At 37.6% G+C, this 267,780-nt stretch overlaps 29 protein-coding genes and 2 non-coding genes across 50 annotated transcripts; 15 read left to right on the top strand and 16 right to left on the bottom strand.

Moving 5' to 3' along the window:
• Positions 1 to 2,789: 2,789 nt before the first annotated feature.
• On the bottom strand, positions 2,790 to 18,965 carry LOC113494597. Its single transcript, XM_026873012.1, has 7 exons — positions 17,808 to 18,965; positions 16,423 to 16,566; positions 14,325 to 14,406; positions 5,020 to 5,169; positions 3,942 to 4,071; positions 3,604 to 3,693; positions 2,790 to 3,419 (listed from the first exon to the last, which is right to left on the bottom strand). Exons 1-7 carry the CDS (start codon positions 17,990 to 17,992, stop codon positions 3,229 to 3,231), a joined length of 972 nt encoding a protein of 323 aa, XP_026728813.1. The 5' UTR covers positions 17,993 to 18,965; the 3' UTR covers positions 2,790 to 3,228.
• LOC113494595 (TD and POZ domain-containing protein 5-like) lies at positions 16,526 to 21,359 on the top strand. The gene is made up of 3 exons (XM_026873011.1): positions 16,526 to 16,582; positions 19,404 to 19,472; positions 19,638 to 21,359. The coding sequence occupies exons 2-3, from the start codon at positions 19,425 to 19,427 to the stop codon at positions 20,631 to 20,633; spliced, it is 1,044 nt and encodes a 347-aa protein (XP_026728812.1). The 5' UTR covers positions 16,526 to 16,582; positions 19,404 to 19,424; the 3' UTR covers positions 20,634 to 21,359.
• Positions 21,360 to 22,262: 903 nt separating this feature from the next.
• LOC113494598 (casein kinase II subunit beta) lies at positions 22,263 to 27,877 on the top strand. Of its 2 annotated transcripts, none has more exons than XM_026873013.1 (8): positions 22,263 to 22,360; positions 22,611 to 22,686; positions 22,759 to 22,861; positions 23,621 to 23,720; positions 24,096 to 24,187; positions 25,418 to 25,607; positions 26,013 to 26,110; positions 27,616 to 27,877. In XM_026873013.1, exons 2-8 carry the CDS (start codon positions 22,615 to 22,617, stop codon positions 27,645 to 27,647), a joined length of 687 nt encoding a protein of 228 aa, XP_026728814.1. In that variant the 5' UTR covers positions 22,263 to 22,360; positions 22,611 to 22,614; the 3' UTR covers positions 27,648 to 27,877. The 2 variants fall into 2 exon arrangements, with proteins under 2 accessions (XP_026728814.1, XP_026728815.1); XM_026873014.1 differs by lacking the exon at positions 22,263 to 22,360 and adding an exon at positions 22,367 to 22,489.
• A 97-nt stretch (positions 27,878 to 27,974) lies between these two features.
• LOC113494602 lies at positions 27,975 to 29,673 on the bottom strand. Its single transcript, XM_026873020.1, has 2 exons — positions 29,483 to 29,673; positions 27,975 to 29,399 (listed from the first exon to the last, which is right to left on the bottom strand). Exons 1-2 carry the CDS (start codon positions 29,531 to 29,533, stop codon positions 28,404 to 28,406), a joined length of 1,047 nt encoding a protein of 348 aa, XP_026728821.1. The 5' UTR covers positions 29,534 to 29,673; the 3' UTR covers positions 27,975 to 28,403.
• A 392-nt stretch (positions 29,674 to 30,065) lies between these two features.
• LOC113494601 lies at positions 30,066 to 40,281 on the top strand. 2 transcript variants are annotated; one of them, XM_026873018.1, is made up of 18 exons: positions 30,066 to 30,241; positions 30,535 to 30,634; positions 30,963 to 31,088; positions 31,611 to 31,729; positions 31,969 to 32,142; positions 32,387 to 32,575; positions 32,990 to 33,133; positions 33,399 to 33,492; positions 33,758 to 33,944; positions 34,168 to 34,308; positions 34,643 to 34,799; positions 35,331 to 35,459; positions 35,724 to 35,929; positions 36,151 to 36,239; positions 36,399 to 36,512; positions 37,132 to 38,412; positions 38,680 to 38,775; positions 38,958 to 40,281. In XM_026873018.1, exons 1-18 carry the CDS (start codon positions 30,210 to 30,212, stop codon positions 39,039 to 39,041), a joined length of 3,462 nt encoding a protein of 1,153 aa, XP_026728819.1. In that variant the 5' UTR covers positions 30,066 to 30,209; the 3' UTR covers positions 39,042 to 40,281. The 2 variants fall into 2 exon arrangements, with proteins under 2 accessions (XP_026728819.1, XP_026728820.1); XM_026873019.1 differs by having other exon boundaries at positions 38,683 to 38,775.
• Positions 40,282 to 42,227: 1,946 nt separating this feature from the next.
• On the bottom strand, positions 42,228 to 57,054 carry LOC113494603. Of its 3 annotated transcripts, none has more exons than XM_026873021.1 (6): positions 56,701 to 57,054; positions 51,802 to 52,089; positions 47,130 to 47,337; positions 46,477 to 46,593; positions 45,054 to 45,447; positions 42,228 to 43,784 (listed from the first exon to the last, which is right to left on the bottom strand). In XM_026873021.1, exons 2-6 carry the CDS (start codon positions 52,010 to 52,012, stop codon positions 43,698 to 43,700), a joined length of 1,017 nt encoding a protein of 338 aa, XP_026728822.1. In that variant the 5' UTR covers positions 52,013 to 52,089; positions 56,701 to 57,054; the 3' UTR covers positions 42,228 to 43,697. The 3 variants fall into 3 exon arrangements, with proteins under 3 accessions (XP_026728822.1, XP_026728824.1, XP_026728823.1); XM_026873023.1 differs by lacking the exon at positions 56,701 to 57,054 and adding an exon at positions 56,382 to 56,682; XM_026873022.1 differs by lacking the exon at positions 56,701 to 57,054 and adding an exon at positions 56,311 to 56,396.
• A 1,171-nt stretch (positions 57,055 to 58,225) lies between these two features.
• LOC113494605 lies at positions 58,226 to 63,398 on the bottom strand. Its single transcript, XM_026873024.1, has 8 exons — positions 63,144 to 63,398; positions 61,893 to 62,198; positions 61,610 to 61,768; positions 61,004 to 61,092; positions 60,415 to 60,534; positions 59,747 to 59,848; positions 59,573 to 59,642; positions 58,226 to 59,254 (listed from the first exon to the last, which is right to left on the bottom strand). Exons 1-8 carry the CDS (start codon positions 63,264 to 63,266, stop codon positions 59,078 to 59,080), a joined length of 1,146 nt encoding a protein of 381 aa, XP_026728825.1. The 5' UTR covers positions 63,267 to 63,398; the 3' UTR covers positions 58,226 to 59,077.
• A 268-nt stretch (positions 63,399 to 63,666) lies between these two features.
• On the top strand, positions 63,667 to 65,897 carry LOC113494606 (iron-sulfur protein NUBPL). Its single transcript, XM_026873025.1, has 5 exons — positions 63,667 to 63,895; positions 64,137 to 64,311; positions 64,514 to 64,679; positions 65,033 to 65,217; positions 65,444 to 65,897. The coding sequence occupies exons 1-5, from the start codon at positions 63,833 to 63,835 to the stop codon at positions 65,812 to 65,814; spliced, it is 960 nt and encodes a 319-aa protein (XP_026728826.1). The 5' UTR covers positions 63,667 to 63,832; the 3' UTR covers positions 65,815 to 65,897.
• A 137-nt stretch (positions 65,898 to 66,034) lies between these two features.
• On the bottom strand, positions 66,035 to 78,252 carry LOC113494607 (surfeit locus protein 4 homolog). Its single transcript, XM_026873026.1, has 6 exons — positions 78,100 to 78,252; positions 73,708 to 73,869; positions 70,569 to 70,670; positions 69,253 to 69,483; positions 67,986 to 68,165; positions 66,035 to 67,574 (listed from the first exon to the last, which is right to left on the bottom strand). Exons 1-6 carry the CDS (start codon positions 78,148 to 78,150, stop codon positions 67,488 to 67,490), a joined length of 813 nt encoding a protein of 270 aa, XP_026728827.1. The 5' UTR covers positions 78,151 to 78,252; the 3' UTR covers positions 66,035 to 67,487.
• A 417-nt stretch (positions 78,253 to 78,669) lies between these two features.
• LOC113494609 (ubiquitin-like protein 5) lies at positions 78,670 to 79,681 on the top strand. 3 transcript variants are annotated; one of them, XM_026873030.1, is made up of 3 exons: positions 78,670 to 78,754; positions 78,899 to 79,079; positions 79,563 to 79,681. In XM_026873030.1, the coding sequence occupies exons 2-3, from the start codon at positions 78,902 to 78,904 to the stop codon at positions 79,604 to 79,606; spliced, it is 222 nt and encodes a 73-aa protein (XP_026728831.1). In that variant the 5' UTR covers positions 78,670 to 78,754; positions 78,899 to 78,901; the 3' UTR covers positions 79,607 to 79,681. The 3 variants fall into 3 exon arrangements, with proteins under 3 accessions (XP_026728831.1, XP_026728830.1, XP_026728832.1); XM_026873029.1 differs by having other exon boundaries at positions 78,694 to 78,811; XM_026873031.1 differs by having other exon boundaries at positions 78,723 to 78,745.
• Positions 79,682 to 80,057: 376 nt separating this feature from the next.
• On the top strand, positions 80,058 to 83,432 carry LOC113494608 (pre-mRNA-splicing factor 38B-like). Its single transcript, XM_026873028.1, has 7 exons — positions 80,058 to 80,259; positions 80,328 to 80,456; positions 80,891 to 81,015; positions 81,319 to 81,454; positions 82,448 to 82,661; positions 82,854 to 83,051; positions 83,172 to 83,432. Exons 1-7 carry the CDS (start codon positions 80,244 to 80,246, stop codon positions 83,365 to 83,367), a joined length of 1,014 nt encoding a protein of 337 aa, XP_026728829.1. The 5' UTR covers positions 80,058 to 80,243; the 3' UTR covers positions 83,368 to 83,432.
• A 1,134-nt stretch (positions 83,433 to 84,566) lies between these two features.
• LOC113494610 (glycine--tRNA ligase) lies at positions 84,567 to 87,070 on the bottom strand. Its single transcript, XM_026873032.1, has one exon. The coding sequence runs from the start codon at positions 86,948 to 86,950 to the stop codon at positions 84,752 to 84,754; it is 2,199 nt and encodes a 732-aa protein (XP_026728833.1). The 5' UTR covers positions 86,951 to 87,070; the 3' UTR covers positions 84,567 to 84,751.
• Positions 87,071 to 87,587: 517 nt separating this feature from the next.
• Positions 87,588 to 94,348, top strand: LOC113494611 (homeobox protein extradenticle). Of its 3 annotated transcripts, XM_026873033.1 has the most exons (9): positions 87,588 to 88,033; positions 88,775 to 88,927; positions 89,254 to 89,414; positions 89,642 to 89,742; positions 89,983 to 90,133; positions 90,765 to 90,861; positions 91,428 to 91,493; positions 92,137 to 92,334; positions 92,424 to 94,348. In XM_026873033.1, the coding sequence occupies exons 1-8, from the start codon at positions 87,775 to 87,777 to the stop codon at positions 92,316 to 92,318; spliced, it is 1,170 nt and encodes a 389-aa protein (XP_026728834.1). In that variant the 5' UTR covers positions 87,588 to 87,774; the 3' UTR covers positions 92,319 to 92,334; positions 92,424 to 94,348. The 3 variants fall into 3 exon arrangements, with proteins under 3 accessions (XP_026728834.1, XP_026728835.1, XP_026728836.1); XM_026873034.1 differs by lacking the exon at positions 91,428 to 91,493 and having other exon boundaries at positions 87,590 to 88,033; XM_026873035.1 differs by lacking the exon at positions 91,428 to 91,493 and having other exon boundaries at positions 87,590 to 88,033; positions 92,143 to 92,334.
• Positions 94,349 to 95,954: 1,606 nt separating this feature from the next.
• On the top strand, positions 95,955 to 98,648 carry LOC113494613 (putative sulfiredoxin). The gene is made up of 3 exons (XM_026873038.1): positions 95,955 to 96,063; positions 96,618 to 96,748; positions 97,909 to 98,648. Exons 1-3 carry the CDS (start codon positions 96,015 to 96,017, stop codon positions 98,116 to 98,118), a joined length of 390 nt encoding a protein of 129 aa, XP_026728839.1. The 5' UTR covers positions 95,955 to 96,014; the 3' UTR covers positions 98,119 to 98,648.
• A 98-nt stretch (positions 98,649 to 98,746) lies between these two features.
• On the bottom strand, positions 98,747 to 120,278 carry LOC113494612 (protein vav). Its single transcript, XM_026873037.1, has 16 exons — positions 119,886 to 120,278; positions 117,398 to 117,573; positions 117,008 to 117,067; positions 111,203 to 111,350; positions 109,487 to 109,657; positions 109,078 to 109,293; positions 108,570 to 108,689; positions 108,114 to 108,230; positions 107,631 to 107,807; positions 107,127 to 107,329; positions 106,608 to 106,725; positions 106,210 to 106,352; positions 105,605 to 105,748; positions 105,099 to 105,248; positions 104,598 to 104,766; positions 98,747 to 104,287 (listed from the first exon to the last, which is right to left on the bottom strand). Exons 1-16 carry the CDS (start codon positions 120,102 to 120,104, stop codon positions 104,213 to 104,215), a joined length of 2,406 nt encoding a protein of 801 aa, XP_026728838.1. The 5' UTR covers positions 120,105 to 120,278; the 3' UTR covers positions 98,747 to 104,212.
• Positions 120,279 to 120,542: 264 nt separating this feature from the next.
• LOC113494614 (spectrin alpha chain) lies at positions 120,543 to 147,757 on the top strand. 5 transcript variants are annotated; one of them, XM_026873039.1, is made up of 45 exons: positions 120,543 to 120,659; positions 122,908 to 123,001; positions 124,954 to 125,127; positions 125,272 to 125,538; positions 126,255 to 126,443; positions 126,915 to 127,103; positions 127,274 to 127,444; positions 127,729 to 127,896; positions 128,136 to 128,375; positions 128,609 to 128,797; positions 128,929 to 129,037; positions 129,216 to 129,395; positions 129,696 to 129,880; positions 130,138 to 130,290; positions 130,499 to 130,658; positions 130,899 to 131,104; positions 131,361 to 131,588; positions 131,954 to 132,088; positions 135,764 to 135,898; positions 136,154 to 136,279; positions 136,615 to 136,806; positions 137,753 to 137,942; positions 138,285 to 138,495; positions 138,799 to 138,916; positions 139,235 to 139,279; positions 140,580 to 140,728; positions 140,984 to 141,206; positions 141,477 to 141,622; positions 141,815 to 141,917; positions 142,118 to 142,267; positions 142,353 to 142,490; positions 142,607 to 142,724; positions 142,866 to 143,061; positions 143,140 to 143,457; positions 143,562 to 143,971; positions 144,114 to 144,340; positions 144,454 to 144,567; positions 144,686 to 144,833; positions 144,983 to 145,097; positions 145,459 to 145,482; positions 146,150 to 146,262; positions 146,363 to 146,512; positions 146,593 to 146,763; positions 146,840 to 147,009; positions 147,086 to 147,757. In XM_026873039.1, the coding sequence occupies exons 2-45, from the start codon at positions 122,927 to 122,929 to the stop codon at positions 147,212 to 147,214; spliced, it is 7,347 nt and encodes a 2,448-aa protein (XP_026728840.1). In that variant the 5' UTR covers positions 120,543 to 120,659; positions 122,908 to 122,926; the 3' UTR covers positions 147,215 to 147,757. The 5 variants fall into 5 exon arrangements, with proteins under 5 accessions (XP_026728840.1, XP_026728842.1, XP_026728843.1 ...); XM_026873040.1 differs by lacking the exon at positions 120,543 to 120,659 and adding an exon at positions 120,863 to 121,199; XM_026873041.1 differs by lacking the exon at positions 145,459 to 145,482.
• A 145-nt stretch (positions 147,758 to 147,902) lies between these two features.
• Positions 147,903 to 151,872, bottom strand: LOC113494617 (dual specificity protein kinase Ttk). The gene is made up of 6 exons (XM_026873046.1): positions 150,793 to 151,872; positions 150,113 to 150,258; positions 149,657 to 149,817; positions 149,339 to 149,556; positions 149,079 to 149,226; positions 147,903 to 148,798 (listed from the first exon to the last, which is right to left on the bottom strand). Exons 1-6 carry the CDS (start codon positions 151,690 to 151,692, stop codon positions 148,602 to 148,604), a joined length of 1,770 nt encoding a protein of 589 aa, XP_026728847.1. The 5' UTR covers positions 151,693 to 151,872; the 3' UTR covers positions 147,903 to 148,601.
• Positions 151,873 to 152,437: 565 nt separating this feature from the next.
• On the bottom strand, positions 152,438 to 161,727 carry LOC113494615 (histone-lysine N-methyltransferase EHMT2). Of its 2 annotated transcripts, XM_026873044.1 has the most exons (19): positions 160,658 to 161,727; positions 160,259 to 160,492; positions 159,916 to 159,972; positions 159,654 to 159,731; positions 159,184 to 159,305; positions 158,688 to 158,902; positions 158,071 to 158,276; positions 157,715 to 157,917; positions 156,699 to 156,869; positions 156,292 to 156,500; positions 155,907 to 156,064; positions 155,456 to 155,617; positions 155,119 to 155,182; positions 154,838 to 154,971; positions 154,279 to 154,423; positions 153,857 to 154,015; positions 153,198 to 153,375; positions 152,743 to 152,927; positions 152,438 to 152,527 (listed from the first exon to the last, which is right to left on the bottom strand). In XM_026873044.1, the coding sequence occupies exons 1-18, from the start codon at positions 161,419 to 161,421 to the stop codon at positions 152,755 to 152,757; spliced, it is 3,432 nt and encodes a 1,143-aa protein (XP_026728845.1). In that variant the 5' UTR covers positions 161,422 to 161,727; the 3' UTR covers positions 152,438 to 152,527; positions 152,743 to 152,754. The 2 variants fall into 2 exon arrangements, with proteins under 2 accessions (XP_026728845.1, XP_026728846.1); XM_026873045.1 differs by lacking the exon at positions 159,916 to 159,972.
• A 721-nt stretch (positions 161,728 to 162,448) lies between these two features.
• On the top strand, positions 162,449 to 166,137 carry LOC113494620 (delta-aminolevulinic acid dehydratase). The gene is made up of 8 exons (XM_026873051.1): positions 162,449 to 162,732; positions 162,853 to 163,000; positions 163,088 to 163,307; positions 163,681 to 163,769; positions 164,438 to 164,581; positions 164,944 to 165,060; positions 165,467 to 165,560; positions 165,916 to 166,137. Exons 1-8 carry the CDS (start codon positions 162,605 to 162,607, stop codon positions 165,978 to 165,980), a joined length of 1,005 nt encoding a protein of 334 aa, XP_026728852.1. The 5' UTR covers positions 162,449 to 162,604; the 3' UTR covers positions 165,981 to 166,137.
• Positions 166,138 to 167,841: 1,704 nt separating this feature from the next.
• Positions 167,842 to 171,653, top strand: LOC113494618 (endoplasmic reticulum chaperone BiP). Its single transcript, XM_026873047.1, has 4 exons — positions 167,842 to 167,982; positions 168,538 to 168,684; positions 169,171 to 170,800; positions 170,941 to 171,653. Exons 2-4 carry the CDS (start codon positions 168,554 to 168,556, stop codon positions 171,157 to 171,159), a joined length of 1,980 nt encoding a protein of 659 aa, XP_026728848.1. The 5' UTR covers positions 167,842 to 167,982; positions 168,538 to 168,553; the 3' UTR covers positions 171,160 to 171,653.
• On the bottom strand, positions 171,309 to 177,538 carry LOC113494619 (adenylate kinase 8). 2 transcript variants are annotated; one of them, XM_026873048.1, is made up of 11 exons: positions 177,342 to 177,538; positions 176,422 to 176,554; positions 176,247 to 176,332; positions 176,063 to 176,168; positions 175,041 to 175,225; positions 174,573 to 174,786; positions 174,358 to 174,482; positions 174,124 to 174,215; positions 173,708 to 173,858; positions 172,782 to 172,869; positions 171,309 to 171,894 (listed from the first exon to the last, which is right to left on the bottom strand). In XM_026873048.1, the coding sequence occupies exons 1-11, from the start codon at positions 177,432 to 177,434 to the stop codon at positions 171,800 to 171,802; spliced, it is 1,368 nt and encodes a 455-aa protein (XP_026728849.1). In that variant the 5' UTR covers positions 177,435 to 177,538; the 3' UTR covers positions 171,309 to 171,799. The 2 variants fall into 2 exon arrangements, with proteins under 2 accessions (XP_026728849.1, XP_026728851.1); XM_026873050.1 differs by lacking the exon at positions 172,782 to 172,869 and having other exon boundaries at positions 171,796 to 171,894.
• A 920-nt stretch (positions 177,539 to 178,458) lies between these two features.
• On the top strand, positions 178,459 to 183,432 carry LOC113494623 (folylpolyglutamate synthase, mitochondrial-like). 2 transcript variants are annotated; one of them, XM_026873054.1, is made up of 8 exons: positions 178,459 to 178,859; positions 179,498 to 179,608; positions 179,877 to 179,984; positions 180,349 to 180,528; positions 180,915 to 181,051; positions 182,114 to 182,294; positions 182,481 to 182,869; positions 183,006 to 183,432. In XM_026873054.1, the coding sequence occupies exons 1-8, from the start codon at positions 178,779 to 178,781 to the stop codon at positions 183,382 to 183,384; spliced, it is 1,566 nt and encodes a 521-aa protein (XP_026728855.1). In that variant the 5' UTR covers positions 178,459 to 178,778; the 3' UTR covers positions 183,385 to 183,432. The 2 variants fall into 2 exon arrangements, with proteins under 2 accessions (XP_026728855.1, XP_026728856.1); XM_026873055.1 differs by having other exon boundaries at positions 179,498 to 179,578.
• A 457-nt stretch (positions 183,433 to 183,889) lies between these two features.
• On the bottom strand, positions 183,890 to 185,840 carry LOC113494622 (putative RNA polymerase II subunit B1 CTD phosphatase RPAP2). Its single transcript, XM_026873053.1, has one exon. It carries the CDS (start codon positions 185,699 to 185,701, stop codon positions 183,908 to 183,910), a length of 1,794 nt encoding a protein of 597 aa, XP_026728854.1. The 5' UTR covers positions 185,702 to 185,840; the 3' UTR covers positions 183,890 to 183,907.
• A 277-nt stretch (positions 185,841 to 186,117) lies between these two features.
• On the top strand, positions 186,118 to 203,059 carry LOC113494625. 3 transcript variants are annotated; one of them, XM_026873059.1, is made up of 7 exons: positions 186,118 to 186,442; positions 194,768 to 194,924; positions 195,985 to 196,070; positions 199,389 to 199,472; positions 199,878 to 200,017; positions 200,317 to 200,412; positions 201,285 to 203,059. In XM_026873059.1, exons 2-7 carry the CDS (start codon positions 194,787 to 194,789, stop codon positions 201,785 to 201,787), a joined length of 1,047 nt encoding a protein of 348 aa, XP_026728860.1. In that variant the 5' UTR covers positions 186,118 to 186,442; positions 194,768 to 194,786; the 3' UTR covers positions 201,788 to 203,059. The 3 variants fall into 3 exon arrangements, with proteins under 3 accessions (XP_026728860.1, XP_026728858.1, XP_026728859.1); XM_026873057.1 differs by lacking the exon at positions 186,118 to 186,442 and adding an exon at positions 190,697 to 190,844; XM_026873058.1 differs by lacking the exon at positions 186,118 to 186,442 and adding an exon at positions 190,697 to 190,844 and having other exon boundaries at positions 199,890 to 200,017.
• A 59-nt stretch (positions 203,060 to 203,118) lies between these two features.
• Positions 203,119 to 211,024, bottom strand: LOC113494624 (nucleolar complex protein 4 homolog B). The gene is made up of 10 exons (XM_026873056.1): positions 210,864 to 211,024; positions 210,662 to 210,770; positions 208,831 to 209,033; positions 208,375 to 208,505; positions 207,648 to 207,790; positions 207,287 to 207,484; positions 206,930 to 207,101; positions 206,689 to 206,855; positions 206,421 to 206,611; positions 203,119 to 206,342 (listed from the first exon to the last, which is right to left on the bottom strand). The coding sequence occupies exons 1-10, from the start codon at positions 210,984 to 210,986 to the stop codon at positions 206,223 to 206,225; spliced, it is 1,557 nt and encodes a 518-aa protein (XP_026728857.1). The 5' UTR covers positions 210,987 to 211,024; the 3' UTR covers positions 203,119 to 206,222.
• A 242-nt stretch (positions 211,025 to 211,266) lies between these two features.
• LOC113494621 (116 kDa U5 small nuclear ribonucleoprotein component) lies at positions 211,267 to 220,393 on the top strand. The gene is made up of 16 exons (XM_026873052.1): positions 211,267 to 211,552; positions 211,849 to 212,078; positions 212,402 to 212,653; positions 212,909 to 213,166; positions 213,366 to 213,607; positions 213,841 to 213,974; positions 214,212 to 214,431; positions 214,773 to 214,913; positions 215,228 to 215,440; positions 215,686 to 215,821; positions 216,264 to 216,462; positions 216,923 to 217,065; positions 218,990 to 219,126; positions 219,387 to 219,507; positions 219,798 to 219,990; positions 220,141 to 220,393. Exons 1-16 carry the CDS (start codon positions 211,362 to 211,364, stop codon positions 220,292 to 220,294), a joined length of 2,964 nt encoding a protein of 987 aa, XP_026728853.1. The 5' UTR covers positions 211,267 to 211,361; the 3' UTR covers positions 220,295 to 220,393.
• A 232-nt stretch (positions 220,394 to 220,625) lies between these two features.
• LOC113494628 (probable ribosome production factor 1) lies at positions 220,626 to 223,175 on the top strand. Its single transcript, XM_026873061.1, has 6 exons — positions 220,626 to 220,790; positions 220,867 to 220,990; positions 221,153 to 221,316; positions 221,626 to 221,830; positions 222,338 to 222,483; positions 222,944 to 223,175. The coding sequence occupies exons 1-6, from the start codon at positions 220,765 to 220,767 to the stop codon at positions 223,119 to 223,121; spliced, it is 843 nt and encodes a 280-aa protein (XP_026728862.1). The 5' UTR covers positions 220,626 to 220,764; the 3' UTR covers positions 223,122 to 223,175.
• Positions 223,176 to 223,475: 300 nt separating this feature from the next.
• On the bottom strand, positions 223,476 to 227,990 carry LOC113494627 (methyltransferase-like protein 6). Of its 3 annotated transcripts, none has more exons than XR_003400661.1 (12): positions 227,134 to 227,990; positions 226,873 to 227,033; positions 226,633 to 226,679; positions 225,939 to 225,974; positions 225,694 to 225,746; positions 225,446 to 225,485; positions 225,172 to 225,218; positions 224,910 to 224,962; positions 224,661 to 224,704; positions 224,274 to 224,324; positions 223,860 to 223,936; positions 223,476 to 223,555 (listed from the first exon to the last, which is right to left on the bottom strand). XR_003400661.1 is itself a non-coding variant. In XM_026873060.1 (3 exons), exons 1-3 carry the CDS (start codon positions 227,817 to 227,819, stop codon positions 226,675 to 226,677), a joined length of 852 nt encoding a protein of 283 aa, XP_026728861.1. In that variant the 5' UTR covers positions 227,820 to 227,990; the 3' UTR covers positions 226,630 to 226,674. The 3 variants fall into 3 exon arrangements, 1 of the variants encoding a protein (XP_026728861.1); XR_003400663.1 differs by having other exon boundaries at positions 227,591 to 227,989; XM_026873060.1 differs by lacking the exons at positions 223,476 to 223,555; positions 223,860 to 223,936; positions 224,274 to 224,324; ... (4 more) ...; positions 225,694 to 225,746; positions 225,939 to 225,974 and having other exon boundaries at positions 226,630 to 226,679.
• Positions 225,549 to 225,631, bottom strand: LOC113494640. Its single transcript, XR_003400668.1, has one exon. It is a non-coding gene; the product is annotated as a small nucleolar RNA snR60/Z15/Z230/Z193/J17 (small nucleolar RNA).
• LOC113494639 lies at positions 225,814 to 225,897 on the bottom strand. Its single transcript, XR_003400667.1, has one exon. It is a non-coding gene; the product is annotated as a small nucleolar RNA snR60/Z15/Z230/Z193/J17 (small nucleolar RNA).
• A 9,888-nt stretch (positions 227,991 to 237,878) lies between the features above and the next one.
• Positions 237,879 to 239,818, bottom strand: LOC113494629 (innexin inx2). Its single transcript, XM_026873062.1, has one exon. It carries the CDS (start codon positions 239,713 to 239,715, stop codon positions 238,636 to 238,638), a length of 1,080 nt encoding a protein of 359 aa, XP_026728863.1. The 5' UTR covers positions 239,716 to 239,818; the 3' UTR covers positions 237,879 to 238,635.
• Between the last annotated feature and the right edge of the window lie 27,962 nt (positions 239,819 to 267,780).

Consider the following 267,780-nt stretch of genomic DNA (forward strand, 5'->3'; position numbering starts at 1 on the left):
ATTATAATTTGCATATGGTAAGGATTTTGAATTGACCATAAAGAATAATAGTTGCCGCCGATGACACAAATGTCAGTTTAACTGTCAAAGTGTAAATTTCCGCGCGAAACAGCAACCTGACTCGCGACCATGGCCGTTGCTTTTAAATAATTTCTTTCGTAATTGCACAGGCATACTAAGTCGTTGAATTAACAGGCGGTAAGTTGGAAATTTTATTTTATATGATGTAAATCTTTCTTAGCAGGGGTCACTCACTATAAAATTTGATGTGAGCACATTTGACGTACCATGTATCTATCATAACTGGCGTTAATATGCTTATTACAGCTTATACATATTTTCAGTCAGCTGCAGAATCATGCCTTGTATTCTTCTATAATTTATAAATATAAAATTTATCGAGGGTCTATGCGATTGGACAGCGATATTCTTTAGCGTACAGAGCTAACTCTCAGGATATAAATATGGGGTAAGAAAACATGTTGCATAGAAATTAAAATAAATACCCGCTAAACTCATAGATGCAAAAGTGGTTTTCATGCCATGACAATATAAAATTAAAAAAATACAAGTCAACGCGGAAATAAAGAACACGAAGAACTAATCTGCAGCGCCACCTAGCTTTGACCTTTTAAACAAATTTATAACAGTAGAGGGACACGGTTCACGTTCTGCAGCTGAAAATTAATCATTTTTTAAAACTTTAACAGTAGGTCTGGATCATCAATTTGTCATAGACATAATATCAGATGCCTTTCAGGCAATACTAAATCTAAATACAAAATATTTTCTCTCATGAATACTTAAAATTACATTGACAACCCGATGTCAGACCAACGTAGTTTTATAATTTATTTTGGGCTTTGTACGGCTCAATTTAAACCATAAAAAAATTATGTATTTACGTTGGTTTAATACCAGGCTGAAAATGGCCGTTCACAATTTAAATATATCGTAAAGGTAGTAATGTAGGTACATACATTATTCAAACAACCTCTTACAAACGTACATACGTAAATACAAAGCTTTAGGTATACTTTACAAACAGGATAAACTTAACAAGTGTACATTATACATTTATCATCAACCTTTTAGGAAGACGAGTTTTTCAAATTAATTTTAAGGAAGAGCAAAACATTTTCTAATCGTAACTTCTCTCATAAGTTCTACCTCTAATGATGTCAACATTATGTGCGTACTATTATACTATCATCATCAACTATTAAACTACTCAATAGGCAGTCCGGTAGCAATTTTCTTCTTCTTATCGTATGCTTGATGTACAACCTGGTGTTCGAGATTTAACCGCACTTAGGCGTCTGACGTGGCTTTACAGAACCTTCAAATTTCTCAGCTTTCCTGGTTTCTCCACAGCGTCAAAAAACAGTGCCTACATTATGCTATTCTTCCTACCTGCTGGACTTATTCTAATGGAATTGTTATCGTGATCCGTGTGGTATAATAAATAAATAAATCTGTCTAATTAGTAATAATTGCATTATACGTATTTCGAATTATATTGACTCTTATAAGCACCAACAAAATGTGTTAAGGCTAGGATAAATCTGCGTTTATCTTGAGTTTGATTTACTTAACACTATGTTATGTCAATAGTCTACTACCTATGTCTAGATTCTTCTATGCGATCCTAATTAACTAAGTAGCTAAATATATTTTGGGTTCGTTTCGGGGTTACTGATTTTTCAGTTTCGTTTTTAGGCATTGGAAGACCTAAACAGTACACAACCAAATGATGTTGTATTGATTATAATATCTTTCTTTCTTCTTACAACCTAGATGTGACAGCTTTTAAAATAGTACCGTATCTTTGCCGCGGAAAAAATATTTTTGACCATTCCTTTGGGCTTTCACTCATAACCGCTCAAAAAACTCCAGTTGGTTCCATTTTTTGCAAACGATGAAGGGGATAAAGGTTTTGGCAATTTTTGCCAGTAGTTTGATGTATTTTAGAAGTCTTTACCGATTTTGACCACTAAAGTAGATACCTACATGGGGTAGCTGTTGCACAATGTACTCAGTTTATCCTCATTACATTAACTTCGCGCGTTACCCTAACTATATCATTAAAATTATCTAAAATGTGCGTATAACCGTATTGCTTCTATTTTCTAACTTTATAAAATTCAAGCTCGGAAAAACAACCGTTTGACTAGTCTAGAATAAAGCGTCAAGATAAAACGATTATAATTAGAGTAAGCCCGTAATAGAATAACACATGACCGTTCAAAATACTCATTTTGGTCAGTGATGACTACTGACTTGTATGGCTTCACTTCTTTAAAGTCACTTCTACTCGTTGGGAATTTAAGATAGATACTTATCCAAAACTGCTGAACGACAATTGACAATCGAGTGCTTCTGCTTCATAGAATAAGTACCTTGATAATGATAGACATGAGAGATAAATATAGGCTAGCTAAATGCGCGAGGCTACAGATAACAGAGGCCATAATATTATGCCGATTGTTCCAGCGATGGAGATGGAGAGAAGGAGATTATGGCTTGACAGACAGGAAGGTCTTATTTACGTTCCAGAACTATGGCCCTAGAATAATTATCTCAGCTAATGCTAAAGCTCTATTAATGGAAATACACTTGCCTCGAAAGGACGTAAAAATATTTCAATACGCGAGGTTGCATGTTTCTGGCCCAAATTGCGATACAAGCTTAAATACAATCAATACATATTATATGCTTTTTTGCGGACGGCGGCGTGATTCGAAGACGGATTTTTGGTGTTTCATGTGTTAATGATTCGAGGAAAATTATATATTTTATGAGTTACTAGCCAAAAGCCTGGAATCTTGTTAGATCGAATGAATTTATGATGTTAAAAAGTTTAATTTTAAATCTTATGCAAAAAAAAATCAACTCTTTTAACTTAAAAATGAATCTACTGCAGGCCGGTAACAGTAATTCAAGGAAATATCAATATCTTTTATAATTACTTCGCCATGATGAAAAAGCTGGTCACTTGCTAAAGTGGGTTTTCTGCGAAGGCGGTAAATTTCAGAGGTTGGCTCCTCTAATTAAATTAAAAACGGATATTTTGGCAATTTAGATATCCTCTAGGTTGTTCAAATAGTTTCTGTTATGAAATAATCAAGCATGAAGCTTTCTAAAATCGATATTTCCTGAGTTACGACTGCATTAATGCAGGAACGTGGCATCGATCTTAAGCCGCCTGCCACGTATGGAGAGCCGTCGTCAGTGCTCGGGCGGCGGCGGCAGTTCCGGGAAGTTCTCTGGCAGCGGAGGCAGCACGTTCGTCTCGAACTGCCCCGACATGTTGCCGGGCGGCGAGTAGTTGGCTACCACGATGACTTTGCCATCCCGCGACCGTGCCTTGCCAACTCCAAAGAACGTTGTTGCGACCCACACCATTTGCGTGAAGTGACCTGAAAATATTAATAATGTTAAAAAGCATGAACATTTTCTCTTACCAACTACAATAAATTCTGATATACTCATTACCTATAATTAATCCCTTTTTATTTTAAACTGCACGACTGCAGACTAAGTACTAACCTAACTTCTACTAAGTTGAAGGACTTTTTAAACTCAGAAGCTAAAAGCTCTCACCTGCATTAACGTTGGCATGGAGGACATCAGATTCTTTAAAAAAATTGTATTGACGTACGGCGGCATACCAATAAGAAGACACTTCTTGACCTGTCAGACACAACCAAATTTGAAATTAAATTCTATTCGAACTAGGCATTTTCTAATAAGTGATGTTGTGAAGAAGAAGAACACAAGAATAAAAAAAAAAACTAATTAAGAATGGATGTTCAGACTGATAGCCGTATTCAAGAAAGGACGATCTAATGCCAAATATACATTTTGAACGTCTCCAAGCTAAGTGGCGTTCATAATCCCCTATGAGAATGTGGAACATAAATATTGTTAAGCTTAAATACCTGTGACATCAGGTTGCAGGGCGCTGACCGGGCGCTGGTACAGATTCTGTCCGACATCGCGGTCGTTCCTGTAGTGGAACTTGTTAGTATGGGCTAGATGGTTTGCCCACGCCTGGGCGTAGTCGCACAGCTGTGGATTAGGGTTGCGATAAGTTTATTACACATCTTGTTAAATGATTGATATAAGGTCGTACGCGTAAACTTAATCTTTGATCTGTTATATGCATAAATATAAGTATTATATTGTATTACGGTGTCTTTTTTGGCGTACATCCTTACCTTTCAGGTTATTTGACAACTTTCGCCTATTATCTAGTGTGCTTATCTACGTAGATACAGAAACTCAATACAAATTCTAAATATAGACTTTGTTACGCGTACTGCATAACAACAGTACAGACAACAGCGCACTTAATCCTCTGGATTTAAATAATTTTACGCTCAAATACACAATACTCAGCTCGATTAAAACGGAGTGAGCCGAGAGCGCTGACAATACGTGACTATGTCGGAAATAATATTATATGCTATATAAGTTCTATCCGAATAAGAGAAATTCATGTTTTACATGGTTAATTATTATGGTGCATGTGAATATTCAAGATGAATAGGTACAAGTCACAATAAAGAATTTAGTCTTATACATATTGTATGTTAGGAAAAATGGTTACTATATTTCTGTACCTATACTTTAGGGATCAATGTTAAATCTTGCCTAAGGGACCTCTAGGCAAACAGAACATAACTCTCGCAACTCACGCTCTCATAATATATACGGATGTTGTCTCGGGTACTGTACACACCTGCGCGCAGCTTCTGTACCCGCACCAACGCCAATGTGTACTTGCTATAAAGTTTTTATGTATACTTACCTACTACTCCCAGCTTTGTGAACATACCTATTATAGACACTTACTGTATATCAACTTTATAATAGGTAATGTTAATAAAAAGATTTAATGGTCCTACTTTAAGTGCCAAAGGTAATACACGTTAAAAAATAGAATAAAAGTAATGGCGCCCATCGTGGGACCGAGAGTTTAACGACAAAATGATAGGTACTTATAAATTTTGTTACCTCAGGTGCCATATAAAGCTGGGGGGCGCTGTGTCTCTGCCGATATACGTTGTGCCAGCAGAGGCACTCTGTGATAAAGTCGCTGTCTTGCCACGCGGTCCGCACCTCGCTCCACTGCACCACCATGCTCACTGGTCTGGACTGCAAAACCTGTAACGTATGTAACTCTGTTTATAAAGAACGCTGATATATTTTGATTCTATTTAATGTTACACTTTACTCAGTTCATTGTTTCAAGAATCATGGTTAGATTCATCATTGTGTTTATCATCATGTGAAAGAAAATAAATCATTGTTATAGTTCGAATTATTGTAGATTCGAGCGACAATTTTCTTAACAAAAAAATGTTTTTAAATTTAACATGAAACATTGGCATCGTACTTAGTAAATTATTCTCCCCTTTTAATTATAACTTAGATGCTAGTTGCAAGTTGTGCACTTAAATTCGGTTGGCATTCAACCGGGCTACGGGCGGGTGTCCGCCGTCCGGCAAATTCTGCATCCAATCGTAACTGAAAAGTTTGCTAATTGGAATTTGCACTTTGCCATCGCCGCAAGCCGTGGGAACTCAACACATGCCGCTAACTTTTTGCATTATGTATAAGTACCTACTCACTGAGTATTACCTAATGTCAGTTTCACATTTGATAAATACTCTAAAACATATTATGCTTAATTTATCAACCACGTAAGTTAATCTAATGGGGATGCATTATATTAATTTTGTGTGGTCTCTCTAGTCTGTTTATTATACTTGATCTACCTTTAATATTCGTAATAATTCTCGTAAAAAATGCTGATAAATAAAAAAGTCTGTCTACGGCAGAAGCAGTTTTTTTCAGGGAACCTCTATAACTTAGGAAACTAATATATTTACCTGTATTCCGCACAACATGTTTGGGCTCGAGCCAAATAACTTGGAGCACTTGGCCAACGTAGAATTTATGTGAGTACCTAACTGGCCTACGTTGGTACTCTTGGTACCTATAAAATGTTTTATGCAATAAAGGAGAAGCCTGAATTTCTGGAGTTTTCCGGGACATTTTATAGTGCTGGCCTGGCGTATCGCTTTTAATTCGAATTTTTTATTAGTGGTCCCCTTTGTTCAGTATTTTCGGAAGCTTTAAGTTAACGTGTAAACTGAAAGTTAACATGCTTTATTTTTCAGCTAAATAAACATCTAAATCCGTGAAAAATTGCATATACCCAGAGCTTTAGGGTAGATAGCATGATAATCAGATAACAAGTCTGTCGTTATAACATAAAAACCGCAGTCCCCTCATTAATCTTCAAATAAAAATGGATGGGAGAAATTCTGAAATTCTTTCTAAAACTATGGAGTCCATTTATCAAAAACAGATAAGAATATCGTTTGAATTCAGCTCAGGTATGAAAATATTCACGATCATCAATCAAATAAGGCACCTGACGTTTTTCATATACTTACATATAATATTAAAACACGATGATTGATAGACATTTAAGTGATACACTAAATATTATAAAAGACCCCTGAATAATTTACATTTAACCCCATTATTTGTACGTGCTGAGTTGCTGACTAAGGGTGAAATTAGATCTAATAGCTCTTTTAACTCTAAATGTTAACCTCTTAACTTTGAGAAATAATTAAAACAATAAATACCTACCTACCGTGGTAAAAAAGGTGGCTAAAAATTTAACGGATATGCCGAAATATTTGGTACGTAAAATATTTTTCTAACTAGTCCGAAAATACTGTCCTAGCCGGTGGCTTAGCTGCAAGTGCACAAAATGGTTGATCTGAGTTCCTCCGTGTTTTGGAAGGCATTTTATACATCTTGAAGTCGTTACGGGTAGATAGAAGCTAGAAAGTTTAACAGCTAGCCTTAAACAGCCGGTCCGTGTAAACAATGGTACTTAGCTGCATCCGGTTAGAAAAGAAGCCAGCCCCAAGTAGGGAAAAGATAGACTTAATGGTCATAGATTTTCTAAAAAACAAAAATATCACGGTATAATTATCCATATCAAGTCTTAATATTAAATAGTTCCAATTTTAGTATGAAGTATACCAGGTTACCAGACTCCTTTTTTAATTCTCCTTGATGAAGGTACCTATATTCCATAGGTACAGAGTAGTAATCTCACTCATGACGTATGACCCTAGTCCCGCACCCGGGTAATCATGCGGCCTGGCAGCTTATCTATTTATGTATATCTAACACCCTATTACCATGTTCGTGAGCCCCAAGACGTCTTATACCGTGTTAGTTACATGAAAGGGCCGAAATTCAAGTAATGCAAATATGCAGCATATTTTAAAAGCTGGCGAGCACGTGGCAAACTGTGCACGCGATTCGAGTACCACGTCACAAGGGCACCCTAGCCACATTTAAATATATTTTAATTGGACGATATTTTCAGTTTCAATTCATATTTGAATTTTTTTTAATGACGTATTGCATCGTTAGTTTTATAATTATGTATACGGTGTTACTTTGAGGTTGCATCATTATAATTAAAAGCAGGTTTAAAAAATCGCTGCCTAGGTTATTCCGACTCATTCTTAAAGGAATACAACATAGCTTGGAATTTCTCTGCAATGCTTGTAATTTATATCTGCAGCGATAACTAAAATGGAAGTATTAATTGAATATTATAATATATAATTATAAAGTTTACTCACGCGTATTTATCATACCATACGTATAGGTACCTATTATGTAAATAGTTATAAATCCGTCGCACGAAAGTAAATATAAATAATATGAATAATTAAATTCCAGCCCTGGAAAGTTTTATAGTAATACATTACTAAACATTGTTATTCTATTTACTCAACCTTAGTTACAGAATTCTTTAACATTTAACCTGCAGTTCATACAACACCACCAGTAGCGTAAGTGAAAAAGTTCAATTAAATAGAACTTGGAAAATGTTGAAGAAAGCCGGGGTCGCGCGTGCCTCGAACTGCTCCAAGCCACAAGGGGGCACTCTTACACGAGTGGCCGCCATTACGGTAAAAGCCGAGAGTCAATGGAAACTGCACGCTACATGCACTGCTGCTAAAATTCTAGGCAGAGCAAAAAAAATAATGAATTACTTGGTTTTTTCAGTTTCTTTTGGTCTTATGAAAAAATTACTAATGAATGTCTTTTTTTCTTTTGATAACGGTTTGAAAGGTTAGTAATAACAAAATTACCTACCCTTCGTTGGAGAAAGAAAGCTCCCATATAATACATAAATGCTCCATTCAAATTACACTTACATTATCTGGCAGAAAAAAATCTACATGAAATGTATTGCACCTACGCTACAGCTTGCCAAAAGAATAGTGCTGCTTATTTAAAATTAACCATAATTAACCAACTACCATGCCCTTGTGATTTCTTTTTACCATGAACTAAAGACTCATTAAAGGCTATGGAACATCAAAGTTGTTTCATAGTATCCACAAAAAAAAAAAAAACAACATTTTCAATTCTAATATCTGAAATAAGTTAATCAACGCTTTCCCTATTACTGACTGCGCTTTAGTTCTGAACGTAAAATTGTATGCTTTTCCAATACTGATTAAATTACAGCGCCAATTGATACTTATTTTGCTCATTTTACCGTGGCTAATATCTATTACAAAATGGAAGTTTCAATTACTGCAAAACTGTTAAATTCTATAAACATGCCATAACATAAACCAGTCTGTATATATACACGTAAATTTTGCGACTTGAAATACCGCAAGCTTTTCTCAGAAAACTACAGACTGTAGTGACTTATTCAGCGCTGCCCACAGAGGTGGAAACCCTCACTACTCCACATGTAGAGTCCCTAAAGATTCATGCTTGGCTGCAGGCCCCAGCCACATCGTTTGAAGCTTGACACTCGTGTCTAAAGGTCAAATCTCACTGAAAGAATAGCGGTGCATAGCGTTTTTTAATGCAATATTTACGTTTTTTTTTATCGAATATTTAACACAAAAGACAGACTTATGACACTGGGAGTTCAGTACAAATAGACTAAAGAAAAATATTTTTTCAATATAAAATAGTCACCCATAAAATTACTGACGGTGCAAATGGTTGCTTAACCTGGATTTTGAATTTTGAAAAAATCATCTGTGAAAGCTTAAACTGACTAGCTATAACGGTTCAGGAGAAACAACCTGATGGCACACGGAAAAACAGCGGAGCCTTACTAATAGGGTTCCCCTCTAGATATGGTTTACCTTTTAGAAACGACATCCTAAAAAATCTGACTAACTAAGAGTTGCGTAACCGATCGAAGTATAATAAATTTGATAAAGATAGCATCATAAAAAGTCTCTTTAGGTACCTACCGTTCGTATCTCAGTGTGAACTTACCCTAAGTCTGTAAATTAATCACGAACTCCAACGAACTTTGACACTTGATTTCTGCAATAATTCAGATGTCTTTATGAGTCTTTGGCGTGAGGTGGATGAACTAAGTTACGTAGTTATGGGTACCTTAAGCTCCTCGTCTGCATCGTAATTGATGAATGGAAATTTTGAATTTTGATGAACGAAATTAAAACAAGATATGGTTTACTTTGCATTTATTTTATGCATTTTTCTGGTAATGTACGTGAATGTATTATTTAAATTATTCGACATTGATTTGACAGTCAAGTAGACATATTATTTGAGTAGTTACTTAGTTTAAATATATTTACAACCGGCTTCAAAAAGACGGGTTTCAATTCGTCTGTATTTTGTATTTTTTTATGTTTGTTGCCACAGACTCTGGATAAACCGATTTTGTTAGTTCTTTTTCATATAAAGTGAAAAAGGTGTCGGTGTGTTTGGTCCCATAAAAATTTCATCAAGTTTGGCTCCGTTTTATTTGAAGTCGGTTGCATGGTTTTTCATTTCACGCAGTTTCCATTTCTGTACAAGACGAGACTGTTTTCCTAGGTCATAATCCCATTTGAGAATTTTTGCTAAAAGACTCATAAACTTCGACACTCCGTCTTTGACAAATGACTGCCGCAACATTAGGGTCACAGCAATATTGAAACATTTGAAATCGATTCCAAAGTCCTGAATGTATTAAAGTAAAAACTAACGAGATTGTCTGTTACGTAAAGAGAAGGTCACGACCACATGGCACTCTGCCAGCGAACTCAAAGCAAAACGACCCCTATCCGAACACGAATTCAGGATTTTCAATAAACTTACGTAAGTACGAAGCCGGCCAAATAAACAAGTCTAGTGGAAAGCAAATTTAATAGGTATTTGAAATAGTTTTGGAGTGGGTAGACTATAAATTGAACTTCACAAACCGAATGCCAATGACAAGTTATACAATTATGACACTTACCTGCAAACAATAACTTATGTCGGCTAATAATATCTTTCAGTACTCCTAACTACCCAGTACAGTACCCATCTACCACCAAATCAACATTACCCACCACAAAAATTCAACCAAAGATCATCCGCGAAAACACTTTATAAAGGCGTCCTAAACTTAAGCAAAACACCGTCTACAGAAGATAACAGAAAATTATTCAAAGCCAGGGCTTTCAGAATACAACTAAGGTAAATATTATTTAGACTAGAACTAAGTTGAACCTCGCTGTGATGTAGGGCTGTTATCAATTATATGGGACAGAGCTTTACGACGAAATCCTTTAATTAATTGGGACTCACATGTCGGCGAAGCACGGCAAGAGTGGAATATCTATCTACATGTCTCTGGAAGGTGATTAGAGGACTTTGTAGATTGACTGGCTTAGTTATAACTCATGACATTAATAATTCTAAATTGTGGGATTATAGATATTGGTGTGGATTATCATTACTTATTATAACTACGTCTCAAGTTATTAAGGTTCTTACATTGCTTGTGTATGGAGCATTTAGCATAAAAGTTACTAAGATAACTAGCGAAACATTGAATTTTATTGTGTTACGTATACCATTTACTTCTTGATGCCGAAAACCTTTTTTACGGCTTTGTTAGTTGAAATAAACTGGCGACCCGGTTGCAGTACAATACAGAATAATTGTATTGTGTCTTAGAGATAAACTCTTTCTTAGTGAAAGGAATACACTCGAGATGTTCGGTAAACGTGGCCGTATCGATGCAAGTCAACGCTTTTGTTCGGAGCTGAACTGAATAGAAATGCTATTGTATAATCCTTGACTTCGACTGGAAAATAGCCCGTAGCTCTCTCGGGAAGGGAAAAAATATATAGTTTTGCTACGCTTTTGCTTCTCCAAATGACTCCAAAATTCTAAATATTTATTTTTTAAGAAATTTTTATTTTGTTTCTGGTAAAGCGTGAGAAAAAGTATTACATTTAAACAAAGAAAAGGGAATTTAAACTAGCTATAAGTGTGTACACATTTGCACGTAGGTATAGTGAATTAGGTAAGTAGGTACTTCGCCATTTGCGAGCAACACAGGAATGGAGCTATTAGCTCGGAATCCACCATTACTTGACTATAAATCATTATAACGACGCGTAATAGGTAAATAATGCAAAACTATGTTTCCGTTGTAAACCCATAAAAGAGGTTTTCGAAAAATATATTCTATTAAAAGGTTATAAAAATAAATAGAATAGCTTCGGTGGCATTCTTACTTTCATCCAAATATGTATGAGAAAATTCATCTTTTCCTGAACTTCGGAACTGTTTGCTTATATGGTGCAAATCCTGATTGGAAATAGAATCTTACCTAGAAAAATCTCAAAAATCTTCAAGAAAATTCAACGAAAGGAATACAGAGCCAATACAATGCATAACGTAAGAACTCCTCCAAATACAATTCACCTGTCAGTATTGTGTACCTCCCACGGGTATTATAGAATACGTTAGAATAAATAAAACTTCTCGTACAAACGTTAGAACCGAGTACCTACGTGCAATTCCAAGATACAAGACGCATTCCAAGAATTGTTTGCTCCTAAAAATGAAAAATCTATGAACAAAATAATAATAGGGGCGTTGCGACCACAAAACCAATGAAGCGAGCAACTTGGTATATAGGCCAACGTTTTATCCCACGTCAAGAACTTTTAAGCCCACCGCGTGCCTCTCGTTTCATTTCGAAAGCCGGAAAACCCCTTTCAAGCGACGAGGATAACTTAAATCAAGATTTATAGAAATTTCGCCACCGAAAATTGGTCACAATTTCACCCCAGTTTTGATATAACTGGAGGAAGTAGCAGAGCAAACTCAAAAAGTTTTTCTTTTGTTTTACGGTTTTCTTAACCTCATTATTATTTCATCGGAGCCGTAAACGTGAGGATTTTAATAATTATGTAATTGCGTTATTTTATCCAATTTTATATCATTATACACAAAACTTCCATGAATACTCCGTATTATGCCTTAAAGAAAGTGGTACATAAAAGGTAAACACGAACTTTTCAGCACGCGGGAGTAACACATGACGGATTCCCCTCCAAAAACAAAGAAAGAGGCGGCGTGTGGGTAGACCAACGCTGCTAAAAATGCGCATAATAAAGTTTATATTTGCCAAGTTGAATAAGTGGTTACGGCGAGTAATTTTTTACGTGTAGCATGAAACTCACCGCGGAAATTAGTTTCCGTGTTTCTGCCGAGTCAGTGATTAATAGACCTACGAAGCTTCTATACTTTGTAGCTTTCCTTGTAGGAGAGTAGGATTGTTTTAATGTTTAGTTTTCTACGGCAATACAGGTAGAAAAGATTAGAACAAAATACGAACGATTTCTACTTATATTTAAAAGTGACCAGTGGAATTAGTTTAAGAAAACTTGGGCCATTCTAGTAAATTAGAAGAAGCTTAGTTTAGGCTTCCTCTTTCTTGCCAAAGATTCTATGAATCCAAAAACTAAGAGACACCATGAACAAAATTCAATATTTTTATACTAAATGAAAATTCGATATTATATAAGAAGGTATACACTATACCTTCAGGCCTTATACGGGTATATTCCAACATTCCGAAATAAGTATTATGGATACGACCTTGCCTTGTGGGAAAGATTCTTAGGTAACGAGAAACCTTCGAAAGCCTTCAAATGATAGCGAACTTACAGGCTAGGTATTGTCGGTAAGTTCATCCATCATATAGATTGGTCATTTATCACAAAGATAAATATTTGCCCCACTTTTGTAATTGCTGATTCATTTGCAGATAGTAATTGTTCTGATTTACCTTGTGTGTACGTTTATTAACTTTCGATTGTATTCGGTAGTAGCCTACTTACAAAAACGTAAACGGTATTCTTGTTCGGATTTGTGTAAGTCCTGTAGGTACTGAAAGATTGATGTAGATTTTTGTAAAACTTCTTGGAAATGATGTTTATGATCATTTCTTCAGATACAGTTACAAAGTCGTCCCTGATATTTAACAACCGGGTAATAACATAAATATCAAAAAACGACCTTCGTGTGACAAAGTTTTATAACTGGATTTCCTTATTTTCACCTTTCTGTCATGTCATAGGTCATTTTCATGGTTGGAAGCGGCCCAATGAGCACGATCGGGCCCTTCGAGGTAGCAAAACAGTTCCGCATCAGGTCAAGGTCGCGTCCTATTTCTCAAAATCATATTATTATACCTCCTTACATATTACATAATGTAAACAAAGACGTCATAAGCATGAATAAATCAAGAGTCGTGAGATCCCGCCAACGCTAAGTCTACGGTAACGTTTGTTCTCGTTTTGTTGCTTTCCTTAACTTAAAACGTTTTTTTTTTATTAGCAATAATAATGTGTGAATACATATAGTTATTGCTTTTTTTTAACAATTTATTTTGAGCAGTTGTCTTCTAAACAAAGATATTTGGGCCGAACGAAAAAGAGTGAAAACATAATTTATTGGACCACCCCCGCATTGTATTAAAATTTTAGTCTAGAAAAATATCTACATTTTTCTTTTTCTATCTAATTCTCATACCGCGTCGGGTTGCTACTTCTAATACCACTATTATAAATAATCCTATGGGATTTGCAACTATTTAACGAACAAGTCGGGGCTAGTAGATAATGGGATCGTTCATCTTCATTACAAACTACTCCCACAACGCTAATCCATTATAATTAGTTTATTGGTATGTGGTTCAAAGTTTCTTCTACCTAGTGCGAAGGGAGACCTCTACTGACTGTCCATCAGCTAAACATTTTTCGATAAAAAATATATCCGCTTCACAAAAAGTAGAATTACTTAGAAACGTTGTTTAAAAAAATCTTTTAATTTTTATAAGTTCTGAATAGCAAAAAAAAAATAATCACGAAAATATAATATAATATATTCGTGAATATAATTTTTTAAATGAATTTGAAGACATTAAATAGTTATATTCTTACCCTTTGTAAAAGTTTGGGTCTGTTGTCAAGTGGCTCTTCGATTGTGTTCTTGGTCGCTTCATTGTCATTTCTACAGACGTACCTGCAAACAAACGTATTCGGTGTGATTACGTTATTAAGGTCTAGTAATATAGAGCTTATTCCTAATTTCACCTTTAACTGACTAAGTACACTTGTTATTAAAGACTGCAGTCACACTAGACATTCGGATAAAGTAGGAAGAAGGTGAAATCGGGGATGCGAAAGTGTTTACAATCAAATAGAAGAATAGTATAGCGACTTCAAAATTAAATTATTATTATTTGTATTTTTGGTAAATAAAATGTACTTATTATTAATTGAAGAAGGATTGATATATCCCGTATTCAGCCAGTCACCTAATAGCTTTGGAATTCAGACAAAACTATGGGTCTCATTTAAAACTTGCCCACATCATGTGAATGCTCGATTTCTTAATTTAGTAACAATCCTAAATCATGGTCAAGATGCGCGCTATCGGTAAGTAAGTACTTGAATTAATTGTGATACATAGATAGTTCCATAGGCGTTTAGCATGTCTTAGCGCACCGTGTGTAACTATGTACACAGGCGTGTACGTACCTACCTACGCATATAAATGGATCTCGGACCCCAATTAACAATGTCGCTAATGACAAAGGTCCTCAGCTCGCGTCCATTATAACCAATATGAATAATGTAGAGGTGATCCTGTGTTAGTTTTGTTTTCATTGGATGGTACGTGTTTTTCGTATGAATGATAAATAAAATACATCAACACGAAATTCTGAAAATAAATTACTTTAAGAACTCCCAAAGCCAACAACGGGCTTCGCCAATACGCACCAAATCTTAGTTAAAAAATATGGAATACTTGAAACGATTAGCGTTTTACGTTAATAAGGATTAATACTTATTAACAAAAACCCCCTGGCAAAAGCGTTGATTAAAATTTATTACCAATAAGTGGTTATAATGAGACAAGCTTAAAAGACAGACATTATGCTGCTGCAGATTTTTTGTAGACGCGAAGGTTTACAATATTTATTACCTACTTTACTTCCAGGATGACTTACTCGTAGGATTCAGCCACCGTTTGCAAAGGAAGCACACGAAACTGTAGTCTTAAGGTCAGAACTCCAAAAATTATTAGTGTTTGTCTACTGTATTGCCCATTACGTAAGAACAGTCCTCTTGGATCACATAATCTATCAGAAAAAATCACATCAGAATCTGTTGCGTACTGCGTAGTTTTATAGATTTACGCATAAATATAATCTTCGTTTAAAACATGTAGGAGTTGAAAGAGGATCCAGCATACCTAAATAACTACCCATTTTCCTATAGATTTTAGCACGCGAACCTATCTACTTGACTTATCGAGGAAGTAATAAACGAGCTTTCCATTGTGTATTTATCTCCCACTCCGTCCACTTCGAACCTTGGGCCATATTGGAGCCTAGCACGCAATCAAGGTAGTTCGCTAAATGTTGTACAATGTTTGCTAAATGCCTGTCAACTCACGAAACAGAATTCATTTAAGTAATTTTCTAAAAGTATTTTAAGGAACTTTTTACTTTTTCTTACGATTTAATACCGGACTGTCACGAAGGCAAGTAAATAAAAATATTTAATAAAAAGTTAAACCAATATAATAAAGCCGCTGTCTTTACAGCCCTTGATATTTCATACCGGATAGTAAGTAATTTTATTAAAATCAACATGTTATTACTTGTTGAATTAGTAATTGGCGCCCAAACCGGGACACGATAACGTTCAACTTTTATTGGTCTAGCCGTAAATATTATGTTCTTAGTACTACTTTTATGAACAATTTTCCATATCACAATCAAAGCACGGTACATTTCCCTAATGGTGTAGTGAAAATCTTAATTGGCGCCCAACGTGGGGCGATAATTTTCTCTTATAACTTTCGTGACTAAACCGCTTTATCAAGTAATTCAAGCGGTCGATTAGTGAACTCCGGTTTGGTCGTATATCATGAGCTTACGCGTCGTTGGTCAATTTGGATAGTAACATCAAAGTCAAGTCAGCTCAAAATTTAAAAAAAAATATAAACAGATTGTAGATTATAACTTACTTCTCAGGCTGCAAGAGAGCCGGTGACACCTTCTTCCTGAGGTTGGCGAGTGCTGCCAGCTCCTCTCGTTTCCTGGAAGGAGGAGGCGCTCCGCAAAGCGTCAACATCGGCGTCGGCGCCGGCTGAGACGTGCGTGCCAGCAATCTATGAAGAATCGAAGGTAATTAATGTATATGATGAAGCTCTAATGTATTTTAATAACGAGACATAGCGAGGAATTGAAATATTTAATCCAGTCAAATCAGACTAGATATGGACACCCTAAACACATATCTTAAAGGGGAATTATAGGTAAATATCTAGCACAAAAAAGAACTGCATAAAAACAGCGTAGCCATTTAAACAACGCAGACGTCGGATTAGGTAACGTTGCTGGTTTCTTAGCCTACTTGAGATTATCGACTTAGCGGCTTGAACTTTCCGATTTCCGGCCGCCTCGGAAACTTATCTAGGCTTGACCATTGATTCAAGTTTCAGCAAGATAAAGTTAGTATATCTTGACTTTATACCGATATGTCCACATGTTACTATTTATAGACTACATGTCGTATGTTCATTTTCATTTAAAAAATAGTTCTTCAACAAAAATCTAATATTTTTGCCTTTGTTAGGGTTACACTAATAGTGTTAATGTGAGAGAGGGCTCTGATCCAGACAAGCATTTTCGGCATAGTGCGTACAGGCACTTAAATTCTTAACCGCGAGTAGTGATTAATTTAATTTTACCCTCCATTATATTCAGCTTCTAATTCCACGTGACGTACCTACAGATGTAGGCGTATTGTAGGTACTCGATTATTCTGCGTACTTAGTTGTCATAGGCAACGGAATATCTATGTTTTCATCTTGTCGATTTAAATTTTCAATTACTACCAATATGGGCTCTTATACTCAGCTAAAGATAATATTTTTTATTCATTATCTTAATATGTCTTGGCTTTTTCAGTCCTCAATTACGGGTATTCGACCCTTGTTTTTTATTATTTATGAAACGAACAAGGACGCCTACAAGTAAAATTGTTTTCTTTGTTAAATAAGATTTTATTAATTTTAGCTAAAATCATTGGAAGAAGTTACTAGAACTTTCTTAAATGAAGTCTTGATTCCATAAAATAAATAAATTACCAAATAATGGATTGTTGACTACAAAATAAGCAAAATGTAATTAGTTATTGATAGATGAAATAATGAGGATCTTCGACACTTCCTTTGAAACAGTATTCCTTTGTAAATTTATATTCAAGGTACTTTCGGGAATACTGATATCATATAAGCACACTTTCGCTTTATACCTCTGACTAACTAAACTCACACAGCTGTTTTCAACATTATTAATTAAAATGAGAAAGGGTTTATCTCAGGAAACCTAAACTAAACAACAATACCTTTTGGAGGCCGGCGTCCTCTTCGACAACAGCGTGTAGTCGTAGAGATTGGAGCTCGAGGGGTTGTTGTTGAGAGGCGGCGGGTAATACGCGTCCTCATCTTTGTAATTGTTGTTAACGAGCGCCGACTTTAACGGTAATAACTCAACAGTGTCGTTGGGACGGTGTTCGCGTTGTGTTGTCATATCGGGACTGGCATCGCGCGACCGCGCCGGCTGCTTGCAGCCTACTGAAAGATGTGCCCTTGAAAATGGTGCAGTGTAGAGCTGGGCAGTTCGCGCGCTGTCTGTTTGTATCGACGAGGCTGCATTACAATTTGTTCTATAAAATGTGCATGTTTGTTTTTTGTTTGTGGACGATATCAGAACGATCTGTATGTCAGCAGCAGCAAGACTTTCTTGGTGTCTTCCAAACTCATTAAAGACTGATCTGTACGTATTCTGGAGAAGATGATTATACTATATATAACTGATAGAGAATAAGGTGATTCAGTATAAAACAATTTAGCTTCAATTTAGTCCTGCAGAGGACAAGGATCCTAATTATTTATTTCATTTCAATTTACCATGGATCCAAAAGTTTCACGAGCTTAAATGATTGAAAAGGATTTTCGAATTTCGTTTCATAAAAAAGTGTTATCGCAGACATCCAAAGGCCCATCACTATTATTCAGGGGGAGGGGCCAAGCCATTCCGGAGCGAATCCCGGGCCGCGCATGCGTGCTACATTGCGCGTCCTGTCATTTGCAGACATCCCTTAGCTGACAATGCTGCACTACGTTGATATTCCTCCTGATTGAAGTGTTATCTACAAAACCCTATATTATCATGTATATAGTTATGTATTTAATATTATTCTCCTATCGTTTTTTTTTTGTTTATTTAAATATATGAGTTCCTCGTTAAATCATGAACACGTCTAGAAGTAAGAACATTGATTTGGAAAAAATATTTCAGTCATTGGTTTTATTTCAATACAATCCAGATTGTCATGAAACAAACAGCTATTATTCCTGCCCAGGTACTGCAGTCAAAAGTGTCATGAATATAGAGAACAATTAGTCTTTGGTGTTATATTTTAGAAATATTACTATTATTTCTCTCATTATATAATAAAAACGAACATCAAATAAATTGCCTAAATACTCATGGAAATGTCTTTAAGGTCAATGTGGAGCAGATGTGGCGTAACTTTATTCTCCAGTTCATTCACCACCTAAGCTTTTAGTATGTTCTTTACTGGCAACACTGTATAGTAAGTTCTTGCAGAATGGTACTATTATTCAGTTTTATCACCAGAATGACACATCGTTGATTACTGTATCATTTCATTCATTACCTCTGCTATCCTATCGAATCAGAATCAAATTTAGATTTGTTTTCTTCTTGGGGTGCGGTTGATAAAATTGTAAGTATTAAATAATACATTATTCATTATTTACCAAAGAGAATTAAAGTATAATCTAAAACCTACCATATAGTCATTCGTAATAAAATGTTTAATTATATTTGAAACATGGTGCAATATTAGTCATGAATAATATCTTGTATCGTATTTTAGGTAGTAATTAATTAGGCTGCTCAAAATTTCCAATAGACCGCAGGATCCGGCTTCATAATGGATCTCTCGACACCGCCTGTTTCTCCTGAAGACGAAAAATCTAAGGTAAAAATAATAATGATTGTAACTTACTGATGAGATCATATATTAAAAGCTATTTCTCTTTATTTATATTAAGCGATTGTCACTATATCCACTAGCGAATTGAATAAATTAAAAATTATGTGACACTTAATTATCAATAATTAATTAATCCAAACTTGTTTACAGACTACCTATGGCTGTGTGTCAGGTGTTTTCACTTGCCAAACTACAGATGCCTCTAAGCTGTGCGTTTATGATGCCTTATGCAAGCTAAAAGATAATGGAGACTTTGATATAGGCGGCACCTACTGTGAAACAGAACCTGAGTTCTGGTTCTTTATAACAACATCATCATGCCATGGAAATAATCATTTAATGAACTTATTTGTGTGCCACAGAAAAACTGGAGCTTTCTCCATAGAAACATCAAATTCCAACACATTGGTACAAAAAGTGGCACCTGATGATGATGTGCCTCATCTGTTACTTCCTGAGACATTTACCTCATATATGTTTAGATCAACCAAACCAAATCAGAACTTTTTCATTAAGACATTCTGCTTTAACGACCTAGAACGCTTCAATTCATCTTGTACACTGATAGTACCAATTAAGATAAATGTCAACCCAAAGTTTGTGTTGAATAGTAATGTAGTCAAGTCTATAAAGCTCCAACATGATTTGAGTGGACTTCTGACAAAGCAAGAGACCACAGACTTTGTTCTAGAGTCTGGTAGCCATAAGAAGTTCCAGGCGCACAAAATACTGTTGGCCGCACACAGTCCTGTGCTCAGAAATATGATTAAGAATAGCAATGTTACCTCTTTGTTTATTGACATAAGTGATGTCGACATGGAATTGCTCTTAGAATTTATATATACAGGCACAATCAAGGATGTGATGAAGCAAGACTGCCTGAAGCTGTTGGACATAGCAGATAAGTTCCAGCTAAAACAGCTGTTTGCACTCACACAACATGTCATTGGTGATCAAATCTGTGTGAATAATGCTGTTGAGATGGCAGTGATAGCCAAGAGATATAAACTTGAGGATTTACAGAAGAAAGTATTTGCTTATATTGCAAATCACCCGAAAGTGATGGAGACTGAAGCTTGGAATGACCTGACTGATGTGGAACTGACCAAGTACTTGTTCCGGTACACTCGTTCTATGAAAGATTGATGTTGCAAGAAGAAAGCAAACTTGAAACGAGTACAATATTAATGTGTTAAAAACATATTGTTTCAGTGCTTTTTGAGATTCAGTAGGAAAGTGTCAGCATAAATTTGTAAATATGTATTGCTTAAAGTTACTGATTAAGTATGTAATGACTGTCTTAATTATAGGGCTGTTTCCAAATACCAATGCCACAAATTACAATTTTAGTGTACACTTAAAATAGTTTAAGAGTATTTATCTTGAGATCCTACGGGAGTGGATTATTCTAGACATTTCACTAATGTTGTCTCATGTATAATACACTTCTAATAATGTAGCTTCTTGGAAAACAAAGTAATTTAGCAGGTTTACTTGAAATATGGATAGTTCATACTGCAGTAATGCACAGTATATTTATTTTTTGTAATATTCTAATCATGAAAATGCTCGACTAACACAGCTAAATCAATTTAAGGAGATTTCTCTATTCAATGGAATGTGATTCATGAAGGAACATTAGACAGGCAGAGGTAGATGGAACATGGTAAAGGTCTGTGATAGTAGTCCGAGCATAATATATTATCTATGTAAATAAAAGAGTAAATCTTTTAGGTGCTGTGACCACACCTTCACAATAAAAAACAAATTATGTTGTTTATAAACTAACATATGTAATATTATGTGGTTATAGTATTTATTGCAGTGAAAATGTTTGTTATTTTCGGTGTATTCAATTATAAGGAAGATTTTTAATTGTTGTTTTATTTATATGCGAATTTGTAAGACATTGATTAGGTAGGTAGGTAACATAAAAAAATCGCCTTCAACTTTATAAAATGAACAGCCGTACGAAAATGGTCCGACCGGTAAGTCAGATACACTATAGGAGAGGTCACATTTTAAAGGGACCCAACAATTTATTTCGATTTACCATCAGCAATTTCGCCTCCTTATGCTGCCAATTGAATTAACCGATTTTGGTATATATTTCATGGTTCCGTACCTGGCTTCGGCAAACATACACACCCTTTTTTTATAATACATTTTACAATAGTACCGATAAAAAATGGTGAAGTCAGATTGAGTAGGTAATACTGTATTTTACATATGTGTATAATTTTGGTCTGTTATTTCGTTTCATTTTGTTCACTTTTATGACGTTTTTTATCGGTGACTAGTTTTTTTTTTTCAATTTTTTTCTCAATCCTTTATATGGCTCGGCAAGATTTAAAATTGCCTCTCTCACAGGTAAGCAATAACATATTGGAAAAAATCAGAACAATAAAATAATTTGCTGTTAGATTAGCTACAGCCGGCGAACGGAGATTGATTGATAAATAAGAACTGATTTCGAAGAATCCTATACATTTTAATACTATCTCTGTGATACAGAAATTAATGTACGAATTATATGAAAAAATCTTATGAAAAAAAAACTAGTTTTCTTTTTTTTAATGCTTCCCTTTAATATGGTCATAAATTCGACTTTTTGTCAACAACAGTCGTAATTAAATAAATATTTTTAATAATTCACTCATTTGTTTAGTAAGATTTTATGTTTAGTTTTATCTCATTCATCTATAAGACTACAAAAGTTCCTGTGAATGAATGAATCAGACAAAACCGAAACAACTTTGTGATCATAAACAACTTGTCTATAATCTGTGACACCCACACATACAATTGAAATTTCTCTCTCCCTCATCCCAAGGTACCCTCCCGTCAAGCGTGGCTAATCAAGGCACGAAAAGGTGAGGTTTGTCATCATTTTACAGCATTTAATTCTGTTTATTTTGCGTGTATCTCTACGTAATTATTGTGAATTTGCTATTCCGTGTCGAAATTTCGTGGTGAACTACGTCAAAGTCGTAATTTAACAGGTGAAAACATAGGAATGCTTAGAATTTTGTTGTAACAGTGTGGACTCCGAAGCGTTGGATTTTTTATGTCCGAAACTCAGATTGCAAACGGTTGTTGCTTATCAAACGACATTATTTTCAGGAAAATGAGCAGCTCGGAGGAGGTATCATGGATTTCATGGTTTTGCGGGCTGCGGGGGAACGAGTTCTTTTGCGAGGTATATCGTTCAATATTTGGTAATGTATGGTGGTGATGGCATTAGATATTGATCCAACATATTATGTTTTAGGTGGATGAGGATTACATAAATGATAAATTCAACTTGACTGGACTAAATGAGCAGGTGCCACACTACAGACAAGCATTGGACATGATACTGGACCTAGAGCCTGGTGAGTACTAAACCATGTTGTCTTCAATCTCTGACGTTTTGTTATGACTGACATGGAACTAAAAGTAAAAAAAAACGTGAAAATAATCATGCAATTGTGGTGAACAATGTCAACAGATAAGATGCATTATGAAGTGTGTGTTTGTACATGATATGGTTGATTAGGACTGTGTGAGAGTCCTACTATGCCATCTATGAGTGATTTTATAAACATTGCCTCCAAACTAGTATGCCTCAAATTCATAACCTTAATGCTAATGAGGTATATCTGTGTCAGAAGGGATATACATACAAGTGTGTTATTCTAACAAGATTACTTATCATTATGACTAATTGTTATGACTGAAGTGATTTTATACTAAATATGTCAATCACATTTGGTGAACAATAAATTAATTAACAATTCAAGCAGTTGGAACCTGTAGATTACTGGCATGCCAAGAATCAATCCTCTCCTAGAATTACGCTCATAAAAGTATTGGTGCAGGAATCTAAGGCAACTTTATATCTCCCCAGTATTCTCTCCTTTTCCAACCTGCATTAAAGCCAAAGCTTTGTGTGAAACTAAAAAGTCCATCCACATTTTTTTTCTACCATAATAGCCCACAGCAAATATAGTGTGCTTAAGACATCAAATTGTTTTAGTCCAGTAATCTGTAAAACCTGCAGTGATACAATATGACTATTATTTTATACCACATTTATGTAAAAGACTACTGTGTAAGTGAAATGCCCGAATATATTTATTCATTTGTTTAAGATGATGACCTAGATGACAACCCAAACCAGTCCGACCTGGTGGAGCAGGCCTCCGAGATCCTTTATGGACTGATTCATGCTCGTTACATTTTAACGAATAGGTAAGAAATATATTTTATAAATGCTCAAAACCACCTTTGCTGTTATTTATTTATTCCACTTTAATTCTTTACTAAAAGCTTCAACAATAATTTTTATCGTGAAGTTATATGAGCTTAAGAGATAAACATCTTATATATTTCTGCCCACATTCAAAACAGTTGCAATTATAATGATACAAATTAGTTGGTACAATAAAAAATCACATTCTAAACTTCTTGTAATTATAGATCAATATAATTTACTTGCCCTTTAACATTCCTTAGATACAAAGGGCATGATGTGTTCAAAGGATAACTTCACTAATCCTGCATAAATATTCTATTGTGAATTCACAATACTGAAAGATAATAATAAAAACAATTGCTTATTCACAGAGGCATTGGACAAATGTTAGAGAAATTCCAGTCGGGCGATTTTGGTCACTGCCCACGTGTTTATTGTGAATGTCAATCTATGCTTCCACTCGGTAAGTACATCAATGTTGCTTTTCATTAATCATATTACCTTCTGTAACAGTACAGGTAATTTCATTATATCTATTAATGGCTGTCAGCTTGAAAACTATGTGATTAGAGTTCCATCAAGCAGCACCATTCCGCACCACCAATTCTGGTAGCATAAACTACCAGAATTAATGGTGCTGGTGGCATTGTTTTGTAGTCTTGTTTGTCATGGCGGCACGTTTTTAACGTTTAAAAAATATATTCTACTGAGTTGAGTCAAAGCTATGATAATCTTGCGTCTTACTAGTAGAACAAATTACATTTACGTAAGAAGCACCTAATGTTCATGGACATAATAGCAATTAAACTTTAAAGTATGTTTTTAACTTATTTTTCTTTTGTTCCACTAACATAAAATCAAGATATATTAAATGGAAATTTCGCATGAAGTCATCCCTTGTGTGTGACAATTTGCGCCACGAAGTTGTCACTAGCCCCTATATACCTTAGTGACAGCCTAAGTAGAATTATATTTTTAATAACCCGTCAACAGAGTAGAACAGGGCTTTCTAAAGGGTCAAAACTGTACCCTAGTGCTAAGGGCCCGCCGTCTGTTCGTCCTTCTGTCATCAGGCTGTATTTCATGAACCGGATATATAGACATTTGGTTGATGTATTTCTTTTGCCAGTATAAAGACAAATTTCATAATGAAAACGAAAAACGAGGCTTAGCAATTTGTTTTGTATAATATTCATTTGTCTGATACTGGGCCACAGTGCCGTCTATATTCTAACTGGAATCTTGCTTGACCCACAGTTCACTCTTAGCTAAACAAATACAAGGCCGAATTGTTCGGCGTGTCTCAGATCTATGCAATTAACTTATTGAAGTATAGTACAAGGTACAAATTCATTAGTTATCAGTGTAATTGGAACGTGATATTATTATAATTGCCTAATTAAAGTACATAACATTCCACAACATTTAAATGTCCATAATGGTGTTTACAGGTTTTAATTAAGGGGACATTAATAAAATTATACTAATTTTAAAAAGACAATTAGCGTGCCAATAAATTCTAATCTTTAAATAACACAATGGATGAAGAAAATGGACTAAAATACTTATTTGGTTTTAAACGCATTTTAAAAGTCAAAACTACGTATTGGCTTATTGACTATATCATTGTTTACTACAACTACGCGTGACTATGAAAGCTAGATGGTTGTTACCATGGTATTGCATGTGTCAGGGCTGTCGGACGTGCCGGGCGAGGCGATGGTGAAGCTGTACTGTCCGCGCTGCATGGACGTGTACACGCCCAAGTCGTCGCGACACCACCACACGGACGGCGCGTACTTCGGCACGGGCTTCCCGCACATGGTGTTCATGGTGCACCCCGAGTACAGACCCAAGCGGCCCGCCTCGCAGTTCGTGCCCAGGTCAGCAGCTATACTCAACTATTCCTAAACCATAATTTTTGTTTTACTTTTTTATAGCTGAAACAATTTATACTAGATTTCTGTTTTCTACCTCTGATTTTCGACAAAGCTTGTATTTTAGAAGCAATATGTTTATTTCTCATATTAGTGAACGGCTACCTTGTTTGTATGATAATTTTAGTCTCTATGTGCCTCGGTGTATAGCATATTTTGCTTTACCTTATAGTGCTTGCACAATGTCATTGATCTCATCAAATCTTCTTATTCTTCTTTGTTTCTGTCCTGTAGTTATTAAGTAAAAATTGTATTATCTAACATGCGCTTTTCCGGACGTAGTCGTTAATTATTTCCACATTGATTTGTTTGCGCATGTGTGTTCAATAACATGTATGTTGACTTCACCAGGTTGTACGGTTTCAAGATCCACCCGCTCGCATACCAGATCCAACAGCAGGCGGCGGCTAACTTCAAGGCGCCGCTGCGGAGTCTCTCGTATAACAACGGTAAACGCTAGGGCCGCGCCGCCGCGCGACCGAGCGCCCAGTCCCGCACACTGATACAGACGCTCCCCCCACGTACCGTGGACGCTCTCTGTGCCTTCCGTAACGTCGCGATACTACTTATCTAGTTTCATGCTGCGACCGCAACACACGAGCCATATAAGAACTATTAACCGACTTTTGGCAATAAAACAAGCCGACATTTAGACTGGCAATTAAAACTGATTTACTTTGATCGTTTTTTGTTCTTATATGACACATTTGTCTCGCACAGTGAATTTTTGTGTTCCTTCTGTTTCTAAATCTAACTTTCACGCTTACGGCTTCAGTCTGAAGTGTTAATAGCGGAAGTTTGGCTTACATCGGTAGCTCTATGTGTCGCGTGTCGGCCAGCTCACCGCCGGCACGACGTACTCGGCGTGAGTATCCGGGAGTTTGATCTGTATCAATAACATGTAAACAAACAGTCTAAACACGAGGACTGAACATAACAATTGGTCTGCTATCACTGTTTCATACAAACAGTAGCAGACACATTTCTAAACAATAGAATACTGATAAGGGGCTATTCTGTTTGTTGTGGGATGTTGTTCTGACTATTAATATAATGATAATTACTTATCCTGTGGCCAATTAGTTATAAATAACACTTGATTGTAACTCCAGCAATATTCATTTCACGGCACAGTCTTGTAATCCGACATCTCTCGAGTGATCGTACTCATGTAACAGCAGACACGTATTTTAGATTAAATGAGAGTTGTGTCTTAAATCATAAGTATTGTAGTAAGTAAATGCAGTTCACGAGACGTAGCAATATGTACTGTAGCTTGCATTTAAATATAAAGTAATAGTAGGGGGTTCATGTATTTTTATTTTTATATCCGAATACAACCATTAGGATGTAGGTGATCATTACATGGACGCGTATTTTTTTTCATGAGAGATATATTCTATTTCGTTCTTGTGTACCGGTTCCAGTAATTATCAATAAACGATAAGACAACTATTGGCCTTTTTTCTTGCTTATCCTGCATGTTGACCACGTCGAATCCTCCCGCTGCCCGCAATAAGAATGGATTTATAGATTCCAAATTAGTTGTCGTTTGACATAATAACTACCGAGTTTGAGAGCCATCGTAGCGTCGCCTAGAACTTGCGACGGAAGCAATATAGTACCGTTGAAATGAGTACCACTTTAGCTAGTTACGTACATAATCGCTAAATAACGTAGTAGCTACGCTATCACTGGACTGTTCACATCGCCGGGCCGCCGCCGTCCGGCGGTGACGATGCCCATTGAGTCGCTTTAGGCTTGTTGCATTGACCGCTAAAATACGCTTGTCACGATTGCCAAATACATAGCGGAGCCGACGCGATGTGAATACACCACCCGCATCACGTTACTCGGTAAATTAACAAGAGCTTTTGTCGCACTACAGTAATGCCCGAACGTAACACAATCATGGACTAACATTTTAACAGAAGAAAATGTTTGTTTGCTGCAGAAACGAAGACTTCCAGTAACATTCCAAAATGATAATTTAGCCATCGTGTGCGCTGCTCGCAGGGCACGGCCACAGGGCATAGCACCCTGCTGCGGACTGAGCAAGCGACCTGCGCCGCCGCTCCACTTGTACAAGCTATCTATCTTCTACGATTAACTTACATAATTATAATATTTATTTAAACCATTAATTTTACTTCCCATATAACGATACAGTTATGTTTTTAAATTCAATAAAGTTTATTTTTACGTTTTCTGTATAATATGTTTTTCATTTATTTTGTGTAAAATAAACAGTTTTAACAAAATGTTTTAAAATAAAAAAAAGTATTTTTATGAATAGGTATATCATTTATTTGCTTTCATTAAAAAAAAGTGTAGAAACAATCAACAAAATGTGTTAACATAATATAATTTCAATTAGATAAGACAAAGACTAGGTCTCTAAAACACTCAAAAGATACATATCAAGTTTTTAGAATAGATGAGTGTAGTAAAACATATCACATAGCTTATTAATAGTTTCTTATCTTATTTACTACAGTTACTCATGATATTAGAAAGAAATATGGGGAGAGACCCAATAATGATACACACAGATGACTACATTAGCTTAATTAGTGGTACCAACTTACAATGTGCACAAATCAAAGGTACATTTCTTTTAATGAATACAAGTTATGATTTTCATTATACATGAAATAGTCCACTTTAATTGGGTCTGACTCATATGTTGAGAACATTCCCTCACTACATACACAAACACTACTTTATAGATAAATAATACTATTATGTAGCTAGATAGGTACACAGCTGTTTTAGCAAATCAGCACTGTTTATCTCACTGAAAGAGCTACAGTTAAGTACTTCTTTATTTTCTCTGATGAATTTCATGGCTTCAGTCTTTAGGAAATCAGAGTCATACATATCAGCAACTATTAAGATGTCAAGAACATTATCCAAAGTTATTTGTTCTGAAAGAGCATGTTCAGAGACCTCCCAAAGACCTTTTAAGTTGTATCTATCTGCCAGCATAAGTAAGCTAGCAAAGTTAATATTCTCAACATCAGTCACGGTGCCTGTATAGATATATTCTAACATGTAGCGAAGGTCATCACCTCCTACATCAACCAGTTTCACATAACTGTTCTGGCTTTCGGCTGTCTCACCTTTGAGCATGGCTTTGAATACCTCACTATGTGCAGCTAGTATTACTTTATGAATCTGAAACTTCACACCATCTGCAGACTCAATGACAAAATCAGATCCAATTGGATCAGTGAAGAGAGCACTACAGTCATGGTTCAGTTTAACATTATCAATAACTTCAAGACTTATTTCTTCAGAGAGAGGTCTCGATGCAAATGGGAAGGACACAGCTATGTACAATTTTCTATCCTTCAAACATTCTATATCAAGTTCTGTAAAGCTATAGGTTGTGAGGTAGGTGTGAGACAGTTCATTAAGCTGTTTAAATTGAAACTCTGTAAGGTACTGCTGAAGATACACTGTGTCTGTTTTCTTGGACACTTTGAACTTATTACCACAACTAACAGCAACACTAAATGAGCTCACACCATGATTACAAATAAATAAATGCAGGAGGAATATGTCACCGACAATTTCTGTTTTGTACGTGAACCAGTAGTCTGCCACATCCTGCATGTAAGTACCGCCTATGTCATAGAAGTTTGGGCGGTGAAGCTTCTGGTATATATTCTCGAGACACAGCCATTTCACTTCCCGGGTCTGACACACTCGATGCCCATGCACCACCCTGGTATCCTGATTACAGAAAATTGCACAAGATATTATATATTAGTCATACCAGCAGAGGAAAATAATGAGATTAAAGAATCACAACTCACCGCTATGTTGAGCTTGTTTGCTGCAGGTTCACCTACACGGGGTTCGTACATTTTAGATTAATGTCTTATATTGTTATGTATTATATATTATTGTACAGTAAAAATATTGATTTTATGGCGAACGAACTATTCTAATAGGAAATTCTGATAATGAAAAGTAAACATCTGTCAAAAATGTTAAGTACACGGTACTCAAAATAAAAATATTACTAAATTGATCATGAAGTATTTCCGTCTGGCAATGACATTTCAAGACTTTGAAAAACAGAATATAATTTAGCCTTCATTTTCAGATCAACCTCGTTTCAATTAATAGCCAATATTCTAATGATGTTGATAATAAATAGCAAAATATTTTTCAATGAAGTCGTATGGCCTAAGTAGAACTAAGTATGGCCATGTAAATACAAAAAGCGCGACAACTATTTCTTATTCTTTTGAATGGTAAAGTAATAAAGAATATAATCAATAGTTGTCTTGTTTTAAATGAGCATGCAACAAGTGTTTCTACTATTCTGCACCAAAACCATTGCAGGGATGAAAAGGTATTCTACCAAGATCGTTTTTATTTTAAGTGGTAGCATTTAAATTAAAATGTCACCTTGACAGTTTGACAGTGCATGGATCTCGATTGTTTTTAGAATTTTTCATTTCAATATTCCGTAATTTTAATTTGGATTATTTCCTAATGCTATGACAAATGCTGAGGCTCTAAGCCTCTATCATAATGGTTTTAAACGCCGCCGTGCAGATGTTGAGGTGAGTTAAAACAATTTTTGTGAAGTAACCTTGTTAATAATTTCGAAATATCATAATTTTCTCCTTCGTACTCAATGGACAACAAAGTATTTTTTACATAAACAACGTATTTTTTATCTTACATAATATGAAGTATATTAAATATGAAACAGTATTTTTTTAATTGCTTGATGGCTCTTTATAATTCGTCATTGAATGACACATTTTGATCATATGAGAACCAGGAAGATAATTTATACATTTTATTGATTTGTAGAAAGATAAATTATAAAATTGTTAAATTTATTTGACAGGGAGGCGGATGAGCTGAAACAGAAAATATCAAAATTCAAGAGTGGAACATCTATGTTACAAGAAAGGGGTCTTTGGGCCACACAACAACAGTTACAAAAGGTGCTGCTATATGTTAACCTTATTATAATGTAATGATTTCGAAGAGTTATTGCCGTCTTCAGTTATATTCCTCCTGCAATTAATAAAATGCATCAAGTACTTTAAGATATTACCTAACTTGAATTTTATCATGGAACAAAAGCCATTGAACTCATTTATCTCTTGTCATTTATCTTGTCAAATATTCCCTTTGTTCCAAAAAACGAAATATTTATCCTTCTTTAAAAGCCTTTGCAATATATAAAAAAAAATGCACTTATTATTTAATTACAATTATCTTAAATCAATAAATGTACATCCATATTGTTATCTTGTGTTTATATTGTAGGTGTATCAAAAAGTACTAATTTTGGATCTTGACTATGCATTGGACAAAAAAGTGGAACAGGACTTGTGGAATGTTGGCTTTAAACAGCAGATTGAGGCTCTTCAAGCCATCTCTAAGGACAGGAAGGTATGTATACTAGTACTGTAAAAATAATAAAATTAAGTGAATTGGAATTAATTGATTGTGAAGTTAATATCAATGAGTCATTTGGCAAAAAAAAATCTTGTCTTAGGGTTATGGGAGGTGGCCCCTTTACTCCTTTTGAATAGGTACTAAAACCAGGGTAAAGAATATCATAATAGAGGATTTTATTCTTAGTGTCTTTTATACAAATAATCTTTATTGTTGTTTCAATTCACATGTAATTTGTATACTAAGTTTTTTTTTTAAAAAGCCACACCCAGAGTTTTACTTTCTTTTAAGTACCTTAGTAATTTCAGTAAAGTTTTTTTAATAATGGCAAGGTTTATCTATGTATGTTTCACTTCTTATAAATGGAATATGGCTATAAGCTCCTTACAAATAATGTTAAATCTCTGTCTATGGTTGTAAAAAACGCATGTGACTACTTCCTTATACTACTATCAAGCTAAATTCAACCCTAAAACTATGAACACAGTGTTCTAAAATGTTTAATGTTTGTTACAGAATCCCCTTCGTAGTGAAGGACAGGCTATGCTATCATGGGTGCTACAGGCTGCTGCAGGGTTCTACCTCTGCTTACTGCATCAGATCTGCACCACATTCAAATTAGATTTACCTTTTAGGTAAGTAACATAGTTTTTTACACACAGCCTTATTTAGTACACTGCCACCACAATTCAAATGAGATAACCAATTCAACTATAGTAGAAGTATAGACTTATTTCTTCCAAGAAAATTATCAATTAGTTTTTCAGTCAGTGTAAATTATTTGACCAAAATGTGATTTGTCTCTCTCTTTGAAGACTAAAATCTTGTGATCAGTTTTTCTCGATGTACAATGTAAGTATCGTGTGTGTGTCAGACGTCGCGCGTCGTTGCTGGGTCTGGTGGAGGGGTGGGGCGCGGGCGAGTCGGCGGTGGGCGCGCGCCTGCCGCCGCCCGCCTCCGCGCGGTACATCTGCCAGCACTGCCTCGTGCACCTCGGGGACCTGGCCAGGTACCGCCAGCAGCTGCGGGTCGCGCACACCTTCTACAGGTACTCTAGCTTATTTACACTCTGCTCTAAGAATAACCTTTTGGCAGGTCTTAAACAATATCAAAGTGACAAATATTTGAAGTGAAATTCCAAACAAAATTCCTGAATTAAAGCATATTTTACTTTTAAATGTCTTGCTCGACACGGCTTGGTCTATTTTGTAAGCTGTCGAAAGGGTTTTTTCTGTGTTTTGAGTGCCTATATCTATTGTACTATATGTTTGTGACCCGTGCGGTGTGTGCAGACACGCGCTGGTGGTGTCCGCGCACTCGGGGCAGCCCTACAACCAGCTGGCGCTGGTGGCGTGGCGGCGCGGGCGGCGGCTGGGCGCGCTGTACTGGCACGTGCGCTCGCTGCTGGTGCGCGCGCCCTTCCCGCCCGCGCCCGCCAACCTGGCGCGCACGCTGCGGGCCGCCGCCGCCGCCTCCAACAGGTCAGTCACCAACACCTGCTCCGACCTGGTGCCCATACAGGGGTACATGTGCAATAAGGAGGTTACCTCCAAAAGTGATGTTGAATTGACTACTAAGCAGGATAATTAGCACTACTCTGTTCAAAACTTTACCCATACCGGGAAAAGGTCGTGTGGGGATTAACACACTTGTCAAATTTTCATTGTTATGTAAAACTTCAATGCCTACAAGCACAATCTGCACCAACCATGACAAATAGAAAATCTTCACATCTATCCAGCATTCTAAAGAAATATGATATGCACAAAGACACCTAGACTCAGGACAAGTATTTGTGGATCACGCAAACGCTTGTTCTACCGCTTGTGAAACCGCGACACATCGCTCACTGTGTCTTGTATTAACACGTGAATATAACTGATATATTTGTTCAGTGGTGACGCTAAGGAGTTGCCGGTGATCCCGGGCGTGACGGACGGCCTCGCCCTCGCGCCCGCGCCCGCACCCGCGCGACTCGACGCGCACTCCTACGTGACCGAGCTCATCCGGGCCATGCACTACATACACACCGTGGAAGAGTAAGTAACCTTATCTACCATTTATGACTGGCCTGATAGTCCAGTAGTAAGTGGCATTGACTGCTATATCGGAGGTCGTGTTCGATTCTCACCCAGGACGTATGATAATATGATGTAGATGTATAATATGCTCATTTGTATTTCTATGTCTGTGCAAAAGTTTTTATAACCTTGCAAAGGAAGAACAGTGTCGAATTTTAGATATAAAGCTCGATCTCCTTTTTTTTATTCATTCAACTTACTAATGTTGTGTTATATGCCGCAGGCTGGACACGGCAGCGGCGCTGGTCAACTCCCTCAACTCCTCGCTCACGGCGCTCATCGCGACTGATAGCTTCGAGTCTATGACACTCATTAAGGTGCCTTACGTTGCTTTTATTATTATTAAATTACAAAAAAATATTCTGTTCCTTAACACTCACAATGCAAAGTCAACTCTAAGGTCTTGTCGATAAGGTGAAAATAATTCGCAAGTGACTGTATGATCATTTTATATTCACTGACCTTAGTGTTATAGCTTATTCGTGTTCATGTGTTTCCACAATCACTAACATTTCTCTATCGATTTCAATTTAAAAATGAACTCTAAAACTTACCTAATAGACTACAAATTGCTTCAACCAGATGGCGTGTGTGATGATATGGCTGGTCCATTCCACGACAGAGGAGTTGACAGTGGAGAGTGGTAACGTGACGGAGGGCGAGGCTCGCGCGGCTCAGCTCAGCTGTTCCCTGGCCACGGGGACTCTGCTGGCGCTGCTGCTGCCGCAGTACACTGCGGACCAGCCCGTACAAAGGGCGCTGCCTGCCTGTGAGTCTGCACGCTATTTTCAATCCTAGTTTAAGCTCAACACTAAATTTCCATACACTGTTTTATTTTCAATCGTTCCCAAGAAAAAAACTAAACAGGTTTTGTCACATAAGAACTGCATTATATAAATTGAAGAAATTAAAAGTGTATATTTGAGCGTTACTTCAATCAACGGTTGGGCAGCTTTCGTGTAGCTTTAGTATAGAGTACCATTCCCCCCCAGTGAAGGTGTGGATGCAATGGTCTGCGTGGCACCCGCGGGTGCTGAGCTCGGGCGCGTGGCTGTCGCTGGCCGCGCTGTGGCCCGCCTTCGCGCACACGCTCAACCTGCTCGCGCCCAGCGCCGCCACGCTCACCGACACCTGTGAGAACACTTGACACTACACTACTCATAAATTGTACAATTATGGCTGCCGTAGTATGTTGACTTCCACTATATATTTTGATATGTTATCGTTATTCGTAAATATTCTACCTGAATCGGCCTCAATGTGTTTTAAAAGTGCCAGGAAAACGGCCTATTTCAAATAAAAACTTTTGATTTTGGTATAAGTGGTTTATTCGGATTTTCTCATGTGTTTCAAACTCGATGTGTTTTAATGAACAAAAACTTGACTTCATCTGATGGCATGTATTTTGTTTTGCTAATTAAACACTGAAATTGTTGTCGGTTAATCAATCTTGGTTCTACCACTCAGACGACAGCGTGCCCTTGCCTGAAGATGAGGAGCTAGCCGGGTTCTTGCCGCTAGAGGAGGCGCTGAAGGGACTGCGGTTCCCGAACCACGCCGCCTGGGACACGTACGGGGGCCGCGTGCCAGACCTGGACGAGGACGCTGATGATAATGATGCCGAGTGAGTATGTGCGGGGAGGCAAGGAGACAGGCAGAGCATGCGCTACAACTTACGTAGAAGCTAAGACCTAACTGGGTTCTAGTGTTAGACGGTGCGAGTCAAGTCCCAGCCATTAGCTATGAATTCATATTTATCATAGAACGGTTTTTAATCACGCGTATTTATCGGGTTTGCCCGACTAGTTTCGGACCCAACCGGAGTCCTTAAACATGAGCTAATGCGGCGGGGTCGCGAGTCGAGCGAAAGCCATTAGCTTTTCATCACGTGACATAAAAAGGTGAAGACACGGTTTATCTCGGATGTCCCTCGGGGACCACCTACACAACGTGGAGCTAGATAACGAATAGGTTAGTTAAGGATGGTTTAGGTTTACTTACAACCTGATAACATAATCTAAATCCAGTATCTGTATTAAAAATCATACTATAACAAGCCATTATGATAAGTAAAAAAGCATCAGAAACAATTGCAACATATGCACTCTGCTTAACGCGGGCCTGCTATTTGACTACGCGCACGTCACGTCCGCAGCCCCCCGGCGGAGGTGTCGGTGACGTGCCTGAGCGGCGAGCCCGAGCTGGAGCAGCGCGTGCGGGCGCTGCGTCTGCTGCTGCTCGGGAAGAAGCTGGCGCAGCTCAAGCCGGAACATCTGTCCTACGTGTGAGTACCATACAGATATAGTATACAGGTATTGGTATTAGTCAAGACTTTATATGAAAGTCACGCTAATACAGTTAATGTTGGGAAGCGAAAACGTATAAGTCTTAAAAGGCCTCCATGCAGCTGGTGTCCAAGACTATAACGTTTAAAATTACAAAATTTACTCCTGTAAGAGTAAAATTTAAAATAGCATGTCTTCCTTTTTCACAAATGAAATTTGGAATAATTTGGTGGGGAAATAACTTTAGTATTACTTGTGTATAGGGAGGAGGACGGCACAGTCCGGTTCTCGGCGTCGTCAGTAGGCGGCGAGCAGCTGTCGGCCGCGCTGCTGCAGCTGGCGGCGGCGCGCTCGGGGGGCGCGGCCGGGGGCGCGGGGGGCGCGCCCGAGCCAGAGGACGACTCCGACGACGAGCCCGCCAGGCCGCCGCCGCCCATCGTCATCTCCGAGGCTGACTTCCGGGAAAAAGGTCACATATAGCATTATGTCATTATACATTTATTTTGATAGACATGGAAAAAATATACCAACTGCTCGACCAAAAACATTTTTTATAAAATTTAAGAGAAAAAATAGTTTGGAAGAGGAGTAAATATTTCCATAGATCTATTAGAAACAATAAGCTGACAGAAAGCGCAAAAAACTTACTTCTTTTGGAATTACCTCTAATTTATTGTTTCATCTCAACAGTACGCGAGAAACGTGTGGGCATCCTCAAGCCACAGGGCTCGCTGGAGCGCGCGCGGGAGGAACGCGCGCTCGCCACACAGGATGACCAGGTACGAGACTATAATTATACTGTAGTCAATAACAGCAATGACTCTAATGAGAAAATTGGGTAGAAAAGAACATCACGTCAGTAGCCAATGCTCTGATAAAACGAGCCCTCGTTAGATTCAATCCGTTAAATAATATCTCATATAAATGAACACTTTTAGGAAGTGGACGTTGCTGAAGACAGTAAGAGTGAAGACAAGAAGGAGGTCCGCAAGCCGCGCGTCAACATCGCCATGGCGGCCATCATGCGGAAACAGGAGGAGACCAACAAACAGGTAATACTTCCTGTCTTAGGTATAGACATAATTTGCGAAAATAATTTTTGTATGTCGTGGAAGTTAGTTAACAGATTTCCGTCATGTTTTAATTATTTTTTTTTTCTATTAAAATTGTCTGAAAAAAAAAAGAAAATGGCCCAGAACTCGTGAATTATTTTTCCACATTGACGATTTTACTTTCGTTTGGAAAAAGTTTTAAGCAAGTGATACTGTACGTGAGAGTTGGAAAAAAAGTTGTCGGTATGCAAAACGCGAAATCCATGTAGCTGTAGCTTTTTTTTGTGACCGAGGTTCGGGCATATAATGCTCGATAAAAAGTGATTAGAATACCGTGAGTAAGCTAAATAAAATGTAGTTAAAAAAAACCTAAATAAAATCATACCAATTCTTTTAGTTGTAATTTTATCGTAATAGTGCAATTAGTTTAAAAATGATATGCTGGTTTTTCGGTTTGAGACAAAAGGTTTTCTGTTTCTCGTCGCTTTTATAAAGCATGTAGTGAATAGCGATCCACATATCACACAAAATGGTAACGTAAAGGCACCATGCTTTTATAAAAGCACCTGTTTAATGTTCCGCAATCGACATGTATGACTTTTCTCTTTATGTTTTCCAGGTCAAGTTCGTGACGCCGCCGCCGACGCCGGACTCGACGGTGGACAGCAGCGAGTCCAAGGAGGACAAACCTAAAGTGATACAGCCCAAAGCTATCAAGTCTCTGGCGAACCTCCCGCTCGGCAGGAAGACGGGAGGGATCCTGTCCCTCAAGGACAAGTCCGCGGGTTACCCTCATTTGGTCCTCAATACCGAACCAGAACCACCCAAGAAGGTCGAAAAGGACGAAAAGAAGGAAGCCAAGCCGAGCCAGTCCAGTCAGAGCTCGCAGAACTACCCGCAGAAGAGGCAGGAGCACCCCCCTTCGCCAAACTGGACGCCGCTGCAGAACACGTACCCCGACGCGCCGCGGATGAACTTCCAGAAGAATTACGGCATACAGAATGCAGGGCTCAGCTACAACCCCAGCTACCCCGCGCCTAACATCAACAACCAAGGCATCAGGCTGCCTGTTGTCAATCCCAAAGAGATCGACGTCAGAACCGCCGCCCTTCAGAAACAGAACTCGCGCCAAGAGCTGTTCCAAGACGGACAGAAGTTCAACCACAACTACCAGATGTCTGGCGATAAGAAGAACTTCCTGAACGACCTACCGCCGCGCTTCGCCAACCAGTACCGGTACTGGCAGAACGCGCAGGAGAGCCAGTTCAACGACAACAAGTTCCGCGACGACAGCTTCAAGCAGAGCGCCATGTTCCCCGGCCAGCAGCCGCGCAGCTGGAGTGCGCAGCCGCAGCCCGACACCTACCAGCAGCAGCCCGTCTGGTGGAAGCCCGACCAGCAGAACAACTTCAACGCCAACTTCACGCAACAACTGCAACCCAACTTCTACTCGCAGCATTTGAACTCTAACATCAGCAATCCCTATCAGAACTTGTCGTTCAACCAGCTGCAGAACAATATTCCGCAGAACAAGCAGGAGAGCTTCAGTCAGCCGGCGTACCTGCAGACCGCCATCGGTCAGCCGCAGCTGCAGACGCTGCAGAACCTGGTGACGTCGCCCAATTTCAACTCATCCCTGAACAGCTTCTCTTACGCGCCGCCCGTCACCTACGACTCGTCCATGTACCCGCAGTTCAGCAACAAGCTCGGCTACCAGCCGTTGCAGATGAAGATGGTGGACAAGCCGCTGGCCTACCCCCCCGGCAAGGACGTCATGGACATGAACAACCTGAGCTACGCGCCCGCCGCGCTCGACATGCAGCAGAGAAACCTCAACATGAACTTCAATGAACCACTCAACAATGATGTAGGAAGCGCCAAGAATATGGACCAGGTTGGGGTAAGCGCATTTTGTTAATAATGGCAGTTACCATTAAAATAGTAATTTCTTTCAAAAGACTATCACTCAATTGTTATTATGAGTTCGATGTTTTGTGCCCATTTTTTACCCTGAAACTTAATCGTTTTAATTTAACAAAGACCCTTCATAGATTGACTGAACGATTTGAAATAGTGAGTACTTCAGTTTGATTCGTTCGTTTTGTCAATCAAGTAACAGTGTCTTTGTGCGAGTAGCTTCATGTGTGGAGTGTATTGTCCCCCGCAGCAGTCGAGCGGCCTGTCGGCGGGCAGCACGTACTCGCTGTTCAGCGGCGCGCCCGACACCAGCGCCTGGGCCAGCGGCGCGCAGCGGCAGCCGCCGGTAACATACTACTTATAAATTATGAACATAATTACACTCATTACTTACTTTGAATAGGAATCGCATCTTTATTAGGTTTTTGCAATGACTGTTCAAATTGATCTAAAACAACTGACACAAATGGATACTATTATTAGTAATCTCATCTTGCATCCAAATAATGATCTATATTAATTTCTTAGTCGCTGTGGTCGGGGCCGGGCCCCTCCCCGCTGGAGCGCCTGCTGGAGCAGCAGAAGCAGATGAAGCCGCCGACGCCGCAGTGACGCCGCCGTGTGACCTACCTCATACGCGTTCCCCAACTTCCTACTATTTGTCATTCATAACCGCTATCACGCCTACGTAAACATTTCTCAGTCACATAGCGGGGAAATGGCAAATAACCCAAGCAGGAAACCAAATTAGCTTGCTTGCTAAACAAAAATATATCGCAAAAGATATAACATATTCAGATCCGGTGTTTCGGTCACAACGGGAGCTGGGAACATTGCGATGTTTATATTGTTCCTATTACTTTTATAAAAGACAGTAATAAGGAATTAGTTTCGAGTCAGAGTTGCGCTTACCAATGCGTAGTCGCGTACCTTTAAATTTTCCATGATAATAATAAAAACACTGTTGTATAAAATTGTATAAATGTAAACAGTTGTATAAAGTGACGGCAAGTGGCGACAACAGTCGGACTTGAAGTATTTTCGTCCAAGCGTATAAATACCTATAAACCCGTTCCTTAATGAAATTGTGAATGTGAAACGAAATATTTTACAGATGAATACATAATTTAAGATTTATTTACTTTACGTTGTAGGATTATTTGTAGCTCGTTAAAAGTAAACAAAAGTGAATGTTATTTCTAGTCGAGATAAAGGATACATCATATTAATCCCCGTACGGTGTGATTTTGAGGGTACTCGCCGCCTTGCGCGTGATACTGAACTACTAGTGTTGTTGCTCAAAATTATTTTGTAACTAGTAAAATATATCAGGCCGTCTCCGACGACGATGATTTTGGGCCAATCACTAGACCATGTACTCGGACACTCTACTTATAGATAGGGAACAAGCCTAATGAAATGATGGGGGTATGCTTGGTACGAAAATACTATCACTGTCCTACGTTAGGCGTCAATAAAATTATTCATATATTTGTAAACTTGCAGTTTTTGTATATTATCATTTGTGTATTGCATCTCGTGAACGGTAACAGAAAGTACAGCTTGCTTCGTAAATGTCGAACTGCGCGTCTATGATGTGTTTTATTGATATAACGACTTATTTCAGAATTTTACTGGTTGTTATTTTAAAATTCGAATAATTTTTAAGTCGTTATTATAAATTCAAACCTTTATAATTGTATGTTTGTTTGGTTATCGAATGCTTTATCTAACGGGTAGTTCGACATTCCGAATGGCTTTATTGTAAGCATGATTTTGTGATTTTAAGTGAAAGTAAATTGAAGTAATCTTTGTGAAACAATATTTTGTAATAAAGATATTTTTGTTATTACAATTTGCATTTTATTTTAATATTGTTGGATGTTAAGACGCAAACAACGTATACAAATCAATAACTGAACTGGTTTAAAAAGTTGTGAAATAAAAGCACGATGTTAATCAGTCAATAATTTAATTTTTATCCCTTCATAGACATTCTAAACAAATTATCAGACGAAATACATTTCTAATGTGTAAAAAAGCGTACTAATTTTCTAATTGCATTATACATAAATTATTTACAATATCACTAATAAATATTTGAGTAAAACAAATAGGCTTTGAGACAAAAACAATACTATTCTGTCATCTCCATCTATAACAAGTACAACTACAAACAGGAGCTAATATTTATTTTTAAAATTGCATTACAGAATCTCTTTACAGCTAAAAATGTCGGATAAAATAAAATAATAGTTATAAAGCAAATAAAGCTAGTTATCGAGTTAATAAATAACAGTCGTGCGAACACAATACGCTAAGATATGTACAACAAATTGACAAACAAGATGCGTGCGAACTGGACCGTACGTAACGCAGGCGCGCGCCGGCGGCGACCTTTCGCGGTACAGAGGCGAGCGAAGACCTGGAAATTGCAGGTTACTATCTGGCGACGTTCGTGTAATTGGGGTCATCTTGAACTTCGCCTTGCTGGCGCCGACGCGCGACCTACCTATCCTAAGATATTACCCCTCGTGGGACAAAGTTATTCGTGCGCGTGAACATTATTACAAAAAAAAACATTAAAACAAAATACAAATTATTTATATTAAATTCAAAATAAATTAATATCCTTGAACTTCAAAAAGAAGTGACATGAAGTTAATAAAAAATGTCCGCAAAGAAAATTCTATAAAAAAACACACAATAAGTTCACGCGCACTCTTCACAGCAATATACAATATATATATAAATATATATATATATATATATATAATATATATATATCTAATTCACATGATATTTATATAATATATACCTGTATAACAATTGGTAGAAGTTTATCGACATACAATTAGTATTAGTTCAATAATCGCTACGTATCTGAACGGATGGTACATTCATCCAATAATTCAGAAGTTTCCAAATCTATAGTAAGCCTAGACATTAATATGACTCAAAAGCAATTATAAAATGTTGACGATGCCTGAATAAAGTTACAGCCTATGCAAGAACGACACTCATTACTATTTCATTTATATTGTCTCTATATTCAACTTGGAATGACAAAGATAGCAGGAAATTTATGAGCGACATTTTGAGCGTCGTCCTTTTATAGGGCTGTTGGTATTTAAGCGAAAAATGTATAGTATTTGTTCAGTAATGTTCAGTATACAGAGATGAGCGGGTTGAGTGTTGTCAGTCGTGTAGTGCGAGCAATTCGTTCACATTGACTAGTCAAGTTGGCTGGCGCGGCGCCCGGTAACCAGACTTGTACTTTGTACTGGTATTGGCACAGGTTCATTACACAATAACGTGTTTAACATTTCCTACTACTATAAGACTGGTCTTGAGAAAGTATTTATGCTTTATTAGTCAGTTAAAAGGACATGAATACGAAACGGGTAACATTTTTGTTTCATTTAAATTCTCGATTAAAATGATATTGGGACCACAAAGAGTTTTCATGACAGTTGTTTACGACGTGTATGGCATGCAATATTAGTTAGTAACAATAATTATTCTGTGGCACATGCCTCGTCAAATCACCTCTTTTTTGGCAACTACCCTCTTCTTGCCCGTAGATTTGTTAAGAAAATAGGATAATCACGTTCATGATCCATGTTCTAATCTTATCTGATCTTGTAGACAAACCATGATCTCACAAAAATAATATAATTAAAAAGTTGCACTAATAAATCAGGTTTTATTGAACGAACCATGATTATAAACTAAATCAGACAAGAATAAAATGGATCATACTTTACACTAATATAATGTATCACTAAGATAATTATGTTAATTCAATACGTTTAATATAATTATAATTAAATTTTACACAAAAGGTTACCTACAATAATAAGTCGTCTAAAAGGAAATACACATCTCCAACAAATTCGCTGTTTCAGCACAAACTTCTAGGTTCAATAACCTATGAGATTCCACATAGACAATACTGGCTCTAGCACGATACGTATCTTTGGTCCATTATACCACACAAAGGAGAAAGCGCGATCCGTCTGTATATCTCCATTCGTCTCTATCACTTATCAGCGCCTTAAACGTCATAAAAGATTTCGTCACTCATATATTTTTAGTCACCTTTGTAAGTACAAAGAATGGATAAATGAAGGAACAATATTTTCGTGATATTAAAGCATTGATAGTCATTAAATTAATAACCGATACATTTCGTGCTAGAGCTTCCTTAGTATAACTATGCACCGACACGCGAACAAGGCCCCAGGGTCACCACACTACGTCAATTCTTATGATACTTGAGACAATAGATATTAATGATTGATTTTTACTTTACATAAATGTAATCTTAATTCCTTGTTTAAATTGTTATCCAATTTGTAAATAGGTTTTAAATTGCAGCTCTAAATAACTTTTGTTTATCTTATCATCTTTGCTTAAATTTGAGATTATTAACAGTCTAACAAAAACTTTTAAACTGAAGATGTGATCATAGTGAATACTACTAAAATAGGTTCAAATTATATATCCCTTATAACAACCACAGAAATTATCTTTTTAATCCGCATCATATATTATCTATTGACTCTAGTCTCAACATTCAACATTACAATTACATAAAAAAGAGGGATATGTAAACAATTGCTACGACTTCCCGCCAGTATAACCTGAGCCGGCGTGCGAAACACATCTTCAAGTCAACACAACCAATTTATATTTGTTACATAATTTGATATCATTATAACATTGAATTCCTACTAAAGTGATTTCAACTGGCAAGTTTATCTATTTTCAAAACTGGCAACTTTGAGTAGTTAAATAAATTTCAATTCAGTTGGCAGCTATTTCATATTAATTATGTCATAAGTTATAACACATACAAAGATGAAATCCATCATATCTCTATTACACAAATCATTAAATGGTTTATTTGAATATCTCTGAACAAGCTCGAACTGTCATAATTACGAACGATATAACAGTGGAAAGTCCACTGATCCTCAAACACCATTAGACAATACATTCAGAACTATATAAAGTCATATATATTAGGTTTAAGACATCTATTAGCGGGTAGTATACGTACCCAAGTTATTGAGCATCTATCTATGAAATTCGGAGTTTTATTGAAACATTTATAGACATTAAACACGTACAACCATCGTTATATTCCGTATCTATATAATTCAATCGATCGATCATAAACTCAAGGTCACATCAACTATTATCTACATAAAGGATGTATAATATACCTTATGTGTAAGGAGATAAGGTGCGTTTTGTTTGTTCTCACGTCTGCCGCTCGACGCCGAAGTTGTAGGTGTAGTCGCGGTCGAGATCGAAGCGCGTGCGGCGTTTGATCGACGGCAATTGTGTCTGGAGACAATTAACATCGTACTCAATTACAACTTGTCTGTAAGTTTAACCTTCTTTTTAACCGACTTCAAAAAAAGGAGGAGGTTCTCAATTCGACTGTATTTTTTTTTTAATGTTTGTTACCTCGTAACTTGCGATTGGGTGAACCGATTTTAATGATTCTTTTTTTATTTGAAAGCTTGTGCTTCCCGTGTGGTCCCATTATCACCATTTCAATATCTGATGATGGGATCTTGTAGAAATCGGGGGAACTCTTCAATAAATTACAGCAGATTAACCGCAATTGTTGCTATAGCATATCTAAGCATTGTTTACGCCATCACACAACATATTATCACGCCTGTACTCACTACAAAGGTTATAAAAACAATTTCGAAAAAAAAAAAATGTTCAAGGGCACTTACAAAGTTTTACAAAAAACGCAATACTGAAACTAGAATAAACATAATTAGATGTTTGTTCTGATGAGATATTCGGTTAATTAAAATGGCCTCCATAATTAACATCACTCTCAAATGGTAACAGACTGGGTGGAGGCTTTCGAACAAATATCACTGGGAATTCTGGGCAGTTTCACGGGGGCAAAGAACTCATTTGGGCAGGGCGTTTAGTAGGCCTACCCATACTAAAAATCACTAACTTTCCACTAAAAAGTAAAAAATAAAATTATTTTTTGAAAAAAATAAAAACCGACTTCAAGACTACACTAACAATATATACAATGGAACTAAAAAGTATAAAATAATATTTTAATTACAAGCCAAAGAACACTAAAGGAAAATCAACGAAATTATTGATACTTATGCATACTATTTACATTTTAAAATCAGTTATTTTTGGAGTCGGTGCCAGCCAAAACAAAAACAATATATTAATGACACAAAAAGAAATTACATAAATAATTGAAAAACAACCGATAATTGAAAAGAAGACAATAAAATAATTTATCTATTAATAACACAAAAAAGAAACATAAACTAATACATACAAACATAAAACACAACCATCAGCGTCTTCTGCCCTCACGCGTCTGCCCGCATTCGGCACCAACTCATAATCAATAGTATGCATAAGTATCAATAATTTCGTTGATTTTCCTTTAGTGTTCTTTGGCTTGTAATTAAAATATTATTTTATACTTTTTAGTTCCATTGTATATATTGTTAGTGTAGTCGTGAAGTCGGTTTTTATTTTTTTCAAAAAATAATTTTTATCTATAATACATTGTGGGAGATGAACTCTTCAGTTATTTTAAGAATATGAACTCACCAAGCTGTCATCGGGCAGTCCCCTGAGCTTGGGGTTGAGCAGGAAGGGTACGCCCTCCATGCCGTTGTATCCGCCCAGCGTCTGGTAGATGGTGTTGCGCGGCAGCGGCGCGGGGCCCTTCTTGCGCGCGGGCGCGGCGGGCGAGGCGGGCGCGAGGGGCGCGGGGGGCGCGGGCGAGGGCGCGGGGGGCGCGGCGCAGGGCGAGCGCGCGGCGGGGGGGCGCGGGGCGGGGCGTGTCGGCTTGATGTTGTAGGACGGGCTCAGCGCCTCGTAGTCGTGCTCCGTCGTGAACTCCTCGATGTTCGGGTACGCGGTGGGCGACTGCTTCAGGTTCAAGTTGTTCAGCTCCGACACCAACGGCGAAAGCTTAGGCGGTCGCTCCGGGATACGTAACCTGAAAGCATACGAAATAGATACAACTTGTTGATTGTCTTCCTTAAAATTATGATACAGATTTTCAAAGGTGTGACGTATGGGCAGTCTCGACACACGCTATAGAAGAGATAAGCTAAAGAACTCGGAAGGCTGACTAATTACGGGGACGTTTCGTTTATGACCAACGATGACTAAAACTAGCTGATATTATAAGTATATAAATAGAACAGCAAGTGACAATCACGTATTTTTAAACGGAAAAAGAAAATAATTCAGAATAATGTAAGTAAGGCGATATTCCAGAAAGAGCTTTATGGAGGTACGACCTGACCTGACTCTGACCCATTTACGTGCAAATAAATTATTGACTTCAATGAATGAACACTTCAAGTGTACTTGTATTGAGGTACGTGTCAGGTTGCGGCGAGATCTCTGCACAGTGCACTCGCGGAGCATAAACAAGTGCTTACGAGAATTAATCCGTCCGCTTTATTGAAGAATTTATTAATACGTTTGAGTCAGTGGCGATTCTTTGTTTTGCTCTGACCCACTTAAGGTTGCTCTTGTTTTGAAATAAAGTTTCAAATGCTTAACAGTGGCTTATTCTTTCAGTAGATGTTTAACCGGAAGTTTCTGAGGATTTCTGAGATTAAATTTGAATGATAAACAGGATTACATTTTCTAGTGTGAACGACTCTTCTGTAACACTTTTCGGAAAAAGTGAAGTTATTTATTTCATTTATATAAACGGCAGCTCCGGAAGTACGGACTTTACCTTATTTAAGTCACTTGCACAAGGCATGGAAGATCGACCAAGCGTTCGTGGATCATACAAAGACATGTACTAAGCGGACATCGAAATATAAGTCGTGAACAGCGGGTTCGGAGTGACAACCTTAACACTCGGCAATCCTTCAGACAATGTATAGTTAATGCCATTTTTTTCAGCATACGCCTTATATACTACTGACGGTGACCATCTGATCGTCTTTATGATTAGAGCCTGTAAATCAGCAAAGCAATGACCACACTTATGATATCTGCTCACCTCCTGTTGGCCTCAGGCGTGATGTTTGTGAGCACGTTCTCATACTCGTTGTGCGTCGGCGACGTGTCCGCGCTGCCGCCGCTCACTTTGTAGCACACCATCTTGCCGTTTATTTCACTGAAAGTAATAAACATACGTTAATTATTGCTACATCTTATGCGTATGCTTGCATTCAGTTAGCGTCACCTTGCAACGCCTTGACTATATGGTCTTTATGTTAGGGTGAAAGGAAATGTAATCATTTAGTTACTTGGGTGGCATTGGCGCGTCAGACTAACATAAAATAGCAGCATCAATTGTATTTCATGTCTTAATACCCTATGCTCAATGTAACTGACCTGAGGATACCAGTAGGTATTGGTGACCCAATCGGGTAATAGTAAGTCAAATGCAATAAGTGTTTAAATATCTTATAAGCTCATCAAATCTCTTAGCAGAACTATTGCAATCGTGGATTCGCTAGACTTGATGGCTGTGTACATAACAATGATTCAGTTTTCTGGAATTCGAGGCTAACATTTCACGGTTTGGTAAAAAAAAATATTTACTTGGTTAAGACCTGTTATGATTTACAGTGAAATTAAATTAAATAATATATTCTGTATGTCTTAGGACTTATCATAATTTTGGCAAAGTTGTTGCATATATCTTACCCGGCTAGCATGAACCCCTGCGGCGCCTGGCGCATCTTGGAGCAGACGATGACGTCGGTGACGGGCGGGAAGGCGCGCGCGGCGGCGGGGCGCGACACGCGCGTGCACAGGCGCCGCTTGCCCGCGCGCCCCGCCACGCTGTAGCCCGGCGGCGCCGCCTCGCGCTCGCCCACCACCACCACGCCGTCCATCACGTAGCCGGGCACACCTGCGCCAACGAACCAACATGCTCAAAATGTCGAAATTACATCCATACCTATATATTTTGATAGTAACTATCGTGGGAATGATTCATTATTAAATGATGTAACAGTTTACTCACGCATATTTATCGGGGTAGCCCGACTAGTTTTAGACCCAACCAGAGTCCTTAATCATGAGCAGACGCGGCGGTCGCAATCTACTCGAAACTAGTCGGTGTACCCCGATAAATACGCGTGAGTAACCCGTTACATCATTTAATATCATCATCATCGGCCTAGCCTTTTCCCAACTATGTTGGGGTCGGCTACCAGTCCAACCGGTTTCAGCTGAGTACCAGTGTTTTACAAGGAGCGACTGCCTATCTGACCTCCTCAACCCAGTATGGGCGACACGATACCCCTTGGTTAGACTGGCTGTCAGACTTTTTCAAGCTTCTGACTATCTGTAACGACTATCAAAGATGTAGGAATAACAGCCGGGACCCACAATTTAACGTGCCTTCCGAAACACGGAGGAACTCGCTATGACAAAGATGGTCACTCATCTACGGACCAACCGCGTCAAGCATAGCTTAACCTGTGATCGAATCACTTATGCGGTTATAGCACAGCTACGAGCTCCTCGTTCGTCCGTTACATCATTTAATAATATACTTATATAGTTTCATCATCGGCCTAGCCTTTTCCCAACTATGTTGACGTCGGCTTCCCGTTTAACCAGATGAAATATTGCAGTGTAACTTCAGTTCGCCTTTTGTTTATACATGCTTACTGAGTACAATGATTTACGAGCAGAGGCAAGTCGCATTCAGAGTCACCAGATGTTATTTACAATTCTTCGTGAGAGGATGTTTATCTATAGTCATCAAATATTAAAATCTGAATTGTTGTGTATGTATGTCATACTTTAATATCAAAGTGTATCGTACTCAAGGAGTACCTCTAGAATACCAAATGGAGATTAGTCATGCTTTTGGAATCATACAATCTTATGAGCCGCAGCAGGTGCTACAACAACCCAAGACAATTTTAAAGTCTCTGTAATTAAGTCCGAACTTTATAGCCAGATACCAACTCCAACAACGCGACAGTCTAAAGTTTAGTGAAGAAACCTTATGACCGAGTGTATAAATTCAGGCTGGCTGTTCTAAGGCTAAACCTAGTAATTGATAGTCAAACTACACGCGAAACCTTACAAGGTTCCCTTGCATTAGCAACGATGCAGTGACATTGTGTTTAATGCCCTGGAACTTGGGCTGAAGCACCGTTGAAGTACCTGCTTACAAAACTTTACCAACATTTCCAATATTCATTTTACATTAGACATCGCAGTACCAGCTAAAAGCTTTTCAAACTTTTTCGTCATAAAACTATTTCAGTCTAGCCTTTCAAAATAAATAGCTTTGGATCAACGACTATCATAAATCAAACGATTCAATTTTGTTATATGAAAATATCACGAGAATTCGCTGCGAAGAAAATAAACAGAATTATTTTGATATTTTCATTTCAAAAAAACAAATCGCTATTTGGAATATCAATATAAATATTTTCATCAAATCGATTGGATATTGACATGAAATAGAGAGATTGAGGTTATGAATTCCGTGAACGTTTCTACACAAGCCAACTGAAATAAATTGGAAATGAAAGGAATAAATAATGCAGAATCGATTTAGACTCTAGTCTGCAATGTAACACAATACACTAGAAGCGAGTTCAGCATTTTTGACTGTAAAATGTAGAGTTACTCGGTACCCAAACACCGTGGGAAGGGATCAAGGAACGCAGATTGATATATTGGAAGCAATCATCTAATCAGAGCGTCGCCGCGTCGCGCCATTACTATGACTCCTGCGTTATTTGAATACACTGCTAACGTATCAATGCAGTCTATTAACTAGCTTGTCAGCGTTATAGAATGCTTGAGATAAAACTCTTTCCAGTCCGAAATAACGTGGAAAAGATAATGACAGCTGAAATTTACGGTATGTTTTGGCAGACAATGCCAAGATAATATAAAATTGGACAAAGATATATAGATTTAAAATTTAGTATAATTAATACAAAAATGAAAACAACCGACACGAAATGCAGAAAGACAATAATAAGAATACAGTTGCTTGAAAACAGGACGCAAATTGAACTGAATATTCAGATAGACCTTTTCATTTGACACAAACCTCAGTGCACACCGCACTCGAGTTTCCTGTTTACGGAATGCCGAAATAATATTTTGTTTGTTTGCATTGCGCGTATACTGTTTACTATTACGAATAGACTGTAACAGTACGTAACGTAACTGACTGACATTGGCATGATATTACTTATTATACAATTTCAAGCTGATTTTAGTCTGCTGGTATATATTATTTAAAACAATCCGTAGATATACCTTATTTACCTAGACCGAGATCTATTCGCAATAGTCGGGTATTCCTAAGCCAGTATTATCAAATACCACTTTCCACTTGCAAAGAGCACCAGTTTCAAAAACAGCTATTTCAAGACTTGGTTTTTAATTTTCACCGTCTTATTCACAAAAAAATACCTGAACAGACCGTTAATATTAAAATTACAGTAGTACATAAAACATAAAACCATGCAGTTAAAATGTCGCCTATAACCGAGCGGGCCTAGCGTTTAAGCAAGACCACTTGCTATTATCATATCAGGTCAATACAATACCGCGATAAATTAATTTCCTACGAAAAAGAAACGCATGCAGACAAAGAGTGACCTAATAACAGTGTAAACAGATTTGAGCGTGTCCAGGGGCTGGCCCCGTTACGAGACTCACGATCATTGAGTAATCATTTTGACAGCGGATTCGGCCTTCGGGCCGAGCCGAAGAGTAATGAAAGTGACTACGCAGTACGAGTAACGGCTGTTACTGTACTCGATCAATATAATTAGGCTGGCTTTGGTTTTTATTAGCATTGCTTTTTGCAAAGGTTTCGCTTAATGTTCGCCGAGATGTTTCATGGTCTTGTGATAACCTTAAGGCGAGGTTGAGTTAAATGTACATACGTATTATGTTACTTCCACATCTATACATTTTTACAAGCTTTTATTTAGTTACACCTGTCCCGTTTACTGTCCGTCTACCGGTCTGTAATCAAATTAGCAAGTTGTAACAACAATGCGTTGAGATACATTTTAATCGCCTTTTCGAGTTCTTTGATTCCAAAGCAATCTAAAAGCTTATTATTTTATGTAAGCTTCTCGCAGGCACTTTCGACTCGTAATATTAATTACTCTTGTTGCATCTAATATCTGTATTTTTTTAAAGTGTAGTTTGGAGTGATTCCGGATTTTTTTAACATCCACTAGGGCTTTAGCCTCTCGCTTGGAGCATGCCTCAAGTGAATCGCTCTAGCTTAGGCAGTAGAAGAGGTGAGAACGGTGGTTTAATTACCGTATGTGGGGAACACCGGAAAAGGAACTGGTATTTTTTTTATAGATTATTGTGCACAATTAACAAAGAGAGCTTTCATAACACTTATGACACTGTTTGACCCATTTATCTCAACAACGTATATTTATCGTATTGGGTAGCCAAGCAAATGCAATGCGTCGTTCTGCCGCCGTGTCGATTCGTTAATCGATTTATCGATTATTATTTTCCGCTTAATTCAACCGGTATTGAGTATTTTATTTTGTATGAAACGAAACAGTTAAGGATAAAGTGATGTTTTTGTTTAAGCAACTAAAATTTAATTTTCCTTCTACGTCATACGCCGTACGCCGTCTACGTCTAACGGCCAAATTTTAATACTTTTCGGTATTTACTTGGATAAATTTCAAGACGTTATTAAGAACCAGCTACCATTACTTTTGGCAGATTTAAATAAATTTGTTTCAAAAGCAGCGTTAAAAACTAAATGAAACCTAAGCGAACCCCAAGAGCTTGTACGTAACAAGCTTTTGAGTTTGGGAGTGACTGTCTAAGTGGGCGGTATGCGGCGGGCCGTTCCAATTAATCATAGCCTCTACAATTATAATCACTTCACTTTAACATCCGTTCAAAAGCTGGTCCTCGCAGCAGAAAACATTAACTTGAACGAGATTATCGCTGGGAACAAATTATGTTAACTTATTTTAAATTAGGATGGCGAATGACGATGTCGACGACGGTTTACGAAGTATACATAAAGCTCTTTCAATAATACGAGTTTGTAGTTTCAAAGTATGTGAATATCCTTGCCATATGAACAAAGTTCTTGAGTGCATTCACATTTTCGGAAACATAACCTCAATTTAACTCATCTGCTGAACTCCATCAAGCCGAACTAATGAGATGTAATACAACAAAAAGGAACACTCCTGACTACTTGATGCTAAATGCATACTTGGAATATTAAAATTGTTAAACTTACGGTACTTTTTAACTAACTAAAAACGAATGAATTCTCGCAAAATAGCTGACAAGAAAACGTATTAAAACTCATGTACTGATCCTACTGTACCTTCAGATTTTGAAAGACAGATGTAGTGGCTGGGTTTCTTTCCGAACAGTCCATTCTGTCGCAGCAGGCCGGCGTCGGCGTCCTCGTCGTAGGTCCTGCTGACTGGCCAGTAGCCGGTGGGGCACTTGGCCACGCTCTCCACGATCTGCAGCGACAGCAGCGGCCGCTCGTCCGGCAGCGCGCCGCCGAGCGCGCTCAGCACCTTCGACATTCTTGTTCCTATGTCATCATGTCACCACTCAGTCTTGTTATCAGCAATCTTATGTAATCAGTCTAATCGTTTAGCACCTGGAACAAACAACATTTGTTAAGACATGTTATTCCTTACAATTCAATTCCCATTATATCTATTCTACTAAACATGAAATTATTTACTCCGAGACTTAGTGCATGTGAACTGATCTAATCACCTGCTGATAACTTAACCGGGGTTATCATAAACGTCACATTTAAATTTCCATTATCTCCGATTCTAATATTCCTATACGTCTCCCGGCTAGACGTCTTGACGACACAAAGAGAACTCCAGACAAGGTGGATGAAATCTGGGGGTCAGGGACCCGGAGGGTTCAAATAAAATGAGGTCTACGTCCTGCGATAGGTCAGGCGTTTAGAGACGCCCATATTGACTTGAAGAACGTTATTTATATCTCCACGCCCAGAGGATGAAGGTGTAATGTGTAAAACAATATTTGCAAACGCGCCCTGGCACCCGCGTCCTTGGCACATAATTTATAGGTTTTTAGGACTAAAGGAAACATTACCGGATGCCCAGTTAGTCTTTTAGCACAGAATATAAAATAGAACTGACGTACTTTTAGTTGTTGTCCAACTAAGGCTAATCTTACAGAACGCTAATGCGTATTACTATGAAATTAATACCATATTTGCTACTCAGTGGCTTAGCGACTAGTATTAACATTCTAATAATAACGTCACTAATCATAACCAGAACTGCTTAATTATAATTATATAATTAGCCTTAATCATGTGTAAATAACAATTATCATTATTGAATACCCATAATGATAGTTAATCACGTCTTAATACTATGCTTATGGAATCAAAGCACTCAATCTAGAATAACTAAAAATCTTAAGCTATGTGCGGTTGTAAATTGCTAATACGTTACCTTACTCATTTGTAAGATTGATTTGAATCTCATAAAGGGGCTTTGAAGCTCAAATCAATCGCACAAAGGATTAAAGCTCAATCCCAAACCATAATAATGGCGAGTATCCCAGAGTTAGTAATCTTATTAGGAACAATCCGTTCAATTGTTTCTGTCCCCATATCCAGTACACTGCACCCACAGAGCAATAAAAAACATTATCAAAACAGCAGACAAAAAATAAGCGTACAGTTATGGCGGCAAAAAAGGTGTGATTGACTTTTGGACAAGATTGCTCTTTTTATATAGACGATGATGATTCATCTTTAACAATATGTATGTATATTCCTTACTTCCTTGGGTGTTTCGATGGACCATGTACCAGATCCAAATTACAAGCAGCTTTTCGACTAAACATTGAAAGGAACTGTTGCTTTGGAATAAGGAATAAACCTACAACACGGAGATTTTCATAGAGCACCATTCATTTATCGAGCACTCGTCGATGTAAAGGCGAAAAAAGATTTCGAAGCTACTCTTTGCAGAATATCAAGCAGCCTGCATGCTGCTGCCATATTTGAAATTTAATTGGGCATCCTGTTCCCGTTACACCGCATGCGAAACACGATAATACAATTTCAGCACTTCACACAGAGAGAACCTGGCTAACTCGGTTAAAGGCTGAGTACTATGAGGTTCACAATATCACGAAATACAAACATCAAATCGTCGGCAAGGTACTGTTTTTGTTGCATTTATGACCAAAAGGGGAACAAGAGCATGTCGGAACTTGTCTTTCGATCAATGACCAACGATAAGACGTATCATAATTATTTCGTGAGTAATGTTATCAGTAAATGTTATCACTATTTTAATTTATCAATGGCCATAGCTGATAGAAACTGAAATACAAAAAAAAACTCGTTTCTATGCGTAACTAGATATTATTCCTTTTTTCTTAGGCCAGTGATTTCTTGGACGATTTACATCAAGACAAGGACAAGGAAGTTTTTTTTATGTTTTTTACGCATTACCTACGATTACTGAGGACCAAAATTGTTTTTCTAACAGAATAGATAATTTTGGATTTTGTCCTTTATTCTTTTGTTGTCTACAAGAAGCCTTAGAATAAAAAGCTTCTATTTGGTCTCTAATACTCCAAAATTATACTAGCTACGTAAAACGTAATAAATAATGTTATCATCAGGTAAAGGGGAATTATAATAAAAATAGTTTTATAAGAAAATTTCGGTCGTTTTCTGAGTATTTTTTATAACACACGGCATTTTTTACCAGGAAATAAATTTATCTAAGTTAGCGAATTAATAAACTATCACGTCAAGGCCACGGTATATGTGTAGTTTACACAATCATTGGTGAGTCATTATTGCCTGAGAATATGTATGTTTAATGAACTAGACACGTTATTATTGTTACCTAGAACTTGAACTCAAGAACAGGATTTTCGATTAGACGCATAATTAAGTTTTCCACTTGGAAAAAAACATTAAAAGATTTCGCTTCTCATTTGTGGAAAATGAGTTTCAGATGTACGTAAGGCTTTTATCTTAGCGTTTTTCTAGCCTATCTTGCACACCCCACGTTAATGAATAACAACAATAGTAATGCTGGTTCTCAGAGCTGTAATAAACTAAACGTAAGTCAAAGGACAACGTTTGACAGTCGCCTGATGAGGACAAAGACGGCGCGAGAAAACATAGTCACACTTCCTCATCAATCGAACGGAATTCAGGTAGTATTTTTCTTTGAAGATTTATATTTCATGTCAAAACAGTCAAATAAGCGTGTTCGTCACATTAGCGGCTGTTTTCTCAGAAGTCCATCATGATAAAGTGGCACACTTCTATAATGTGCCGTTATTTTTATTGTTTGTCTTTGTTTTACTATGAATCATACTAGCCTCTAACAGAGTCCTGAATCCAATTTAAAATAATGTGTTCTTGTGTACACTGTTGAGGAAGTGTAAATCTTAACCAAATTTAATGCATGGAGAGTTGTTACTTTCGCGATAAGTTACTCAAAGATTCATACAAAAATCTTCTAAAACTCTGACAAGGTTAATATAATACAATAATCCCATAAATAACACTGGGAAATACTCGGCAACACATGGGATAAGGATAAGGCATGAACTAAGATGTTAAATCAATTGAAAAGTGAATACAAACTCCAGAAAAAAGGCTTTAAGGTCAGAGAAAGGTAACAAATCAATTCATTCACTAGTATGAGAATGAACTACACTGAGACACAGTGGTGTACAGAGGCACCTGGATCTTATATGCCATGCTAATTGCTAACTAACCCAGTTCTTGTGTTACTCACTTATAACCACACTCGTAGCTCAAAGGTTAAAGGCATTCAGTTTTTATTATCATCTGGGTTTTTATGTTATTCCTTCATACCGGATACTTGTACTGGTATTATCTCAGAACTGTTTCATTTATTCTTATCAAAGTATTTAACATACAATAAATGATTTGCTGTCTATAACATGCCTATTATGTATGATATGATTACATTATAGTAATTAGCATTATATTAGTTTTATGCATTTAGCTGCACAATAAAAACAAAGAAATGTTTGTTTCAAGATATTATCTCAATGTGAGATAGTCAAGACTGTCTGAGTCACAAGCTTATCATGCAGATAGGACTAAAAGATAATTAAAATTTGTCATAGGATTACATTCAATTATTAAACTAAAAAAAAAAAGTTTTAAATGCTAATCTGTTTGAGATAAACAGTTGCTAGGTATAAAAATGAATGGAGGCTCTCTGATACATATAAATCTACATAATTATTTTCTCTTTCTATTAGTAATAAAAAGGTTGGCAAACAACATTGATCTTAATAGTCCCGTTAAATCAGTAAATTGTAGTTTAATCTCATCTTTGTATTTATTACAAATTTAGTAAACTGACTAAAATATCAATTGCATGTAGAAGAATGAAAATAAATAAACAAAGACATTTGTCAGAATAAATATTTAGCAATTTGTGGATAACAGAACATTGCTTAATAATGAGTCAGATTAGGCTTTGTTAATGAATGTAGCTTATATTTTGTTTACTAGGCTACTTAATAGAAGTAGTAAATTATGTTTTTGCTAGAACTGTTCACATACTCAGTCCTATTCGATTCGTTAAATCTTGTTTTATATTATAGGAATATCCTTCAATCTTTATCCCCAGTGTCAATGATTATGAACTTGGCATTTTAAATTAACAATGATACAACAACACAATTGTGAGAAAATATAAACAAAACAAAGACACCACTCACATATAATTTATTAATGTAGAATATCACAGAGCTATTTGTATTGCAAGATGAATAAAATTGTTTGATTGGTTAGAATTCATTCAATAACACTTACATGGGTGGATGTGGGGAATAGGGATCATCAATCAAACATGCACTTTAAAGGATTTAAACAATACCACTCACTGAAAACAAGATTTCTCGTTAGGGAATCCCAAAAAGAAGTTAAAACACGCAAGAAATTTACACAGGCACTGGTGGAATCGTAAATAATACACTCAAAATAGGTATTTCAAGACGATTGAATGAAAACTGGTTACGCGATACGACCGACTTGGCAGTATTCCATATGATCAGTGACGGAGTACACGCGTGCAGCGCCTCTAATGCAACACTAATAATTAAAAGCAATTGGCAGTGGCAGGCGCCCGGGCGACGAGCGAGAACGATGACCCCCGCCAGATGATACCATTCATATTTAACTGTGTATTTAAGATAAACTCACCGTAGTCATGACATCACGCGAACAAACTTGAAAGCTGGAACCTAGACCTCCTTTACTTGCCGAATCGAGTTATGTTTCAAACAATGAAGCCTCAAAACAAGATTGAAAATCACAAATAAATGTCTGTAATTAACAGAAAATATCACACGCGGCTTAGTAAGAAATAAACTTTATTTGAAAGCGTTTTTTAATAATAAATTGGGCCACCGACATTTGTATATTTAGATAAATAAAATATTTGACAACAAAAACCCCTCACTCGTCATGGAGTCGGCGAACTAACTGTGTTGCAATGTAAAATCTAAAAAACTACCATGGAAGATTTCTAAAGTGTAGAAGTAAAAAAAAATGTAAACAGAGCTTTACATCTATGAAAACATTATTCAAATATTTAATTAATTTCATGATAATGCATAAAAGCTATTTCAACGTTCGGCATAGTCGAATAGTTAACACTAATACTGTACGAGTCCTTAATTGAGTATAGCAACATTTACTTTTTCGATGACTGGTCGGTCAAAAGCTGTTTTTTAATCGACAGAAACATTGCAGTTTTACATTATATTATATTTATTTATTAGGTAAATACGTTACACTAATTTTACAAAGAGACCTCGGCCCATCTTAACGTTTATTAAGGGTTTGTTTATCTAACCGAAATTTATGCTTTTATTTCATTTTACGTATCAGGAGTAAAAAATTGTAAGAGGGCACAGTATTGAATACTGTCTATAAAACGGAGTTGCACTTTAGTTTTTTTTTTGTATTAAATACTCCTAAACAGGAAGATATCCCTTATCCCTTTGTTTCCCGGAAAGCTTTTCAATCTGATATTATGACATTTGTGACTCTCTCGGACCAGAAAATACGCACTTTTTTTTATGCAATTTGATATGAAGTTAAAAAGGTCCTTTTTTTAAGAAAAAATCCTTCAGAAGGCTGTCCTATGAGGATTACATATAATATGACAAGGGAGTGTATGATACTTACCGCTAGAACTACCACATTGCAGTAATGGTAATAGTAGCCAAAAGTGGGGGTTTCTTTTCTTTTGAAGAACCCCAAATACTTCAGCACGTAATTAGCTATATAGCAGCTGACCTTCTGAATCAAAATCAAAATTCATTTATTCAAATAAGCTACTAAGTAGCACTTTTTGAAGGTCAGGTGAATATATAACTACATTTTTATTAAATGATATAACGGTTTACTCGCGATCCCGCCGCGTCTGCTCATGATTAAGGACTCCGGTTGGGACCGAAACTAGTCGGGCTACCCCGATAAATACGCATGAGTAAACCGTTACATCATTTAATAATGAATCAGTCTCACGATAGTTATTATAAAAACTACATTTTTATTTGGGAAAATACTGCGGCGCAACTATTTATATTATTATTATTTATAAATTGTCGTATTAAACATTGGAAAACTTAAGCAAAGAATTATCCAGAGAATTTTGCGAGAGCTAGTAAAATAATTGACACATCGCGTTAAAATTTAGGAAAACAGTCACAAACAAGAGTTATTTCATAATGTCATAACTTTATTGTATTAAAGCAATACATAACATTATCTATACAGACTAATACAAGGCATTCACAGTTATCAAAATATCACTAGTGTGTTGCTTCGTGGTCGAAGTCGAGAGGTGTACGCCGAACTAGACGCGACGCCGCGCCGCAGCGCCAGCGCGGTCAACGAAATACACTTGTTAACAAAATATAAATTAATAACAAGCTATCAAAATAACCGTTGCAGCCTCAATAATTTTGAATAGGCTAAAAATTTTGTTCTTCCTATATCAAAACTGATCTACAAAAATAAAACATGATATAAAGTAATGTTATGTGTATTTTTAAGACAAGTTTTAATTCATTAAATTATGCTATTATATTTTAAATTCTCAGTAATACCAGATACATTAGATAGGGCAATGATTTTGGTTAGCATACACAAAAATATCTAAACCCGTGAATGATCTCCATGGTGAATGATAGCGATTATATTTAGCACTATCTAAGTGTTAGCAAACTATTAAACTTTGAAAATAATAACAGCGGAAAATATGGCAACAAGGCCTTACATAACGATTCAGTGTTACTGGATACAATACTTTAAACAATGCTGATAAGAACCTTATTGGTCTTTAATTAGATCGAAGGTGTTGCCATCTATTAAAAATGAGCCATCAACTACAATAATATCGAAATTACGCCAATAGTGAAAGAGTCAGTATCGCTATAGTGTGGTATACTCCGATTATTTATTTTAAACAGGATTCTAATAGTGATAACTGATTATTTCACATTGTTGGATATTTGTGAACAAAATTCCCACCCATTGATTAACTGTCCCATAATAGTGAAGGATGTTTTTATTCTAGGACTTTGAATGGTAACGGCGTGGAGTCGGCGGTGCCTGCTGAGGAGCTGAAGTAGGGCGACACGTCTGACAGGTAGTTCCGCGGTAGAAGCCCTATTAGGAGAGCTATCTTCGCAGCTATCGGGGCCTTCTCCTCATCGTCTATTATCGTATCCTGATCTGGCATGACCTGTAAACAAATATTATACCTTTAGTAAAGTGTGGAGTAGCAACTGTAGGAGATAGTACCTGTGGCTATTTATAATATCCGGTGAAGTCATTTATGTCTTATGTATTTGGGATTTGTCAGAGTATCTTTAGTCGGCAGTCTGCTTTTCTGTCCTTGCTGTGTGTTTCTACTGTTTGTATAAAAAACCAAGCATTAAAGTGTTACCAGAATGTTTTAATTAACAATATAGAAAAACAATTACTTGTTTTGACATCATCCACAATAGATAATGTACATGAATATGTCTTCTAAAACATCAGGTTTTGAATTTGTACATACCTTATCTACAATATGTTTCTGAATGAGACCATCGGGTCCCACATAGAATGTGGAGAACCCGTCATACCATCTGCAAAAAAAGCAAATATATTGTGAATCCTTGAACTTTTATGGACTCACGTATATCATACATACATGATTATCTCATTTAAACATGATGTCAGTACTACTCACAGTTCCTGATCTTGGAACACCTGCTTCATATTCCATAGTTTGTATTTCCAGAACATGAAGAATACTTTAAGGCCCGATATTCCTTTGATGCGCCATCTCATCCTGAAAACAAAGATATGAAACCTGTATCATTCTTAACTCTTTAATAAAGAATATAAAAAAAAAAGTTTATTTTGATGTGAATCATAATAAACCTTATGCCACTGAAAGAGGGTTCCTTTTACGACGATATAGTCTTTAAAGGATCTTGCCCATTCAAATTCTTACAATTGCTGAAAGGACATGTGCCTCGTAGCTAAGCTATAACTGCATAAGTGGATCGATCACAGGCCAAGCTATGCTTGACGCGGTTGGTCCGTAGACCATCTTTGTCATAACAAGTTCCTCCGTGTTTCGGGAGACACGTTAAATTGTGTGTCCCACCTGTTAATCATACATCTTTGATGGTCATTACAGGTAGTCAGATTTAGAAAGAAGTCTGCCAACCAGTGTAACTAAGGGTATTGTGTTGTAACTGGGTTGAGGAGGTCAGATAGGCAGTCGCTCTTTATAAAACAGTGCTTAGCTGAATCCGGTTAGACTAAAGCCAACCCCAATATAGTTGGGAAAAGGCTAGGATGATAATGATGATGATGTCATGTGTAAATTGAAAAGATATTAAAGCTTACTTTATGGAGGAGTCCTCGGGATGGGCGGTGATCTTCATGACTTCCAACTTGACGTAGGCGAACTTCAGATGTCCCACCGTACGGAGCAGCGCCACCTGCTTCACGAAGTGGAACAAGCCTCTGCAAACAAATAAAACGCGTAATCATATAAATTGTACTATAGCAAAAAACTATTCAATAATATGTATAGGTTTAGTGAACACCCAGGCGCGGTCGAGTAGGTAAACATCTATTCGTTAAGATCTCAAAAAAAGGTTAACTATCTTGGCCTTATATAATTAGTGTGTTGAATTATATTACATGATTTGGGGCAACCACCAGGAATATACTATGTGCGTATCTTGTAATTTACTATGAGATGCATGCTCTGTATGAGTAATAATAGATGTGGAAAAATGAAAACTATCACAATAATTAATTGAGAGACTTTTATATAATGAGCTAATCCTACATATATTATAAACACCAAAGTTTGAATGTCTGGATTATTGTTACTGTTTATGCAAAAAACCCTGCACAAAACAGATTTAAACGAAACAATTTCGGAATAATTTAGCTGAGAAAATTACATAATATGAGCTCTACTTACACTGACGTGGTGCCTCTTATATTGTTCACAAACACCAAATTCGGGTGGTAAATAGAGTAGTCGAGCGGCTTCACGAAAAGATTCGGCATCTGAGGAACAAACAAATCGATTACTTATATTATTATTAACTAACAAAATGTGCAGTGTATACTCGACACTATTTTCATACTGTAGGTAAAAAATCTATTTTTCTGAAGAAACTTTTTGGACTATATCTTGTTTACATACTGGAGTTTATACATTAAGTTAAGAAATCGAAGAAATCAATGACGGGTAATGAAATAATCAAGATTTAGGATCAACTCCCACTGAAAGAGCAGGGGCCACATCAAGGCAAATGACGAGGGTTTAGCGCGGCTTCTCGCATCTTACTACCCGACTGCTTTCTTGCCTTTCGATGATTGTGAACTTTATACTCACGTGAATAAGGTTCAAAATAATATTTAATATTGACTTGATTTACTGGATTCACGTACATCCAATTGCTATCGGATATTTTCGCTAGGTAATTTATAAAATTAGGCAAGTGTCATGATAATGATGTCTTCTCAATTTTGTTGTAAATATTGGAACTATAATTATAACAAATAGGACAAAAACACTTACTGTATTAGACAGCGTATGGAACACCTTCATGAGTTGTTCCTCGCTGGGCTTGCCCTCGCGGCTGGGCTCGGTGGCGGGCGCGCTCGCCGGCACGATGGTCCCGCGGCAGTACGCGATGGCGTCGCGCTCGAACTCTGACAGGCAGGTGGGTTCAATCTCCTGTTTAATAAAAATACATGTCCTTTACCAATCATCCTTTAGGATTTACTTGTTTTGATGGTCAATTGTTTCGAGTCAAGCAACAGAAAGATAATAGTCTAACAAAGAAGACATACATACTTACATTGCTATATTTTGTTAAATCTATATCACTAATGTTGGTGTATGGAACGTCAAATGTGTATGGAGGCATCCTCCTCTCTATGTAATCATCGGACGTCAGGGCTAACTTCTTCAGCTCCACATCATTACTGCAGTCGTATCGATGGTCATTATCTGTCCTGTTTTGTGACCCGATGTAGGATGTCTTCGCTTCATGTGAGAGGCGGCTGGTCACCGCCTCCTCCTGGAGCTCGATGTCGTCGATGTTGCTCTCCGTGGGACATTTTGGTGCTACTTGACAACTGGATATGCGACGATGGATAAGGAACTGGAAAATAAGTGATAATTATTTAAGTCTGTAACTTTTACAGTTTAATGCTCTAGGGTTTTTAACAAAACTTAATACCATCTGAATTTACATTAAAAGGAGCCTACTTTTGTAATGATAACAGTTATCCACATAGTAAAACCAAGTTTTCTCATGAAAACAATAGTTTGGCAATTGATGGAGCTTGTTAATAAATTCATCATTCTTCTTCAACTTTCTAATGTCCCTATGGTACGGAAGGTAATTTAAGTTCATTCATGTTTATGTCAACATTTAACAATGATGTACATTATGTTTGTGGTGCCGTACACGAATGTGTTTATAAAACTTTGAAAATATTTTCCCTTTTTAACATGTTTTGTTAAACAATCAATGTCAATGTATGTTCTATTCAGTGCTAATCAGATAACAGAATAATCTATTGTAATTTAATAAAGTTATTCTGCCGCCTTCCACCTTTGATCCTCAGATAAAATCAAGTGTTTCCGCTAAGTTCTAACCTCAAATTACATTTAATATTTTTTTGATGTATGCACCCAAGGTAAGGGTTAGGCTGGTAAGATGCCAATAATTCAGACAACGTTTGTAAACAAATAAAACCTGCCAGTTACTCTTAAATACACAGGGAAAAGAGTCAAATAGTAATACAGTTACTTCTATGTTTCTGAGAACAAGTAAAATAAGAAATGGGTCTTCAAGGACTTTGAGTTAGATCTTATGGTCTTGAAAAAATATTTTATGTCATAAGGTGTTGGTCAGCACCATGTGAATCCGTAATAGTCGCACCCCGCATTCTCTAATTAGTTCAATGTCAAGGAGGAAAATACAGTGTTGGTGATAAAAATAATATTATTTTTTTAAATGTTACGTAATTCTTTACAGTTTCCTTATTACCACGAAAATGTTGAAGTGGTTCAGATGTAATAAATATCACATAATACTCACTTCTTCCAGAAATTGTGTTCGTAAGGGGATTTTTCTTGACAAGCGGCTTGAATGACTTTTGGTGGTAACGATGCCATTTATAGGCAATATTTTGTGAGAAATCGTACGTAAACAGATTGACATTTTATTACAGTACGCTAATCACTTGCAAGCGCTAGGAATTCCGAAAATTTTCGAAATTATGTCGCAAAAAAGTCCCGACATATCGCGAAGAGTTTGACAGTTGTGTTTATTTTTAATTTTCGAACACCTGTTTACGCAAAGACTTGATTGATTCAGCTTTTCTTTTAATTTTAAATAAAATGTTAATAGTATTTGGGAAACTTTTTATAAATTATTACAAATTTTACTAAGGCTCCTTTTTAATAAAAATAATTGCGATTATGTGCTCTAACTAAACTACGAGAAAGAATACTGAGAGGCGTTAAAAAAACTTGTTTGTCTGTGGTATTTCGTCGCATTTAGTATCTATTGTTTATGGTGAATGGAAAAAAAATATGAATGATTGACACTTGTCATACCAAATCCAAATGTATCCAACCAACGACTGTCAGTCAATTAACATTGTTCAATTGATTTCTGAACGAGTGTTTTGCGTTGCAATCGCAAATTTTTAAAAATTGCAAATTTACAATAATAAAAGGCTGATTTCACCACAAGTCTACGTTCGACTGAAACTTTTACAAGTTATGAATCTCCAAAGGGCATTTCAACGAGTTTATAGCGTTTTATTGAACAGCAATGTGAACACTGTACGTATATTAACATCTTGGACTTTATTTTATAATTTTTTCATAAATTACTCTGTTTTTAAGGTTTTAGTGAACTTTAACGAACACTTTCGATATATATTGTGTTGGCATAGTTATGATGTTAACCATGCAGTGTTTCAACATAGTATTTTTTATTTATACATTCTGTTTACCTTATAAGATTATCAACTATAACCTAATCAATGTAGCATAAAGCTTAAAAATAAAATCTTAACTACAGGTTGCACCAGTATGTAGCTATAGAGTCCGGCTTAAGCACACAAAAGAGCAGTTAAATGAGCATAGAGCTAAAGTGATGGCTAAAGGCTTGCCGGAGAAGAAGCCTCTGCCAGGGGTCAAAAGCATAATACTAGTGGCTTCTGGGAAAGGAGGAGTTGGGAAGACAACAACTGCTGGTATGTGGTATCTTATGTCACTTGAAATTTACAAATTAACTCACTTTAGTTTGCTGCTATTAACAACATAATTCCATATGTATTTTTTTACATCTTACACTACTCTTATCACTACTGAGTTCATCTACCTACATTAAGTTTGTCCTTCATAACATATAGATGCCAATTATATACATAAATACTAAATCACACATTGTTTCAGTGAATCTCGCATGTGCTATGAAGGTGATAGAGCCTGACAAAGAGATTGGTCTGCTGGATGCCGACGTTTTTGGTCCATCTGTGCCACTTATGATGAACATAAGTGGAGAGCCCATGTTAAATGATGATAATCTTATTGAGCCACTCCTTAACTATGGTGTTAAATGGTGAGAAATAACAGAATATGCATATAGGAAAAATATTTGCATGGTGTTACCTAGTATTGACAGAGTTTAGCAACTTTTTATGATATGTGTATTGAATTTATTTCATATTTCTCTTTTATAGCTCCATATCAATATTGATCATCATTGCCCTCCTAACAACTTGGTAGCTTGTGACAAATACTGAATGCAAAGTATATAGAAAACATTCATATAATTTCATTACATTTTCGCCTATCCTCTTTCTCTCTCTCTGACACGGCAACTTAGGAATGCGCTATCATTATTAAACCTTCCAAAAGAGTATTTACAAAGTATACCAAGAGAGCAAAAAAATATACAGTAATGATTTTCAGCATGTCAATGGGCCTGTTGGTATCTGGGGAGAATGCGGTGGTGTGGCGCGGGCTGATGGTGATGCAGGCGCTGGAGCGGCTGACGCGGCACGTGGCGTGGGGGCCGCTCGACTGCCTCGTGGTGGACACGCCGCCCGGGACTGGCGACACGCATCTGTCACTCGCACAGAACTTGCCTATAGATGGTATGTACAACACAAGTAACTAGTGGCAGGAATTAGAACAACGAAGAAGTAATTTTACTTACAGAGACATGAAAATTATATTTTTAATTCTAGGGCACTATTTAAATGTATTAATGCAGAATTTTGTCTTTTTGTTTTCAACTTACAGCTAATAACTTAATATTTTTGCACTACTGCAACTCTTTTATTTCATAACTAAATTCTATGTTAAACATTGTCTTTGCAGGCGCAGTAGTAGTCACAACTCCACAATCAGCGGCCTTGCAGGTGACAAAAAGAGGTGTTAATATGTTTGAGAAGCTAAAAGTTCCTATCGTCGGCATGGTGGAGAACATGTCGCACGCTATTTGCTCGAGTTGTGGTACTAAAAACTTCGTGTTCGGCACCGACACGCAGCTCACAGCTAACCAGATGGGCTTGGAGATCATACAGAGCTTCGAAGTCGATCAGAACATGTCGGAGTGCATAAACAGTGGGAAACCCGCCATATACGCGCTCCCCGACAGCACGCACGCAGAGAAGTACAGACAGCTAGCTAACAAAGTCTTCAAGTATATAGAGAGTAAGGAAAATGAAAGAGCGAAGGCGAAAGAGTAGGCGCACAAGTTTAAGTGACCAGTAGTTGTTGAAGAATTTTAAAATATTAATATATACACAAATAAATGTTTTACAAAACTGTAGATTTTGTGTTATTGCAGGCTTTACCACCACCTTTTTTGTTACTTAAAAGAAAATGAATCTGAAATTATGGGAAACACGAGGTTTTCTTGGAAATCATAATGAAGTAAACAATATAATAGTTAAAAAATAAAACATCTTTATTATATAAAAATTTATTCGGAACAATCTTTTCAGGAATCTTTATTATCTATGGCCAAACAAACTTAAGAAAATAAATAAAAATAATACAAAAATATGTGTCTTTTAAATACTTTTGATAAAGCAAATCATTATTAATGTTTTATGACTACATTTTATAGGGATAAAGAAGCCCAGATCTCCGAATGGTGACCAAAGTTTTACTTATGGCTACTGGAATATTAAAAATAACAAAAAGAGCATTGCGTTTACATTCAAAGATCTGCTGTCTGTTACTCAGTCAGTAAGTACAAAATATATATAATTTTTTATATAAATATTTACATTGAATCACAACATTTAGAAAATATACGGAATGAAAAATGTTACGCTATAGAAAATGAAAGCGGGCTACGTTCAGTCTGAGTAAATACACTTACGCGCGAAGGTTCCACTCCGCTAAGAAAATATCACTTCTGCAAAGGACAGGGAGGGAGTTCACTTGTTTTGGCGCACGAGACAGTGACACCGGCGGAGAGTTACCGCGCGCTCGGAACACGCGACTTATTCATATTTTCGTCGAGCTATAAGCAGCTACCAACGTTCGAATACGTGCAAATTATTTGTGCACGCATCGACCAGCGTCGGTAATGTTAAACTTACATCATGCCGAGCACGACTGTTATTCATTATAAAACATATTGTAAAAATCGGACAGCATGTCGCTCGCGGCGTGTCGTAACCTTAACATGGTTGCACAATGTTTTGCTCATAGCATATGAGTTACTTCGGCAGAGTCGTACGTAACTATGTAACATCGCCGCGCAGTGTCGCAATCACGCGAAACACAGAATTCACAACACTATCAGTTAAACAGTGCTACGTAAATACTAGTCTTATATTATTATAAAAATTGACAACGATGAAATCATACCTTGTTTATAATTTCGGCTAACTATAACGCAGGAAGGGTCATTGGCCTGAGTTTAATGATTATCAAAATACGTGCACTCGTTTTCTATAAAATTTTGTGTTATACTTACAAATGGCTTAGTTGTGTTATGGGCAGTTTGTACTTAAGGGTAAATAATTAACTTATCCCTAATAGATACACAACATTATTATAGGAATTCATAGTTATTTAAGTCATGCATTGTTAAAAGTAGAGTACATTTCATAGGAGTAGAGTAAACGCGATATCACACAAGTCCCTGCTTTCATGAAGATAATTTAGTTCCCTTCCTCGACCGTGTACACATCAAGTCTAGCAAACTGCCCACAACACAACCGGCCATTCTACAGGATATGGAAGTAAGCTCAGTGTTCACATTCTATCGCCGACTAGTCAGATTGTCACATAAAACCACCAAATGTTGTATGAATTTTTTCTTTCCTTTCGCACCATAACATCTTATGATTAAAATATCAAATGTCTTTCACTGTGCATACATTGTACACACTGCCGACCGATTCTACCACTTCTTCTTGTGCTCGTCCATACTGACGCCGCCCGGGCCCAGGTACACGATCATGAGGAGACCGCCGATCACAGATAAAGTCTGGAAACAAAAATTTCCAGTAAGAATACTTCATAAAATATAATTATAATTATAAATAAGTATTAATTTTGATTGAAATAAAATGATATGAAACTGTCAATTATGTATCTTTGCGACTTTAAAAAGCTAATTGATGGTTCTAGTGATTGTTGTATTCTAAGCTTATAATCCGCTGACGTTTAAAAATCAACAAATTATGCTTCAATTATTATGGGGTAATACACAAGGTTGTATGAAAAATCGCAACGCATTGCTATATACCAACACAATAACGCGGATGACATAGCGCGGCGGTTCAGGTTTAGTCAGTAAGAGTCTGAAATTACCTATTTCCTCCACCGAGGGAGTGGGTATTCATGAAGATTCCCACGCCTTAACAAAAAAAATGGGGCATACAAGGTATATTCTGACCTGGAAGAAGTCGTATTTGAGGAAGTCCCTGAGCGGCTTGTAGGAGGGCACGGCCCACCACGCGTTGTGGTACAGGTTGAGCACCGACAGCACCAACACCAGCATCAGCGCGGACAACTTGGTGCGGTAGCCCACCGTCACCAGGATCATCAGGATACTGCCCAACAGGTCTTGCACGATCTGGAAACAAGCATGAATTATAATAATATGTACTAGCAATTATTTTAGGTAAACCTAGAACATGTAATTTGAATATCGTGCCCTACTATGAGTAGCGTCATCGTCAAAATTGACAGCTGATATCGACCTACTGTCATAAGGTAGGTATAATTAGTATCGTTTGCCAAATGTCTTTTCTTAGAATCTTATTGATAAAACGGTTATTGGCAAGTTCATAAAATGTATCATTACTTGAATTAGAACCACTAAGAAAGAAGATTCATACAACCACTAAATGTAGACTTGAAATGTCATATTAGGTACTAAATACCTATTATTATTTTTAGTGGAACCTATTTATGAGTTACCAACCCATTTCGATAGAACAAGGTCACCTAAATATCAATTAACTTGACTTGTGTTTTGTTTCATGCTTTGCTTTGCCAGCGATGTTAGCATCAGGGAATCATAAACGAGACCTGGAATTCCCATACAACACCTTATAACTACCATACATATGTGGGTTATAGACTGTAGCCTGTCTAACAAAATTTGAAATATTAAAGTAGGTCACTATGACGACATACGTATTAGCATAGCATGAATATGTATAGTGACTAGCGACCCAAACTAACGTGCTCAATGAGTTCGACACATCGACTACGTCACTCAGTATTTTTTAATATAATTAAAATTAGATTGACATTTGTTGTAAGTTCAAGGACTGTAGGAGTGCGAAGAAAACGCGAATCGATTTTGAATTTTATTGCAGATTTCCGTGTGAGCTGTTCTGGTATTTCTAGTAAAACGTGTTGAAATGTCGCGGAAAAAATATACGAGTGATTACATCGAAATTTATAAGAATTATTCTGACTAATAAAGAAAAATAGGATAATCCCTGAGGACAACAATAAGTAAGAATGATACTCGTGCCCGAGTCGTGCGAAAGCTTTATATCTACTAACTAAAATCACATACGAAGACATATTAAACTACTTTTAACCCACGACAGAACGAAGTCGGCTATTCTTTGACTACTCTTTTCATTGTATATCCCATAAATAGTAGGAGTACCTATGTTAAACATGAATCAAATTATTGTACAAACCTGCAAGAAGGAGATTTCGAATCTCAGCAGCGTGATGAACATGAAGGCGAGGAGTATTCTCCCGGCGAGCTGCAGGTAGGTCTTCGGCTTGTTCTCCCCGAGGGAAGGCACGCCGGCGAACAGGCTGCGACCCTCGGCCCGCGCCTCCGCCACCACCAGCAGCAGCGCACCGATCAGGGCCAGGTTACGGAGCAAGAACTGCATGTCCCATAATATACTGTAGGCGAACGTCTGGAATGGAAGGCAAAAGGAAATATTATTTAGAAGAAGAAAAATGGACAGGTTTAGTAGAAAAAGGGGAGGCTTTCGCCCAGAAGTTATTCGAATCTTCTTAAACAGTAATCTTGCCAAGCTAATTTTAACACTACGTAATGAATACCCACAAACATTCGGTCTCATTATTTAAATCATCGTGACTGACTAGTGATAATAAAAAAAAGAAACAAAAGATGACCACGACTTTTTTTCAGACTGATAACAGATGAGAGTTCAAGTCCAAACATAAACCATTCATGTACTTATACCTAAGTAATTAATTGATATGATCTTGGTCCTCGAACCTAAGTAGACCTTTGAACAAATGGCTGGCTGCGTATTCGATAGTATATTCTGACGTCACAACACAGTACAACCTAGCCGAAACATCCGGCAATAGAAATAAGTTCATGTTGTGATTGCACTAGTTCCTGCTAAACCTTCCTAGTACACAACAATATCCACAAATTCGTTCTCGAGTTCTGGCATTATTATATATCAATATAATTTTGGTAGCAAACAGCATTGTCTACAGTCCAACAGCTGGTTATTATCCTAACAATTTTATTGCACGTAATATAGTATCGGTAATTGTGACGACCTTCCGTCCACGCCACCATGACACAGCACGAATTGCTTATCGTTAAACGGGGGTTTTAACGTGTGAAATAAAAACAAATCCAAACACGAAAAACCAACTGACAACGTGTATATTTTATGGCGTCATTCGTAAGCACCTACAACTATGTTGAATTAGTAAAAGGGCTATAATCGTGGATAATCAAATCAAAGCGCAAAATCAAATTTAAAAGTAACAGACAAACAAGCAGTATCGTCAATAATGCATGATACTGCAATGCGTATCAAACTCTACGTGTGAATAAAAAAAACTGCATTGAAAGAGAGAACATCCTGAGGCATCGGAGTCAAAGTCATAATACATTATTTTAAAATGATATAAAATGTGTTTTCATTCAAAATCAAACCATTGCCTTGGTTTGATTTCCCTTCAAAAAAAAATCCGCCAAACTGAATAATGTATATAGTGTGTAGCTGTTTACCTGGAGAACTACAATGAAGAAGAGGATTCCGCAAGCGATGTCCACCTTCAGCCTGCCGAGCACCATCACACAGCCGCCCAGCTGTCCTAATAGGTTAATTATCTGGAAAGAATACATAAACGGAATTAAATTTATGTAAGAAAGTAGATTTACAAGAAACAAAAAAACGTTGGTATGAATGTAATCATAGAATGTTGTTGTAAAACTTTAGCGTAATTTTTTACCGAACTTGTCGACAACATAATGAAAATATTTAAGGTATTATTTATAGACCTGTGGTTGTATGACTTTTGTGTGCTTTTTGCAGAAACCGAGTTTTATCATACATAATTATAATTGTATTTTATTAAGTTTATTCAAACGTTGTTCTATATATAAGTATTAAAATATAAACGGTAAATCCTATAATAATGCATTAAATATATCAAGTACTCAATGTGAGTCACTGTCCCGGCTCTCGCCTAAGTGCTATACAAGGCTCCCGCAGGGCGTTGCACTCTCCCTAATTCAGGTCAATATCGCGCTAATGCGAGAGAGACCCGGCAGAAGGTCATGGCTAGAATATAATATTCATTCATTCTCTACACAAGATAGAGTACAATACAAATAGTACAAAAACGCGGAACAATATGAACCTAACATTTTGAGTTTGAAGACGGAAGTTGTGCAAACTTTTAGAACTTTGCACATGGTTAACAATAAGGTATTGACAACTGTACATTGACGTAACCGTAATTTCCGAAACGTCCTTCAAAAAGCGGTAAATAGGCTCTCAAGTACATGTAACAGGTATTGAATAGTTCACAAACGCTAGAAAGCGAAAGTGGTGCCAAAATGGCGTGAAATTATTAATGTGCGCGGAGCCCAGACAGAGTAGAGTGAACGCTTTTGAACGAATGGCGTTGTATTACTTTAGTTACTATGATGTGGTTTTCCCTTTAAGTACATGAAGTGCACTGGCCACTAGGCGAGTTTCTACGGCACCGTAACATGAATGTAGTGTAAACCAACTCAAAATGCCCGTTCTACTCGCTAAGTAACTGTTTCATACAATGTTGTCCGATTTTCTACAACATTAGTAGTCCTACAAAAAGCGTAATAATATATGTATCCACGTTAATCTAATTGGTTAAATAAGAAATCTATCAAATAAATCAAATGACAATGACCCCACATTAAATTATCATTTCTTTGAAAAATAAATTTTACAGGCAACGGTTATGTGCCTCTGATGGATACACAAAGAAAATAATTAGTAATGGATTCGTACAATAAAAGTATAACAACTTGTTGTTGATCGATTAACAACATAGTCACAGTAGACTCGAGTAGTAGAGTAAATACGAGTAGTTTATCAAAAGTACAACTTGAATAAAATAGATTTTTAATTACTCGCTAGCTTAAAAAAAGACGGAAAATACGAGGGAATTATTAATATAATAAAATTTTACAGTTTCCCCTTATCATAGCTGAAACCAGACTGTTTACAATACATAGTGTTAAAGGAAATTAGAGCATGTAAATTGATTCATGAATATTAAATAACTGTGGCTATTTCTGATTTCTGACAGGCTGTCATAATTTTCTGAGCATTTTTACTAGACGTAGGAAGTGGACATTTATGAATAGCCTTCTTCACAATAGACATACTTATAATAAATAAACAATTTACATTTTAAGCAATTTAATACAATGGATGATATTGAGGTGCCAAATGAAAATGAAAATCACGGATTAACTCGGTATTTTTGTCTCTTAGACAATAGTGCGTACGTCCCAAGTAATTAATAATTAATTAGTGCATGTAAACACGTGTAGCGATGCAAAGTGCCAACAGATATATTATTGTTTTCACTTACTGCTCGCTGCAATCATAAAGAAGAGCTATTAGATATTATTATTGTAAAGGTGGAACGACGTACACGCATACAAATTCAATGCGGAAAGCTTTTCAATTGTGTCAACCTTTTTATAAAAATTGTATCCAAATACTGAAAATTAGAACAGTTTTTACAGTTGCTATTACGATTTTCAATGTGCGCCTCACTTCAAAGTGGAATGTAGCGACGACCATTAAGAACATTTGAATTGTTAGTTAGAGAAAATAAGGGGTTTCAGACTCAATTCAGACTGCTTTTTTTCTATTCAAGGGAATAATAATCAGAATAATTCTTATTGAGCAGAATAAGAAAAGAAGAGAAAGAAGAAATCAAAGAGTTCCATAAAATTAAATGCCAATTTGAAACCGCGATTAGAAGTAAGACGTACGTTATCTCCTGTATAGGAATTTGTAACAATGATTGTCGACTACAAACCAACTGTTGAGCAAAAAAGATCATTGAGGAAGAAACACCGATAAGAAATGACGATATTAAAATGTAGTATTGATAAATTGATACGAAACTGAATTTCCCAAATACGACCTATGAGATTAAATGTTCCGGTAAATTCGATAACTACGTGTAATGCGATTGCACAAATCTGAACGAGCGAAATAGATCGTGAGGCAATAATAGGATTTTTTGTTATGTAGATTGTACTAATTTAAATAAACAGACCTCTTTTGAGGTTGCGTATGTTTATAAAACTTCAGTGATAAGACCATCACAACTTTAAGCAAATCCCTCCTAATATTGTGTCCATGTGGAGTCTAATGAATAAGTCCGAAATTAATGTCTTTTTTATAATCCTTATATCAATGAGAATGAAGTGTTTTGGGCTGTGGTCTGAGACTTCCAAGATCTAACTAAGGCTTCATAATTCACGATGACTGACATTATTAAAGTGGGCGAAGACCCGCGTGCAAATTTGTATGTTTATTTTGAGTAATCAGAACCTACTCAGCAGACGCATAATAAAAGCTATCGTACGACTGAGGGCCAGGTTGTCATGACAACATTCTTTAGAGTGACAGAAAATAGAGGCATACCAGCACCACTTTAAGTAATGCTGTTGCAATTCTGGAAGAGGGAATAAGATTATCTGCGCACGACACGGAGCAGAGCTTTATATCGAGATAAAGCTCTGCTCCGTGTCGCAGATGCAATAGTCATTATTTAAGACACGGCATACTTTAAGATATGGCAGAAGCCGCTCTAGATCTCGCTAGAGCCAAAAAGTGTTTCAAAAATATACTCACAACAAACATAGTAGCGAGGAACTTGCCGCAGCCCCATGACATATCCATGTAGTCGCGTTGCTCCGACCACTGGAACCACATGCGGAGCCCGTCCTCCAGGAACGTGGAGATGAGGCACAGGCGCGCCACCGTCGGAAGCACATTCTTGCCTTTGCGTATCACCTGGACAAAAGAAAAAAAAGTTATGAAAAAGAATATTAGAATTTTTTTTTCGTTTTGAAATGGACTTTAATAAATGAAAGGAAAACAAGGTTTTATTCATTATTTCTGACTGTATGTACTCCTACTTAGGCTATTTTGTTATCGTTCTTTTATTTCACGGCGGCGGAAATGGCAGTTTGTGTTCCCTAGAAATAGAACTAATAATGCTGAAGAAAAGTGCTATTGACGCCGGGTATTCATTTCGTACTGGACCATAAGGCAAGGGGGCTGGGTGTTGTGGAGCGACTTGGGGTGCCTGTGTAGAGCGGTGTACCGCAATGGGCTGACTTGATTGATTCATTACTTTTATTAGTTTTTATTCTCATACATCTTGGAATAAATACATTTCGAGCGTTTATTAAAAAAGCCGCTAAAATCAGACCGGCTTAGTAATAAAATCTTTTTAAATGACAATCTACTCTCTTTTCACTCAGATTATTTTTGGCGAAATAGCAAATACAAAGTTGTTAACTAAAATGAATTTTAATAAATTCTCAACATGGCACATTTAAGACTGCATAAAAATAATTTCAAATCCACATGTACATTAAATATATCTTACTTGAAGAAAATTTGTATGATTACATCTTTATATTCACAATTGTATTACTAAAGTTATATTTACCCACTGTACAATGCTACTCGACTTAACACACATACTTTTACCAAATGAACAGTTTTCATTAAAATAATTGCACGAATTTGTCTCCGTCACGCGATTATATAGCTCCAATATTGAATAGCTCTAATACACATGACCGTATAACATAGTAAACGGCTTGAAAAGAGCTCTTCGTGAAGTCATGACATAGTAACAGTTAAATTATGTCTTACACCCACGATTATTACAAAGCGTGAAAAAACATGTCATAAAAATATGAATTTAATTTCAGTTTACTTATAGGTAACTTAATAAATGTTGAATGCCTACATTTAACTGTGTACGGATCAATTTATTAAGCGAGTAAATTCAAGCTTTACATGAATTCGATATACTTTACAATTTCACGCATTATTTTCATTGCTTACGTACAAATAAATATGAAATTAGGAATATTTGTTATATTAATCATATTATAATATAACTAAAAGCCTGTAAAAAAGAGGATAACGAGTAACTCACAATACTCACATAGATCTTTCGTGATCAAGTATTTGTTTAATCGGACTCTTGAGCATGTTCACAAACAACCAAATAATCATTGAACAAATATATTTGCTTCAAGCGGGGATTGAATCCGCGCCGTATAACCTTTACGTTATAACTTTATTAAATGCTTCTCATACATAAATCATAATCCTCGTATCATGCAATATTTCGTAAGTCAACCCCTATGGGAGGTTTGATGACAGAATAATGTTTCGTCACACAAATGATTACACTGTACTATATACATGTGAAGCGAGACGCCCAAACACTTTCTCTTTCTACCGTTACGAACTTGTTCTGTGCTTTCGTTGTTACTATGCTTTTGCGAAGCATTGACGCTTGATTTATTTGTTTTAGGAAAGTAAACTTTACCACCAAGGAAATAGACAACACCGCAAACTTTTCTTAGATATCCCGTGGGATGAATCTGTATAGGTTAGACTGAAATATACATATTATGACGAGTTCATGCGCTTTCGACGAGTCTATGAACTTTATTCTTTAATGTGGTTTGGTTATAATAGTATGTAGATCGGTATAGAATATTTTAAATTATAGTGCCGAACAACCCTGAATCACGCAATTTTGTAGTGTTGCCTAAAGTGAAAAAATCTCATAATTTATAGCTTAGGAAATACATTCACATAATAAATGACAAAATAACATGAATCCTCTGCCCTTTCTCTAATTACGTTAGAAATAGGGTAATCTTTCATTTATTACAATTTACAACAAGCTTTTGCAAAAGACTGTGTACTAATTTATTCAAAATTATAATTCCTATGCAGTAAGTTATTCCAATAATTCGAAAGTAATTTAATTATGACAAATCACTTATTTTATCTTAACGACTTTAAATTAATATCAATAAGTAATGATTTAATAATAGTTGTTAAATTATTGTAACTGTTAACAATTACCAAACTGTTACAATGGTGCTTGTTGATTAATGCATTTTTATGATTTTATTTGATCTTTGGAGTTTGTACTTTTCAGAATTTTTAGAATAATTTATTACTATCAATTGTACTAAGTTACAGATAAATACGTGTACTATAGATAAATACATATTATCTTCATACATATGTACAATATCTTTAGTAACACATGGCAATGACTTAATAACATTTAAGTAAGATAAGATATAAGTGATATAACACGCCTATACATTATCATATTAGTTATAATCTAGAAAATGCATATTTATTAATATTTTGAAATTGTTTTATTACATAGATACCTATTAATTTAACATATTACGTGTTTGCGATAATTACGTAACTTTATTATCAAGAAGAATAATTTTGAAAAGTACCTATTGTATTAATTAAAATTACATTTAAATTCAGCACCACAAGCTTGAAAATCCAGTGCAATCATTTTCAGTTATTTTGTAATCTATTTCTCAATCACTTAAACAATGTTACAGTCTAAGCTTTATATTAGCATTCACATTCACAAGACAAGACAAAATTTTAAATATGCCAGTTTTGAAATCCACTAATAAATAAAATCTACAATACAAATATGAGTGACTCCATCACACACTTTCACTTCTACTTCAATATTTCATGCGCCTACAAGCTAGATTTGTGCAAGCAATAAAACTATGATGGCATTCTATAAACATTAGCCATGTTTTACAGTAGTAGGCAAGCCATACAAGTCATGCCCTGATTGAAATAAGTGAATGTGATATCAAAAAGGATATTCTATTAAGGTTTTTATAGTTTAGTTGAGATGAGTCCAAATATATTAACTTGCTTAGTAAAATATGTATAGAATTGTGTGTTGGCTGCACATCAACACTTGATAAATACTGTTACCCACATAAATTATAAGGGTTTTTTTTTCTGAAACCTTATGTAAATGTTTTTTTATAATGACAGGATTAATCAGCCATATTTACATTATTTACAGCAAGTAAGTTAGTTTTTAGGAAGGAAGTAGATAACTATTTATTTTTGTTAAGGATAGGCCATACTAAACAAAAATAAATATTCAAACTTCACAAATGACAGTACTTAAATCACAAAATAACAATGCTAGCAAAGCAACTTAAATAATATGAGGAAAAAACACAAAATAAAAAACTATTAGTATATACAATTAAGGTTTTTTTTCAAGTTATTGTATTTTTGTTTCTGAATAAATTTTGTTTCTGAGAAATATAAAATTCAGATTGAACTCTTAAAAGATAGGAAATTAAAAAGAATGGTCCAGAGATATCTAATAATGATTAATTTACTCCTTAGAAACTACTTCTTGCAAGATAGAGATACCTTCTGTATAGTAAATGCCTAATTTAAGTGACAGATAAAATTTTAACTACTATTATTTGACACAATTTATAGATTGTTTAAGTAAATATAGTCATGAAAAAGATCTATTTTTTGTACATAACTATTACAGTATCAGACCGTTAAAAAAGATAAAGACTATGATGTTTTGAATTAATGTCATGCTCATTTTCTATGGCCCATACTTTAAAAGTATAACTAATAGTTCTGTTATCTGATAACAATTCCATTATGTAGATTTTTGTTAAATAAATCAAGTAATACCATTAGTATATCTCTTGTTAGTTAATGAGACACATTAAGAAATGCCCCTTATTACTTCTAATTATAGAATTGATACATTATTTATAGGTTAGCTATATTCAGATATCAAAAACATATGTGTTGAATGAAATCATCCATATAAAGATATTCTATATAACATATTTAACTATTAAAATCAAAAGATAAGTAGGTTAAAGGGTGAGACATCTGTAGAGCTATAATTTAGAAACTCTTATAGTTTTTCACTGAACATAGCATATGTGTAGTGATTCAATATTTTTTCTGAGCTTGGCAGCTACATCAGTCCACATTCAACCTATTTATATGTTTGTATATATGCAGTTTCACTCGTACAAGAAGCGCCAACAAGAAAATAAGTTCGGTGACGTGACAATCCCATCCAAAGTACGTTTCTAAATTACCCATTTCGAAAGAAAATAACAGCTAAAATACACAAATTATCCATTTAAAAATTACCTGATCTGCAACGTCCTCGGCGGTGGACACATATTCATTTGGAATTTGCATTTTAAAAACCGTTTCACAAGCACATTCACTAAAAAATGAAATTTCACTGCCGTCGAAACCGTCACGTCAGTCCTTCGCCGTCGAATGACGTGTGGACAGTTGGAATATACTTCCTGTCCAACTAATTACTATCAACCCAATTACCAATACTTCTAGGAGAAATACTTAATGATAAGACAAATCCATTAAATATAACTATTTTAACTAATTATTTGTATGATTCAGTAAACGTTTTATATACTTTAAATTTTGAGAAAAGGAAAACGACCCGGATGTTTTTATTTATTAGATCTTTTGCATGACAAGAACGTCAAAACATACACGTTTGGTTTAAACATACTATTTTCGTTTACTGGTAGTAAAGCTACAACGATTGTATTTCATTTTTATTAGCTTTTTAATGTAACAAATTAATGATTTTTTATTCCTAATTATTTAAGTAAATAGCCAGATGAAAATAAGTTGACATAATTTAAAATCCATGCATCTACTAAACGTTGAAAGACAACACAAACAACTATCTGTGACAACGGACAAGTGACAACACTGTCAGTGTCACACGAAAGAATAGCATCAGCTTGTGCAAGCAGCAGTAGTGTGTTGTGTATAAAACTATTAACTGTTTTTATTTTGGGAATTAATCAAATTCAGTACATTAACTGTAATAAATAAAACCAACTGTTGTGTATTTTATTAGTCAGTACGTACTGTGTTGTTCTACTTAACAATCATAACCTTATATTTTCAGAAGATGCTAGAAGTAACTTGTAATGACCGTCTTGGGAAGAAAGTGAGAGTTAAATGCAATCCCGATGATACCGTTGGAGATCTTAAAAAGTTAATCGCAGCACAAACGGGTACAAGATATGACAAAATTGTCTTGAAGAAGTGGTACACTGTATTTAAGGACCACATCAAATTATCTGATTGTATCCTTTTTAAATAGATTAGTTCTACAATTAGTAACTAATCTAAAGTATAGTACGAGTATGTCTTGATTAATATGTTTTTCCAAAACATTTTTCAATAAACAGTCTAAAAACTTTTCTAATATTAAACTGAAGTTGTATTGTAAGCAATCCATTAAATAGACTGCATTGGTTTAGATACTAAAAAAAGGTAAAGGTACACACAATTAAATGGTTAAACAACGAATATATCTGTTTAATATTTAATTCGGTAATAGTTGATTTTTAGATTACTTAAAATTGAGTTTTTAGACTAAAAGACACACCAAGATTGTTTACCTTTTAAACAAAGTATCTAAACCATTCAGCAAAAACAAGGGAACTGTTTTTCTGAACTTGTGGCATTTTGAGCCTGCACAATGGCAACTGACTCACAAAATCTATCCTATCATCATTGCCTTGCATACATTATTTCCACAGGATTTTTCCTTAACCAACACACAGATGAAATCCATGATGGAATGAATCTAGAGTTATATTATCAATAGACACTGGGATGGCAGACATAATAATTTAAATGTAATGTTAATTTTACTACTTTAATAAATATAAGGATACTAAAATATTGTGTTTAATTTACACCAAAAAATTATTGTCTTCAGTTCAAATATAATAATCTGATGACCCAATTAAACCCAGCAGCCCAGCATGCTCAAACCAGTGGTATTGCCATTTTATATTAACAAATTCATTGTCATCTTATGGCATCGGAGTAGATATGCATATTGAGTGAAATAATTATTTTTAGAGCTTAATCCATAATTGGAATTAGAAGATTCATACGCTTACAATAAAATTCAAGTGCAAAAATTTGGAAGCAAAACAGAAACATTCTGTTAAGAAACGCTTATTTTAATAATGGCAATAACCTAATATGTGAGATGTTGAGTTTCATTCACTATTTCCGTTTTATTTATTTTTCATTCCTCCTCCAGTTTGGGTTCATTCATTCATTGGTCGCCATTGTGGTTTACTTTGTTTTGTCAAATTCTAAAAACTAAATCATATAATAATTCAGTTATTAGTGTTAAATATTAGATTATTGTATTGCTTTTAAATGAAGTCGGTGCTATTAGCATTCTAAATAATAATTTATATGATAAGTATAGTGTTATAAGTATTATAATGTCAGAAGTAGAAGGTGAGTATCGTTCCAGTATTTGGGTGATGAACTTAATGATTTGGTTTCTAATATTTACTGATTTTCAGAGTTCAATCAGCAAAAGCCCGCGAAGACGGGAAAGCAGCATAACATATTACCAATATGGGGTAATGAACAGACTATGAACCTGAACCCACTAATATTAGCGAATATACAGGGCTCTAGCTACTTCAAAGGTAGGTAAGCAAACATACCAACGCACAGGAGCTTGGACTTCGTTTGTTCCACTTTTATTTTTCTTTCGTCATCAGTGTATTCTGTTACTGTTTCTGACCTAATTAATCACTAGTCACCTCATAAAATTTCTACACAACCCGTTTTCCCGCTATTTTTGTTAAATTTTTGACAAGCTGATACATCATTAGAAAAGCCTATATTTTTTTGACCTCACGATTTTTCTTATGGATATGAATATCTCTTGGAATACCAGTCCCTAGAAAAGCCTTTTTGTATGATTTCAAAATGCTTAGAGAATTAGGTTATAACAAAAAAAAAACTCTTGGAAACTTAATTTACTTCTCTTGTCTTACAAAGGAAGAAACAGTATCTATGTTGAGGTTAGAAACATTTATTACGATGTTCTATTATTTATGAATATTATTTTCTGCAGTGCACCTATTCAAGTTGAAGACCTACCATGAAGTGGTGGACGAGATTTACTACCAGGTGAAGCACCTAGAGCCGTGGGAGCGAGGGAGCCGCAAGACTGCGGGCCAGACGGGCATGTGTGGCGGCGTGAGTATGTTCAACAGTGTTCATACTTTGTATGTTGTTGTACCTACACTGTTTCAAATAAACAAGATATTAATATGCTTAGCTCATGTACATTTCAATACTAGCCCCGGCTCTGGTTTTTCTATTTTTAAGGTCTATACTACGGCCCTAAAAAATATTAGGGGTTGTAAATTTATAGACATCTTTATCCATTGTCTATTTTCTTTGCTACTTTAAATTATCATCATTCAAATGAGTTATGATTTTAGATATTTAAATCTAATTGTTTATTTCAATAATTGTTTAATTAAAAATTGTTTACAGGTGCGTGGTGTAGGTGCTGGTGGCATTGTGTCAACAGCATTCTGCCTTTTGTACAAATTGTACACTCTGCGTCTGACTCGCAAGCAAGTCAATGGCTTGTTACAACACTCTGACTCACCCTACATCAGAGCTCTTGGTAGGTATGAGTATGACATCTACTAGACCCTATTAACATCTTTTTATTATAGTTAGTTGGTTCCATCACTCTCATTGATCAATCTGTAGAATTATGAATGTAAGTTTTCAATAAATATTTATATCAATAGATTTATGACAGTAGATCTCAGACCTTGTGTTGATCTTTGAGCTTGCCTATGTTTAGATTTGTTGTAGATTGTTGCCTTCTCTTTTTTATTAAAATTACTAAGACACCTGATCTATAAAATCTTACATTACATTGTTTATGTTTTGTTAAAAATAAGTAAATCAATATCAAATATTAGGAAATAAGTTTTTTGATGCCCTTACTGCACTTTGTTTGGAATAAACTCACTATAGATAGAACTATCAAAGACCAGGAAGTAAATTAGTGAGAACTTGCTTGAAAAGCTTGTAATATATGTAGGTTTATGTTTCATAGTAGTTTTTCGGATTTGTTTGCACCTACCAACACTTTCTCTCCGCCACCAAAAGGTAGACTGGTAGAGAACGCCTTAGGCGTTATGTCCGCCATTGTACTATATGTGCAAGAAGTATTAAATAAATAAAAGCTGTGATAATACTCAAGTTAGATAGCAACACGACAATGTATACATTCACGTTTAAGTTGCATGGTAGCAATAGGTTGACAATGTTGGTGTTAGTTTAGAAAGTGTTTATGTTTTAGAAATCTCATATTTAGGTTTCATGATAATTTGTGTGCACTGTGAGCAATGTTAGAATGTTCAGTACAATGACTGTTTAAATTGAGCTGTGGCTTATATGTGTATGCCATATTTATAGTAAGGGTACTTCTATCATTATAACCACACAATCACTTTTTTAGCCTATAACGTCATTTCGAGTGTTTTGCAAAGAGCTGGATAAGCGCAAGCAACGCAACCGCAACAGTATGTACTGCGGTCAGTATGCGTTCACATCTATGGTAGCTTAATTGTCAGTCAACTCATTTGTGATAAAATTTGTGCAGGATTCATGTACATACGCTACACACAGCCTCCTGCAGACCTGTTCGACTGGTATGCCGACTACTTGGATGATGAAGAAGAGATAGACCCGCGCGCGGGAGGCGGCGGCACTTCGACCATTGGTGCTCTCGTGCGACAAATGCTCATCAAGCTTGACTGGTTCAGCACGCTTTTTCCCAGAATACCTGTACCTATTCAGAAGCTGATTGAACAAAAGTAGGTTACTTGTTATTTTTTTGCTTGGATGAAAGTATTTATTTGATTGTGTTGTAAACCTTACAAAAAAAGGAAATATAAATGCAACATTTTATACGCGTATTATAGCTTTTCGAGGCGCCAGATTTCGTCAAAATTACTGCTTGAGGAAATAGCTCACATTTAATTCACTAAAAATCTTTTTAATATTAGGTTAGCCGAGCACAACAGGAACACGGCACCGGCGAAACCTCCGGTGGCCAACTTCCGTGGCCAGTGTAGCAGTAATGGCGGCAATAGTGGTGCGGGCGCGGGACCAGGAGCAGCGACGAATTACAACCCGACTCGGGTCGACGCGGACCGCAGGGAACATGACGATAGAGACAGGCGTGACTACGGTGACAATGATAGGTGAGCAGTGAAACACTTTGCAAGTGAATAATTACTTCAAACTTAAAAATCATTCTATAAACCACACAGAGTACATAGATTATTATGAAACAGATCTCATATATTCTTATGTTATTTCAGATATACAAAAGACAAAACGAGACGCGACGACCGCGATAGAGAGCGTGACCGCGACAGAGATCGTGAACGTGGCGATCGTGGCGACCGCGACCGAGAGCGGCGTTCGCGGGACCGCCGTGACCGGCACCGCGACCGCTCGCGGTCACGTGACCGCCAGCGGCACAGGTCGCGCTCCAGAGATCGCCGCTACAGATAATATTGCTTGATGCCTAAAATGGTTATAATGTGTCTTTATGAATGAAAACTATGATGTTCTGAAAATTGTTGTCTTATTTGGTGGTTGGTTACCCTTAATAGCATAATAAGTAGTTGTTTAATTGCTAAGCCGAGTTCGATATGACTTGGAATAAAGTAACGTAATTACTAATTCCTAGCTAAAATACTTTTTAAGCTGATTAAACTATGACTAATAAGCCTGTTAAATTACTGACATGTTAAGTTTGTCAAACCCGAGCAATTTTGCCGAAATTAAAGTAATTAATATTTATGATTCCATGCATTACAAATTAGACGCATTGTGCATTAGACGCACAAGCGAATGTTTTGCAGCAGTCGCTGCATAGAGTAATATACAATTTGATATGCTATACAAATTTTAAGGTTTTTTTACTTAATTCACTTGTAGTGTTTGTTGATATTAAAATCTTTACTACTAGCTGTTGCCCGCGACTTCGTTCGCGTGGTTAGAAGATATAAGTTAGGAATTTTTGAACGAAAGCCCTCGAAGATTTATATTTTTGCTACATTTTCCATTGTATCTTCGCTCCTATTAGTTGCAGCGTGATGTTTAGCCTAAAACCTTCCTCGATTAATGGTCTATTGAATCCTTCCTGAGATTAGCGCGTTCAAACATACAAACTCTTTAGCTTTATGTATTAGTATAGATAGATTATTCAATACCCAAGGGTAAAAACTGTATTCTACTACTAATGCTATCACCAGACGGTATAGTATGACCCTTTATATTTGGAACTTTCAAATTTGGTGCTTTTTCGTAAAGTATAAAAAAAAATATCAGGGTCCCATACAACATGCAAGCAATCTTACTTTGCCGTGTAATAATGTACGGTTTGCGCAATCCTTTATTGACCAAATTGTTTTTATAGACTGTTGTAGAAAAAAATTTTTGCTTGAGTGTAATCATTATTATTATTGATAAGCACTTTTCGAGGCACGGCAAAGAAAACAGAGTGAACATTTGGATACTTTTAACTTTTAAGGGTTACGCGCGTACTCGCTATATTGGATTTTATTTAGTGGAAGTAAGCTATAACATGGAAGATGCTGATTGCTTGTTGCGTTAGAATAATCAGTACGTTTGTGCAACGCTGTATTGCACGATATCAATAAAATCATATCTAGATTTAAGTATTGTAAATAAATTAATATAATGTGTAAAGAAATATCACGTTTTATATTTTACGCTTTTAGTTTAATCCATTGTAAAAAGTAACTTATTTAAACTAGCTTTAGACATGTCAATTTAAAACAAAGCAAGCTTATTTCTAACAATAAATACACGATGTAGATCAATGGATTTGCTTCGGACCAGCTGAGCATACAGATAAAGTTGCGTCATCTTATGCGGCGGCGCCCTTGGCAGTCTCTTGCTGCTCAAACTTGGGATACTTCTGCTCAATTTGCGACCAGGAGATCCTGCTGTTAGATAGATCACGTACAACAACAGGAACATCAGTCAAAGGCAATCTTACTTGGCCCATACTATCCCTTTCTCTAAGGGTAACTGAATGAGGTTCTTTCATGGTGTCGAAATCAACTGTAATGGCATATGGGACACCAAGTTCATCAGTTCTAGCGTAACGACGACCTATTGATCCAGAAGAGTCGTCAACTTTGTGCGAAACATCAACATTTGTTAACTCTTGGGATAGTTCCCTAACAAATGGTTGGAATTCGGCGTTACCACTCAGTGGCAAGACGGCGCACTTCATAGGCGCGACTGCGGCTGGCAACGAGAAGTAAGTCCTCTGTTCATCACCCTCCCTCATTTTGAAGTTGTGTTCTAAAATGCTATACAAGATTCTACCAATGCCAAATGAAGGTTCAATAACACTGGGAATGATTTCTTCAACATGAACTGTCTTTTGAGTTCTTTTCACACTAACAATTTTAGGAGTTAGTTTGAATTCACCATTAGGTGTAGACAGGGTGTATTCCCCATTGGCATCTAATTTAGCTTGCAGATCATCTAGGGCTGCAGAGTCCATTGCTGCTAAGGTATCATTGATGACTTTTGCATCTTTCTTGAATTCCTTGCCAATTGCTGCTTTGTTGGGAACAGCTTCAACTACTTCAATCTGTTTGGGAGCTGGCAGTTTTTTTTCAGCAGCAAGTCTGATACCAGTAGCTTTAGAGTGCTGAGTCAAGTCATAGGCAGACCTGTCGGCACAGCCCACACACTCCACCCATCCATAGCTGGAGAGACACTCAGCATCCCAACAGTCACAGGCATAGTGAGCCATTTCATTACCCATATGCTGCCTGAACCTTAGTTTCTTGGAGTCAATGCCAACAGCTAGCATATACAAATGAATTCTGGCCATGAAGTATCCCAAAGTCTCATTGTTGACAATGCCCTTAGATACAGCGTCTCCAATAGTCATGATTTCAGCAGGTTTGCCTTGCTCCTGGTTATTGGCTGAGTAAAACAGCATCTGTGTGTCCTTCACAGACTCAAACTTAGGATGATCTTTGGTGTCACAGAAGTGCTCAATTTCACACATAGTGAACTCTCTAACTCGAAGAAGACCAGAACGGGGTGAGATTTCATTTCTGAAGGAGTTCCCAATTTGAGCAGCTGCAAATGGTAGACGGCCCTGGTTGAATTCCAGAAGACGCTTGAAGTTCACAAATATGCCTTGAGCTGTTTCTGGTCTCAGGAAACCTTTCACTAATCCACTAGGACCAATTTGGGTGTTGAACATAAGGTTAAATTCAATTGGTGGAGTAAGGTCATTGCCACTGATGGGTGACTTCATCTGGAACCTTTGCATAAGTGCTGACATCTCATCAGCTGTCATACCATCAAGCTTCACAAGAATATCTTCTATCTCTGCTTTAAGCTCTGCTGTAGTATTTTTTTCACTCTTTATCTTTTCAAGGTGGGCTTTGATCAAGTGGTCTAAACGGAAGCACTCTCCAGACTTAACATCCTTGGTCATAAGGTCAGCAAACCTCTCAACATGTCCAGAAGCTTTTAGTACTGGTTCAGGAGTAAGTATAGAGCAGTCCACCTCTAACATTTGTTCTTGGAGAATAAAGTATTTTCTCCAGAGTTGTATCATGTTGCTTTTGAGAGCACATCCCATGGGGCCGAAGTCGAATTGACCAGTAATGCCACCATAAATAGCAAAGGACTGGTCATAGAAAAATCGTCTTTTAATGAGATCCTCCATCTTGGCACGGTCAAAAAGCTCTTCAGAAGGTGCGAGGCTGAGTTCTTTGTCCTCCAAGACTTTCTTCCTTGCTTTTAGCTCAGCCACAGCTTTTTTTATGTCAATTTCAGGTGCTTTCTCTTCCTTCAGTTTCCGGACTAAATCACCTTGTTCTTTGACACAGGCCCGCAAAGGCGCGAGGATTTCTTCAATTTTAGGATCAGCCATTATTATTTCTCTTTGAGGATTGGGGATTTTGATTTTCCTGTGGAGCTTATTGCTGCCCCAATAGTTATTATGAGTTAGTCGAAACTGACTGCAGTATATTGGAAAGTTTTTACTAAACACACTACACTTATATACTAAAGCTACGATGTTTCTCATTTAACTATGAACTTCTGTCCTTGCTTCTAATATTTAATCCATCTGGTAGCCGGTTATTAGGTATTTGATCGCGTGGTAACGTATGACGAAATCTTACGTGAAGAGAAATGAACATATTTTCTACGAAATATGAATGTAAAAGAGCATATAACAAGGACAGATAAATACTATTCTGTCAAGTGTAACAGTGATGTAACACCGCTATTTATGCTTAAAATGTTCATTTATTTTTAGAATGGTATACATGGCATTGGAAAGTGACAACTGTGACAGCTGTTTCATTCGTTCTAAAACATAAGCCTGCATTCTGAACCCCAAAATTATTTATTAATTTACATCCTTACAATTTTTACACACCGCGACATCATTTTACTCAATAATATTACGTATGAAGTGCATAAAACATTCGTTGAGTAAAAGAATATGCAACTAGGCTAACAAATTGGAATAAATCGATAATTTTATATCGGGATCTGGCTATACCACATCAAGATACTAAACTTAAGCTATCCTGGCAACACAGTGATTTACCATCTCTTTCTTACTTTAAATCACTGCGTAAATGATTGCGAGATGAAGCGTGATAGGAATAGTTTTAATTATTTGTTTTCTTTTTCAAATATTTCAGATTTGACAGCACAAAGGAGTCGGCCATTTTATTGCTGGTTGGTGTACGGGGGGTGAAGCTGTGGCTTAGAGCCCAGTGTAGCATTGTTGTATTTTTTATGAAATTATTTTTCTAGATATCTGTTTAAACAACGTACAAAAGTGTATACGTATTTAGCATAAGATAAGGTGTATTTATGAATTGAGTTTGGAGAGCAATGGACGATCCGAATAGGATGATGGCGCACAGCGGCGGGCTCATGGGGCCGCAGGGCTACGGGCTGCCTGGCGGTGAAGGAGCGCCGGCTGCAGGCGAGGGTGAAGCGCGAAAACAAGACATCGGTGAAATATTGCAGCAGATCATGAATATAACAGATCAGAGTCTGGATGAAGCGCAAGCGAGAAAACACACGCTCAACTGCCACAGAATGAAGCCTGCCCTATTTTCAGTGTTGTGTGAAATCAAAGAGAAAACAGGTAAGCGCGCTGACGTATTTACGTGTAGCTACTGAATTATCTTATATATAATTTTGTTTATTCTTATTACATGAATTTGCATCGTACATTATTGATGCTTTTCTGTTGCGTAAATATTTTCCTTGTAAAGATGCTTCCACAAAATTTCATGGATGATTTATTTTTACGCAGCTATAGCATTCCTACTCTCATGGAGCTTATATAGAAGATTATACACAGACATAAGTTAGTTGTTCTTTACTGTTATTCTTTACTACATACTTTAAATAAATAATTTGGTTTTTTTTTAATTGTGAAAATTTTCAATCATATGTTACTTACTTTTGAAATGTACTAAAACTTTATTACTTAAAATGGTTTGTATTTTGGACATCCACTTCCTAACGAAATATTATATGTTTTCATGGTTTATATGTGAAACAAGTATGTAATAAAATATAATAACATGAACCAGAAACAGGAAGAATAATTCACACAGCAGAATTAAACAGTAGGCCTTGTAAATACTCAATAATTAATTTTTCTCTTAAGATCTACGCAAGTGGAGCTTGCCTAGTTTAGCTAGTAGCATATATAACAAAATCTAATCTAATATGCAGTGTAACAATAAGTAATGTATTTTTACTTAACACTATCAAACAAAATATATGGAACCTATTTTATTACCTCTGTCATAGACACAGCATTTCACTGTTATAAACAAAAAAAAACATATATAATTAACTGGGTTTGTTTTCCCAGTACTCTCCCTCCGCAACACACAAGAGGAGGAGCCCCCAGATCCTCAGCTGATGCGTCTGGACAACATGCTGATCGCGGAAGGTGTCGCCGGGCCCGAGAAGGGAGGCGGTGCCGGCGCCGCGGCATCCGCGTCCGCCGCCGCTGGTGAATGGGGTAACGTATAATGCATTTTATGATTTACCTAGTTTATATGCATTATTGCTATCAACTAGCTATTTTATATCATGTGTTTGATAGCATTTTGAGTTTACCTCATCGTCTTGTAACCCTGAAATTCCATTTTCCTGGTGGCCCCTTTGTTTATAGCCATTCTATTCTCTTGCCTTGAAATCTCTTAAATTACTAAAGCTGCTTCTGGTATTAACCTCATCTTCTTGTTATTTAATTATTGCTTTTTACATTTTACAAAAAGAATAATAGTGATAGGCACTTAGAATCAATTCATCACTTTTTTAACTCCCAATACTTGTTGATGACAGACAATGCAATTGAGCACTCTGACTACCGCGCCAAACTGGCTCAGATTCGCCAGATCTACCACCAGGAGTTGGACAAGTATGAGAATGCCTGCAACGAGTTCACTACTCACGTTATGAACCTGCTGCGCGAGCAGAGCCGCACGCGGCCCATTACGCCCAAGGTGAGAGTTTTACCATTCAAATATTTCTACAATACTACTGCGTAGTGTTTACTTTACATTTGAAAACATCTCAGTTTTTGCTCGCGTTGAAATTTGAGCAATTTAATGCCACCTCATCATCTGAATTTCGCCACATTTCTTGTTCAAATCTTCGATGTGTTGATATAGTTTAGAAATACCTTGCATTACTTTATGAAGTGAGTCTGAGGGTGTATACTTGGGCACAGGAAATCGAGCGCATGGTGCAGATTATCCACAAGAAGTTCAGCTCCATCCAGATGCAGCTGAAGCAGTCCACCTGTGAGGCTGTCATGATACTTCGCTCACGGTAAGTTACGCCTTTCTGTTACTTATACTTTAAGTTAAAACTATTTTCTGTTATTTGCTCTAGCTGAAGTATCTTTGATTCACCCGTTCTTCCGATATAACGCGCATTTTATTAAATGCGAACAGAAAATCTAAATATCGTATCCTAAAAAGCAACAGCCACTACTTGGCACTAATTTCATACTGTACAATAGTTTAGTTTTATCTGTAATACATATAACTATGCAACAAACAATTGCAGTTTCTTGGATGCTCGCCGAAAACGCCGCAACTTCAGCAAGCAGGCGTCGGAGATTCTGAACGAGTACTTCTACTCGCACCTGTCCAATCCCTACCCTAGCGAGGAGGCCAAGGAAGAGCTGGCGCGGAAGTGCGGGATAACTGTCTCACAGGTATATACACCTTGATCAAAATTCGAAAACTTTACGATAAAACTCGTGATTTCTGTAACTACTAAAGTTATGACGTCATCTCGATTTGCAGTATAAGTCCTTATAATATTTAGATTCCTGTAAGCCAGAGTTCAGAAGAGTACTTCTTGCCATTGCTTTATTATGTTGACTCAGTTGAAAATTGATTGAATGAAGTATTAATAAATGTTTTAATTTAGGCTAACAGTTAAATATATCACATGCAAGAACCACGTCGCGTGACCACTCTATTGTGTTAGAGCCGTGAGAAAGTCCCGTTCAGGGTTTGGTTATGTATTATTTAACCAGCCTCTCTGACAGATCATTAATCTTTCTTACTTAAATCTTTTTGGAGTTAAGAAACTCGTTCTTAAATTATTCAAGACAACACACTAACTTGGTGTTTGAAGTGAAAATTAATGACATTCGATTAAATACATTGTTAATTTTTTAACTCAATTCGAGCAAGACTCGTGCTGTCTGTCGGCCATTTTAAGAGCGACAGTCATCATCAAATCATATTTTTTGTCAAAAATCTAAGAAAAAAAAAAAACAATCAACCCTGCATTGCTGCCTTCGGCAACGGTAACTTTAAATAATTCTATATTACCAGGTGTCCAATTGGTTCGGCAACAAGCGCATTCGCTACAAGAAGAACATCGGCAAGGCGCAGGAGGAGGCGAACTTGTATGCGGCCAAGAAAGCAGCCGGTATGTATTTTGGGCCATATGTTACCGCTATGGGTAAACGGACGGTGGGTTCGATACCTACATCCGAACAAACATGCAAGGGTATTAGATCTCCCATTGGGCCTACTAATACACTTGCATTTTATTCGTATATTTTCTGATAATTCGTCAAACTGACGTCGTCCTGATGAATGCTTGATATTTGAGATATGTTGTAAAGTTTTATCTATTCAGGCTATTTTCATTTACATACAAGATGACCGTTTCTGTCAATTACTTACGTTTTTATTCTTGGCGAGTTGAGTAGCACTATGAGCTATTGTTTTTAGACCAGACAATAGTCACCATACGTCTTGCAAATGTTACTGACTGGTAATGACTTATGACCAAGCTAAAGCAACAGGTATCTCGTTTTAAACGCGTTGTTTCTTATGTTTATTATTGAATGGTAATAGAATCGTTACATGTTCAACACTGATTTCAAAATTTTATAAAATATTCCCGTATATTGTATTCCGACTAATGTAGTGTACTATAGTTACGGGAGAAATCGAGTGCGCTACATAGAGATACGTTTTCGCACACAGACTTGCCTTGGGTTGGCGCGGGGCGCGATGCTAGCTCACCGCCAGCCAGAGCTTCGTCATATTACAGTAAACTATAGACATTAACTAGACTCGGACTACCGCGCACTGACTCTTTTAATGCTTACTTAGCGTCTCAAGCCCATTGGAACTATAATTTATACATTAAATCGATAACGTAAATGTAACTAGTATAAGCTATTTGTCTATGTTCGATGGTAGACAAAAATTTAACCCGTATGAACACTTTCAGTTGCATATGAATATGGCTACCTGTATTAGTGGTTTCAGTAGGCTCTAAGCTCTAGTTAAGCTTGTCAGTGCGCACGTAGTCACACACTCGCGCACTCTTGTCAATTTGCGCTAAGCGCTCTCAATGTAACTATACATTTGAGGAAATCTCTATTTTTAATGATCTCAGTCCATTTGTGTCGTGGACATCTTTCACATTACAACACACTACTCTAGGTGCAGTAGTAATCAAATAACAAATTGAAAATAAAATTATGGTTCTAATTCAAAAAATATACTTAGAAAATTTAACATTTGAGAAGTTTAATTGATTAACATGATAGTTCAACTTATCATCATAGTGAGCAAACTAACTTATACTACAACACACAACTTAAAACGTTTGGGAAAGATCTCCACGGCCGTGCGTAGTCCCCCCCAACTAGTCATACACGTATACATGAGAGATGCGCGTGCGCAGCTGCAGGCGCGTCGCCGTACTCGATGGGCGCGGCGTCCGGCACGGCCACGCCGATGATGTCGCCGGCGCCCACGCAGGACTCCATGGGCTACTCGCTGCCCGCGCCCGGCTACGACCAGCCGCAGCCCAGCTACGACGGCTCCATGGGCTACGACCCCATGCACCAGGACCTCTCGCCGTAGGCCGCCCGAGCCGCAGGTATTACCATCTTTCTCACAGCTACTATATATTACATATGTAGTTGTGAGACGAACAGCTCAGTGACCACAATACGACCGTTGTTTCAGGTTACGGGTATGACACATAATTGTGCAGCTTCCACAGAATTGCCATTTACATTTACTATTATTATGTTAAGTAGGTCAGGTACTAATACTAACGACCGGTTACTTACGTCGGCGGCGCCTTAGGACATAGGACATTGTATACTACACACTATACCTTAGACTACATATTGTTAGCGATATTTTTGGAAGGAAATGTAATGAAATGTATTTTAATTTGTATTACGAACTCTATACGACTGGCACCCAGTATTTGTTTATCAATTTTAATATTATACAATTTTATTTTTATTATTATACAAAGTCATATGAAAATGAATTTTAACGGCAACTATATTTTATAGTATTATTGTTTTACCAGTGACTTATATTTAAATTTATTTTGTTTTATTTTTTTGAAAAGTAATTATTTGGGCAGTATTAGTAAGTTATATACAAAAGTAAATCATCACATCGACATGGCGGGGATCTCGTGTTTCTATTTGTTCTAATAATCTTCTACTCTACGGTGGTTATAATTATACGATAGATGTAAGGTGAAACTAGTTAATATTGTTAGATGTAAGTATTCAGATATTTTGTGCTGACTAATGTCCTTTATAATGTGCGTCCGTGGATTTTGCGACTTTGAATCTATGATATTTATCGACAACAAATTGAAAATGGAGATCACAAACAATCTAGATAACGGTAACATTAGACTGAAAAGTGCAAACATAATCATATTTATTTCAAGTGGACTAGTGACGTGCACTTGTATGTGCTCGAGATTTTTGTTGATATGTACCAAGATATTCAAATATAGTGTAAGTCGATGTGATACGAAACCATTACGCAACAATTGTATACGTATGAGATTTAAAAACATAGTCGGTGATCATTCGCTCAATTTCTGCTCCAACAATAATATTATACACACATTTTATAATTGTTATAAAGTTCTAAGGGCTATGTTCGGATAGTGTTATAACAAGATGTACCCATACGAACGCGTTGATGCACTTTAAACCAATGTATACGCAATCAAAATAAGTATAACGATATTTTTATATACATTTATTATTGCTGGAATATATATTGAGAGTACAGATATTAATTTGATTATAAATTGAACATTGTTAAGTATATTTTAATGTCAGAAAGTAATGTCGATTCAAAGTCAGTTTGTATTTGCGCGGACGCATAGAATTGTGTGCAATTTAAATATTTTATTAGCAAAGGTTGTGTTAGTATCGCGCACACGCAACTTGGCCCTTACTGATCTAATTGTGGAGGCGTTTTAAAATACCAGTCAATTTTAATCGTTTACAATTTAATTTTGTTTGTGTCGGGCCGAAACTAGGATGCTCAAAAGTTTCAAGGAAAGGTGAACTTAACCTGTTGCAGATATACGAATACTATTATAGACGCATTAAACTAAGTTCGGCCCTGGTAACCCAGGAGTTGTGAATATCAGAACAAAATATTTTAATTATCGTGGTGCTAAAACGTTTGGTAGCACAATTTTATTTTATTCGTTAGCCGTAAGTTGGATGTTATTTTATTTCGTCGTACATTTCATCAACGCATAACAAGATCTTAACGATTGTAACTTAAAATTAGTTCCACTTAGTGATAGTTTGGATATAAAAATTGCTAGAGTTAAGTTAATGTGTTCTAAAACAAAATATCTGAAACAGTATACGAGATAAAAAAAAACGAAAATTTAATTGATGTTTTAACGCTGTGGAACATTGTAATTGCATCGTGCCGCCATCGATCGCACTTTTCTTACTCGTTCACGATAAATTATTTATTATAATGGTTATAAAGTAATGTTAATATAGTCCCATAGACGGGCGGGGCGGCGCGAACACACATGTATACGACGACAAGTTCAATGTTATTGCGACCATCAGATTGACTAAAATACATTTTTGTGTAGTTAATATATTGTTTTATTTATTGGTCACCTACTTACCTCTGTTCCTCTTTCTCCCTAAAATGTAGCAATAGGGTGTATTATAGCAGAAACCCAGATGATTATATAAATATGGTAAACCAACTGCATATTACTAAAACGTGTTGTTTAAGTCATGCAACATATTTTATGGAGCGATAAGCAAGACTAAAAAAATCTCGTAGGATTTGGAGTGTCATAGGTACAACCTAAGGTTATCTCATGTTACAAGTTGCAGTAATTATGTGATAATTTGTTTTATTTCGCTGTTTTCAAAACAAAGCACTTGTAATTAGGTATCTAGATAGATAGAGATAGAACGTTCATAACGTTATTTTTCTTAGGCCCGAATTTTCAATCGTCAGATAACTTTTATTTGAGGAATAAATATGGCCGTTTGACATATTTTCTATACAAAAGCTGTCAAAACGTCAAACATATTCGTCAAATAAAAGTTATCTGGCGATTGAAAAATCAGCCCTTTGTAGAATTTACCCAATTATTATTGAGTACAAGCAATTTATTTGTATTCAGAAAGTAACCAAAGCTATTCTTCAGGCAAGCTTGGGATATACTGTATCCGACAATGTTCAACTTTAACTGAATAATTATTAATTATAAGCTTTAATACCAGCGTTTACGAGGACCGACACCGGTGGACGAGCTTCAATAGGTTTTTTTTCTTGATATTAACGACTTATAAGGGTCGGCACTCCGGCAGCGTGTCGAATGGCATTATGGTGGTATTAAATTTATGGTCATTACTTCGAATTTTTAAAATCTAACAATTTATTGTTATGGGCCTACAGAAAGCTGATTAATTTTTAGGGGATTCGTACTCAAATAGCTAAGTCGTCTGGCACCGGACAGTATCTGCTACCTATACATGAACCGCTCTTATTAAGTAATTGTTTCTCCAGATGATGAAGTTTTGCTGCCGCCATGGCAACAAATGCTAAAAAATAATAACATTTATATTTAAGGTACCTAATGGTAGTTCTCGTATTGTGTGTTTCTCGCGAGTCAGAACCTTAAATCTTTCTTTCGTTTTATAGGTAGTGGTACAGAACCCTGCGTGCGCAAGTTCGTCTCTGTCTTAGCCGGTATATTAATGATACCCTCCGAGTTGCGAGTTTATGATATTTTTAGTTCGTTTAAGTTTAGCGGAGGGACTGAGAAGTCTTCTTTGGTTTCTTCATTCGAACCTCAATAGTTTTGATGCTGATTGAACGAAAATATAAATCGCTTGATCGAAATTTATGAGGTTAATTAGTCCTAATATTTGTTGATTATAATAATCAATCCACAAAGTTCGCGCGCTTCAAATTGAGTCGAGTTGAGTGTTTAATTCGAATGTACTCACGTAGGAGTCACTACGATCACCCCTCGCATCAATAATAACGATTAAATTAGTAAATAAATGTGCCACTAATCCTATCAGAATCTATTGATATAATAGCTGAGATTAGGATCGGTTGTAAACTGATAGCGATAGTCAAAAACAGACCTATCTGCTTCTTTAGTTTTATTCTGTTTGTATTTACTTTTATCATAGTGACCTTGACGAGAAGTATGAATCAGGTGGTTTCTGTGGCAATGAGTTAGTATCGCGCTGTCAGTCGAGCGAGACACTTGACGATCGCAATTTTCCTGTTATGTTAAAATCGTTTGTGAACTTAACTGCATCAGCAATAGCGAGAAATAGTAAGTACTCGGTCTGTTCATTAACAGCTTTCATATGTAGTTTATTAGTAGGCCCTTCAAGTAAATTAGACCAAAAATAAACCGTATTTTAAGACAGCTTTCGAAAAAACAGGAGGATAACCATGACGTGCAAATTGCACAATGAATGAACGATATTACAAATTTACAATACACTTGTTTTATTTTTAAACCTATGATGCTATTCTCATCGAACCTTAGACCATAGTCATTGCAGACAGGTTATAATAAGCTAAAAAGTTTTGGAGGGAGTTTCAAAATTCTCTGTGTTTTATGATCGTCAGTTAAATAATATCATTTTCTTCTCTTACTGCTTCAATTGGAATGTCTAAAGAATGATGTAATTGATGTAATATTATTTAGTATCATGTACAGGGAGTAGATGATAGCATATTAACTAATATGACTAACTAGTCACCGTAACATCATAATTCAATGTAAAAGGATTTTATTACAGCTTGTAGGCAACTGCTAAGTGTTCAAGTTATCAGATACATGCTAATCAATTGACTGTGGCTTATTTATTATATACTTAGCTTCCAGAATGACAAGTGTGCACAGTGCCTACAAGGATGAGGTTCACGACGTGCCGATGTCGGTGATCATCAGGCCTTTCATACCGGAACTCACTGAGGAAAAAGTTGCCTCGCTCATGGAAACCATACAGGTGGGAAAAATATTGCCAGTGTACATGGTAGACACAGAAAAAGGAAATAGAATTAAAAATAGACATACGAAACAAGGAAGCATAAGGTACATGATAGCGTATACGGTACAGAACAGAAACCAGATTTCATATTAAGGTCTCTTACGTTACCTTACTCGCCTTGATCTGAAGGTGTAAAAAATAATAATTTCTTTCATGTTGATTACTAAGCATAGGTCTAGTTTTAGATGTGTATTAGGTCCTAATAGGTCCTAAGCAACTCATCATCCATTTATTTAATAGACTTAAAGAGCACAAGCCTTATAAGGATTACCATTTATTTGATATTCAATGATATTTTATCAATAAAAAAGTTTCAATATTCGACTTCAATATTTAAATTAAATTATTTTAAAGGAGCCCTACATGTTATTATGCCTTGTGTTGTACCTACTGGGCCCCAATTCTGCTATTTACAATGACGGATGAATTAATGGAATTTGAAATAATTTCTATCTATTATTGTAAGCATTTTTGCATTTTAAGCATTTTGCAAACATAATAATTGGAAATTAATAGTATTGATCGTGAGTGTTTCGCCTCGTACTGAATTTCCAATTATTGTGTTGAAAAAATGCTTAAAATGCAAAAATGCTTTCAATAATAGATAGAAATTATTTCAAATTCCATTAATTCATCCGTCATTGTAAATAGCAGAATTGGGGCCCTGTTCTGTGTGTGCTCAATATCTTAATAAGAGTAGCTTTAGTATAGTTTAGGATAAACAATTAAATAAGAATTTTACCCTCTCAAATTTGCACCATTGTCGTCGTATTGCACATAATTTAAAAACATTCAACTTCCACTGTGTGTGAGAATGTTTTGCTTTTCTTGTAACAAAGTACCTAAGTTGAAAGGTCGTTGTAATTTACAAATTAATGGAGGCCACAAGTTATCATAATAACTTTTATTTTGTAAACACTGTTGTTATGTGATCCCAGTCTTGATATAACAAGCAGTAGGCAATTCTGGCAATATCTATTATAAACATAGACCGCCTTTTCGCCAAAATTTGGTAAAACAACTTGCATTTTACCAATACCGGCAAATGGTACCTATAGTCATACTTCATTCAATTGATGTATGATAAATAAATAGTGTAAGAATAAAATGATTTACAGAAAGAGGAGGAAGCCGGCAACGTGCCGCCGATAGACATTCTCTGGATCAAGGGCTCCGAAGGCGGGGACTACTACTATAGTTTCGGCGGCTGTCACCGCTACGCCGCGTACAAGCGACTAAACCGGCCGACCATCCCCGCCAAGTTAATCAGATCTACAGTCACAGACTTGAGGACGTATCTGGGAAGCAGTACTCCTGACTTAAAGTAAAATGTTATCTATTTAATTTAAGACTTATGTATGTGAGGGATTTGAAGAATTTCGCGAGATAATTTTAAGTTGCGCCATCTTAAAATAAAGGCAATGACCTAAAGTTTAGTCAGTTAGGTCGTATAGCTTGTGGTGTGGCCTATACTTAAGAGCAGTGTCACTAATAGAATATTAACGTTTATACATGGCTTCTAATGTGTGCGCCATTTTTTTTTAATGGCCGGTGGCTTGGATTCGGACCACACATCCGCACACAACATTAGAAGTGGTTATTAATTATATCTATTTTGTATATTTTCTCACTGACTTAGATGGCATAGCGATAAAAGATTTTATATTTTTTTATGATTTCCTATGGCGGATGTAATAAATATTTCGTTTCATATTTTCTCATACGTGCTTGTTCACAGGGACCAATCAAATATATTATGTTTATGTTATTCGAGGTTTTGATTGAATGAAAATAAAAAAAATGTTTGTAATGTTATCGCGTGTGTAATAAAATGTCGAGGTGTTAACTGTTGAAAAAATTGAAATTATATTTTTAGACAACTATAGTTATCTAGTTGCAAAATAAAAACCAATCGCCTACGACTAAATAAAAAGAATTTGAATAAAACAAACATGATTCTCCAACAGTGTATTTATTTGTGGAGTCACTTACCTAACTACAGAACAATGGATATGCCGTTTCTGTATATTTACAAACATGAACATAAATAATATCAAAATACAATTTTATAATAACGTAATCGGAGCACGCACTCGCCAAGCACTGGAACACAACGAACACAAAATAAACGTTAGCACCAACATTCCACGCATGCAGACATTAAACACAAATACTATATTCATACATTTCATCAAGCATTGATGACGTCACACTACATTAGCTGATGAATAGTAATCCTTATTTACGACGCTCCCTTGCGTGGGATGGGGCAATGGGAAATTAATCGGCCTGAAATTTACCAAAACCATTTGCGTATTTATAAGTTCACACTGGTAGACTTTTAAATTTATTAACTACTTATTTCGTTTAATTGCATCTTAACGGCATCACCCAATAATAGGTCAGCGTGAATAAGAATTACCATATTTAACTAACGTCAGACTCGGTCAGACATAGCGTTGACTTGCATACCAATAATAGAAGCGTCATTAAGAATTCGATACTCGCTAAAATAAACGAGGTACACAGTGCTCCTACGTCGTGTCAAAATATTGCAGTAGCGAAAATAGAAGGCTGAATAGTTGCCCCTGTGGCGAGAGGCAATTCTACAACTAAAAACTTTAAAGACAATCGGATACGCTCGAAATTATAAAAAAAAGCATTGTTGAGACATGTCACAATACTTAATTTTCATCGCTGAGCGTTTGCTATTACCATGAACGCTTCTGTCAAAGTTTTTATTTTTACTACAGTATGTGATAAAAGGCAATTGGAGTTACGTTTGAATATCAGGCCACAAAACATCTTACACAACTATAAATACATAAGAAATATATTGCAGAATAATATAATTAATTAATGCGATAATTAAATTCATTGATTGTAACTGAATTACCAGTTTGGTAATTCTAAAATACATGAAGACACATATTCTTAAAGTTAAATTGGTAAATTAATATATTGCAATAACAAATACACAGACAACGCTTGTATTCGTCGTGAGTTACATTAAACAGAGATCATGTTATGCTTGTTCATAATATTTTAACATATTTTGGCACGAATTATAAAATTAGCGACTGATTGGGAGTTGTGAACCTAAAACGGCTATTCTATATTCCTGCGAAATAAATTACTTGTATTTGTGTATAATTGTGACATCTTTATCCATGTTTCAAGCTATATCATTCAACTTAATATTTGTTGAGTACTTCGCTTGTTGCGTCATTTTTAGCTACAACTCCCGAGAAAATATTGTTATTAGGTTTAATAAAACAATGCAAAATAATATTTTCTATATTGACCTATCTACCACTTTGCCGCCGCGGCTCGCCAGCCGCGCCCTGGCCTCGCCAACTAAATAGAAAAAATATATATCTATTACTTTACAACAACCATATTTATTCTTTACTATGCCTCCATATATCTTTATATATCTTTTTAATTTTATATAACAACGTCCGGCACCCTGTCGCCATGGACAAGATTAACTATTTTTTTAAGATATAATATTTATTTTCTTCACAACTTTATCATAAAGCAGTGTTTACATTGTGATTATTATGAGGGTTATATTCAAGCATATTTTATAATATAATTTATTAAGTGGCACTAGTCTTTATAAGTTACATTTAAAATTAACATTTATAGAGTTATATGGGAGTGGCTCTTTCATTTAACTATATACAATAATAATATTTCTATGATAAAGTTATATATGAAAAAAAATCTTATATAACCGTAAAATGGGTCTATTATCTAAATGCATTCATAAAATGAGAGCTACATTTGTAAGTTTGTTTGGAAATTGCACCATAATGCGTCCACCCCCATACGTTACTAAGACATCGTTTATATTATATATGTACTTTATACTTATATATCGATACACGTAGCCTACAACGTGGAAGGATAACATTCATTGTGCACGTTAACTTATTCGAATTACATTAAATCTTTACAACAATAAATTAACAATATTTACATTTAATGAATTCGATACTAATGTTACATAGTCGATTCGATTTGAATGAACCATAGATTGATAGAGAAATGATTTTAGATCGGTTATTATGAAAACTAGAGACAATTTCTATGAGATACAGTCACAGAATTGATCAGACAAATGTGAAAATCTTCTTTGCATGCTTATTCATGTGATCAAACTGCATTAAGTCGAAATGTGACTGTTGTCAGGTGGGTTTAATTATTTGTCCTTATATACCAAAACGATTTCATATTCATATAAGTTTTGGAAAAACACTAATTATTTTAAGAATTTAACAGCTTTAGATAACCTGCTATTCTTATGGGTTATAATGTAATTTGTCTTATATTTTTTATGTTATTTTAATATAAAGTAAAGCTCGAATAATTTTAGAATTAATTTGTCATGTTCGTGATATGTGGGTGACTGATTGGAAGAATCATGGATTAAACTATATTAGGAGGTCAAGGAACTTTAAAATAGAAAATAGTTAATTATTGAACTACATTAAAATTAAAATCAACTCAATATGAGTTTATATTGCATTTGTAACTAAATAATCGAGTGCAAATCTCTAGATTTACATTAGTTTTATACGAAAACAGAAGAAATTAGAAAAGCCAATACATAAACTGAATTTAGAAATACATTCAAACTAAATCTGGGTAAATGCACTCAAAACATTGTAAATAGTTAATTAGTTAGTAGGTACCTATAAGCACGAATTAATAAATGCTTAATATTACACAACTTAAGTGGATCTAAAGTAAAGTCTTACGAAAGATAACCAGACAGATGCCATGAAGGCGAAAAACAAAAGCAGTGACATGAAACTTTGAAAAATAATACTATGCGTTGGAATGTAGACTGAACGGCGCTGAGGTATATTATATGGCTATCTGGAAGCGGGGCGATTAGCAGAACAACTACAAACAAATATTCTATTTGAGAGGCAGTTATGTTTATAATGTAACCAGTAATTGAAAAATAGTTTTTAATTAGTAAGAGATAAACCCAGTAAGTATTAAATTGCATTAAATTATCGAGTTTGGCACTTTAGCTCACTATTTGTATAGTGTTGAATTACAGATGCTATGACGAAAGTAACTTTATTTAACTTTTTCTACAGCTTGCTACAGAATACTTATCAAATGATGAATATGTACTTCAAAAGTATTTAACTAGAAACAACAATAAATTAGTCGGTTATCGTCTTTTATTCTAGTACAAAATGACAATACAGATTTAGGTATTGTTTTAGATGAATAGTGGTTCTACTGCCAAATGGTTCCTGATAAAATGACAGACATGTTACTATCATGAAATTCACATAGAAGACAACATTGAAAAATAAGTCTTATTGAACACATTTAAAATACATTGAGGAAATCCAACTACATGCATCTGAGAAGATCATTCAGATATAGCTATCTCTGTCGTACCTACTGTTCATGTGAAGAACTTCTCGCTATCAAAAGCTTTAGTTAAACTTCCCGTAGAAATGGTTAGTGTTAACACAAGTTGAGCATTCCTTCGTCATGGTGGGACATAATAGTCAGATAAGTGATATTATACCGCGTCAAGTAGTTAGTATAATGGAGGTGAAATGAAGGGCATGATGTATCACAACAATCCCGAGTGTACATTTTAATGCGTGCGTGTTAGAGAAAGAGATTCTTATAAGAGTTAATAATTATTATTTTCACAATCAGATTGAAATATTTGACCATTTTTTGTTGCTTTTTAATAGTGCTGGTATATACATGATAGAGCACTTAGTATCGTGGATCTGTGTAACCTTATTTAAGGTGTTTCGTGACCGTCGCGTTGCATTACAACGTACACTCTACCAACATAGTGGGTACACAGATGGACCCGACGTCCCTACAATATAACTACATTAAAGCATCGTACGCACCATAAAACATTGCCGAGTGCCAACCGTGAGAGAAGAGAGCGTGTTCTTACACAAATATATACGATTTAAAATTTACTGATTAATGATGTTACAGATTAAATAAGTCACACTTCCAATAGCGTCCAAGGATGCAGTATAAAGCTTGAGAATGTCATACCTTATGTCATAGTACATTTGAGAACAGCGTTAATCAGTAAATTGAACACAGAATTCCACCAAGAGCATAGACGTAGAGTCCACACAATCACACGCACACAAACTTTACACGTAGATAACACCGAAGTGAGATTGCTTCGTAAACTCCCAAACACGCGACTAGAGTGTTGTGTCCAACTAATTACACTTACATGTATTACTTGCTGATATTAACACTAAATTATATTTTAAAATAAATAGAACGCGATGCGATCGCTGCTCTACAAAAAATAGATCTTTTGTAAGCAATCCTATAATTTTCTTTTATTAAATTCATACGCGTTCTACGCCATATACAATAAATCGTGTAAATAATTTTAATTTACTTGTCAATTAAAATAAAAGTGTTCACAAAAGTGAACGTGCCTATACACAACAGTGACTCTGATAACTAATGTGGTAGTTTCTGTACATTTGAATATTTACCATAGACATTTCACTTCGATTTTTTTATTTACACCTGGCAACATTGATATAGGTTATGTGCACCTATAAGTAGCAATGTTATCAGCTATAATGAGAATAAAGATGCTTTCCAAGTTGTGGGCATTAATTAGCCCTTAGTAAATATCTGTTGTCCATAATTTTAATATTTAATTCTACCTAACACATGTTGTTTTTTTATTTTGTCCTACTAAAATCTAACAAGAAGTCTTGAACAAGGTGTTGGTTTCCCAACTTGCATTACATTCATCATAATTTCTTAAAAAGAAGTATTTTTGAGTTGAACTATAGAGTTACAGAAGTAGCTACCATGTTACCGCAACAATACCGTGAATGTAACATTGCTTACCACCCTACACGTATATACACACCATACAATTATTTACACCATCTCTAGCGACGTTATGTCGCATAACTCGCAATATCCGAGACTATTATTTGACATCAATTACATCGATATATTTCATATAAGTCCATTCATCTTACTCTCTACAAACGATCGCTTTAACACCGATATGAAAATATATCCTCGTCACTACGTCTATCAAGTGAATTTAAGACATTATCTACTACATTATAAGGTTCACATTGGAGTGGACATAAATTGCTGTACATTACACGTTGGTACAGAGCATTGATAGTTTTCTTTTCATCGATATTGTATATCAATCACACTGAGATGTGAAAGCGGTTCCTCTTGACCGCTTAACTTTCTCGATCAGTCCTTTAGGGTGTAAGGACGAGTGTCTGTTCGTGTTTCGGTCCCCGGGCGCCATTAGACGAGGTCGGCCGTGTCGTTGTCGTCCGGGTCGTCGTCGGGCGCGTGCGGGCGCGGCGACGAGAAGTGCAGCTCGCGCTCGGCGAGGCAAAGCTGACATCAGTCAAGCGCTCCGATACACTCCGGCTCCTCCCGCACGCACTCTTTGGGGAAGTAGCCCGAGCGGTTGTCGCCCTGATGAACATAGAGATGGTTAAATTTATAGTTTCTTGGTTGATCATGGGAATATAGTGCAGCGCAATAACTAGTTTTTTTTTGTTTTATTACGGTCGGGGTTCATTTTTTTTCGATTTAAACACAGTTCAGATTATAGAAAACTAGTGAAAATTCAGTGAAGTAACAAGATACATTTTCTGTGGTATCTACGATCACTTGACATTTAGTAGTGGGCTGCTACCCTAGCAAGCAGCGCAACAGCGTGTGTACATGTAATTTTAGTGTTTCACTTAACTTTAAGTTTGAGAAGACAGAGTTGTTAAGTTACCTTGTCGAGCGTGCGGCCCTTCCACCAGCCGCGGCTGTCGCCCTCCTTGCTGAGCACGAGCACCTTGGCGCCGGGCCGCAGCGCCAGCTGGGAGGACTCCAGCGGCCGGAAGTCGTGGATCACTGTGGCCACTACACGCCGGAACGGCCAACGCAGGTTCGAGTTCAATCTGGAAGATATAGAGCTCGCTTTTAGAAATGTCCAAGTGATTTTAGTGTGTTAGTAAGTTGTGTTTCTGTAAGTTATAATGCTTTTGCAATCGTTTGAGTGTCTGTCTAACATCATGAAAAAACACTAATTATGATTAATACTTGCGATGACAAAGGAGTAAATTGTGTAATATTTCAAAATCATGATAGGCGGGTTAAGAGTTTTTTGCACAATGTTTCGATGCATACCATCAAAAGCTAAGAAGTTATTACTCCTACTTAAATCCAATAACAATATTGAAAGATTTTAAAAAGTTCGATCATGATCAATTAAAATGTAAAGTGGCCTGACCCCTCAAAGTTCTCGGAGAGGCTGGTCTTCTCGTAGTAGGTGATGAGCTCGACGATGCTGCGGAAGAAGCGCGACTCGGACAGGAAGTAGTGCTGCACCTGGTCGATGGGCTTGCGGCACACGCGCATGTGCTTCACCGTGTTATCCGTCCTGGGAGGAATTAATTATGATTACATTAAACAAAATGTTGAAGTAGCCGAATGGAATTATGGTTTCATTTATATATGCATGAGACCCAATAAACAGTTTTTAATTAGACTAAATCAGGGAAAATCTACTAACAGCAGTTAAAAAAAAATGAAAATATTGTTTTAGAGCAGCTGATTTTGAGCTAAGTCATATGTAGTGCCGAGTGATCTGATGCAGATACATGGCTATAGTCAGCACTTAGCAGGGATATAACGTACATGTTTGCGTCAAAGATCTTTTTGGTATTCTAAGATAGGTTAAATCATAATTATATTTTAAGAAAGATTAATAGTGTAATGGATGGTATAATATCGTACTTGAGCGAGAGCGCGTAGTTGGTGTCGGTGGGCGCGTGGTGCGGCGCGTACGAGGGGTGCGGCCGCACGCGCAGCAGGAACGTGCCGTCCACGCGCCGCTCCAGCCGGGCTGTCGCCGTCTCGCGACCCATCTCACCCACGTACCTGCACGTAACCAGAACATATAGTGCGGGCTAGGTTGGGAGAAATGGTACTCATACTAAAACAGATCAGATGTGTAAGGGTGCTTTTAATTTAAACGTTTCGTGTCGGACCGCTGAGGTGCTGAAACGGTGCGTTTGTCGTTTTTCGCACGGACAGTCGTTTGTTTTCATACAAAGCGCGCGGTGCGGCGTTGGTACCGCAAACGCTCGAAATCACGAAACGTATAAATTGAAAGCGCCCTGTCTTTAATGGTTTTTTAACAATACAAGATCTATTATGGTAAGAAAAGCCGACATACATTTTTATTCATAGAAAGTTTCGGGCAAAAGCACATTCTGAAATTTCAGAAAAAAAAACATTCAAGTTACAGTACAAATAAGTAAGGTACGAAAATGACCTACATTAGTACACAATAATATTCCTACATATAACGCTCAGTCGGTCGTGTGGTGTGTACGTACCACATGTAGTAGTGCAGCGCCTGGTCGGGCTGGTGCTGGTGCGGCGGCAGCGGCGGCGCGGGCGCCAGGCCCCCGCCGCAGCGCCCCGACAGCGCGATGCACTCCTTGTGCGCGCACGCGTTGCACACCGTGCACAGGTAGCCCTGGCGGGACACAAACATAGCAGGATTGAGCTATCTACAACTAATATATGTAGCTGAATGTTATGGGTTGGCAGTCACCACACATACGAATGTAGTCCCTGGTAATAGGAGCAAAAATTATTTAACATAAAAAAATTTTTTTGCATTCGCAGTCGATTTTTGGACTTTTTGACTGCTTTTCTTTGCGACTTCCTTAGATTATAATTATCACTTAATGATGATACACATAGATTATTAATTGTATACTACACATACCTGAAATATTCTGCCCTTTAGGAACTTGGAACAGTGATGACAGGTGGCTGGTTTTTCAAACGTATGTAACACGAACTTGTGATTCGTACTCCGACAGCCTGGCGGCTCCAAGTTGTCACTGAGAATAAAACAATTGTTTAGAGCGGTGGAAGGGTAAGCGTAGGAAAACCAAAACAGTAATATTTCTTAAATACTGATTTACGACGAAACAGAACTTATGCAACGGTTTACACTTATATATCGGGATTGCCCGACTAGTTTCGGACTCAAGATAGTTACTATAAAAAAAGAGTATTTAATTCAATATCACACTATGGGAGCCAGCGTATGGACGGTGTAGCCGTGGGAGGCCTAGGAAGGTGACGAGACGACCTTAACGCTTACCGCGCGGGCCGGTTCCATGACGGCCAGAATAGAGAATCGTGGAAGCATTTGGGGGAGGCCTTTGCCCAGAAGTGGGACACAGGGGGCTAGATTAAAAAAAAAAGCACTATCAATGTATCTGAGGTGTGTACTCACATGGCGTCGCGGATGGCCTTGACCCACTTGCGCTTGGCGTCGTCGGTGCGCGCGTACAGCGTGAAGGTGGCGTCCTTGGTACGGCGCACCAGGTAGAAGTGCGAGGCCCAGCGCGCCTCGCCGCGCAGCGCGCGCCGCCCCAGCCCCTCCTCCACGCGGTACTCCGCCAGCCGCACGCCCACGCGGTACGAGTACTGGTTGTCCTATACAACGAGCTTTTTGATTATACATATATTTTTTCTGTAGGTATATTGGTCAAAGAAAAAATCTAAGTCAAATTTATAGGAGACACTAAAACTGAAAATTTACGAAATAAGGACACTACAATCGGATTCAGTAGAGAAGTGATGATACCAAAATGGCCTTTTGTTGTTTTACAATGTAAAATCTTTTTCTAATAGCCTTATTAAAGATCACGTGTATAGTCAAGTTTAATAGACGAAATTTTATCAAAATAATTTAAAAAGCATTATCATGATCTTGTTAAATGGTGATGACACTAACCTTGACAGGTTTACACAGCAGCATGAGCTTGTCGAACACGAACACGTATCGCGAGCGCAGCTTCTGGTCCTCGTGCGCCTTGACCTTGAGCTCGCCGTCGAGCAGCAGGCGCCCGTACGCGGCCAGCCCCGCGCCGCCCGCGCCTAGTGCGCCCCCTTCCCAGTCTAATATGCTCTCCTGGTACCCAACATAACACAAATTGCTAATTTGCTCTTCACTTTCCATAGTCATTATTAAAAATACCACAATTGAAAAAGCAGTTCTCTTTCGATTGTTAGGAAAAAAAGACTGGAATTTTTGTGTTTTAAAATTTAAGAACAGAATAAAATTTTCTTAATTGCACACCACATACTTAATTACAGGATTTGGATAAGAAAAATAGTTACAAGGTGCCATAATTTGTGGTCATATCGCTGCCAGCGATCATTTAAAGACCACCTATGGATGGACTTGTTACAGAAGAAATTTCATGATATATAGTACCTGTACTTTAGCGAGTAGCGCCAGCACCTCACTATCCCTTTTGACTTCGTTGATGTACTGCGCTACGTCGACCATCGCTTCTTTCGCCCGCTCCAACCCTCGGAACTCTTCGTGATTCTGTCAATCACCATAAATATTTGATATTAAGTTTAATCGCTATTTTGGTTGGGTAATTACCTATATCTACTTGAGCTACTACCTATTTCCAAGGGCTAGAAAAAAAAATCTTTGACAGAATTGTTTCGGGTTATTCAGCACCAAAAATTATAATTATATAACTATAATTATAATTATAATTGGTCACGGGATCTATGTATTGGCATCAACATTACGAAGATATGTGATACGGATGTAATCTAAATACACTATTTAATACGTAGCTATTTCGTTTAACTTGTGTTATTTATCACAGATGTACGGATCTGTTAGCCACAGTTTGATCTATTGACCACTTACCGGTTGCGTTTCATGCACCAGCTTATCCAGTAGCAGGTGGTATTTTAGTACCCTTTGCATCGGCACAGACAATATATCGCGCAGCTGTATCCGGCCATCACTGTGTTCCTTTTGACATTTCTGAAAATAAAGAACTTTTAAACACTTTGTCTTTATTTTAGGAATGGTGTAGGGAGGGCATTACTTGTTAATTATGGTGTAGAAACAGGTGGGTTTATATTTCATTGCTTTCTATTACTACTCTCATTAGTGTAATTATCTTCAAGCCTTATAGAATCTAGGTGGTGCGCTGGAGATATACAATATTGTGATTGCTGAAAACGGAAAGCTATGTTGTGGTGTAATGTGACAGCCAAATAAAAAAGGAACTTGAACTCTAAGGTTGTTTCAGATTTATAAATTAACTAATCGCACCACACCACACAAGGCTTTCTTGGTCTGCAATCAGCAGAGGATGGTAATACGCAGATATGGCGAAGTCTAAAAACGACTCAAACGGTATACTCACAGCTAACTGTTTATTGAAGGTGGAATCCCTAGCATCCAACATCTTAAGCGTGTCCTGTGCGTTGGTGAGGTTCGAGCAGTAGTCTCCGTACAGCAGCAGCCGCTCGCGCCACGCCAGGAACACGTCGGCGAGCCGCGGCGCGCCGCTGCCCGGGACGCAGTTCTCTGTGGCCAGCTTCAGCTGCCGCAGCAGACCAGTGTGGGTCTCGTGGAGTTCCTGTTTCAAGTTAACATTTGATTAACAGGTTGATTATTTCCTGGGTGTTTGAATCACGTTTGAACATTTAGAAATGAAATATATAATTAAAAAATAACATTTACATTGTGACATCTTTACATTATTTATTGGTCTGGATGTTCCTTCAATGGAATACGGAAATTTATTTCATTTAGAGTATTCCTTAACTTACCTTTATACCGAAAAATATAACTTGCATATCCTGAGGTTTGAGGTAAGGCATCAGCGGCCTCAGGAAGTATTTGATTATTTTGCTCAGAACGTCGACGTAATTGTTCTCCGTATCGACAAGTTCTCGTATAACATAATCTCTCTTTTCTAAACTATGTGACGACGTCGCTAGCTGGAAACAGTTAAAAAATATTAAATATTTATACATTAAATTACTCCCGCAAGACCAAATTTAGAGAAGAGTCTCGATTTTTTTTTATAACAATCCAATTTAAGGCACAAAAGTTCGAGTACCCTCTAAATTTGTCCTGCTGTATACAATAACATTGAAAGCGTGAATGTCTAAAACCGTAACCGGTCTATTTCTACTGTATCTACAATTTACATAAAATTTCTACTACGCTGAGTTCCCTTACAAAAACAGTGAAGCAAAAATACAGTCGGAAATATTGTTGTAGGCGATATCATACGAAGCCATATGGATGTACACCTACTATGTAGGGCACCCAAACAACTCGTTTTCGCCTAGGCATAGTATCGCTGTATTCAATAACAATTTATTTTTATCCACTTACATTGAGATATCCACTTATTTTTATCATCAGGAACGCAACGCAATAGAAACTGGGTGTTTAAAAAACGAATGATAGCAAAACTAATAGGCGCGTTGTAAAAACATCGTGATTCGAGGAGCAACAGAGCCATGCCATGAATAATGCAATCGCCGTACGGAACGATTTGCTAAACTTTTACTTGTCCGGTTGGAATTTTATACGTCCGTCATCCGTGAACGGTTTTTTTGCTGGGAAAAATGATAAAAGTTTGTCGGCATCGGCATCGTGGCGTTATAACTGTGCCGACTGAAACGTTCGTGACGGTAAAATCAAATGGGATATTGGAATGGTGCAGGCGACGACGATATTCGCGAAACTATCAATCGAGATGATTGATTTTGGAACAAATTGCAACTTTCTCTGTGCGATTACAGTGCAAAACGAGATTGTTGACCTGACATGCTTCAAGTGCCTTAACGCTACCAGAATTAATCGACACTTCATGGCTTACGTAATATACCAAGCGAAAAAAATACAAACATGAATTGATAATTTTTGGCTAAGATATTTAAAAAACGAAGTATGTAAGACATTGGGAGCAAGTCTTATTTGTGCAGCTACAAAACATCTTCATAAGTTTGTGTTTCCATGAATACATTTGCAGTTGTAACTCGGTCCATACAAAGTTGCAACTGCAACGCGGAACTCCGGCTTTCCACATGACGAGTTTCTGATAAGATTTGTTTGAGATCTCCTAACAAGTTGCATACATTTGTAACGCTTATATGGTGATACCATGCAAATTGTAATTTACGCATTGTTTTGCAGAATTGGAATTTATAGGCATATGTGATTTATGTAACGGGACTATGCATTGTCTTTTGCCATATATCCTCGTATTCGCAAACCCGCAGTGAGATAGCCGCAGTGAGCCAGCATGGGTATAAATACTCAATTATATGCGTGGGAAGAGGCATTTGCCCAGAAGTGGGACATTTACATTCTAGTATCATATTTAAAAGATATTTACAAGTATGTATAGAAGTATCGTTACATAGTGTTTGGCCGTTTCTGTATCTGCTAAAACGGTTATTATCATGCCAATGTTCGGTAGTCTGTTGTTCCTTTAACCACGTAAAACAAAATCATAGTATGTCGCGTACTGTGTTGAAAGCGGGCGGCTGCACGGGCGGCAGGTCGCGCACGCTGTTCTTGACGGCGCACAGGTCGTGGTAGATCTCCTCGTCGTGGATGCGCGCGCAGTAGCTCGCGTACTCACCGACGTCGGCGGCGGGAGCGATCGCGCCGCCACTACCCCAACGTTACGGTTACTCACATGCACAAGCTTACGAATCGCTTTCGTATTACTAGCTTCCACTAATGAGGTACTAATTTATGAAATGGACAGTCGATCGCATGTCAGCGGCAACACAAACCCGAACCTACTCAAATCATAGCACTACGGTTTAAGATCATAAGGCTCTATCGGTCCCTTATTTAGTTTTTAAAGTGAAATGGTTATGGCAGTGAAATGAATAGGTTGAAGAGGATTGAATTTTGACTATTCTAAAGGCGTTGAGATTTCCTTCATATCAAACAATAAGGTTGGTTTCATATGCGATTGTTACTTCTGACGTGTTTTCAACTGTACACAGGGAAGGGCTCACTATAAACTCACACATAGTTTCAGGAAACCAGAATGTCTGGTGACCCTCAAAGCAGGGTTTCTAAAGGTTTTAATATTCAAGGGAGAGGCTAATGAAACAAAAGCGATTTCGAATAAAACTTCGGTTACCCACATGACGTAATTGTAAGGACTTTTCCCAGACCAGAAAAAACTCTGTAAGATAAGGTCCTAACTACAAGATCTGACAGTCTTTAAAATTTCATCACATGAATAACAAAAAAATATAACATTCTGAAATACCAGCTGTCTCATCAAATCCTTGATAGAACCGATAAATCTCTTAAATAACAATATCTTTAATCCACACAACAAATAATAAAACTTTAATCTATTTATGCAAACATACATAAATAAGACAGCCGATAAGAACAGATAAAAGAAAAATAAAATGATGGACCATAACTTAAATTATAGTACTACTGGAATATTTATGATCACAGTTATGAACGGTATTTGAATAAAACATCCTTTAAATCTAGAACTCGGAAATAAAAATAATAGCCAACTAAATAACTAGACGTCGAAATGTACTAACTACTGGTGTACACGAGACTAGATGGAAACCGACAGGATACGCTAGCATAGTTTAACACCGTACGGTGATAACAATGTGGGCCTGTAATAAAACGATAACGCAGCTTCCAAACATTTCAACTAAACTGGGGTAATTTAAACAAGACCCTTTCTGAAGTCTTCACCGCTATAAACAAGCATTTAGTATCTTTTTACATTCAAATACAATGTTAAAAAATAGCTACCGCATCCCAAACATCATAGCTTTAGAATTCACAGAACCTACACAAGTAACCGCACCTAAGTACAACCTCCAAGGTGCGTACTGATATGTGACTCGACATATATTTATACAGATATATTGCTCTTATCAGGAAAATAAAACCGCTGAAAATGTTCTAATAACATTTTCTAAGAACACCCAATTATAACTAATTGGTAAAATTACTGGGAAGTTATAAAATTCTCGTTATAATCTCGAACAAACAACGTCTTATAAAAAGCATTATCAACAAACGGTTTTCACTAAATTGTACGGAATGGCGGGACGTTTCATATCAGTACACAGTTTGGAGCCGTGCCTACTATGAAGCATATTATCTACACATCGAACTATATTGTTGGAAGCAAGACAACGACCACCTCTAAATATGTTTCGATCACGCTTGGTACTGATCAATGTATTTGGCGAATGTGGAAAAGCTTAGAATTGCCTACATATAACATTATCAAGAAAAATAAGTCGCATATTTTCAGATAATGCGTAAAAAACCGTTTAAATAGTGCTTGGTCTAACTACTTTTTTGAATGACTACCGAATCGGGTTACCGTTTCGAAAGATTCACACGATCTGTATCAATATTATAATATGACATTCACTTGTTTCAGCGTATGTTGTCGCTGTAGGCAACGTCAATTATTGAACATGTCAACTATAAATTGATTGATTGGGTAGATGGCATTGCACGCAGATGAATCGAAATAGAATTTGATCAAATATTCTTCAAAAAGCTTATGATATTGGCTGTAGGAGCGTCGTGGAAAGGAATACGGTTTAATTTGAAGTACCTTTACAATAAAAATATTTTTTAAGTAGCTCCATTTCCTCACAATTACCGGTAATCTCAAGGTTGTTTACCTTGAAATAAGTAAGTATATCTTCGCGATTATTATGATACCTTGCGTGCCAATGATTGCGTTGAATAGTTGGCGGTCAGTGTAGCATCATATTATGTAAAAAATTACGATTAGATGCTTATCTAGAAGAAACGACAAAGTCGGAAGTGTTGCTATCAAAGTATTTTATATTACAGAATATCCTGTTAGTTGAAGAACAGTAGTAGAGATAATTATTAGAGAAAATTACTAATAACTTATTAACTTTAAACTCATAGGACGAATAAATGGAATCATGATCACGCAGTCAAAAAATACAATAGATAGCCGGAAATAGAGCATAAAGCAGCCATAAATAACTTAACAAAATACATCCTAAAGAGTCAGACAATAGCTTTAAGAGTGAGTAGGTAGTAGCTCTATGTACCTGAGATATAAATATTACTAGGCTACCTGTTGCTCCGAGCGAATGTAAAACCATATCGTGGACGTCATCTGCAGGATAACGGTGCGACGAGTACTTATAAAGAGATATGTCGTGACGAACTTTCTGAGAACTACCTACCGAGCTTATCTCTCTTATCGAGTACAAACGGCACATTGCATCCAACCGCTAAATCGACATAGTTGTGAGAATTCACATTACATCATATCGCGGTTTTATTTTGAAATTACTTCCTCGCCAATTCGTCTCAAACTAATTACTTTGACTTTCTAAATAATATTTCATAAGATTTGAATTTGAACACACGCTCAATTGGTTGTTACCCCTATTTCTTAGCCCAGTTTTGACACATTGATATTAGCACCTTTATTACAAAGTGGTAAGGTTCATTGGCGTGTTTCGTTGCTAACTAAATCTGTCGTCAGTACATTGTTTCGGTAGCCGCAACACATTACCACACTCGGTTCTGTTTCCCTCAAACAGCATTAATAAACACGTATGAATTGTTTTCTATCTCGTTATTCATAAACAAGGTTATTTTGGTGCTGCCTTGTTGAATGAAGCTGATATACCAAGGTACCTCATGTGTATGCCGGTCGCAGACAGATCTACGTGAAAATCTGTGTTTTATGAAAACGTGATGTTTATACACGCGCTGTACGAGCAAGTGTTGAACAGATAGATTTTTAGAGCCGATAAAGTTTAATGGAAAAGCTTGAGCAAATGAAAATATCAATTAAAATGAAAACCGAATCAGTTAACTAATATTACTGTTATGTTGGGACTGAAATATAGAACGCTTTCTAATTTTGCATTCTAGCACAATGTTCTATAATCTTATCTCTAGTTGTATAAAACCCACCCTATACATATATTTGCGTATGCAGTCGTTATACGTAAGTTCAATCCTGGCGGGGATGTTTACACAGCTTAATGCAAATGCTTTCAGCCTCCACGCCTTACTTACAAATATCAAATGTCTTGGAAACACTCGTTACAATATCAATTAAAATAAAACTTCCAATTGAACAGTGGTTTCTTAACGTTGTCAGAGCTAAATTTGAACGACGAATAATTAATGAAATGGCTTTAGTAAACATTCAGTATGTTTTTGGGTATGATTCAGTTATTTTAATTGCTGAAATTGTCGCCAGTTTCTCACTAGCGTGAAAATCGAAGCAGAACTAAATACAGCCGACTCTTCCAATATAACAGCGAGAGACTTTAAATAAAATCGGTCGATAAAAGATATAAAGGGATGGCCAGTCGTCTACATATGGAACGTAGCGATTGGGAGAACAAGCTCAAATTTCGGGCTATCTATAATACGAAGGACACATGACATGATGCATGTTTCAACTATGCATGTAGAAAGATTAATGTGGTGCTCTGTTATAATCTTCGCGCAGCGTCCGATAGCACGTCTCGTATGGCAGACTGATGGCCGGTCTGCATCTATGTCGAGGATAGGACAGGGTATTTTAAAATACCGAATTTTGGTTTGCCAGTAGATTCCTATTTGATCTATTGACAAGTCTTATTTACTTATGTAAATGGTCGACAGAATTGCTAACTACTAATGACAGCAATCAACTTGAGGTTTAAACTTAAAGTTTCAGAAGTTTGCCCTTTAGGAAGTAGAAATTGGTAGAACTAACATCAGTTTCAGTTCTAATTGTATAACTTGACATAAGTGTTATAATTCTTCGTGTCACGTTTAATTTGTTTAGTTCGTAACAAGTATAAGTTTGGACATGGCATTTTATATAAGCGTGCCCCGAGATCTACAGAATGAGCTAAGGATAGGCGACTATATCTACTAAATAAGACAATAAACCAGAAAGTTTCCACAATACTCTGATGCAAGGCTTTAATAACATAATTGAATTAAAACTTTACCACATTATACACGGCTTTCAGCGACCCAGTTGCGTTTCCTAATGTTGGCATGACAACTGTACAAGGAAACTTACTACATTATTTGTAGTAGATGGATCGATTATTTATATCATTTAATGGTTTACGTCTTACTTTTACAATCAACGTTAACGTGCCTTTAACTTGTAACAGTTGTAAGCATGACTGCCATTTAAAACTGCGTCGGAAATGAGTTAATTTCAGCATTACATAGCTTATTGTTTATTGTCTGAGAAACGAAACTGAGATGGTATATTTAGATAAAGTCGAGATATAAAGCTAAGAATGTGTTCGCTAACACGCGCGCATTTCCGCGGGAGAGAGCAAGCTAGCTTAGTGTGAATAACACTGAACAATAAACCCTACAAGCTTTATAACAAGGCTCAAAATATTACTCGTCTACCGCAGATGCTTTGTCAATTATGCACGCAATTGCGAGTTGCACAATGTTCACTAAAGCGTTTTCATTGATGAGCATTCAAAATAGACAAGTAACCGTCTTCATGACAACGACACTTATGTAATATTGAGTAATGTAACCACAGCAAAATGAGCTTTAATTGAACAAATAATCATTCATTAAATCGTGCTTCTGTGCATTAAAAATCATAAAGAAAATGGCTTATTAAGGTCGTTATAGATCAGATTAGGATCGGTAATAATATTATCAGTCGCATAAACAAAAAACTATATTCTCAGAATGTGACAAAAAGTTGATCTGATAATAATAAAGAAAATCGAGACAAAAGTATTAAACGATACATATGTAAATAACGCAAAGCTTAAACTATTGTCATTCGATGATAACGGCGCGACCGGGGATCATGGTTTGAATATTAACTAGGACGACGAAAGTAAAATGTAACATTGGACAGTACCAAGCGTGATGTTAACGAACTAGGCGCTCGAATATTCATGATACACAGCTGAGGTCGGATACGACTACCACTTTTTCATTTAGGATCGATCTGACAATACAAGAGTCATGTGCGGCCTCAGCGAATCGAATATTCAGAGCTAAAAAGGACTTTCAAACAGCCACCTCCGGCGTTGCTGAGGTGAATTTCACGTAACAGAGGTCCTCGTAAATCTCCTCGACCCGGTCCTCGCAAGTCGCGTTGGGTATCGTGAACTGCACCCAGGGGACCTCCGCGGCGGTGGGGTGCGCGGGGTTATCCAGCATCTCGCGGCTGTACGGAGGCGGCTCGAGGGACGCGCCCGCGGTACTACAACGGTCCTTATGTTAACAAAGTTCTCAACGTGTTAGTTTAGGTTAAAGTAAGTACTTACACAGACTGCAGATCTTTGTATATGTCCTCCTCCGATTGTGTCCGGAGGGCCGAGAATGGTCTGAAATGAAATGGACGAATGAATTTTCTGAGAATTTTATCTCAAAAGTGTTGTATAATGCTTAGAAAGAATACATGTAATCTCACGACTCATAAAAATTCTACAAATAAATTTATTGACCAGAAAAACACTTACAGAAATTAATCTACTAATAACTTTGATGAACTCGATGTATAACCGTCAGTAATTCATCAATCACTACCTACATAAATGATGTCGCTTGATAGCTTCTAGGTCTATTTTAATCTACGTAACTTTATTAATTGCGGGGTTTTATAAAATATTTTCTCGCGTTTAGCAGAAGTCAGCCAGTAAATCTGGAGCCCTTACTTGATACTTTTTGCTACGGCCTTCGGGCACTGGCTGAGCTTGGCCAGCGTGCACAGTACTCGGTGGAAGTTGGAGAGGTCGAACAGCATGGAGGGGTCGAAGAGGTCCGTCTCCCGCAGCTCGAACACCTCGTGGCATGTCCGCAGGAACACTTTGATGTTCCGCATGCACAGGAACTGGTGGACAAACATGGATATTTGTAATGGCTTGTAACTTGGAATTCCTGTTCATATAAATGCACTCTTCATAAGGTCTTAAAATCTTTAATTTTACGTAACGAGTAGTTTGCAGCGAATCCCTATCACGCACGAAAAAAAAACGAAGATAGTTTACGATCATCGAATTTACACAGGACACATCTTTGAAAGTACTAGAAAACGGAAACAGCGTGGATCAAATAGCGAACCAGCGCTGGTGACACTGTATTTTTTATACATCGAAAGAATTCAAATGAGATCACACGCCTCTCTCAATTTCTGTTGTTTACTATCGGATTACTGAGATTACAAACAATTTCGTCATAAAAAATAAGCTTGATAAATTAATCCTAAAATCTTCCTCATTAGCTCTTAATTGGTTATTGCTATTATAACATTTCCGTTCGATCCGTGCGATCTTGCTCTTATTGCCGTCTTTCTAAGAATTCACGTCGAGATTTTCACTACGTTTTATACGTATTTTTCCCCGATGAATTAAATGAATTACTAGCCGAGGAAGATTATAGATCAATTATAATAATGGCCTTTCAGTCAGAACAGCTTAACAACTTATTATAACTTATCACCGACTATTATGATTCAAGAAGGGTCAGATTTCTTAAATGAATTCTATTGACACTGGATAAGTTTGTGTCGGGAATTCGTGATCATTATTGTTCAATCGTCATACAATCGATTTTAAGGCGAATTAATATCAATAGCATTTCTGGCCGAAGATCTGTAATTACCGAGTGACAAGTGTAGTATGTACGCGATTTCTTTTACTCAATATGGTTTATATTAATTGTTTCGATGATTAGTAATTAAATCACTACATTATCGAGAAATATATAATCGTTTAACAGAATTGACTTATATTTATAAATGGATTTATAGCTTCGTAATAGAAGGTTTAAAAGCAGTTATGAAGTACGGAAATTATCATGTGGGGCCTGATAACTTATCAGAATCATGATTAAGACATAATATTTGTTTTCCTTACTAGTATAGCTGTTAGTGCTATTGCACTTATTTTCCTTGCAATACATTGCAAATGAACACACTTTAGGTAAAGTGTGTTCAGCTGTAAAAATATATGATAGTAGTTCTGGCTACACATAAAAGAAACATATATGGGCTTTATTTTATGACCCCTCCTATAAACATGGGGTGACTAGTTTTATGAGCAACAGTTGTCACAATATGGATAGTTAAGTAGTAAATAGAATGTCCCAGAAAATACTTATATTAGTGACTTGGATATGTACCATCAAATTAATACATGATTACTTATAACTATAACAAAAAAAATGTACTGCGCTTATTTGGTAATATAAATTGTTTTTATGTCAACTGCATGAGCTTAAAATAAGGATATTAAACACAAAAATTACTGATTAATAATATTTTTAAAAGCAATTTCCTTTAAATTTTCCTGGTATCATATTTTTATCAGTTTTCCTTTACGATTATTCTTAGATGAAGAAATAATAAACTTAAAACTTTATCATATTTTTAAATGAAAATTATTATTTTCTATCTATAGTAATGGTTTTGCATCTTTGAACCAATACACACAGTTTATATTGTGCATTGTATCAAATGAAACAGAATACAACTCACAAGATAAATGTTTACAAATAAGTGTCTTGTGACATAGTTACTTGATAACTGAACTCTTTTGGATTGATATGAAACACAACTGTGTCATAATTTGGAGACGGAGATTCAGAGATTATCATGACAGCCATAACAGTTATGTATAGATATTTATCTTATTAGGCCATTGCACTGGAAGTACTAAAAAACCTTTTTATTAAATTTGTTCTATTATCAATAATAAAGTCCTATAAACATTTGTGTAAAAGTTCATTAATAAACTGGCAGTAGTAGCATAGCTTGTTCATTCACAGTTTACGATGCAGATAACACCGGAACACATTCATGTCTGTTGAATATGCACCTATCAATAGCAAAGCTCCATTCATCAATGCATGCATAATTAACTACACCAACACATTATAACTGTACATCTTATAACACACATTCGAACGTAAGGAAGTCCTGCTGCACTTTGTATACAAAATATATTAAATCTGTCGATAAACTCGACGTTTAGATATTACGATTTAAATTAAATTAATATTTGCTCGAATTGTATCAAAAATCCGAAACCACGACGAAGCGATCTAGGAATTAGTTCTACATAACACGCGTGCCACTATTATGTGCCAAATTTAATGGGTTTGTAGTAATTAGAGCGAAGGTCGCGGTGGCGGGGACTCAATTACCTGCGCCATCTGAGGTCGCTGGTTGACGTCCTTCATGTCGACGCAGCCCGGGTGCAGCACGTTCAGCAGGTTACACAGGAGAACGCCATCGCGCAGAGTGTACGCCAGGTCGTGGATTGAACTCGTTTCCCAATTCGCCTTATGGTCGGGACGTAGCAAGCCACATCTCGTCAGCCAGGACGCGCACTCGCGCCAGAGATCCTCTCCGCCAGCAGCCATGATTTACATAAACTTTATAGTGCACATCGATAGCATCGGTACCGAACACTGCTTTTTAATAATCAACAGGCCATCATCAAACGAGGGTTAATTGATAATTGACATACAAATTGATACAACAAACATAGGACGAACCAAGCAAGAACAAGAATTTTTGACAACTGAAGATTTGAGTTGCCATGTACATGACATGAGAATGTGCCTCGAAAAATTGAAGGACCACAGACCTATAACTCGTATTTTTTAGCTTTGTCGGTCAATTTTTCTAGTTTTAAAATTCAACGCCAAATCTATCAAATAAAAAGAAAGCTAAACATTAGATTATTTTATTTCTAAAACTAAGATCATTTATGTGTTTGAATTCCACGTTTAATTATAATACTGTTTATAAATCAGGTCATGCGCTGGTCAGCTGTAATGGAAGTAAATATTAGCTCTAGTAACATTGACAGTAGGTGGAGTGACGCGACTGCATGTCGAACGAACGATATTTGATGAAAATTCTTAGAAAAAGTGTTTAAAACGTGATAAATTCGTGTTATTTTGTAGTCAAAGGTAAGTTGTTTTTCTTAATTTCGATTTTAAGTACAGAAGGTTGTTTAATGAAGTTTTTTAAGTGTCCTAAATCTTATCTATGACACACCCATGTATCGGCGAATTCCTTCGGAATGTCCAACTTTCCGAAAGCAATCAAGTAAATTAAAACAGAAAATCTCAATGGAAACAAAAATTGTGGCTATCCGACGACACTACATTCCCTTCTTTCTCCCGGAAGTCTATAATTGACTTCGACCGTTATCCTTATTAGGTTTATTTTGGAACATTACGTCATTGTACATAAGAGGGAAGTATGTGGGGTCGATAGGTAGCGTTAGCTTCGCCGGCGACGGTTTTATTGCGGTAGAGTGTCTGCGGAGTGTGTCGGGCTGCAGGGCACACGATCTGGAACAGTGAGTCGCCGCATCGCCTGTACTTTCTACGTCAATATCGCCCCGTACATACATAATCGAGGCTTGATCAGAATACAGATAGTGTTGTGCCTACTGCAGTGCTGTAGTGTATTGATTTCTATTTTCTGGAAAGTGGTTTTAAAAGGTAATGAAGTGAAATCATTATAAGTAGTAAACAGTTTCTAGAATAAGAAATTTTATGGAGAGTGTAAAAATTCTCTTCTATAATAATGTAAAAGTACTTCCATTTTATATTTATTCTCATATTGTAAACAGAGAGCACTATGTTTTTTCCACAACTGCTTATCATTAACATCATCACAATTTCAAATTGATAGTATTACAATATCCAATAAATGTAAACATAATTGCTTGAAACAATGTTATCTCAGCTTCATAAAAAAAAAAAAACAGTTTTTATCCTGCCCCACCCATACATGATACAGTGTATGATTGCCTGGCCTAGATTATGTTGCATTGGTATTGATTACCTGAGTGGTATGTGCAGCCAACTGTCACACTTAACTGGGACAAGAATATATCAATAACTAGATAAAATACATTTATTTATGCTGAAAAGAGGTTTTAAATCCCAGTATTGCATTTAATATGTCAAAAGTTTTTAGAATAAATCCAAGCTCATCTGGTTCTCAAGAAAAAATGCTATTGTTAACCATTCTATATAGCATCTTGCCCAATAATTAGGCAAAGTTATGAATATCAAGAAATGATAATAATTAATGATTAATGCCATTTGAGGCCTGCTGATACCTAACATGAACTAGTCATAATGAATGTAGTAATTATCCGTGTTCATACTTTAGGCTAAGGAATGTGATTGTACTATTGAAAAATGACAAAATTAAAGATGTTCTTTTACTTATCCACTAATATTTTTTTACAAGCATAATGAAATGAAAAATTCACTGATAAAAAAGTAATAAAAAAATCTTAAAATAACTGTCATATGGCCATGAAGCTTACTGTCTCTATAATAATACAAATGTGTAAATATGATACAGATAGACACTAAGTAGGTCTTAACTTATTTGAGTCTCAGTATTTAGAGGACATAGAATTTTAAAGCAAACTTTTTCCATAATCTTGAGTTACTAAGTGCAATTCCTGAAATAGCATTAAACAATATTATCATCAAGTGTAAAGAACATTACAAAAGGGTGAGTCACAAGACCTTGTGATGTAAGCCTTGTTTGGTCACTGACATAAAGCAGACAACATGCAGTAGGCCAATTTCAAAACTTTACCATACAAATGTGGGTCAACTCAAATGATACCATGTTTTTACTTATTTATTCCTCTTGGCAATCTGAAGCTGTGTTAGATTTAAAAGTTTGTTCAGAAGCATTATGCAAAATGAATCATGCAAATAACAATTTTATTGTTAGAGATTGCAATATTTTAGTCCATTAGTTTTTACCTGTTTCAACCTGTCACTTTTAGCTTGATATCTTATTGATAAAAGACAATGGCATTTTTAGTAAACATATTTTTGTTAGGTTTGATACTTTTGCGTTCTTGCTTACTATGTAAGAGTGATGTCAAGTAGCTTGACCTTCTGACTTAATAATGCTATGTTTGATGAGATCAGAGAAAAACTGAAATGGCTGTGCTACATCATCAGTATCGCAAGCAATAGTTAAAATGAAGTTGAGAATTGTTTTTATGTATGTTAAATGAAAATTCTCAATTTACATAGCATTTCAATTTGAATATTTAGTGTACCTAGCATTATTTTCGAAGAATAGAATGTGTAACATATCAATAAGAATGTATAATCTTTTTATCATGAGTATTTATCATAATTTTTATATAAATTTTTTACTTTGTTACAGATAGTTTGACACAACCAACATGGAACAGATCCCGCCTCCCAAAGAGGTGAAGATCCTCGAGACTGCCGAGGATATTCAGGAGCGACGTGAGCAGGTATCTATCATGGCACACTTGTTTAAGCCTGTATTTAATGTAGCTTTATTAGTAGGTAGTCTTTAAAGGCAGGTTTTTTTAAAACTTCCACTTTCAGGAGTTTGATTATCAACCACTCGGCTATCCATGCATTTGGATTATACCATCTGATGATCTGTCTGTAGTCTGTTGGAGACTAACTAAAAAAAATGTCTCTGTGGGTTCTGTCTGTCTTATATTTAAAAGGATATGGTTAAAGACGTAGATACTTAATCTTGAATAAACTTAGAATAGTCTGGTATGTTATACATTTCACACTGAATACCAGAGTGGTTGACGCACGAAAACATTTTTCTTCTTCAATACCAAAAATACGAACCCGTCAAAAAATGTATATCGGAAATAACTATGAGAGCGGTGCCGGATGCGCACTGTGTGCGGCAATCGAGTAGCGACGACCCGTGTTACACCTGTGAAAAAAACCGGAAGTGTGCATTTATTTATATACAAACATTGTGGCCCCTTTTTTTCGACCCACACTGAAACGAATAAATACAAAACAGAGATCTATACTTATTTTTTATGAACAGAAATGTCTTCATGTCATTATTTCCGTTCATTCATGTCGTAATATTGGGTTATAGCTTAGATGGAGCGTAAAACGCTCAAAATAGAACTGTGAACCTTTCTCTATCGACTCGTAAGTCGATCACGCCGTCTCCGCGTCGCGTCATTTAATTAATTACTTATTAGTCATGTTGAACAAAGTAGAACATTACTGATAGACTGAGATAGGTGACGATGAAAATCAGCACGTAGTTTTGCTAGATGGATAATAGCAGCACATGCATATTTGCTGCTGATCTCAAGTTTCTTTAATAAATCAGGAATGCATTGGAAATAATTCTTTCTAAAAGAATTTGAGCGTACTCACGTAGGCAAGGACTAGATAAGATAAGATACTTGCTTATAATCAAGTCCGAGAAACGAAAAGTACTCGAAATGAAATTATATTCAATAAACAAAATGTGCACCGGTAAAGCCGCGTCCTATTTAAAGCAATGCAGGATGTTTCGATGAATCGCGAGGAATTGACCTAGGAAATTATACTCGCAGTAACATAAAAGACAAATTCTTGATATTTTCTTTATCTACAATTGTTCGCGACAACAGTTTGCATATTTAAGAAAACAAAATCTTGATAATGTTTTAACAAGAAAAAAAAGTGCTCGGTTCCAATTTCTTTTCGCGAATCGAAACTACATTTAGCGAGTACGTATAACCATCTTGCACAGCTGCTTGTTTTACGTCTGGGTATCTGTTCAATAGAACAGAAAAATCTATATTACATTGGGCTCGGTATTTAAAAAATGTGAAACAACAATAAAGATTAAAAAATCAAATAGTGTGTATAGAAACACACCATCATTTCGAATCTCTGTCATAAGATCTGTATCTGTATGTTTCACAAATAAATATGATTGATTGATAAGATTGTACACCTAATTAAATAATCCAAACAAATGGAGTAAAGTAACTCGACACCCAGTGAAAACAGGTTTTTATCCCTGTATTTTTATGCCTTTGCGTCGCCCTTAATAAAATTTGTCGCGCCGCCTCGCTCCCGATACCATTAAGGACGGCTACAGGCAGAGTCAGACTACATTTGTATATTTATGCTGTGTAATTATGTAGAGGATAATAGTCAATGCGTTCGTTTCCGTTGCGCTCTGTTGCGTAACGTTACATATGATATGAGTATCGATCTCGTATTGATAGCCATTTGCAAAGGATTGAATATTCTTGTAATTTATCTGAAAAAGTGGTTCATTACCCCCGTCCGTTTATTGTTAGAAGTCAATGAAACTGCTTGTGGCAATGCATGTTGGAATAAGATAAAATGTAAACTAATTTGTACTCACTGGTAAAATAATATCATCTTGCCCTTATTAATATCTTATTTTTTGTAACAGGTGCTCAATCGCTATGAAGACTTCAAGCAAGAAGCTCGTGCCAAGCGTGAGAAACTGGAGGACTCTCGTCGTTTCCAGTACTTCAAGCGTGATGCTGACGAACTCGAGTCCTGGATCCAAGAGAAGCTCCAGGCTGCCAGTGATGAGAGCTACAAAGACCCTACCAACCTTCAGGTAATTATATGAAATTCATTTCGGAATCTGACTGTATTTTAATTTCACAGAACTGGAGAATAAAATTAGTTCCTTATATGTGATTATTTTTAATAAGAGTTTGTAATTATTGTACCTACTTTATCAAACCTCTTTTTCGTTTAGGCTAAGATCCAAAAGCACCAGGCTTTCGAAGCTGAAGTGGCGGCACACTCGAACGCCATCGTGGTCCTGGACAACACCGGCAGTGAGATGATCTCGGCCGGGCACTTCGCGTCGGAGACCATCCGGCGACGCTTGGACGAGCTGCACCGCCTGTGGGAGCTGCTGCTCTCGCGCCTCGCCGAGAAGGGCATGAAGCTGCAGCAGGCGCTCGTGCTCGTGCAGTTCCTCAGGCACTGCGATGAAGTCATGTTCTGGATACATGATAAGGTAACATTGCAAGAACTACTATTGGCTAAGTGTTGTTCTAAAAGGCACACTTTTTATGTGTCGTCCTTAAATTCGACATGTCTCTAAGCATAATGTAGTCGGTTATTCGTCATTTGCTTCAATTTAATAAAGAGCACGTAGGTCGGATGTTTCTTTTATTATTAGGTTAAAATGTAATGATGGCCGTGGGCGTACACTACATTACGCCTATGTTGGGTGTGGAGCTCACGGTAGGCTATGTAAACTGTACAATAAAAATGTTTGTGAGCTCTGCCAATAATGCTTACTAAACTATGAGAAATGACGTCAGCGTTTAGTGTTGGATGTTGACGCTAATGTATTCTTTGTAATACCGATTTGGATGATTAGAACTGCCAGTCATATCTTAAAATTGTTTATGTACTACATCCTACTCTAAATTACATATGGTGTTCTAAGTTTTTGACAACATTTCAACATTGATTTTTGAAAAGTATTTTTTCTAATTTAGGTTCCTTTGATGAAGTGGTCTCAGCGAAAATTAGAAGCGAGACCAATACTCAGTTTTCTTTTTTAATACACGTATAATGTTAACAATATTTAGCTAACTTACAAAATAAAATAACTTACTGAACAAATTGTTACTTTTAAGTTAATACTTAACAATTAACTGGAAGTATAAAATAATATTTTAACCAAGATTCCTACACTATTCTAAGCACACACCCTATTCACAGGAGACATTCGTATGCGCGGACGAGTTCGGCTCGGACCTGGAGCACGTGGAGGTGCTGCAGCGCAAGTTCGACGAGTTCCAGAAGGACATGGCCGCGCAGGAGTACCGCGTCACAGAGGTCAACCAGCTGGCCGAGCGGCTCGTGCTCGAGGGACACCCCGAGAGGGAAACCATCGTCAAGAGGAAGGATGTAAGTTGTTTACAACACTTTTTTAACTTGAAATGATTGTTATGTTGAATTACCTCTGTAGCATTTTGTAAAATAACTATTCGCTAATAGTTTATTCTGAATTGATGTGGATTGCTAAATAAATAGATATTTTTTCTGAACTGATTGAACATGAAAGTACTTATTTCTCTTCTAGGTAGGTATTTCATATTTCTGGTATTGTCATCAGCGAAACAACACAATCAAATAAAGAAAGTGTTTCCAGTAGTCAAAACTCAATTATTTATTGCTTTCCATGTACACGTCGGTTTTAAAAATATAATGATACAAAACCATTATAGACCCAGTCGGGCACAGCAATAACTTAGTAGAGAAGAAGCAGTAATAGCCTTATATTTAATACAACACAAATTTAAAATTTTATTTTTGTCTTCACTTGGAAAAAAGAAAATTCTATATCTACAAAGGTACTATTAATAATGGTGTTTACAGGAGCTAAACGAAGCCTGGCAGCGTCTCCGCCAGATGGCTCTGATGCGTCAGGAGCGCTTGTTCGGCGCGCACGAGATCCAGCGCTTCAACCGCGACGCTGACGAGACCATCGCCTGGATCTCCGAGAAGGATGTAGTGCTGGGCTCCGATGACTACGGCAGGGACCTGGCCACCGTGCAGACGCTGCAGGTATGGGGATACTAGAATGTGATGAATATTGTGTAGGTCATTAAGAACAACACATACTTTTCACTTTCAGCCCTTATATAATATCGATAATTAGATGATAACGCTAGTTATTTACCTGAACATATCTCTCACGTAGAAGACAACATAATTATAACTTGTATGTGATATAGCGCAAGCACGAGGGCGTCGAACGTGACCTGGCGGCTCTAGAAGACAAGGTGTCGACCCTGGACGGTGAGGCGGCGCGCCTGGCCGCTATTCACGCTGACCACGCCCCCGCTATACACAGCAAGCGCGACGAGATCACGCTGGCCTGGCAGAAGCTAGTGCAGAAAGCTAAGGTATGATGGTATAGTCTATACTAAACTTAACTATTAAAAATTACCCTTTTTCAGGCGTAATGGGGTAAAACCTGTCATATTCAATGGGAAATATAATATTTGTTCTTTTTTTGGAAATAGTGGATTTTTATTCTATTATTCTTCTATACTATTAGTATGTGAAATGTTTCTTTTCCTACCCTACATCTTTGGATTCCGAGAATTGGTATTGGCAATTATCAGATTGGAAGTAGAAAAATAAGAAAGAAATTACTGGGTTATAACTGTTTTATTCGTCTCAACAGGAGCGTCGTTCCGAGTTGGAGTCATCATACGCTCTGCACCGTTTCTTGGCCGACTACCGCGACCTGATGTCGTGGGTGAGCGACATCCGCGCGCTCATCGCGGCCGACGACCTCGCCAAGGATGTGCCCGGCGCAGAGGCGCTGCTCGAGAAACACCAGGAGCATAAGGTGAGGGGCAGGATACACCTAATTTTTATATTTTTCTATTGCGAATGAAATAAAAATAGATTTAAATTTTCAAATTTTTACGATATAATTCAAATAAATAGGATTAATTTAGAAATCGCTTTTTTTTTCAATTTCTATTAGTCAGTTAAACTTTTTCTGTCGATTAAAGTTTTGTATGTTGCACGTATATAAATCAGCATTATATAAAGTGTTATTAAAAGTATAATATGATGGTGCAGGGCGAGATGGACGCGCGCTCGGACGTGATGGAGGCGTGCGCGGCGGCGGGCGCGGCGCTGGTGGGCGCGGGGCACCGCGCGGCGCCCGACGTGCAGGCGGCGCTGGCCGCGCTGCAGCGGGACTCCGCCGCGCTGCACGCGCTGTGGGACCAGCGCCGCGTGCTGTACCTGCAGTGCATGGACCTGCAGCTCTTCTACCGCGACACCGAGCAGGCCGACGCCTGGATGCACAAGCAGGAGGTACGCACGGACACCCACACACACTCCCTTAAACTAGTATAAGATCCCACTCCTGGACAGAATTTCTTTTTCACTTTTTTCCCTTCTTCACATATAACAGGATTGACACATTATTTTTTTTCACACATGAAACAACTTGCGACATAAATGATAAAGATCAATTGTTTGATAAAGTTCAATCATTGACTGCATTGAATCTGTTACAATTATTATATATTAAAATTATCTCACAGGCTTTCCTCGCTAACGAAGACGTAGGAGACTCTTTGGACTCAGTGGAAGCGCTACTTAAGAAACACGAGGACTTTGAGAAGTCGCTCGTAGCTCAGGAGGAGAAGATCAAGGCCTTAGATGAGTTCGCGTCGAAACTCATTGAGGGACAGCATTACGCTGCTGACGACGTCGCTCAGAGAAGGGAAATGGTAAGTGGCTGTTGTGAATTCGCTTATAACTATTCATTAATGTTTAATGTTAAATGACACAGTTTGATAGTTACCTTTCTCACTAAACGCCCTTGTCAGTGAGTCCTGAGTTATATGTGTTTGTGTAACAGTTGCTCGAGAGACGCGCAGCGTTGCTTGAGAAGTCGAGCCAGCGCCGCGCTCTGCTCGAAGATGCTTACAAGTACCAGCAGTTCGAGCGCGACTGCGATGAGACCAAGGGTAAGTACATAAAACGTGCTCATAGCGTGCACTGAAACTTTAATCAACAATCAACTTAATCAACAGTTCACTTTAGCAAAACGATATAAGACAAATTTATACTCTTTTGAATTAATCTCCTTTAGCATAAGCTTCAGGAACACTGAGTTCTCTACTAATTGACAATGTTTTTCATAAGGCTGGATTAACGAGAAGCTGAAGTTCGCGACGGACGACTCGTACCTGGACCCTACCAACCTGAACGGCAAGGTGCAGAAGCACCAGAACTTCGAGCAGGAGCTCCAGGCCAACAAGCCGCGCATCGACGAGATCACACTCACCGGACAACGACTGCTCGAACAGGAGCACTTTGCTAAACGTATGTATAATATCTATTTTAAATTTTATCTGTTTTAAAACCATTACAAGTACTGGCTCCATATTCTTTTTTATTTTTTATCATTGAAAAATATGAAAACAGTTCTTAGATGCTGTAAATTGATTAATAGATTTTTAGCCTTTCATCAGTTGACACTTAAAGGTTTTTAAAAGGTCAGAAACTTATTGAATGTACACAAAGTGTTACGTACTCTTTTTGTAACGACAGAAGAGGTAAATTCCATTGTCTGTAATTGGCTTCTTATTGGTCGTGTAAACTTAAGTACTATTCTTTATGCAGCTCAAATCGAGGCTCGCGTTGGCGAGTTAGCCGGCATCTGGGAGAAGCTGGCCGCGGCGTCCGAGTTGAAGGGCAGCAAGCTGGAGGAGGCGGCGGCGCAGCAACACTACAACCGCGCCGTCGAGGACATCGAGCTGTGGCTGTCCGAGGTCGAGGGGCAGCTGCTCAGTGAGGACTACGGCAAGGTCAGAACATAAAACATTTGCCACATATACGTTTCGTGATGCCTTTCAGATAGGCCGACCACTGTTGGTGACAAACCGTCAGGTTTACGAATCCCTTTCTTAACTAAAAAGTATACGACTTAAAAATGAAAGTCCTACTTCTAAAAAACATCCACATTCGTCTTAATTTTGCATGGGTTTGACAATGAACCTTAATTGCGGTAGATAATGCTTAGACCCCTGCAAGAACGTAAATTAATAATCCCGTTTCTCCTTAGGACCTGACAAGTGTGCAGAACCTTCAGAAGAAGCACGCGCTGCTCGAAGCTGACGTGAGCTCGCACGCCGAGCGCATCGACGCCATCCGCACGCAGGCCGAGCAGTTCATCGAGAGAGGACACTTCGACGCCGACAACATCAAGACTAAGAGGGTATGTCAATATTCAATCATATTTATTTAAAATTGGGTATGTTAACCCTGACTGAGAATGAGTTTATAGTAAAGTACGGTTTTATACGTAAAATATGATATATTATACTGTTAACAGCCCATAACGAAGCATGTGGAAAGTCTATTAAGACCTACACACATTGCAATATACCTATGGATAACTTACCAATATTTATTTCTTTATTTAGGATGGTCTGGTAGGCCGTTACGCAGCCTTAGACAAGCCGATGGCTATTCGCAAGCGTCGCCTGTTAGACTCGCTGCAGGCGCAGCAGCTGTTCCGGGACCTCGATGACGAGGCTGCCTGGATCCGCGAGAAGGAACCTATCATCGCCTCCACCAACAGAGGTAAGAATCTATCATAACACATATTTGGCAGGAATTTCTACTTCATTCTGGATGTTACTTTACTGAGAGTAGGCACTTGAAGGGAATCCTTATTAGCATCATCATTTTCTTCAGGAAGAAAAAAGTTATACAATACAGGAGTGTTCCCACTAAATAGAAAAACAATCTCCAAGATATGCATGACTCATGAATGCTTATAGTAGACCAGCCTTTAGTCTAAATATCGCATGTTCCCCTTAGGCCGCGACCTGATTGGCGTGCAGAACCTGATGAAGAAGCACCAGGCCGTGATGGGCGAGATGGCGCAGCACGAGGCGCGCGTGGACGCCGTGCGGGCCGCCGGCGCCGCGCTGCGGGACGCCGGACACTTCGCCGCCGAGGACATCGCCGCGCGCCTGCAGCAGCTGCACGCGCAGTGGACGCAGCTGCAGGACAAGGCCGCGCAGGTAGCCGCCCATACACCACACAACTACTTACATGCTGTTTGTTATTAAAATGCACCTGTCGTAAACTAAACGTTTGTGGCTGGTTGCATTTGTTTTGACGTCTCAGGCAGTCCAGTTAAAAATTGTCGAGTAGTTTAAACTCAACATATATTATAAAGGACAGCGTTGTTTTCTATACAAAGTAAATAATTCATTTCCATCAATAACATCCTAAATCAAGTTGATATTCAATTCAAACTATATTTATTTCTAACAGCGCAAACAAGACCTAGAAGACTCTCTCCAAGCTCAGCAGTACTTCGCTGACGCCAATGAAGCCGAGTCTTGGATCCGCGAGAAGGAGCCAATGGCTAACACGCACGACTACGGCAAGGACGAGGACTCGTCCGAGGCGCTGCTGAAGAAGCACGAGGCGCTGCTCTCCGACCTGGAGGCCTTCGGGAACACCATCAAGTCGCTCAGGGAACAGGCCGACGGGTGCAGGGTGAGTTTAGTTATTATGTTTATGTTTTGTGACCAGTCTGATAGTCAGATTGCTAGCATGGCCAGTGTAACCTGGCTAATATGTATAATGTGTAGCATTTTTTATTATTCTTTTAACCAGTTGAGGCTGAAACATCCTAAAAAGCTCTAGCAAAAGCTTCTGGATTGGGAAAAAACATGGTTTATAACCTGTATTGAACACATAGGGTTGTTTTATCATTGTGGAATTACTTCCTAATTTTAGTGGGCGGAGCCGCTGGAAACAGCTTGTGTAAAATAAAGCTTTTTAAGTAGAAGAAATCCTGTTTAGCAATATGGTAAATTACCGAAATCCAGTTTAGTTGCTAAACTATCACGTATTTGCAGCAACAAGAGTCCCCCGTGGTGGACGTGTCGGGCAAGGAGTGCGTGGTGGCGCTGTACGACTACGCGGAGAAGTCTCCGCGCGAGGTGTCCATGAAGCGCGGCGACGTGCTCACCCTGCTCAACTCCAACAACAAGGTAGGGACATCTCACACAATACTACCGCTGATATTTGCATTATATGCTCATATTATGTTCGTGTGTCATTTTTAATAGTTTCCGTTACTAAAGAATACCAGTGTGGATTATTCTTATATTCTAGTTGTAAAGAATAATAATAATTGTTATAAGTAACATTCTGCGCACGACGTGTCGTGTGTGACGTGGGTTCGATTTCCACGTTGGACAAGCCCTGAGTCTGGTTGTCGTTGTGCATATGACTTGAGTGTTTGTTAAACCCCCGCGACACGAGGGTTGAATTCCTAAATAATTAATGCAGGAGTAACATGAAAAAAAACCTACGACCTAGTATCAAAAGCCTATGACAAAAGTAAAAGACGGAAGGCTCGCAGCCTTCACATATCAGCTACAATTGATAATCTTTTCTAGACTCTAAAGTCATATGATTTGTTAACGGTCACCTTCTAACAAGCCAAGAGTCGTATATTAACAGAGACATTACATTGTTGTGCAAATGATTCTATACAAAAATAAATGTCCTGAACAAACAACCTATTTGCATAATCCAATAACGTGTCCCAAGGACATCGATTAAGGGCTATATTTCACCGGGACACCATGGCGGCGCAACCATTTGCGCCACCGTGGTGTCCGTAAGCTATCAAACTAGGCACCATACAGACACCAGAGTCGCCACACTACACTGAAGACAGAGTCAAAATGGACGTTGAAGAGACAGCACTACTGCTGTATGTACGTAGGAAAAGAGCGTTAAAGAGAAAAAAGAAACAGTGGTGGGTTCATCCTTATTTAGCCGATCGCTGTAAGAAAGGACAATTCGTTAACATATACGACGATCTAAGAAGATATCCGGATAAGTTTTTTGGCTATGTGAGGATGTCCTTGAGGTCCTTTGATGAGTTGTGTGAACATGATTTGTTGAAGCAAGACACAATATTAAGAAAATCAACCGTGGCGGCGCAACCAGTAACATTCTGTGCACGCGTCCGAGTTGGTCGCGCCGCCAAATTGGTTGCGCAACCAAACGGACACCAGGTGAGTAACTCTCTATAGAGCTGTATACATTTTGTTGGTAGCGGCGACTGGTTGCGCCGCCATGGTGTCCCGGTGAAGTATAGCCCTAAGGCAAACGGTAATACAAAACTAAACCAGAGGCAATGTTAAATGCTAAAACAATTAACTGCACTCAAAGATCTCGTACAAACTGTGTTCTATGGACATAATTGAAGCCCTTAACTCTTGCAATCAGCATTGTATCAAAAGCTTGTTCGAACTTGACGTCACGTATCGCTTGGATTACGCAAACCTATATAATTGGTACTTGACGCAGACGAAATTCGACCTTGTAACATTATTACAGTAACATTAAAAGATAATTCTCATGTACCTTATCACTATCTACATTTTTATCAACTAATATTAACTGAATCCGTTTGTTGGAATGTTTTTGACGATATCTTCGTGTAATTTGGACTTCTGGCTTTAGTTTTATCTTGATGTAAATACCTAGTATCTTTTTCGGTTATGTTTAGCCCTTGATGGCCCCTGTTGCGTGTACTTTGCGTTCCGAATTAGCTCATCTATCACATTCATACATTAACTAAGTGTTACAGCTATAGCTAATTGAAGAAAAAAATGCTATTTTGTATCAAATTGCTGCTAGATCTCTTTTAATCCAATTAGTCACATTTTAACATCCTGTACCAAAATACTTTTTTTCCAAATCAAATAGCTGTCATCTCATAAAGTATTTCTAACATTTTCGTTGATAAAACTGCGTAAATATCCTTCAGCTTGATCTTAGATAGGATTACATTTATATCTCTAACTCTAGCGAAGATATCACAATCTAATTCAATTCCAAATCAAAGCGGTGTTATAAACAAAACACAGTCATCTTAACAATAGATCATCTGCCGTTTACGCTTCATTAGTGAGGTTCCGTACAGGCTGGATCCATTGTTATCTGGCTCGCACCGATCTGTTTATGTAAGTCGCGCTGAACGATACCACGTGAACTCGTGGACGCATTGTACGATGAACTTCGGGCGGGGACGAACGCACACACAACACAAAATATCTTTATGATATCAAGCATCAAATTAAAATATGTTTCGAACTTTATACCTGTGTGTGTGTTTGTGATAATACTTCTCAAAATTAACTTAAAATTGAAATAAACTGCTTTAATTATCGATCTTAAATATATTTATTTAGTGTTCATTTTCGAATAGTTATGTGAATCATAACATGTGGCCGCTGAATTGTTCTGTGATAGTGAAGTGATACTAGAGTTAATATGATAGTGTTAAGTTGGTTATGTGTGATATTGGTGGACAATCTGTTTGTACACAACAGAAAGAATGATAAGAGATTATTGCATGTGAGTTACCTCAGATGTGTATTACTTATAGATTACTGACTTCCAGGACTGCATATTAACTGTGTTTGGTAATGTAATTTACGCCCAGTTTCTAAAAGGCTAGTCTAGTAGGCTAGTAGTTATATTTCTTCTACAAATTACGAGGATTGGTGATTGTTCATGTTTTACCTATTTTCCTTCTTAACTATACCTGTACTTAAATACAATACATCTTTATTCTCCGTATCGGACTTTTGTTAATTCAATGACATTCATTAAATCGGATAAGTTTTTACAACATCGCCTCAACCTCCCAACTCACACTTATTGATATTGTAACATATTCGCATTATAAGGAAGTGAGACCATATTTTAAATATTTTGTTGTGTGAATGACGTTGGTTTCACACAACACATATTGATAAAGCATTGATATACTTGATATGCTTTAAGTGTTTATTTGATACTCGTTCGAGAAACCTGATGAAATATTATTTAAATATTGCTTTGTCCGCATGTCCGGAAAAAAAACATAAGTTCAATATTTAATTACAGTTCAATTGCCAATCAGATATCTTACAATAATAAGAAATATGATCTTTATTTGTCCTATTTATAGTTACTTGTTCTCAAATCTACTAACAACTTCGGAATTCAGCGTCATACGAAACCAGTACTATTTCGGAGAATCCTGCACATATTTATACGAATAGGGGCCAATCCCCAAACTACGTAATAGTTCCGGCCAATATAATATACAGAGGAACGCTCCGCGATCGATCTCTCACAAGTTCAGAGGCCTTCCCAACATCGTTATAATATCAGTCATAATATTTTGTAGTATGAAGTCGATTGTTCTTGTGCACTGATACAATGATTGATTGGAACATTGTTTGTAAAGGTCGGAACCAAGGATGAAATTATTATGACAGGAAGTTTATATTATTTCCATTAGGTACATAAAGCTTAAAGTACATATCAATATTGAAAAAAATAGTTATACGTACTAAGGATTTGCAGTGAGCAACGACATAGTAAAAGTAAAGAATTTAATCTGCATGGTATTTAATATACCTTTAATGCTCATGCAAAATTATTTAGATCCAGTCAATTATGATATCGAAACATATCCCAAAATAAAATTTAAAATGTTAGGCTACGTTTACAACAAGGATGCGTGAATGTGTTTTTTAATGGATTGTTTCGCAATTCTATTGATGCTTACCTATGCTATTGATATTTGACCGTAGATTAAGCGATTATAAATAGTATTTACAATGGAAGTATTCTAACACCACTGTTGTCCGCAGGACTGGTGGAAGGTGGAAGTCAACGACCGCCAAGGCTTCGTGCCCGCCGCCTACGTCAAGAAGATCGACGCCGGCCTCTCGTCCTCGCAGCAGAACCTCGCTGATTCCAGCTCTATCGCTGCCCGACAAAACCAGGTATGTACCATTAGACTTTTGCATAAGAAACGAATATTTCCAAGATTATGATGAGTTATTTGACTATACATCATAAAATACAAAATTCCTGTAAATGGCTGCCGACTGTTTGTTTTTTATCCATTTTCATAGATTTGTTACCATATTACCACATAAATATGTTTTAATTATTATTCAGAATTATCAAAATAAAACACTAGAATTTAGAAGGTGAACTCTAAGGTGTAAGTCGTTACCTCAATTATTCCTTAACAGATCGAAGGGCAATATGACAACTTGCTGGGATTGGCGCGCGAGCGACAGAACAAGCTCAATGAGACCGTCAAGGCGTACGTGCTGGTGCGCGAGGCCGCCGAGCTCGCCACCTGGATCAAGGACAAGGTATGTTGCTCTCCCATTGCGGTAAGGTTTTTAATACTCGCTTTTGTAGAAGAAAAGCGAGTTAGGATAGGAGCGAGGATATACCACACGCTTCCTAAGTCTTCGAATAAGAAACGCAACAAAATACTACACAGCAGCACGGTGTTCTCTCCTTTTACAAAAAAAAAATACCATCAAAATATATATTAAGCTCGTTGTTTTATGAATATGTTAGTTGCGCTCACTATATTTTATTTCATAAACTAATTCATTCCAAATATTACCCTACCATCTAGTCTACAACATATGATTGCTATACTAGAACACACTTCATCTAAACATAACACTGTTAACAGGAAATGCACGCTCAAGTGCAAGACGTGGGCGAGGACCTGGAGCAGGTGGAGGTGATGCAGAAGAAGTTCGACGACTTCCAGAACGACCTCCGCGCCAACGAGGTGCGCCTCGCCGAGATGAACGAGATCGCCGTGCAGCTCATGACCGTCGGGCAGACCGAGGCCGCGCTCAAGATCAAGACGCAGATGCAGGTTAGTATTCGTTACATCATCATCATAGCTGCTGAACGGCGGAGGCCTACTAGAGTGGCGAACGACAAATTCTACAGCAGCATTTGCATAAGATGTTGCATGTGGTCACGACTTTAAGTAATATTACTTATCAAGTTGTCAATATATAAGGTTAAATTGATCATGTTCACACGCAATGACTACAGTTTTTCATATATTGCGGTTTCGGTCCCCGAATACTAAAATCATTTGTGTCCAATGTGGACTTATCCCCAGCAGTCATTTATGTTGTCTGTAGTAAGGTTCGACCTTTCAACCAATTACTTTACAAACGCAAATTACAGTCAGCACTTTTGACTATTTACCCTAGAGCTTGTCACTAATTTAACATATTATATATTATAATTAATTTATATTGCAAGGTAATTGAAAAATACCGTTACATGGATCAAACATTAAATGCGGATGCCTGACGAATCACGTAGGCATTGCGATGACATATTGTATGTAATTTATCCGTATAAACAAATATTTACGCAACAGTACATAATGACTGCCTCACGCGATTGAACCGTATAAACGTAAATCTCAACATTATTATATTAATTTGTTTTGTCTAACAAATGGAATTTATATGTGGCATTTAATAACTTGATAATAGTTGCAATATCAATGTGCGGGATTACAGCGCATGCATAAGAAGTATCTGTTGATTAGATAAACAACACATGGGCTTTCCTACATATTATTGTCGTTATCAAGTAAAGTGTGTCGAAGAAGTCGAAAATGACTTGCAAAAAAGAATCATATTCTTTTGGTCTATCTCTTAACATATTCAAAATATTTAAGCCTATCGTATAGTCTTTGCTGAAGCATGTATATTGTGTTGGAAAAAATAATAATTGATCTATTGTTGTTATAAAGTAGCCAAGTACATGAATTCATCAAGTAATACCTATTTTAACAGGAACTGAACTCGAAATGGACGTCCCTGCAACAACTGACGGCCGAGCGCGCCGTCCAGCTGGGCTCGGCGCACGAGGTGCAGCGCTTCCACCGCGACGTGGACGAGACCAAGGACTGGATCGCGGAGAAGGAGGCCGCGCTCGCCACCGATGACCTCGGCAAGGACCTGCGCTCCGTGCAGACGCTGCAGCGTTAGTATATGCCTCACTAATGAAGCAACAAAGACAACATAAAATCATTTTTCTTTCTTTTGGTTCCAAGAAGCAGGTGCTTTATGTAGAATATATGTTGATTCTGATGAAACCAAGCTGTACCCCAAAAAAGTTAGCCAATTCAAATCAAGCGCTTAATATTATGTGAAATCTTTATACATTACACATTTGAGTGATAATGTCGTGCCTGCGATGGATTAAACATAAGATCGTTTTTGGGCGGCACATTACTTCTAGAATCAGTCGAATAACCAGACACAGTTTAAAATTAATCTGGCCAAAATCCATTAACTATTAAGTTGATGCATTTATCTCCAATAGGTAAACATGAGGGTCTGGAGCGTGACTTGGCCGCTTTAGGAGATAAGATCCGCCAGCTGGACGACACCGCCAACAGGCTGATGTCCACGCATGGCGACTCAGCCGACGCTACCTACAGCAAGCAGCGCGAGATCAACGAGGCCTGGCAGCAGCTGCAGGCCAGGGCCAACGCTAGGAAGGAGAAGCTGCTCGACTCTTACGACCTGCAGAGGTGATACTCGAACTAATACCCCTGTATCTCTGATATAAAATAACCTTTGTTTAAAGGTTAAGGTTATATAAACCCACATAAAAGTGGGACACATTTTTTTAGCAAGATGATTTGTGCTTGGTTCAGTCATGTGTATTTATCGGGACTGCCTGACTACTTCGGCCCCAACCAGAGTTTTTATACATAAGCTGACGCGACGGCGGGGTCGAACTCAAATTCGTACTTCTTAATAGTTGGATTATGTAAGTTGTTTCAATAAATATTATGTTCTCTGTAACTCACCAATATTACGATATTTACTAGGTTCCTCTCAGACTACCGCGACTTGATGGCGTGGATCAACTCCATGATGGCGCTGGTCAGCTCCGAAGAGCTGGCCAATGACGTCACCGGCGCCGAAGCTTTGCTCGAAAGACATCAGGTAACTACACCCTGTAATATAAACATGTTCCATATGTACATGAGTCCCATGTTTGAACAAGCAGTGACTAATTCAGTGAAGTCATTTACATATGTCAATAATTATGTACAAAGATTTGTTTGTCCAATTTTACACTAGTCCTAATCAGAATCCCGCAAAATGTTTAATCTCATTACAAAACAATGCTAAATCTCATGCAGATAACAATTTGTGAAATGGAAAGGGGAAATATGATACTTGTGTAAATGGCAAGGTGATAATGAGTTGGCAACAAGTGGGTAAATAAGAACAAATAACACATGGTGACTGTATTTCTAGAGCCAGCGTTTGGAGATAGACGCGCGGTACGGCATAATGCCGCAGGTCAGACGCATTGCACGCATGTGTGCCCTCGCCTTACTAACTTGCAAGCCACCGTATCTACGTGTAGTGTTTGGAGTTCTAACTAACTTTCTTGGGTTATTACACAACTATCTAGTCTTTTTGGGTATTTCAAATTAAACAGTCGTAAATCAACATTTAATTAATAATATTAAATACTATCGTTATTTTTTATTTATTTAAACACAAAATACAAGAATGATCTTCTATAAAATTAAAAATATCAGAAAATCAATATTATGTTTAGGAAATATTAGTTACCTAGAGCAATTAAACTTAAAGTTCATTATGATTACAAAATAGTTAAAGAGTTTTTAAACTCGAAAAAGTATGATTTTGTGATTAACCTAAATTGAAAATAAATTAGCAACTACAAACACAATATTTTTTCGTCTTTAGTATTGGAATCAATTCAAAAACTGTTCTGACCCCTCGAACACAAACACTACAAGTATTGGAGTGACTTGTAAGAAATAATCAACACCCGTGTATGCGATAATACACAATAATATACACTACACTCGATGTGCTGTTTACTTGTACTATCTTATTACCATTAATATTGTTTAGTGGCGGGGTAGTTACCCTAACCGTTTTATATTTAAAAACTTAACTCGCAAAGACAAGAACTTTATTAACCATTTTATTTTTCATCTATTTTGGTTTCGTATTTCCTGTTGTGATCAAGTACAGTCAACGTAAAAAGTTACACAATATCATTTTTTAGGCAATTTTATTAGTTGTTCGGAAGTCTTAGTGCAATTTATTAAGTACTTATTAAAAATGAAATGATATGTTGTAGCAACAACTTTTACAGTTGACTGTACCCTGTGTGATTTCCAAGTGTTTTCCGTTTGTCTCTATGTGTTTCAGTGTGTTTGTATAGTTTTTGTGCAATCTGTCTTCTCGTTTTACAATAATTATAAATATTTTTCTTAAAATTATGTGTTGTTTTCACGTGTTTTGTACAGCGTACATGAGAAAACAAAGAATTTCCCCAATAATGAGCCAATTTAGTTTCAAATATAAATAACTAAGTAATGTTATAAACAGAGCCTTCGCCATTACTTATTACGTTTAAGGTTGGGTGTTATTGTATTCTTTCGCTCTTACAGCTTCTCTTTGGACTGCAATGTATTTTTAATTGCTGTCCTATTATAAAATTAACACGATCTTCACCTTCCGATATAATATCCTTCATTAACGCGGATTGGAAGATGTAGATCATGTACGTAGTTGAGTTCATCAAAGAAACTTTGTTAACATCTGCTGTATGATTCAGGAGCACCGCACGGAGATGGACGCCCGCGCCGGCGCGTTCCAGGCGCTGGAGCTGTTCGGCCAGCAGCTGCTGCAGGGCGGACACTACGCCAGCGTCGACATCCAGGAGAAGCTCAACAACATGAGCGACGCGCGCCAGGAGCTCGAGAAGTCAGTACACCATGAATTAATACTACCAATATATTAACGATATGTTTGATCTGATTACAAATAATTAGATAATGCTCAACCTGCAATGAGTTAGTAATTAGGCTGATTAACATTTCATTTACGTCGAACCGTCGCTAATCGAGTGCAAAAGGAGCAACATTTTATTCTACACTCTTTTTAGTCACTTATAGAAATGATCTGGCCAGTTTGTTCAGTAACAATGTATATAGTTTACATGGTGTATTTGTGGTTCAGAGCATGGGTGGGTCGCCGCATGAAGCTGGACCAGAACCTGGAGCTGCAGCTGTTCTACCGCGACTGCGAGCAGGCGGAGGGCTGGATGGGAGCGCGCGAGGCATTCCTCTCGCCCGCTAAGGACGCGCCCGACGCCGCTGACGCCGCCGACGCCGCGCAGCCCGACAACGTCGAGCAGCTCATCAAGAAGCACGAGGACTTCGATAAGGCTATCAATGCTCACGTTAGTATCTTCGATTAAATACGTATTGTATATAGCTTTCAAAAGAGAATTACCGAAACTGTTTCATGACTGTGGTTGATTTAATAGTCAACTAAACAAAATAAACTTTCAGAAAGTGACAAAATAAGGAATAAGCTGTCTGTAAAAGTTTGTAAAATAATTAAATGGCATGTTTTATTTTGAAAAGTATTGTTAAAATTATTGTTCATCAGCTCTCAATGCTTTATACACAATCAATTAATAACCATGAATATGCTCGTCTACCCACAGGAGGAGAAGATCGCTCAGCTGCAGACGCTGGCCGACCAGCTGATGGCGTCCGAGCACTACGCGGCCGACGCCATCGACGACAAGCGCCGCCAGGTGCTCGACCGCTGGCGACACCTCAAGGAGGCGCTCATCGAAAAGAGATCCAGGTAAGCACTTGTAGCAGACATCATCCTACAACCCTTTCCCCGACAGCTACTGAGATTTCACTCACAAAAATTGAAAGCATCTATATGGTGCACTTTCAAAACGTTAGCTATTAACTAACTCTCTTTTTATAGCATGATTCAGAAACTTAGTCTTGAGGATCCACTTGTTCAGTTGCATTTTTTGTCGTACAGATTGGGAGATGAGCAGACCCTGCAGCAGTTCTCTCGCGACGCCGACGAGATGGAAAACTGGATTGCCGAGAAGCTGCAGCTCGCCACCGAGGAGAGCTACAAGGTAAACTTATACATGTACAACATTACCAGAGCCTTTATATAATTTAAATGGAACTCGATCCTGCTATCTGGTTGTTTTTGCGTAACTGCAGCAATAATTTACTTGTCCCTATTTTTCGTTGCATACTTGTTCCAGCACTTTCAACACATTCAAATTCAATTGCATACATATCTTAACTATGTGTTGTCGTGTACTACCAGGACCCGGCCAACATCCAGTCGAAGCACCAGAAGCACCAGGCCTTCGAGGCGGAGCTGGCGGCCAACGCCGAGCGCATCCAGTCCGTGCTGGCCATGGGAGGCAACCTCGTGCAGCGGGGACAGTGCAGCGGCAGCGAGGACGCCGTGCAGGTAACACACGCACACCGATTTAACCTCATACTAATCATAAAAAACATTAATCATGAGTAATCACAATAATGTTGTCACCAAACAGGCTCGCTTAGCATCCATCGCGGACCAATGGGAGTTCTTGACGCAGAAGACGACGGAGAAATCTCTGAAACTGAAGGAGGCCAACAAGCAGCGCACCTACATCGCCGCTGTCAAGGATCTCGACTTCTGGCTTGGAGAGGTACGGTATTCAACATCTTGAATAAGTCATAGAATAATTTGCTGCTTTAAACATGTGATGTTTTTTTATATTTCCATTAGTGTTGATGTATAGATTAATCATGTGCGATTTTGTAGGTTGAGAGTCTACTGACATCAGAGGACTCTGGCAAGGACCTGGCCTCGGTACAGAATCTCATGAAGAAGCACCAGTTGGTGGAAGCCGACATACAGGCGCACGAGGACAGGATCAATGGTGAGCATTTATACTTATATTAACAGTTTCATGTCTCGTTGAGTGGTTCGTGTAAGTAATAGTTCATCGAAGCGTTGATTCATCTAGCATTTATGTGTCAACATTAAATTACCGTCATGTTAACGCTTGTCGTGTGTGCAGACATGAACGGCCAGGCGGACGCGCTGGTGTCGAGCGGCCAGTTTGACAGCGCGGGCATCGGGTCGCGGCGCGCCGCCATCAACGAGCGCTTCGAGCGCGTGCGGAACCTGGCCGCACACCGCCGCGCCAGGCTACACGAGGCCAACACGCTGCACCAGTTCTTCAGGGACATCGCCGACGAGGAGTCCTGGATCAAGTACGCACTACGACTAAAGCTAATTCTTGCAATTACTATAAAACTTCAAGACACCTAATTGCTGTTTTTCTTCTCAAGGGAGAAGAAACTGTTGGTCGCTTCCGACGACTACGGCCGCGATCTGACCGGTGTGCAAAACTTGCTCAAGAAGCACAAGCGTCTGGAAGCCGAGCTGGCAAGCCACGAGCCCGCCATCCAGGCCGTCCAGGAGGCCGGAGAGAAGCTGATGGACGTGTCCAACCTCGGCGTGCCCGAGATCGAGCAGCGGCTGAAGGCCCTCGCCCTGGCCTGGGCCGAGCTGCAGGCGCTGGCGGCCGAGCGTGGCGCCAAGCTGCAACAGTCGCTCGCCTACCAACAGTTCTTGGCGAAGGTCGACGAGGAAGAGGCTTGGATCAGGTAAGATAGCGAGCTTGAAGGCATTGTTTTGTTGCCATACACATTTTTCTATACGATGGCCGGATATAAATCAAAAATACATTTAATTTGGTTGTGTGGTTTAGTGAGAAGCAGCAGCTCGTGGTCGTGGGCGAGTGCGGCGACAGCATGGCGGCCGTGCAGGGGCTGCTGAAGAAGCACGAGGCGCTGGAGGCGGAGCTGGCGGCGCGCGGGGAGCGCGTGAAGGACCTGGCGGCGGACGGCGAGCGCCTGCTGGCGGCCGGCAACCTGCACGCCGACGCGCTGGCGCACCGCATCCGCGCGCTGCAGGCCAAGCTCGACAAGCTCACGGGGCTGGCCGCCCGGCGCAAGGCCGCGCTCGTCGACAACTCGCTCTACCTGCAGCTGCTGTGGAAGGCCGACGTCGTCGAGTCCTGGATCGCCGACAAGGAGACGCACGTGCGCTCCGACGAGTTCGGCCGCGACCTGTCCACCGTGCAGACGCTGCTCACCAAGCAGGACACCTTCGACGCCGGTACGTGTGCAATAACTATACCGTTCTCATAACTGTAAAATATCGTCATCTCATGGGTAGACCAGTTTCTTGTAAATTGCCTAAGGTTTAATTTTTATGTGCTCTTAACAATATGTGCTAAACATTGTATAATTATATTTAGGTCTAGCGGCTTTCGAGCACGAGGGCATCCAAAACATAACATCGCTGAAGGAGCAGCTGGTGGCGGCTGGTCACGAGCAGACACAGGCCATCGTGAAGCGTCACGGTGATGTCATCGCCCGCTGGCAGCGCCTGCTGGCCGACTCCGCCGCCCGCAAGCAGCGTTTGCTGCAGCTGCAGGACCAGTTCCGCCAGATCGAAGAGCTCTACCTCACCTTCGCCAAGAAGGTAAACAATATATCAAGATAAACTTTAGTCAATTTTAAGCAATATTCTAGTCATCTAGATATGACAGTGGTTTATAATTATCTTGTTTACACGTTATTTGTTTTGTTCTACAGGCGTCAGCTTTCAACTCTTGGTTCGAGAACGCAGAGGAGGACCTCACGGACCCCGTGCGCTGCAACTCAATCGAAGAGATCCGCGCGCTTAGGGATGCGCATGCGCAATTCCAAGTAAGTCTACCACAAATTGCAAACATTAAAACAATTAACTAGGCACAAATGCACTTTCGCCCGTGAAGTGGTTACGCTTGTAACTTTGAATTAAAAATTAAATTATTGTTTTTGCTAGGCATCGCTGTCATCGGCCCAAAGTGACTTCGAGGCGTTAGCGGCCCTGGACGAGCAAATCAAGTCGTTCAACGTGGGTGCCAACCCCTACACCTGGTTCACCATGGAAGCTCTCGAGGAGACCTGGCGCAACCTGCGCAAGATCATAGGTAATGTATTCCATTCGGCTAAACATGCATAGGTAATCTGAAACGGCAATTCTGTGTTAAATAAATATGTGACGAAATAAGATTTAAAAAATGTTTGTACATATCTTGCTCTTTATGTGACTGATGTGAGATTCTTTTGTCTTGTATAGCCGAGCGCGACGTAGAGCTGACGAAGGAGGCTCACCGCCAGGAGGAGAACGACAAACTGCGCAAGGAGTTCGCCAAACACGCGAACGCCTTCCACCAGTGGCTCACCGAGACTCGGTATGTAGCAGTATAGGTTTAATTATGTCATAGGCCGGATCGAATCCACGAACATGCATCAAGTCCGTAAACCTTCTGCCAAAGATTACAAACTATTTTTGTTGAAACACCTTTTGTTGTCAACATGTAGATGTTGATGCTATCTAATTACTGAAAAAAGCTTATAACACAAGTTTTATTCTTTGATTACAAGTAAAATTATGTTCAACAGTTCAGTTTCTATAGAAACTTCTTAATAACATGTAAGCAGATCATGTTCCTGATAGAAGTGCATCTAGAAAGTTATTAAGATGGGCGGAAGCTTATGAATTTAATGTTGAGTTTATACCATAGCCGTGTTGACGCTACTGTTGATGTACAGGTACCGGCTGCTAGGCTGGGACGGGTAACGTATACGATGTCACGTGTTCATACTAAAATGGCAAACGAAGCGCTTACCGGCTTGGCTTAAGTAGCAACACATATAGGCCCATCTTGATATCGCTATCAATCACCAAATATCATTAATTCTTTTCTCTTATGATATTTTGTGACTGTTTTAACTACTGCTAAGATTGAAGAAGTTAAAAAAGCGAAAATTATGTATTTTTTTCCCGTGCTCGTATGCATATTTGTTGAAAAAATATATATTTATTCTGTTTAAAAAAGTAAAACATAAAACTTTGTATTAGAACTTTTGCCAAGCCGTTATTACAAATAAGCCCGTTCTATCGATGTCAACCGTTTAGCTTAATGATTGGCTTCAACCGATATCTGTCGTGTTTCGTCACGTTTCAATGTCACTGAAATTATATCTAATGTTTAATACGAGTGTTTATATTACGATACTAATTCACTCTTCTTCTCACTTAGATGTTCTACCATAAATTAACAAACACTTTCAAGACTCAATTGGTTCAGAGTCGTTGTAAAAGATAATTAATGAGTCGTGTTTTGGTGATTTTTACGAAAACTTGCTTTATTTAAAAACACCTATAAATACTTGTTCAGCTTTTATGAATCCGCCTGCAATTAGTAAGTTATCTAACATAGTTATATGTCTGTGTGTGCAGTACATCCATGATGGAGGGTACGGGGTCGCTGGAGCAGCAGCTGGCCACGCTGCGGCAGCGCGCCGGCGAGGTGCGTGCGCGCAGGGCTGACCTCAGGCGGCTGGAAGAACTAGGTAAGATATAACTCCACTCATACCTTTACCCAAATTCTCATTTTATTTATCACAAATATTTGCCATCGGTTTTACTAACTATTACGATTTGTTTACCAAGGCGCGGCATTGGAGGAGCACCTGATCCTGGACAACCGCTACACCGAGCACAGCACGGTGGGACTTGCCCAGCAGTGGGACCAGCTCGACCAGCTGTCCATGCGCATGCAGCATAACCTCGAGCAGCAGATACAGGCCAGGAACCACTCTGGTACGACACGCATACCATACATTCAGACACATTTTTATTTTGTTTACAGTCATTTAATAAAATCCAAATCTGTTCTGCAGGTGTAAGCGAGGATGCCTTGAAGGAGTTCTCGATGATGTTCAAGCACTTCGACAAGGACCGCTCGGGCCGCCTCAACCACCACGAGTTCAAGTCGTGTCTGCGTGCGCTCGGCTACGACCTGCCCATGGTGGAGGAGGGACAACCCGACCCCGAGTTCGAGGCCATACTCAGTCAGTATTCACAACATTCACACATTATACTCTTATGTAAATTGTACGAGCAAAGTACTCAATGATTGTTTTACAGATGTGGTGGACCCGAACCGCGACGGTCAAGTATCCCTCCAAGAGTACATGGCGTTCATGATCAGCAAGGAAACCGAGAACGTCCATTCCTCCGAGGAGATAGAGAATGCGTTCCGCGCTATCACAGCGCACCAGGACCGCTCCTACGTCACCAAGGATGAACTCTACGCCGTAAGTGTTGCTGCAAGTTGTGTGTCAGCCCGTTACTATAACATAGTGTATTTACTAACCAGCTATTCACCCACAGAACCTCACGAAGGAGATGGCGGACTACTGCGTAGCGCGCATGAAGCCCTACGTGGACAACAAGACGGAGCGGCCCATCCCCAACGCTCTCGACTACATCGACTTCACTCGCACGCTCTTCCAGAACTAGACGCACCACGCGCCGCCCGCGCAGTACATTATTTAACGCATTAAATACAAAAAGAAAAACATGTTTTTTAATTTGTGACGTATTCCCATCTTACGAGTACTGCGCGGCCGACCGCGCGATCAGCTTGCATTTGCATTACTATTTATATAGCACTATTAAATGTTCTATTATTCCAGAAGTTTATAGACTGAATATTAAAAGCATTTCTAAAATTAATTCACATCGTAGCTTTAGAGTCTGTATAACTTGGACTTAAAAACAATATTGACATAAAATAGTAAGTTGATGTCGGTGCGTTGTCGTTTCGGAAGGCTGTGCTTGTGTTCGGCGAGCGAGCAAGCGCACGTGCCCCGAGCGGTCAACGTTCACGTCGTGTCACTACTTGCGTAGTCACCTTGTACCTTATGGTATATGCAGTAAGGGTGAGAATTCCTTTTCTCTGATGCGAGCAGAGAGATACGAAGCTGCCAGTCTCTACGACTTGACGTCAGTATTAACTAATTATAACGTTTGGTAATATAAACTTTCTCTTTGAATTTTCAATGTTCAACTATTCGCATTTCATCATATTTTATAATTTGCTGTGTTTTAAGCTATGACTAATGAATCGTATTTTGTTATTCATTTAATAATATTGTGCTAAGGTACTATTTATTTTTTGTATTCTCTAATTTTCAATAAATATTTATTTCCAAATTAAATTGTTTATTTTCCAATAAAAGTCAGTGGTCCATTTATACAGTACATTATTTATGTAATAAATTATCTGTTAAATTTCATTAATATTATTCCTATCATACAGTTATCATAAATATAAACTTTATCATCATACATATTAGTTATATTAATTTCTTTAAATTGTGTTAATTTCACCAGCATGGTGTGCTTAAGTTACAAATATGAAAATTATTTTACTTTTATTAATAAGAGGTTAAAATTACTGTTTATACATATTTACAAATAGGACTAACATACTTTGGTGCTATCAAAATAATTTTAGATACAACAATTTAACAATTTGTCTTAGAACACAGAACATGTTTGTGATCATACATTTAGCCAGACTTTAATTTAGTTATTTATTTAAGTCCTAATAAGCCATCAAGGCGCTGCGCATACAAAACAGACAATGTATTATATTTACAACGACATGTAATATATGGTGAATGAGGCCACTACCAGTTGGTTGACTACATTAATTCATTATTCTCACGCATTGCGACACGAGCAACAACACGAATACCGCTAAAGCTCGCGTCCCACTTTCCTTACATATCCACATATGGTTAGATTTACTAAGTATCCAAATCGGGATAATTGTTCTTCAATGAAGAGCTCCATTGCGAGCAATCCTATCAGACACACGTCGTAGTGTTGCGGGCGTGTGCTAGAGCTGCGCCCGCTGCAGCAGGCGGAACTCCTGGGGCGTGACGAGCGGCTGCAGCTTGTCCAGCAGCGGCGGCGGCAGCGGCGCGCGCGCGGGCTGCAGGTAGGGGATGGCCAGCAGCTCGCGCACGGACGGCCGCGACCGCGCGTTGTACGTCAGGCACCACTTCAGCGCCGCCACCAGCGACGGAGGGAGGTCTGCAGGGAACATACTACTTATTGATCCGTACTTATAAGTCATATCCAATAGTAACCGTCACATTATCGCAGGTTTTTGCGCCAATTTTTTTCGCTATTTGCTGTAGAGTAAGCGTAACTAAATTTAAGATATTTAAGGTTATAGGCTACTTTATAATTATTCTTTGGCAGGTTTACCATAATAATATAGGATAGAACACGATTTTCACTCATGTGTATTCCTACTGCTGAACTGAAAGTGAAGTACCTATATTTTTCTGGCATAGGACAAATTACTTACGCTCCACGGGCGGATAGTCGATGCGATGGTTGGGGTCGAGTATGGCGGCCAGCTTGGCGAGGTTAGGGATGTGACCGAAGGGGGTGCGCCCGTACACCATACTGTACAGGATGCAGCCCAGGGACCACACGTCCGAACGGAACGAGATCTGTTGGGAATACGATAGTAAAGCTATATTGCATAATAAAATCCTTTTTCTTATCTGATAGGAAGTACATTATGCTTTAATGCTCAGCTAAATGTATGTCTGAGTTTAATACCTTAATAGGAGCGCTACCATCGCCGTTAGCGACGCCATACCCGCCGGCGCCGCCCATGAGCGCCTCGGGGCTGATGTAGGAGTAGGTGCCGGTGGCCTGCGACCGCACCACCGACGTGGCGTCGCTGCTGATGGCTGACGCGATGCCGAAGTCGATCAGCTTCAAGCGCCCGCAGACCAGCAGGAAGTTCGCCGGCTTTAAGTCCGCATGAATTACACCTGAGCAAAGGGAATCGATTATTATAATAATTGACTACATATTCTATCTATAATTTATACTATAGGTGTAGAAAAAGTATATGCAAGGTCAGTGTCTCACCATGTTCGTGTATGTAGTGCACAGCATGCAGCATCTCCTCCCAGTAGTGCAGCACGAGCGCGGGCGGCAGGCCGGCGCCGCGCGCCTTCAGGAACGAGGACAGGTCTGTCTCGCCTACTTCCAGCACCATGCGCAGGAACTGGTTCGTGCGGTCGTACTCACTGTCGATCAGAGTACACACATTATTGTATAGAACAGTGTGTAAGTCATGGAACTACTGTTTTTCATTACAATTATAATTTAATTTAAAACTACTGCAGTGTTAGACATTTATTGTATACAATACATCAATAACGTAAGTAAATAGGTATATGTGATATGAATTATGATTTGAAAATTGCCAGAACATTAAGTTATTTAAAATGAAGAAAATATTCAAAACATCCCTAGCTTTCATAAATAAGTCTACTTTTCTGAATAGTGTAATATAGTAGTGTAAAATAATATTATACTCACTAGTCAAATAGCCTAATGACTCTATCAGAGTTCTGCAGTTCCCGCAGCAGTCGGACCTCGTTGATGTAGCCCTGTGCCAGCTCATGGTCAGTTGCTAGATACACACACTTCACGGCAAACTCACTTGATGTGCCTACTTCCAAAACCTGCAATAACAATTTTAAAGAAAATGAATAACTCAACCATACAAAATAAACCATTAATAACTTAAGGAAACATATTTCTGTTAACCTATTCAGTCCTGCTAAAAAAACAATGAATATAATGATAGGTATTCAAGTATAATAATAATTATAATAACTGATAATATTATGTATTTCATACTTCACACATGCACATTCATTCAAGAACAGATACAGAGAAAGAGAATGAGATGGTAGAGACCATGATTTTGAGGCCTGTTATTATTTGATCATAATAAAACATGTCTTAACAAGTTCTAACTTGTTCAATAAGTAAAAAGGACACATTTTGTCTCATAAATATAAAGGAACCAAAACAGACAGACCAGACAGTTATGCAAACAAATTCAAACAATTGTTTATGAAATGGGAGCTTTGTTGGATCTCCAATAGAACTTCCTCATATTTAATTATTATAGTGAACAAAACTTCTGTATGTACCTTCAGTTTCAGGATCACATTTGATAACATAACAGTAAAGATGTAAATTGGACTCACTTTGTACACCTCGCTGGATCCTCCGACACCGAGCTTCTTGATAAACATGTACTTCTTATCCTTTATACTTGTTGTCTTAAACAATATCTTTGAATTGTTGTTCACCACTCCCTGAGGGTAAGATGGTGTGGCAACATAAGACGCTGGCATTGCCTTCCTGTTCTGAGGAGTCTCTGGCACAGGGACTGGTACTGGCGCAGACTCCACTCGTGGTGGAGGACACATACCCTCATCCTTAGCTGGATTCTGTGTAAACAATTCACATCTGACTCTATCCCTATTCTGTATTAATGCTTTCTGAGGAGTCTTCTTATGGCTTTGTTTATTAGAGCCCGGTGTAAACTTCCTGATGCCTGACTTCATCTTAGGTGTGGCCGTCTTTAACTTTTGCCCACTGTTGTGTACTTTGGCTGCTTCTGGAGTCTTCTTTAAAGTAGAATTTGGCATACGCGTGTTAGCATTCTGCTGCATTAAGATACTACGCTTCTTCATTTCTGAGCTTGGATTTACATTTGAATTTAAATTTACACTTTTGTGAGCACTTTGCATTATAGGGTTTTCTTTCGCGGGACATGTCTGACTCGGTGCCCAACTATAGTCCTTCGAGTTTTCTTTATCATGCTCATTATAGCTAACTTTCTTTTCTGATGCAAACGCTTTGATGTCTTTTGGTTTCGGTTTAACTGTAGGTGTGAAAAAGTCTTTGTTTATTTTCTTCATAGGTGACGGTTTTTTCGCTACAGTTTGTCCAAAAGAGTTATCACTATCGTCGGCTGAAGAGAAGCTGGAGTCAGGGCTGTCGGAAACATTATTCAGTGGCATCAAATTAGCAAGCAATGCCGACATCGGCATTGGAGCAAACTTGATGCTGTTCGACGTCGATTCCGAATTACCACTCATGATTAACTTATTTTAATACATTCGCCAATCAAAATAGATTCCCTTCTTTGCTCATATAACAATTATCACTGTTGTTGGAATACAAAATCCCAAAACAATCTTATTTCATTAGTTCTAAACTTTTGCAGCCGTTGAACTTTTGAACATTTTGACAGTTGTTTACTGTACGCATGACAGAGACAGGGATACCATTACTAAAAAATAAATGTTACTATTAGTCGATTTTATAAATCTTACTAACCTAGTTTGTTTTAATTACTTATGCATATTAGTGATATCTAGGTATCACTAGAGCGTAAGTACTAGGTCTGTATATTTACCTTACACACTTATTTAATTTGAAAATATAATTTTGAATGATATCGATTATTTGTAGATTCGGATTATAATAATGGATTCATTTAAGTTTCTGTGCTCTTAAGATTTACTATTACTAAGAAATAATTTTTTACTTTTACCAAGATCGCATATTTTTGACTCCTTTGAAACTGAAGCCTGTCCACATTCGGCGTGCGGGTTCCTCTAGCATGTTACTGAGTGATGAACAATACGCCCAGTAAAAGGAAATATTGAGGATACTAGGAATTTTAAATAAATACAATCCCGTAAAAAATGATTATTGATATAATTCATCAGTTCATGATTATAGATCAACTAAATAATAGCGTATATACAATAAATAACACATTGCTATAATGATTAATAGTTTTTACATGATTTAACTTAAGACGATTCAGTTTCTTCGGATTGAGTTGGGTATCGACAATCAACGCTTCCACATTCACACTTCATCCATTTTGATTTCACAGACCAGAATTTGTCCCCATAGTCAAAACTGAAACAAAAGAATATTTTTAAATTAGTTTATAATGGTGGCCAACATATTGTAAAATATTTTACTGTTTGTATAAGGATATCAAAAAGGGCTTGAATATTACAGTACAGACATTCCTGCTAAATTGTGGTTTCATTTATGTGATTCTTACTCTTGTTCTATTAAATAAATAATAAGATTTATCATTATAGTTCATAGAATTTGTTAAGACTTACGTGAACTCTTCGTCAGGCATGATATCGGTGGTGGCGAAGAGCGCGACGGTGGGCAGGCGCAGGTCGCGCGTGGCCGTGAACACGCGCACGGGCGCCAGGTTGGGCCGGCAGCTGTGGTTGATGAACCGCGCCGCGCTGCCGTACTGCGCCGCGTCCACGCATAGCACGGTCTTGTCGGAGCATTGCTGAAGCAATAGCAGATTCAGTTTTAGTTAGCTATATGTCGTTGCGTTGAGGCATTGAAAATCGATAGATAAAGTTCTTATTCTTACTGTTTAAAACCTTTTTAACATAGTTGTGTCGGACGTTCATTATAGAAGTAGATATTGTGTGTTGTAAAGTTTATAAAAGGGGTAAAGGGACTTTTGTCCTTGAGTGTACAAAAATAAAAGTGCCTTTTATTTTGTGACAAGAGACGAAAACAACGTAGTGAAAGTTTGTATAGAATGAGTAACCTCGAGAAGGTCGGGCTTGACGTCGAGCGCGAACATGTAGTGGTCCTTGGCGCGGGTGTCGGCGCGCGGCAGCGGCAGCAGCTCCCCGCAGTAGAGCGCCACGGGCGCGCCGCGCCGCACGCGCCAGCAGCGACCCGCCCGCACTGCCGCGCGATATCACACTGTTGCCGCACGTGCGCTGCGCATACACGAACATATATAAACTTTTACACGTAAACCAAAATATAACCGGTCGTGTGCGAATCGAACTCGCCCCACAGTGGGTTTTCCATACAAATAAGCTAGACAAAACTGGTTGGGTGACAAAAAAATTGTGGCCATTAAAAAACCTCAATCTTGCTTAACCTCAATCTTTGTTTTTAGTATTTGTTATTATAGCAATAGCAAAAATACATCACTGTAAAAATATCAACTGTCCAGTTATGTATTTCGGTACTATAAGATACAGCCTGTTACGGACGGACAGCAAAACCTAAAAAATTGAATTCCGCTTTAGCAATTGAGTATAAAACCGGTGTAGGAATAAGGAAGCGAATCACCTTTACCAATTTGTGTATGTGCACATCAGCGTGAACAAGTCTGCACCATCATATTATGGTTAATATTAGATTTTTTTCAGAAGGGTGTAATTTATCAGGCGATATTTGTATGTATCTCACCAGGTTGCAGCCGCAGGTCTGGTTGCACTCGAACAGCATGGGCGGGTCGTGGTAGGGGAAGCTGGGCAGCAGGCGGCCGCGCGAGTACCAGCAGCGCACGCCCAGCGCAGTGCAGGCGCACGAGCCCGACGTGCAGTCGCCGTCCTTACAGTCGCAGCCCTGGTGGAGTAACATCGTAAATACATTACAAAAAGTGCATTTATACATGTAAAACATCTTTTTATAATATGCAAAGGGATTATTTTAGGCACGATATAAAAAATCTCTAAGTAAACCTACAATTCTAAAAATCCAATTTTCCATTATTATACCATATATGATCCATACCATAGATGGACCATAGCTTTTTTTCAAAATGCCGAATCGCATTACCGAAGTTTGTTTACACTAATACATTATCCATGTACATGTTGTTATCTAACCTGCATGGTATCGATGGTGCAGTCGACGCTGATCTGTTGCGGCGTGACGTGTCGCGTGACGTACGTGAAGTCGTCCGGCAGCGGCGCGTCGTCCACGTCGTTCTCGCACGGGACGGGGAACGGCTCGCGGCCGCGAGATATGTCGCTGTAACAATAGCTTCTTAGTCAATATATGTTGCCTATTCTTTTAAGCAAAACTTAATATAGTTATTATGTAGTCATATTAAATAATAGAGAAGCTAGTAGCTAAGCTATAAATGCATAAGTGAAGTGATCACTGGTTAAGCTACGCTTGACGCAGTTAGTAAGTAGATGGGTGACCATTTTTGTCTCGGCTATTATTCATACATCTTTGACAGTCGTTACAAGTAGTCAGAAGCTTGAAAGTCTAACAATCAGGTTAAGTAAGGGGTATCAGTATTAGACAGGTACCTGGGTTGAGGAGGTCAGGTAGGCAGTCGCTCCTAGTAAAACACTGGTACTTAGCTGAATCGACAATAGGCTGGAAGCCGAACCCAACATAGTTGGGAAAAAGCTAGGCCGATGATGTAAACAATACCTGGACAGCAGCCTGTATCTCGGGCCATTCTCTCGCATGGCGATGCCCATCTGCATGTTGAGTGAGATGGCGCTCTGGCACTGGCCCGAGCACACCTCCACCGGCAGCTCGCCCGCAGAGTTCTCTACGTCCGTCTGTATGGTAACAACACTACATGAAAACCGACTGATAGACAAAATTATGCATCTTTTGTGGTTTAAGGATGGTGCGTATAAGAAGAGTTAGAGTAGAGAGTATGAATGTAGATTTGAATATAGATAGAATTGCTATAGATTACTAACCCTGGCGCCGCGGGCGAGCAGGATGACGACACACGCGTAGTGGCCCTGTCGTGCGGCAACATGTCTGAAAAATACACAATACAGTAATTTAAGTTTCTTTTTTAATATTAATTCTTAAAAAGCGAAAGGATTCAATACCGTGTGCGAAAAGAAAAATTTCTTGAAAATAAACTGATAACATTTTTGTATGGTAAGTCGGATGAATGTAAGTTGTATATTTCTATTGATGGAAGAGAAACTTATATTATGACCGCAGCCTGCTTTAGCACTTTGCAGCCAGGAACTTGTGGACGACATAATTCAGTGACGTCATTCGTCTAACAGGTTTAGGACGTACAGCGGCGTGTCTGCGTGCGTGTTGGTGGCGGCGGCGGCGTGCGGGCGCGCGGCCAGCAGCTCGCGCAGCGCCCGCGCCGCGCCGCCCAGCGCGCACCAGTGCACGGCGCCGTTGCCCTCGTTGTCGCACGACAGGGGGTCTGCACCGTGCGATAGTAACACTCTGGAGACAAGGTTGGAACACATTGAGATCAATCGCTTTTTGGGCTCAAGCTATATGTTGATTCGGGTGAACGAAATAATAAGATGCAGCGCAGACGACAGACTACCTGTGACGCACTTTTTAGTCTGTGAAAATATATTCTTTCTAACGCATTAATATTATTATTTTAAAATCCCTCCACCACTTTATAATGTCTCACAATTAACGTTTCCAATTTAAAAATTCTTAATCTCTATACAAGTTGCCATCAATTCTCATTACACAAAAAGGGCTAGCCTATAGTGCATACCTGACGACCTCGGCGTGGTCGTTCTCGGCGGCCCACACGAGCGGCGTCCAGCCGCCGTGGTCGCGCGCGTCCACCTGCGCGTGCGGCAGCAGCAGCGACACCACGCGGACACTGCCGTGCTGCGCCGCTATGTGGAGGGCCGTCATGCCGTCCGGGCCCTAGTGACCATACCAACTTATAGCACCGTACGCAGATGCATGTACAAAATGCACCTCTTTTTGAAATTCATTATATGAATACCACTGTTGCACGCTAAAGAAAAACCATTTCAATTCGTGTTTAATAAGCACTTAGGAGTTCATAATAAAGGCATTATTTGCCGATAAAAACCATTGAAACCATTATGATCATGATAAAAAGTCCCTGGCACAAAAATATTACTCACCGGGAAGTTAACATCACAGCCGGCTGCTACGAGATACCGGATCACCTTAATCAGGTCTTCGTCCTTAGCTTTGCTGACGTCATCATCCTCCTTATCAGAGCTGACCTCCTCTTCTGGCTTCTCTATCTCTTTGTCTTCTCCTTCTGTTTCGTCGTTGCTTGCTTCAGTTGACTTTTCTTTGTTTTTCTTTTCGGGTTTGTCGAGTAGTGCTAGAAGGTAAATGGAGTATGAATTGATGGATATTGTTTTAGAGATCATACATATATGGCATAGTATGTGAGTTAATTGTAAATAATGTTAGCATGGCTAATTTTTAAGGTAGATACTATAAGGATCTGAAAAACTGTAAGCATGAATATTTTGTTAAGCCTACTGTGTATACAGTATAGTGTATGTACAGTACTGACCCAGCACGGCGACGGCGAGCGGCGTGCGCATGTTGTGGTCGACGCGCTCGAGCTGCGCGCCCGCGTAGTGCAGCAGGCACAGCGCGCCCGCCCGGCCGCCGCGCGCCGCCGCGTGCGCGCACGTGCCGCCCGCCTGGCTCGCCAGCGGCTTGTTCAGGCTCGCCGCCGACACTGCCGCCACACACAACATACTAAATATAAGGTTCTAAACGGGTGTCAATGAGCGAAGCGTTTATATTTAGTCAGTATCTAGAGTCTGATACTCCTCGCTTCATACCCCGAGCAGGCCGTCCATGATTGGGTATGTACCCGGCCATAACAAAAACAGAAAAATCATCTCATGAAAACTTAATTAGCTTGATCTTCGAGTCTTAGGTCGCAAAATACAAAGCTTTAAGTGAGGCCGGGACGGATGGAGAAATTTATCCGTGTCTGCCTTGACATATATTGAATCTTGGTTAGAATATTTTGATAAGAGGTCTTTGACGAAAGGCATTTGGTACAGGATGATTCAGCCATCTCTTCCTCGAATTCAGTTCTTCGAAGTTCAGTGAGGGAAGGTTGACAAGAGATGAGGTTGTGATGGCTTTGAGACTTCGATCTGGACACATTCCACTGAATAGTTTTGGGTTTATGATGCGCAGAGTCAATTCTCCCAATTGCGATGCTTGTGGCATAATTGAAGATGTGAATCATATCCTGTCGGATTGTGTCCGTGTCGGGGTCCGGAGAAGGCAAGCTTTTGCCAACAGTGCCAATGTGGGCTCCTTTAATAGCATTCTTGCCTCGCCTTTATCGGACGAGGCTAGAATGCTTTATAGCATTACGATAATGGCCATAAAATTGCCGGCAGGCCACTAATTATATATTATATTATGTAAGTGTTAGTTTGTATAAATATTTGTATCCATCATCAGGGTGACATTTTCTCCACAGAAAAAAACCCGTAAATAAAAAGATTGAAATACAAAGTGATTTTCGCAATCTAAAGCAGACTACCAAATAAAACTCCATACCTATTTTCGGTATGAGTTGTTCCACGGTTTCGCCCCTGAGTATAGCGTCACACAGCTGCTGCGCCGACTTGCTGGGCGCGTGCTGCGTCTTCTGGCACAGCTGCTTCAGGTCTATCGGCGGCGACGGCAGCAGCTCCTCTGGGATTATCGGGCCCGACTCCGGCTTGACGTCGCGGGATGAAAAGCTGAGGTACGCTGGCGTGCTAAATGAAAATGTGAAAAAATGTTATTAAGCTGGAATTTAATTATTTCAAGTCATTTTAGAATCACAGCTATTCCAATCTATTCTTTTGGATAACCACTTAAAATTACAAAAAAAAACCAAAGACCGGTGTTTCTAAATATGTTGTACTAACCAGTGCTCTCTCTGGTCGGGGAGGAAGATCCTCTTGTTGCTGCACTTCATCTCGACTTTGACCTTGACACAGTCGGTGTTGGCGGGCAGCCAGCGGTACGAGTAGACGCCGCAGTGCGGACAGCCGGGCCGCAGCTTAGCGTCGTTGTACGGCAGCCCGCACTCCAGGTGGAACAAGTGTCCCAATGAACATTGGTAAAATGTACCCTGTAACAATTATTTACTGTTGCTTTATGTTGCTCCTTATTTATTTTGTAAAATAATTGTAGATGTACTCTAGTTACTCCTTGAATCAGTCAAAACAAATGTGTGTTTATTTTCATAAAACTGACACAAGCATTGATTATTCAGTGCTACACACTTTGACTGCACGGATAGCTGAGAGGTTGAGGTCACCACGCTAAACCCACTGTGATTGACGAATGCTTGTTCTGAGTCTGGGTGCCTTTCTGCAAGTGATTCGTATGTTTGTAAAACCCCCCGCGTCACAAGGATTAAATACCTCATTTTGGGAGTCTAGAATATAGAGTAAAGAAATAACGTATATTACCCATTTTTGCAGTTTCTTTTCATCAATTAATTAACACGGACCACCTAAAAACCGTAATATTTTCGTACCTGCGTACAGAAGAGTCCGCAGGCGGGGCAGCACATGTGCTTGGCGAGCTGCGCGGCGTGCAGCGCGCAGGCCAGGAAGTAGGGCGCGCGCGGCCCCGCGCGCAGCAGCGGCGCCAGCGGCGCGGGGGGCGGCGCGCGCCGGCTGTGGCGGGCGGGGTGCGAGCAGCCCACGCGGAACCCGTCCACCAGCTCGATGGCTTGGCAGAATACTGGCTCTGGAGGCACACATGAGTGATTAGTGACGAATATTTATAGCCCTTAAATCATAATATAATAACAATCTTATATAAAATAATGTGCTGCTTAGCATAACTTGTTGACTAGGCTGTGTCATTTTTATGGATGGATGGATACACTCTATCCATGGCAAATATACGGAATAAGACAATCTCATTCTGTCTCGGGATTAGGTTATTTATTAAAATTATGCTACTAAGTAGCACATTAACTCGCATTTTTTAACACTTGTTTGTCTATTTGTTTTAATGAATATTACCCGTAAGCTCTTTCGGTGCAGCGTACACGTTGCTGGAAGCTTCACAGAAGCACGTGGCAACAACTGTAGACTCGTCAGCGGGACACGCCGCCTCCGAGCCCTCGTCACCGCCCGCCGGCGCACTGGACACAATCACCATTATGATACAGCTTATACATAAATAAAGTAGATAGAACATAATTATATGATGCAGCAGTTAACTTTAACGTATATTTCGGGATTGCCCGAATAGTCTCGGATATCACCGGAATCTTCGATCATGAGCTGACTGGTGACCCCGCCGCCGCTGCGGTAGGGTCGGAAATTTATCGGGAAATCCTATGAATCCTACGCCCTCCCATAGGTTACTTTAAAAATAAATAGTATATATTATGTGAAGGGGCTTGAAGGCAAGGGTCTTGTAGCCGAGATATTAAACACGCTGCGGCATTTCACCATTTTATTATGCTAAAAAAAATATTCTTATTTACCTTGTCTCTTCCATTTCGACATCTGACTGAGCTTCATTGCCGATAGACGACCTGCGCCTTCTGCGTTTGCGATGAGTCCTAAAAGTTAACACAACTTTACAAAACCCTAGAGAACAAACAATGAGAGAGGATATTTTTGTGGTAAAGGAATAAAGAGCTGGTGCATATACAGGTGGTTGTTTGTCTACGCGCGTTGTAAAGAGCCATCTAAATAAATGAAAAGCAATGCTTTAAATATATTCACGACATCTAGGCATCTCACCTCTCACTTTCCTCAACATTATTGTGCCTGGATAATCTTTTGGCCCGGCGTGGGGACCTGGTACGCAAAATATGTACATTTGTAATGAATCATTTACTTACAGATTGGATTTTAGATGTTAAAGGTTATAAGTTTGCTGTCCAATAGTGGGTACATCATCCAAGGTCAGTTAATGTAAAATAGCATGTTGGAATAATCATACTTTCATGTTGTTTTTATGGAAATATTTTAATCAAATCCAGTTTATTCAGAATAGGATTGTTTGTTGTAGTCCTTAGATGATACAGTCTGGACTTTGGAAAGTATTAGTATCAGTAACTATGTATAATTATATTAAACTCACTTATTATCATCATCACCAACAGGTGGTGACGACCGGTCGCTGTCATTCATGCCAAAGGATGAGCACAGCCTAGTTGACCTCCTGGGTCGGTTTTTAGCAGTGGAGGTGGCCACTGTACACTGGAAGTCTTCACTGGAATCTTCATCAGTCTCCAACAATTTGCTGATCACCACTGGATCATCATCCATTTCATCATCTTCATCAATTTCTTCAGCTTCACCTTCTTCTTCTTCCCTTCAAATAAAAAAGAATAATTTTACAAAATTGTATTATTTTGGTTTGAATTTACACATTTCACTTTTAATTATAAAATTGGTTTAATGACAACCAACAGACATCCCACTATATAATATTCTTTTTCAACAAGAAATATAATAGTAGTCTAGTTATACTAGTTACCTATTCTCATCATCCACATCTTCAGGATTGATAGCTTTCAGGCCCAGTTCACACAAGTGTTTTAATTTCATCACAGTATTCTGACTCTGGCTATCGTCATCAGTTCCAAGAATATCTACTATCTCCTCCTCTACTTCCGGTTCCTTCTTCTTCTCTACTTCTGTGGCTAAAGGACGAGCTGTCCGCCTAGTCCTTACTCCCTCTTCAGGCGACTTTTCACTCTGGATTCCAAGTCTTGCATTATTCTGTGACTCTAGTCCAATCCGTAACTCATCATTAGCTAAAAATTTTGCAGTGGGTTTTATTCTACGGGAGAATCGCTGTGGGACAGCCTGTTCATAAGATTTCTCTTTCCTGGCGATAGCATTCGCTAACACATTGTCAGAGTCCTTGCTTCGGCGGCGCGTCGACCGTTTGGGAGTGGTGTGTGAACTGTCTGACTCATCATTCTCTGAGGTGGTCTGGGCACCTGACTTGTCCTTCTTGGGCGACGTGTCGCTGTCACAGATCCACTCCCACTTACCACGAGTACGACTGGATCGCCGCGGTGCTTCCTCTTGCTTCTCCTCGGGTGTTACTATTTTCATGTTGCTGTTCTTGGCATTAGTCTTCTCAGATCGAAATGTTAAAACTATTCGAGGTTTAGGCTCTTCATCACCTTTTTCTGTCCTCTTGGCATCTATTTTATCCACAGTTACAGTCAAATTCTCAGTGGGTGGTTTATCGACTTTTTTCTTGGTAGGTACGTCTTCATCCGCATTCATGGTGTCTCAAGGCTTTCTTGAAATTACAAGGTTAGGAATCTTTCACTTATCGCACTACTTTAAAAAAATACTTTAAACTTAGCAGTTCAGTATCAGATTAATCATTTTATGAAGTAAAACAATAAAACCATCACGAAAATAAACAATCATGATATTACTTGATACACTGGAGCTACAAGATTAAGCATTATAAGCCCTATATTACAAATGGGTTATTTCGATACCTAATTGATTTTAATCGAAACTAGAATAGAAATAAATAAAATACACAAATATTACATGAAATATAAATGCACACACACCATAAATAAAAATAAATGTTTTTTAATGTGAAGACGGCTAGTGTTACCAGTTGCATAATATTAATATTTATTAACGTGATTCAGGCGGTGAGTTGTGGGAGTTGTTTGTAGTTTGTGATTGTGATTAACGTTGTTGAACAGAACGATTGTACAAAAAGTGGATGTTATTTCAATAACTTGATGGTGTAGACAACGCATATTCAAACTCCCAAAAAACATCGAATAGTGACAATTCAGTCGTTCCAAAAAATAACATCTACGAAAAAGTTTCAAAACTTTATCTCTTCTTCAAAATATTAGTATTGACGTGTGTGGTTTGAATTGAATTTAGATTTATAGGGAACTAGCTGTTGCCCGCGACTTCTTCCACGTGGTTTGAAGATCTTGAACCGTTTTCGCAGCGCACGCAACGGAAGCCCTCAAAGATGAATAATTTTCCCCGTTTTTTCCACATTTTCCATTATATCTTCGCTCATTAGTCGCAGCGTGATGTTAAATAGCATATAGCCTTCCTTGATAAATAGTCTATTCAACACAAAAATAATTTTCGATTCGAACCAGTAGTTCTTGAGATTAGCGCGTTCAAACAAACAAACAAACTCTTCAGCTTTATGTATTAGTATATAGATTAGTATAAAAGTATAAATACAAACAGCAACAAAAATTGCCTCACGCAAAAAGTGATTTCGTCTTTAAACGTCAAAAAAATGTCAAATCCACGTCATTGTCAGATTTGACAACCGTGACATACGTGTGATGTTTATTTTATTATTGTAGAAGTTTCGAATATATGCTGGATAAGTGCTGATAGTAATCTACATAATTTCCGTATAATTGCGTTTACACGATTTTAATAGCAGGTTAATTTTATTCGTATCAAGATGAACCAATTATTTTTGAGTGCCGAACATGTCCTGCAAGGGGGTTACTTTCATTCAACTTTAAGAAAACTTCAAGAACCGAATACCAGTATTGAACCGCATAATATTATGTATCCTGTATTTCTATTGTAAGTATAAGCCGCTGGAGGAAACCATTTTGAAATCATATTCTGCAAGTTCCTTCCTTCTACAATCACTTCTAAATTAGTCCGTTGTAAGTAGTTAAAACATATTTGTTTATATTACAGAGAAGACGACAATGAAGTTCAACATGTGGGCAGTATGCCTGATGTTTGCAGATATGGTATTGAGCAACTGATCAAAAGGCTTCACCAACTAGTAGAAAAGGGACTCAAGTCCATTCTAATTTTTGGTATTGTCAACACTCTGGAAAAGGTTGGTTTAAATAATATAAAATAAATTATGCATTGGTTTTGTTCTTATATTTGAAATTTAAAAAGTTTATAAAACTGCTTGCGCCAGGATGCCAGTGGTACAGCTGCTGACTGTCCAGAAAACCCAGTGATAAAGGCTCTCCCGAGGCTCCGGGCAACATTCCCGGATCTCCTCATAGCCTGTGATGTCTGTCTGTGTCCATACACTTCTCATGGACACTGTGGTCTTCTCACTTCCACTGGGGCAATAGACCATGCTGCATCAGTGCGGAGAATTGCTGAAGTGGCCCTGGCTTATGCTAAAGCTGGTAAGGATGTAAAATAAAAACTATTAAGTTTTAATCAAATAATAACAAAATGGCCTGTGAAGTTTCTAAAATGACTGATAACCTTTCACCTTTATTAACTGAGTGGTTTAGGTAATTTTGTTGGCCTTTCAATACTTATTATGATATAATGTCTAAATTGATTTTATTTGGTCTTTTTGGTACCCATACTTCGTTACTGATGTTTTGTCTCTGAACAATTTAAGACTGTAGAATCCATTTAATATAAGCGATACTATGGGGCCTTATAGCTCAAATAAAATGGAACTGGAAAAAAAGTAGTTCCAGCTTCACAACAATTACTCAAAACTGTATGTATGAAATAAAGCTGATGACTATTTTAAATTACCTTCAGGTGCACATATTGTCGCCCCTTCCGACATGATGGATAACAGGATAAAGGCGATTAAAGATGCTCTGGTTGCCTGTAAACTGCAGAATCAAGTAAGTAACAGCAGAATACTAAATTACCTTAGCTTAACGTGATCTAAGCCTTACCAGTTATGTCACAACACTTGGTCCTCAGCTTTACGCATTACTACTGACACTATATTTTCGCATTATGGACAAGAAACGAGAAATTATAATATTTATTTTTTAAGATTAAGCGCTTCTACAAGTTTTTAATACAGTAGCCAGGAGGACAGGGGTACAATATTCGGCGGCAATTAAACAGTCGAGCTGATGGCGGCTTATCAGACCACTCGACATGAAAATGCACTTCTGTAGTTATGTTTTGAAATAAACTTTGTTAAATATAATATTTTAATAATACTTTAATAAAGTTACTTGATAGTAATAAGTAATTGTTTTCGATGATGTTTTTTTATGTTTTTTATTATTATTACATTTATTACTGTACTTTTTTTTATTATTGTTACTACTTCGTTATATCTTCTACTTTTCAAAGTTGTTTAATTTTACTCCTTTTTATATAGCAATATTGTACCTGTAAAATACTGTGAAGACTTTCTTTCTTTTTTTTGTAATTGTTGTGCACGTCTATAATTGATGTAAACACTAGTTTTAAGATTCGTGTAATGTTTATTTTTATATTTGTGTTTATGTTGTTGATGTGCATAAATAAAAAAAAAAAAATATATTTCTTACAGGTATCGGTATTATCTTACTCGTGCAAGTTTGCGTCATCAATGTATGGACCATTCCGCGACACCATGAAGAGTTCACCGATGGAAGGCGACAGGAAGTGCTACCAGTTGCCACCCGGCAGTGCGGGACTGGCTGCCAGAGCCGCTGTAAGTTAGATATCGCGTTTAGAATCCATTTATTATACAAACTAAAAATGTATGATACGACGTGGGTTATAAAAGGATCGACAGATTTTTATCAAGCATGTGCAAGAACAGTTGCACATAATTAATTTTAAATACAAAACAAACCAAATTTAATGTCGCACAATCCGTTCGGGAACTATGATATCACAGACAGACATACACTTCAAACTTATAACAGTATCGGTATCGTAACATCGCCTCGTATATTCGCATAAAAGATGAACGTGAGAAGTGAACTGATCTGAACGTCTTTTCTCCTCAACTCAGCAAGAACAGATACCTCTGTTCATATAAAATTATTAAGAATGTTTTTTATTCTGTAGGCCCGTGATGTGGCTGAGGGTGCTGATTTCCTGATGGTGAAGCCCGGCCTACCTTACCTGGATATCGTGAGACAAACTAAAGATAAATACCCCACCCATCCATTGTTTGTCTATCAGGTAAGACGGCAGTTATTTCAGAATTTGTATATTTAGTAAAGTAATCTTACTATTAACGATAAGATTCTCTTAAGTTCTCATTTTGCGTGCCATTATTTTAAATAACTTAAATTAACCTCTTACTTATAAATTGGGTATTTTATTTTATCGCTTATAAAAGATGATAAAGTAATTTGAAATCTCGTATCACTTATCAGAAAACATAACCGACATGGTGATGTAATTTTCACTATCAAACGTTTCACCAACTTTGATACGTTTTATTTCGTAACTTATTAATGATTTATAAAAATAATAATAGTATGTTACCAATACCTTGTTTCTAACTAGCTGATGAACCTGTATTCTTTGGTCAAATAGCCTATGTATTTTTAATGTTTTAATTGGTTATTATATTCTCTCTCAGGTATCCGGCGAATACACGATGATTTGCCGCAGCGGAGATAGCACGGAGGTTCAAAGTATTCTCCTGGAGACATTAACAAGCATGAGGAGAGCTGGTCAGTAGATTTTCAGTCCATACAGTTACGTAAAAACTTCCCTATGTCCAGCCCTTGTAAGATTGATAAAAATAATCGGTTACGCTAGTTTTAATACATATATAACGACGGTTTTTTAAGGATTTGTATGATTCATTGATGGGTTGTTGTGGGAAAATATATCAAGAAATTCTAAAATTAGGTATAATTTAATTGCGGTGTAAAGGTAAATAAGAGGCTCAGGCGCCAACGCGGTGCGATATCTTGAATTACATTGTTTGCTCATAATATACATCTATTTCTCAACACTATTAATTCTCTTGTTTTTTAGCCACCATTCACGTCATATGTTCAGCCTTTTGTTTCTAATTTCCAGGTGCTGACTGCATCATAACCTACTTCGCGCCACTACTCCTCGACATCATATCTAAGAAACACTAATAATTGTTATTTGGAGTCTTATCATTTTTTGGCGCGGGATTTTATGTATGAGTTCCTATATTATTTGCTCAAGTGTTTTCTTTCTTGCTTTTATAAGTACATAGACTACCAGCTGTTGTCATAGTTTTAAGTTCAAAATTATATTATATTTTTAGGATGTGGGTTGCCATTTTTTTTCTATTTATTCGCTATTTTTCATTAACTTGATAAACTGCTTCGAAATATGTTTCGTTTTCGTTGTTGTGAGTAATATGAATATTAAATATTTAAAAGCGATTCTTTTTTTGTTTATAAAAAGGGTAGGTATTTTTGTACAGTTTGTATGCAATATATGTACGTCTATATGAAGACACTTTTAATAATTATGAAATAAATACGTATGTATAGTATTAAATGGTATTGTATTATTTTTCTCTCCACCTTAGAGCCTGCTTACATATACCTCTAGAATGGCCCTTGTTGATGTAGAATAAAGGCCCTATACAAAAGACTTATAAAGACAGTGAAGCAGATAGTCCGCTATAATAGATGAAATGAATAATAATAAACATATGTTATCTATTTTGTTGAGCTGACGTGTAAGGTGAACAGTTTCCAAATCCGTATGTATCATGCAACATCAATATTTATTGTTAAATCTCTTGCAAAGTCATATTCGTGTCATTGGTCATTTTTTTCCCATGAGAATCGAGATGTTTACGTTTAAAGCCTGTGCGTAATCAGGGAAATTATGGAGCTGGACGGTCTTTTATAAAAAATATACCGACCTATTTCAAAAGATGTGATCATGCAATGCTCAACACTCAACTGTAATAGGTATCTTTATTGGTCCTGAGGTCCTGATGCTTACTGCATTCACTGTTAACTCCACGCGTACCTAAGTCAGCGAAATCAAGAGACCATAGAAATCATTATTATCTTATTGGCATAAATGTTTCAAGTATAGTTAGAAAACCTTGAATATTAGAACAATTGTCCTCATTATAGCTCTATTTACTTTCGCACCAAACACAAAAACAACATACATACATTACTATACATTCAATCACGTTAGAACAAAGGCGAGGATATCGGAAAACAGATCAAATTTCTGGACTCTCTTGTGGTATTTTTATAGCTAGAAAGCGGTCGTTCAATCAGGCATGCTCTAACTTTATGTATATCGCTTTGAGAAAATTGGTAATAAATTTAACGAAACCTTTCCTCTTTCGTTTGACAAATTAATGAGGTTTACAAGCGCAAGTGTATTTAGCACCAATGATTTAGCACTGAATGGTTTCCTAATGAAATAGTCGCAATTAATTTCGTAAAGAAGGTCATAATCAAAGTATTGCACTATTGGCGTTTATCTAAGCTGATGCTGATTCTACATAAAAATCAGTCATGTCTGAGCTAAAATTGTTTAGGACATCTGTAACAGTCCTTTTTGTTTACCATACTTTCTTGCTTATCGAAGAATCAGAACATTTCTAGTAAAATGTTCTAGAAGGTAAGTAAAGAAGTTTCTGGAAAATCTAAAACTCACTTGGAGTATATTGCTCTTGATACCGATTCTATAATGTAATTCTTCTTGAAATGAATATCTGTTGACATTAGTCATTTATAGTATTTCGTAAGTTTGGAAAAAGATATAACATCTACCTAGCTGTTGCAATAATCGTAAAGTTAAACCTTCGTTTAAAATTGCCGCTAAGGAGAATGGTCATAGTCAGAGCCAAACGTGGGCCAATCAGATTACGCCAAATACCCACACTTGGTTCAATCGTTGAGAAGTTTGTGATACGTCATCGTTTAGTGGACCAATCACATTCACCCACGATAGATACTAGCGCTAAATAATAGCGACGGCCGCGTGTGAGACTTCAGTTTTTCTTGAAAAATCGAAGGTGAAGGAACAACGTAATTGTGAATTTGTACTCGTGTATTTCATTCAAAGTGCTTGTATCGTGGCTGTGAATTACCCTTATTGGAATTCAATTTCTTTAATCAGCTGTAGTATTTGGTAATTATCTTTTTTCATAACCATAGCCCTTTTTTGATACATTTTTTTCTAAACCATGTACCGATCGCTATGCCTTGTTAACCTCATCCATTAGTGGACTAGATTTCAGACAAGTAGTAAAATTATAAGGTATTTCTTGCAAAGGCTATGTTTTATATCAGACGGGGCATCTTAAAACACAGAACAATCTTTCATTCATCTTTTACTAAAATTCCTCTAATCTGTGTGTAACGTCAGCGAATTTTCTCGACGCCGCGGTGCCGCCGAGTCGGTTGTTGGGGCGTCCCATATTATAACCCCATTGCCGCCTCAAGATACCGTTAAGATTTTAACGCCGTTAGAATTGTAACGGGTTACTTTCAATTTCTATTCAACCTGTAATCTGGTCGAGTTTGGCCCGGCGCCCTATATGACGTGTCCTTTGCCGATTACGTGTCTCTACTAAAAGGTGTCATCTGGAAGCTTTGATGATCATAAATAACTTCAAGCAGCTGTTTCTTATTAATGATTTACACAAGAAGGATTAATAACTAATATTAATTTAATTTGTTACAGAAAATCGTGACATTGCATGCTCAAAATGCGGTGGAGTATCTTAGCGTTGGCCTGCGTGGTCGTGGCGGTTTACGCCGACGAGAAGAAGGATAAAGAAAAGGAGATCGGCACAGTCATCGGTATCGACTTGGGTACCACTTACTCATGGTAAGAATTTATAATATCCACCCCCTTTTTTCTTATAAGACTGTAGACTTGTCTTACCTACCTGCAATATGGATCCTCTTGATAATTAATTAAAAAAGAAGTTCTAATTTAAATAATTTATTAAGAGACACTTATTGTTGAACTAACTTAATAAAATAAGTAATAATAAATTTTAATTAAAAAAATAATTTTCTAAACCTGTTGCTGTTACTTTAGCTAATGCCTTCTTTCTTGCTTCACTACTTCATATTGTGAAGTAGTAAGAAGTAGTGAGCCTTTATTTTACAATTCGGTTATCAAAGTCTTTTGTGATAAATAAACCTCTCAGAATTGGTGACGTAATTTAATCAGCCTACTGCTGCAAATTTTTAAATATATTTATTGAATGGATAGAAATGTGGAATAAATAAAAGCTAGAAATTAGCCTATAAATGTATTGATGATTGGCTAGCAGTTAATATAATTCCAATTTTCATTTGTCCACAGTGTGGGTGTGTACAAGAACGGCCGTGTGGAAATCATTGCTAACGACCAGGGTAACCGTATCACTCCCTCGTATGTAGCATTCACCGCTGATGGCGAGCGTCTTATTGGTGACGCCGCCAAGAACCAGCTGACCACCAACCCTGAAAACACAGTCTTTGATGCCAAGCGTCTCATTGGTCGTGAATGGAGTGACTCCACTGTCCAGCATGATGTTAAATTCTTCCCCTTCAAGGTGGTTGAAAAGAACAGCAAACCCCATGTTTCGGTCATGACTTCTCAGGGTGACAAAATCTTTGCTCCTGAAGAAATCTCCGCTATGGTCCTCACCAAGATGAAGGAAACTGCTGAGGCTTACCTCGGCAAGAAAGTGACTCACGCCGTCGTAACTGTCCCCGCCTACTTCAACGACGCTCAGCGTCAAGCCACCAAGGACGCCGGTGCCATCGCTGGTCTCCAGGTGATGAGAATCATCAACGAGCCTACCGCCGCTGCCATCGCTTACGGTCTTGACAAGAAAGAGGGCGAGAAGAACGTACTTGTATTCGATTTGGGTGGTGGTACTTTCGACGTGTCTCTGCTCACCATCGACAATGGAGTCTTTGAAGTAGTGGCCACCAATGGTGACACCCACTTGGGTGGTGAGGACTTCGACCAGAGGGTCATGGAGCACTTCATCAAACTGTACAAGAAGAAGAAGGGCAAGGACATCAGGAAAGACAACCGTGCCGTACAGAAACTGCGTCGTGAAGTTGAGAAGGCTAAGAGGGCTCTTTCCTCCAGTCACCAAGTCAAGATCGAAATTGAATCCTTCTTCGAAGGTGAAGACTTCGCCGAAACCCTCACCAGGGCTAAGTTCGAAGAATTGAACATGGATCTTTTCAGATCTACCCTCAAGCCTGTACAAAAGGTCTTGGAAGATGCTGACATGAACAAAAAGGATGTTGATGAGATTGTACTGGTTGGTGGTTCTACTCGTATCCCCAAGGTTCAGCAATTAGTCAAGGAATTCTTCAACGGCAAGGAGCCTTCCCGAGGCATCAACCCCGACGAAGCTGTCGCTTACGGTGCCGCCGTACAAGCTGGCGTGCTCAGCGGAGAACAAGACACTGACGCTATCGTGCTCCTCGACGTCAACCCTCTCACCATGGGTATCGAGACTGTCGGAGGTGTCATGACCAAGCTCATCCCCCGTAACACTGTCATCCCTACTAAGAAGTCACAGATCTTCTCTACTGCTAGCGACAACCAACACACTGTTACAATCCAGGTGTATGAAGGTGAACGTCCTATGACCAAGGACAACCACTTACTCGGAAAGTTTGATCTTACTGGCATTCCTCCAGCGCCACGTGGTATTCCTCAAATCGAGGTCACCTTCGAAATTGATGCTAACGGTATTCTGCAAGTATCGGCCGAAGACAAAGGAACAGGAAACCGCGAAAAGATTGTCATCACTAACGACCAGAACAGGCTGACACCTGAGGATATCGAGAGAATGATCAAGGACGCTGAAAAGTTCGCCGATGAGGACAAGAGGCTCAAGGAGCGCGTTGAGTCCAGGAACGAGCTGGAGAGCTATGCTTACTCCATCAAGAACCAGCTCCAGGACAAAGAAAAACTTGGTGCCAAGGTTGGTATCACTTAATATTGTTAAAAAAAAAACTAAATAACTTCTTTAACTCCATTACTCCACATAACAAACATATTTATTTAGAAATGTTCTAATTAACAACAACAAAAGACTTAATATTTTTTTTTGCTTGTCCACAGTTGAGCGATGACGAAAAGACTAAGATGGAAGAGGCTATTGATGCTGCCATCAAATGGTTAGAAGACAACCAAGATGTTGACTCAGAAGAGTACAAGAAACAGAAGAAATCACTTGAAGATGTGGTTCAGCCCATCATTGCCAAGCTCTACCAAGGCCAGGGAGGCGTACCTCCGCCCGGCGCCGGAGGAGAAGAAGAAGACTTCAAAGACGAGTTGTAACCTAACAGACTTTAATACGTGATCATAACCATATGTGATCCCGAGTCGCAGACTGTACACTGTGTGAGTATCTTACTCTGCATAGTACACAGTCTGTGACGGAACACGGATGTGGAGTGTTTATGCTCGTGTTGTGTATATTTATTGTATGCCTGTCTGATGTATGAGTGTCGCGTGTGTGTGGCGTGTGCGGCGGGCGGCCTGCCGTCACGGAGCCGAGATCTGATCGAGTTTCTGCCGTTGCGCATGCGCGTCTGACTGGTGCGTGAACTTAATTGTAAAAATTGATGCATTTTTATTTTTAGTGAAAGCAATAGTTTGCGTGTGAAATGCGAGAGGCCTGTTTCCATGACTTTTCGTTTATCGATTCATCTGCTGCTAGCGGCTGATGATCCGATACTGAGTCTCATCACATCCTAGAGACTACCTCAGTGTTCTTAACTGTATGTATGTAATTATTTTGAGACTGCAGAATTGTTAGTTCATAATTAGCAGAATAATTAAATAATTATGTAGAAATTAAATAATTTCAATTGAAGTACGGAGGAGTACATAAATAAAAACATTTTTCTAACGACAAAATCTTTTATTTCTAAATTAATAAATACTACCAGATAAAATTAGTATAATGACGAAAAATTTAATCGGCACGTACATTGCGCAATTGGGAACAGCACTCTATATCAAAGGGTGGTGCTGCAATGACGGCCGCTTGTATCTTCACTTGAACTTTATCTGAAAGGAGAAACAACCATAAAACAAAAACTCTTTATCCCAAAAAAGACAGTCACTGCAGTCTGTCTTTTAAACACTTGATAGATTCTTTGATTAGAACAACAACAGAAAACGGGTATTCAACCAACGACCTTTTTTATTATGTTCAAATCTATGATGCAAGAGAACTGAAGCTGTGCTTCTGTTGCATTATTATGTAATTATAGTTATCATGCATAAAATTAAAATATGCGAAATAATCAAAGTTAATTACTACTAATTCTATGAACCGTGTTGCCACGGTTGGACAAACTAGCCAATATTCATGTTATGCCATTTTTTACATCATTTATAGATAACGTGTTTCGAGCTTCATCCTTAGTCATTGACTAAGGTCACTCCTCTAAAACTGTCACAACGACAAGTCGAAATTGATCCTGACCTCTGTGGTCGTGTTCTTTCAATCGATATTTCGAATTGGCTGAGTTTTGCCAAAAATATTCACAAGAAAATAATCACATAAGAATAACCTATATCTTAATAGTTTGATTGAAATGGACTTTCTTTATCTTATCTCTGTTAGCAATTGGTATTTCCCTCTTATGTAAATCTAGCACGTAACGCATACCGTAAAATAGTATTTAGAACTAATTAGAAAAAGCGTAAAGTGGAAAGCACGACCCCGGATTGTTTACCAATTATTACATTAAATATCAATGGATGTCGGTTCATGGTCGGGTTCAGGGTTGTGTTTGACCTTTATTTTTCTGGGGTGAAACGTAAGCTCCGCCGTCTCTGGCTGGCTCTAGTCCTATGGACTCCTTCTCTAGAAAAAGCCCACCTCGCTCCTCACTCCCCATAAGAACGGGTGCGCAGGACGACGCGCCCGTGGATTGTGTTAGACCTACCAAACGGTTCGCTAGCGTCTACCTCCGTCGCGGTAATGCCGGCTGCTGCTCGTAGCTCCGCCAGGGACTCCGTGAAGTATGTGTCCCACTAAAGCATACAAATCAATAATAGTTGTTACATGCTGAGAATTAATTAGGTATACGTACTTTTATTACTTAATTTCCCACCTAGAAAATTAATTAATTTATCCACGCAATAAATACTTAGCAGTCAAAAATAAACAGACAGGTTTACAATGTACCAGTATTTTTCAATGCCATGTAGAATTTGGTATTTACAGCCAGTCACCCTATTACAATCACCCTATGATATTAGTACCATTTCTGAAAATCTGATTGTGTTATTAGACTTCTATAGCTGACTGAGCACCTAAATTAGTAGTAAGTACACAAGAAATTCTTTAAAGGCTTACGAATTTGACCTAGTCTAGTAAAACAACGGGAAAAAACATATTTCGGCTTTTGCCAATAAAATGCTGTCTACGCCAACTACTATGTATGCTAAGCACGCAGTAACGGGCCTTTAAAATTATCACGTAGATATCACCGAAGCCTAAACTACTGTTAGCTCTTGTAGGTCATTGACTTTTCAAGTCATGTTATTAGCATACCTGCCATATTTTTGCTAAACTTCATAATTATACTCAGACATGACTTCGTAACAATCGAAATCGTCAAAATATTTTTTGGATAAGCTTGCTAAATGATTTGTCTGATTGAACTTTTGATTTTTGCAATGGCGAAGCATGAGTGATTTACTATTCTATAAAGTTTGGAAACATTCGATTGAAATCGTGAAATCTATGTACCTACCTACGCCTTGATAATATTTCATTGCAATGTTTTCCATTTGGTTATTTTCCGAACCAAATCAAACGCTAGTGATGACAAAGAAACACTTAAAGTTAGGAATAATTCTTAATTACTTCTTGTTCCAGTCGTTCTGCGTCGTAGTTAGGGTGGATGACTACTCGGGGCCCCGATCCCATCGGCGCAGTCTGGCCCGTGCACCAGTCCACTCCCTGCCGTGACGAGCGTTGGCGACATGTCCCTACATCTATATTAAGAAATATTATTCTGAAAGAAAAAGCGTAAATTAATATCTAAATAATATTTTTTGGCACAATTGGAAGCTGCACCTACCTATTTAACAAATTTAGTAAGTTTAGAAAATAAATTCTGCCACTTGGCAACTTTTAATAATAGTCTACTTTCAACAATCGAAATTGCTTTCGAAGTGAAAGTAGTTCAGTATAAAATAATTTGTTACGGTCATCTGGACTTTTTGTTGCGATTGCTTTTTGTCTAGCTCTCAGACAAGAAAACTTGAAAGTAAACTCACCGGTTTGGTGGAGTAGGCATATTGTCTAGAAGCTCGAAATCACTGCCGCATGTTGGGAATCCAGTTAACACCCATCCGTGGTCGATGCAGTCCTTGAATGAAATATGAATGACATTAAATTACCGTTAAATCAATCCTAAGCAAAATTTTTCGACATCCCATTATCTCGTTACCTATTCCGCAGTCTAATTTTTTACATATTAGTATTAAGGTAAGGAACTAGATATTTACTACCTTTTTGATGAGCCGCCTCTTGACTGCCTCGGCTCGAAGCTGGATGCTGGTACCAAAGCTGCGAATTCTTTGGCCTAGCTCATCATCCTTTGCTCCTGCTTCATTGAAAACAGCGTCGAAATGCACTGTTAGGGAAATAAATTATACCAATTTACATATATCAAGACTCATAATTTTGTCTGCTTTTTGTAGAGATAAATCTTGGCAATACTAACAGTAAACTAGTCCGAAGTGCTTCGCGAGTAGATGTGCCTGGCTCCTGCGGCCGGAGCCCCGCGGCCCAAGCAGCAGCACCCGGTAGACGCCGGGCGCTCCTACTACGCTGATACCTTGCTTCGGACCTTGTGCTCCGGAGTTAAATGCGCGGACCGCGTTGAAGCACTTGGTCGATATCTTATCCGCGTCATCCTCGGGTTCAATGTATACCTCCTTTAGGAAACAAAAATAAATTATGAACACAATATTGTATTGATATAATATAGATATTCAAATTTAATTATTTTAGTGCAGCTCTACGTCGTAGATTCTTTCGCTGCTTACTCGCCCAGAATCAATTTAAAAGGCTGCTATTGCTGAAGTGTTTGCTTGTGCTGAATATATTCCTCATATTTCGAGCGTCTCTCAAAGCATTTTCGAAACATTCCGTATACTTACTGACGCAATAAGACATTTTTTTTCGTTACCTTCAAGGTAGCTTTGTATGCAAACTTGAGGCCTTCAAAATCTTGCTGGAAGAAGTTTCTGGAAGGGGTGAGGTTGCTGGAGGTCTGCGGCGCCACGGGAGGCGTGTTGGAGAGTACGATGGTCACCGTGGGCAGCACTCCGTCCTGCTGCAGACAGCGCGCCTCGCGGACCGTGCACGGGTGGTCTGGGACATACTCACTACTGTTATATTCAGTCGTCAGTACTTAGTGGAGTTTGACAATAAATTTGTTGGTGTAGGTACCCTGACCTGACACTCGAAGTCTACTAATAAAGCGCTGAGCACCAATCTTGTAACGAGGTACAACACGATGACTGTAATTATTTTTACTTTTGTTACTCAACGTGGGACGGTGCGGTAACTTAGTTCTTAGATGACTAGGTATTTCTCTAGTTTTCAGCCTGTGTATAACGTCTTAATGAAGAGTTATCTACGGACCAACAATTCATTTTAAGTGAGTCATGCTAGGTCCTATATTTGACTAAATTGCTGGGCCCTTAACGGGTTTCATATTGTAAAAAATCAAAGTAAACGGTAGCGCGCAGACCAAGTTCCAACAACAGGCACCGCGCATGCCGTGCTCTACTTACACGAACCTTTTGGGACCACTTTGAGCCCGCTGATGATTGCAATTGACGACCTCCGTGGTCGAGTGGCGTACGCACCGGTTTCAAGGTGTCGCTAGCTCTGGGGTCCCGGGTTCGATCCCCGGTCGGGTCAATGTAAAAATTCACATTTCTATATTGTCTCGGGTCTGGGTGTTTGTGGTACCTTCGTTGTATCTGAATTCCATAGCACAAGTGCTTTAGCAACTTACTTTGGTTCAGAACAATGTATGTGATGTTGTCCGCAATTATTATTTAATTATTTAATTGCATATATGCACTTCACTTACGCTGTACTATACATGTTTGCAATAAAAATGGTAAGGATAGTTCTACACTGCGTCTACATTACCAGAATCATGCAATAAGTATGTAGCCACAGAGAAAGAAGATTTACCAAACATAAGCCATCCAGCATGAGGCACGGGTTCCTTCGTAACTATGCTCTTCGTGACCTCCGACATCAGCTGAGGAGACACACATCCTGGCACGTAGTCATCGTGCTGCAGACCATATTACGTTATTACCATAATCATGAATTATCGATATCCATGCAATAGCGATAATTAGTAAACGTTTACTTTCTCATAGCGATCCATCACGCAGCGACGTGTCACTACGAAGCAACCGAAGTCCTTTATCATCTGTTTCGCCAGACATTTCACATCTGATAAAGCAATGAAGATTACAGTAATTATTTCTATTAGATGTACCTACAGATAAATGTAGCAAGTACATACATGCATATCAAATTACCTATGGTAAGATCAGGTGCAATGAGTAACAACATCCGCGGTGCCTCCGTTGCATGCATATGCTTGCTCAAAAAAACCTTCATATGCTTGAGATGATCCTTCGGCAAGTGGACAATGAGGTCTCTTGTCATGTCCTGAACACAAAGATCTTTAAAGTAAAATCTAAAAATTATATATAAACTAGCTGACCCAGCAAACGTCGTTTTGCCTGATAAATTATATCTAGTTGGATGTATTTTTTAATGCTACATTATAAAAAAGTAAAAACAAAAATATTCGTCCGAAAAATAAAAAAATAAATTTTAGTGTGGGCAACCTTTGTCACTTAGGGGTATGAAAAATAGATGTTGTTCTATTCTCAGTCCTACCCAATATGTATACAAAATTTCATAAGAATCGGTCGAACCGTTTCGGAGGAGTACGGTAACTAACATCGTGACACGGGAATTTTATATATTAGATTTGCTTAAAATATTACTTCTTAGGTAAGTTAAGTCAAGATAATTGCTAATCCAGACTTCAAAATACAAACTTCACTTTACACCGGGGTAAGAGCAGAACCAATTTCGATGAAATTTGGTATGTAGATAGCTGAACAAACACTCGATTCTTATTCAAATAAATATAGGTTTTCCAGTAGGATGAGCAAGGAATAGTGTATCTGATTAATCCGGGTCGAACGAAGCTACTGTCAGTTATAGAAATAGCGTAGAACTCCCAACAAAGCATCTTAATTATACTTGCCGATAGCCGATTTCCATCAGACTGATTTCGAGATCAAAATTCTATCTAGTCTGTTGCGAATAAAACCTCAATATTCTGCATTTACGTTACAAGAGTTCCCGAGAAAGTAATTAGTCATGGAGGTACTGACAAAGATTGTACGTTAGAAATGTAAAATCTGAATAATGAAGTAGATACCTTCAACATTTGGTACACTCTATATCTTTCAAGATAAGGTAGAAAATCCACCGGCATTTGCAAAGGCCTGTTGGTGCTATCGGTTTCCGTCATTTTTCAGCAATTATAAATTCGTTCAAGCAATGTAAAACTTCACAAGTTAGAAACGTTTGGCAAAATAACAAACAACCGTCAATATGTACTACTTTACTTTTTTTGTGCCTAATAGCTTAAGTTTTTCAAAAAGGATTTACGAAATGCCGTCAACGTGTAATTTATCTATATTATGTATGTATTTAGAACTATATAAGTATGTTTATCAGTTGTCTAGTACTCATAACACAAGCTCTGCTTAATTTGAGACTAGATGGCGTTGTGTGAATGTTGTCCAATATTATATTATATATTATTATATTAACCTGTATTTTTGACTCGCCAGCTCACTTACTTTCTAAGAGGAAATCAGTGATCATTCATACTGCCAATCCTGATTCCCGCAAGATTCGCGTATATGAGATATGCGTAATATGCGTATATGAAACACTAAATAATAAAATTGTACTTTATAAAAGTTTGTTATATTTTTTATGTGACGACATGGTAAAGGTCTCGGTCGAGTCTGGTTGAGGCTGGCACAGGACCGTAAAAAATGGCACGAGAAAGGGGAAACGAGAAAGCAGGCTACTGCTTTCTCGTTTCCCCTTTCTCCACTCCTCCAATCATCCACATCTTTGGTCTTCCTTCCTACTGCTAAGTAGAAAGGAAGACCAAAGATGTGGATGATGATGATGATGTGAAAATCTGTAATCAAATCAAAACTATTTATTGGAACAAAAAGTAGTGAATAACATTAATTATGCGTTGACAGCCTTCCGTATAATTAAACAGTGATAGAGCCATAGCCATATTATGATTCAGTGATAGAGCCATAATTAAGCCTTTCGATATGGAAACCTTTTACAATTTTCCATCCCGATTAGGATATAATGAGACATCAATTTAAAAATAAAATATTTATATATTAAAATTAGTAGTTATAAAATAAACTTACCAAACTATTTATTTCTTTGAAATAGTATTTAACTAAAAAAACAAATGAACGAAAAATGTTTAATAATGAAAATGTTGGCTGCTGTCATTTCAGAACGCTCACAAAACTCTTCTGTCACTTAAGTAGGTGTCACACACGGCATCTCATGTTAAGTTTTGAGGTTATGTTTATGTAACTTTTGTTTGGTGCAGGAAACAACATCGCTAATTACCGGCTTTGTTTGGCTTGATGTTATGACAGAAACTAGTATGAGGGGTCAAATGTCTTATACTTCATTGATAACATCCACGACACTGAGAGAATCGCCATGTGAATATATTCGTTCGCCGCTCACGGCGAGGTCACGCTTTTTTCATCAAATTATTGTATAATTTCCTCGAATCGTCCGTCGGACGTATGACGTTCTAATGAACAGCATCCGCGTATTTCGCAGTTGCTTGACGAATAGTGTAGTTGGTAGGATGTGTGCAACCAAGACAAGTTACGAGGTAAATAAATACGCATATTATTTGTTTCATTTGGTTTGTAAGAGAGTGTTGTGTAACTTTAGGATGATATTGCACGATGTTATGGAGAAAAGTGCCACGTCGTATATTAAAAAGTATGTAACAATTATGAAAAGTTTTTTCACATAAATTTGCGTTTCTATTATTTGATAATTTAATTCCATTTGTTTGCGTGTACAATGCAATTAAAAACAGTACAGTCCCAGGAGATTCTGTAATTGTTTTTATATCCTTTTCTTTAATTAAACACTATAAATTGAGGACCTATTTTTGTATTACACTACAATTTTATTTACAGTTAGCTCAAAAAATCATATTACTTTTGCAATAAATATTTATGCTGCAAATTGCAATTAATGTTTATGCTGAGATTATTATCAACTGCATTTTAAATTTATCTGATTGCCTACTATATAAAGAAACAAGAATTTCTTTTTAAATTTTAAATTAGATTTGTAGTAGTGATACAAAATCAAAACTCGTTAGTGTCACTCTGCTGAGCAGGGCATCTTTCCATATAAAGAATTTCATAATAAGTTATTAGTATAATAGCCTGTAGTTAGATTCAAAATGTTCATTTTTCCAATAACACATATAATATATTATGTTGTTGGTTGCAGGAGGCTGTATGCAAATTAAATGTACTGCAATCAAACAAAGCTACAATAGAGCAGATCAGGAGAGACATAAGAACAGGTCAAGTAAGTAGCAATCTACCTCTGCTTAAAAAGGTAAATGGATTTTAATTAACATGAGCTGATGAAATATCTACATTCTATTGTGATTTTGAAGTTTGTTACCTCTTAAGATCTTTGTCATCTCTTGAACTTATAATATGGAAGGGAGACAGTGATGTACATTTCAAATAGTGTTATCTCTCTTCCACAAAACATTACAATAGGAGATTCATTCTATTGCTTTTGTCACAGCAAATAAGTACTTTTTAAAAGACAACTGCTTTATTCAGTGTAAACACATCCTAAACTTATCTTGTTGTAGAAATGCACAAACTTAATGGATATGGAGAATTATCTGGCAAGAACTGGTGTTACCATGACAAAATTGGATGAGCTCTCTGTGATTCATGTTGCTGGAACTAAAGGAAAGGTAATTAGCATGCAGCTATTGTTAAAAACACATTGTGTTTGAATTTATTTATTGGCATAAGCTATTAGTATAGAATTGTGAGTTCTGAATAATCTAAAGCCAAGGTTTACCTAGAATGGTATAAACCTAATGACAGTTTAAGGAAGGTTTATGAAAAACTGGTGCAAATCTAAAAATAATATAGGGAAAAAACCAAAAACGAATTGAATCACTGAATATAATAAGCTTAAATTAATTTAATTGGCATCCTTAGTATCTGTTGAATTCAAGTTAATGCAACGCAAGATTTATGTTTGTAAACATCCCGCCGGAAATGAAGTCAAATCATCGTATTATAGGTAACACAAACATTTTTGTTTTTCAGGGTTCAACAAGCGCGATGTGCGAGTCGATACTCCGCCACCATGGGTTCCGTACAGGGTTCTACTCGTCGCCGCATCTTGTGGCGGTGCGCGAGCGCATTCGGCTCGATGGCCGCATCATCTCTGAGGCACAGTTTGCTAAACACTTCCATCAAGTGTACGATATGCTTGACGGTAGTAAGGTTCGTCAACTAATACTTATTATAACTAATTACATGTATTATCAGTAGCAAAAGTTGGATAAAACATTAAAACCCACAATCAAATTCAATGAGTTTCTGGTGTGTGATTAGGTAACAAATTAGGCTTGACACCAAAAATATCGGTAAATCGCATATGTGTAATAATAATACCAGTCAATGATAGTCTGCCTCCTGGGTGCAAGCTTCTTTCCATTAAGGGAAGATTTGAGAACTGATTCCACTTTATCCCCTAAAAGGCCATGTCATTTAATATAACTAACATACGCACCTAACGACTTGTGCTGAAATCATGTAAACATTTCTTCAGATACGAATAAAAATAAACATGATGCACTACAATGATACAATGCAATGTATATTTCCAGGCTTACGAAGGCGATATGCCGAAGTACTTCGCGTTCCTGACTGTGATGGCTTTCAATGTGTTTCTCAAGGAGAAGGTAGATGTCGCTATAGTCGAGGTCGGGATCGGCGGCGTTGTTGACTACACTAACGTCTTGAGGTACGTTTACAAATTCATTTATTCTAAATTAAAAACAATTAGGCTACGTTAAAAACCAAAGTATATCTAACTGCCGTTAATAATACATGCCAACTGTTAAACCAAGTGTGAACGGGAAACCAGACTTTACTGGATAGAATTTTTCGTCGTCAACTATAGGTGTTGTTAAGATGTGAACGGAAATGTGAATATATTGGAATATAATTAAGATAAATAAACTGCATAACTAGCTGGGTCACGGTCGGCGGTTTTCGATATCTTTGGTTAGAACACGGCCTTACATCTATTCATTTGACGTTCGTCACGAATACTCCATTTTATGAGGTAGGATAAAAAGTAATGTTATCTTACAATAGAGAATCATTATTGTTGTCTTAAATTTTCCTACGTTTTTTTTAGTCGGGTTTTAAAACAAAATTGTTTGAATAAAAAAAATACAAATGAAGTATTGCTGTGCTGAAGAATGCGGAAAACGTATCCTCTGCTTTCCTTATTTGGTCTGAGTTAGCTACGCAAATACAATGAGTCCCATTATTTTATTTGTGATCTATAAATAGATTAATGATTAACAACGTACATGCAGCAGAAGAGAATATGAATATATGCATATTTGCCATAGCATTTTGCATTCTACCCAATGATCGAGCGTGAGCATGTATGTACCTAAACATGTGACTCGATTACAAATACACGTCACGTGTTTCAGTAACCGTGCAAAATTTTGACACGTGACTATATTAAATGTTATTGTAACAAATGATGTAAATGTTTACTCTCGCGTATTTATCGGGGTAGCCCGACTAGTTTCGGACCCAACCGGAGTCCTTAATCATGAGCAGAAGCGGCGGGATCGCGAGTCGAACGATCGATTTCGTCGAAGTCGATCAAAATATGACTATACTACTTATTTTTAGAAAAAAAGTCTAGTCGCAATGAGATTCATTTATTATTTGAACAAACATATGTCAATAGAAAATACAGATCTGAAAGTACCTAAATATTCAAGGGCTATCGCTCGTTTAGGGTGAGACTTATGTGGACAAAAATATTTTTTATTTTCAGAAAGGTGCCAGTAGTGGGTATAACAGCGTTAGGATTGGACCATACGTCAATTCTTGGGACTACCCTGCCTGAGATTGCTGCCGCTAAAGCCGGCGTTATGAAGCCTGGCTGCCAGGCTTACACCGTGCAGCAGCCGCCAGACGCCATGGCCATATTGACCAACGTCGCTAATAGCGTTAAGGTAAGGTAACTTTATTAGGGTACAACTTTGTTACTTCCAAGTAACATGGCTTTGTATTGGTAATATAAGTCCCCAGTAGCGATTTTGTCAACTCTGAGATAATTTCCTACAATAACACACATTGGTCCCTTTTCATGTTATGAAATAGTATTTTAGTAAAGTAATTCATTTCTACTTGTATTTCAGTGCCCATTATCTGTTGTACCTGACTACAAAACCTACACGTTCCCGAACACAGAACATGCTCTCCTGCCTGTCGACGTCGAAGCTTACCGGACAAATGCCTCTCTAGCCATACAGTTAGCTCACGCGTGGATGCGAATAACCAAACCAACACACACGAAAAACGGCCTTAAGAAATACGTCCATAAGGATCAAATTATTACAAATGAACAAACAGTATTAGAATCAATAGTGAAATGCGTGACGAAGGAAACGATGACGGGATTATCGAGTTGTAAATGGCCGGGCCGGTATCATGTCGTTAATTCAGATTACGCGCAATTTTACTTAGATGGAGCACACACTAAAGAATCCATGGAGATATGCGCGCAATGGTTCCAAAATTATAGCAGGTAAATTTTTAACTTGTATTTGTGTTTGTTTTCCTGTTGTTTTAAATAATTAAATGCAAATTTGTTATTCCTTTTGATTCGATTTTACGAACTGTTTCTGTTACTATTCCTTTCAGCTCTAATATCGTTGTTTCAGATTACATGACAAAGTGCTGATATTCAGTGCAACTGGAGACAGGGACGCGGAAATTCTGCTCCAACCTCTTCGTAATATAGGTTTTAATACTGTTTACTTCGTGATACCGACCGCCTATAAGAACACGAGCCAAAACAATGATAACTTCTCTCTTGTCGAACAAGAAGAGCTTATTGCCAGGTGCGAAAAACACGCAGAAATTTGGCAACACTTCACAGAAGGCTGCAAGGCTAATGTGAATGTCGCTGGCTGTGTGGCTGATGCTTTGATCAGCCTGAAAAAAACTAAGATTCTCGATAGATCGTCCGTGTTAATCACGGGCTCACTGCACCTGGTTGGTGCTGCTTTATCCTTATTAGATCCTAATTTAGGTAGTTGACTGTTATGAGTGAAACTTATTGCTATTAAAGTTTATTTTTGTAAGTTACTCCTTTTTTTCATTGGTCTGCATAAGTTTCCACTGCTGGGCAAAGGCCTCCCTCATCCTCCCCCCCTTGTCCTTCTAAACATCTCTATGTTATGCGATTTTTGGCCACGATCGCCACACATATTTGTCAAGATCGTCACCGCATTCGGGGACTGTTATCGGTCGCCTTGAGTCCAGTTGGTAACAATATTATCCCATTGGTCACGTTACATACCCGCGACTTGACCAGGAGCCCTCTCATGTGCTGCGCTCAATCACAAATGGGAAAATCTACAGTTTGGACTTCTGATAAATATACTGAGTTAACCGTTATACCTTAACAAGCTGTATTAATTCATTAAAACCATTATCAAATAAATAATGGCAATTTTATTACAGTTTATATGTTTAATTAAATCTTGGTAAAAATGGCCGGTAATGTTGATAATTCACAGAATAAGGTAGAAAATAAAATGAATTTTACTGTGGAAAATGTTTATTCTAAAGTTAGCTGCGTGTCATTAGTATCTAATAGTCTGTCAATATCTGTAAGCCAACTGATCAATCTATCCAGGTAGCCGCCATCTTGCTTATAACTCAACAGCAACAGCTGCATGTGCTGGTACCCAGTGGGCTGCTCAAGTAAATACTCAAGCCTTTTATCTCGCAGTGACAACAGTTTGATGAATATTATAGCTATCAAGGTCCATTGTATAGGCTTAAACATTATATTATTTGCTTTTAACTTAAAAGTATTCACTAGTAATCTGATATCAGAGCTAATTGAGAAACTAAGGAGGCCTAACGAACGGAGTATGTCTGGCAGAACCTTGTTCAAATGTTGGCAGACTATTCTCCTACGTAATGCATTCTGTGAATTCTTGTCTACTAGTGGTAAGTTTGTTAGGTTTTCTTCTTCAATATCATCTGTTTTGATAGGCTCTTCTATAACTGTTTCCTCTACATCTGTTTCTCCAGAGAAGAAAGCTTTCACTTTCAGCTGCATCTTCTTACTTTCCTCCTGCAGCATGGTGTAGTCTGGCAAAGGTTTAGTTTCTCTCTTCAATGCCTGGTTATCAAACTTCCTGTCCTCCAACTCTAACATGTTAAGTTTTTTACATAAAGCTTGGTACTGGTCATACACATTAGAACTATAGAATATTCCTTTTGCATAGTTATTTAGGTACTCTTTGATGCATTCTCCTTTGTCTGCAACCATTTCTCTAACTTTTTCTTCACCAAAGAGCAGGAGAATTGTGTCTAGTGTAAACCATTCAGCCAGACATTTTTCAACTTCAATTGTTAAAGCAGTTAATAGGGGTTGTTTTTTCTGTGAAACCTTTTTACTAGTTTTCTTCTCATTCTCTTTCTCTTCTGTATTAGATATGGCAGCAGTTAGTATGGGGTCTATTTTCTTTTCTGGTTTTTCTATAATATCACCAACTATGTTCAGTGGATTGGGTACAGGCTTTATATTTTTCTTTGTAGCCCCTGCATCTGGCACAGATATTGATTTTTCAACAGACTTGGTATTACTGTTCTCTTTTTCAATGATTTTAGGAACATCAGATACAGCACTGTTTGTAATATTAGTATTAATTTTCAATTCTGAGTAAGGTTTTATTATATTATCTGTGTTTGAAATGTTTTCCAATTCCTTCATTTTATTTGTTTCTGTATGGCGTTCAACATCTTCATTGTGTGACATTTCGTTAAGGCTGGCTTCAGCAAAATCATTGATAGATGTGAATGATTTGTTTTCAGATACTTTAATTTTCACCCTGTTTATCATAGTCAAATCCACCTCCTCACCCATACCTCCTACTTCGCCCAGCTTCATCAGGTGGAACTGTGGGATGATCTCATACTCTCTGAACCACAAGGGGCTGGTCAGCATCTGCTTCTTAACATACATAGCAGCATTATAACAGGAATTACTGCAGAAGTTTTTTCTAGCAGTAATATCATACACTTTGTTAGTCTTCAAAGATATCCTGTACTTCTGTTTGGGTATATCTTTCACTGACAAGCTTTTTAAACAAATAGGGTATCCACAAAGTTGAATGATTGATCGCTCTTCAATAATATCGTCAAAGTGAGTTTGATTTATGTCTGGTAGGCAATGAACTAAGTAAGATTCGGTCACGCCTTTCTCTATAAGGCTCTCGACAATCTTTTGTGCCTTTGAGTTACACTCTCGCTTCTTTAAGATAGCTTGACGAACTTGTTCCTTAGTCATTTCTTCTATTTTTGTAGGCCTTTTTCTAGGCTTTTGGTTGAGAACTTCCATTTTATCTATATCACGATATTGGATAACTTGCAATAATAATTTAATGTTTATTTGAGATATTATCAATATTTTAATGCTCTGGGAAATAAACTAAATACTGCCTTGTTGCACAATATGTCACCAGTCATATGTCAAAATGTGACTGGTAGTGGCAGTCTGTCACTGTCTCACTGATATTCAATCGAGCAAAACAGCGCTCGGAACAAAGATCCATTTCAATATTTGTAAAAATATATATTATATTAATATTAAGCATATTAAAACTTAGTAATTGATAATATCGAATTTGATTCTTTCTTGAAACGATTTTAATTTTGCCTTTTGAAAATGATAAATCGACTATGTGTTACATAATTATTCAAATGTCAATTTTGACAGTGACAGTTTAAGTTTATCATTCATATTTTTGTATTGGACGATGCAATACGATATTTAATTTCTGTTTGTGTGCACATTTTTGCAAAAAATATTCTTTCATGTTTATTTTGTACTTCAACCAAAGCTAATGAGTAAAAAATGACATTGCTATAAATAGCTATGGTGCTTTTATTTTAAATACAAGAATTCTAGAAAGTGGTTACGTTATCAGGTGTGATTAAAATTATTATTTACTTTCTAATTTATCAATAAAATGTGATAAAGGCGTTGGTTTTATGTGATATCTCGAGGACTATACAAACAAACGCATGGATGACAAGGTTTTGAAGAGCCCTTTCTAATCTGCTAGTGGGAATTTACAAGGTGAGTGCAATGTTATTATTATAAATATAGCACTAAACTTATGAAATAGTAAAATTTTAAGCATTTATTAATTGAAAAACAAAATAAACAGCAACAATCTTTGACCAAATTTTGTAATTTATTTTTGTGTTTGGTTAGTCTATATTATATATTTTTTTGTTATTAACACATTTTAATTACCAAAAGTAAGACAAACTATTTTTTTTTATAAAATATTTTCCCTTGTTAATTCTATTACATATTTTCCTTTGTTAATTTACATCTATATTCTATATCCTATAGACGAGAATTGAAACCTAAATAAGACAATAACAGAGTTATCAACTGTAAACATATTTATCAGGGTACAATTGTAAGCTTCCTATCTCCTATCATTAATCAACTAATTTTGTACTACCTACTATAAAACTAAAGGTTTTAAAGTTTTTTATAAATATATAAATACTAAAATGCAAGTCATGCATGATTTAAATAATGGCCCTGTTAGGCAGTATACTTGATGCCAAAATTTTTTTTTAGTAATGCCATTAGATGAGGATGTATGCACAATTTGCTTTTTTTTTTACTTTGTGAGTGCTTACTAAACAGTGATAGACAAATAATTGCAAAACCTGAATTTTAATGTTAGTATAATTATTTGTAATAGCCTTACAGCAGCTTTACTCCTCCCCAGGTCTTCATTATTGGCCAACCTGAACTTGCCAAATTGATCGTGAACAATTATTACACCCACATACTGAAACCCAAATATTTTTTGTGTGCCCAGCACTACACAATGAAATATGTTGAAGGCCCTTACAAAAAAATTTGACTGTCCTAAAGCCCTCCTCTACTGTTGGACTAGTGAATAAATACATTATGACTGTGCTGTCTGAAACAGAAATACTGGCTACTGTCTGAGAAAAAAAAAATACCTCTCCAACAAAGTTCAGTTAAAATTGGTATTTTGTTATGACTCAGAAAAAGGAATACAAAGAACAGGTATAGCAAACATAAAAGGGTCTCTGTTAGAAACAAAAAAATAATAATTTGCATGTATAATAGTTGTTTTTTCTATCTATTCTATTTATTAAAGAAAGATATATCTGTATTTTCTCTATGAGTGTTGACAGACACGAAACAATGCAGTCTCTAATTATGTTTGAACAGTAAAATAAATGCATTATTTATTTAAGTTAAATGCATTGACAATGAAACAATTAATTGTTTACAGTAAACAAAAGTCTTAGGTTTATTGTGTGGTTGTAGATAATGCTCCTTTTGTTAAAAGTTGAGTAACTATTACTTATGTCTTTAAAATGTGCACTGAATACTACATGTTTGATCTCAGATTGAATGATGTTTTGAATGGCACATTTTATTTAAATTGTGGGAATTGTATAATAGAAATGTGTACACATATTTTGACCCTAATTTCTCCAAGATTTTTTTTTAGACTTGTTTAAAATTCGAATATTTTATTTCTTGGCGACTCATACAATACTAGTTTCATTAATTTTACTAATGTTTTGCCCTCGCGAACTCAAGTTCGTAAAAAATATTTCGGATGATGCAAATTGTATTTTTTACGATGATTGCACTATCCTTTAGAGTAAAAAAAAAAATCCTATTAAGCCTTGTGCCGCGATGCCGATGCCGGTCGGAGTTTCAAAGACGTATAAATTAAGACTTAGCACAAGTATTACTGGACCATTCATATACTCCTATTCGAAAGCGCGGCTGTTTCACGTTGCCGATAGAGACATTGTTGATTTGTCTTGTGACCGATAGCATTCGATTATCCATACAGTCGATACTGAAACTAGCTATCGAACATGTTACTCATTATCAATAGTGCCAAAAGCACCTTTACTTTGTAACTGTAGTGACTGCATGTTCAGAAATAGTCTGTCAGCGCAGGCGTTATCATATTATGTGAAACAATAGTCAATAAACAGATAGAGGTGTTTTATTGCGCCGTTTGTATTGTCATGGATATCGGAATATGTCACGTTAAGGATATTTGGATTGTGTTTATGCCCTTGTATTTTTATTTTAACTTCGCTTTTCCTCTCTCCAATGATCAAATTCGATTAGGTATTTCGATTTCGTATTTTGGCAACACAATCATTGAAAACTAGATGTTACCCGTGACTTCGTCCGCGTGGTTAGGAAATAAGATATTTTCTCGTACTAAATCGTAGCCTATGTGTTAATCCATGGTGTAAGCTAACTCCATACCAACTTTCATTAAATTCGGTTCAGCCGTTTTGACGTGAAGAAGTAACAAACATACACACTCACAAACTTTCGCCTTTATAATATTAGTGGGAATTATAGTGGGATATTAGTGGGATTCATTGTTTTGAACATGGTAGTTCCGCACCATACTGAAGTAGTAGTAGTAGTTGCCCCTTAGGAGAAAACGAATAGGATCAAATTTAATCCAATTGCTATTCATTCATCGGCCATTGTAAATTGCGGAATTGGCTTCCTAGTGACTGACGGACGGGAAGCAAAACAGCGAAGCAAAGATTGATTAAGGATAGTGTTCTGGCACTACCCTTTTTGTACGAAACCTTGAAAACTCTCCCTTCTCTCTGCATCCCGGAGGGAATCTTAGCCTAACAGGTGACGTGGCTATAGTGTAACATTCACGTGGACATATTGACAGTTCCCACTTATACAATTAAATGTCGCCAGCATTGTACACTGTACCACGTAGGAAAATATTTAAATTTGAACAAGTTTATTATCAATATAAGTTACAATGTTACATATGTTTTGTATTGCGCTCTTGTTGAGGTAGCTGGCAGTGTTCTATTGAACGATTTTTAGTTTTGTTTATATTGCGACTTGGTAGCAGTTATTTATTACCCATACTTACAATACATGGTCAATATTATATTACTCTTTTCGATATATCAAGATGAGCCTCCTCTACACTCGACTTTGATCATTTGTAAAGAAACACATACATAAATATTTCTTAGTGCATGCCTTTTTGGGGCCCCAATTCCGCTATTCACAATTGATGATGAATAAACGGAAATTGAATTAAAATGTCACAATTCGTATTCTCCTAAACATTATGCCAACGCAATAATTGAAAAATGAGAACGGGGCGTAACACTCACTATAAATACAATAAATTTCTAATTATTGCATTCAATTTACTGGAGCTCATATTAATATATCGAAAAGAGTAAGACATGTTACGTTTTCTCAGTTGGACATAGTCTCTTTTCTGCCTATGGGTGATCAAGGTGAACATTTGCAGCCGTGATTTACATTAATACTCTTTATACACATAAATACTCTTTATATGGCTAATTTAACTTAAGGCTTCCAACTTACGCAAGTTGGATGAGTTACTTGAGTGTATAATATTTGGTGTTGTATAATACACGGAGCCAATGAATGACGTACAAATGTGGTATTAGATTATCAAAACACACTGACGATCCGCCCTATTATATCAATGGTGCACTAATAATAATTATTGAGTCATTAAAAGGAGGACCAACCATTTTCAAACGCAGGGATTCAATTTACTGTCTATCTATTTCTCAAACAGAATATCAAAATTAACTTACAGAGAAATACAAAACTAAATTAGTAAAACAAAAGTGCCTAAGCAATTAGCTTTAAATATAGACTAAGGTCTTATCTACCAGGTACTCACTTGCTAGAACGAAATAGAAATTAAAAATGCAAAATTTTAAACTAGAATTGTTGGCTCATTGGCAGATAGCAGAAATTATGCGATAGTGTAACTGCGAATGTATCGCTCGTAGATTGTAAGTAAGTATGTGTCTTTATAAACGTGACGTACATTATGGTGATAGACCAGTCCGTTCATTGTAATATTATTTTATTCTTAGTTAGCGACGGTCAGTAGGTCTTGTTCACGTGTCTTACATTAGACAACTCAAACGGATAAAGTTTTCACGTGTGCATACATGCAACTTGTAAATTCAACTAACAATCCAACTAACAATCGTGCATATGGTAAAAAAAAATAATAATATAGTCTAATTAAGTTACTACCTATAGCAAGAAAGATCAATCCAACTAATAATCGTGCATATCGTCTAATTAAGTTATTATAAGGCGCATTTATCTGGCTTCAACGCTATTCCGTTTGCAAACATCGAAACCATTGTCACACTACGCATCAACTAATGGCTAATCACAATGTGGATTGGTGAAAAATAAATTCGAGCACACATGTTTTATAATAAGTACCATTGTTCTAATTTGTTTACAATAACAGTAGTCTACAGCGGCCGAGAGGGGCCCAGCCGCGGCCGCACTCGGCCACCAGCCCTTGTCATGCTGTCGTGTAGGGACGCAGGCTATTGTGAAGGTTCTATCAGTGATTGTGCTACCATAAAATGGATGATGTGTTACAAGTTGATATGTGAGTCTATTTTGGAGTTTTCTTTTATAGAATTAGCAGTGATTATTATACATATACTGCCCGTATGTGATTGACATGCGCGATTTTTTTGTCCCATTTTGAAACTCCATAGAGAGTCTTAACAATGAGCACTGTTGAGTGAATTGACTAAAATCATGCCTGGTTTTATTATCACTGTTTGCCTACGTAAACTGTGTTAAATAATATTAATACTAGTTACGTGTAAATCGAGGCGTAAAACTCAGATATCAATCGATATTATTTAATCAGTTCATTGACTGCAAATAAGGTCATTGAAAGCGTTGAGGATATTTTTTATACCTTACCTTACCTTGAAAAATATGTGTCTTTTCCCGGTAAAAAAGAGTTTTGAAGATGTTTTAACAGTTCATTTCAATTTATCGCTATAGTAGTTGCATCGTACTTTTCTCGGCAGTCTGCCAGTTAAAGATTATAAAAATACGATCAGTTCATAGAGTCTAAACCCTTTTGATAGGCGTTGTTTTACGGCCGCTTTCTATATTCGATCCCGAATCTAAGATTCCGATCAATCCAGATTTTTTTCAATCCCTCGATTGAACTTGAATCTGCATTTCTTTAATCGATCTCGTCTCGAAATCCATCGAAAAAAAACGGATAGATCGCCCTGCTAAACGTTTTGTTTTACGCATGTGCAGAAAAAGTACTTCATGATTATTAATGAGTAAAAAGGTGTTTTTTTTTCTTAAAGCTTATCTATTTTATGTATAATCACTAGAAATTCCACAAAATACAAAAATAAAAGATTGGGAAGTCGTAGCGGTAAATACTATAATTCTACCTGAAGATTAGAAAAAGCATAAACGACAATAAACGTTTATTGATGAGCAACGGAACGTCAGTCAATCGAAAAGTTGTCAGTCAGTTTGACATTAACATAATATATTTTAAAATCGCAATTTTATTTGTTGTTTGTTTTTCCGATGTCTCAGCTATAGAATAGAATACAGCGGTAATATTCGAGCGCATTCAGAATAAGTTCACGCGCCATCTGTACAAGAAACTGTATGGGGTGTATCCGTTCTACCTACTCATGGATCCCACTCTGTTTGTTCTGAGCATGGTTGGCAATGATCAACTGTATATGAGACGGGAGTTTGCACTGGTCGTCTTCTTGGTGAAGGTGCTTCGTGGAGTGGAGAATCACCCGGAAGTATTGCAGCGCTTGAGCGTGTGTATCCGGACCGCTTCGTGTGGCGGCGGCGAAGCCCGCACCTACAGCGAGAACAAATTTGCTCGCCAAAGCACCTCTTACAAGAGCTCTCCACACCACCAACTTCTTCAAAATCAGACTGACGTGTTTATGTGTTTTTAATAATGTAATGTGTTGCAATTTTTGTTTAGTTTAAGTTCTAAGTTGTCGCATTAGGGTAAACCCTGTAATGATACTTCATGGTTTTAAATAAATAAATCAAAACGAGAATATTATAATCGTTATCTATTGATTCCAGTATTACAGATATTGGTAAAAGTGTACTTAGTACACAAAAACTATAATACCGAAAGAAAAAAAGTTTAAGCGTCAGCTTATGCTTAGCAATCCAAAACAATTACTGAGCGCTGGTCTTCAGCTTAAATCCTTGACCCCCGTTTACAAGTAAAGTACAGAAAAAAAAACAGCCACTCGATACATCACAATCACAATTACAAATTTTGAGGACAGATTTTGTTCGTCTTCGCTGTCACTACTATCCCAGTCCGATAGCTGAGCTAATACTTCAAGATCGCTATCACTATCACTTGAAAATATTTCCATTTTCACAGATTTCTCAGTACAATCCGTAAAAATTTGGGGATCGCGATTATAGATCAAAAACGTCGAAAATCGATTTGTCAAAACCAGAGATCGGTTATAGAAAACGCATAACTGTCACTTTCATATAAATACCAATCTAAAATCTCGATCCGCCCTCCCAAAGATAGATTGAAGAAAAAGATCGAGAAAACGATCCATGGATCGGTTATAGAAACACTAAAAGTTGAAAATGGATTCAAATGTCAATCTCGATCCGTAAATTAGGGATTGAGATCGAATATAGAAAGCGGCCGTTAGTGGCAACGGTAGTAGATTTTTTTTAAAATTTTCGACTGCTCCGGATTCCCTTAGTCGAAGCTTGCAGAAGCTTTGACAAAGTTATTTTATTCTTCTTTTTGCACCCTTAATGTATAAAGCTTTCTCTTGTTCTAATACTAACAATGTACGTCATAACAACAATATATTATGTTATACATAATATTGGTATACATATGCTAATTTCACTCGACTTGTTATATATAGATATGATATGTAAATAAGTGATGTAATTAAAGAAGGAGGTATGCATAATATGCCTGGTATACCTCGTTCAAAGTCAAGTTGTATAATAGTAGACAAGTTACATTTCACCGAGCACAATCGTTGTATCACATACTGTAAGTAAAATTCTAAATATACTTCACTTGTCGATTTTATTTTTCATTCTAATTCAATTGGAGGATTTTGCTCTGTGCCCCGATTCTGCTATTTTACAATGGCTGATGAATGAATAGCAATTGGATTAAATTTGAAATTATTCCTATTCTCTTAAGCATTTTACCAATACAGTAATTTTACAATTATTGTATTGGAAATTGTATTGAGCGTAGAGTGTAGAAAAATGCTTAAGAAAATACGAAATTTGACATTTTAAGCCAAATTTCATTCATTCATCGGCCCTTGTAAATAGTGGAATCGGGGCCCTGAAGTGGGACACGGCTAAAAGGGCCTCTAGTCTACTCTACGAATCAGTGATCAAGCAGGACAAGCAGGATCAAGCAGGACATCTTAATTGGACAAGCAGCAGATTGATCTATTTCCCTTGTTACCGTTCCAAACAATTGAATAATTGGCAGTGACCCAACACGGGGTCGAAGATTGATGAACTGCCTATCATTATGATTCAATATCGACAATTATTGCATATATACATAAGTATAGATGAAGTCAATTGTATAAACGATTTAGTAGTTCGTTGATCGAATAATGGGATTCCTTTGCGAGGAACTGGCACCAGATAGCCGTGTCTCATGTTAGGTAAATATGCTTGCTGTTGCCATGTACTGAATCTGGGAATCTCTTTGAATTGCAATAGGGCACTCACAGCTTCTAATAAATTTAATAAAAATAGTAATAGACTGAACATTTGTTTAATAAACCATCTTAAATTTGGAGTCCATTGCATTGAAATTAGGACCCCTAAAATATTTTTTGCGTGCGGTTTTCCTCGTCATGACTGAAATGTTATTGTAGCCCCCTATAAAAAGGTTGGCTACATTAGGTTCTAAGAACACAGACAATATTTATATCGTAAACTAGTTATGTTATCTAACTGGTACTTAACATAATTATCTTTATTGCGAGTATGTTTGTCTCTGTGAAGGGCCTGTTCGTGCTCTGAATTATTTTGCCGCACGAATTGTTTATTATTGAACGACTAATACGGCTCTAAAATTATATTTAAATTCTTGTCTAAACATAATTTTAATTTTACGAGCCCAGTGATTGTGAACGTTTGAAGCACACCTTATAAACCTATCTACTTAGTTAGTAGTCTTTAGCATCTGGACTTATCAAATCCATCCACATGCAGGTGCAAGGCCGCCAGTCGAATGTATTAAATGTATAATATCTTATTTCAAGTTCCACTCTTTTCGACGCTTTTTCGGATTCTATGATTACGGGTACACCAGGTTTGCATAAACTTCTAGGAGTTTACACACTGACACTGATACTGCAGTTGTAAAACGCTATTCTGCTGCTATCTTCTAAGTATTGAACCATTTCGCTTCCATAACCACAGGTCTTTAAGAGTTAGTATTCTCAGGCTTTAAATAATGGTAATGTAAATTCATATATGTTTTCCCAGGTCTGGTGCCGCCGACACGATGATGCACATGTGGATGTGGTTCGGTTACGACCTCGGGGAGTTTATGTTCTCCGGGCTGACTATCAGCTCGCGCTGGTCGTTCGCCATCACATGGATCGTGCTGTTCTTTGTCGCTCTGCTCTTCGAAGGCTCCAAGGTAAGATATAGTAGATGGGGATTTCAAACTGTTTTCTAGACTGTAGTAGGAAGTTAAAAGAGGAGCGGTGCCTTAAGTTGATCCTCTATCATAACAAAATGTTAAACTTGAAAGTACGGCGACGACGCGCGGCTTAAAAGATTGGAAACCCCTACCCTGGAGAGTAGAAACAGAAAACAATTTTGAACTTCTTTGTATTCTCTATTGGGGATAAGTGACCCTGCAAGATTAAAGGTCACTTGAGGAGTATTTTAACGCCAAGAGCGAGCAGCCAAGTCCAAAAATATAGTCGACAAATATGATCACGTGTTTATTACTTTGGTGAGCTGCACTCGTTGCGGCGTAGTCACTAATGGTTTACTACCGAAATGTCGCCAACAAAGCTACGTTTTCATCTTCATACAGTAGTATATTATGAGTGCATTTTGGTAGATATCTGTAGCATGAGCAGAAGCAGCTAAATCTAAACTAATGCTAATCTCAGGAGTAACTTCTCTGATTTGAAAACTTAGATCCAGTGTTCGATAGCCCATTTATTGAGCAAGGCTATAGTTTAAAAACGATCACGCTCTTTTTGACATTTTAAAAACAAAATAAAATGATAAAAGGAACTGAGCAGTAATGGAAAATGGGGGGAACGAGAAATATGCGTGCACTAGCCGAAATTTTAAAAACTTTTCATAACCACGCGGACAAAGTCGCGCTCAACGCACATCATCGTTGACATCGTTGAACGTTGTTTAGTGCGTTGTCTTGTTTCCACAGCTGCAATACTCTTACTTCATGAATTGGTATTAGCTAGCCTCTTTGCATAAGCAAACGTAATAAATAACGCTCGCTCTTTCTCTGATAAAAGGCCCTGCCCTTCAGTGTCACAATTGTTGTATAAATATAGAAACTATTTACACTATATTCTATTAATTCTATTAATATACATTACACATATTCCTATTCATATTTTTATTTGCATTCCATAATATAAGTTTTGCAGATCTTATAATAGTTTTTGTATTATATTGTTTGATGTATTTGCTAACAGCTAATGGTAATGTTGTGACAGGTGTACTTGGCGAAGGTGCAGCGTGCGGCTCACAAGAAGCTGTACCCGTACCGGTCGGACGAGAGGCGCAATCTATTGTGCGATAGGTGAGCTTGTAAACATCACTAGTGAAGTACCTGCGATGTGGACAAACCTTTCAGCTGGGTCCTGTAAAAATGGGTAACTTACATTGGAAACTTTAGACGTTCAATAGCTGCGAGACTTGTCAGGGTCTGACTAAACCGGAGGGGTCCGGGTTGAGTTTTCACAACCCGCAGGCCTCTATGACGGGATAACATATTCTATAATTTAGCCTTTTTCGCGATTACGTTGCGATTTTTATAATTCTATAAAGCAAAACCCTCTCGATTCCAAGCTACCTATAGTACCTATTGGCTCGCATTTTTGCAGGTGGTATTTTGTAAATGTTTGCATCAAAAGCAGTACTTGGCTTCTGAATCACTACAGTCAAACTATTGCTTCGTAAAACCCTAATTCGATTACACCACTTCATCCATCGTCGGTCAGCTACGTCAGCGTACTCGCTACGTTTAGTGAAAGGCGAAACTGTGTCGGCACCTTGACAAAGTGTAACACTAACGTGAACAGACGTCATATATTATGGTCAAAACTACGTGAGGCATTTGTTACTCAAGCAGTGGCCTTGACAAGTTTTTACCTAATTACATAGCCCCAGTGGCCCATTGTTACTATGCATATGATATGTAAAGTAGGCCCAAGTTTAGCACTGTAGAAGAGTTCCTCTCTTCTACAGTGCTAAACTTGGGCCTACTTTTTACTTTTTGCGATTGTTACGAAAGGAAAATGGACTGGGATATTTCTCAGAGCCTGTTAGGAAACAGTCCAAAAAAACTTACATAGCTAAATAATTTCATGGAGTACACTATAAATCATTTTAGTTTTGTGATGATCACACGCGATTGTGGAAAGGAAACGCGGTTACCGGTAGGCACAGTTTTAAGACATTAGAATGTAAATTACGAGCGCGGACCAATACCGGATGAAAATGAAGTAAGTCGTAATTTAGTTTAACGCAGCATATTCAGTGAATGAATCACTAATCATATTTAATTCTCGTTTTTTTAATCTTTGACTTACTGGTCTTGTGGTTATTGGCTCTAGAGGACATCTGGAACCGACCCAAGAAACTTTAGTAGAGCAACAACCTCTACTAGACTACTGGTCAGTTCTCCATCAGGACAAATGTTTCTGTGATGAGCATAATCCTTTTTTCCGTATTTTGTGACGTCGCGTAGAGTCAATTATTACATTGCCAAATCTTGGTACCCCCAATATTTCGGGACATGCGTTTTTTTATATGTTTATATATATAAACATACACATGCAAAATCTTCCTATATCCTATTAACCACAATGCGTAAAAAATGTGACTTATAACATGGTCAATTAGTTGGAACTAAAGGTTAAACGGATTCGCTCCAATGGCGATGGTTTTGCAATAAGGATAATTGAGCGGAAACCGTTAAACCGCCTGCATACGGTCACTTAATATCATTACTTAAAACAGATTATAATGATGTTGACCTTTATTTTCTGCTATTAAAAAACCATATTGAAAAAAAATAATGTAAAAGCTATGCAAAAGTACAATCAAGTTACTTAGATCTGCTTGGGGTTTTCACAGCATTTAATCAGAAGATAGCTCACAACGTAATGTAGAGGTGGGAAAGTCCACAAGGAGCAAGGTTGTATGTCTCTGATGCGGGCGAATAAATGTATAACATAATATTATAACTATGAGGACGGACATTCGTTACTCTTATCCTGGCATATATCATGAGATACTAAATGTGTCTAAAGTATTTATATGTATAGTAAGAAAAAAATTAGTTCGTCAAAGTACAGCATGCACGTAATCTATAATTCAGACAAGCAACATAAAAAAACTCTTTGTGAAATTAGTTGAAACACACCTAATAATAATCTGCTAAATAATTTTGAATTCTATTTTCATGTCTATAAGAATTATTATTGATTTACATTTATATCAATTCAGGATGTTATAAAAAAACTTAAAATAAGTGAGAGTCGATTGAGCATGACTATCGAGTAAGCGATAATCGTTCCAATAATAAAAACTTACAAAACAGGTAAAAAACATATCGTTAACGCAATATGGCGTGATCATAAACTTATATTGTTAAAGCATAAATATATTATATTAAACTGAATTGGTCCTTAATAGTCCCACATAGCAATAGTGAAACACGGCTCTTGACAATTTAGTAGCCAAATAGTTTAGGCTAAAATGATTATGCTAGGCTTACACGCAGACATCTAAGCATCTATTCTGAACTTGAAGGGGTTTTCGATTATCTATAAATTTTCGTAGATACAGCAAAGAACCATTTAAGTAAAAAAAGCGTTTCAGTATACGATAAATAATGTTTAAATTGGACGCATTTTGAATTGAAAAAAATGAACTAAAACTAGATGCAGTTACAAGGTGAAACTAAAAATAAAATAAAAACGGAATGATAGTTTTGTATAAAAAACATTCAAGTTTCAATCAGACTGGTGGATAATAAACTTTCCGTAAAAATAGGTTTATACACACAAATTCGCAAAAAATGGTCACTCCTAAATTTGTCACCGCAACACACTTACTCAACCCCGGTTTTGAGTTTTATTTGTTGTTGTAGCGCCAACAGTAATACATCATCAGTGACAACGTATTCTGTAGAGCTATCACGGTCATTAGATGCAGCCCGGTGACAGCCGGTCGGAAAGACAGAGCCTTAGATAAGGTTCCCATTCCATCCTATTTGTACGCGACCCTAAAAACAGGTCCAGAAGGAAACCTGCAAAACTAAAATATTCGGAAACGATGAAAGAAACCGTCATAATTCACTTATCTAACGACCCGAATTAGATAAGATTTAAAATTAAAGATAGTACAGATCTTATCAGGGAATTAGCTAAAAAATAGATTCTAATTATTTTTCTAGCATTAGGTATCAATAACATTGTGCGTACGATAATTAATGTAGGTCGCTAAAATGTTTACAATTTGCGCAAATTTAGACAATCTGTAGAATTCTCTCAATTTGGGCATACAGTAAAGGTCTTCTTAAGGACCACGCAATGACGGAATTTGGTTTTCACAAACTCACAAATAGTTTAAAATAAAATTAAGAAACCTATAAAAATCAAACTATAAAATTAAATTCTATTTAAACAATTATTGAGTAAAAAGAGAATTAGGGCAAGTAACTGGTAGAATGTTTCTTAGCTCTTAACAAAATTGAGCTACAGTATTGTGACAAATAAAATATGTTACCAACAAAGCAAAATCATTAAAATGGTTACGATCCGTTTCTAAGTGGTGTAATGATGTAAATGTGAGGAGTTTGTTCTATATGAAGACCTTGTGGTGCTCGCAGGGAGCAGGGCGGCATCATGGAGCCCACCACCAGCCGCAACACCAGCTCCGGCCAGGTCAGCCGCTGGGCCTCGCTCAGGGTGCGGTGAGTAATCGACACTTACTTTTCTATGTAGTGCGGGCAAATGCCGCAAGAGGTGTCCTGCCACGGGCAGGACTGGGCAGGCGCTATTGACAAAACGCACACGAAATTCCAATTGACCACGTTTCGACGTCTTTTCTCTACCTCACCAGTCCAAGCAAACACCAAACTTAGATGATGAGCATCTGCGCACACACTTTATCATCATGCTAGAAATCATGATTACCACCGAAGTTGTAAATACTAATGAACCTAATTGAAAATGCAATGGTGAGTTGGTTAAGGATGAATTAGCAATGAATGGCACATCAATGAAAATCTAACAAATTGCACTTAGATGTAAATCGTTCAAATTAAAAAAAGAAGAAATATGACGATGGTAAATAGTAGGTTTTATAATGAGTGTAGTTCGGATTCCAGCGCCTTGGTGAACACCCACCAGTCTGTGGTGTTCCTGCTGCACAACGTGGTGGGCTACCTGCTCATGTTGGCCGTCATGGTCTACAACGTGCATCTGTTGCTAGCTGTCGTTTTCGGCATGATGCTTGGTAAGAATATCCCTACGTAATTTTGAGGCTAAGAACTTTGCTAGTAGCTTTTTCGAATGTATTAACGGTATCGCAAGTAAATATGACTTTTGTTCCTTTGATTTAAATTCTAATTTTAACTAATGTAAAATGAAGCCGCTTTTTGAAGTAAACCATTATTTGTTAATATTCTCACAACACCTAAGTATTGCGTAGGTAGTAGATTCGACGCGCTAAATAACCTACTTCGCTGTGACCAATTTAAATAGCTTGTGACAATGCAATGTGGGCAATAAAATGTAATTTAATTTCTTCTGCAGGATATTTCCTGTTCGGTACTAAGCTGACGCGGCTACAGATGCAGTGTTTCAGCACCAAGCGAGTGGTCATCTGCACGCCGGAGTGTGACGATACCGGTAAGACCACACACTCTCTTACTGGGTTTTGTAACGTACTGACTGCACATTGTCTTATGGGGAGCATGTAATACTGGCCTTGTTTCCAACTAACCACTTTCATTATCTCTCAATGTGCTTAACTGACAATTAGCTAACGAACACTCGCAAATGTCGTCAGCCTCGACTCTTGAGGGTAGTTTTCGTCTGTAAAAATAACCCCGCCATCTATCGGCTAAAACTTAAACTTATAACAGCGCCATCTATATTTGTAAGTAGTTATCAGCTAACGTTTCTTGGTAAGATCGTTGTAATACGGAGAAGTGTTGCTGGGAGGTGTGCGAGGGCAAGCTCTGCAAGAAGATGGACGCGGTGGAGCTGCAGCAGACGGAAACGCCGCTCTCCGACGACGTGTACCAGCACAGGCACTGATGTAAACTAATCTACCTATCTCCTTAGATAGTTGTTAGTTGATCATCCATGCGTTGCCGTTGTATACTTTCATTCGTTCTTGTTACTTCTGTTTTGTAGCTTTTGTCCTTATTTTACCATAGATTTCATTCTTTATCACCTATCTGTAGATTTGTGTGATTTAGCTTATTCTGATATAGTGGTAAATGGTATATTAATTAATGTATTATGGTTGGATTGTAAATGAAAGTAGAAACACTTTTTGTATCCATGTATAATGTTTATAGTATTTCATACACCTGCGTAAATAAGCACGCTTTTATATTCATGAAATAACTACGTAATAAAACCAATTTCAACACGTGAAATTGATCATATTACATAAATGATTATGCATGAATTTTGAGTAAAATTTTGTGTAAAATGAAAACGTATAGGTTTGAATATTTACTTTACACATCCATTATTTTTCTGCTTCACAGCTGAAAACACGACGCCGCCCTTACTGGACTCCTCCATGAGTTCAGAGTCGGACTTCTTTATCTGCCAGACGCGCACCTGCATCCAGCCGTCGCACTACTTCCCTGCATCTTCGCAAGATGGCGGCCCCAGCGAGCAGAACGCCACCTGCTTCTATGGTGCCAAGAAGTGCCCCTCAAAAGTAGCCAGAGCAAAGAAAATGCAAGCTTCCACATCGCACTGCCACCACGAAAGCGAAAAAGAAGACAGTCCTAGCGTAGAAGACGTCCAACTCTTGCGGACGGAGCGGCAAGGATGCTGCAAGAAGAAGCAAGAGCCGCCTCCCGAGGAGAAGTGCTGCAAGAAGGAAACCACAGTGATGGTGCACGAGCCCAGCCAGAGCTGCTGCAAGGACGAGGCCGTGGAGGAGAAGAGGCAGGACGTAAGGGAGAAAAGTCCGCAGATCACCTGCTGTCATAACGCCAAGTCCGCGCCCAGCGACAGCCAGGAGCAGATCATCAAGTGACACGCGCGCGGGGCTCGGCCGAGCTACACGCTGTTGTGGGTGTGATTATGGTTTGCTTGAAATCTTGTTGAAGAACTTTATACGTTTTAGGTATATTTTAATGTGGTAACGAGTTGATGTGTGAACTAAGGCGTGGCCAAGGAATTGTGTAAAACACTGCGATCAAAGTATAAACGTAGTTTATAGAAATGAATTGTAACAATGATGTTTTTGACTAAGAACCGTCTTCCAATATTTTTGATTGGTTACAAGCAAACACAACACAACCACTACGATTCTGTGATAACTTTCTTCTTCCTGCCTCTTCTGGGAAATAGCTGATTAAGACGTGGATTGTGCACGGCACCTAACAATATGTCGTCACTTATAAACAAGTTGCTACTAATTATGACAAGTTTATTGTTTAGTTATTGTACAGAGACATATTTTACTATTAGTTGTTAAGTTTTGCATCTTCATATATTACTAAGCGCGTTGGGAAATGGACGACGAATGGATAAATCGGAATTCGGTGTGTATTGAGCTTAGTGGTAAAGCATTGGTGTACCTTTGTTGGAGTATAGCGTTTTGTTAAATCCACATTTAGTTGTAAATTAAAGGTTAATAGGTGACTGTTGCTACACCCAACGCGTTTATATTTATTGCATGTAATTTAGATAATAATAGAAAATCATGAATGTATACTGGAATGAGTGCAAATTGAAGGCTATCTCGACTGTACCCAAATTTGACTGTTTTCCTGCAGAATGATTTTATTTAAGACTTAGAGATGTATTTTTTTAAAGCATATTATAGTAATTTTACCTTACTTACAGCCTCTGCCATAAATAAGCAATATCGAACAATCTTATTGTGTATAAAGTTTTTAACTTGTGTTAACCATTTTAATTGGAAGAAAGTAGTGGCAAAGGCTCGCAATGTATTGACGATGTAATAAATCATCGCTAGTCAGTCCGTTAGAATTTGGTTGAGTATTTGTCCCGATTAATAGTTTATTTTAGGGCTTCGGTGCTAGCTCAAATGAACAATGTTGACTGATGTGTTAGTAATAATTTGGACGTTGTGTTCGCGAAGTTGTGTTCATTATTTATATGCTGACTGTACCTTATTTATACGTAATTATCTCCACCCGACAATATTTTGTAGTATATACACCAAAGTGCCTTATTGTTGAGTTGCGTTGTGCCAAATTTAGTAAGTTTTGTTCAAGTTGTGAGTAGAGGCACCTTTATAATGTTGTTGTTGGATATAAATATAGTTTAATATTCTAGTTTCAATTTGTTTTATTTTATCAAGGAGTTTGGAATACGTTAAGTTATAAAAAGCTCCAATATTTTATAATACTTTTATTTATCATGAATATAATAATAGAACATTAAATGAATGATATTAAAATAATGGCTTATAACTAACTTACAGCTAACATTTTGTTTCAACATAATCACAATAAGATGCGGCGGGCGCGGCGGCTACTTCCAACATAGAGATTCTATATTACATTAAGACATTCACTGGTGGGGTTAGTATCTACGCTTAGTATATACCTCATGTACACAATGGATGCTGTGCTCAACACTAAGGGCGCGCTCTCATTTGAAACAAGACTTAAGTCTGCTTTGGAGACGATTTATCGACAAACCTTCGAGAACTGTACAACGACACGTCTAGTAAGAAGGACAGAATTGTTTTGACTCCATTGTGCGCTCACTAAAACCAATAAATTCAACCATTGCCTACATGAGCCAAACAGACTTAAAATAATGTGAATTCTTAAAATAGATAATAAACATAAGTCGTGCGATATTCACTGTTGTATCAACGTGTTTATACAAACTAAATGCACTGGGTAGCAGTGTTCAGATTCATGTTTGTGTATTACGAGCTTAATAAACTTCTTAATTTTATTTTTCTGACCGACTAGTATTTTTTTTCATAAGACGTACAATTATTTAAAGCAATATTGCACTAGTTTGAAATCTTATGCTTATATTTATTTGCCTGTATTTATACTTCGGTAAATACAGGTTCTAAAACATGTTTTATGGGCGGTACTTCAATACGCTCCGCCCATTAAGCATAAATATTTTGTTCCACAAATCATAGCTCTCCTGCAGCTGTGTTATCCTGCAACTGGCTTTCGTTTGTCAGCAGAAATATGATAGTTTAGTCGTGATTATCAATTTAATTGAAGTTATCCGACAAATATTGTTATTGTACGAAAACAATTTTAAATGTAGCTGTGGGAAGACTGGTTACAACATGTAACCCTTAGAGAATGCATGTAGTAAGTTTAATTAAAGTTATAATATATTGGCCCATTTTACATTCAATGGCCGTCCGCGCCCAAGACTGCGAGGCTTCTCCAAACATTAAACATAACACAATAAAGTTAAATAAATATGGCGGTTACTTGTCACAATACCTGATACAAATAGTATATACATGATACAGGACAATTTAGTTGGTGCCCTGTTAGGAGTAGCGAGATGCGATGTCAGTAAACTTTTTTAATAGACATCTCTCTTTACAATAATACTATACAAGTATAAATCTATCTGAATCCATCACCTTGCAACACTAAAACATCAGCCATCATTCGCTACGCCCGAACAGGAAGCCATCAGATTTAAATCTAATTGTTAACAAAATAAATTCTTAATTTACATGAAATCTTAAGTCAAAAATAGGAAGTAAGTGATCTCATTGGAATGAAACTAACTGCAGGTGTGTGGGGAAGACAGTACTCTATGCCAGTAACGTTAACTAACGGACCTTCCATCGCGATCCAAGTGAACTAGGCGTGTCAGAAGTCTCGGTCCTTTGCACACGGAGTCATTAACGCGAGGAGTGCCTGTTTCTCCGGAGAATTAAACGATAATCATGCTAAAATATCAGTGAACACTGTGAGATACTTGGTTCAATTTGGAGCCTGATTAAAGTTAATCTGGAATTTAAATATTCTGCATCAGCTTGACGACACAATTTTAAAATGTCTACAGTTTAATTTGGTTCTGACTCATGAAAAGACACCCTGTATTATAAGCCAGGCATAAACTCGACAACGTCGTTTATCAGAAAATTTCATGTAAGCACTCCATTTGTCAAGTACTCCGTGAATATTTCATTTATACGTAAATATTTTTTGGTAATGTATTGTGGTTGCCATCCCTGGCAAAAAAATGGTATAATATTCAGTCTGACACACACTAGTCACTAGCTATTCCTATACAAACTAAGCGCTGTTCCGCACAAGAGTTTTATAAATCCAGTGTGCGGCGCAGACACACCCGAGTGTCGATAGTTAGCTTTAAGTCTTCCGACTACAAAACAAACAATAAATTAGTTAATACTTAACTACACAGACATAATTTACTTATTACTAGGAGAACATTACCGATGTGTAACATTCAAGTCAATCCCTCTTTGAAAGGTTAATTTATGTCATTTGTCAACAGTCCAACAGTGGGATTACATCACCAAATACCTAAGTAAACGCAAGCCGTCATATAGCTGGCATCGTTTTATTATGTCCATATCAACAACAAGAACAATGTTAATATAAATAAAGGGGTAAACGTAAAGCTTGCTACCGACGCCGGGCCCAACAATCACAGACGCAACATTTCGTTCGTAAAAAAATAAAATTATAACCGATCTACAACATTAAACTCACCTACGTTACAACTTTAACATTAAAGTGCAAAATTTATTCAAAACCTTATAACTAGCGACTTTATATCATATCATTATGTTGTGTATGTTAGGAAGTGGAGTCTGGTCTTACTGGCGATACATAAAACGCTTCGCTACCAATACAAGTAGGATTGTTGTATATCTAAATAATCTGTAAAGGAGCATAAGTTCAGAATTAAAATGTAAGGTACATTTTAATTCTGAACAATAGTTAAGCGGAACATAATTTTGCTATTTAGGCCAATCATTGATGATGGTAGTCTCAGAAAACGGTGTGTCACAGAACAGTTTCAACTGGTTAATATCGAAATTGAATGATCAAATATCTTCGATCATACAATTTTGACGCCTGTTTGCGACCGATAATTCATACCGATTAGAAATCATGCGAAGGTCACTAAACTCCAATACAATAAAAGTTACTATAGAAGGGAAACAATTTTACCCTTTAAGAGATACATAACATGATTGCCTATTGCACTCTAAATAAATGTTAATCCAGAATAATATGCGTACATGCTAATATCAAAAGCTCAGTTTAAACAAAATCTAAAACCAAACAATACTCTTATAATACGCCCACGTGTCAGTTTGTTTGTCGTCTAACGAATTAGAAAATCAACATAATTTGCAAGCAACCTGGTTGTTAGTGAAATAAATAGTGCTTGCCCTAGCGGCGAGAGGTTTGGTCCGGGCGACCGGCGCTTTGTAAATGCGAGTCGACAGTGTTACCTCAGCGCGCTCAGGCCATCAGCTCCCAGTACTGCATCACGCGCTCTCCAGACGGCGTCGTCATGCCCTGCGGTCGCACGAAGTTCATCTCTATCGTCTTGAACCTCTTCTTTAGTTCAGCGTCGAATGACTGTGGAGACAAAGATTCCAGTCAAACGAAGTGTTGTAAAAGGTGACACCTATAAGATATTTTGGTGCGCGCACTGACCGCGGCGAGGTCTGGCGGCGCCAGCGCGACGGGCGTGGCGCGCGGGTCGGCGGCCGCGAACACGGCGGCGGCGGCGGCGGCCAGCGCGGGCGCCGCGTGCCGCCGCAGCGCCCACACCTCCCACAGCGACGAGCCCAGCGCGCGGGACGCGCCCGCACACGTCTCCTCCATCACGTACGGGTCGTTCGACACTGCACAACCAACGCTATGTTACCACATGCATGTTATTCACAATCATGAGCACCACACGACAAGAGTAGGTACTGACTGATAGCCGGCGAGTCCTCGTGGCAGATCATGCGCTTCAGCGCGGGGTGCCGCAGCAGCAGGTTGTGCAGCAGCTGCAGCAATGCGGCCGCGTCATCCGCCGCAGCCAATAGTGCCAGCCGCGCTAGTCGCTTTGCGAACGCCGCAACCAGGCCTTCGGGTAGGTGACTGTAAAAGAATATATGACTTTAGTATGAAAAGAATGGTATACCTGGAACAAAATATCTGAAAATGTTACTTACGTGGAGCTTAAAAATATGTCAGCGAGATGCAACAAACGTTTCTTGTAGCGGGTGGCGAACATCTCGGGCTCGAACATAGCGTAGAGGCGGTCGTACATGTCCGGATAGTCGATGTTGTGGCGCCGCACTAGCTCCAGCACGCCCTGCAGCGCTAGCATACTGATTGGACCACCTGTTCAATGAAACTATTTGTATTTGTATCCTGACTTGATTATCGCGATCGAGCTTTAGGAATTTTCATTTTTGTGTAGAATTGGAACTTCCATTTGAGAAATATATTATGTGTTTCATTTTAATACCATCGTGTGTGACGAGTGTGTAAGTGTACATAATTTTGTGTGTATGTTTGTTAGTTACCGGCGTCGAGGCTGTCGCAGAGCATGTCGGTGGCGAGGTGCGGCCTGGCCAGCAGCGGCATGAGGCGCTCCACCAGCAGCAGCAGCGCGCGGCGGTGCACGCGCGAGTCCTCGCACAGCGGCCACTGGCACGCGAAGCCCCAGCAGCGGTTAGCGTAGCGACGGCACACGCCAGGGTTGTACGGGAACGGGGCCTTGTCTACAGGCACAACCAGATTACCATATATATCTAGCTCAATATGTCAACAATCGTAAGCAATAACTTTCGATTACGTCAGTCATTGACATTGTCACAAAACAGACTAGTCCACCATAAACATGGCCAAACGAGAGAAAGCAGCAATAAATACGAATGGTTGTACCTTCAGCTCCGCACAGCAGCTTCTCCTCCTTCTCTTCATTGTCTCGCTCCTTGGCCTTGGCCCTGGGTTCAGTGGTTATCTCGCATACCAGCAGGCGGTCCAACAACTCCAAGTAGTTTTGCATGTATATTGATGTTGGTGACCTATGTAAAGAAAGTTGATTTTACTACGCGTTATTTACTACGTTGCTTCAGGAACGCCCGAAATGTAGTGGCGGTATTAAATCCGAACAGAAAGGGGCCAGGATTGCCAGTACGATCCGAGACTTGGTTTAGACGGCCCTTTCCACATTTGTCACTGACTTAACAAAAACTTTGACATTGACACAACCCATTTGAATTTCGTTTTATGCTTGACATTTATAGCAAAATTAAACATTCATATCAAACTTCACATTCATAGCACACTTAATTTTGTTGCACTCTTTTACTTATGTGGGCCATTTAGACCATACAACAATAAATTATTCATAAAAACTTAAGTGCATATTGCACGTTTTCTCTTATTTATAGAAAAAAAGACAAGTTTTTTATTTTAATATAGGAAGTAAAATAAGAAACCTGTCTATAAACAGAGGTGCATATTAATAGACATTTTCCACTGATAAAATTATTGTGTAAGCCGTAAACACATCAACATTATGAAAACATCTTATACAAGTTATTAGATAAAGACATTGTGTCAAGCATGCATTCCTTTAACAAATCTGTGCTGTAATAATACTCACTTGCGATAAGCCAGTGTGGAGAGAACTTTGAGTCCGTACTGCTGCACATCTCTGTACTCAGTGAATTCCTGGAAACGAGCTATCGGCGCCGACATCGACAGCTCAGAGTCCAGTAACACAGTGAATATGTTCTACAAGCAAAAAATGGATAAATATAACAGGAATCACAAAAAAATGCGAGTATCGATTTTGAACAACATTTTGAAATGTCTATTTTTATCTTTACATCATTTGACAAAGATAGCAAGCTAACTAAAAAGACGTCAAAACGCTGTACGCCTTTATTGCATAAAATCGTTTAAACAGACTAAATATATGTACTAGAAAGATTTTTTTTTCTTATACGGACAGCTGCATAATGATGTTACCATTAGATACTTTACATCTCAATTTCTAATTTCGCTAATAATGCAATTTTACTTGTTATTACACAAAATAATATAGATAAAAGTATACCTTGAGCCTTATAGAAGGGAAGTAGTATCCGGTGGATTGTTCCAGTGGGTGCTTGCCCTCGGCCTGCATGAGCTTGCAGGCAGTGACGAGCGCCTGCAGCCGCGAGCTGGTGCGGCCGCGGCGGATGCACTCCAGAGCGCGCGTCTGAGCCGCCTCGAAGCACTGCCGGAGCCATCGCTTGTATTCTCCCTCTGGACTGTGGTCTGTAGACAATGAGATGGATAAGGAGTTGGGAAATTAGGGGTAATACTATTGTCATATCTATACTAATATATAAAGCTGAAGAGTTTGTTTGTTTGTTTGAACGTGGTAATCTTGTGTTGAATAGATCATTCATTGAGGAAGGCTTTAGGCTATAAACCATCACACTGCGACTAATAGGAGCGAAGATACAATGTGTGAAAAAACTGGGCAGTTATAAATCATAACTTATATGTTATACCCACGGGGACGAAGTCGCGGGCAACAGCTATAGTATGATAAACTTTAAACCTTTTCCTTTTTCTTTTAACATCAGTAACTATCATGTTTAAACTGAACAGTCCAGAGCTTAGCCAAACTAAAACATCTTATAATTTTTACTGAGATACTGCCACAAAAATTATTTTTGATGGATAAAACATGATTTCAGTTTGAGAGTAAAAATAGAATGTGTTGTACAATAGAGTTTTAGTTGAGCTGATTTGACAAAAACATGTATAATTATAATATTTTTGAGGACACAATTTTATAATGCTGACTGTGTAAAAGTATGTATAAATCAGTATAGTGGCATTTAGTTTTTTAAATTGATATTTTTAAAATAAAATAAGGAAAAATTGATTCTAAACAATGACACTAAAGTTCCCAAAGCAGACAAACAAACAGTATTATACTATAACTGCTACACACAATCCACAATCCACAATCCAAGAGTTTTGTTTAAAAATTACTTTCTTGTCTAAATATTCATGCATAATATACACTATCTTTAATTATCATTGTTGAACCCCGTATTTATGTGGTATGCAATAAAAATCCATTCTATTCTGACTGCAGTGATAGTACAGTAGTAGTATTTGTGATTTGATTTAACTTTAGAAACGATTTGATACATTTGTATATTCTAACTAGCACAAGAATATTTTATAGACTTGAATAGAATTTATAACATTAGGTTTTGGTAACTGAATATAATAAACATAGTAATGTCTTGCAGTTTTTAGAAGTTAACTTTTGGAGAAAAACTGAAATAGTTATAAAATGGAAAAAAAATATTATTTTACACTACCATATTGTCTGAACAATGTTTAAACAGCTATGTATGATATGCAAATGAGGACATATAAATTGTCACAGCCACATAGAAAGCCATCAAACAATTGAAAGTAAACAAGGATATAAACATTTAGTTTCCAACCTACAATACAACATGTGAGTAGGTACACAAATACGTACATGTGCGTGACCTTGGGACAGTGATCAACAACACAGACCAATAATGGCACTGCCACTGTTGAAACCAACACTCTAAAAACTTTGGTTTTATGTAAATTTATACTCAAATAGCGTTTTCTTCCCTTATAACTTCAGCAGTGAGAGCAATTACACAAGAGTATGAAATTTGCGGTCGATTCAACCATTTATGTAAGCAAATAACGTCACATGTCGCAAAATGTGAGCACACAGGACACAGCCCACACAACATCCTTATTGCGTATTTACTTAATGTGCCTAGCTATACACCATGTTAGGACTAGGAAGACGTCGGCGCGAGTGCCTGAACTCACGCAAAATCAATAATATTACCACTAAAATAATCTATAGCAGTGTATACACCGTAGGTACTCACCTGCTGGTTTTAATGGGACTATTCCTTCAATCAGATCACCACGTCGTAACAGTTCAGTAAATATCACTTCCACAGTGAGCAACAAGGGCGTATAGTTATCCGTTTCAGCCTGAAATATAATAAATAACCAACAATAAAAAACGTAACCTATGACGCAGTTTTATTATCACGTTTTAAAGATCACTATCATTATTATGTTTACCTCGAACATCTGTAGTATGTCGGCAAGGTTATTAGCATGTTTTCTAGAGTTCAAAAACTCATTTGCTTTATTGCGTAGCTGTGCAGATATCATTTTTGAAAAATTTTGTTGTACAGCAGCCATTTTTGTATTGAAAAGAATTTGTCAGACAGACTATAGGAAAGACAACATAAGAACGAAATAGTACGTTCAGAAATAGAGTTTGCCAATGATGGTGCTTCCCGCTGATTAAATAGTTGTTTTGCTTTGAGTCTTGAAATTGTTGCTGTTTTTCCGTCTTGTTCTTGTTTGGCCTTAGTTAATTAAATAATAAAATATTGCGGTTTAGTTTACAAGTAAAATAACTAGTGTAGCTAGTGCAGAAAAATTATGAAATCTGTTTGTTTTAATATTTCAAACTTTGAGGTTATGTATATGTCAAATGTGCTGACAAGTTTGCGGCGGCATTTGTTTTGAAAAATATTTTCTTGACTTTGTAGAGGTTTTTTCATTGTAATAATGGACGGTGATTTGTACGATGAGTTTGGTAATTACATTGGGCCGGACCTCGAGTCGGACTCTGATGACGAGCAGAGTGTTTATGGACAGGACAACCGGGACGCCGACGAAGATGCAATGGATGATGATGAGGACGCCGATGCGGAGCCCGAGGCGGCGCCCATGTCCGTCGTGCTTCACGAAGATAAACGGTACGAGGCCAACCTACTATCTACACGAAAGTTATATTATGTTTACAAGAGTTGTTTACTCACTTTTAGTTGGTTAGGTTACAGATAAATAATGTTAATAAAATAACATATTATTATCTGATACTACTGGTCCGTAATATACTAAGTTACTTGCCTTTTAACTTATTTAAATTGATTATTTCCAAAATCTGTCTGAGCTTCCACCTAACAGACTTAAAATTGTTAATAGTGTGGTAATTTTTAAGGTTCTGTCTAACTTAATACACTATAATCTTGTAATAAAATCTGTATTTTAGATACTATCCACAAGCAGTAGAAGTGTATGGGCCAGATGTGGAGACTGTGGTGCAGGAGGAAGACACGCAGGCCCTGGACAAGCCTCTGGTGGAGCCCATCAAGCACAAGAAGTTTCAGGTGCAGGAGCAGCAGCTGCCAGAGACGAGGTACGACATGGAGTACATGGCGGACATGCTGGACAATACCAACCTCATGAGGAACATCACTCTTATGGGACACTTACATAATGGTCGGTTATTTTTTTTTAAACTTAGCTAATACATGTTATCTGCCTCTTTACAATCCTTCTCTATTCCTTTTGTCACTTAAACACAATTTAAAACAATGATAAAGATTATCAAGATACCACTGAATCATTTATTTAATTTTTGTTCATATAAAAAGACACACTTAAAAAGACAACCTTAAGTTTGAGTTGTACTTATTCCTTTAGAAAAAGTAAGGCTGTAAAGTGATTTCAATATTAATTTAGTGTTTTTTTCTTTAAACATTCTTTTTTTCTGCTAAAGCGTTTTGTGTTGATCTTAATAACAATTTAATATTTTTTTTCAGGCAAAACATCTTTTGTAGACTGTTTAATCAGACAGACACATCCTAGCACAATAAACACAGATACCACAATACCAATGCGGTATACTGACACACTGTTTGTGGAACAAGAACGTGGAGTTTCCATCAAATCCATGCCAGTCACACTACTACTCAAAAATATAAAGGGGAAGTCACATCTCCTGAACATCATGGACACTCCTGGTCATGTGAACTTCAGTGATGAAGTTACTGCGGCATTGAGGATTTCAGATGGTGAGATGCTTTTTCTCTTTTTTCCTAGTTGTTACCTCCCACTCTTTGTTCTAATATTTATTGTTTCTTAATGAAAAAAACAATAAATTAAAACTTAAAATAATTGATTTAATTAAAGATGAATTAACTGAATAAACTTATTTCTTGTTGCAAATTTTGATAATTTTGCCATGATATGTTGTTTCAAAAGATATGCATAATTTTGTTGTGCTTCATCAAAATAATCAACAATAAACTCAATCATGTCCCCAACAGGTGCTGTCCTCTTCGTAGACGCGGCTGAAGGTATAATGCTAAACACGGAGCGCCTCCTCCGCCACGCGGTACAGGAACGAGTTCCTCTGACGCTCTGCATCAACAAGATCGACAGACTGATCTTGGAACTGAAGCTGCCCCCCGCAGACGCGTATTACAAGCTCAGGCACATTATAGATGAGCTAAACTCTATGCTGGAGACAAACCAGCCGCAAGACAATCCCGATGAACCTGCAACTGTGTTCTCGCCACTTTTAGGTAAGTTAGTTTAAATAACTATCGAAATGGAGAATTATCAAATAAAAAATCCTGTGTTCGTTCTACAAGAAAGTGTATTGGCCAAAACAGTGTGGACCCAACAGCTTGATACAGGCAACCTTACTGAAAATAATGTGTGGACTTTTTTGCGTCGCGTTGGACTACATCATAGTATATGTATATTTGCGTGTGTTATCAGGCAACGTGTGCTTCGCGTCGTCGCTGTACGACGTGTGCTTCAGCGTGGAGTCGTTCGCGGCGATGTACGCGAGCGCGCACCCGGGCTCGGGGCTGCGCGCGCCCGACATGGCGGCGTGGCTGTGGGGCGACGTCTACTTCAACGCCAAGACCCGCCGCTTCACCAAGAAACAGCCACACGCCTCCGCACAAAGGAGCTTTGTCGAGTTCATTTTGGAGCCCCTTTATAAGATTTTTGCTCAGGTATATACTATGAATATCCCATCCCTAAAGGAAAAAATATGCTTAAAGCTCTGATTACTGCACATAATGTACCAGAAAGTTATTATGAGGACTATAATTATAGCATTTACATAATATGAAATCTAATTTACTACTAATTTCCCTCTTGTAAATCCTCATGCTTCCTAATGAGTTCTAGCAGATTGCCCATCTAGGACAGCACTTCAATGTGAACCTAACAAATTTGTGTTCAGGTGGTAGGTGACGTGGACGACACGTTACCCGCAGTGCTGATGGAGCTAGGCATCAAGTTGACCAAGCAGGAAGCCAAGCTGAACGTGCGCCCCTTGCTCAGGCTTGTCTGCAGCCGGTTCTTTGGGGATTTCTGGTATGCAATCAAAACATAATATACTCAAAAACATCTCAAACCAGACATTGTAGAGTGTAATGAAAGTCAGTGCCAATTTAAAAGTCCTATGATGTCTATTGATTTAGTCCATTTGAGTCTGCCTTAATGTCTTGAAACTAATTATAAACGAAGCTTGTTTTATTTATTATCTGGCTAACTTCTTGGTTAGCAAGATTTAGTATGATAAACATTAATAAGAGATCCCGTGTGCTGCAGTGGTTTCGTGGAGATGGTGGTCTCTCACGTGCCGTCCCCGCTGGACGCGGCGCCGCGCAAGGTAGCGCACACGTTCCGGGGCGCGGGAGAGGGCGCGGGGGCGGGCGCGGGGGGCGCGGGCCCGGGCCTGCTGCAGGACATGCTCACCTGCGACCAGTCCGGACGCCTCGTCGCGCACACCACCAAGATGTACCCCACCGACGACTGCACCTTCTTCTTGGTAACTACATACACTATACACTCATGTTCTCAAATACGTACCTAATACTTCAAACCATCTTTAAAGTGTTTCTGTCACTAAAATTATCTTAAAAGTAAAAGGTGCCCAGCAGTAATGAATTATTAGCCACAGAACTTACTAACCTATGTAACACCTCAAATCTTGTGAAAAAAATTGATTAGTAAGTAATGATATAAATTAACGACCATATTAGAGATCTTCCTTAGAGAAGAAGAAGAGAAAGTTACTACCAGATTAAGAGAACTTCGCCTTCTAATCTATTTTACATTTTAATTTATATTAATGTACTATTTATATTTTAAAATTTTATTCGTGTTTAGGTACTAGCGCGAATAATGTCGGGCACGCTGTACGCGGGGCAGACAGTGCGCGTTCTGGGAGAGAACTACAGCACGCAGGACGAGGAGGACTCGCGGATCATGAACGTGGGCCGGCTGTGGATATACGAGGCCAGATATAAGGTCAGTAAAGTTGTGTTCCTACCTACATCGTATAGTTCAGACACGTAAAGGCTTTATCTGATTATGTTGTTTGAGTAGGTTCAGTAACACTGCAGTACTACTGAGTTTTTATAGTAACTTTCATAAGGATGATTCATTTTTAAATGATGGGCGGCGATAAGATGGTGAATCCTTAAAAAAAGATTAAGAAAGGTAGAAACGAAAACACCAAGAAAAAGAAATGGGCAGGATAAAAAAATATGGGTCTATAAATGCTGCTATTTAAATGAAAAAGCAATTAATTTACAAATGTTATTAAACTATCTGTCTACCAGGTGGAGTTGAACCGCGTCCCGGCTGGCTGCTGGGCGCTGATCGAGGGCATCGACCAGCCCATCGTGAAGACCTGCACCGTCGTGTCGGCCGACGAGGACGCCGAGCTGCACACCTTCACGCCGCTGCGGTTCAACACGCAGGCCGTCGTCAAGATTGCTGTCGAACCCGTCAATCCATCAGAACTGCCGAAAATGTTGGACGGATTGAGGAAGGTATGTTGAATCACTAAAATATAACGGGCAAAATTGTACAAGGCCACCATTAATAAACAAATCTAGGAAAATATCTTTCAATAAATTATAACTGAGTATTCATAAAATCTCATAATCTCAGATAAAGAAAAAAAAATCACAAAGTTCGTGCGTTAGTTGTTAGATTAATTATTTGCAAAAAAAGAGAATGAAGAAATCCGTTTCTTTAAGTTTAGCAACAAAATGTGATATATTTATGTTTGCAGGTGAACAAATCGTACCCGCTGCTGTCGACGCGCGTGGAGGAGTCCGGCGAGCACGTGATCCTGGGCACGGGAGAGCTGTACCTGGACTGCGTCATGCACGACCTCAGGAACATGTACTCCGAGATAGATATTAAAGGTATGGCCTATGGAGATACTTCTTATATCTAAGTTATTCAAATTGTATTTGAACTGTGTTTTTTGAATGATTATAATTATTACATTTCTCACTAATTATCATAGCTTCTACTAAACCTTTTGGTAAACTATTTGTTTTATAAATGTGGTTTACCGATATGTGCTTGATTAACGAACATAGTTATATTTGCCAAATAAACGATCGATTGACCGACGGAACGAGAACGAGAATAGGCAGCAGTAAGAAACAATAATATTTTTCGATTATGCTTCGTGCTCAATTTTCAATTCCAGTTTCCCCCTAAATTGATTCATTGTTACATAATAATATGTAATAGCTATATTTCGCAAAGAAAGTAATCGTCGTTATGAGCCGTTTTCAAGCAGAATGTAGAACCCTAAATATCGTTCCTACATATGTCTGACTGAATCATTTTTCCCAGTGGCGGACCCCGTGGTATCGTTCTGCGAGACAGTGGTGGAGACGTCGTCGCTGAAGTGTTTCGCGGAGACCCCGAACAAGCGCAACAAGCTGACGATGATCGCGGAGCCGCTGGAGCGAGGCCTGGCCGAGGACATCGAGGCCGGGGCCGTCTGCGTCAACTGGGACAGGAAGCGGCTCGGGGAGTTCTTCCAGACCAAGTATGATATCTCATTAACTATGATTAATGTGATACCAATGAGGATTGTTTGTGTTACTCTTTGTAAAATAAGTAGCAGCATGAATTTTGATTGATTTCTAAAATAATCTTAAAATTTGTCTGCCCTGTCGAGGTTACTATCCCAAACCCACTGACCTCGTGTTCGATCCCCGCGTAGGGCAAGCAATCGTGTGGTCCACTGATGCTTCTGTAGTCTGGGTGTCATTCTGCTCGTGACTTGAATGTTTGTTAACCCCGGAGGCACAATGATTAAATTGCTCATTGTGGGAGTTAAAAAACTTCAAGCGTAAAATAATGTCATGTAGATCATCAATATATTTGTTTTATTAGCTTAAGAAATCGTTTCTATTGATAGCATTACTTTCTAATTATCTTAAAACGACATAGATTTCTCAGCTTGTCCATAGTATTAGGTGACTTTAATATGTTTTGTGTGTCAGGTACGACTGGGACTTGTTGGCGGCGCGTTCGATCTGGGCGTTCGGTCCCGACTCCACCGGGCCCAACATCCTGGTGGACGACACTCTGCCCTCCGAGGTCGACAAGCATCTGCTGGCCTCAGTCAAAGATAGTATAGTACAAGGTCAGTTAGACAATACATATATATATTAGAAGTAGAATATTTAAGACAACGCTGAGAAAAATTTCCGCGTAGTGGTCATGTCGTCTTACGGCCGCTTTCTATATTCGATCCCGAATCTAAGATTCCGATCAATCCAGATTTTTTTCAATCCCTCGATTGAACTTGAATCTGCATTTCTTTAATCGATCTCGACTCGAAATCCATCGAAAAAAAACGGATAGATCGCCCTGCTAAACGTTTTGTTTTACGCATGTGCAGAAAAAGTACTTCATGATTATTAATGAGTAAAAAGGTGTTTTTTTTCTTAAAGCTTATCTATTTTATGTATAATCACTAGAAATTCCACAAAATACAAAAATAAAAGATTGGGAAGTCGTAGCGGTAAATACTATAATTCTACCTGAAGATTAGAAAAAGCATAAACGACAATAAACGTTTATTGATGAGCAACGGAACGTCAGTCAATCGAAAAGTTGTCAGTCAGTTTGACATTAACATAATATATTTTAAAATTGCAAGTTTATTTGTTGTTTGTTTTTCCGATGTCTCAGTTATAGAATAGAATACAGCGGTAATATTCGAGCGCGTTCGGAATAAGTTGACGCGCCATCTGTATAAGAAACTGTATAGGGTGTATCCGTTCTACCTACTCATGGATCCCACTCTATTCTGGGCATGGTTGGCAATAATCAACTGTATATGAGACGGGAGTTTGCACTGGTCGTCTACTTGGTGAAGGTGCTTCGTGCAGTGGAGAATCACCCGGAAGTATTGCAGCACTTGAGTGTGTGTACCGGACCGCTACGTGTGGTGGCGGCGAAGCCCGCACCTACAGCTGGTTCCTACAGCAAGAACAAATTTGGTCGCCAAGCACCTGTTACAAGAGCTCTACACACCACCAACTTCTTCAAAATCAGACTGACGTGTTTATGTGTTTTTAATAATGTAATGTGTTACAATTTTTGTTTAGTTTAAGTTCTTTGCTGTCGCATTAGGGTAAACCCTGTAATGATACTTCATGGTTTTAAATAAATAAATCAAAACGAGAATATTATAATCGTTATCTATTGATTCCAGTATTACAGATATTGGTAAAAGTGTACTTAGTACACAAAAACTATAATACCGAAAGGAAAAAAGTTTAAGCGTCAGCTTATGCTTAGCAATCCAAAAGAATTACTGAGCGCTGGTCTTCAGCTTAAATCCTTGACCCCCGTTTACAAGTAAAGTACAGAAAAAAAACAGCCACTCGATACATCATAATCACAATTACAAATTTTAAGGACAGAGTTTGTTCTACTTCGCTGTCACTACTATCCCAGTCCGATAGCTGAGCTAATACTTCACGATCGCTATCACTATCACTTGAAAATATTTCCATTTTAACAGATTTCTCAGTACAATCCGTAAAAAATTGGGGATCGCAATTATAGATCAAAAACGTCAAAAATCGATTTGTCAAAACCAGAGATCGGTTATAGAAAACGCATAACTGTCACTTTCGTACAAATACCTATCTAAAATCTCGATCCGCCCTCCCAAAGATAGATTGAAGAAAAAGATCGAGAAAACGATCCATGGATCGGTTATAGAAACACTAAAAGTTGGAAATGGATTCAAATGTCAATCTCGATCCGTAAATTAGGGATTGAGATCGAATATAGAAAGCGGCCGTTAATGTCGAGTAACATGTAGAGATACGGAATTTTTAGAACCTTACTCAGCTGTGTCATTGTTGAATGCTGTCTTTTGACCATGTTAAGGAATCTGGAAAAGTGCTTATAAGCAAGTATCTATTAGTATTTAATAGTATGCTTGCCTCATTAACTATAAATCATTTCATAAATTATATCAAGAACTTAAATATAATATCAAGTGACCTCTATAGATTCTTATATCCATTTACTTTATTCTACTATACTAGGTTTCCAATGGGGTACGCGAGAGGGCCCTCTCTGCGAGGAGCCGATCCGGAACGTAAAGTTCAAGATCCTGGATGCCGTCATCGCGCAGGAACCGCTGCACCGCGGTGGAGGACAGATCATACCTACTGCTAGGAGGGTATGTAGCAAAATGAGCATTACACCTTTGATATAAGGAGCTTTTTGCAAGTGTTACTCATAAGCCGTCGACAATTCTTTATTCTAAACATATGTTTGCAAGTTGTAGTTAAGAATTCCTAATTTGGTCACTAATATCTCTCTGATTTACAAGTTGTACAAAAGTGGTTTTCAAAGACCATAAATGATTAGAATTAAGTATTTTTATTTAGTAGAAATTAAATAACAAAATATATTTATCAATAATCTGTGATGTTGCAGGTCGCGTACTCAGCGTTCTTGATGGCCACACCCCGCCTCATGGAGCCCTACCTGTTCGTGGAGGTCCAGGCGCCGGCCGACTGCGTGTCCGCCGTCTACACCGTACTGGCCAAGCGGAGAGGTAAGTGTGCAACTATAATATCGTTTTAAGTGTAAAAGCCCTTACTGCTACTTACTTTAGCATGTACATGGATACGGTTCTGTAAGGTACGAGTCTGTATCTTAAGATAAACATTTTTACTTTAAACACATATTGGACAGTATGATATGGTATCCAGGGTGAATCTCCCCATTTAAGGGCCACAATTTAGTTAAGGCTGGTGAAGATGCACCATGCTCATAGACTTAGGGTTTTGTCTAGGCGAAAAAAAAACATAAACAATGTCATAGACACAACATTAATATTTTCAGGTCACGTGACTCAAGACGCGCCTGTGCCGGGCTCGCCCCTGTACACGATCAAGGCGTTCGTTCCGGCGATAGACTCGTTTGGCTTCGAGACCGACTTGCGCACGCATACGCAGGGCCAGGCATTCTGCCTGCAGGTCTTCCATCACTGGCAGATCGTGCCGGGTGATCCCCTCGACAAGAGCATTGTTATAAGGTATACCTGACTACCGAATATTTTGGAGTCTCAAAATCACCTTAAAGATTATAATTTATTTCCCATTGAGAAATTTTCATCAATAATGAAATTTAATCAAATGAATCTTTGAATTCTGGTGCTAACATGTTTGTTGTCTTTATTTCCCAGGCCGCTGGAGCCCCAGCCCGCCACTCACTTAGCTCGAGAGTTTATGATCAAAACGCGTCGGCGCAAAGGCCTCAGTGAAGACGTATCCATCAACAAGTTCTTCGACGACCCTATGTTGTTGGAGCTGGCTCGGCAGGATGTTCAGTTGAATTAAATGTAATGACCAACTCATGAGTCGTATTATTTATTGTACCTGATGTGATATCAAATAATGGGAAGTGAATGAATGGAAATAAAATGTATGTTCACCGTATGTTTTTGTGTACTTATTTTCTTAATCGAAATAATTAATTGTTGAAATAATTTTCCTAAACCTGTTGAGTATTCAGAAATAGTTCTCAATATAGGTAATTATTCCACGTGCTTAATATATATTTTTTAAAACCATAGATGCAATATGCACACATTCGTGAAGAATATTATTTTGTTATCTGTAGGGATTGTTTATTCTGTCAACTTTCAAAATAGATGTCAATGTCATTTCTGTCAAACAAAAAAGCATGTTCCGCGTGAGTGTGACACTCGTAATACTCGTATACAAATATTTGTAAAACTTTGAAAGTTACTGACTAAACTTTTGCATTGAAAGACTAACTCGACTTTCCAAGACAAAAATTTAACAAAATGGCTCGCGGTAAAGACAAGAAGAAGTAAGTATGCGAGTAATAGTTGAAAAGGTTTATGTTTGTTTACTTGGGCGCTGGTATTAACATCGTGGTGTTTTAGGCGCAAGTTAGAGAAGAAGCAAGAAGGAGAAGATGCCCCGAAGCAGGTGCCGCATACGCTGGAGTCTCTCCGCGAGAAAGATGAGACGATGCTGGCTAATGTCGACGACGAGGAAAAGTTGGAGGTTAGAATGTGTTCACAAACCTCTATCATAACGTCGATTCGATAAATAAGTTCACATAGCACCATTAAGCAGCGACACAAAACCTATATTCAAATCAAAGCATTTATAAAAAAAAAATCCACTACCATTCATTCTACACTGTCTGTTTTTTATTGATTCCAGGCACAAAAGGATATGGAATTAGATGAACTGTCTTCATACTATGAGAATTCTTATGAACCTAAAGTATTGATCACTTACTCTGACAACCCACATAGTAAAACCAGAATATTTGGTAAGGAGCTCTGTAGAATCATCCCAAACTCAATATCGAGGTATAGACAGAGGTGAGTGCAAAACATGTTTTTATTTAATTATATTTGAAGGAAACTGTGTAAGTGTCTCTACATAAATCAATATTTCAAATAGGCTTAGTAACCAATTGTAGATTCCACTTATTTGCTATAAACATGCAACAATCAGTTATTAATAGCTTCATTATAATTAATTATGATCAGTTCCATAATCCTTAAAAAGCCACAGAATTTTTTAGATAAAACTTTACACCTGAAGCATAAGCTCAGCTTTTTACCATTCTTTTTAACATCCTAGATGATGCATTGCTTTAGGTAATAAACTTAAAATATTCTTTTCAGGTCATCAGTAAAACGCATTGTCACCTCAGCAATAAGGGAACATGTAACAGATGTCATTATAGTCAATGAGAATCAGAAGCAACCCAATGGTTTCCTGTTGATCCACCTTCCTAACGGACCCACTGCACACTTCCGTCTCTCTAGCTGCAAGATCACTCCAGAGCTCAGAAAAGACTACAAGGAAATTACAAACCATAGACCAGAGGTATGAAATTCAATTTATTTAAGTATTATAAAAAACTTCAATGTAATGAGCAATGGTGGAACATATGCATGTAGCTGAAAGAAAATTCTAGCTTTTCGCCCGCGTCGAGGTCGGTTATATCGCGTTTCGAAGAGAATCAAAAGTCCGAGATAAAAACTATTCTATGTTCTTCCTCAAGGTCAACTCAATCTCTGTACCAAATATCATTAAAATCAGTTCAGTGGTTTAGACATGAAAGCGTAACAGACAGACAGACAGTTACTTTCGCATTTATAATATTAGTAGGGACAATCATTTCTAAATGGCAAATAAGCTATGCAAAAATTTAACAATTAATTTTATAACTCACATCTTGGTTGACAAAAACTTTATTGGAGAAATGCAAGTGTCACCTACTTGTATACTTATGCCATAAGATCACGATCAATAGAAATTACTTCGCAGTAACTATGATAAGATTTAAAAACTTGTAAAGTAGATGATAAATTTTATTGGTTTACTTGACAGGTAATCCTGAATAACTTTAGCACTCGGCTGGGTCTGACGGTGGGTCGCATGCTCGGCGCTCTGTTCCACTATGAGCCACAGTTCCGTGGCCGGCGCGCCGTCACCTTCCACAACCAACGCGACTACATATTCTTTAGGCATCATCGGTAAGTTTCCATTACCTACCTGCCAAAGGCAGTCAGTTAAGGATTAGTAATATCTTATTTTTATGCACAATGTTAGTTCTATATGAATGCACTTAGCACTATAACAGAGTTTCTCAGAGCTCAAATTTGTTGTATGGCGGTGGTCGAGTGGCGTACGCACCGGTTTTAAGGTGTCGCTAGCTCTGAGGTCCCGGGTTCGATCCCCGGTGGGGTCAATGTAAAAATTCACATTTCTACATTGTCTCGGGTCTGGGTGTTTGTGGTACCTTCGTTATATCTGAATTCCATAACACAAGTGCTTCAGCAACTTACTTTGGGTTCAGAAAAATGTATGTGACGTTGTCCGCATTTATTTATTTAATTTCGTGTAAAATTTCAAAAAACATCAAGCTTAAAATAATATTCCTACTCAAAGAGTAAATAAATTCATTTTACTATTGTGTTGTAATTGACACTCTAGATACGAGTTCACGTCAGACGGCAAGCGAGCTAAGCTATGCGAGTTGGGGCCGCGGTTCACGCTCAAGTTGATCTCTCTGCAACAAGGGACTTTTGACTCCAAGCGCGGCGACTACGAGTGGATCATCGCCGGCAGGAGGCACCAGATGGAGACCTCCAGAAGAAAGTTCTTCTTATAATGTTATGTATGGTATCAATGTTAATCTATGTAATAAAAATATTTTCTAAGATTATTCACTTGTTTTATTTAAGATTTTACTCTAGGCGACTTAGTATATTCAGGAGGGTGCTTTTGGTACAGTATCTGTCTTAACGTTATACAATTCACCTACATATTCCCCTGCTGACGACCATGTATAACAAAAAGATTCAAGTAACCTACTTCTACTAACATGAAAAGTATGGCAAAAATATTTACTTATTTAGTGTTCCATTTCAATAGGAAAGTAATTAGTCTAGTATTATATTCTTAAGAAAGGTTGTGAAACATCGTGCAACGTATAATGTAACTGAGGCGGATTTAAACGAAACAATTCAATAAGTAAAATCAGTTTTATTATCATACAGAAAACATAAACCACGTCTTCTGGCGCTAGCAGGTCAAGCAGCAATTCTGAAACAATACAAAAAGAATAAACCACTATTCATAATGATAAATGAAAAAAAGGTGGGGGGTTATTAATTGTAGTGTGTCTATATAACCGGAGTGGCGGCGTCGGCGCCTTCGCCGGCAGTTTTGACCACGTCAATATCTGTCCCGTGTTCTAGAATAACTCAAAAGACCTATTCTTATTAACTAACGAGACAGATGCATTTATTTAACATACAGGTGAAGGCTTCTACTATCTGGTATTAAATATACAAGGAAGTTATAATCTGTGGTCAGTATTTTTGTTGTTTGTATAGTGTGTACTTACTTTTCTGATCAACAGTAATTCTAATGGTGAAACATGCTGATACATGGAACACTTCTCATCTGTTTCATTGAGCATACCTGAAACAAGAAGTAAACTTTAAAATGAGGCCTGTTTAAATGCTAAATACATAGAAGTACTGTTGTATTACTCAGACGTGTATTGTGGTCAACATGGTGGTTTGGGTTCGCTCTGTTGAGGGAGACCTGAAGGTCGAGTCATCATAGTAACAACTAGCTTACAATAATTTGATATGGAACATGAAACTAATCAACAGAACCATGTTCTGATTGATACTAAGCCATAATTTGTTCATATATTTCAAAAGATGTTGTAGTTTATCACTTTGTTACATAGAAATTAGAACTTGTTGAGTACAGACTATTTGTTAAACAAAAATATTAATTTCTAACTTACTTGTATGACGTCCCAGTAGCCACATCATGCCATTAGACAGCTTTCCAAAATCTGTAATTAAATGAAACTATAAAATATTGTGTTGTTTTGATTTTTGTAAACAGTGACAAGTGTTAATCATTAACTCAGACGTGTATTGTGGTCAACATGGTGGTTTGGGTTCTCTCTGTTGAGGGAGACCTGAAGGTCGAGTCATCATTGTTAAAAAATATATTTTAGGTTTCAAATATTTGTGCCAATAATTAAGAACACTCAAGCCCCCAAGATTAAATCTTCAGCTAGTTTGGGGACCACATATGCAGAATGTCATGAAAATTGTAATTTGGAAACAATAAATTATTCTTATTTTATATTATGTGTCTAAGTGAGTGAATGTTTTCAACTTACATTCAACCGCGCTAGTTAATTTCCTGCTATTTTTGGGCAGATATCTGAAAAAAAAAACACTTTATCAACAAGGGTAATTTAAATGACATAAAACGTGGTACATAGGTCGAATTCAGTTGAGATAGTTATGTTAACAGCATTATGTGTCAGATGTCCCTATCTGGGTTCATCATAATAAATAAAATTAGGCCATATTTAGAGAATCAAAAGAATTATCAGATCAATTTGAATACAAGTGAATATACTTACATTTATTGTCTTCTGATGATGAGAGAATTGAAGACAGGATCCCAAATTTCCATCTACAAAAAGATGACTTGTTAAATATATGTAAAAACAGATTTTTTATAAAGTATATCTTAAATTAGAACTCAGACGTGTATTGTGGTCAACATGGTGGTTTGGGTTCGCTCTGTTGAGGGAGACCTGAAGGTCGAGTCATCATTGTAAAAGAAAACTACATTTATAATTTGCTATTTCTTGTCTAAATGAGTGAATATTGACTACTTACATTCAATGGTAGCATCAGTTTGTTGGTTGTTGTTTTTGGGATGTTATCTGAAACAAAACATTTCTTATCAGCAAGGATAACTAATATGACTCACTAAAAGTGGTATTTTGTATCATATTCAGTTGAGATAGTTATGTTAACAGCATAATAATCAGATGTCCCTATCTGAGTTCATCATTACACACATGTTATAGTAGTAGCTTTGAAATCACTAAGTTTTGGAAAATAATAAATACATTAAAATTACTGCTTTGACAAATGAAGAAAAACTCACTTTGTCAGAAACTTCCTCAGTTAGTACCATCTCGCCAGTTCTGAAAGAAATAAAAGCGAAAATTAGGATAACTTCGTAAATTTCCTTAATTGGATCTATCATGACAAGTAATCAGATAGGAGCGAAAGACATAAATGTGTGTACATCAAGGCATTCAGATGAACTATGGAGTCATCACTTAGTTTTTTTAAGACAAATTACAATCACATGTCAAATTGTCAATAACCAATATAAAACTAAATACTAACCATTCTTGCAGCTTGCCTGCCTTACTGCAATATCTGTAAGAGTTACTCTTCACCTGTAAAAGAAAATTAAATGTTAATCATCTGCTTTTATCTTTGCTAATGGCTATTGTTAATTTTGGCGATATTTATCAGATAGGAGCGAAAGACAATAAATGTTATACATCAAAGAGTTCAGATGAACTATGGTCTCATCATTAAAATGTAAACTATATGAATAATATTGAACCTCATTTGGGTGAACTTACCATTCAGGTCACAGGTAAGTCTAGCTCATTTTGTATCTAAAACAAAAAGAAATTATCATTACATTTTTGATCAACAATTTTGTACAATTTCAAGTGAATAATGAGAGTCAGTAGTGCTTTAAAGCAATTGGTCTATGCATCAGACCTCACAACAGGCTGCCCTATGCTAAAATTTGGAAAAACAAAATGGTTAGTAAGCAAAACTAACCAATGAGATTTACTTGGTAATTAAATGGAATAATAAAGATGTGCCCTAGTCTAGAAGTTAGCCCGTCATGAGTCAACTGAAGGTTTTCAGCTGCACTGCTCTTTCATCATGCTGTTAGGAAGGATGTATCAATGAGGTTAGTTTTGCCACGCTTTGTCCAGACTTATTTTGTGTTTCACAAGTAGGTTTATTCACAAAAACTACTTTTGCTTAAATGTTAAGATCTGGTTATGAAAAAATTACAAACATAGTATATTCTGTTATGATGGATCATGGGATTTAACAGATTCTTGTCATTCTGAGTGTTTGACTATTTTCTATGGACTAACACTCTATGATTGAACAACTTGTTTGGATTGATTATAGTTAGTAATTCTACAAACATTTATTTAATTATTGGCAAGTCAGACTTTAGCTGTAACATCAGTTTTTGTGTGTGATTATTTTGTTGGCCTCCAAAGAATAAGATTAAATTAATAGACTTACCAAGCCCAGTCCTGAGTTGCTCAGCAAAATAGAAGGTTGGTCTCAATCTAAAACAAAATAAATAGCAGATATAAAAGCATGTTAAGGTACAGTAGATAAGATCAGTTGACTGAATTAATTCAGATAGAGCTAATATACATGCAAGATCATGGTTTTTCAATGGTTAGCACTTGTCATCATTTAAATCTACCAAATTAAGTATATGCCAGGTTAATAATACATTTATTTCTTTGAGCTTACCATTACAGGGCTTCCTATATTTCCCTTGAACAAATATGCGTGGCACATCTATTCCTTCTTTGAAGTTGACAGTCCGTCTCTGCACATAGGTGTTCATAATGATCTCAAATCCTGCTTCAGTGAACAATTCCTGCAGTTCCTCCTCCGTAAAGTAATAGCTCCTGTGAATAGAAGACAGAATTGGTTAGAATAAATAAAGCTCAATGTAAGTTGGTAGTAATATGATAAAAACACGTGTGATTTTTCAGAGGAGAAACTAACCTAGTCCCATCTTGCCTCATGTAGAAATTATCAGAAATCTTGTGGCCTGGTTTGAACCTAAGCTGTGCCATGTCGTATCGGCCGTAGTCTCGAAATAACAGCAATCCCCCAGGGCGAAGCGAGCGATACGCTATCTCCGCTACTTTCGACCATGCCTCAGGGTGTATTGCAGACAAAACGAAAATTAAACTAGCGATGTCGACGCAACCCTCTTCAATGTTCTCGAACAAGTTGTCAGTTGTTAAGTCGGCGCAGAACGCTTTCATGCGGCTTTCGTCATATAGACTGTTAGACTTCACGAATTCAACTGCACGTGGAGAAAAATCACATGCGTAGAAATAGAAATTCGAGAAGCCCTCTTGAACCAAGGGAAATACCATATTGCCTACGCCACAACCCAACTCTAAAAACGTGATTCTCTCATCGGCTTGAAAATTTATAAGCTCTTGAAACTCACGTGTTGTCCAATGCCGGTCCTTAAAGAATTTGGTCTCATTTCTCTTGTAAAATAGATCCCAATGTCGCTTGGCTTCTTTTTCTAAACGAACAGCCTTTGCGTCTGGTATGATACGCGAGTTCTGAGCTTCAAGACGTTGTTTTTCTTCATCAGTCAAATCTTTCAAGCGATGAATGAATATGTCACCGTTTTCACGGACATGTTCGGTTTCATCGATTTTCATCTCCATGACTATTAATTAATTTGAAAATTTGTTAAAACTATGCGAAGGATATGCTGGTTCACTTTAAGAATATGCTTTTATTTCTTTACATCACGACTTAACTCTTCTTGAACTCTTTTAATTAAGAACGGTGCCGTACCACACGAAACGAACACAGTCAGCTTAGGAATGAAATGAACGAAACGAATGAACGGTATTTGCCATATTGATTTGACATTTGATAGACAGATAAAATAATATCGAAGAAAGGTTTTGGTCTATGGTTTGCATTCTGCACAACAAGGAGTGTATAAAACCACAAAATAAACTAAATAGGTAAAAAATGGAGATGATGTCGGTCTAGGTAAAAGTACAAGTGAGGAGGAAACTAGCATAATTAAATTAATAAAATTATTAAACAAAAAAAATATTACACAAGACATAAAATACATTTTTAAAATATTAGCCTCGATGTTAAATAAAAGCAAGCAGATTTCAACGCATAATTTTAAATGTTTGAGTAATAAGAACACATATTTAAGTTAAGGCGAATATAAAAATCTACGGGTTGCAATATTAGAAAAATAATACAAAGTAAGAAGATTGCCTGAGCGCAGGCTTTAAAAGTTTCAACGACAATTTTAATGTATGTTTCAATTTCACATTGCTGCAAACATTGCGAAATAGTTTATAAATATTGCAGTCTCACAATTGAATATCCATTTACGTATGCCAATCACTACTATGATAACATTTATTGTGATTACACTACTATGATCTACATAAAATGACGAGATTGCGAAGGTCAACTATTCACGAGAATATTTTTGTTGAGAAACGATTGCCCCTACATATTGTTATCATGTTTGCTGTTCAGTAAGGCTTGCGTGATGCGGGTCATATCAGCACGTGGCCCTTATCTAGGACAAATTCATTTAAGTATATGGGCAATTTAACGGGTTGCTTCTTTAATAAGTCCCTAATTTATTAAATTGTTGAACAATTGAATAGTTATGTAGTTTTATTTTTGATATGACTTGCGAAAGTTGCGACTTAGAAAAAAGGTTTAAAAATTAAAATACCTACCAATAGACAGTCCGACAGAAGATTTCTCCGTATTGTTTTCTTTGCCATTTTCACACTACGAGATAGGCTTTAGGTTTCTAGGATTTTTTTTTGTAAATTAAGCTGATATTAACCAAAACAAGTGGCGCAGTGTGACGTCAAAGTTATTTAACTTTGACGTCATACAAGTAGGACACATGTCTGTCGTCAAAGTATAGCTCTGTCGCATGTCACAGCGATAGGAAATAACTGGCTTCAGCTTTAGCTTATCAAAATACTATCATAATAAAACGATGACAAATAATTACCTGGAAACGATTCTACAAACGTAACTCCCGTAAACATTTACCGAAAATATGTTAAACAAAAATAATAAAGTCTTAGTCCGAGTTGAATCATAGGCTCCTATTAACATCTTTATCTCGTTTTATTGCGTCTGTATCCTGCCATGTTTTGTCAACATTTCTCGTCTCTGATCGTTAAACAATCGTTAAATCATTAATTAGTATCAACAGCTGACAGACATCAACAAAAGTTGTGTTAGTCAAGCCCGGTGTGCCCGGTACCTAATCTTTAGATCTGTCTTCCATCTTCATACATGAAGATATAAAACTCTTCGGTTTATTGATAGATGACCACACAGCTAAAACAATGAGTAAGACTCTCGAAGTTTCGACAATTTCTAAACTCTAGATTAGGTACTCAGAAGTAATTTTGATTAAACCATGACACTCGGTTAGCAGCAAAGTTTTTGAATTTGAATTCAAAACAAGATTACTGATGATAACAGGCAATTGGGTGCCGTGGGAGAAACTTCAATTTAATACTTGTGTCCCGAAAGATTTGTCCTTTAACAGGATCGAAGCTCCACCACAACAACAGTCCTGAGACGTAGCGAGGCATGTCCTGTACTCCGATCTATACCACCTATGCGGACAATAGCCCAATTAAGATACTAAGGTTAACCAACAAGCTAGTTTAAATCACATGACATGCCTTTGGATAAAAGCAAGATAGGAAACTCCTTGAGGCACAGGCAGTACCCATACTCGTACATGGGTATCTCATTTCTGTGTCACTTATTTATTCAAAACTATGCTGTCACTTGTCTTGTCACTGCTAGTAGTCACAGAATTCCGATGATTGATAAGCAAAATATTGATAAGATTTATATTGAATGTGATGTGTATTATGAGTCTACAAGTATTAATAATTCATTATTACTCAATAGCTGGTTAATGACCTAAGCAAGCTGAATGTAGTAATTGAAGTTGGTAGTTTTATGTCCCTAATATCTCCTCGAAGGCAGGTAAATGCAGGACCAATTCTTGGCTACTAGTAAATATTTTGTAAGGCGCGATATTAAATGTAATTATTTAAGAAGGTCATTTGACTAATTCGCGTGCGTGAGCAAATGAGGCCGGCTGGATATTAAAAAAAAAAAAAAGAACAGAAGAAAAATATGAAGATTGGCGGGAAGTGAAGGGGACAATTCATGACGGGCGATTCTGGCGGGAGCATTGAAAAATACGTCTACGCTTAATGTACGGATTAAAGATTAATAAGATTAATGTAAAAGGATTTAAGAAGGTGTGGTATCCGAATAAAGTTGTATTGTCGCCAAAGGAATTTTATTAAACTTCAGAAGTGGTAAGTCCCTGTTTAAATCTACTTTTTGCATGAACGTAGATACGTACGAGTATTAAAAGATATTAGTACTTATTTACAAAGCATTAAAATAAACGTATGGACATTAATTCATTGCTATACATAGTTTTAAACGTTATTATTTATTTTTTATTCGTGGTTTTATAAGCGATTTTACAAAAAAAAAACCTGATTGTAATTTCGGTTTTTTTTTCTTTTTCTTGAACACGTGTTCACTAATTGATACTATTACATATTAGATAATATCATCAAAAACAAAATGGTAGGTAGTATTTTCAGTAATCTTCCCCATGACGCTTACTGCAAAATAAGTTTACCTTACATAAGTTGTCCAATGTAATGTTGGGGATTAACATAATATTTGTATGATTTCATTTTTATTTCTTACTTTCAAGTACTACCGTGAATTTTCGATTAAAATAAAACAAACGAAAGTGAAGTTTATTTAATAGATCAAATATTAATTCTGTGTCTGGGTGCGAGTTTCAGATAATGCCTAGAGACAAGGATAGTTCGAATCGGAGGTTGGCCACGCCATCTCGTGGGCCCCATGACGAGGCGGGGAGGCGCAGCCGCAGCCGCAGCCGCCGTGATGCCCTGAGTCGGAGCAGTCGCTGCGAGCCGGACCGCGGCCGCAGCCAGAGCTTCAGTGATCGGGAGAAGGAATTGAAGCTGCAGCAGGAACGGGTTCGTACACTAGAGTTCGAACTTGAGAGGGAGAGAAGCGTGCGACAGTCGCGTCGGTACTCGCCACGTTCTTCGCGGCAGCACTCCCCAGAGCCCGACCAGCCGCGAACTCGTGTCTCTGATTTACCTCGAGATTCTTCTTCACGTCGAATCCTTCAACGACAATACGATAGCAACGATAGATGTTCACAATCTCGATCACATATTGATACGCGACGTGACGTCATGCGAGCTACGCCGCCACTACGCGAACATACCCCTGTTTTCACGGCCGGTGATGTGGCCAATATTATAAATTCATTAAAATATTCCAAACCTCAGCCGTCACCAGCGAACACTCCCGCTCTAAATACTAGTCAAACAAAAAGTAAAAACATTTTGCCAGATTTTGATCCTTCTTCAAAAAATCAAAGAGTAGATGTATGGCTTAAGAAAGTAAACGAGAGTGCTGCTGTTTACGGCTGGGACGAAAGAACCACTGTCTATTTCGCCATGCAAAAGCTCCAGGGGCTGGCCAAGGTCTGGTACGAAGGATTAAATTCTATATTATTTAGCTGGCCTGAATGGCAAACCAAATTACTTAGCGCTTTCCCGTGTGAACAGAACTACGGCCAGGCCCTGGAAGACATGTTAAAAAGGAAAAGTAGATACAATGAACCTATTGAATTGTACTTTTATGAAAAGTTAGCTCTCGTGAACCAGTGTGACATAGAAGGCAAGCGGGCTGTAGATTGCATTATACATGGACTTAGCGATAAAACTGTAAAGACGAGCGCGTTGGCTTTGAGATGTACTAACCCTGAACAGTTACTACAATTTCTCATGAGCAATAAGGAAAATCATCCTTTTGTAGAGCGCAATATGGATGAGAACAACAAAACTAATGATGAACAATCTAGTAATTCAAATAGTCGCCCGCCGGTGGACAAGACTGAAAGGTCACAGTTCACTTCTTCATGCTTCAATTGCAAGGAGCCCGGTCACCCTTTCTTTAAGTGCCCCAAACCTCTCATTAAGTGCACTCAGTGTGACAAATTAGGCCACACTGCTGATAAGTGCAATTCCAAAGTATCACAGGACAATAAAGGACCACCTTCAAAAACGATGTGCATCCACACTAAATTCTAAATCACTAAATATTGATTGGTAAACCAACTCGTCAATTCTTGTTTTACGGTAGCCTTTATAAGATCAAGGATAATACAGTGAATATATGCATTGGACCCATATCCTCTGATTGTAGCATACTTTCTCATGGCGTATTGGCTCTGAAAATCCAAGCAGTCAATTGTATAATTTTACCTAATGAAGAGGGCGTCAGGGCGTTGGCAATCAGAAGAAGTTGCTTCATTTGCTAGAACGGTTAAGTCATTGTTTTGCGTCTAACTTACAACAGTTGGGATGCACTGCCGTGTTGTGGCCGATATCGGCAACGAACGATATAGGGTTGCAGCTGTTCCCGGTCTGATCAATTCAAGAAATAAACGTAAAATCACTATCGCTGCCGACAGAATGTTACCATGGGTTCACGTAGTTGCTTTAGAAGTTAATATTGATAATGATTCAGATGATGTTAGTATTGTATCTGCAAATGATGACCTTAAAATATGTTTATAGAATGAGTAGGTATCGTTATTTTGTTTTTTTTTGTTGATGCGAGATAGTGAATTGTGCAACATAAATCGTTTTTGTTGTTGATTGTTTAATATCTAGTAGGTAGGAGAATAATTTTGGTCTTACATGTAATGAAATGCAAGATTTCCTATAGGTTAATATGTAAGTTTACTTACTCCCTTTTATGTATTGTTACTTATCCACGATATTCCTTTGAATTCGAATGAACTCTTTAGTCTAAGATGATGTAATTAATTAAGTAATGATAATTTCTTAAATTATGCGAGAAATGAATGGTTCGCTATTTAGATTGAGTGTCTGTGAGAAACGAAGGGTTCACATGACAATCAATTTTCAGTTAGATATGACCTTGCGATAAATGAATGACTCGTTCTGGTCATCTAAATGTGAGAAATGAAGGGTTCACATGACAACCAATTTTCAGTTAGATATGACCTTGCGATAAATGAATGACTCGCTTTGGTCATATAAATGTGAGAAATGAAGGGTTCACATTTTATAATCTCGCGAGAAATGAAGAGTTTGTGGAAGTATAAATTATATAAGGCAATATTGTCAATGATAATGCTAATGTAAGTTTGTGTATATTTTAAATTTCAAATTTATTTTATTTTATTAATTTTACATGATAAGATGATTGTAAACATAGTTCATTATTATGTTAAACTAAGATGATAATTATTTAAGTAAGATTGCTGTCTTAATTCGTCTTAATATTGTTTAAATATCTACTTGACTGCGTCACGAATTGTTCCCCGAATGTAAGGCTCGAAACCCGTGTATGAGGACATACACGACGTCAGGATGGACGAATGTAAGGCGCGATATTAAATGTAATTATTTAAGAAGGTCATTTGACTAATTCGCGTGCGTGAGCAAATGAGGCCGGCTGGATATTAAAAAAAAAAAAAGAACAGAAGAAAAATATGAAGATTGGCGGGAAGTGAAGGGGACAATTCATGACGGGCGATTCTGGCGGGAGCATTGAAAAATACGTCTACGCTTAAGGATTAAAGATTAATAAGATTAATGTAAAAGGATTTAAGAAGGTGTGGTATCCGAATAAAGTTGTATTGTCGCCAAAGGAATTTTATTAAAATTTATTATAAGGTTGGTGGAAGTAGACATTTTTAATTTGGCAAATGTTACATTTTACGATTTGCTAGTCTCGGTAATTTATTTGACTTGAAAACAAATTGAACAAAAATTGTCATTGAGTACCTAAGCTTGAGCTAAAAGAAAGGAACGGTGCTATGTCTTGCAGGAATTAAGTACCAGGCCCAACATGCATATAAGCTGACACTTGCCTACCTACTTTAATCGCTTTATTGCAATACTTACCCACTTTTGCGTATATTATTCCCAACATGCGTCTACATACGGGTAGAGTTACAATGTTATGTCAACTCAGCGGCTGATTGCAGAACAGGCACATTAGGTATTATATATGTAGGTATAGGTACATTCGGCTCAGCGAGTTGTTTATGAAACTGTCACGTCGCAACCGTTGCACATAACATTTGCACTGATATGGGCAGTGACCACCGGGTGATATCTCGTTGGACGGGGACTGGCTAAGCGTTGAGAAATATTGCACGGCTTAGCGTTTCGGTTTTGTTACATAAAGGGGAAATGGGGACGTTTATAAACATATCAATTTAGCAATTTTACATTCTAGCAGTCAATTATTGGTAGTTCGGTCGTTTGATAACTACATATTTTGATAATGCTTTATGCTGGTTTTCCTGGACTGTAGGTAAATACTGATCCGGCTTTCATATCAGTGACGGACGATGCTGCCCATTAACGAATCCATGATAAAATTCACATAGTTATTTTACATACTAATCGTGTTCGACGCTTCCTCTTTCTATAGTTATAGATAAATTCAAATTTCGTAATTCTCATTTATTCAAATTAGGCTACTAGGTAACCCTTTTCAAACTTCGAAATTATGCAGGACTGCGTACCACGATTTTGACCCTTCCTTGGCTTCCTTCACTGCTTGGTTGCTTTCCTCCATCAAGTTTTCTGTCTCTGAAAAGTCGTGGCTAGATGTTTGGTAATGGATAGGGATCCTCTGTGCAACTGAACTGGGCTCCAATTCTGCTATTTACAATTTTCGATGATCGAATGGAAATAACGGAATTGGTACCCTGTTCTGGACTTCTTTGTCTATTTTGTTTTTAGCGAGGATAGGAATAGATTCCATCAGCTGGTAGAATTTCTTCATTAGTTAGAGAGGTGGATTTGAAAAAGAAACGCGTCCTCTGATGCGTTCCTGAGCGGGGCTTGAGGTTGGTTTCGTTATTGAAAAATTTGTAGTTTTAATTTGGTTAGCTGCCGTAGGAGTGTCTATTGTTCCAGTTTTTTTCATTCTATTTAACACTAAGGAGACCTATTAAACCTCTCTCAGTATTCGCAATATTATCTCTTATTTCATTTTTCATACTTCTGGCAGTGAATAACAAAGATGTTGATATGCTACCGTCACCGAATATTTATAAATATGGAATTGTAATTAATCGTTATCAGTTATGCAATCGAGCTAATGAGTGAACTTATGTGTTGGTTTGTAATCCTGCAAAAATTATTTCCAAATATACCCCAAGTTGACGCTTCTGTCAGAGTGAGTTGCACATAATAAGTCTTCGTCTTACTTATGAGTAGATATTAAGTTTTTATGTAAGTTTATTAGTTTTTCTTTGATTTTTAAAATCTATACTTTCAGGAAAATATACCATGCTAACAGTTTTTAAAATAGTTTATGTAAAAACGAATAAGTTAACTTACGTTCATCCATAATTATTTTTTTGCATTGACTTCGTAAACTACCATTTAGCAAGCCCATTCTGCGCGATGTGTCGCGGGTTCGACCCCGTAGGACAAACCTTTGTATCCACGTTTGCTTGTCCTGAGATTTTGTGTCTTTATGCTTGTGATATGAATGTTTGTAAACCGAAGGTGATACAAGGAATTACTTAGAGCGGGGGTCGTTATAACAAAAACAATGTTTATACATACTTATATTTTCTAGATGACTGTAATTCTGTAAACAGACCTAAGAGAATACCAATATTGTCAAATCACAGAACAATTGCGCGGTTATAGACAATTCCATTTCAAACAGACTTCATCTACAGTTATTTCAAGTTCCCCCTTATTAAAATTATCAGCTGTTATCATGATCTGTAATGTCGAATAATTCACGTGGACAATAGCCGCAATTCGTATAGGAAGTCATGTGGTACCAAGGTCTCGCGTCTAATTAATGAGTTTTTATGTTTCGTCATCGTGTTACACGCTAAATACTCTTTGTGTAATGCAAAGAGGTTTTACATTCTTACATGTTATCTAACTTGATGATTAATGGAGGTTTAATATTTAATTTTGTTTTTGGAAGGCAAAAAGGTTATAGTCGGTTTAGTTTTCTTTGTGTTCACATTAGATCTCGTTAATTAATAATAAAATTTATGGTGCATTTGACAGGAGTGCTGGTTGTTGAATTCATCAAGAAGGTATCGCTTACTTTTATATGTATTCCCAATCTTGTGTCCTATAAATCGGTGACACAATAGGTATATATGCCAGCTTTGACACAATGACAGTCACAAAAACAGAACAGCTTGTCAAGTTCAAGATAAGTTGACTCAAACTCAATAATATTACTGCCAATGTTTAAGGCCCCCAAAACAAAGCAAATGGAATTAAATACAAGAACATTTTTTTCTCAGCCCTTTCTAAACATTCTGTACCTGTGAGCTGCGTAGTATACAATAAGAGCAGGTACTTGTGTACGTAGTTCGTCGCCGGCGGGGGTTAAGCCGTTTGTTCTAGCCAGGTAAACGAGAACTTCCCGGAACAGCGTTGTGCGCAGGCGCAGCGACGGCAAACATCACGACCGACACCGCATCATTATGGCCGAGTGAAATATTTCACACATCGCACTATCCTCTGTTTGTATGACAGTATTTTGTGATGTTTCATTCTACATTTAAAAGTCATCAATGAAAGTAAAACAGGGACCTATTAACCGTTTTGCGGGTTCAAGATAGACAAGTCTAGAGTCTAGCTTATTGCTTTAAGTAAAATCAGCGGGAATAATAAAAAGACACAAACAAACAACATCATTTTAGGTTATTAAAATCATTTAAAAAGGTTAACAGTTTGATTGCGTAAGTACATAATTGAGCACATGACACCGTTGTCTGGAAGAGGCAATTAATAACGCTAAATCAACATGAACACGTTCACATTCACAAATGATAATGGTAGGTAGACTTGTAAATATTAGAATGCTACTATGTACATAGGTATATCTAATGGTGCTTACAATAGGACACACCTACTTCATTATAACACTGCCTAGACTAATGGATCAAGCGATCGTTACGTAAAAACACATGTTAACATTACGCGATAACAGACATCAGTGTGTTACCGAGAATGTTTCCATACGTCACTACTTCCAATCACAATGTAACTAGTTCACGTTTATGTTACGCACGCTAATGTGATAATTATTCGCTTGATAGACTTAATGTCGCATATTAATTAACTTGGAAATATGTTTTATGTTGTTCTCAGTTTATAGCCGTAGTAAAAATGTGTTTTTGAAGTAAATAAACAAATCTTTGACACTTGTGTAATGAGGTAATTGAACCTCTAATATATAATCAGGGTAACTTGTACTGGAGTATCGAAGGTCAATGTTAGCTTATTTGAGAATCGATTTAGATTTATTTTACAATTTCTCAATATGACATGGGTTAAGTTACTCGAAAGGGTTACGACAATGCAACGCTGCACATGTACATTAAAAGCGCCATCTGTTGAGCACTGAACATTAGTGGTGTGTCAAGTAACTACGAGATGGCGTTAGTAGTGCCCATTGTTCGTTCCTGCATTGTGTCGTCACGTCGTGTCGAGCATGCTTGCCGCTGGCTGAACAAAGCAGTTTGTTATTGTTATCTTAAAGATTAGTTGAATCATCAGTTCTAATGAGGTGTTCTTATCGAAATAATACAAAACTTATGTGGCAGTAAATATATTCAGAAAATATCAACCATGATCGTAGGTATTTATCGATTTTATCATGTAAAAAAGTTTAATACAAATCAGTACGAATTACATAAGTGTATACTATAATATTGTCGACTTTCATTTGTATACTTAGCCTTTATCTTACAATTAATAGTTCAGTTACGTTTTATTACAGTTTAGCTTTATTATTGCTTTATACAATATCGTATCGTGTAGCCGTCCACACGTTCTATTTCGTACACGCTAGTCACTTAATTTAGATTAATAATAATTACATATCACAATGAGACGTTCCTTCAACATGATACACTCGCACACAAATAATACAAAATACAAAAACGAAGGCACGAGATCTAACTACATCTACGACTACTAGTATAAACATGCCCCAATAACGTTACGCTAAATGCACGCGCGCCGTGTGAGGCGCGTCTCAGTCAAAGTGTTGCGTTTGGAAGAGTCATATCACCTATTCAAATTTCGGTAGCGTTAAAGTGTTTGAAAGCGGTTCTGGAATACAAGGAGTGCGGCCCGGCGGAGGTCGTTCCCCGCGCCGGCCGTGGGTAATGGAATGTCGGCGTGCAGCCGCTCCCGGCGCTCTTTGTGCGCGGCGCGCCCCGCCCGGTCCGCGGCGCGGGCGCAGCGCGGCAGGTAGCGCCCGCCACGCGAACCGGGCCCTCGATCACTATTAACACGTCACACGGACGACCCAAAGTCCACTAGCCGCTTCACTCGCCCCGACACACTACACAGTGTCCTTTCCTTCGAACTTCTCGGCCAGCTCGCCCATCAACTCCTTATAAATGAGCGGATCGATGTTCTTGCCGAGCTGGTAGAGCACGAACCAGTCGCCGATCTGCAGCTCGCGCGCCACCTGCTCCACCTGAGCCTGCGGGGCCAGGCGGCTGCGGGCGCGCAGCAGGTACAGGCGCACACGGGGGCCGGCCACTACAGCCATGCGGTAGATCAACGAGATCCCACTCAGGATCGACAGAATCATAAACCAGAACCACAGGAATACATAGATCTTCTCGTTGACGATGTTTAGCGGCAGCACACACAGCCCATCAAACTTCTGCACGGTACCCGAAGGACCGTATTTGTGGAAGGTACACTTGGTTACTTTAGGAAATACTCGTGCCATCGGGTCTACACGCTCTTCAGGCTCCATTTCAGTGAAGCTCACAACATCACTGCCGTAGGTGGAAAACTCGCCGTCCAAGAAGAAGTCCATAAAGAAGATCTGGCCGACGACGTTGATGAAGTTCAATACTTCGCAGATAAAGAACCGGAACGCGTAGAAGTTCTGTGTATGCAGGTTTGTATGGAAGTAGTCCACAAGCAGCTTCTTGCGGCTGTCCTTACAGTCGTCCCCGACGACGGGACAATTGAGGTCGAGCACTAACATCTTGATACGGCCTCCTTCCCATGTCTTCCACAGGTATCGCGGCACATAGAACAAGATGGCTTGGAAGAACAACACAAAACACACCCACTGGTAGTACTTGTGGTATTTCACCTCGTCCTGGCCGTCTACGTGGGAAGCCACACCGGCCTGTACCACGTCCTTGCCGACACGTCCCACCAGCCGGTTAGGGATGGTGAAAGTTGAGTAGATCCAGCAGTATGTATCCATCACGGCGAGCGGGATTTCGTCGACAATACAGTCGATGGGGTCACCGATGTACTGCCGGGAAGTCACCAACAGCGAGAACGCAATCAGGATGATTACGGTGGCTTTGTAATGTAAACGGAACACATTGTTGTCGATGCACACAGAGTCGAGCTTGAGAAGCCCCTTCACGGAGCCGAAAACGTCAAACATGGCGGTCGTCTAGCCGCGAGCGCGCGGCGCGTCGTACGCGATCGAATAGGGCAGGGCGTGCGCTTCGCCCTCGCGTCGAGTGCGGAATGCTGCACGGTGGGGATCCGCGCCGCTCGAGGAGGGTGAAGCCTGCGGGGCGCGGAGGGGGAGCGGCGGGGCGCGGGCGCGGGGTCCCCCTCGCCGCACCGCGCCGTCGCAGACTCTCGGATCAACGACACAGCACTGACCCTATTTCTACCTCCGTGGCGTCATCTGGTAGCAGTGACGCCGTACCCAGGGGCTATGCATCTCTTCGTTGTCGACGAACGGTGATAATGCTCACGGTGGGCCGTACAGCCGCTTAATTAAATAGTACTCGTCTATGGATTACATCACTCGGTTTAGGAGAGAGCATGTCGGTGAAATGGTAATCAAGTATGCAATGTAACGGTAAAGGGCCGAGGGCGACACGATCACACGACGTCGCATGTCGGTCCGGTTTACTTCGGCCGCTCGTGAGAATCATTTTGACTTATAGACATCGTGCTTGTGCCAAATAATAATCCTTTACTTCAAACATTCCATTGTACAATTGATCGTTATCGAATATGTCATATTAATATTGGCCATAAAATAATGTTGTGCAACGTGTTGTAAAATTGCTGACTTGCGGTTTGGTATTTTTTGTCATGACATAAACTTGTTCCAGTAGTTTTAACTTAACGCATAACGTGGAGAACCGTGACATTGGCAGTATTATCTTTAAATGACAATATCTAATTTCAGATTTGTTCAGTGGGTATTTGGTAAACATTGTGATCGTTCTAACGGTCGGATTGGACATTTTCCTTAGTGGTGACTTACTTCACTACAATCATACATTATTTTGCTATAAAATCTTATTATCACGATGAAAATAGATACATGTTGATTGTTGATACACAGTTGCAAATAAAAACAGTGAATCGACTGACTTTTAGTACTATTCTTTATAAATAATATTAAATGAAAAAAAGCTGTATAAATTATAGCAATAGAAGTCGAATTGGTACAAAAAGTGGTTGAATTTAGATGTTAATGTTTTACAATTTGTATTTGGTGTTTTAAATTGTCTGATAATTTTGTTTTTAAATCCATCATACAAAGCAGGCAAGTCAGTCATTGTAAACAAGAAAAAAATCGACAAAAATTCTTAACTAGAATAGACGATGTAAGTACTTATCAGATCTCGTTACATTGCAGTATTATGGCATAATTAATCTGTTATGTAAGATTAATAAGCAAAGATAAAATTGGTGAAATATGTCTTTTTCATGATATAATTATTGTGAATTGAAAGACTGCATTTGTTTTGAATGATAATCTGGTACTAAATTTGTGTAATTAGTTATTAAGATTGTGTATTTTATGCAGGTGTATGTTAAAAGTTTTGTTTTTAGATTTACTCATGTGCATGTAAAGTTTAGCATCGTCCAGCTGAAGAATGGTAAGACAACAGGGCCCCAATTCCGCCATTAACAATGGCCGATGAATGAATGACATTTGAATTATCCCGCCTCACTGGATTTCTAATCATTGTATTGGAAAAATGCTTAGGAGAAGTGACATTTTAATTCTATTTCCATTCATTAATCAGCCACTGCAAATAGCGCAATTAGGGCCTTGTTCTTTTGAGTGCTCCCCGCCCTCTACGCTGAGTTACAATTTCTTGCTTTTAAATTATTTTCTGGTAATATAACTAGTTCCAAGTAAGTTAGCTAACACAAGTACAAACGTAAGCAGTGAAATGGAATAGGGATATTCGACACCGAGCTCGCTTATCGGTATTCAGTCAGTATCCTGTGTACTAATTCAAAGGTTTTCACCGAAATATAAAAGTAAATGAAGCGTCAAAATATATTAGATCAATTTCAAATCTAGTATTTTAGAAACTTTTTGTTTAAGATGATTAATACGTCTAAGGGCTGATTTTTCAATCGCCAGATAACTTTTATTCGACGAATAAGTTTGACGTTTTGACAGCTTAAGTATAGAACATGTGTCAAACCGCCATATTTATTCCTCAGATAAAAGGTATCTGGTGATTGAAAAATCGGGCCTAAATCAAATAGAAGATATTACAATGTTAGCTTTTTGTTCAATGTTTTCCCAAATTTGAGCAGAAAAGTTTAAGAAAGATAATATTACGGAGATTCCTACAGACTATATCTATGGAAACTTATTTCAGGCAGATTCGAAGAAAGCTAGACTAGAAACTCCTTGTTTCTCGAAGTTGAACAAACTTTGTTGCCTAATAAACTGATTATTGCTGCCACTGACTAGAACAAGACTAACAGCTGTACAATTAGAAGTATCGCAGAAGAACATTAATTGAACGTGGAGTTCGAAATGTTACGCAATTATTAAATATATATATAGTGACTTAATTAAGGAACCTTAAACGCATTATTTTTTCTTGTTATGTCAAAAATGATCGACTGTGCAGTTAAATCCGGTTTTAAACTTTCTAGACTGTAATTCTGACTTACAAAAGCGCTCTTTCGGTACGAGTATAATATTTTTCATATTATTTCAATAATTTGCGTGAGATTTCTTCATAATTATTTATTCTATAACTGTTTTCCCACTCGTATTTTTTTGGATACCTAGCTCAACTAGTTTCTTATCCAATCGTTGACGTGAGGTAGAGTCGTAAGTGCGACTAGCTTCGCAAAAAGGTTCTATCTTCATATCTTAGTAACCATCTTGGAATCTGTGGATAGACCACAATTATTCAAAATAATAATTTCAAATTAAGTATTGAACTACGAAGAGGCCTACCCAAGGATACTGAAACGAAAACCGATTTGCCTGTCGCTTCTATGAACCATAGAGTGGGCGCTCATTGGGGAGAAACTGTCTTTGCCTGTTTTACATGAGTTATCGTCTCATAATGCTTGTGGATATCAGACAGGTGTTTTGTTTTAAGTGCGAGTCTTCGTATATTATCTATACAAAAGCAGAGAACTGAGACAACTGTTTTGTCTCCAATGAGAGTGTAACCATAACTAAAAAACGACGTTTCAGGATTTGGTTGGTAGATTACAATCATCTCTACAATATAATCAATCACTACACTACAATAATCGCATTGAAATAACTAGATTTATAAACTGAAATCAACATAGACGTATAAGCTAAAAACAATATAGATTTTTGATAAAATTTGAAATAAATTCAAGTAGTACTGCATAACTTTGACTAAGAATTAAATATCATACTATTTTTTACGAATGATGGACCAACGTTATGATTGCCGTCGTCTCTCTTCGACGCCTACATAACTTATAGAGGCTTAGAACTTAAGTAATACCAGAGTAGGTGGTATGATTATTTTCCTCGATACCACGATACTTAGCACTGTAATTCAATACAAGAATGATAAGATTAATTAGTCTTGAACCATTAGCCTTTGACCGAGATATCAAGAGCCAAGTGTCCGCTTCCTACGCTCACGTATCAATAACATTATTTATGATCATTGTCAAGACTTCTATTGATGTAACTACCTACAATGCTTACTTACCTAACAGCCTTTCTGTAATTTTTTCTTAGCGTCGGTTTCTCGAAAAGTACCTAATTGATAGAAGAATTAGTTGATGGACGATAAAATCCTATGTGCATTGCTAGGATTTGTCGTTATTAAAGTAATAAAAAATATAATATAAAATAACGTGGCTTTTTTATTGGTACAACATTATACAAAATCAGTTGATTAGATCCTAAGATTACCAAATACAACGAAACTTGCTTGTTTGCTTCTTTGTAATAATGCTATAGAAGGCTAGAATTGAATAAAATTATTGAAATTATCATCAGGGTGAGTACCAAACACGTTGAAAACTGGCAATAAGTTGAGTCACGGTAAGTCAAAAGGTACGCGCGTGCATTATGTCACGTCACTCAGCTTCTATTAACAAACTTGTGAAAGTTAGTTTACCTCATTGCCATTGATTTTTGTAAGTCGTTATTCGTTTAACAAGGTTTCTTCAGGCTTTACGCCCTAAACGATAACGTTTTAAGATCGTCGACTGTCTGTGTATCGCAAATACGGACATTAGTCCAGAAAACAAGTATCGAATGGAAAGACGTAGTACCTACTATTCTATATTCTATGTGGTAAGTAAGGATGTCTCCTACGTGTGGAGGTAATTGTGTTAGACGCCTAGACCAAAGGTAATATTGTAAAGCTCCTTTACAAAATCTGTTTCTATCCGTGTTACCGTATAAGTTGCTACCGATATAAAGAACAAAATGAACTGTCTTCATTACAGAATTTGGTGCAGCTAAGTGATATTTTAACGCCGCGTCAGTTCATGATTCAGAACTCGGCTGGGTTCGAAACTAGTTGGGCAATTCCGATACATAAGCGTGAGTAAACCGTTGCATCATTTATTAAGGGCATTGCAACAATTATTAACGCCCGTATAAAGCCACAAGTCACGAATCTAGATATAATTTCATTAACTACGATTAATAATTTTCTATTAACAGCAACGATTTTAGACATGTGACTTGGACAGGAGGCTAGAACTGAATCTTAAATTCGTATCTTATTTTCCAATTAGTCGTAAAGATAGAATTTACTAAAATATGCTTCATGTACCCACAGACAGATAGTTTACTCTCATGAGTCGTCACTTGTTTAAATTCTCATCGTTTTGTTATGATAATATAAACCCACCAGAATGATTTACTTCCGCAGCATGTCATTGTTCAGGTGAACTGATAAATATGAAATCTTAATCACTCGTGAGAATTGTATACCTACATTATTTACTTTGAATAAACAGTTTTGTTATCATTGTTCAAACTAAAACTGTACTATGTCTACCCACTGATGTGTATTTTTGTCGAAAATTGTTTGGATATTAATAGCGTTTTCCATGTCTTAGGTACTAAACTACTTCAATATATACAAACTTTATTGTTTACTAGTCTTACTACGTTATATTGCATCTGGACATGACGTAAATATGATGACCAGATAGACAGTCACCCCATGCCGTCAAGCAAAGATTCATAGACGTGGATAATTAATCAGAAGGTTGGAGGAAGATCAATTTTAATCGTAATCAAAATATATGTATTTATTTGTAAATGATGAGCTTTTTAGTATTTTTCTGGTGTGATATAAAAATATTGAAAATAGGTACACCTTATTCACCGCTCCTTAAGTGGAGAAGAAAGGGTGCAACATACCAGGTACTCCATACCAGGTTTCAGTCAAAGAGTAAGGCCGCCAGCCGCCTGCAGGGGGAGCGGGTTTGTCAAAATGGGTTACCATCGCCCAAGTACATAATAAGCAAAGGAAGGACAGATCCGATGATTCCGATCAACCCGAAGCGAATGTACTAGCTTGATGATTTCCCAACCGAAAAAAAAGGATGAGGATCTATTTACGGAGATAAAGGTAAGGTAGTATAGGTACAGGTGGAACCTGTGTATCGCTGTGTATGTAACCTCTATGCTCGTTCGATGTTTATCAGGTTTCTCCTTGGAGTCGAGTGGGTGTTACTGTCTACTACGTGCATTCGTTGTCAAATATCCACGAATTTGGTGTTATCAGTAAAAAATATCCGTTTAAGATTAGATTGGCTTTCTTGCGAAATATTGATGATATAGAGTTATATCTGCAAGGCTAAGTGCTACCTCGGGTCATGTTGTTGATGGGTGATCGTGGTTAGAGCGGTGATAGCTAGGCTTTACTATTTTTACTTATTTTTATTTATTATTTATTTTTACTTACTCAGTTATACCTGTCTATTTGGCTTGAAACCCTAACCTTTTCCCAAAAGCTTTAAAACGTTCAGGTTTTAGGCATTTCTGGTAATACGTTAAGTTGTCCTCTAACTTCAAGCCTACTGAAGTCTTGTTACGTAAAACTAAATGGTTTATAGTTAATTTTAGCCACGATTCTAAGTGTCTTAAAAAAGTGCCGTATATAACAGTACCATAGTTTGCTTAACACAAAACAAAATCAGATCCTTGGTCAAATTGTATAAACGTCCACTTCTACTGGATTGATTTAAAATGTATTTTTTTTAGGAAGTTTCACTGGTCACTGGACGGTCACATAAAATGTTTTTTTTTAATCAAGCATATAAATTATTTTGTTTAATATTCTAACCACTTAAAACCTTATACAGAGCGACGCCTGTCTGGTCGACTAGTACATACAAAACACATGCGACCTACATGGACTAGCTGAATATGTCACAGACAAGACAAATGCTATAGTTACAGCTATTTGATATAAAGCTGTTATAATTTATACCCAAGTTCTAAATAAGGAGGGTATAGCTATTGTCATGAGCGCAGCGTCACGGCCGCGCTCTCAAAACAGCGGAGATCACGCTCGGATACGAACACCTTGACCTAGTCCTAAAGAACTGGAAACATAGGCCGGCCCTTTATACAGGTTATTTATAAAATAAAACACTTTATACTTTTAGTAATTACGAAAGAATCTTTGATCAAAAAGGCACGAGTATTTTATCTTCATATGTTTCGATTTTTAATTGGTAATCGTTTTTTTACCATGTTTGCAAGCATCATATGCAACTTTATCAATTGAGAGGTATATCTTATTTTCTTAATGTTAAGTGGTTCGAAGATTCATTTAGTCTTTGGTGCATCCTTGTCAGACAGATCATGATCACAAAAGCTTGTCCACTTCGGTAGGTTGAAGTGTAAAGGCAATAAGGTGTCATTGAGCATGTGATTTGTAAGTTTGTGAAACAGCCCGCGACACCAGGAATTAAGTTCCTTAATGCGGGAGTCGCCTTTTTTAATAAAAAAAAAAAATAGTGGTTACAAGGATCCATGAATATTATCTAGGTGCCTAATAGACAAGTCTATAAAAAGTCAAAATACATAATAATTACAATGGTCCATATGAGGAAAAATAGCGTTTATAATTCGTAAAATCCGTTTAGTTACATATAACAAAAGCCTAAATGAATCAGCGTGCGGTTTGGTTTCCCGAAGAAATCTATTACGTGTTTAGTGGCAGGTTTGCATACGTATGACCTAATTGTTTATGCTATAATAAATAAACAATGACTTTCGAAAAAGGGATTAAATAAGGGATCTCTATCTGTATTTATTTTGTGGTTATGGTGTTATGGAATATTGAATTGTTGTTGATTGAGGTTATAGTTGATTGCGCAAATCGATCTATTTTCTACGTCATTTATGGGTACTGGGTATAGAATTAACGTCATTTTATTTTATAAGAACCAGCTAGTGTCTCTAGATTTAAATAAAAAAAGCTCCTTTAAAAGAGTCGATTTAAATCTAGGTATTGCTCATTGTCAATGATTTATTCATAAAAAATATTTTTTACTGATTGTTTTGAGACATTTAATTACTATTTGCCTTATTAACTAAGTGGCAACTTCGCCTTTTCGTGACACTCATAAGTAACACAGCTTTCCATAGTAAAAAAAGTTCATAATCGCTTCAGTAAATTCTGAGAATAAATTCCGTTTGAGCTGTAACTCGACATGTACTTATAACGCGAATAGCTGCCGTAAAGAGTGAAGAAAACTTTCTCTTTAAGGGTAAATCAATTGTTTGTTTTCATTGATTTCTGGGGACCTGAGCCCCAATTTTGCTATTTAAAATGGCCGATGATTGAATGAAAATGAAGCTTAAAATGACATTTTTTGTATTTTTTCCTGCAAAATAATTGGAAATTCAGTACGGAACGGTACACCCAAGGTCAATACAATTAACTTCCACATAACATGATTGTATTGGCATAATGCTTAAGAGAATAGGAATAATTTCAAATTGAATCCAATTGGTGTTCATTTATCGGCCATTGTAAAATAGCAGAATCGGGGCCCTGGGGGATATCCTCACTGATTCCCTTCGCCCCAAAGGACGACAAAGAAGTGTGCTGATTCTTAACGGCTAAAAAAACCGGTACACTTTTACCTCACTTAATTTTCGCTAATGACAGGGGAGAAACAAGAACGCTTTCCAATTTCTTTCAAATCATTGCAATGGCTTATTTAACCTATTTGCAGACCCGACAGTTAATATCTAAGAGCATTAAGTCATTATTCAAGAACGTTTGCAATGTATTGCTAATTACAAGTAAAATTGTGTTAGTGTTTCGAGTGTTAATTAAATTGTACGAACGTAAGTGTGTCAGCAGGTTTTGTCGGTTCTGCTGGCAAACGTAACACAGAAAGGGGTAGATTTGGTTAATAATTACAATGTTTACAAACAGTAATATTTAGTAACTGCTAAGTGAAGTGTTCCGTATTGTTCTTATTATTTTATACTACATTTCAATCACCCACAATGCTATGCTAAACCGGCCTTATAAAAACCACGGTCAAAATATGTTTAACTTGCGAACTGCAGAGAAATCCTATCAACTTGAACTTAAACTCTAACCAAGGCTACACAACTACACAATCCGATGTAACGTCACTAATACAACTTCAAACTAGAAAACAGTTGAAAGATCTCGTTGGCAACAGTCGTTTGTTTTTTGATCTATTCTTGGTCCGGCCAGTCTTGTCTGAGTAAAGTTGTCAAGTGACCATATTACCATGCACAGCGGTACTTTGACCGCTTTTTACCAACGATACAAAACTTCAAAGAAATGTCGCTGCACTGAATGTTAAAACATGCTCGTAAAAACATTATTTGTACGTGTACACACTTGGTAATTGATGCAAAACGGTCTTTGACTCGGTAGAATTGACTGTCCTATAATACATTTCTTGGTAGATTGAGGATAAAAATTTAGTTTCATAAGTAAAGATTTGAAATCCAGTCCAACTAAAGGGGTATTGTGTTGCCCAGGCTACTGGGTTGAGGAGATCAGATAGGCAGTCGCTCCTTGTAAAACACTTAGTTACTGAAAACTTACTTAGCTGAATCCGGTTAGACTGGAAGCTGACCCCAACATAGTTGAGAAAAGGCTAGGCCAATGACAATGAAGTAAAGATTTAAAATGTCAAGAGTTGACGTCAAAGAAGGTTGGAGTAATAAGGGCAGTGATGATGCATGTCTCTGTAAGCCTGTCCCAGTATTCCAGAAAAGTGAAATGTGTCCTCACATGACAATCTCCCTAATCAAAGACCTTCAGCCGGTAGTCGACGCGATATCGTGCCGACAAACGTTTATCAAACCTGCCTGACATTTACAACTCTCGATTGGCATAAAGAGGCATTAACTTGTCGTATACTATTTTATCTTAGTCCCCCATAAATACTATGTAGGCAATACATTAACTTAATCTAATGTTTATGGTTTTATCAGTCTTCTATTTCGTCAATGTATTGGGTATTCAACAAACGAAATACTTAAAAAGAGCAATAAAACTAATCTAAGAGGATTACTTACAAAAATTTTTGGTTGGCTAAACTGTAGATACTATTTCTGCTTGTAATCAACCCAATGACTATCATTTTTTTTCGGGATAGAATTGGCTACGAAAATTGTAAAAATGTGCAGCACGCAGCATACAGAGGTAACAATAAATAGTCATAATATTACCCTGGATATGCGTTCTGACGCACTAAATGTTGTGTCTCACAATTTACATTTCATTTAAAATCCCGAATGCAAACGTTATGCCTATTGTTTAGATTTTCTTCCCCATCGGATTCATCTGTAGCTTTCATACATTAAGAGGCATTGTAGGTGGCAGTAGTCACCAACTACGTAGCTCAGCTAAGCAATGGCGACTTAACTGCACTGATTCCCTCTCTGACCTCCACCACAACTCTGAGTAATAAAGTCCCATGTATGAGATTAGTTCACAAAGTTATGAGGACTGTAATACAAACAACTTCGACAGTTCCATGTTATGCGATCACTGGTAGATAGCTTTGTCAAATAGGCAGTCGTTTAATATAAAATACTATACTCATCTCAATCTGGTAAGTCTGGTTGGTTTTGCCTCAATATCGTTCTCATAAACCTAGAAGATCCCACTGCAGGGCAGAGGACTCCCTTTGTTCAGGGCAGTTCTCCTCTATCTCTTGCTATTTGCATCCTTTCCTATGCCTGCTATATTTTAATATCGTCTTCCCATCTTCCTAGCCCTATCAGGCTGGCTTGGCTTGGAAAAAGTAGAGGAAAAAGATGCCCTGTAACTTCCTGTGTACAGCACGAAGATTATGATTTCCTGTCCATAATTAGCTATTTAAAAGCCATAAATAATTATCAATTTACCTACAACTTCAAGTAAAGATAATTTACCTCTCATTTAATTGATTGTATAAACCAGGTAAATTCACCTGTAGGTATTGTTTCGGTAAGCTAGTCACGTACAAAATGGTATAAAGGGATTACCATTACCATGATGTTTACGAGGAATTTAAATTGTGAATGACGTTTAATTGAATGCACTTTTTTCCTTCCCTAATTATTGACCTCAGACCGCGAATTGACTTAAGTCCATTTTAATATGCCATTGTAAGTCATAAATATGTTCTCATTTGCCTTTATCGGCAGTCGCTTGTTTAACTTTATTATGATTCTGTTACAATAAGCGTCATTGTACTTATTCATGTGGTGGTTAGTACGGTAAACGGCAGTTGGAAGAAGTGTCGGTGTCTGCATGCGGTAAGGTGGAGTTTCTAATTTGTAATTCGTGGAATCACGCTGTATATTTCCTACATGGTATATAATTTGGCGTCTAAGTATGAGGCATGGTTACTAACATTTTGATGTGTCTCATCGTCCTAGCTACAAATCATGTCTGACGACCCTAAAAGTAACACAAGCGTTATAATATTAAAACGTTAGTTGCAGTTTATATATCTTATCGTGTAATCAAAAATAACGAGGTTTAACTTCAGGGTTAACTTTATAGCACTGGTTAACAGCATTTTAAGTTAAATGCAGGCGATAAGTGCAGGATCGTTATCGCTGTTCTACTTTACGTCAAATTCAATTAGCTTATGTAGTTGATTAGTAATCAATTTTGTATTATTATAAAGTTTATTGTCAGTATTATGAGTTATCGTCGATAAAGACGCACCTACATTTTAATCTTTTTTTAGCCTTGGTGCAAGGGTGCGGCCTGAGGTGTGATAGGAATCTAATTGTTCAATTTTTCGCGCAAATATAATTCTATTGATTCGATATGATTTGATAAATATTCTTTGAGTTAGGCGACTGAACATGCTACTTATTGTATTGTTCATATTACGACTGTAAATTGGCACAATAAAAACTACAAATCTCCCTAGTGAAGCAAAAAGATAAATGAAAATAACAAACTTATAGAAATAACATCTCAAAATGACACCAATAGATTGTAATTGTAGTTTGTAAAGACTTGTAGCGAATAGTACAAGTCTAAAGTTCATGATTCATTAATAGTGATGATATAATCTTGTTGATAGTGACTGACACTACCAATTCGGCATCAAACGGTGGCGCGATGGAGCGAGCTTGTGATGTAATTTATCATATACGTAATTAACGTTCACTTAAGATTGAAAGTATACCTTTTGAACAAGCTAAAGTACAGGAAAAAGAAATTACAGAAGAAACAGAAAAGAGAAGAACAGTACTTGAATGGTGGCAAAATTAAAGAAAAGCGTTGGTAGTAGATTTTGGACAATTTAAAGCAAAAATATCTAGAAAAGATCCATCCATGTAATTCGTAGGAATTAAATAACACTTCGGAATATATTGGAGCTATGTCGGTGAGGCTAATTAGGACCAGTGACTCAATTGTCCATGTATTTGGCCCCATACCCCGATCGATTTCGAAACTCATACAATTTGACGACCCAATTTTTTACAATTGACATAATGTCAAATCATGCAATATAATAACGGCACTCCTACTTTTTGAAGGTTATTATGGCAGAAGTAGTTAATGTTGAGTCCCATTAGATTAAGATAAAAGATAATTTAAAGCCCTAAACTAATCGTATTTGTAACACTTCGCCAATTTCAATATATTTCTCTAAATTTGAACGTTTCTTAGCTATCAAGTATTCCGATGAGGATGATTCCCTCGAAGGACAGGCATTTATGAGTTAAAGCCTTAGAGAGAGAGAGAAAGTAGTTATATGAAAAACATGAATAAAATCATAGAACTGTTGGTATCAGTAGTAGTTAATATTATTGGTTTGTTAAATCAAACATGTAGTGACCTATATGCAAAATGGCTGGGTTTTTGGAGCTATCTGTTAGTCAACAGGAACAGGGAAAATGGATAAACAACTGCTGTTATCTCGTAGCGACGGATGCTGCATGTTGAGTAATCTAGGCATAAAATACAAATCACTTTGTAGATGCCTAAAACCTAACGTTGTGTACTAGAATTACATATGTCTCGACATAAGTCCAGTATATTTTAATACGTTTTTTTAATCCGTATGAATAAAAGTTATTCAACAAATGAAGTTCCTGATTTTTCGTCTCAAAACGTGACGTTAATAAAATGTAATAATTCCATTTGTAAAATTGAAATCTTCTTGATTGTAATCACATAGACGGTTTGATATTTCCCGTGATCTGTCTTTTGGAAACCTTGAAAACGTCGGTAGAATTAGATCAGAGTCGACAAGTACCGAATTGTTATCGTAAGATAAAGTAAGTAGGTACGTATTTTGAAATTGGTCAGCAATGCGTATCTTCGGTAACATTAAAGGTGTTATCTAGGTCTCTTCAAGATTTTGATAAAGAAATATTGATACGTATAGTGTTCGATGATTTGTAAAGTTTTATACAAATGTGACATAGTGATAGGTTGTTGTGACAGGTTTTTGCCATAAATGACAACAGGTTAAATAATAATAAGAAGCTAAAATAAAAGAAAAAATACTAAAATAATAAAAAAGCTCCAACTTTCTAGCTGTGGTTCTAGCGCGTCGTGAGGAGGTTCCTCTCTCTGGAGCCCTGACCACCGGCAGCTTGGGCCCTGTCCCCGTTGCCGGTTGGACACTATTTTTTATATTTTTAAATATATGTTGTTTTTTATATATATTTAAAAATGTAATGAATATGTTTATGGCTTAATAAAATTTATGGCTTAATAATATGGAAATAATAATAATATTTTTTTTTAATTTAAAAAACAACAAAGTTTCATTACTAGTTTTACCTAACTACACAGAGTTTAAAAACATGGAAACAATTAATATTGTATTGCCCAGAGAGACTTGGTCCTCTGGGTTGAAACATATGTGAGTGGGCAATCCCATTTAGTTTTTATCACATTCAGGAAGCTGTGGCTGCTTCCGATTATCTGCTATGCAAGGATGCAGACTTTTACGCCATAATGCGTTAAAGTTAAGCGTCATCTCTCTCCCGTAACTCCTAAATAATCCTTTAAGGAGTTGTGGTGGTAGATCTTCAGTAAATTGAACTAACTTTTGGATTCATTTCTTATCATCCTTCGCTAGGATAGATAAGCTCCAACTTTCTAGCTGTGGTTCTAGGCAGGCAATACTAGGTACCATGCTTATATTGCTAGGCAGGCTGTTTTAGGTAGTACAAGTACAGACATGAGTTTTTGGGAGCGATTCCGTGAGGGTTGACTGGCGGAAAAACTAAAAGGCAGTTTTAAGTTATTCAGACATCGAATTAATAATGATCTGGATCCTCAGATCCTATTGAGTCCGAAAAACAAGTTCAGAGAAAGTACAGTCATGTTCGGTGACTTATACATATAAATATGATTCGGTTCCTAAGAATGAAGTATAGGAAATGACTCACGAAGGTTCCTAGTAGGTATGACTTGTTGAATACGTTATATTCTGTGATTCGAATCACAATAAAGATAGGATAACACAATACTAAAAGTTTTTCATGTAGGGTGTTTTGATAACCGGCTTATAGTTTGTAATTAGGTAATTCTGCGTCTACCTACTCTAGTTATAATTGTCGCCGAAAATCGCCTCTTAGTGACTAAGCCACTGTACTGTATCCAATGCCATTGGATTTAGTTAATTTCAATAGAGTTAATCAAGACTTGGAGTCGGACATCAGGTGTGTATTACCTTGACTTTAAAAAAAACCTAATTACTTTCATAATTTAGAACACAAGTTTATTGTGTTCTACAAAGTTCTGCGTTGTCTCCGTGTGCTCTTGACATGCATTAAGGATAAAAGCAGATTAGCGGAGACTAATTTTGATGTTTAGCCTTTAAGTTAATAATACCATGGTATTATTGAGACCGGTTCGAGCCTGCACGTCCCACGACGCGTGGCGTGGCATTTATAACGTCAGGCAGTTTATGCACTCGGATTTTGTAACTGTATTACATAAATAGTGAAATGCAGGAAAATTAACGATTATGTTAACCTTTGAAAAAGGATATTAGTTTGTAAATAACCCCTTTAGTAGTTGGAAAGAAAATATAGGCCTCTTTCTGATGTGGATGTAATGATGAAATTATTAGATTCTAGGTCTCGTATTTGGTAATTTTAAATTAATATGAAATGAATAATAGTATGTGTCAAACTCCAAAAGTGTTAGTACACATAGTGCGCATGCTTTTTTAATACTCATAATTGGTTGTAGACGGGTAGCCTCACGGCCTGCGCCGGCGCAGACGGGCCGGGGGGCGCGGGGACACGAGGGCGCGGCGCGGGGCGCGCGGGGCAGGTGTGAGTAACACGGAACCCGTCAAACCTGCAGCCGAGAGATGCCGAGAGCCCCTCTGCCTCTCTCGCGAAATGCCTTCCTACAACCAACATTCCCAACCTATTTTGAACCATAACTACACTGCCATAAGCTTCATTGTTGCTTGATTGAATAATACAGTCTTAGAGATTACCTTCTATTCCTTTTACAACCGCTTTTCATCTAAAAAAGGTTAAATATTCATTTCAATAATGAAACCACGCTATTTCTGTTTGACGTAAGGATCGTATTGCTTTGCACTTTATATTATAATATTGTATTGACCTTTATGACAATAGCGTAAGGTTGAAGTTTGTGTAACACAGATTTGTGATTTATGTCTTTTATAAGTATGAATAGGGTAATGCACAAGACATGTTTAAGTTTGGAGATTCTCAGAATTGGAAAATGCAGTCGTTAGTCTCAGCCGTTCTTTACTTTTTGTTAAGTAAATTAAGTTGTCGAGATTTGAAAGCAATAAAAACTATTTAAGAGGTACCTAGTATCAGATATTATTATTATAGATGTCTGTGTGTATAAGCTGTTTTAATATTGTCAACTATAGTATGGTGATGTAACTGGCAGTCGTGAACAAAAACTTGCAGGTGAAGTTGTGAGTCGACCTGTTTTTTGAGAAACTTTTTTGTGTTTCTTTGAGACGTATTAAAATATAGAAGTACTTAACTGACATGATGGACTAGGCGATAACTTTAATAGAGTTCATGGCTACCAAGCACCAACAACGATTTTTTTCTACCCAAGGCTTCAAAATCCTTCCACGCTTTCCCACCATATTTTCAGTGCAAAAAATATTGTTGATACTGTTATTCTGGATAAATTCTCGCGCCACCTGAATACAAGTCCGTTAAAAGTGCGCTGCATTGTATGGAAGACCACATATTATTGACAGGCACGTCTTTAACATACCATATACGTAGTATGTACCGATAGCTTTTAGTTTAAACTCCACTAATCGACTCAACTCGTTCGAGTACGCGCATTGCATTTTTATGACCACAGTCCGGTCCCACGGGCCGTTTTAAAAAATGACCACAAAAAATGGTCGACGAAAAAACCTGTATGACGATCCATCCACGTCGGATTAGTAACAGGCCTATTATTGGGTTGTTTACCCTATACGTGCCAACGTTTGTTTTCTATTACATTGACAAACTGCAATTAGGAGAAACCTGTGCCTAATAGTGGGCCTGAGCGGCTGTTGAATAAATGCTTTGAGTTTACTGAAAGCGTAAAGTATTCAGAACTATAATATCATTGTGTATGTGTAGAAATTTAATGACGTGCGATTCCGGTTTCATCGTATAGTGATGGAATAAATAATATTTTTTTCCTAATCTTACAAATTACTGTGATCTAATTCTAAAGATTTAGTTATCCGGTTCACAGCCAAAACTTTGATTTGACTTGAAACTATTGTAAAAATAGATAAGTCTGTTATAGAATCAACAGAAACTTATTTATATAGAAACAATAGGCACATACAATTGTGATTACATATCTCGTGGCAAACATTAAATTGTACTTACAGCGGAAAATCGATGTAAAATTTAATGCGTGCTTTACCTGACGCCGCGCGCCGATGTGAAAAGGACAATGGGGCATAAATATTTGAGAATGCAGAATATGACGTACACAACGGAGTATGATTAATAAGTTGGTTACGAGTGGTTGCCGGGATTGGTTGACGCTTGTGGTCGGGCCACGGACCACCGGGAATGGGCCACGGCGACGCCAGGGCTGGCGCTCCTTGAAAATACATTAATTTACATGTATATGGGATCAAAAATGAACTATATTTGTCACCGACTTCAACTTCAAATATCTACATAAATAAATAAATTGCTAGATAAATGTCGGTCCCAAAAACTTAAAAACAGAATGGGCTATTTTCTTAAAAAGCGAAATGAATATAGCCAGTGTTTTCAGGGATTTTAACGATACCCCCTACTTCAAAATGCCATGATGAAATAATGAAACATACATTGTTTTTTTTGGTGTTTGTCCACACGTTCATTGACAAAAACCAAAACCTTACTCTCCTGTTTAGGGCAGACGAGTAATTTAGACTTCAACGATTTTCTTGGCTCAAGTTTGTCTGGCATTCAGATACACCCACATAATATATTATATGACAAGGTAAGACATGAGCGTACACATAATATTCCACAACGCCATCTAGTTTCAAACTAAGCAAAGCTTGTATTATGAGCACTAGACAACTGATAAACATAGTTATATATCTCTGAATTCATACATAATATACATAAATTACACCCAGACACTGAACAAATGCTCATCACACAAACATTTGTGGGTGGGAATCGAACTCACGAAGTCCGGTATAGCAGTTAGAGCCACTAACCACCAGACTAACCAGGTGAATGGTCGAATATGGTTCTATATTCTGTCAAGTGGTGTCGCAGTGTACACGGGGCATTACAAATCAGGTTCGTTGACTTCCAATCAATTGACGCCATTGATGACTGGTTTGTGCAAGTTTCTGAACAAATTGTTATTAAATTGGAATTCTAGACTCGTCCAGGTGTAGTTGTAGTTGTGGACTTGTGGCTGGTTTCTATGATGTCATTAGCATACTCGGAGAGATTTGGAATCATCTTCTCATTATAGAGTGCAAATTAACCAAATATTATGTTTGTGCTCCTGAAGTACTAAGAAACTGCGTCGGTTTTTCAGGGGGGTACCTATATGAGCATTATTTCAAATTAAAACAACCAGTATTGGTATTAAATAGATAGTCCTATTATTATAGCTATTATCATCTCCAATGTTTTAGAAGGAAAATAACATGTATATTGGTATTTGAAATGAGCAAACTTAATAAGAGAGGAAATACTTACCTACAATAATGTTTAATTTAGAAAATCCCAATAACTATTTCAATAACTTCCTTAAAAGTTTGTGTAGAGAGCTATGATGACGCATTGACAAAAAAAAACATTTTCTTATATAGAATTTGTGATGTCCATGTCGTACTGATGGAGATGGAGGATGACGGATGGATTGATGGAGTATCTTGCCGGTTCTTCTCCATAAGAGTGATACTTTGAAACCGCGCAACTAGAGCCATCACCTTAACGTATTGAAAGTGCCTGGAAAAAGGCCTACTTGAAATAAAAACTTTTGGTTTTGATTTTTTGTACCCAGAAAAACAGACTGATAGAAATACCAAAATAAATTATACTTAAAACAACATTTACATTGCATCACACGGCGCTCGCGTAAAGTCGTGCAGCGCATGCGTAAACCGCTCCAGAAAATGTAGAGACCTGGTCTGGGTACTTTAAATACGAGACTATGCACTTGAAGTTTGTTTTACTGTAGTAACAAACAAGGAGATTCGGACAACGCGACAACTCTTAAAATGAATTAATCGATTTAAAAATCTAAATACCCACGTTTTTAAATGTCACTGAATTTAAATTTTATCAAAATCGTTCTCGCCGTTTTATAGTTTTAAATTGCATTGTCATCGGGTTTGAGGCTACCCTGAAAATTTCAGCTTGCTAGCTTATCGGGAAGTGTTCCAAAATTGAGTTACAAAAATCCAACCGGAACGATAGACAAACAAACATACAAACATGAAAGTGAGTGCATAAAAACGTGGCTAAAATGGAAAATGGCTTCAAAATATTGTTGTAATCTTATTTCAATCTTTGACTTATTACCAATGTTTCTTAGGTTAATGGAAGTTTTGACGATATCTTCCAAATCTATAAAAAAATGATTACCACTACAAATAAAGGCCATAATGTACTACAGTTACGAATTTTATGTAAAGTCTTTGGGCTAAAAGTTGTCAAGAAAAGTATATCTGTATGTAGGTGTTGGTGTCAGCCCTAGTGCATCAGAGTAGTCTGGCATCGGTTATCTGGTGCCATAAAGCCGGGTAAGCATTCGCTAACCATGGGATTGCGGCTTGTTGCCAAGCGCGCCTCGCCGGCTCTAACTGCTAGGTAAGGCATTTGTGAGCTGTGCCTTGAAGATGGATATCATTGAACTCAACGAAAATAGTACGTATAGTTGTATATAGGTAGAAGTTCCTGGAGATGTATATAAGTTTTTTTTTTGTATGCACGTCGGTAATGTAAATAATTTTAAGTAAAAACTGCATTAATTTGGAAGATATTTTTATAACACGGATTTTTTGTAAACTTGGTAAGTAACTGAAATAGTTAAACTTATTTTGGATTCTGATAAGTCCTTCCTCTGCATCTTTTAGTTACTTTATAATGTTTCGTCACACCCGTTATAACACCTAGAAAAAGTATTTATTAAAACTATTTATATAAGAGAGAGATACGAAGTTATCGCAAGAGTTTGTGGAAAAAATCAGCGTTGTTATCGCTACTACTTTGTGGATTAAAGCGATTAATGTTAATTGTTAACTATTTATCATTTATTTTATTAATTCTTTAATTCATGAAAGAGCTGAAGTCAAAAGGTTTACATTTCAGGTTTACATTAATATCCGTTTTTCGATTAGAGTGTTCAGGATCAGCAAAATGTGGTATTTAAAGGAAGGTCGTGAAAGCTGTCTCAGTACCTGAAAAATCATGAAACTTGTAAATATTTATTGTACAAAAACGTACATGGTATAAAACTACAAACTATAATTTGATAAAATGGCATATGTTAAAGGGAGTAGTCAAAATATTTTCAAATTACCTAATAGGTTACTATGTCTGCTCAGCTAAACACTAAAAATATTTCAGCGGATTTCATCGATGTCTAGAATTTTCTCATTCGTGATGTTCAGAGGCGACCCGACATTAATCCGTAGCAAGTTTTAGGTAACTTAGTACGGGTTTAAGCCTTGTAGTAGACGCTAAGTTGCTTTGTGTATCTCTGGCTTGAGCTTTAAAAAGTGTAACTATTACCACTGAGGAAGTAAGACGCAATACCGAAGACGTAACTCTTTCTCGCTCCCTCATTGACTTCAGACCTCCTTTGAGAGTTCATAGTAGTACTGATGTGAGTTGATCTGTATGCCTGGCAGTGCGTGATTCGCTCTGTAGCCGTCGTGTTTCGTTCCCACCGTCTATAAATATGTATGCAATACTCATTCACTTGAGCCGAGCGAACAAAAACACTGAATTATCGTTAACTTAGAAATTATGTTAATATTTTACAGATCACGAACTCGTCTGGACGAATGATTCCTTCCCGGATTTTAGAGTAACTTCTCTATCAGGGTGTTTTGCAAAGTTATATAAAACTAGCTGTTGCCCCCGACTTCGTCCGCGTGGTTAGAAGATATCAGTTAGGAAGTTTTGAACGAAAGCCCTCGAAGATGAATATTTTTCCCAGGTTTTGCCACATTTTCCATTGTATCTTCACTCCTATTACGTAGTTGCAGCGTGATGTTGTATAGCCTACAACCTTACTCGATGAATAGTCCATTGAACACAAAACGATTTTTTCAATTTCAACCAGTAGTTCCTGAGATTAGCGCATTCAAACAAACTCGTGTATAGAGTATAATGTAATGGAGAATTGGCAACGTTTTTAAGTACTAGTAAAATCAAAGTTGATATATCAATAATTGTTAGTCAGCTCATCATTTTTACACCCTAAATTACGGTTGGCAGGTACTTCTTTCTCTTTCAACTGTATTTTACCTAGCTTTCTTGTAATGCACCTGGGCACCAATTTTTTTTCTGTTACAAATCATATCAGAAGGACAATTTAACGCCAACAACTTGATTTATAACATTAATTGCAGACTTCAGTCCCCTGTAAAGTTTCTATTATTTTACCTATATTATTAACCTCATTTTTACCTTCAAAAAGTTAAGTAAATTCAAAAAGTTAAATACTCAAGTTATTTAGGACTACTTATTTTATGCGTGGTCGTCACATTGACCTAGTTACTGAGACTAACAAATACATTTGTTATCATGACAAATGGTGTTAATCTTACGTTTCTCTATTAAGATATGGTAAAGGGTTTATGATAAGATGTTGTTTTTATCTGTGGTCTCTGCAACATATGGACTGCCTTATGCGGCGAGGCTTGCCACCTGCCCGCAAACGTACATATTTAGTTAGATCTCGCTCAATCTTGAAAGACGCATTGAATAAGAAACGGTTTAATGGTCCGTCATTGGTTGGTTACTATGCACATAAAGATAGGTTTGTTGTCTTAGGTATGCATTGTGTTTTCGAAGTCCCTGCCACAAGGGAATAAGGTGAAGTACTGCGTTCGTATTAATACGTATGCGTCCGCGTATTGCGGGGCAGAAAAGTCCATGAGGGTTCCTTTAAAAAAGATTATTTTCTTTTTTTTAATCTTTAGATGACCATTTCAACATAACCCCTAACGGATGCTCTGTATTACTTTCCTCACCATCATGATATCGATACGTCTGGAACTTTAGGAATTTGATACAGGAGAAATATTTATACCTTAAGCTTCAAGATGAATGCATCCACATGGTTTAAGATCCAAGCCGATGATATTGTATGTGTAGACCCCGTCATAATGAGTCCACATCGCGTCGGCACGCGCTGAGTTCCGTACCGTCTCGTCACGCGATACTTAACCTTCACGACCTACGTTTGATCTTAAATGTTACCAAGATACACTTAGTAACACGCGATTCTTTCGCTCGTGCTGTTCGGACCCCTCACTTTTGCTGCAGTTTGTGGATCTGTAGACTCAACATTATAGCCAATATGTTTAGTGAAACTTTTATGAATATTATTGCGTGTTAATCAGCCTTGGAACTCATAAAACGAGAATATATGGTTATATATTCTCGTTTTATGAGTTCCAAGGCTTGTTAACAAGGCTAATGAGGTTTCATTTCAACTCACAGAGTCAGGTCATAAAGAAAAACTCTTCCTGCCTCATTTTAATCTTCGTCATATTTGAGTAAATATACTATCAACGACGCTTGATTGCACAGAAACCCAAACAGTCTGACGAACTCGAATAAACAAAGAATTCGCGTAAACTGGAGCAAAACCATTAAGCATTGATAGTGTTATCGGAGTATTAATGCACTTCAGAAGTTAGGTCCAGTGTAGGTTTGACCTCGAGAAGAAGGTAGAGCGTATGTATGGGCGAGGTATGAAGACCCCCGGCCTTTGACTTGGCGTCTCACAACAGACGCTTGTGCGCCGCGGTGATAACTGGCGCAGGACAGAGGCTGATTGTCCTGAGAACGAACCAGAACGCGTGCTAATCGCTTCATAATCATTACGCATGATGTGTACAGGATGACTTTTTAACTGAGAGATTTTTTTCTTAGACGAGTATATTTTTTTTCTTTCCTTTGGCCATATGAAAAATTACTTTTCTCTAATCCCCACATGAAGTTCGTTTTGAAGCAAGCACCTCCATCAGAATAGTGATATTTTTGCGATAAATGCTTATTACCATTTAGTGTCGAAATAAGTCTAAAATGATTAGCTACTGAAGCACTAAGTAGACTTGAGGTAAATATGAATGTCTGACTGGAAAGACCTCTTGAGCTAGTTGACCGCTGGGTGTGGTACATACATACATATGTTCATTCATATATACTTGCCGCTTGAAGTTTCACGACGGTTCCAGGGTAGTCAACGACATTTGCTTTGCCTTAGAATGGACCTATGTATATTAATCGAGATAGAAAAATATCTCGACACACAGTAAGCAAAATACAATGAAAACGTTATGACTAGACATTTTTCAGGATCTAAAGACATGACATATTCAAATTATTCATGCAAGCTTTTTAAACATCCTGTATGTATGATATTGAGTAATGGCATGCAGTACTCGTTAAGGGATATTAGATAATACGGTTTGTGTTCTGTATGTCTGTATACCTTCTCAATTCCAGGGCAGGGTAGCTAGGTCCTTCTTAATAGCATCTGTAAACGGATGCTCAAAAGAGTGGGCAAGTTTATAAGAATATTTAGAGGTTTTTGTGAAGGTTTTCACAACTGATTTAAAATTAAAGTTCTTGAAATGTTTCCCTTATAATTTTGCTTTATTTGAATGCTTACCAAGTTAGAAAGTTTAATGTAATTGTAGATTTCTCTCAATAGATACGATCATATTTATTTGTCTTGTTACTGTCATTTATTGTAAAAGATATCGGGGTCCAAAGTTCGAGCAACGGACGCATTAGATAAAATTGTTTGATTTTATGTAGAGATATCAATTTAAGATTAACACTACCGGAAAAATCGAATCGCGGGATATTTCATGTAGAAAAGAAGCAAGTTTTGAAGAGATTTCATCATATTTACAGAGTTTTCCGGCTATTGTAAATAGCAGAATCGGGCCCTGATTTGTAGTCCCTAAACAATTTTTATGTTTTATATTTATGTATTAAACTCACACACTTTAAAAGTAATAAATGTTATACGCAATAGAAAAATCATTTTTTCTTTGGTAACAATACATTTGACAAGGCTAGGTATTTTATATTTCTTTGAGAGTCCCTTGTAAAGTAGATAAAAAGTCAAGTGGTGTTCTGTTAAATCTTCAGTTCATGAAAGTAGCAAGTAGTAAGGCAAAAACAAATATACAATACAGCCAATACAATTAGAACTCAATTCATCAAAGCACTTATAACTGTAATACTGCTTAGGTACTGCAACAAAAAAGAAATCTAAAATTCTAAACTCAAAAGTGTTTATTACGAATGTAAAGTTATCAATTAAACGACAAACAATGGGTTGTTAGTAACAAATGGTACTTAACATGGTTGTATGGTTTCTTCTAAAACAATGTTGTTTGCATGCGTATATAGGTACAAGCTGAGTAAGAATTTATAATGCGAATTGTACGATAGACTTTCTGTAAGCATGCTTATAACTAAAATAGTAGGTATAAAGGAAATTGTTTGAATATTCGCGTATTCGCTGATTGTAAATCTGTGATGTTTTTACCAAATAGACAAATGTTCTTAGTAACTTAATAGCTCGGGAGAGCCGGTGTAGCAAGAATTAAGAAGAAATAATTACTCAAAGAAGTTGATACACTTATAAAACCATAAAAGGAAATGCTGTACATCCTAAAATATTTAAATTACGTGTCAGTTGTTTGTCCGCGATGGACTCCTAAACTATTTTCCCGATTTCAATTATACACATACACGGTGTCCAACTTGATCCAACTTGAACGTGTCAATTTATAGTCGCAATATTATTTTCAAATATGATTTGTTTCAAATGTGTATTCAATATTTTATGCAAATTAAATTAACTCTAACCTACCTTTATACTTACCACGCGGACCACTAGTACTTTTTACATCTATGATACTGTCTGACTGGCATAGCTAAACTTAAGCAGTTCTGAAGTATTATCAAAGGATTATGTAGTCTGATTAATAAAGTAATATAATTGCTATAAATCACTCACAACATTTATCATAACATCGCTATCGCTAAATAAGTATGTGTCTTTATGACGGACTGGGTAAATACCAAACAATGTGTCATAATAGTCCCAATATGGCGGCGATCCACGGAATGTGTTGCGCAAGCGCATACGCCCGTTCAGCAGGTCAAACGAACGGGACTCGTTGATATGGTCAGAGGCCCAAGAGTGACCATTGATGAGTATTAATCGATAGACCGATTGTATAAGTGGTTAGAAAAGTTATATCGTCGTCACTTCGTCAGACCTTTTCATAACTCTTCGTGAACGTCCACGTCTCAAATAAACCTGACTGGTTATTCACTGAATATTTTAATGACAAAGGACGTTTGAAAAAATACTTTTTCATAAAAATATCACATATCATCACGCAAAACCCACTGTGTAGGAAAAGCGTTTGTGTGATCCACGAAATACGAATGCTTGTCCCGAGTCTGGGTGCCTTTGTGCATTCGGCCTGAACGTATGTGAAACACTCTGGCACAAGGATTAAAGTGTTTGGTGAGGAAGTCTTTAGGAGGTTTTTGGTAAATGCTGCGGTACCCTAATTAGTTGTCTATAAATTTGGGTTAAAGACGTGTGAAGGACTTTTGCTAGTTTACAATTATTTTATGATTTCTTTTTAATGAGGAAATATCTGTCAGGAAAACAATTTGTATTCTTGAGGAAGTTTGGATTGAAGAAAAATCATCTATTGAATTGGTAGACGCTTCAAGGTAAACATGGTGGCTGTATTTGGTAAAATTGAACACCAGTTTCAAGAAAACTGTCGGGAAAAACTCAGTGCTAGTAATGAAGTACCAAAAAAAAAAGAAAATAATTCCATAAGATTGATAAAGAGAACGAAATCTAAGAAGTCTTGCGTAGGAATACTGAACACATGACAATGAAAATATCTCCTTTCATGCAAAGATCAACTGGCAAAATTAATCCCTATTGCTGGCTATTGCGACGGACAGATCTATACATAACAAGACGGACGGACCAGGAGTGGGTGGGCAAGGCCGAAGTAATCAGCGTCCCCGCTTCCCTCGGGACGAGCAATTACGTGACCACTTGTGATGTAGGTATGTACGTTTGTTTATGTCCGCATCCTAACCTATTGTGAGCCTGTCGACAGAATCTCAAGTCCTCTACATCAGACATACTCAAACTTTTGGGCCTACAAATGCTTGTTCTGAGTCCGGGTGTCTTTGTGCATGTGAGTTGTATGTTTGTAAACCCCCCGCGACACAAGGATTAAATTCTTTACTGCGGGAGTCGTTTCAGTCACGATGCCGAGAAAGATTTCGCTCTTTACCTACTTCAAGTGCCCAGATATAATTGACTGGGTGTACTGCTACAATTTCCCAAGCAGCCACAGGTATCTTATCAGGTATTTTTGAAAACGTATGATTCTTGAGTTTGTAAGGTAGCTTCGAGAACATATCTTCCAGTTAAGCTGCTTTTGCGCAGTCCAGCCCTGATAGCCTGCACGTGCACAGCCTTGAGACTTTTATTGATCGTAATTGTGCAGGCGATGGTACCGGCTGGCGGCTGGGGGCGGGTGGGTCACAACAAGCTATATCCCCTAGTCGACTGTATGCAGATTATATTCATTTCCCGATTGTGCTTCATTTCCAATGTCACCTATGCAACAAAACATTTCTATTAGAATCTTTTTTTTTAATATTTATTATTTATCGGTAAAAATATGTACTTGTAATGAAAAAGTAATAAGGTCACGTAAATGTTGTGTATTAATATGTAATAAAACATTTTAAGAGGTCGCTGCATCATGTAATCATCGCGCATTACGCCAAGCATTCTTACATGACCACCTTCCACTCATCCGCAACCTCATCAAAACATATTCAGTTGGATTTAAAGGACACTTTTTATACAGTAGTGGATTTCTGCTAACATGACAACCAAACCGTCAATAACCATTCATACTAAAATCAATGAAAATGGCGGATTTGAAGATCTATAAGAAAACTTCAATCTATCAATTCCGCATACTTCGGTCCACTGTTGGACTTAGACTTTAGAAGTCGACACAGCCAAGTAACAAGTTTCGCTTTGCTCATTAAAAGAGTCTGACACTATCTGGCGAGGCGTGTGCTTTTATAATATACTCCATCAAGAAAAAGAGTGTACACAAGACGCGCACATCTTTTAATTTCGGTGTTTTTGCTATTAGCTACCTGCTCAAATCTGGTGAGTCAGTCGCATTAATCAGCTGCCAGCGAGCAGCTACCTGCCTTTGTGTGAGGCGACGCGAGTGTTATACAGAGAGGATGTGATTTATCAGCTGCTACTAAATTAAGCTGGATAAGAGAGGCTTTAAAATGATGTTCTGATGCGCTTCCTCAACGATGGAACGGCTGTAAGTCAAAGGTACCTAGGAATAGAAAAAAATGTGTGTTCAGTTGGAGTATGTTTAATATTTTAGCTGTAAGTCAGTTTTACGTAATACTGCAAAGTTCTGTCCTGGAGAAAATGCTCATATGCTCTCAATTAAGTTATTTATCGAAACTGAAGTGCACAATCCATTTTGAACAACAAACCTTTTAACCTACCTTCCACCGACACTAAGTAAAACATTTCAATCGACGGTAAAATGATTTGTGCTTAGTTCACAATAATCTCATTATCACCTCTAATGATAGAAACCTCGTAGTAACGCACATCAACACAAATCATCACTATTTACGCGTAAATGTAGTAGTCTAAACTACTTTCCTAACGGGTCCTGTTCTATCTCTTTCAATCTCACCTGCTTTCGTCTTCTTTCTTTGTCTGGCGTAGGTGTAACCCAAATAACTGGCCACAAAGAGATTACAGGCAAGTAAAACAGAAGTACAGTTTGAAACGTAATTCATTTGTTTCTCTCGATAATGGGTGACAATTATTATAATGATGATTCATAGTTGAATTTACTCTTGAGCAGTTTCTGAAATGAATACTTTTTTGACACCAAAAAATTGTAGTTTGCTAGGTAGTACCTATCTTAAATTTGTTGCATTTATGACATTCCACTTTTGCCTAGGAAAACACACGAGGTGCATGACTCAAAGCACACGTAACCGGTAACGGAGACAAATATTATATGAATTATCCCACAAAGATTAACATGTATATAATGTGACAACATAGTGACATAATTATCTCAACATTCCATGAATGTTGACATTTATTGAGCAAGGCTCGAAGGCACGGAGTAAGGTAACAAAAACTTGGACTGAGATAAGACGTATGACAAGACTATTATTAAAACAAATGTACAGTTTTTTAACTTTTATGAGGCGGATTCACAATTATTTGATAACGGATTACTCGAGGTTTATACCATCGTCGTATCACCTCATGATTCAGGCGTATTTATCGATTATTTATCCGGCTGGATACAAAATTATCAAAAAAAAAAATTCAGTAACAAGTAAGTGGTGCCTGACTTATTTTACGAGTACGTTCTTTGTTTCTTGATCAAGTATTAACGAATAATGTTCATAATAGAACTTCTGCCTTGCCTGTTTTGTGGCAGGATTAGGCAAAAAAGGGTGGGAAGGTATTTTGATAAGGGCCTTAATTGTGTATTCTCGGATGATGATGAAGAGCGTTTGATTCAATACGTTGTTAGCCGGCTTCGACGTTGAGGAATTATCTATTTGTGTACGCCAGTGACCGGTTGGTAAGCTTCTCATACTAATTTGTTGGATTAGGGTCTAATATGTTAAAGGAAAGACTGAAAACACGTGGAGTAAGAAAGTATCAGGTCAGAAACAGAGGATCTACCACCAAGCTTAAAGTAAAATGACGAGTTCATGTTAACAATAGCACAACACGAGGTAGAGCGGTATTTCTCCTCCAAAACTACGAAACTACTACTTTGAGCGGCTATGGTTGGTCCCCAGCAGCTACTCGTACACTTACAGATCTTATCACGTGACAGCTGTGCTACGGCCTTTAAGTTGATCTTTTGACAAACAGACTAGTTAAACATCAGTAAATGCTACAAACTATGA

Source organism: Trichoplusia ni, chromosome 5 (genome assembly GCF_003590095.1).
Source record: "Trichoplusia ni isolate ovarian cell line Hi5 chromosome 5, tn1, whole genome shotgun sequence".
In the NCBI taxonomy this organism is placed as follows: domain Eukaryota; kingdom Metazoa; phylum Arthropoda; class Insecta; order Lepidoptera; family Noctuidae; genus Trichoplusia; species Trichoplusia ni.

Coding starts and splice junctions, on each gene's coding strand:
- LOC113494597 (XM_026873012.1), bottom strand. CDS start 17,992: ATGACAACACAACGCGAACACCGTCCCAACGACACTGTTGAGTTATTA. Junction 16,567..17,807: donor AGGACGCCGGCCTCCAAAAG/GTATTGTTGTTT, acceptor GATTCTTCATAG/ATTGCTGGCACGCACGTCTC. Junction 4,072..5,019: donor AGCTTTATATGGCACCTGAG/GTAACAAAATTT, acceptor CCTAATCCACAG/CTGTGCGACTACGCCCAGGC.
- LOC113494595 (XM_026873011.1), top strand. CDS start 19,425: ATGGATCTCTCGACACCGCCTGTTTCTCCTGAAGACGAAAAATCTAAG. Junction 19,473..19,637: donor CTGAAGACGAAAAATCTAAG/GTAAAAATAATA, acceptor ACTTGTTTACAG/ACTACCTATGGCTGTGTGTC.
- LOC113494598 (XM_026873013.1), top strand. CDS start 22,615: ATGAGCAGCTCGGAGGAGGTATCATGGATTTCATGGTTTTGCGGGCTG. Junction 23,721..24,095: donor CGTTACATTTTAACGAATAG/GTAAGAAATATA, acceptor GCTTATTCACAG/AGGCATTGGACAAATGTTAG. Junction 25,608..26,012: donor GCCTCGCAGTTCGTGCCCAG/GTCAGCAGCTAT, acceptor TGACTTCACCAG/GTTGTACGGTTTCAAGATCC.
- LOC113494602 (XM_026873020.1), bottom strand. CDS start 29,533: ATGTACGAACCCCGTGTAGGTGAACCTGCAGCAAACAAGCTCAACATA. Junction 29,400..29,482: donor CAAACAAGCTCAACATAGCG/GTGAGTTGTGAT, acceptor TTCTGTAATCAG/GATACCAGGGTGGTGCATGG.
- LOC113494601 (XM_026873018.1), top strand. CDS start 30,210: ATGGTTTTAAACGCCGCCGTGCAGATGTTGAG. Junction 33,945..34,167: donor ACAAAGGGCGCTGCCTGCCT/GTGAGTCTGCAC, acceptor ATTCCCCCCCAG/TGAAGGTGTGGATGCAATGG. Junction 35,930..36,150: donor GGCTGACTTCCGGGAAAAAG/GTCACATATAGC, acceptor TCATCTCAACAG/TACGCGAGAAACGTGTGGGC.
- LOC113494603 (XM_026873021.1), bottom strand. CDS start 52,012: ATGTCGAAGGTGCTGAGCGCGCTCGGCGGCGCGCTGCCGGACGAGCGG. Junction 47,338..51,801: donor CTGTCTTTCAAAATCTGAAG/GTACAGTAGGAT, acceptor TCGTTGGCGCAG/GTGTGCCCGGCTACGTGATG. Junction 43,785..45,053: donor GACTGCCCGATGACAGCTTG/GTGAGTTCATAT, acceptor AATTGTCTCCAG/ACACAATTGCCGTCGATCAA.
- LOC113494605 (XM_026873024.1), bottom strand. CDS start 63,266: ATGTCAATCTGTTTACGTACGATTTCTCACAAAATATTGCCTATAAAT. Junction 62,199..63,143: donor GAACACAATTTCTGGAAGAA/GTGAGTATTATG, acceptor CTTATTTTCCAG/TTCCTTATCCATCGTCGCAT. Junction 59,643..59,746: donor GTGTTCCAAGATCAGGAACT/GTGAGTAGTACT, acceptor CTTTTTTTGCAG/ATGGTATGACGGGTTCTCCA.
- LOC113494606 (XM_026873025.1), top strand. CDS start 63,833: ATGAATCTCCAAAGGGCATTTCAACGAGTTTATAGCGTTTTATTGAAC. Junction 64,312..64,513: donor TGGGAAGACAACAACTGCTG/GTATGTGGTATC, acceptor ACATTGTTTCAG/TGAATCTCGCATGTGCTATG. Junction 65,218..65,443: donor ACAGAACTTGCCTATAGATG/GTATGTACAACA, acceptor TTGTCTTTGCAG/GCGCAGTAGTAGTCACAACT.
- LOC113494607 (XM_026873026.1), bottom strand. CDS start 78,150: ATGCAAATTCCAAATGAATATGTGTCCACCGCCGAGGACGTTGCAGAT. Junction 73,870..78,099: donor CCGAGGACGTTGCAGATCAG/GTAATTTTTAAA, acceptor TCTTTTGTCCAG/GTGATACGCAAAGGCAAGAA. Junction 67,575..67,985: donor TCAAATACGACTTCTTCCAG/GTCAGAATATAC, acceptor TTTTGTTTCCAG/ACTTTATCTGTGATCGGCGG.
- LOC113494609 (XM_026873030.1), top strand. CDS start 78,902: ATGCTAGAAGTAACTTGTAATGACCGTCTTGGGAAGAAAGTGAGAGTT. Junction 79,080..79,562: donor CCACATCAAATTATCTGATT/GTATCCTTTTTA, acceptor ACCAACACACAG/ATGAAATCCATGATGGAATG.
- LOC113494608 (XM_026873028.1), top strand. Junction 80,457..80,890: donor GGGCTCTAGCTACTTCAAAG/GTAGGTAAGCAA, acceptor TATTTTCTGCAG/TGCACCTATTCAAGTTGAAG. Junction 83,052..83,171: donor GACTACGGTGACAATGATAG/GTGAGCAGTGAA, acceptor ATGTTATTTCAG/ATATACAAAAGACAAAACGA.
- LOC113494610 (XM_026873032.1), bottom strand. CDS start 86,950: ATGAGAAACATCGTAGCTTTAGTATATAAGTGTAGTGTGTTTAGTAAA.
- LOC113494611 (XM_026873033.1), top strand. CDS start 87,775: ATGGACGATCCGAATAGGATGATGGCGCACAGCGGCGGGCTCATGGGG. Junction 88,034..88,774: donor TGAAATCAAAGAGAAAACAG/GTAAGCGCGCTG, acceptor TTGTTTTCCCAG/TACTCTCCCTCCGCAACACA. Junction 88,928..89,253: donor CGCCGCCGCTGGTGAATGGG/GTAACGTATAAT, acceptor TGTTGATGACAG/ACAATGCAATTGAGCACTCT.
- LOC113494613 (XM_026873038.1), top strand. CDS start 96,015: ATGTTAAAATCGTTTGTGAACTTAACTGCATCAGCAATAGCGAGAAAT. Junction 96,064..96,617: donor ATCAGCAATAGCGAGAAATA/GTAAGTACTCGG, acceptor TTATATACTTAG/CTTCCAGAATGACAAGTGTG. Junction 96,749..97,908: donor CGCTCATGGAAACCATACAG/GTGGGAAAAATA, acceptor AATGATTTACAG/AAAGAGGAGGAAGCCGGCAA.
- LOC113494612 (XM_026873037.1), bottom strand. CDS start 120,104: ATGGCTGCTGGCGGAGAGGATCTCTGGCGCGAGTGCGCGTCCTGGCTG. Junction 117,574..119,885: donor AGCGACCTCAGATGGCGCAG/GTAATTGAGTCC, acceptor TTTGTCCACCAG/TTCCTGTGCATGCGGAACAT. Junction 105,249..105,604: donor AACTACGCGCTCTCGCTCAA/GTACGATATTAT, acceptor AATTCCTCCCAG/GACGGATAACACGGTGAAGC.
- LOC113494614 (XM_026873039.1), top strand. CDS start 122,927: ATGGAACAGATCCCGCCTCCCAAAGAGGTGAAGATCCTCGAGACTGCC. Junction 128,798..128,928: donor TCGCTCAGAGAAGGGAAATG/GTAAGTGGCTGT, acceptor TTTGTGTAACAG/TTGCTCGAGAGACGCGCAGC. Junction 132,089..135,763: donor TGCTCAACTCCAACAACAAG/GTAGGGACATCT, acceptor TGTTGTCCGCAG/GACTGGTGGAAGGTGGAAGT.
- LOC113494617 (XM_026873046.1), bottom strand. CDS start 151,692: ATGAGTGGTAATTCGGAATCGACGTCGAACAGCATCAAGTTTGCTCCA. Junction 149,227..149,338: donor ATGGTAGCGCTCCTATTAAG/GTATTAAACTCA, acceptor TATTCCCAACAG/ATCTCGTTCCGTTCGGACGT. Junction 148,799..149,078: donor CGACTATCCGCCCGTGGAGC/GTAAGTAATTTG, acceptor TGTTCCCTGCAG/ACCTCCCTCCGTCGCTGGTG.
- LOC113494615 (XM_026873044.1), bottom strand. CDS start 161,421: ATGAATGCGGATGAAGACGTACCTACCAAGAAAAAAGTCGATAAACCA. Junction 156,870..157,714: donor ACAACTCATACCGAAAATAG/GTATGGAGTTTT, acceptor GTGTGGCGGCAG/TGTCGGCGGCGAGCCTGAAC. Junction 152,928..153,197: donor TCAAGCCCGACCTTCTCGAG/GTTACTCATTCT, acceptor CTATTGCTTCAG/CAATGCTCCGACAAGACCGT.
- LOC113494620 (XM_026873051.1), top strand. CDS start 162,605: ATGAACCAATTATTTTTGAGTGCCGAACATGTCCTGCAAGGGGGTTAC. Junction 163,308..163,680: donor CCTGGCTTATGCTAAAGCTG/GTAAGGATGTAA, acceptor AATTACCTTCAG/GTGCACATATTGTCGCCCCT. Junction 165,561..165,915: donor AACAAGCATGAGGAGAGCTG/GTCAGTAGATTT, acceptor TCTAATTTCCAG/GTGCTGACTGCATCATAACC.
- LOC113494618 (XM_026873047.1), top strand. CDS start 168,554: ATGCTCAAAATGCGGTGGAGTATCTTAGCGTTGGCCTGCGTGGTCGTG. Junction 168,685..169,170: donor TTGGGTACCACTTACTCATG/GTAAGAATTTAT, acceptor ATTTGTCCACAG/TGTGGGTGTGTACAAGAACG. Junction 170,801..170,940: donor AAGAAAAACTTGGTGCCAAG/GTTGGTATCACT, acceptor GCTTGTCCACAG/TTGAGCGATGACGAAAAGAC.
- LOC113494619 (XM_026873048.1), bottom strand. CDS start 177,434: ATGACGGAAACCGATAGCACCAACAGGCCTTTGCAAATGCCGGTGGAT. Junction 175,226..176,062: donor TGCTGGATGGCTTATGTTTG/GTAAATCTTCTT, acceptor AGTATGTCCCAG/ACCACCCGTGCACGGTCCGC. Junction 174,483..174,572: donor GCACTTCGGACTAGTTTACT/GTTAGTATTGCC, acceptor TTTCCCTAACAG/TGCATTTCGACGCTGTTTTC.
- LOC113494623 (XM_026873054.1), top strand. CDS start 178,779: ATGAACAGCATCCGCGTATTTCGCAGTTGCTTGACGAATAGTGTAGTT. Junction 179,609..179,876: donor ATCTACCTCTGCTTAAAAAG/GTAAATGGATTT, acceptor ATCTTGTTGTAG/AAATGCACAAACTTAATGGA. Junction 182,295..182,480: donor ACGTCGCTAATAGCGTTAAG/GTAAGGTAACTT, acceptor CTTGTATTTCAG/TGCCCATTATCTGTTGTACC.
- LOC113494622 (XM_026873053.1), bottom strand. CDS start 185,701: ATGGAAGTTCTCAACCAAAAGCCTAGAAAAAGGCCTACAAAAATAGAA.
- LOC113494625 (XM_026873057.1), top strand. CDS start 190,819: ATGGATGATGTGTTACAAGTTGATAT. Junction 194,925..195,984: donor TGCTCTTCGAAGGCTCCAAG/GTAAGATATAGT, acceptor ATGTTGTGACAG/GTGTACTTGGCGAAGGTGCA. Junction 200,413..201,284: donor GCCGGAGTGTGACGATACCG/GTAAGACCACAC, acceptor TCTGCTTCACAG/CTGAAAACACGACGCCGCCC.
- LOC113494624 (XM_026873056.1), bottom strand. CDS start 210,986: ATGGCTGCTGTACAACAAAATTTTTCAAAAATGATATCTGCACAGCTA. Junction 207,102..207,286: donor CTGCGACAGCCTCGACGCCG/GTAACTAACAAA, acceptor TTCATTGAACAG/GTGGTCCAATCAGTATGCTA. Junction 206,856..206,929: donor GACATATTTTTAAGCTCCAC/GTAAGTAACATT, acceptor ATTCTTTTACAG/TCACCTACCCGAAGGCCTGG.
- LOC113494621 (XM_026873052.1), top strand. CDS start 211,362: ATGGACGGTGATTTGTACGATGAGTTTGGTAATTACATTGGGCCGGAC. Junction 212,654..212,908: donor GGCATTGAGGATTTCAGATG/GTGAGATGCTTT, acceptor TGTCCCCAACAG/GTGCTGTCCTCTTCGTAGAC. Junction 219,127..219,386: donor TCATACCTACTGCTAGGAGG/GTATGTAGCAAA, acceptor GTGATGTTGCAG/GTCGCGTACTCAGCGTTCTT.
- LOC113494628 (XM_026873061.1), top strand. CDS start 220,765: ATGGCTCGCGGTAAAGACAAGAAGAA. Junction 220,991..221,152: donor ACGACGAGGAAAAGTTGGAG/GTTAGAATGTGT, acceptor TATTGATTCCAG/GCACAAAAGGATATGGAATT. Junction 221,317..221,625: donor ATATCGAGGTATAGACAGAG/GTGAGTGCAAAA, acceptor TATTCTTTTCAG/GTCATCAGTAAAACGCATTG.
- LOC113494627 (XM_026873060.1), bottom strand. CDS start 227,819: ATGGAGATGAAAATCGATGAAACCGAACATGTCCGTGAAAACGGTGAC. Junction 227,034..227,133: donor ATGAGGCAAGATGGGACTAG/GTTAGTTTCTCC, acceptor TTCTATTCACAG/GAGCTATTACTTTACGGAGG.
- LOC113494629 (XM_026873062.1), bottom strand. CDS start 239,715: ATGTTTGACGTTTTCGGCTCCGTGAAGGGGCTTCTCAAGCTCGACTCT.